Below are 278,458 nucleotides of genomic sequence, written 5' to 3'. Positions count from 1 at the left end.
CAGCGAGTGGGCGCAACATACTGGTCTGTGCTCTCTAGGAACCGGTAGGCCATTCATGGTTAGTAGATGTGTGTGTCCAGTAGGGGTGGAGGGGAGAGGGGAGAAAACTGAGTCTCACTCAAAGGTTTGTCCATCTTATTTGTACTTTTGGAAACAAGGCATGAGCCCAAAGCACAACCATCATTTGAAATTTGCACTTCTCTGAATTCTGCAATGCAGTTCTCCTGCCAAGCAATGTGTACAAAAATGCATATACTAGGGTGAACTGTCCAAAAAAAGTGCATATAATGCAAAAATGCATTGGATCAGGGGAAAAATGGCTTGCAAAAATGTGTGTATTAGGCAGCACTGCACAATTTTTTTAAAAAAGGAGACATTTGCACTAAAACACTGTTGAGTATCATAAGCACTTGAAACAAAAAATTGCAAACTGATGTCAAAATGTGGAGAACTGAAGTTAAGACTGGAAAAATGAGAAACTGAAATTGACAGAATCGCCCATCCCTCCTATCCAGGGAGCTTGAAGACAATTGAAAGGCTTTTTTCATCTTAGAAAAAAGAGGGATGATGTGGCAGAGATTATACAAGCATGCATAATGTGAAGAAAGCATATAGATAATATTTTTCCCCCTCTCTCATGATTGGGGTCATTCAGTGAACCTGAACGTTGGAAGATTCAAGGCAGGCCAAAGAAAGCCCTCTCCTCAATACAGCATGCAGTTAAACTGTGGAACTCTCTTAAAATAAGATGTAATGATTGCCACCAACTTGAATGGCTTTAAAGGAAGACTAGGCAAATTGAGAAAAAGGCTGCCAGTGGCTATTCATTAGGATGGCACCTCCGCTATGAGCGGCAGTCTGCCTCTAAAAACCCCTTGTTGGGGAGTGCAAGTGGAAGAGTGTTCTTTGGGTCTGATCCTGCAAGGCTCTTACGTTTGATGCAACTCCAGTGTTTCCCATTGACAGCTTGAGCTCACTCCCAAATGCACACTCCTCCATTCTGTCTTCTGAGACGGATGCCAATTAAAGTGTTCCCCTTAGCAGTTATATTGATGCTGGAATATCATTAAATAAATGGTTGGATCATTTGGTCAACTTTTCAATCACCAGTTCTTAAAAACTTTAATCAGGCACTAAAAAAAATAATAATTGGATACAGGGTTTTATAGAATGCAAAAATGTAGGTGGCAGATACTGTCTTAAAAGAGACCTTGCCTTTCCCCCCTCACATAGACACACACATAATGGCATGCCTAAGACGCCTGCCATCTTAGACATGTTGCATTATCTACAAACAAAGGAAGTATTTTTGCCAAAGCTATTGTTTATTCATATGCAAATATATGCAATTTAATTAATCAATTGACTAAAGCTCTCACTGTTATTAATCCAACCTTATACTAATCCTCGTTAGGTGATCTTCAAGTGCGCTTTGCATTTTTTCACATCCCTGCGCAACTGAGCCAGCAACCTGCCAGTGGGATCTGTTAAAAAAAAAAAGGAGAGAGGCTGGTATAGGGAGAGCTGAAATTGCAGAATTGCTGAAATGGGGAATTGTATGAATTCTGCACATTTGCAAGCATTCAGGTCCAATGCGAGTGACTGTGTGTCCTGTAAAGCTCAAATAAGAGCACAACAGCATTTCACCTGAGATTCCTAACAACCGGTATTTGGAGACATCCTGACAGTGGAAGCAGAACATAGCCATGGGTTGCTCATCCTTCCATGAATTGGTCTAATTCACTTTTAAAGCCATCACTGCCTCCCGTGGGAGGGAGTTCCATTGTCTAACTATGCACACAGCAGTGACCAGAGAAGGAATGACCACTGGGAGGAGCACAGAGAGAAGAAATGCTGCCATGGTGCATCTGCAGCAGCTCAACTGGACGCCTTCGTATGCCCCAGCTGCAGCAAAACATGTCTCTCCCATATCGGTCTCTACAGCCACTGCAGACGCTGTAACTCTCCAACAGTTTGACTCCACCTGCAAAGGAGCACATTGTCTCCTGAGACAGACGGATGCCAGCAACTAAGTGTGAAGAAGCTCTTCTTTTTATCTGTCCCTTATCTTCCAACATTCATCTTCATTGGATGTGCACAAGTTCTATAAGAGCAGGAGAAGAACTTCTCTATTCACCTTCTCCATGCCTTGCACAATTTTATGAACTTCTGTCATATTGCCTCAAACTCATATTTTTCTCAGATGCTGCAGCCTTTTCTTATAGGAGGGCTGCTTCTTTCTCTTGATAATTTTGCTTGCCCTTTTCTCATACGAGATACTAATCCTGTGCACACATGCACACTGCAACCTTTAATTTCCTAAGGGTTAGTCTCTTGCAGCAGACACAACAAAGAGTATGATTTAATTCTCCATCTTAAATGCATCTATTAGTCCACAAAGGCTGAGGCCATAATAAATTTTGTCACGTGTTAAGGTGACACAAGACTATTGTTTTACTTCTGTAGTCACGACTCCTGGAGATCCCTTTTGCAATTTACAAGCTGCATCATGCATATATTAGGGCACTTCTCGATAGAGGCTTAATATTGCATGTAGTCATTCAGGCATCACTTTGACAACAGGTCCCCTCCCCTTGTTTATCTTATCAGACTTTTCCACAGAAGGGAGAAATCCAGATTAAATTGGTGTGTGTGTGTGTGTGTATGTATGTATGTGGGCTGCCATTTTTCTGCTATTGATGTCATGTGGATACTGAAAAAAATTATATGCATGAATAACAATCCCATAATAAACATCCACCTGGAAGCACCCTAAATCTTTTTTTTCTATCAGCTTTCGTTTCAGCATTAATAGACAGATGTTGTTTCTAGAGAGAATAATGGTGCTTCCAGATAAAATGGTTCTGAAATTGTGTAGAACTGAACTGATCAGATTGCTGATCACTCCTAGCCCAAATAGGTGATGGACCCATCACTTCATTTAAACAGCAGCAGTGCTGCCAAACTCCCATGTTAAACAGTACCCTTTCTTAAAAGTAGCCCCTTTTCTGCTTCAGGGTTGGGCATCTCTGGCTCTCCAGAGGCTGCTGGACTCAGAACTCCCATTAACCTAAGGCAGCATGGTCAGTGGTTAGCCGCGATGGGAGATCTCATCCAGTAGCAACTGTAGGACTTCAGGCTGAACACACCTGCCTTGCGTCTTGGTCAGTGCTAACTGGCATTGGGTAAAAGCAGCTGTTTGCAAGCATGCCAGAATATGAAATGCGCAAACTGTAGAGCTGCTTCCCAGTTAAAGAAATCTCTGACTAGTAATGTGATTTGTAGCCAATTACGTGATTAAATTTGAATGAATTTGCATATGAATACAGCATTGATCTGAATAAAAATTGCATACTTAGTTTTTAGAACATTCGCCAGCCATTATCACCTTTAAAATGAGAGGGACATGTTGCTACATGATTTAGGTGCCATTCTGCAATCAGGATTTCAGATAAATTAATTACTTGCAGTTGTGGAAAGCTAGAGGAGTTTTTTGTTGGCTTTTTTAAGGAGGGGAGCCTAGGTTTGGCCTGTTGGCTCACCATCTTCTATTCAGCATTTTAGCAGCTTTCTAGCTGATGTGCTTCTGAACAACCCCCTTCCCACTGCTCTGTTGATTGTCAAGTTAGAAGAGAGCTCATGGAGGAGAGCACTGGAATAATATTTTATTTTTATTTTTACCAGGTTTAAAAAAAAATGGTTGCCCCGATTAGTTGTGTGCTTGTTTTTAATCAATTAGAATGTTAATCTAAAGGATTAATCAACTAAATGTTGTAGCTGAGGAGAGAGCTTGCTACAGACCCGGCTTCTGTTAGGTCGGGCTGTTAATCAGCACAAGCCTTGCATTCTGCGGCAGCCATGAGCAATTAATTTCTGTGAAATCCTGGTTGCAGGAGAATACCTACAGAAGTTGATGCTTCCCAAAGCTGCTGTGTAATTTACCAGTCATTTCTCTAGGCAGGAGAAAAGGACAGAGAGAGAGAGAGAGGAAGGAACTGTCGAACAACCAGGGGTTGGTTCTGCTCGGTCCCTTCTCTGATGGTTTTAGTCCTTGCCAGCAGCAATGTGCCCTCTTCCCTTCTGCCTGCTGCATTTGCACTCATGCTTGGAGGAAGCGGCTCCCAACAGGATCATCAGGGCAAGGTTCCTCAACACCCTCATCCAGCCAATCCTAGCCCCAGCTGGGCAGTGTAATGAGAGGCAGAGCCCTGTCTCTAACCTCTGGCCTTGCTTTGCTGGGCTCTGGCAAAGAGGCATCATTGACATGGCAGTGTATATATATCTGCTCTGACTGCCTGAAAAACCATCTGCTCCTCTTTCCTGCTTCCAAGCAAAGCAAAGGGCTGTGAGATATTGCCTGGGTCCAGGGTTCTTTGTCCTCACACCCAGCCAACCTGCCAGAGTGTCTTCCTCAAGTACCTGCATTTCTGACCCACGCTGCCATGTTGTTGTTCTTGTTTAGTCATGTCCGAATCTTTGTGACCCCATGGACCAGAGCACGCCAGGCACTCCTGTCTTCCACTGCCTCCCGCAGTTTGGTCAGACTCATGCTGGTAGCTTTGAGAACACTGTCCAACCATCTCGCCCTCTGTCGTCCCCTTCTCCTTGTGCCCTCCATCTTTCCCAACATCAGGGTCTTTTCCAGGAAGTCTTCTCTTCTCATGAGATGGCCAAAGTATTGGAGCCTCAGCTTCAGGATCTGTCCTTCCAGTGAGCACTCAGGGCTGATTTCCTTCAGAATGGATAGGTTTGATCTTCTTGCAGTCTATGGGACTCTCAAGAGTCTCCTCCAGCACCAGAATTCAAAAGCATCAATTCTTCGGCGATCAGCCTTCTTTATGGTCCAGCAAACTGAACTGCATGCAAGTTATGCATGCCAAAGGTATACATCTCTTTGCTTAAACAAGAGGGACTGTTTGACCTCCTGTGTTGCCAGTTGGTTCCTCAGCTCAATTCAAGGTGTTCACGTCAGCAGACCCTCCAATGGTCCATATTTTCCAGGGGCAGTCTGGGATTTAAAGAAGCCACCCCAGTTTCTGATTTGATCCTGTAACGTCCCGCTGTTCCTTAGGATGTTCTTATTTTCATCGGAGAAATGTTGGAGGGTATGCTTAGTGTTTAAAGCCCTAAACTACTTAGGGTCAAAATATCTGAACAACCACCTCTTTCCATACAGACCCATGGATGTTAAGATTGGCAGAAGGGACTTTATCGGTTGTTCAACCACTCTTAGAAGTTCAGGGCAGGGGAGGCCTGGGAGAGGGCATTCTCTGGGGCAGCCCCTAAGCTGCCGAACGCCCTTCCTAAGAGATGCATCTTTTGGCAAATCTGGCCTAGGTTTATTCTGCTCACTGTGACCTCAAACAAATAGGCTTTCTAGGTTGTGGGTTTGACTCACAGGAAAAAGGTACACACCCACCTACACATAGACACACAACAAATCGTGGAAGGTTAACTTGATACCAGCCATTCTGGGGAGCTTGGGAGATTGAGAATGCTGTCAAAGATATCAAACTGGATTTTATAGGCAAAATGACATTTATAAAGCTGTAACATATAGGGGATATCTAGCAGTTGGCAAAGCAAAAAGCGTGATGCCATTTTCTGCTGACTGTTTTATATCCTTGGGCCATCTTGCACATGACACAGCCTTGCTACTAAACATCCACTCAGGGAGGAAGTCAACTAATCCTGGCACCATTTTTAAAATTTTTTTTATTATTTATACCCTGCCCAGCTGGCTGGGTTTCCCCAGCCACTCTGGGTGGCTTCCAACAAAATATTAAAATACAGTGGTCTGTTGAACATTAAAATCTTCCCTAAACAGGGCTGCCTTCAGATGTCTTCTAAAAGTCTGGTAGTTGTTGTTCTCTTTGACATCTGGTGGGAGGGCATTCCACAGGGCGGGTGCCACTACCGAGAAGGCCCTCTGCCTGGTTCCCTGTAACTAGGCTTCTCGCAGTGAGGGAACTGCCAGAAGGCCCTCAGCGCTGGACTTCAGTGTCTGGGCAGAACGATGGGGGTGGAGACGCTCCTTCAGGTGTACTGGACTGTGGCCATTTAGGGCTTTAAAGGTCAGCACCAACACTTTGAATTGTGCTTGTAAACGTACTGGGAGCCAATGTAGATCTTTCAAGACTGGAGTTATGTGGTCTCGGCGGACGCTCCCAGTCATTCTGTATTAGTTGTAGTTTCCGGGTCACCTTCAAAGGTAGCCCCATATAGAGTGCATTGCAGTAATCCAAGCAAGAGGTAACTAGAGCATGCACCACTCTGGCGAGACAGAGGCGAGACAGATAGGGTCTCAGCCTGCGTATCAGATGCAGCTGGTAAACAGCTGCCCTGGACACAGAATTGACTTGCACCTCCATGGACAGCTGTGAGTCCAAAATGACACCTGGTCCTTCAGGGGCACAGTTACCCCATTCAGGACCAGGGATTCCCCCACACCCACCCATCCCCTGTTCCCCAAAAACAGTACTTCTGTCTTGTCAGGATTCAACCTCAATCTGTTAGCCACCATCCATCCTACAACCGCCTCCAGACACTCACACAGGACCTTCACCGCCTTCACTGGTTCTGATTTGAAAGAGGTAGAGCTGGGTATCATCCGCATATTGATGAACACCCAGCCCAAACCTCCCAGTGACTGCATGTAGATGTTGAAAAGCATGAAGGAGAGGACAGAACCCTAAGGCACCCCACAAGTGAGAGCCCAGGGGTCTGAACACTCACCCCCCCTTTCTGAACACGGCCCAGGAGGAAGGAGCGGAACCACTGTATAACAGTGCCCCCATGACGAATATATCTGTTTAACATGCCTGCTTGTCACATCCACACAATTGGCCCCCCCAAAAAATGTGGCTTTATCTTTTGTGTTTGCTGTCATACCCCCAGATTCAGAGCAACTTATGCTTTCATACCATTGGATTTGATAAAGGGAGCTGCTGCCTGTGTTTTGGCAGAAGAAGCAACTAGGGAGCTATTTGGAGCCCAGATTCTTAGAACTCATTCTTCCCATATTCAGACAGTTGTCAGCAAGCAAGAGGCTGTGGTAGACAGAGGAGGTTTGGGGCATGAGGTTCCTTCCCTTTCAGGTAGGTTGAAGGCTGGAGTAGACCAACAAGTGTGTGTGAGGGGGAGCAGAGTTTGGAAAGTGGGAAACCACCAAAGAAAAGCTGGGTGTCTGATGCAAGGGCTGTGGATGGCGTGTGGGTGATTTCACTTGGCACGTAGCCCTGCCAGATCAATGCAATAAATAAAAACTAAAAACTGCAAGCTCATCAGATGAGAAGGTGCAAACGATGGGCAAATCATGCATCTTCCTCTGTGTTGTTCTGCTGCAAGTTGTTCTACTGCTTTGTTTTGGACTGGAGCTCTGCCAATATGTTGCTGTAGCAGCAGGAAGAGTTTGCCGCTGTTTCTTCTCCACTCCTCCTCTCATTCCTTAGAAAGTGTCACCAACATGCACAGGCCACCACAAGGTTTGTGGAACGCCCACCAATGTGGATGAGTTTGAAGAAGCCCTGTCAGATACCTTCAATGTCTCTGGGAGTTCAGAGGATGTGTAGAGCCTCTAATTACCTCTGATTAGCTGACAGAGAATCTCAGAAAACATCCCTCCCCCCACCCGGTTTTCCCTCTGTTTTTTCACTCCACTCTTTTTATATATCTGTTAATTTAGTTAAAGTGTGTCTTATGTGATTTTGGCATTCTGAGATTAAGATTTGGGTGAGTGGGTAAGGGGAAAGACATTTGAAGGAGAGGGGTAGTTTCATGAGAAAAGGCTGAATGGGCTGAGAAAGGAGGAGGGAGAATTTATTAGGGATCAAATATTTTCAAATACACATTCTTTCACTGTGTGGTTTCAGATAGAAAACTGTGAGTAATAGGTTGGTTTTTTTAAGGGCCTGGTCGACCATCAGCTGTCAGATGTTGCTGTAAAAGTTCTGCAAGTGATTACTGAATTATCTAATAATAATTAAGAGCACCCAAAAAATTTCCTTCATTCATTCACAAAAGAAAAGCACTGGATAACACCCTACAATTATACCTTTTGGCTGCCCAGAGGATTCCACCCCCCCGCCATCCACATTTTTAATTGGATGAACCAAATTCCATTTCTCAGGCCAATACATGGATTGGAAAGTAATTATCCTTCAGATTTTGCATCTCTTCCGAATTTTGTGATTCATTTCTTGGTGTCATGAGTCTCATGGAGATACCATGGTGGGGATGGCTGGATCCCCAATGGGAGAAGCTCAATGAGTTGGAGCTGAACGACCCTGGGAAGGGTCCTAGTGGGATAGGGGAGGTGAAATTGGGACCTCAAGAAAGGTGTGAGCCCAATAATCTGGGGAATGGAGAGCTGGACCCAGGGAGGGGGGCAAACAAAGTAGGTTAGCAGAGGAGTGTTCCACCCCATGACACACCCTAGTCAGATGCCTCCTGCTGTGGATGGCTATCCAGGGCCCACTGCCTGTCAGTGAGGAGACTCCCCTTTGTAAGAAGGCGACTGAGAAGTAAATCAAATGGGGAGCTGGCACCGCCATTGTCTCCAAGGGCACAGATGCTAGCACTAGCAGACCCAACCCACTTGGAAGAGTGACCATTTGCTTGCCCAGTCATGGCCACTTGTCGTGCTAAAGATGTGCCCACCCTACTCAGAGGCATACCTAAGTTCCCTTGCGCCTTTGACAAGGAGCTGTATCGGCGCCTCTGAAGCTGGGAGAGACCATGGACAAGAAACTCAAAAGGTTCATTTTTGGTCGCCTTTCCTGCTCTGCCAGTGACTTCCGAATGGCCGCCAGGGTCAGGTCTGCTCTGCTCTGCCTCCTCCTCCTTCCCTGTAGTCCATCTGTCTGATGGGCAGACGGGCTCCTAGCCACTCCAAGCCAGAGTGACGAGGCACAATTGCACCCCCCTGGGACTGGACCCTTCGCAGGGGCCAACCAGCTAACCCCTAGCTATGTTCCTGACCATGCTCTTCAAAAGGAAAGGTGGTGGGGGGGGGCTTCATGCTTGCTGGACCTTGTCTTAGCTTGCACTTAGCCTTGTACAGGCTTCATCCTGTAGCCTGTGCCTTGCCTATACACCAATCTGATTTACACATTAAAGCCTTTGGCAGATACAGAACTGGGAGTCTGAGTTCCTTGTCCAGCAGTGAGGGACAAAAAATTGTGCCAAAATGTGTTTAGAAGCTGTACTTTAGGATATGTTTTTTTAAAAATGCACATTATTAATTTTGTGGCAAAATATCATTTAAATGTGGATTTCCATGTGGATATTTTTATTTTTTAAAGAAAAACACAGGTTAATGCAGAAAAGGGGTGGCTTTACAAATGAACAGATACAAAAATGGCCATGGTCTGTCCATTGGATTGTTCTGACTTGGATACTCTTGTACCTTGAACTCTTGCAACCTAAAATGGAAAATTGTGGAGCCGAAAGATGGGGGAGATGGAAAGGTTTGGTGTTTGCATTTCTGCAACGAGCTACTCATTTTTTGCTGTATTTGAGCATGGCCTTTACTTTTGCAGCATCTGTCTTCTCCTCTGGATTCTCCAGGCTACTGCACAGCAGCTTGCATAGCATATTTCACTATTTTACGATGGAGAGGCAGGGAGTGGAGCTCCCATTCCTAGCTGTCTGTTGCCAACTTCCTGTTCTGCTTTGCCAGGTAGGAACCACACCTGTGGTAGGACATCAGAAAGAGCGCAAGGCACTTTCGCAGAAGTGTCAAGCAAAGAATTCAAGAGATAGTTATATATTGCATGTCTCCTTATTTGGAGAAGGACCCCTGGGCTTTTCTAGCTTTCTGTTCAGCTATATGTAAAGCTCTACCTGACCTCAGAGTCAAAGGGGGAGGGGAGCTCAATGCAGAGGGACTGGGCAGCTGCTGTGAAGCTGTTGCAACATCTGGCTCCTCCTTGTCCTCTCCATCAGATCCTGAGCTCAAAGTGTGTGCCTCTGCACCCAGGCCTCTCCTTGGAGGCTTGTTCATTCAAGCCTTCTGTGTCTTCCACCTCCCAGCTTCCTCTCTGATCTGTCTTCTGTGTCCCACCACCAGTCCCCTGGGTCTGAGCCTTCTTCCTTGTGGCTTCCTTAAGCCGTTCCTCAGCTGGAGCCTCCCACCACTCCTTGTCATCCAGCCAGTCCCTGACAAGTAGTGATGACTCTTCTCCTGTGATGTGATTATTACCATTAAAAGACTGTCTGAACCCACTCAGTGAGGAAACTCTAAAACATTAGCCCACATATAGTGTGCCATAATCAGAGGGGCCAAGTTACTTGTAGTTCAAATAAACCATTGAACTGAACTGAGCATTTTAACGTGGAATGGTTCCTTTGTGGGAAGAGGCCATCGTTCAAGAATAGCATGTGTCCCCACCTGCAATTATCACACTGTTCCATTTCCCTTTCTTTCTCACAGACTTCTTTTACTGTCTTTTCATTAATGACATTGTTGTGTACCTTTTAAATTTTTTTTAAAAAAGCATTTTCAACCATCTAGAAGTGAAATATAGACCAACACACAAGGTGGTGAACTATCATTCTTTTTAATTTTTAAGGGAGGAACTACTGCATGTTAAATATGAGCACACAGATCTGGTCAAGGTCACAGTGAAGTTGGAGAGAGAGAGAGAGAGAGAGAGAGAGAGAGAGAGAGAGAGAGAGAAAGAGAACCCAGGAATACTAATTGCCCATCACCTCTTCTAATTTGACTGGAGACATTAACTTTCTCACTGCTGGCTAAGTTGCTTGGCTCTTGATCTTCCAAGCCTGCCATTCTGCAAAAGGTATGAGCTGCTATGCCAAGGTAGCTAGCATCTGCAATTTAAAGAGAAACTCGAAAGCCAGTTCTGCAAGCTAAGCTCTGCATTTTCTTTTCCTTGCCTCCTAGCAGCAACAGATCTATACACCAATCAAGCTATTTTTGCTACAGCCTGGGGGGACAGAGAGAGAGAGAGTGATGGGGAGAGATTGTTATTGTTCTGTCTATTTTTAAATGCTTTGGAGGCATTCCATTACTACAAAGATTTTGTTTGGGGGGGGCAGGAGGTACATATATGATCTAGAGACAGATTGCTTGTGCACCTGTTATCCTAAAAACCTGGAGGATAAGCTACCTAATTTATTCATTTAACAATATTTATTAGCTGCCCTTCCTCAAAAGATGGCAGGGCAGTGCACAAGACTGCGAATAAGCTTCATACAACATATAAATATAATTTAAAACCAACAAATAATGTTGAGACAATGAGACAAAATTGGAAGGAGACCCCCCCCCCAGCTAAAAACAGAATAATACACAGGTTCAAAAAATGTGTTTGGAAATACATTGAAATAGAGAATTACTGGAGACTGGAGGTTAACATTAACCATGGCTTTGCATTATATGTGAACCAGGTCAGCGTCGGTTATAAGTAGGAATGGAACACGTATAATAGGTATGTGGAATTTCCCTTGGAAGTATCAAATAGTCAAATGGTCAATTTATGAACTCAGGGTTGTACAGACCTGCTATAGACTGGCCTACAAAGGCTTGGTAGATGAGGTAGTCCAAATCTGTGGTTGGGGATTGGGTTAAGACATCTAATTCTAAGATTATATAATTGATCCAAGAAACTACAAGGAGAAAGCAGCTGGAGGGAACGATTCATGGTTCAGTTGTCTCTACACAAATGCACAGAGTATGGGAAACAAACAAGACGAATTGGAGCTTTTAATACAGAATGGCAAATATGACCTGGTGGGATGAAGAATCATGATTGGAATGTAGGAACTGAGAGGTAAAACCTGTTCAAAAGGAATATACTTAACAGGAAGGGTGGAGGAGTAGCATTATATGTAAAGGATGTGTACAGCTGTGAATAAATCCATGACCTGGAGCATGAAAAGCAGACTGAGAGTGTATGGGTAAAAACTGCAGGAGAGAGAAACAACAGTGACCTTACTGTGGGTGTCTGCTACAGACCTCCAAGACAGACTGATGACTTGGATGATGCCTTCCTAGGGCAGATTACCAAACATTCAAAATGGAGAGATAGTAGTCATGGGAGACTTCAGCTTCCCCGATATCTCTTGGGACTCAAATGCTGCCAAGAATGTAAGGTCTGACAAATTCCTCCATTGCTTCGTTGACAATTTCATTTCCCAGAAGGTGGAAGAAGCATTCATTTCCCAGAAGGTGGAAGAAGGGGATCATCCATCTTGGACCTGGTCCTCACCAACAGGGAAGAACTGATTGACAAAGTGTAAGTACTTGGAAACTCGGCAGGAAGTGTCCATGTCCTCCTGGGTTTCATGATACAGAGGCAAGGGAAAGCTGACTGTAGTCAGACTAGAATGCTCATCATCCCTGACAATTGGCCATGCTGGCTGGGGCTGAAGGGCACTAGGTTGGCTGCCATATATGTGCCTGCACTGCTGGCCCTTTTCTGGTAGTCCTCCACATTGCAGAAGGATGTTGACACAACCCTGATTCTGGGGGAGAAGTAGTTTCTGTGTCAAGGAAATCTCCCAGAGTGCTTTGTGTGCTCCTGGTGTAGTGCTGAAAACTCTGTGCAGAGGTGTTGTGGGAGGCCAATCATCTTTTTGCTCTGTTGCTACTGTGAATAAGGGGCGGGAGACTCTTATTGTAGATGCTTGTGGGCAACAATTCATACCCGTCAGGGTGAGAACCTGAATGGGTTTGAATGTGTGTGTGTGTGTGTGTGAGAGAGAGAGAGAGAGAGAGAGAGAGGGGTGTGTGTGTTGTCTCTCAAAAGCCACAGAGTAAGAGAGAGCCCATTGGCACAGAGTGGGGCCCTTTTTGTGGAAGAGGTAGAGAGGAAAGGAGGGAGCTGTCATATGTGAAAAGCAGGGTGGGAACTGTCGCTAAGACCTTTGGTTGCGGAATCTGTTTCAGTCGGCTTGAATGTCTTGTGTACAGTTAAATTTGAATTATTATTGTTATTATTTTTGCTTGTTAACCTTATGAGAGAATTTTTAAGACATTGTTTATTGGAGCTGTTTGCATGATAATTTCTGTAAATTGTTCGTTTTCCCTTTGCTTACTTTTTACTGCCTTATTCCCAACTCGGGGACTGAAAATAGTCAATGAACAGTGGGCTGTAAGTACTGTGAACAACCAAATAAATAAATAATTTTAAACCAGAGTAATGGGTTATTTCTGTATGCAGCTTGATTCTGGCGCATGCTCCTGAACCACAGCACCACAAAAAGTCGGGTGTCATAGACCAGAAAAAAATCCAGCCTCTCCTTCAGGAACCAGCAGTGCAGACCCAGCTTACATGCTGACAGATCCAATCTATGCAGATTGCTGTCACAGCAACTATTAAAGGGAATATTAATTTGATATATGCAATTATGGGAACTAAGCTGCTTTTCATGCATGATTTTGTTTTTGCGCAGATGCCAAATTCTTCTTTCACCCCCATTTACAAAATGCCACATCCTTTGTACAGCTCCAAAGGGAGGTGAGAATGGAAAGCATCCAAACAGAGGGCGCTTGTCACCCAGTTGCATTGAGGTTTGAGAAAGTAGCCTCTATTCCCCAGCTCCTTTCTGCTCAATGGCTTTCATCAAAATGGATTTAAACAAGACTGCCTTTTGTGCGGTGGGAATGAATAGACTGAAGAAGGGTCAAACAGATATGCATGCAAAGGCTGAAACTGCCCTTATATAGCACTGCTGTGTTACTTGGCTCAATTCTGGGCTCTTTTGAACAGCCCAAGAGACCATGGAGACTTCCTAGCTGACCCAAGGAGAAAACAGAATCAAATGGCCTTTTCAGTGCTTTATTAAGGCACACGTCTAATACAATGCAATGCAGACACACTCATGGAGGTTCCTAAGGCACACATCCTAACGCTATAGATCTAGTATTAACAAATAAGGAGTATTATTTTATTTAAACAAACCTAAAACACACTAGTTGGTTGATCAGGCCTGTGGGAATGTCAATAGATGCTAGGAGAGGATAAATTTATTAGATATTATCCCTCCTTCCTCACATTTGTGAGTTCAGCAGAGTGCAACCCTTTGCAACTTAGAAGGAAGCTTAGGCTAGTTTTAGCTTTTTAGTTTAAGGAATCCAGGATGCTTTAAGGCAGTGGAGTCTCCTGGTATTTCCTCCCTTTTCTCCTCCTTAAAGCAATAATCACATAAACAGTCCTGCAAAAGCTTTAAAATAATATTTACTCGCTCAGAATACTTGTTGAAGAGTAACAGATACAGCAGTTTAGTTCAGGCAGGCTTAAAATGGTAATTCAGTTATAAAGGCATACTTTAGTATAGTTTAAAATGGTGTCTGAGTTAGACACAGCCTAACGTTCTTCACGTTTCTGGCTTGGTGATGAGATGGAGAGGTAAGAGAAGAAAGAGCAAAAAGAAGATGTGCCCAGGAAGGTAAGAGAATATATATATATATATATAGCTATGACAATCCCAATGTCAGGGCAAAATGGGAGTGTCTCTCACAGAGTTCTCTCTAGCAAACTTACAGGAAAACTTCAGCTCCTAGCATGTGCCTATCTAGCAAAACATGAGTTGTTGGTTTTGACTGCAGTTTGAATATCCCACATGGCCAACTAGTGGATACCGATCTTACACAATACATTTAAAGCAGGTATCTCCAACTTTTTCTCACCCAGGGCTCACTTTTACCACAAACATGCCTTTGGGGACTCATTTCTTAATCTTTTACCATATATTTGCATGGCAGTGGTGCTCCTGTTGTGACCCACTAGTGAGTGGGTTGAAGACCAGTGATTTAAAGCACGTCTCCCTACTGGTTTTTTTCCACAGCAAGTTAGTCTCTATCAATCTGTCTGTCTGTCTGTCTGCCAGCCTGCCTCTCTCTCTCCCCCCACCCCATTCTATGTATTGAATGCCTTATAATTCAAAATGCAAAGGGATGGAATTCTGCATGAAAAGCCACAATGACTTAGCACTATCCATTCCTACGTTCCAGCTTTCTGTTACTCCCCTCCTGTGGCTGTCCTGCCAGTGACCTCTTTTGGGTACCAACGAGGCCACTCTGTGTAGGCAGCTGAAACGGCAATTCAGTTTTCGCCCTGTTTCTTCAGTGGCAAGGATCTTTCCCACACAGGCCCTGCAAAAGGGCTGCTATTGTGCAAGGTCAGGGAAAGGTGGGTGTGATTTGCTGAGTTCACACATAATCTCATTTCCCATTTTCTCCTGATTCATTTGATGGGTGGGGGGACGGGGAGGGTTGCTGTCTTAAAAGGCCAACACATCTCCCTAAAAGAGCTGGCTCAAGACTTTCTGATGTCTGAAATGGGATGGCTGCATCATGCTCCCCCTCTACCAAGACACTAATGAACATGGGGCTCAATCCATCAAGACAGTCACTGCTGCATGAGGGCAACTAAGACAAAGAGAGCTGTGTGACTGTACTAACCACCTGTAAGGCAGGTCTTTGCAGCACCCTTTATTTTACAGTCAGGTTCAGGTAAAACAAAAAATTTAAATTCTACTCAATATTGATCCAGAGCAGATTCCAATGTATAGCTAGCAGAGTAAAAACTTAAACATGTTGCAGGATTCCCAAAAAATAGACCAGAGGCAATTGTATTTCATTCATAGAGCTTTACGGCTACTGAAGGCAAATGAGCATAACTGTCACAAATCCAATACATTCAGGATTGGCACTACCCATAAGAAATCCAGTTGCAGCAGACATAACTTAAACTTACAATAACTTATAATAAGTCTAAACCTTAACACTAAGCATACTATGTACAGAACACCACACCAGAAGGAAAAGAGATAGACAAAGCGAAACCTTCTGGCCTCTGGTCAGCATGACCTTGACAGAAAGAGATAAGAGAACCAGTTTAAGTCAGATGTACTCAGCTTCTCTGAAGGTATAACCCAAACATCATGAACCTTCTGCTCGCTTCTTTCACACAGAAAAGCTTCCAGAACCCTCTTGAATTAATTAGAATAAGAAAGATCTCTACATATCAGATCAATACTTTCTGCACTAAGAAATGCAAACTGACATGGACTGAGTCAGGTTACATCCTCACCATGTATTTAGAGAACATTTAAAGCTCAAGGCTGCCCCTAAAGAATCCTGGGAATTGTACTTTACCCCAATTCTCAGGATTCTTAACAAACCACAGCTTGAAGAATTATTTGTAGGGGTGTGTGCGCGCCATGTGCTTTAAATGTATAGTGTGGCTGTAACCTCAAGACTTTTGGTCTATCCAGTTATAGTTACTCAAGCTTTCAGTGGCTCTCCAACAGAGACGTTTTCCAGGATACCACTTGATCCTTTAACTGGAGTTACTGGAGACCTGGAACTTTCTGCATGCTAAGCATGTATTCCACACCACTTGGCTATGGGCCCAACCCAGAGAAGGACAGGCAGATTTCAGGTTTCACAAATCTACTTAGGTTTTTTCCTAGAACCTCAGAATCTACCACCCCTGAGCCAGTTGCAAAAGGCACATAGAAATAAAGAGCAGGGGGTCTCTGAGCAGGTTCTGAGCCAGGGAATTGGCTCTGAGGACCAGAACTGATCGGTCCTTTCACCCAAAAGGCTGAAGGTGAAAGAGGAAGATGGGAGCATTTCGTTCATCTGTTTATTTTACCTGTGTGCTGCTTTTCCACACGCAACCAAGCGGCCTATGACAAAGAAACAGGAGTGCATTTCAAACAGAAACAATTTCTTGACAACATAGCAAAACGATAACCTCAGAACAATTTCATAATAACACGAGGGGGGGGGGGAGAGACAACAACATGCAAAACCCCACATTCCAATACAGTGGTACCTCAGGTTAAGAACTTAATTCGTTCTGGAGGTCAGTTCTTAACCTGAAACTGTTCTTAACCTGAGGTACCACTTTAGCTAATGGCGCCAGAGCACGATTTGTGTTCTCATCCTGAAACAAAGTTCTTAACCCGAGGTACTATTTCTGGGTTAGTGGAGTCTGTAACCTGAAGCTTCTGTAACCTGAAGCGTCTGTAACCCGAGGTACTACTGTACTATAAACAGAACACAAATACTTTAAACAGAACACAGGAATGTAACAGTGACTTCATCGGCTCCATGCCCCACAAGGTGGTGTCTGATTGGATTTGTGGAGATCTTATGGGATCTCTTTGCCACTGCTGCTTCTCTCTTCTCCTGTGGTGGTGGTGGTGGTGGGGCTCTCTGCCTGCCTTGCTGCCACTGGAGAAGCAAGGAGAAGTGGCTGCGCTTTCCAGGTGAGATCTTGCGCACCTCTTATGAGATCTTATCGAAACCCGGAAGCTGCATCTGCAGCCATGTGACCCTGGTGAGTGAGGCTTCCATGCTGGGGGAGCAGCGGCAGGAGACCAGGCTCCTTCCTATTTTGCCTCAGGCTGTGAAGTGGGATGGGCTGCCACTGTTGGTAGCGCACAGCTCTCCCCAAATAAATTCTGTTTAGCCTTCCCTTAGCTACAATTCCCAGCCCCCTCAAAAAACTATAGTTCCCAAGATTCTTTGGGGAAAAGCCACGTGGTATAAACAAATACGTGGCTGTGACCTCAGGATGTGCTTGAGTCCCTCCCACACCATCTAGTACAGTGGTTCCCAAAGTGGGGCAGTACTGTCACCCCCCGGGGGGGATGGGTTGCCTAGCAGGATGCTAAGAGGCAAGGCGGCAGCAGGGGGAAGGGCATGGGAGGTGGTAAATGACTATCAGACATTGAAAAGCTGGTTTCACTGGATCAAGTTCATCAGCTTTGTTGAATTAATTAAACTAGTTTGAATTGGGTTTTGAAAAACATGTGCAATTAGTTGTTACTGTTTTGCATTTTATTGAGTTATCATCTTCCTTAGTGGGCCATGCAAATGGCTATTCTGAACAATATTTTTTATTGTGCAGGGTAGCAGGCACTGAGGATGAGTTTATGGAACCAGACAGTTTGGGAACCACTGGTCTAAGAAGCATCCACTGAGGTCCTTCTGCCCATTTCTGCATTCTTCATGGCATCTCATTAAAGCGACCTGCAGTAATAACAATGAAAGAAGCATCTATTTGCTTCTTTTATAAACAGCAGCTGCTTTCTGCTCACTGAAATGCAGTCTTGGGTGATGCTGCAGGAAGGATGCACTTCTTGCAAGACCTATATGCACACTGCTATTTATTTTCAAGGGCCTCTGACCCCTGGAAAGGGGGAGGGCACAGGAGGAGATTCTGCACTTGGCAGCTTGGCATCCCATCGGGGTGCAGAATGTGTGACCTGGCTAGAAGCCACCCAGGATCTCCTGCTCTGCTTTAAATAAAAGCACTAAAACAGTAAAAACCTCAATTACCAGAGTTGCAATTAGCCATCAAATTGGTTTGTCTGAATAGAGGATGTGTTTGACATGCCAAATTACCAGTTCAGTTCACAGTGAAGATAAATGGGCTGGGAGACAGGAAAATGTGTGTATGTGTGTGTAGAGCAGGGGGTGGTTGGGGGCTGGAAGACTGTTTGTGGCAGAGGATCCAGGGCTTAATTGGAATCAGGGTTCAGTAGGCATTAGCGCTGGAGCATCTGAAGGAACAGTGAAGGATGCTTCTAAAGCCTGCGTAGCAGGCATTGTCTCTGCCGGTGAGAAAAATGGTCCACGGAGAGAGCAGCAGAACATCTGCTTTGCATGCTGAAGGTCCCGGGTTCAGCTCCTGATGTTTCTAGGGAAATATTCCAGCCTGAAGTTCTGGAGAACTACTGCCAATCAGTATAGACAAATACAGAGTTTGATGGACTTATGGTCTGGCTCAGAATGAGCACCAGAGCTCTGATCTCCAAAACAGGACAATGTATGGGGTGTTTGGGGGAAATAGACTGCTGCTGGCTGCCGTGTTTGTTGCCTGAGGCAACTGTTGCATTTTGCCTAAAGATAGGGCCAGCATTGGCATACAAAGAAGGGATAGGGACATGGGCAAAACTCCAAGCTCTTTGAAAGAGAAGGGGGATAAAAAGGTAATGAAATGAAGTTACCTGGTCAGTGCAAATAGTGCATGGGACTGCAGCGACCCCATGCATGCCCACAGGGGATTGTTTTGTTACTGACGGTAATCAGAACAAACTCTGGAGGAGGAGAGCGATCTTAAGGCGAGGTTCGCAAAATTGGAACCCCCGCAAAAGGAGCCAGACACCTTCGTGGTATCTGACAATCCCTGTAATTTTCCAAAGCCTCATTTATATGAATTGGTTTCATGTTCCCACTCAATGAGGCTTTGCAGTAAATGAACTAAATGCATCAAATGATATTGCCTTCGGGGGAGACAGTCTGTAGCAGAAGTTGGCAGCCGTTTCTACATTCTGTCGCTTTGGCTGGAGACGAGCAAGCAGCTTCTGTTAAAATATGACCTAGACGTGGTCTTGCTTCACCTGACCTCAATTTTAGGTGTTCAAATCAGACTCAGGGTTTCGGCCCGGACTCATCATGTTTAAGACTCAATGCCAAATTTATCTGTAAATTGGATTTTTCTTTTCCAGTCAAGGGGCAGACAGGATTTGTCCCTCAGATACCCATCTGGATTTGAAGCTGGTCTCTTGAAGCTCTTTTAGTAAGTATTTATTGGATTTTGGACAGTCTTCCAAACTGTGTTAACCAGTGTGGTGTGCTATGTTGCGTTATGACCCGGAGATCCGGATTCCAATCCCCACTCAGCCATGAAACTCACTGGGTGACCTTAGTCCAGCTCTTGCCTCTCAGTCTAACCTACCTCTCAGGGTGGTTGTGAGGACTGAACGGGGGAAAGGAGAACCACGTTCATCAGATTAAGTTCCTTGGAGGAAAAGGTGGCATATAAACAAAATAAGCAAATAAATAAAACAAACCTAGGCTCTTCCCTGTTCCCTGGTAAGAGGACATCGATTTTCAGTATCAAGCAGGAAATACCCCGCCAAGAAAAAGTGAGTGCCAGTATAATGAAACAGGAAAGGTTATTGAGATTAAAGGAGCGGAAAGAGATACTCAGGGCCAAGCCATGAACTTTACCATGTTGTTGTAACTTTTAATGCAGATTGACTGGGATTTTTTAAAACACAAATCGTCAGCTCAGAGGATCATCTCTGGATTGGGATGCTTTCATCCTTTACTGCCTGCTGTGGTCTCTATTCAGATTGGACCCTCTGTGTCTGTAGACATTTGCCTCATTGGGAGCTTCCCTCCACCGCTGTACAACTTGGGCCCACAATCTGGATTCAAACCATAGAAAGGCAGGGCAAAAGGCTAAATGCTAGACGTCTGATCTGAACTGGGCCCCCCACACTGGCCATTTGTGTATAAAACCCACCCTCCACTTCACTGCGGACGTAACATGATGGTGTTTGTCTCTGAGTAGGCATGGACAATTCTGCGAATTTCATTTCATTCCATTCCTCATTCATCCAGCCTTGAGTTCTGTTCTGCTAATCCAACCATCCATGTTCACGTTTTATTGAACTTATTAAGTTGTGGGCGAACATATCAGACGACACAGCGATTCTTCAACAGCTCTTGTTTATTCCGAGGCCAGAACAGAACTGAACTGAAGAGCTCAGTCAGCCTGCTTATACAGAGCTCCAGAACAGCGTAACTGTTGCAACTGTTGCAAAACTATCCAATCACTGAACGTCACTTTCGATCCTTCATTTGCATACAAACTATCCAATCACTGAACGTCACTTTCGATCCTTCATTTGCATACAAACTATCCAATCACTGAACGTCACTTTCGATCCTTCATTTGCATAACTATCTACAGTATCCCCCTGCTGGCCCAGGGTGAGAACTTCAGTACATAACAGAACTGTATTCGGTTTCTTTAAAAAAATAATAACATAAAATAATGTGTGGTCTGTGTCAGGAGAGGGAAAACCTGTGGCCCTCCAGATGTTGCTAGACTACAACTCCCATCAGCCTCAGCAAGCATGGCCAATGCCCAAGGCTGATGGGAGTTGTAGTTCAGCGACACTTGGCAGGCCAAAGGATTCCCTGCACCTGATCTATGTTGTGAAGACACCACTCTAGAATTCGACTTGGTGAAGAGCTGTATAGAAATGTCTAAAACAGATGAACAAATACTATAACTGGTGTCCCAGTTCAAGACTCTGAAGTAAAATTACAGTGGTACCTCGGGTTACATACGCTTCAGGTTATAGACGCTTCAGGTTACAGACTCCGCTAACCCAGAAATAGTACCTCGGGTTAAGAACTTTGCTTCAGGATGAGAACACAAATCATGCTCTGGCGGTGCACCAGCAGCAGGAGGCCCCATTAGCTAAAGTGGTGCTTCAGGTTAAGAACAGTTTCAGGTTAAGAACGGACCTCCGGAACGAATTAAGTTCTTAACCTGAGGTACCACTGTATTCTGGGGTGCTGTAACACAGTCTCTCTTTCTCTCTTTTCTCTGGCCAGCCAGTGGCAGAAATGAAAATGAAAAACAAGAAAATATCCATCTATATTATAGGAAACAGTTTGCTTGGTTTGCTTGGTTTCGGTGAGGCAAACCACAGGGGAGGCGGGGAAGTGAAAATGTTTCCCTGGAGTAGCCGGCATGCAGGAGAATGGACGAAGTAAATTTTAGATGCACTCTGTTGCAGTCATTGCACCAGCTTTTTAAAAGAGTCTGAAAGTTTCACAGAGAAGCTAAGAATCTACTGGGGGCTGATTTAAGTAACTATCACTATGGGTTTGAAAACCAGGCTTTGAAAACCCAAGATTGGACAACTGACAAGAAGCGACCATATTTGGCCAAGGCAGTGTCCTTTAGTTGTCGCCTTCAGGAAAATCAACCCATAGTTGGACGACCGATAATCCATAGAAGCCAACAAAGCCTCGTTTCTTTGGACATTCTCACAACTGCTCTTTCCATCTGCTGGCGATCGCAGCAGACAGAAATGAATTTTCTCTGCGCTCATCACCTCTGCTGAAGCCCCTTTCCAGCTCTACATACAAACTCTGAATCTCTGCAACCCTAAATAAAACGTGTCCGCAGACACATCACAGCTCTTGCCAAAGCTGTGCCAGATCTTGTTCCGTCTTCCTCGTGGCCCCTAGTTAAGGTAGGCATGGCAACCCCAGGGCTTTTTAGGAATCGTTTCTTGCCGCAGCCCTCAAAGAAAGGGAGTTCAATGGAAGAAGCACAATAAAACAGGAAAGCCAAATATCCCTTGCAGAAAGACAGAAAGAACTAAAGCAATAGCAGTGCTAAGCTGCTCGGCTCCATCTGTTCGCTGTGTGGATGTTGCATCTGTCACTCTTTATATGCCGAATAAAAATGACCAGCAGCCATTTGGCTGGGGCAGGAAGCTGGGGGAGGGGGGGCGGTCAGCAGCTGTGGCCAGATTCAACTGCGTCTAGGCAGAATTGAGCTTCTTTTAAGGATCTACTTCCTTTGGTTTCGGCCTTGACTTTTTATAAAAGCTGATTCTTAACAACCTACCACCATCTGGCTCTCAGCCTAATTTCATGTGGCCCTCGGCCTTACTTCCTGTTGTGCCAGAGCCAGAGGGAAAGGAGCAAGGTGGGATGGTGGGGGCAAACAGATGGTGGGGGGAAGCTGAAAAGAATGTAGCGATGGAAGGAGGAGAGGCGAAAGCCCTCTGTGGGCTAGAACTTCGGCAAGTCTAGAAATTCGGCAAGAGTGGTCTATACATCTGTTGGTACTAAAGGGTTAAGAGGTAACAAGTCGCTCTAATCACTGAGCAGCTGGAAGTCATTAAGCATCCAGGAATGTGAGTTAGTTTGTATAAATAGTCAGTTCACCCGTGTGTTTTTCCCCTTGACCTGACTCGCAGACTCAGTTTGTGGCCATGGGCGTGTTTGCTGATATGAGTTAAGTTTAGAGTAAAGTTTTCTTTATGCCGGAGATAAAAGCATGTGTGCTTTATCGCCAGGGTTTTTCTTTTGTAAATAAAGTTTTTTCCTGAGTTCCAAAGTGCTTGCTCCAGGATTCTTCATTGAAAGGTACTGACTCTCCTGCCTTCTTCAACCGCTGCACAAAATTCTCTGCTGAGATAAGATTTATGGCGTTGGAAGCGCACTGGTCGTTTACTTAACATTAAACTAATTAAAGTTTAATGGACAACATCCCGCAGAATCTTGAGAGCTGTCGTTTGTTAAAGGCGCTGATGAGAGTTGACCCCTATTCCTACAGGTAAACCATTCCTACAGAGTGGTTTAACAAGCAACCCTTCACAGCAAACTCTGGGAACTGTAGCTCTGAGAGGGGGACTTTTAACACCTCTCATCAGGGCCCTTAACAAACCACACTTCCCATGATCCTTTGAGGGAAGCCATGAAGAGGCACCATAGTGCTTTCAACATATTGTGTGAATGTGGCCATTGTGCTCTCTCTGCCTTTATGGAGAGGAGCCTGGCTCTCACTGCAAGGGACTGAGAAGTAAAGAGGTGCCTTGTACCCACCCAGGGGTGCTGCAATATACAGGCCCCTGCTCCAGTTTCACCCCACCTGCCATGTTGACAGGCATTTAGCTAGTCAGTGCTTAATAAAAGTAGTGGTGTACATCTCTGTAGTAACCACCACCAGCATTTTCATCAATCTGTGTGCCGCAGAAACGTGATTGAGTCTGCTCGGATTGCTATCAGTGAGGTCAGGCTCCAAGCGAGTGGTGGGCCGGGGAGGCCAGCTGCAACACTGTATTATTTAATGGAGAATTGCTTTCACGGCCTCCCTATTGGTTTCATGCTTCTGATTTCACAACCTAAATAAGATATCAAATATTAATACAAAATATTCCCTCTTCCTCGGGGACTCACAAGCCATTCTTGGAGTGTACCCCTGGCTGCCATTAAACAGCTTGGGGCTACGATTCTATTATTTTCTAGCAAGATATTACTTTTTTTTCCAGTGTCAGAACTCAGTACTCAAGGAAGAAAGGGAGGGAGGAGAGGAAACGCAGCAGGGATAGGCCAAGAGGGAAAGATGCAGCAAGGGAAGCGTGAAGATTAAGGAACAGTGGAAAGAGAGAGATGCAAAAAAATGGGGGAAGAAGTTAAAAGAAGTGAGGGGCAAGCTGATAAACTCCAGGTGTGTCTAGGCAAGACTGGGATGAACTCAATGGGGTAAACTCAGTCGAACAGCCCACTAAATCCCTGTTCCAAAGATAAACTTGTGGATAGGCTTTATTGAGAACTGAATTCATAGAATCACAGAATCTTAGAGTTGGAAGGGACCTGAGGGTCATCTAGTCCAACCCCCTGCAATGCAGGAATCTCAGCAAAGCATCCATGTCTGAAGGCCATTGGGTGAGAGGAAACAAAATGTCCAGGAGCCTGACTTTTGGCAGCTGCATCTCACCCTCAGCTAAAAAGCCACCCAAAAAACCCAAAAATGCCAAGGGAAGAAGATCACCGCAGAAAAGGGGCAGGCAAACAAAAAACAAAGGGTGCAGGGGTGAAATGCTTTGGGGAACCCAGGGCTGGATCCAGACACATCAAAGAAGCATTTCAGTTAAACACGTTGTAAACTTTGTATGAGAAACCAGGTTGGCAAAAACGGAACTCCACAGCGCCATCAGGTGTCACGGTGCTATAATGCATTTACGATGCATATAAAGGGCTTTTCCTTTGCCAAGGTAGCTGAGTCCCAAACATAGAAGAGGAGCCAGTGGGGGAGGAAGAGCTCTTTCATTCAGACCATCTTTCCGTTTCATTCTTTGAGAGTGAAATAGCACTACTTAAATGAATGAAGAGAGTGGACAAGATACCAATAATTAAAGCCACCCCCACTCTGGGAACAAAAACTAGCAGATTTACAGGCAATTAAGAGGTGATTGGTCAGTTATCCACTAGTGCTGAGCAGGAAATATTTAGAGGCAGAAGCCACAAGGGAGGTTTTAATTAAAGTTGCAGAGGACCTTTGATGAGCAGGACTTGATAGAAAAATCATAAGGGGATGAAGCTGTATAAGATACAGTGGGAACATAGGAAGCTGCCTTATAGTGAGTCAAACCATTGGTCCAACTAGCTCAATTCTGCCCACACTGCCTGGCTCTGCAAGGTTTCAGGCAGGAGTCTCTCCCAGCCCTTCCAGGAAATGCTATGGACCTTCTAGGAAGATGCTTTACCACTGAGCTATGACCCTTCCCCAACTATAGCATGATACTATGTGACATTTGGAGCGATTGTTCGTCCGATTCCTCAACAGCCGTGCCTTGGTAGCTGTGGTGTCAAAGGACCCTGGCTGGCTTTCCTCAGCATGAGCTTTCAAAGAAATAGCCTACTCAGTCTAATAAATCTGCACAGGGAAGCGATAGACAGGGGATGATGCACTTACAAGACATCTGTGTCCATGCACATAATAGCACTTAGCAGTTATATTCCAGAGGGAGCTCTGTGTTAGTCTGGTATATTGAAAATCAAAAAAGAGTCCCACAGTGCCCGGGAGCTGCTTGCTGGGTGAGGCAGAACCACAAAGCTAGCAACAGTATGTGGGTTGTTGCCTGCTGGGAAGGCCAAGGAAGTGGGGAGGTTGCCATGGGGCAAACACACTACAAGGAGTGATAGACTGGCTCCACTGAGGCATTTGCACCATGCTGCCCTTACTCTGCCCCCTTTCCCGGTAAGCAACAATCACCTGCCTAGAAGATAGTGTAGTGACTCTGTGCCACACAGTGACACTTTAGAGGCTGATGCATTTATTATAGTACAGTGGTACCTCGGGTTACAGAAGCTTCAGGTTACAGACGCTTCAGGTTACAGACTCTGCTAACCCAGAAATAGTACCTTGGGTTAAGAACTTTGCTTCAGGATGAGAACAGAAATCGCATGGCGGCAGCAGCAGGAGGCCCCATTAGCTAAAGTGGTGCTTCAGGTTAAGAACAGTTTCAGGTTAAGAACAGACCTCCGGAACAAATTAAGTACGTAACCAGAGGTGCCACTGTACTAGGGACTGCACCCTGGCTCACTCAGTTTGCCCACCCCTCTGCCACCCACCTGCCATGTTAACTCACTAGAGTTGGATTTTTCTTCATGCAAAGTCAGGATTGTGATGCAGCCTTACAAATCCTCCATTGGGGGCTGTGTGATGACAGCCCGACCTTTTAATGTATATAGGAAGGAAGCTGCCAGAGGGCAAGAGTCCACATCATTAGATAGCTTAAGCCACAATAAAATATTTAAAGTATTCATGTTGTGTTTTTGGGTGTCCAGAGATTTCACATACATTGCCGAAGTGATTTTTACAGCCATTTTATCCTGTAGACTAGGATTATCACACTCCCATATTGCAGATCTAGGGGCTTGCCTAATGACCCACTCGTCAATTCACGCCTTGAGTCGAAGTCTGAGCTGGGGTGTCACAGCTCACAGCAGAAACTCACAATCTACTGTACTAGCTCTCATGAAACATGGATTAACAAAAGAAGCCACCCTGATTATTGGAGCAGTAAAAATGTATTCCATCAAATGTCAAATGGAAGGCAATTTACTTTCTTGTATTGAGAGACCTAAGATAGTCCTCATTAAAATCCCGAGAAATGCTATCTGGTTTGCTATCAGATTCCAGGGCTGAAGTCTCATTTCCCAAATGACCTTTAAAATTCTTCTGTTTAAGTTGCAACTGTAAGATAGGAGACAGGAAAGGCTGGAGTGCTTCCCGCTTTACAGGTTTCAGAGCGTTCCTATTTTTAATGTCAAATTTGCGCTCATTCATTCCCTCGCACAGAGATTGTGCTGCTTAGACTATATATAAACCACTGACGGTTATTAATGGCGGGTGATGCCATATAGCAAATTTGTGGATGCGCCGATGAATGATTAACCCTTCATGTTATTAGGTCTCCAGGCCAATGGAGATATCAGAGCCAGTGGCACTGGGTGGGGAGGCACCAGCTGGCAAACCCCCAGTAGGCTCAGAGCTGCTGGTCAGAGGGAAAAGATTGGGAGGAGGCAGCGTCGGAAGCTGAAGAGGTAGCAGGGTTTAGTGAGCAGGAAGAGGCTGTGGCAGAGAGGAGTCCAGAAGCAGAGGCAGAAGCAGGAGGCCCCCAAGGCAGAGACGAGTTAGGCTGCTGAAGAAGCCAGGGTGTCTCCCCCTCCTGCTGTAACCAGTTATGTTCGCTTCTGGTCTCCCAGGTATGAAGAGGTATGAAGTGGGAGGAGCACAAACAGGAATACCGGCATAGTCTCAGATTGCTTGGGAAGGACCCAGGAGAGGAGGAGACTTAGCTGGGGGAAGGCAGGGATCTTCAGTCTCCCCAAATGCCTCATAGGGGCAAGTTGTTGTGCTCATCAGGTCTAGCATTCCTAAGCAAACCTTGTTTCTTCTAATAAAGAGCTAACTTCACTTCCTCTGTGTGATTTCTTGCTGACCAGCTCCTGACAGTTACCAGTGCATGAGTTACAATGAACCTTATTATGCATTTATTTTGCAGAGAGCATGGGGGGGGGGGGAGGAAAGAAAGAAGTAGGAGGGAATTTGAGTAATCAGAGAGCAAGGCAGGAAAATCGAAGATGGAGGAAGACAAGGGCAGGAAGGAAGATCGGGTGAAGAAAATAAAAGCATGTTGCTGATTCATTAAATTGAGGCACAGTTCTAAGAAGACCCTGTAACTGCTATGGAAATGCTGAGGCATTGAATTTGATTTACATTCAGCAGCTGAATTGAAACTTTTTTCCCCTTTGGCTTTTTTCCTTCAAAAAATTAAGATCAGTGTAGTGCACTACAGCAGAATCTATTCATTCTAATCTCAATGATACAGTCCCTCCCACCCCAAAGCAGATGGAGGAGTGCTGGTTATAAACAATGGTGCCATTCTCAGGAAAACAATTTGACAAAAATCACTTCCTACATTGCAAATGATGCCATTGAAATAGTTGCTGATATTCTGTTTGCTTAAAAAACAAACAAACAACCCAAACCCAAATTGAATGATTGAGTTTGGAGGTTGTTGTCGAAATGTATATGTCATATTTGCAGTAAAGTAGCTGCAAAAGTAACCATCCGTTGAACAACAAATGCTTCGGTGGCAGAAAAATATTCCTGAGACAACTGAAGTAACTTTAAAATAAAAACAAAATATCATGTCAAATAAAATGTCAAATCACTTCCCATCGGTACTGTGCACTGCTGCACCTGTTATGGGATCATCCACACATTAAAGGTAAAGGGTAAAGGGACCCCTGACCATTAGGTCCAGTCGTGCCCAACTCTGGGGTTGCGGCGCTCATCTCGCTTTATTGGCCGAGGGAGCCGGCGTACAGCTTCCAGGTCATGTGGCCAGCATGACTAAGCTGCTTCTGGCGAACCAGAGCAGCGCACGGAATCGCCATTTACCTTCCCGCTTTTGAACTGATAGGTTGGCAGGAGCAGGGACTGAGCAATAGGAGCTCACCCTGTCGTGGGGATTTGAACCGCCAACCTTCTGATCAGCAAGTCCTAGGCTCTGTGGTTTAACTCACAGTGCCACCCGCATCCCCCATCCACACATTACGTCGCTACAAACCCAAGTTTGCATCCGCATTTTCACTCTACACTGACCCACAACCACTGACTTTCTAACAGGTGTACTGCACAGTCACGTTCTCCTTTCTCTAGGTATAGAACAGGGATGGGCAACCCATAGCTCTTGAGATGTGATTGGACTACAGCTCCCATCAGCCCCCAACCCATGGGACCAGTGATCTTTCTTCCACTCCCAACAACAGCTGGAGGGCCACAGGTTCCCCATCCCTTGTTCAGAGGAATGCATACTTACCTGACATTCAGTGTAAGGTAGCTGAAGCAGGGCTGGCCCTGTCCTTAGGCAAATAGGGACAAATGCCCCAGGCATCAGATGCTGGGATACAGTAGCAGAATCTCCCTGGCAATTCTTGTCTGGTGGAATTCTGAACTGTGTGCGCTACATGGCCTGACATGCTCCTGAAAACTAGTATGCTGCCTCAGGTGCAGGGCGGGTGCTATCCCATCACCCTTCCCAAAGTACAATTCAACAGCCAGGCACATGGTGGCACAGTAACTCAATGCCATGGGTAACTCCCAACATGCCCACAACAGTGCAGCATGTAGTGTAGCCCATGGCCACTAGGTGGAGCTTGCCCCAAGGTACTGTAGGTGTCTGATGATGCTGTGTGGGTAGGTTTCTGTTGGTTCTATTACAAAACATTCCACCCTCTTCATCTTTCTTAAGCAAGCAAGCAAACAAGCAAACAAACAAACAAGAAACCCCATTCCAGCTTTTGGATATTGTTAAGTTTGTAGTTATGGGTTATGGAGGAGGGAAATTTAGGAGGAAATGAGCAATTTTGCTACGGTATTGTATTAGTATACACTAGTTTCTGCATTCAGGTTGTTGGTGTGGGTTTTTAAAACAATTTTGCAGTGTTTGCAATGGCATGGTGATAATAGTCTGATCCCCATTATGAGACAAAGGAGGTGGGAGCCTCAAGATGCAGAAAAATCCTGTTATTCAGCCCATACATTTAAAATAAAGTATTTCCCAGGGGCCGTGGAAGAAGGACAGGAGGGTGTATGTATGTGATGTTCAACCCTTTCCCCAAAGGCCATTTCTCCTCTCAGAATTGTTGCCCTCAAGCTACTTTTCTCCCTAGAAGGGAAAAGCAAGGGAGGGGGCAACTGAGAGAAGAGAAATGACTGGCAAATGCAAAGCTAAGCATCCCTTCCCTTCATTCTTTCTTTCCTCATCACCACATCTAATGCCAATTTTTCATGAAGGAAAATAAAGAAGGAAGAGTATTTACACAAAACTCCATATATAGTTCAGAAACTTTGGACTTTTGTGGCCACCACTGGTGGTGTTAATACTTCCGACGTTCATCTCCGCCTATAAGTGTGACTTATACTTAACACTGTATCTGGAAGTAGCCCATGAATAGCCATTTTGCAAGCCCATCAATATGGCTTTATTTGACTATCCCGGCACGTTAAGAGGGGATATGAAAAACTGGTATAAACATCTGAATCGTAGTCAGAGAGCGGCACTCCAAGTTGTAACATTCAGAATGAGATTGACTCAGTATAATAAGAGGTACACCGTGATCAGATCACCAAGGATGCTTTTGACTCTATAGATAAATCCCCTTCTTCACTGTATGCCACCAATATCTTCCGTTTCCTGTGTACTTATTTCCACTGGGCTGTTTCTCCTGTTCCACTGAGGTGCTTCAGGTCAGAGATTGTCAGGAGGTTGGGAATCGCTGACAATACTTCACCCTCTTAGGAGCCTGACTGGCATTGTCGGAATAGTATGAATGAATCATAGGTTTGAGTCTTGCAAGTGAGAGTCTTTAGTGAACGGAAAGCAGCTGCTGTTTGTCAGGGACGGATATCCCCACCCCCACCCCTTTCACTCCATCTGGAGAAAAGGATCCAAGTGGACTCTAAGCGAAACATTTGTGTCTAAGCCACAAGTGAGAACAAAACGATTCCCGATGTTTGCAGGAGCAGCCACCATTTTAAGTACTTGTTAGGAACATAGGAAGCTCCCTTTTGCGAGTCAAGCCATTGGTTCATCTACCTCAGGGTTGTCCACATTGACTGTCAGCAGCTGCCCAAGGTTTTAGACAGAGGATACTCGGAGCCCTACTATGAGATGCTTGAGGTGAAACTTGGGTCCTACTGAGCTACTAAATTGTCATAAGTCTCATGATGGACAATAGCTTCATTGGATTCCCACCATTTCTGGTGTTATGAATTATCTGAGAGAAGATGAGACAGGAAAGAAACTAACACAAGGGGACATGTATTTCTTTAAAACAAGTGTAACTATTTATATCAAACAAATTTTCACTTAATGTCTAATCTTCACATTGCATGGCTCCCAGTACATTTCCAAGCACAACTCAAAAGTGTTGGTGCTGACCTTTAAAGCCCTAAACAGCCTTGGCCCTGTATACCTGAAGGAGCGTCTCCATCCCCATCGTTCAGTCCAGACACTAAGATCCAGCACCGAGGGCTTTCTGATAGTTCCCTCACTGCGAGAAGTGAAGTTACAGAGGACCTCAGTAGCGGAACACCTGTGGAACACCTTCCCATCAGATGTCAAGGAGATAAGTTACTATACAACCTTTAGAAGACATAAGAAGGCAACCCTGTATAGGGAAGTTTTTAATGTCTAATGTTTAATTATGGTTTTGTATAGCTAGAAGTCTCCCAGAGTGGCTGGGGCTACTGAGTCAGATGGGTGGGGAACAAATAATGAAACCATTGTTTTTTAAGTCTTAAGGCAACAACAAAAGGCAGAGCCCATGCATTGTGTGCTGAAGGTCCCAGGTTCAAATTCAGCATCTCTAGGCTGGGAGAGACTCATTTCTGAAAATCTGAAGAGCTGCTGCAAGTCAGTGTCAACAATGTTTTTTAAATTTACTCATAATTATTATTTAAGATTTTCTTGATTTGCAAAAGGATATGCGTTGTCTCTTTTCTCAGGCTGTAAAGCCTCTTCTATATATCAGTTGCACATGATGTGAGAGATGAAGCAGTGTTCTGCCTCAGAATAAGGCATCTTATCTTTTCTGTCAATCTCTGGCGCTTGACGCACTGTTGTAATAGCTCCAGTGAAACTCGTCCAGGACACACTTGGCCACCTCTCTGCTGAGTCAAGCCCTTAAAAAAACTGTGTTATCAAAGGAAGTGACACACCAGCTGTTCCCCTGGCATTTCATAGCGATGCCTGCTCATTAAGGCTCAGCGAGAGCCCCGCTCCATCTGAATGGCATTAATTGCAGCCAGTTTGTCAGCAGCACCAGAGGCAAATCGTCGCGCAGCAGTGCGGTCTAGGAGGAGCACATCTCTAATGAATCCGGGGGTTCCTGGAGTGATGCTGAAATTGGCTGCTCCTTCTGGAGCAACCACAGTGGACAGGATGGCTCGGATGTGCAGATCGTTCTTAACCTACGGGGCAGGATCCTTACTAGAGTTATGTCGGATTGCAATATCCCAGCTCTTCTTGCAGGAAAGATCCATTAGCAAGAACCGGCTTCGTGCTAATCTTTCATTTCTGTGGAATGAATCCCTTCCCTGGTGGAGAAATCTGGTGGGGCTATGTGATTATGCTGTGCACTGGTGATGTGTTGACTGAGGGCATGTGTCAAAGAGGATTCTCATTGTTATGAGTTTTTGTGGGGGGGGGGATTGTGTGGGAGTTGGTTGTGTGCAGAGACCCTTCTAATTCCTGGATCCAGCACGTGTTAAAATTTAAGGAAGGATTCAAATTGTTGGAATAACCAGATAAGCTTCTTGATAATGGCCCTCTAAATATAAGTCGTTAAGGTAACAAAGAAAGGAGCTCTGTACCAGATGGAAAATGGATGCCTAACCCCCCTTCAACTCGCTGGTAGTTAGTTAGAAAAGACAAAGGCTAGAGCCGAGTTGTGTGTGTGTGTGTGTGTGTAAACTAGAAGCTGGGGGAACAAGCTGGGGGAAGAAACCTATGAGAGAGACAGAGCCATGCCAGATTTCTGCTCGCATCCAAGGCTGTGGTTGTGGGTGATGCAAGAGCCTCTTTGGGTTTAAAGGTTAAAACCTCTCCATCATAGGCTCAAGTTGTATATATGTGTAAATAAACCATATATCATAAAGACCATCTCTAATGTACCTCATTCTGAAGGAAACATGAACAACCTGAAACCCCTGGAATCTCTCACTGCTCAGAGATTGGGGCTGCATGAAACAATATTAATGACAGTGAATGACAGGTGACTGTGGTCTTCATTCACTTACTGGCAGAAGTTGTCAAAATATTTCTGGAGCAGATAGAAAGTTGAGAGTAATTAGAAATGTAAGGTGTCCTTACATCTCCCCCCAAAAAGGTCTAAAAAATAGAAATTTTACTTCCTTAATTCCTTCAGTTTTAATCTGCCTTTCTATCAGGAAGACAGAACTTATAATTGGAAGTTTCCCTCACAACAGTAGCAATATAAAAGCCAAGGCCCTGACAGCTCTGCCTGCATGTTATGTAGGAACGGAGGAGAAATTTGATTTGAGTTTGCATTTAAAGGTGAGCCTAGCAATTCACACCTTCTGAAACGTCAGGAGAACTGAACCATAGCCATCCTTCATAATCTGCAAATCTCCAAATTTTGCAAGAGAGTACTCCAGCCCAATAATGCACACGAAGATGCATATGTTTGTGAAAATAACATACAAAAAAACACACATTACAGATGGGGAACTGGCTTTGCAAGGATGTGCACGTGATGCAAAATTGCATACGAAAGCATGTCTATGAGGAGAAATTTGCACTAAAATGCTGTTGAATTTTCATGCAGCTTTTTAAATTAAAAAAACCCAAAAATCAAAAACAAAATAAAAACTAGCAGATTCACCCATCTGTAATGTTATGTGAAGTTCTGTGATTCTTTCCTCCGTATGTTCTAACCCAAAGCAGCCTGGAGATGCCTGAAAAGGTGAATGTATGGAAAGACTTAATGCTTTCCCCTCCATTCTTTCTCCCAGCTTGAAACCAGCCTCCCTAAGCTGGTTTTCCCCACAAAGAATACAAAAAGTCCCTCTACCTTGTGCCCTGACTTTCAACCCAGAAGTGAAAAAGCAGCTTGGAGTAAGTCTGAAGTGGGAAATGGCTGGAGGGTAAAGGGTAATGCAGTCTCTCCTCACCAGTCTTGCTTCCGCTCAGCTGTTGCCTTATCCCAGATTGCTCTTGGTTAAAAAAAGGTAGAAGCAGTGCTTTTCCCCCCTGGGGGTATGAGGGGTACGCATACCCCTAAACATTTTGTGAATCCAAGTTTGGCCTCATTGAGGGGCAGCATTTCAATATGAGTAGGAAAACGAGAGTACCCCTAAACATCATTCCCCCCCGAAAAGAAGCACTGGATAGAAGAATCACCGAATTCCAAGTTAAAGGAGTATCGAACCTGAGATAAGGAACATCTCTTCTCTCTGCAGTTCATCAGAGTGGTGGCTTTGCTTCCCGCAATGGTGGGCTGGTTGCTTTAAATCACACACTTTGAGAATCTGTCAGTCTGATCAAGGTGAGAACTCTAGCATGGGTCAAAGCAGACCTACTGCAAAATGCCAGCTTCCTAATAGCAGTACCTGTATTAGTATTTTAGAAGGCAAAGCATGCGATGATGAGCGAGACAGAGAGGGAGAGAGAGGAGGAGAGGGAGAGGGAGAGAGATACTACATGCTTGGGCACGGAAACAAAACGCCTAAAGGTAGGGAGGCAACGTAAAGATTGCCGAAATGACTGAGGAGAATAAGTGAAAAGAGCACAGTCAATTAATACATAGGAGAAATGTGTACTTCACTGCTTTGGTGCAGAAAGGTTCCGTATTCTACCCAGGCATCCTCCTGTTTTTCATATCCTTTCTCACATCTCAATGAGGCTTTTAAACATTTATTGCAATGGGAAAGGAATATTCTATCATTTAGTTGGTTATTTTTCCCCCCAACTGGTGCCAGAAATAATAAAAAGTCATGGATATGCATAAAGAGATATTCAAAACCTGAAGCAGAGAAATGATAATAAAACCTATATCCCTGTAAAGAGGAATAGCAAAACAATGCTTTCAAATATATTTCCAATTAATTCCTATATTACTAGAGAGAAAGGCAGAAGAAGCAATTGAATATATAATTATTATTTTCTAAAAACCCCCAGTAAGTAATGATCTTTTCTCCCCGTACAAGAAAGAAAAATGCAGAATCCATTTCACCCTTTCTTTATCCTACAATGAACAACCAAAAAGATAATGCATCAATACATTGCAATGGCACAGGGACCTGAGTGATTGTCTGATAGAAGACTTTTGTATCTCCTAATCAGAATTATTATATTTTTCAAATGGAAAAGGCCTCCTTTATCAGGACCTAACAAAATTCAGTTAAAGTTGAAATACAAATATTAATTTACATGGGTAAGGTATAGCAATTTCTGAGAAAATCACGGGAATGAAAGGAGCTACGGGTCATCTAGCACACTGCCAATCACCCATGAATCAACTTGCTTAATTCTGGGTCTTAGCCAGATATGCTTAGCTTTCCTATATGTGTAGGCATGTGCTGAAATTTGCAAGGAAGTCACATCATTTTGTCATTATGGGCTTCAGCACACCTTGAATGATTTTGACATTAGCACTTATAAGCCACTTTTCCACCTAAAAAGTGGTGCACAGTGGGGAGGGGAAGAGCATAAAATACTACAAAAATCAATACAATAAAAAGCCCATTTGTTTAATTTGTTTAAGTATTTCTGCCCCGCTTTGCAAGGCAAATGACCTCCAAATAGCAGCTTACAATATAACTTGTACAGTGGTACCTCGGGTTAAGTACTTAATTCGTTCCGGAGGTCTGTACTTAACCTGAAACTGTTCTTAACCTGAAGCACCACTTTAGCTAATGGGGCCTCCTGCTGCCGCTGCGCCGCCAGAGGACAATTTCTGTTCTCATCCTGAAGCAAAGTTCTTAACCTGAAGCAATATTTCTAGGTTAGCAGAGTCTGTAACCTGAAGCGTATGTAACCTGAAGCGTATGTAACCCAAGGTACCACTGTACAATGCTTTAGAAATAGAAGAAAACTAGCAGAAAGTGCCAGGCACTGCCCTGGAATTCTAAAAAAAAACCAAACAAAAATATTGTGATGTTTAAATGGTAGTGAAATTTGTGAGTTTTGGGGCTATGCACCCACACATTGATGCAGGACTGTCAAGGATGCAAAACTTTTTTCCCTTCCATGCCACCACACTGCCTCTCGTACTGTGTTTCACTGGATTAAATCCTTGGGGATCTTTAAACAAAAAGAATTTTTTTAAAAAATATATATACTTTAATCACAAGAAAAATGAAACAATAACCCTTTCATGCAGTTAAGAAAAGTAGGTTAGCTGCTCAGCAGAGCAGGGCAAGCCTTCAATAAAGTTCAAGCCCAGGGCCAGTTCCATGATCTTTCATTGCCAGGTACCCCAGGAGGAGGGTACTTTTGCCAACTGTGCTTTGCTTCTGGGGACTGAGGTGACGGAGTTTGGATGCTGCTGCAATTGACTCGTTTGTACCTGCTGGCAGGTGCATCCCATTAATATGCGAGGACCCACAAGTTATTTTTGCATCTTTGCTTAGCTCAGCACTGGAGCTTAAGGCCAAGCAAGATGAAAAATAATAATGCGTGATTTCATTTAATGTATCTAGTTTTTAAAAAGAAGAAGTCAGGGAGTGTGGCAAAGGGAGTCAAGACTGGGATCAGGACACACAGCGAAGTCAGTTATCCCATTCTCCTATCATGGGCCTGGGAAAATTGCTCACCATCACAAGAAGGAACTTGCCACTAGCAGCAGCAGCAGCAGCTGTGCACCACAATCCTGACCAGCACCCACACGAATGACTGTTATTTAAAATAAAACAAACCTTACATATGGAATGCAATCATGCTTTTAACATGCAGTCTTAGTCCGGTCCTTAGGTGCTTTTCCAATGGGAAAGATGCCAAGGAATCCCCATGACAAATTTTGAAAGAGCAAACAGATAAGCAAAGCAACAAGAGAGGTTTGTCAGCCTTCAAGATGCTGGGGCAGGGGCGGTTTCTCTGCTCATCATGATTCATCGCAGCACCAAGGCGGGCACCCTTGCGTTCACCCTTGGGCAACCGCTGGCAGTCCCTTGGTGCTGACTCTGGGATTTTTCTGCTCTTATAAGAACTTGAGGCTGAAGTTTTTGACATAACGGAGCTTCCAGTCTATCTGTCTTGGCATATGCCAGTGCAGATAAGACATTGTCCACCTATAGGACGAAGCTGGCTGCTATAGTCTGACAAGGGATAATGTTGTTTTAAATGTAAGCACTGTCCTCAATAAACATAGTCGGTAGAGATGAAACGATATGCTTTTTAAAAAGAGTCCTCCAAGTTAGTCTTGGGTTTCCGCTGGTTCAAACCTGACTTGCAGTTTTTTCTGTGGGGCCTGACCAACACTTGGACATGACATTGAGATGCTAAGAATATCCCGTGTTTGGTCTGTAATAGTTAATTCACAGCTCTGTTGATGAAGTGGGGGCAAGCAATTTATGGACCAGCTCTGCATGTCTTCATTTGCTTTGAGCCGTCACTAAAACAGGTCTGACTGTTATAGGGCATCTGCCCTTCTATAAAGCAAGGAAGGGTTTATGATGTCTCTTTGGAAAGTATTTTTAATTAAACAAATTTTCAATACACAAAAATGCAGAAACACAAATGACACAATTGGGTGGACATGTGAGGGAGACACCTGACATTAACTCTTCATACAAACAAGATGAAGTTATCACCATTTCTCGCCAATCCAGCCAATCATTGTCTATTGAATATCTGGTAGCTATGTTCATAACAGATTTCTGCTATAACAGCCATTGCCACGGGACATCTTAAACACTGATAGATTTGATCATTTCAATAATTCCTCACTTCTTCAGCAGCCATCCTTTCTCATTTGGCTAATTCTTGTCCTTTCTGGTGGCTTGCACGCATTATCCTTGCACGACTAATAAGGTTAGTTAGCACCATTTCTTGTTAATTGCCTTTGTACATCATTTTAAAATGAAATTTAATGGAGGTACCTGTAGATCCTGACATTCCTCATTTCATTAATTGTTCCAACTCCCTCTTGTCCAGCATTTCTGAGCCCATTTCCATTTCCATTTCCATTAAAGATTAAAGAAATAGCCCTAAAGGTTCATGACCAGGTTTCTCCACAGCTAGTTTTTATAAATGTTATGAATCTTCCATGATGCTATATGTACCAATGATTTGTCATCTTAGAAAGGCTCCCTCTTAAATTTAAGCTCACTGAAAACTATAAAGAGTAATGCCCAAATATCAGCATTGATTTTCCACTGTGCTTATCTTTATCCCACATCAACCTACAAGCTTTTCGCCAAGCACAATTCTTCGCTCCGACAAGTTGATATATTTCTGAAAATGTCTTCATGTCATTCTTCGCTACAAGCTTTTCGAAAGCTGTTCATCCCCCTCTAAATGCGACATCTCCTTTTATGTATGTTCTAGAAATTTCTCACTCAAAAATGTTTTGTTGAAATAGCCTCCATGAATGTTGGGCACAACTTTGGATCCAGTTTTAAAACGCTATAATATTATTTTGAGATTGTTGAAGGAAGCATATGCCCTCCCCACCTTCGTCTGGGAGAAGTAGCTTAAAGAAGAAAAACTCAAAGAAAATTGGTCCTGCTTGTGAGTTTCCCATAGGCATCTGGTTGGCCGCTGTGAGAACAGGATGCTGGACTGTCCGGCCTGATGTAAGGTAGTTTCCTTTGTTCCCACTGTGACGTTGACATATGAGATGGTGCTGGAGGTGAAATAGTTAAACAGGTTACCCAATCAGAACCCAGGGGGGTGGAGTCAGAGGGACTATAAAACCAGCTCTGGGAGGGGTTGGGAGTTGGTTGAGGAGTTCGTTGGGAGTTGGGTGGTTGGTTGGAATGGGAGTGAATTGGGCTAGAGTTTGTGGGTAAGCTGAGTTAGTGTAACGAAATTGTCAGAGTCAGGAACAGTTAGGGGCTAGGCAGACAAGTAAATATCTGAGAGGTGGTTTAGTGAGTGAGAGCAGGTAGTGAAAGTTATAGGTCTGGATAGGCACCCCAGGAATATAATTGACTGATACTGTTTATGAAACCACACGCTTGTTAAACTGCAATAAATAAACAAAAGTTTATGTTCCAATTTAAGCCTGACTGGACTCAGTATTGTCCCAGGTAGGGCCTGGGTGGTGGCAGCGAGAAATAAAGTGGTGGCACAGGGATCAATAGACGGCGAAACGTCTGGGGACCCTGTGTGATCGCCACACCCACCAGCTTAGTCCCTGCTCTGGGTTCCAACAATTCATGTCCCAGAATTTAAATTTGCCTTGAGCCTTGCTCAAATTGATTAATGGACTCCATGTTTTGCAGAGCCTGCTGGAACATTTTCCCATCTGAAAGACATGTGCTCTCCTTCATGGGAGGTTTTTAAGCGGAGGTTGCATGGCCACCTCTCAGGGATCCTTTAAAATGTGCTTCCTGCATTTCAGGGGGTTGGACTAGATCACTCTTGGGGGTCCCTTCCAACTCTGCAATTCTATGTTTCTATGACTAGATGGGCTATTGGCCTGATCTGGCAGGCTCTTCTCGGGTTTTTATGTGCTTATGCACCCTCAGCATAACAGATGTTTTGTAAGTGCTTTTCTGGGACCATTCCCTACCCCCAAGAAAATCCCCCCACCTGCTATGATAATCCTATTGATTTTATTATGGGTTTCTTAATGGGGGTGGGGAGAGAGGAGAGATGTGGATACAGCGGTACCTCCGTTCACGAACGTCTCCCTTGACAAACGTTTTGGAACCTGAACAACGAAAACCTGGAAGTAAATGCTTCCGTTTCCGAACGCGCCTCTGAAGTTGAACGGCTTCTGCTGCATGTTTTCCAATTTTCTCAATTGCATTTGCAGCCAGCCCTTTGCGCCTCAGTTTTTGAACGTTTCGGAACTCAAACAGTCTTTCGGAACGGATTACGTTCGAGAACCAAGGTACCACTGTAATGACTTTCATAGGAAAACATCTGCCCCTCAAGCCTGCAAAGATTAGGACAAAAGTGAATAAAACAAACTCCCCAAGCCCAACACTTGCCTTGTCCTAAATATACAAAGACTGTTGGGTAATAATGAGGTAATCATGCACACACACCAAGCCAAGCTGGAAACTCGCTTAGTCTTGAGAGAGGGAAAGGTTCTTGGCCTGTGCAGAGATCAATCCATTCTCTCCACGTCGATTGTCAAATAGCCGGAGGATCCAGCAACTTCCTGTTATTACAGAGTCAAGCGGGACTTTAGAAGTCAGAGGCACCATAACCCTTCTGCAGTTTACTCAGCCTTTCTCTCCCCAAGGCAGGCATGCTAATCAGGATTCACATCTTTCCTGCACATATGGTCTCCTGGCTACAGGGCACCGTATCAGACTGCCATGCTCACAAGGCAGTGGAGAAGAAAATGTTCCTAAGAGAGGGGTGTTAAGGACGCTGGAGAACTTCCAGTGTATTTTTAGGAGCATCATATGGTTGCAAGGAGAAAGCCACTGAGATAAACTCCCAAGACAGGGCTTGGGATATTTCAAATCATCATCATCAACATCATTTTTTGTTGTTGTTGCTGTGCTTCACTCATCCAAAGGTCCATCTGGTCCAGAGCTCTCTGTCCATGAGGAGCCAGCTGACGGCTTTTTGAAAGGGTCACAAAAAGGGCATGATGATAGGGACAGACGTTCCCAATTGTCCCCCAAATTTGATAGTCAAAGGCTCACTCCCTCTCTGGATATGGAAGTTCCATTTAACCACTGAAAGATCTGTGGGAAGGCTTCTGTAATTCCAGGATGTCCCTCTCAAATCAAGATGGTTGAGGAGTAGGGCAGCACCACTGTTTTCACATATTTTTGGCTGAGTGGAATTGAAAATACTGACTAGAACAAAGCATCAAGTGTGCCTGGCTGCAAATGAAGTTGTGAGAGCCTTGCAGGATCACATAGAGGGCTGTTTCCTCCAGCCTTCTGACTCCAGTCCTGAAGAGCTAGGTGTCTAGGACGTTCACAAGCGGGAGCATCAAAGCAACAGCTTTTGTCATTCCTAGCCTCCATCATTTGCTATTCAGCAGCATAACACTTCTGAAAATGAAAGTTCTGTCAGACTATCACAGCTCATGGCCATTGTGAGAACTATCCTCCATTCATTTCATTTCGTTTTGTTTCGATTCATTTATTTGCTTCCCTGATTCTACCTTGCAAGTATGCTTATGTATTTAGTTTTACTGTTCCCTATCTCCCCGCCTTGCTCTGAGACCAGAAGAAGCTAGCAACTTGTCCAGAGTAAGGCATTTGCAGCAAAGAACTGGTGGCATGGGAACGGGTTAAGCAACTCCCCGCCTCACCCTGGTCATTTTTCACTTGCAGAAACAGTGCTCCCTACCCAATCACTACCTTCACATGAACCAGTTCTGGAAATCCATGCTATCCAGTTTAGTGTAGTTTTGCCTACAGGATTAAAGAAAAACTTATCTCACCACAAATCCATCTATTCCTCAGGCCAGCTATCTGTGGGTGCCACCAGGCTGATACTGTTACACAGGGAAGATTGCACATGCTGCAATTGTGGTTTCTCCAATTATAGTGGATTGAAGTTTTAGCACATCAAATCCACTTTTAAGTGTGTGTGTGTATGTCTACATAGATTGCATATGCTGAACCGAGGGATGAAATGTTGTGTACAAAACAGAGAACAAGGGGCAGCAAAGCTTTGGGGAGCACCAGAACTTTGTCAACAGGAACAGAACACACAAGGATTCCATCAAGGCAAAAAAAGCTCAGCCACTTCCTGCCATCCTCCTGTTCCAGGCCATGGACTCATCAGCAGATGCGAATTAAGGAAATTCCTCTCAGGGTAGAACTACTGTAAATGAAAATGCATAAGGAGAATGGGGAGCTTCTATTCCCTCCTGTCATCTCCTCTAAAGCAGTAGGCAGTGGCTTCTGTCAGATACACAATATCAAAGAAGACAGAAAGCAAACATAATTTTGCAAGAAAGCCAAATTAGAGACATTTGGAGAAATCTAGTCTTTGCAAATTCCCATATGAAGTGACCTGAGGTGGTAGCCAACAGAATTTTATCCAGGGTACTCATCGGTAGAGTATGAGACTCTTAAACTTAGGTTTGTAGGTTTGAACCCCACATCGGGCAAAAGAACCCTGCATTGTAGAGGGTTGATGACCCTTGTGGTCCTTTCCAACTCTGCAATTCTAGACTCATTAAAATTAGTGGGCTTTATTCATTTCAATGGATCTACTCTGAGTAAAACATAGGCAAATGCCACTTCTGGTCTGCACTTATCAGATTAATATGCCCATTGGATCTTTCCTAGCCATTCAATTTCACACTTTTCAAAATGTGGAGGTGTGGTTCACACTGTTTAAACGAGAAGCAGACCAAGCTGCTCACCTGACCTCCCTCTGGCAGAGTTGCTGCTGCATATGGGAATGGAGAAGGGGGGCTGAGGTTGGCACAGCGGAGACACATTGGCAGAACCAATCTGACACCCCTGCATGTTTGCACTGCTCTGACCTTGCCCTTCTGTCTGCTCTGTCCTGGTATGCAGCAATGACTCAGCTGGAGGGAGGTTAGCTGAGCTGTGCAGCTCCAACATGGTAAAAGCTGTATTAATGTGTAACCCCGAAACTTAATGAAGAGCTGCATTAACCATACAGAAAGACACATTTGAATGCATATTTTGAGAGAGCCCAATTAAATATGTTTTAAGACCTAAGTAGGATTTTAGAAAATGTTTTAGTCTTTAGAAGGATTGAAATTAAGCCAGAGAAGGCATTTTGAGAGGAAGTTTTAAAACAAAACTCACAGCTCAATGTAGAAAAGGATTTATTGGTAAAAAGATGTGAAAGTAGCACACACTGGAAATATAATGAGTCTCCTCATTCCTCAAACCATATTGAGCAAATTCCGATACCATAAGAAAGGCAGCCACACTGCTCATTGACCAAACAACTTTAACTGAAATAATTGAAAATCTACTTTCACTGGAACTGGGTGAGCCCAGGAGCTGAGCCATCCCTCCTCCTCCTTCTTCAAATAAAGACCCAACTTCCTGAACTAACTGGCAGCAGCTGAGGGAAGCTAGCCAGAGCTACCAGATTAGTGCAGCCTGGCGAGGGAGCCTATTCCATAAGCAAGATGAGAACCCCAGAATAAAGCATCAAGCCAAGGTATCAAGTGGTTCTGGCAGCTATGCAAGGAGAGAACAAGTACCAACTGATTGACTGATGGGTTGACTGACTGAATAATCTTTTAATTAAAGCATTAACTTAAAAAGAATCAGAGCCCCCTCTGATTATTTCTGCTGTTCCTAGAAAACAATGCCATCTTCTAGTAGACATACTGCGGCCAGCTGGGCTAAAAAACTCCAGGCCTAAGTGTCTGTAGGGTCTAGCAGATCTCAGGGGTGTCCTGGGCCTCTCTAGAAAGCTACTCTGCATGTTCTGAGGCTCTCAAATCTCCCACTGAAATGGCAAACTGGTGCCTCCCAAGGACATCCTGGGACATACATGGCTGCCATCTCACTTCCTCATGGCTTCCAGCATGAAATGGAAGTAGAGTTTCCACTGTGACCAGTTTCTGCATCAGAGGACAATGGGCATGCAAGGCAGGCATCTAGCACAGCTTGGAGATGGTCTAGTATGCATTAGACCTACACCGCACATGCCTGGAGGCTTGTGATGGAATGGGGCAGGTGAAAACCTCACCCCGCACTGGAGGTTTCCATTTATTTCCCGTATGGAACCAGGTCCTAGTTCAGTTCCAGAAGTTCTTCAACCCCATCAGAAACCTGGCTTTCCAGCAGGAGTAGATTTAGGGCTGTGCAAACAGTGTGCACACATTGGGGACTGAACCGAGGTGGGTGCCACCTCAAAGCCTGGTAGCAAGGCATTGAGCTTTGGGAAGGAGACATGAGGCTTTGACAGGGTCCTAGAGTCCTCCTGCCTCCTTTTTAAAGCCTTAAAAACAAAACAAAACAAAACAAACAAACAAACAAACAAACGTGATCTTTTCCTATGCTGGGGGAAGAGGGCAATTTTGGAACTCACTTGGAACAGCATATTGTAAAGGTCTAACAGCCTATATCCCAATGTTTCAATTTTGCTGCATGTTTTGTGACTTTAAATCTCTGCTGGGGTTCTCATTCCCACCCACCAACATTGAGATGGTAACGTGTATTACTTCACTTGCTTTAAAATGTGGCACACCAGTTAGTGCTGTGTTGGGTGGGTGGGGAAACTCCTGTTCATCCTTCTTAGTGGGGCCCTGGATGTCTCCCCTAAAATCCTGCTCTGATGGTTACACTGTTTAAGCTGCCATAAGCCCCTTTGTTGTTATCTCTACTGACACTATGACTACTCTGTCAGTTCTTAAGCAGGCCCCTTATTCTTTGAAATGCTACAATTTCACTTCTGTTCACCTGGCTATAAGAAACATGGATTGCTAAGGAGATGTATCCTCTTCTCTTCTCTTCTCCTTTTGCTTCTTTCAGGCTGCAAGCCTGTGGGCAGGGACTGTCTTTTTAAATTCTGCACAGTGCTCAGATCGTTTTGGACACTTCAGAAGTACATAAACAAATAAAGAGCAACTTCTCTTTAGCTGTGCTTGTTTCATCTGTGGAGTGGGTGCATGTATGCCCTATCAGTTATCAACTGTAGCTCTGAGCTTACTTTGAGCTCTGTACCCAGGAGAATCTTTCATGAACAAGCAGGATTTTGACTGATGGAATCGAGGCATCGGAGTGTACTTAGCAGTGCTGTGTCTTCTCAGAGTTCTGTGTGGATAGGATTGCAGCCTAAAGCATCCCCTTTGGTCTCTCCTCTTGCAGTATATCAGCCAACAGTTATAATTCGAATTACACTAAAATAAGCAAAGTGCCAATATGTAGTCTAGGTAGCAAAGAGAATTAGATGTTACAGATGGTTCTCAAAGGAACCAGTGTGGCAGGAGAGGATGGCAAGTGTGGCAGGAAGATACAGGGAAAATAAAAGAAACATTTACAGTGGTACCTCAGGTTAAGTACTTAATTTGTTCTGGAGGTCCGTTCTTAACCTGAAACAGTTCTTAACCTGAAGCACCACTTTAGCTAATGGGGCCGCCTGCTGCCACCACGCCGCCAGAGCACGATTTCTGTTCTCATCCTGAAGCAAAGTTCTTAACCCGAGGTACTATTTCTGGGTTACTATTTCTGGGTTAGCGGAGTCTGTAACCTGAAGCATATGTAATCTGAAGCTTATGTAACCCGAGGTACCACTGTAATAGTATAGTATCAAAATATTTGGGGGGGGGGATATACTGTTGATATCAAGCCATTTATCAGAGGCATTTGGCACTCTCCAGGTGCCCGGCTTGAATCCTTGTTGGCCTCCCCCGTCAGCGACTCCCGGCAAGACAAGGCGAGGTCTTTATCGGCCGATCCTTCTTCAAACGTGAGAAGAACACAGCCACTCCTCCTCCCTCACTCCCTGCCATCCCCAGGGAGGGGAAAGAGACAGACAGAAATGTATTTACATGCCTTTATTTCTGTCTTTCCTCAGTGCAGAGAACAACATGTCTGCACCCTCTTTACAGCCACAGCAGAGAGAGAATAACTCCACCCATGTACTTCCAGTACAGGGTCATGTGACACTCTGAGCAAACATCCGGTGCTCAGTGCACATAATAGACTGTCCCTTCTTCCCACGGTACAGTCCCAAAACATCAACATCCTGTTTGGCTTTCCAGCCATCTGGAGCACTCAGCAGCATTGCTCCTTTTTCGTAACAACCTCCCCCAAAAGAATCAATGCATGTTGCGGCAAGCAAAGCGTGATCCAGAGAAGAAAACAAACAGTTGTTATACACATAACACTCCCCTGTTGTTTCAGTTCCACCCTTGGAACTACCCGCCACTGGTTTCCCCAGTGTACCTCTCTGGTTGTCTGGCTTCCAAGGAATGAGTGCATCTGCATTACCTTGGCTAGCAACTCTCTGTTGTGTCTTTGTCTCTGACTTAGACACAGCTCCAACCTGTCCTCGGTTGTGTACAACAGCAACACATGCAACAGCTAAATTAGCATACTCTTCTGAGTACCTTTTGGGTGGTTCACCCTTTGTGACTCTCTCAGACCTACGTAAGAGGTGCTGATCCTCTCTGCTCACTGGTTCTGTCTCAGGACTCTTAGGAGAACCAGTTCCAACAGTAAACAGTGGTTCATCCTTCACCTGTGAAGGTCTATCCATTGTGTGAGATGTCCTCTCAATGACTGTGACGATTGAGCTCTCTGAGCTATCACTGTCACTCTCAGTACCACTGTACTCTGTGAAATCATCATCATCATCTGACTCGTCCTCTGTGGGAAATGTGTGTACTATCACTCTCTCCTGTTCAGGAGCACTCTCTAGAAATTTTGTGAGAATCACCTGACCAGATTCAGACAAAATTACTCTGTAGAGACCCTTTTCATATCCCACAAAAATGCCTCTGGCATTCTTTACTCCACCTGGAGCTTCTGTCCTCACATGAGACCCAAAAACCTTGAAATGGGCAACAGAAGGTTTTCTCTGGAACAGTTTCTCAAAAGGAGAACTTCCCAACTCTTTCGAAACCTTTCTCACCCATGCATGACAAAACGACATGAGTGACTCCGCCCAGAACTCATGTGGCAGATGTGAACTAAGCAATTGCGCATTCATTCCCTTTTGCAATTCTTTGTTCACTTTTACACAAACACCCCTGTTCCACGCTTCCGCTGAAACAGCAATCTTGTGTCTGATCCCCTTCTTCTGCAGGAACCTCTGGAAATCCTGTAAAAGAAAAATCTGCTTCTCATCTGTCAAAAGACAATCAATGTTAGCATCATGCATATCTTTAACTTTGTCACAAAACTCCTGAAACCTTTCTAAGGCTTCCTGTGGCCTCTTTAACACATAAACCCAGACAAAGTTAGAGAAATGATCCACACACACAAGATAAAATCTTGCATTGCCTCTAGATGGTTCTAGAGGACCAATCACATCAGCATACACCCGCTGAAACGCTCTGTCGACCCTGGCCACCTTCTTGGTGCTCGTTTTGGTCACACCTGCAAGAGAAATCATGTTAGACTCAGAATTACATTCCATGTAATCTTCTTTCCTTGGTGCAGAGGATGGCACACGATCCATCAACCTCTCACCTCTCATGCTGATTCCCATGGATCAGATAACCAGCAGCGTCTGCTACCATATGTTGATATCAAGCCATTTATCAGAGGCATTTGGCACTCTCCAGGTGCCCGGCTTGAATCCTTGTTGGCCTCCCCCGTCAGCGACTCCCGGCAAGACAAGGCGAGGTCTTTATCGGCCGATCCTTCTTCAAACGTGAGAAGAACACAGCCACTCCTCCTCCCTCACTCCCTGCCATCCCCAGGGAGGGGAAAGAGACAGACAGAAATGTATTTACATGCCTTTATTTCTGTCTTTCCTCAGTGCAGAGAACAACATGTCTGCACCCTCTTTACAGCCACAGCAGAGAGAGAATAACTCCACCCATGTACTTCCAGTACAGGGTCATGTGACACTCTGAGCAAACATCCGGTGCTCAGTGCACATAATAGACTGTCCCTTCTTCCCACGGTACAGTCCCAAAACATCAACATCCTGTTTGGCTTTCCAGCCATCTGGAGCACTCAGCAGCATTGCTCCTTTTTCGTAACAAATACTGCCAGAAACAGTACCCATGCCTCTCTTCAAGCAGGGGCATAGGAAGGGGGGTGCGGGGGGTGCGGGCCGCCCTGGGTGTCATCCCTGAGGGGGTGACAAAATGGCACACCGTGGGAGGCGGTACTTACTGCGGGACCTGGCCTGCAGTGTGCCTGAGCCACAGGTCTCTCCTGGGAGTGACGCAGTGGCTCGGGCCCTGTGATGCCTGAAACGCCAGCGTGGGGCAGCTCATTGCGCCACCCCCCTGGGCGGATCACCGGGTGCCAGAGCAGCTAGCTATACCCCTGCCTATTCTTATACAGTACTCCACAACATATTGTTGTGAACAGGGATTTTCAATTCTGACAAATATGAAAGAGAAGGGAACCAGTGTAATAATGATTTTTATGACTTAGGTTGCACATGTAGCTTGAAAAATGTCCTGTTGAAACCAAAGGAGCCTTCTGAGTTAGGAGCAGACTGTCAGTCATAAAAGAGTCCATTAAATTATCTAACCACATTGCATAAATTTTCCACACACTTTTTAATGGTGTATGTGTGTGTGAATCATTTCTGTGCATCTGGGAGAGATGTCTAGATATAATGGGAGAGGTGAGCAAGGGGCAAAGCAGGAATTAACAACCTCTTCATGTAGCTTGTGGAAATAAAATCTGCTTTATTCTTGCAAATGCTTCTTTTGCCTACCCAAGCAGGGGATAGAGAATTTGAGCCAAACGAGATACGTATCTTGTTTTTCTTTAACTAATTATAGGGATAGAGGAGTCCAATTTTTGCTGCAAAGTCAATGTGTGGGAAGGAGAGGTTTATGTCTGCACCCCCCACATTGAGATCAGAATGCAGGTTGCTCCCCACACGGCTCAGAATAGCTATGAGAAACCTGCCAGCATGACAGGTGCTTAGGAGGGAAAGTCCTAATTTGCACTAATTCACTCTTTTTTCTCTAAGACCAGGAAATAAAACACACTCTCTCAATGGGAGAGTAGGGAAATAGGCTAAGCTTTTGAGCCAGTAGGCATATTTGGAATTTTGAAAAAGGGCTTTGGGTGCCAGCCACAGGGCATGGCACAACACAAAATGGCTGCCCCAAGGCATGATATGATACAAAATGGCGCCCACAGGGTACCATATACATTAGTACCTCAGGTTACATACGCTTCAGGTTACAGACTCCACTAACCCAGAAATAGTACCTCAGGTTAAGAACTTTGCTTCAGGATGAGAACAGAAATAGTGCTCCAGTGGTGCGGCAGCAGCAGGAGGCCCCATTAGCTAAAGTGGTGCTTCAGGTTAAGAACAGTTTCAGGTTAAGAACAGACCTCCGGAACGAATTAAGTACTTAACCCGAGGTACCACTGTATCACAAAATGGCTGCTGTGGGGTATGGCAAAATAGCTGCCTAAAAGAGCAGAAAAAGAAACAGGATCACAAAGTGGTGTGGGCATGTCCCCTACCATAAACTGCCCTTCAGTGGGGAAAAGGCACCTATATCAGCCACTGCCATGCTCATTCATAAAGAGGAACTCTTTGCACCTCTCTTCTGTTCAGGATGGATGGGAGGGTGGGCATCCAGTGAAATATGGTCATGTTCAATGGAGTGTGTTCAAAGTAGAAGAGGGTGAGCCAGTGCAAACAGGAACCGAGTTTCTTCTGCACTGTGGATTTTTGAGGGCACTGGGACCTTTCTCAGGTGCCAAAGGGAGGTACTGGTGGACACACTGATGCCCATGGGTGCTGCATTGGCAATCCCCGGCCTATGTATTTTAGTGCACATCTGCTCTGTGCCCTTGCTATGGTCCCCAGGCCTCTTACTTCGCTCGTTTTTCCTGCCTATCAAGCTCACAGCAATGTAGGATCTAATTTGAATCACGAAGCAGACCCAGCTACTTTCACCATGTGGCATAATACCTGTAGGAGGAGAAAGGTTCCCATTACTAATCAGCATTCCTCTGGGTACACTACTGAAAAGGGCCATCAAAATGTAATCTTTGAATGGGCCCCTCGAGCCTCGGTGTCTGCAGTTCAACACCATGCCCAAATGCTAAAAGTTTTTGACGGCGCTCTGCTCATAATATCCAGATTCATTAGAAGTGGCAGCTGCAGACGGAGGATTTACAAGCAAAGGAGGTAGAGCAGGTGGCGTTAGAGCTTAAATCCAACAATTCATACCACAAGTGGCAATTTGTGACAAGCCATCTGTGAATCCCTAAATGGTCACTGTGCACCCGTAGGGAGTGGAGAAGGGACGGAACAAAATGCCTCTGCTTCAAAAATGCTGGTAGCATGCCTTTGGGGGCTTGGTGCGAAGTGCTGTTGGTCGCCAGAGAGTAGTCTGGAAATGCCTGACACAATTCTTCTTCTGAAGGTACGTAAGTCTGGGCTTGGGCCAATAAGATGCTTGGAGGGAACTCTTCCTGGGAACTATATGAAAGGGAGGCATCTCAGAGGAAGACCAGGAAATAAGGACAGTCTTCCTATTTTGAAAAGCATTTTGTTTGCTATATATTTAAACACCTCTTAAGATACTGTAACCACATCTGGTATGGTGGTTCCTGAGATCATGGAGTAGGCAATGCAGAAGAGCTGAAGGCTGCTATTGAAGCATCCTGGTCTTCCATAACACCTCAGCAGTGCCACGGGCTGATAGCATCCATGCCATGCCGCACTGAGGCAGTAATTGATGCAAAATGGGCCTAAACCAAGTACTGAGTACATATGCATGCTTCTACTTCTCAGAGGTCCAATGTTGCTCTATTTGCAATCCTTGTTTTGCTGATTTCAGCAAGGTCCAATGTTGCTCTATTTGCAATCCTTGTTTTGCTGATTTCATTTAATATTCTAATTTTCTGAGATTGTTAATTTGGGGTTTTCATCAGCTGTACGCCACAATCATCACAATTATAACAAATAAAGGCTTGACATATTTCACTTTACATGTCACGAGTCTATCGCATATATTAGTTTCACCTTTTAAGTTGATTTACTGAAATAAATGAACTTTCCCACGATATTCTAATTTTTCGAGTTTCACTTGTATGTTTGGATGCATTTGGACCCCATTTTGAAGCAAGGTGGCAGACTGAGCTTTTCAAAACTGCACTGATTTTACCAAAATTCTGCATGATGGTTCCTGGGATCAAGGAGCAAATTTATGTCTGTGTTTGGACAACTGGACACCACTTTGGATCAAGAGAGTGGATTGGACCTTTCAAAACAGCACTGATTTTAACCACTAATTTCAAAACTGCACCAATTTTAGGCTGTGTGAAGAATTCCCAAGCAATGCTTAGTATGAGGCTGCTAGTATATAAGTATACAAACTTGTGGAAGGATGGCAGCTCCATGGCAGAAGACATGCTTGGATGCAGAAGGTCCCAGCTTCAATTTCTGGTATCTCCAGTTCAAAAAAAGATAAGAGAGCATGTGAGCAGAAAGGACCCTGCCCTGAAATCTTTGAGAGCTGCTTCCATGGTGTAGACAATACAGGACCAAATACACAAATAGTCTGATCTGGTATAAGGCAGCTTTATGTTTATATTGTGAGAGGCTTTATACAGCTATAATGCTTGGAGTGGGAACTCACTCCATGTACAACTAGGTTCCTTTGTGTATTTATAGCTGGTTTCCCTTGGTTTGACTCTAGATCTGATTCCAAGATGGCCAGGTGACATGTGAGTTTTTGATGTGCAGCACCAATTTTATAAGGTCACTCACAATCCTCTATCTCCAGTGTAGGGGCAGAGAACTTGTGCCCCACCCCACCCCCACAGATGTTGTTTGACTCCAATCAGACCCAGTCAGCATGGCCAAATGGACCACAGTAAGAAAGCTACAGGCTCCCCACCTCCAGCATGAAGACAAGGCCCTCAACCATCCAGATACAAGATCATCTTAAGGCATGCAGTGCTATATCTAAGGGAGCTTACTCTCTTACAGAGAGAGATGCAGGCAGAATAAAAAGGCTGGACTGGATCTGGAATGGATCTGCAGCTTCTGCCTGCATCTCTCTCTGGAAATGGCAGTGGGGTAATTGGTTCCAGCGGCAGCAGGAACGGAGGAGAAGTTACAGTTGCATATCCATCCCAGCCTTTTTCTTCTGCTTGTGTTTGTCTCTGTCTCATGCCTCTACCTGCTCTCTTTTCTCTTTGGCGATCACTCGTAGCCGAGTAAGATTGTCTTCCACAAACACGGTTTTAACAATGAGTCCGTAAGTAACTGTGGAGGCCAGTTCTGGATCCACGCATCCTTCCACAGTGGGGCCATTAGTTTCCAGGTGGGAGTTGATCATGGTGTGGATTTGCCAAGCGTGCCTTCCCCTTAGCACGTTTCTCGCTTATGTCCTGAGTTCGCGTGTCTTCAAAGCCCATGCCACCTTTGGTAAAGGCTGTTTACTTGCATCCAAGCTTCACTGGCCATCTTTTTTGGAGCAAGATCTGTGGGGTGAGGGGCTGCTTTTGTGATGTGCAAGCAAGGAGGACGAGGAGCCATCATGCCCTACCATCAAGTCAGTTTGGTATAGGTCTTTTTCCTCTGCAGGAAAAATATGATGTTTTGGCTTCTTGACTATTCTTCTTGTTGTTCTGTTAGCTTTTTTGCTTCTTTACCACTTCCTTGTCCTTATTTGTTTGTCTTGTCATCCTCTCACCTTACTTTGCAGTGTGTGTGTGTGGGGGTGGGAATCCCTGGGTCCACACCCTAATGAAATGTGCTGCACATGCCTATGATCAGAGATGCCATTTTTTGAACCATCTGTCTCTTTAGCAGCAGTTTGATCTGGAGCAATTAGCAGATGATACATTAAAAGCTTGCTGGTTTCTGCATATGAAAATTTTCCTAAAGGAGGAGGTTTGCCAGGCCCATTTTTTCCTTCTAGGCCAAATAAAAGCTTGAACTGTAGTAGATAGATTAGGAACCCTGCCAGTCCAACAAGCAAAACCCATATGTAAACAAACCAGAAAAGGAACCCAAAGCCTACCACTCTTGATACAGGCCCCTTCTGTACTTGGTCCATTCAGATACACACACTTTTATGAGAACAGAAATGATCCAGCCAAAATACGATTTGCATTTGAGTCCATTCATTCAAACTCTCCAGCAGCTGCTCTGCTCATCCCTTTTATCCTTTTTTTTATCTGCTAGTTCTGAGCATTCATACAAAAGTTTCTTTTGATTTCATATGAATGTTTGCAGAACATCTGGTCCAAAGCAGATTTATGCACCATCAAAGGTTTTTGCTGTTACTCATTTTCTTGGCAAAAAAATTAAATAAAAATGCATTATTCATGTGATAATTACAGTTATCACATGGTAGCACACTGGGTGCCATTTTTCTTTATGAGTCTTTGGTAAGGGAGTTTTCCACAAGTTTTTCTAATGCTTGTTCTGTGGCAGCAGGCTGCATACTTTCAAGATCCAGCACCCACCCCTAGTCCAAACATGCCTTTGGGGGAGGAACTTCTTCATTATTAATTTTTAACATAACATTTTATAGCGAAGTGAAGGCGATTCTGTTGCATAAGAACTATGTAGTACATAACAACATAACAAGAGCCTGCTGGATCAGGCCAATGGCCCATCTAGTCCAGCATCTAGTCAAGGCATCCACCAGATGCCTGTGGGAAACCCGTAAGCAGGCTTTGAGCATATTCAGAAGCATTCCTGCCTCCAATTGTAGAGCCAGAGCAAAGCCATCATAGTCTTCCTCTCCTCCATGAATTTGTCTATTCTTCCTCTAAAGCCAGCTAGTGGCCATCACTGCTTCCTGTGGAAGTGAGTTCCAAAGTTTAACTGTGCTCTACATGAAAAAGTACTTTCTTTTATCTGTCCTGAATCTTCTATCAACTTCATTGGATGTCCACAAGTCCTAGTGTTATGAGAAAGGGAGAAAAACTTTGCTCTACCCACTTTCTCCATGCCATCATTTTGTAAATGTCTACCATGTCCACAGGTCCTGATGGAAGATGTAGTCCAAAATATAGAGAGGGCAGGAGGCTGCCAAAGGTGAGTGTTGTTGTTTAGTTGTTTAGTCGTTTAGTTGTGTCCGACTCTTCGTGACCCCATGGACCAGAGCACGCCAGGCACTTCTGTCTTCCACTGCTTCCCGCAGTTTGGTCAAACTCATGCTGGTAGCTTCGAGAACGCTGTCCAACCATCTTGTCCTCTGTCGTCACCTTCTCCTTGTGCCCTCCATCTTTCCCAACATCAGGGTCTTTTCCAGGGAGTCTTCTCTTCCCATGAGGTGGCAAAGTACTGGAGCCTCAGCTTCAGGATCTGTCCTTCCAGTGAGCACTCAGGGCTGATTTCCTTCAGAATGGAGAGGTTTGATCTTCTTGCAGTCCATGGGATTCTCAAGAGTCTCCTCCAGCACCATAATTCAAAAGCATCAATTCTTCACCAATCAGCCTTCTTTATGGTCCAGCTCTCACTTTCATACATCACTACTGGGAAAACCATAGCTTTAACTATATGGACCTTTGTTGGCAAGGTGATGTCTCTGCTTTTTAAGATGCTGTCTAGGTTTGTCATTGCTTTTCTCCCAAGAAGCAGGCGCCTTTTAATTTCGTAGCTGTTGTAGGGGCTTGAATAACTCAGAGAAGCTATGAGCTATGCCGAGCAGGGCACCCAAGACGGACAGGTCATAGTGGAGAGTTTTGACCAAACGTGATCCTCCTGGAGCAGGAACCGGCAAGCCACTCCAGTATCCCTGCCAAGAAAACTCCATGGACAAGGTCAGTGTAAATAGTGCTAAATTTGATGGGCCAATGGTCTGACTCCATATAAGGCAGCTGCCGACACACCAGGCCAACTAATATGTTTATGGGATCTGAATTAGGTACTTTGTGATCTGACGGCAATATTCAACTACTTTTTTGTGCTAGCACAAGGGAAATTCTGTGTCTGTTCTCCCCTACAACACCCCCCCAACTGCTCTAGAGGGTTGGGAGGAAACACCAGAACAAATTTAGGGGGCACATGGTGGGAGGAGACGGAGAGAATATTCCCTTGCACAAGGGAAAAATATTTGTGCAGATGGAACATTCATTTTAGTGCAATAATGTATGAATACAATTCTCTGTTTCCCTATCTCTGTGGGCAGCTGAAATGTGTGTGTTGCCCATCCTAACTGAAAATCACTGTAACCTTTTTGCTATATCCCTAACATTTCGCTCCTGTTTTACCCAGAAATTTCCTCCCAAAGTGATTTTACTGTTTCAGATTTCTAATTCTTTTCTTATTAGATGATGTGCCTTCTTTAGCATATAGGATAAAGCCACCCCCAGAAAAAAACCTACTCTTCCTTTGCCTTAAAATTGTGTACCCTGGGATCCTGGCATCCCATTGATTTTAATTGTCTCAACAGGTTTCTGATATGCTTATTATTGCCTATATTCTCCTTTAAATGCCAGGCATTGCAATGCACCCACACTGACTCTTTGACATCTAACTTTTGCATAGAAGCCACCTATATATTTCCTCCACCCTTTCGCTGTCTCTTTTGTGTTTCTTGTGCGTATGTGTGGCTCCATTCATTTGACGGCTTTAATTGATTTTACGGCGTCTCGTTGGTCTCGCTGCACATTTTGTCAGCTTCTATTTTATTTTAAGGATCTAAAGTGTTCATAAAGTAATACTAAGGAATGAGTCAGCCTCCCTTAGCTCGATGCTCTACACTCCGAGACCCAGCAGACTTTCATCTTTCCAAATGTTAGTTTAATAGGCTGCTCACTGACTTTGGAAGTGGAAGTGGCAATGGCTGGGCTCTGTTTTGGTTGAAATGGAAGATGTTTCTTTGGCCAGGGCCAGCTCAGATGAGTAGCCAATAAGAAGAGCCTGCTGGACCAGGCCAGTGGTCCATCGAGTGCAGGACTCTGTGCTTGCAGGAGCAAACAAATGCCCACAGGAAGCCCACAACAGAACCTGAGCACACTACCCACCTGTGACTCCCATCAGCTGGTATTCAAAGGCAGGACCATACCTTCCAACATTTCTCTGATGAAAATAAGAATGTCCTATTCAATCATCCATCCTCACCGTCATTTCTACCCTACCCATCTGACTGGGTTGCCCCAGCCATTCTGGGTGGCTTCCAACATATATACCATACTTTGGAGGTCCCAGGTCGCAAGGTGGTTAGATTGGTCTCAACTAGGGCCAGTACTAGCCCTGATTTGGTGGAACAGTACAAGAGACTAGGGCCCTGCGGGACTTGACATCCTTCCGCAGGGCCTGCAAGACAGAGCTGTTCCACCTGGCCTTTTGTTTGGACTCAGTCTGACCCTTCTGTTTCCCTCCCCTTACGGTTTTGATTTATTGGCTACTTTAAAAATGAGGCTGCATTTTAAATTGCATTTTAAATTGGGTTTTTTCCCCTATTATGTTTTTACTGTAATTTTACTAATGTTAGTCGCCCTGAGCCCAGCTCTGGCCGGGGAGGGTGGGGTATAAATAAATGTATATTATTATTATTATTATTATTATTATTATTATTATTATTATACCATATATAAACATAAGAAAACATTAAACATAAAAAATCCCCCCTGCACAGGGCTGCCTTCAGATGTCTTCTAAAGATTGTATGGTAACTTATCTCCTTGGCTTGGGGGTTGCATACCTCCATATCCTCCAACATTTCTCCGATGAAAATCCGGACATCCTAAGGAAAAGCGGGACATTTCGGGATCAAATCAAAAACCGGGACAACTTCTGTAAATCCCTGGGAAACAGGGATACTTGGAGGGTCTGCAACACTGTGTCTGACCGTGGAGGTAGGGAACAGGGTGGTAACCACTGGTCATTGTTTTTAGAGTGCCGACAAAGCAAAAGCAGGCATTGCAGGGGATTATGGAGCACACCTTGTGGACTGAGTGCTGCTACTGCTTGGGGCAGCTAAATATACTGACCTTGGTGTAACTACACTTTCCAGGATTCCAGGATTCTTAAAGTGGTATAATAATGTTTAAAGGTATGGCATGGATGTGGCTACTGTGTCTCAGGTAACGAAGCACTTGAGGGTTGGAGCTATATTATCCTGCCATCGCAGAAGGAGACGTATTATATGTCCAGGAAATTACCTGAGAGTATGTTAACCTGGGTGCAGGCCCAGAACGCAGACACACACGCAGAGAGAAAGAGTTCATTTAGTGCTGAGATTCCCTCCTTCCTCGTTTTGGTCTTTTTGATCACAGCCTTCATTATTCCCATCGGCCCTTGGGTGTAGATCAAAGGGATGCTAACATCGCTTTCAAGCTGAGCAGGGAGAATCAGAACTAGAGCAGCCACTAGCTTCATTAGGAAGAATTATAAGGTTCCTGTGGAGAGAAAATGAGTCATTTTTAAAACCATATCGGGACATTACAATGCTTCTACCCTGGAAGGACCTTTCAGCAGTTTGGGGATCTTCAGCTACTTTTAGTGCTACAAATGTCAGAAAAAGATGGCAACGGGCGTTATTTTTTCTTGCGGAAAAAGTCAACAGCAGCAACACAGAAATATACAGGGCCCTTAATTTTCAGCATCAGGGTACCACAATGCCGTCCAATCAGAGGATAGCTCCTGGTGGATCCCTTCTTTGCCTCTTTGCCTAGAACCCACTGTGAAGACTGAGCTCCTGGACCATGGTATCTCCCTACACAAATGATTCTTTTCCTGGACTCCTAGCTGCAGAAGAAGAAACAAAGATTCCTTTATACCAAAATGAAGATCACGGGTAGGCAGTGTGTGTGTGTGCGTGTGTGTGTGGACAGAGAGGTCAAGGGGCACGAGGGAGGCTGTGGGGTGGGACGGATGCTGTTGCATAACAGCACTTCTCTTCCCCACATGCTTCTACTTACTACATCACTGGGAAGCCAAGGCCCCATGGGGAAGTGTGGGGGTGAGCTCTGCTCTGCCTTCATCTCCTTAGTGAGGGACGTCACATCCAATCATATGCACCTACTGTCCTAAGTAGACTTTAAACTCTGCCTGAGAAGTAGAAGGGTTAGGTGCGGGTTGGTTTGTCACAGCAACGCAGGAATGTGCTTTTATACCAGGTCAGGAAACTTGTCCATCTTGCCCAGAATGACTGGGCAGCAGGTTTTCGTTTATATTACCTGTTATTCTTTTTCTAAAAAAAATGAAAGCCCCAAACCCAGAGATGTTTCGGATTGAAACTGGAACCTTTTGCATTCAAAGCATATGCAATGAGTTGTGATCCCTCCACATCAAGGTCAGAGTATTTATCCATCCAGCCCAGGGGTACCAGATTAATAGGGTGATGCTGTGTTACATACGCAGCCTGGACACTGTTGCATGTAAAGTTATGAATATTGGAAACCCTGAAATCACCAGCCTTTGCCCTTGTTCTTGACAAAGAATCTTAGAATCAGAGAGTTGGAAAGGACCCCAAGGGAGCTAAAGCTTCCATGATATGGGAAATATACGATCTTTTGTAATGGCTGTCATATCTCTTGGGGAAAATTCCTTCCAGCCATACCATCACTGTAGATGGGCACCCAAAATGTCTTACTGAAGAGTGTGTGTATTGCCATACTATTTCATCTTTCTTTCTTTCTTTCTTTCTTTCTTTCTTTCTTTCTTTCTTTCTTTCTTTCTTTCTTTCTTTCTTTCTTTCTTTCTTCCTGGTGTCATAACGTAGATGGGATTTTATACTCCTCTCTAAGCAAAAAAATTCACTCTGATTATCATGGGAATAATGCTGAGAGTCCTTTTGGGATGTCTGCCCCCTGGTGGCCAGCACTGGGTGAACCCGCTAATCAGCTTCCCAAACAGACTCCGAACTTTTTACAGTCTCCCCCCGCAAAAAAGGGGGAACAACCCTCATTTCAGGGGGCTTAACAAGCATTTGCTTCCAGAGAGACACTAACACCACTCCGTTCTCTTCCTAAAGCAGCCCACACAGTCTGTATAGCACTCACTTCAGCAATTTTCTCTATTTTAATTATCTCCTTTTAACTCAGAAACCCATTTCCTGCAAGGAATCTCTCAAACCAGCAATCTAAAGATTGTTTTCCTCTGAAGCATAGTGGGAAATTTAAAAGGATTGTTGCAGCTTAGCTGTGTGGCAAAGCAACAGGGACGTGCAGATACCGTGACTGTATTGCTGATTTTTTTATTTTTTATTTGAAAAAGAGGGATGCATTTCGAGCATAATATATGGTGTCTCAGGGTTGTGTAGGCAGGAGATGCAATTATTTTGCTCTCTCCAGCCATGCGTAGTTTGTCCATTATTTGCTTTCTCCCCAAGAAAGGAGGCACTTCCTTTGTCGGAGCAAGCAGCTCTTTGCATTTCCCCTCCCAGTCCAGGAAACTTTTATCTATCGACAGAGCGCTCAAGGCTCACGGGACAAACACTTGCAAAAGGACCCTCTTGACATTTTCACTTAGCTAATTAGTAATGGGTGGCTCCCAATAGAAGCAGGGCACATTTGGCACCCATACATCCTCACCTGTGCTACTGCCACCCACTACACTGGAGTAAATATCCTCCAACGTCCCTCAGATGAAAATAGGGACATTTCTTACTTCCCCCCAAAGGACCCAAAGAGCACACACTTTCCACTGTCCTGAGAAAACCCCTCAGTCCCGATTTTATTTTATTTTTGGGTAGATTTGCAAAAACACACACCAATAAATGAATTTTAGAAAGGGGCAAGATTAGATGTGGACACACAAAACATTTTTTTTTTAAAAAATCATCTCTATTCATCATCTCTATTGTGCTCATCTCTATTCCCCCATTCCTCCCATCCAGGGCAGCCCTGCTCTCTGCCTGCACATCAGAGCCATTCTGTCATGCAGGGCTGGACCTCAGCAGCAGCAGCCACTCCTTGCCAGCCCTCCATCAGCTGCTATGACAACAACAACAACAACAATTATTTATACCCTGCCCATCTGGCTGGGCTTCCCCAGCCACTCTGGGTGACTTCCAACAAAATATTAAAATACAGCAATGCATCAAACATTAAAAGCTTCCCTGAACAGGGCTGCCTTCAGATGTCTTCTAAAAGTCTGGTAGTTGTTCTTCTCTTTGATATCTGGTGGCAGGGCGTTCCACAGGGCGGGTGCCACTACCAAGAAGGCCCTCTGCCTGGTTCCCTGTAACTTGGCTTCTCGCAGTGAGGGAACCACCAGAAGGCCCTCGGCACTGGACCTCAATGTCCGGGCAGAACGATGGGGGTGGAGACGCTCCTTCAGATATGAGCTGCCCCAAGGGAGGAGGCTGGCAGTGATGGCCAGGGAGGGGCCACAGAGAGGCCACAGGATGTTCTCTTATAGCTGCCACTGCTGCTGCCTCCTTTGCTCGGAACGAGTGTCTGCTCCTCCTCCTCCTTGAGCTTGGTGCTGGTGGCACCTGCAGGGGAAACAGGGACATTCCGGGATCAAATCAGAAGCCAGGATGGCTTCATTAATTCCAGGAGTGTCCCTGGGAAATTGGGACGCTTGGAGGATATGTTGGGGTGGGCTTCTAAGGACATGTGGCCGAATATGCTGAGAAGCCATGCTTTTTTCATGACAGTCCTCACCTGTATAAGAGGAGGGTCTGATTTTGATAAAGCTCAGTTTGGTCAGAACATGCCAAATTCCATGTATCAATCCATTTAAAATGGATTACACCTCTGTCTCTAGTGATAAATCTAACAATCTGAACTTCAGTTAGCTGAACTATCATTTGCTATAACCCTCTCAGGTAATGAAATCTCCTGCCTCTTGATTATGGCCCCATCTGCATTCTACATTTAAAACAGTATCATACCACTTTAAACAATCATGGCTTGTTCCACCAAAGAATCCTGGACTCTGTTTGCTAAGGGCGCTGAGAGTTGCTAGAACACGCCTATTTCCATCCCAGAGGTTCAATTCCCAAAATGGTTTAAGAATCAGTTTCTCTTCTCAGGCAAATTCAGGGAAGGGTGATATCTTCCCCGAGGTGGTACAGCATCTGTTTTGTGTGCACAAGGAATCACAGAATTGTAGAGTGGGAAGGGACCACGAGGATCATCTAGTCCAACCCCCTGCAATGCAGAAATCTTTTGGCTAACGTGAGGCTCAAATTCACAACCCTGAGATTACAAGTCTCATGCTCTAGCAACTGAGCTGGGAATGTCTCCCACCTGCAAACCTGGAATGCCACTGTCATTGAGTGCAAATAATACTGAAATACGGTGGTACCTCGGTTTTCCAACGTAATCCGTTCCGGAAGACTTCCGAAAAGCGTTTGAAAACTGAAGCAGTTACTTCCGAGTTTTGGGCGTTCGAAAACTGAAACGGTTGACTTCTGAGACATTCAAAACTGAGGTACCACTGTAGATGGATCAAAGGTCTGATCTGGTTTGTCGCAGTTTCCTCTGATTCTAACTGTAGCTCTCTGAAGGGAATAGCGGTCTCTTGGGTCTGAGAGCATGTTTTGCTGTGCCTCGCGAAAATCTGATCTTGCCTGCTGAATCGAAGCTTGGTTAAGCACAGTCTCTCTTCAGATTTTCCATGCATCTATAAGATCCGATTCAGCGGGTAAGATTTTCTCAAGGCACAGCCATGCAACGATGGAAACAGTTCTCGGACCTTGGGGGAATTAATCAGAACACAACACGGTCAAAATAAGGATCAAGAACAAGTGTGGATGAGCCCCAAGGCTTGTGTCCAGCATTAAATCACTACTTTTTAAATAGTATCATGGGAAAGTTAAGGCAGGAGGGAGGAATCGAAAAACTCCAGAGGTGGACTTATTAGTCTAAGTGCTACAGTGAGAGAACAGAAAGGAGGGATTTTGGGTGTTTTTTTTTAAAGAAAAAATATTAATTTGGGAAGCTGGGTAACTTACACCAATTTACCAGTGATCGAGCAGGCAGATTTGGACTAATTCCAGTTTGTATTGTAATCCTTGAACCATTATGAATTCAATCATTTGAAAGGCAAAAAGGCTTCATGGGGCCTTCATTGATCGGGAGGGGGCCTTTGATTCTATAAACTACAAAGAGGCTTGGCTAAAGTTTAAAGATCTGCGCATTGATTTAAGATTTCAGTTCATCCTGGGAACTGTTTACTGCCACAATCTATGGCAGGTTGGATCAAAGACTAATGGAGGGTGTATTGATTGTTTTCCTGTTTCAAGGAGTCCAGCTAAGGATGCCTTTTAGCACTGTTTCTTTGTAACACATTTGTTAAATATGGGGTTGATGCTTTAGCCTTTATCCTGCCTCACATATGATTATCCAATATCCTTTTAGATGTTTTTGTGGGATGGGGTGGGGTGTAGCGAGGCTATTGGTTTGTTTTGTTTTTTCCTCTTGTTTTGATTATGGTTTTTTTGTGTGTTTTTATCATGTATATGTATGCTGCGAAAGGCCCTGAGATCTTCGAATGAAGGGCAGTATACAAATTTTAATAATAATAATAATAATAATTAATTATACGCTGGTGATATATCATTATCAACCTTCTTCTGCTCTGTTGGGATTTGTGGGCTTTCTTTCCAACTGAGCTTATATATTAGACTTGCAAGAAAGTCTGGTGGACTTGCAGTTTAGCGGGACAGCATTGGTTCGATTTTTTATTTTAATGCAGACCTATCTAATTCACACTTCACATACAAAGATGCCAACCAAAAGTGCAGATGCCCTTTGAAATGTATACTTCTCCAAATTCTGCAATGTAGTTCTCCAACCACAAAATGTAAAATAAAATAAAATAAAGGAATGTATATTTGAGAAAAGTGCACACAAAATTTCATATATTAGAAATATAGCATACAAAAATGTGTTGTTTTGTGGAAAATTGGGGAAAATGTGTATATTGGACCAGTTGCACATAAAAAGGTGTGCATCATTAGGAGGAATGTGTACTAAAATGCGACCGAATTTTTGTGAAGACTTTTTTTAAAAATAAAAAATTGCAAACGGATGCAAAAATTGTAGTGAACAGAGAAAAACCAGCATTTACAGATTTGTCCATCCATATCTTTGTGGACCACCCTGAGATCTACAGATTAAAGGTAGTATATAAATGAAATAATTAAATAAATAAATAAATCATCATCTCCAAGTACAGGTATTAAAAATACCCCTGTTTCATACTTTTTGTGTGGATATGAATTGGATTGGAGTTTCATTTGAATTGGATTAGCTTCTTAGATTCTTGAAAAGCCTTTCTTTGCCTGTCTCCCAGTTGTGTCATGAGGCAGCAGAAGCCCCTTCCACTAGGAGCATGTGCTCTAGCAGAGCACACAGCAAAATACACAGCAGCCCTCCGAACAACTCTGGCAAACCACCAGCCTTAATCCCAAAGACAAAAGCTCACCTTGTTCTGTGTCTTCCATGAATCCCTTTCAAACACTTCTTCTTTACTAGTCCTGCTCATGATCTCCTGGTCACAAGCCTCCAGAGACCGAGAACAGTTAAGTATAGACACTTCGCCTGCCATGGGTGAATTCCCTCTTTATCAGTCTTAGTCTTGTAGTTTAATAAGAAATAAGAGTTCCTTCTGTTTCAAACATATCCCTGCTTCTCCAAGAGGATGAATGCATTCCTCCATAACAGCATCTCTCCAGGTCTCTAAGCTTCTGTTGTGAGTTGTGCACTTAGTTTATAGTCTTGCTTTCAGGGTCCTTATTGTCAAGATGCAAAACCTGTGAATTTCTGCTTGCTGTTTCCATGGCTGTTGGCACCCTTACAGCTTTATCCCAGGTCAACCCACCAGCCAGGAATTGCTTTTGAATTTTAATAACCTCAAATAACGCCACACACAAATCTATCTTTCAGCATCTCTTCCAGAACATATCCTTTAAAACATATTTTTATTATTTAAATTTCCCCGGAGGCACCCCCTCCAATACATTGTGAAAACTTGTATTGTGAAAACCTGCATTCAACTGAAAACCAAACACAACTAAGAATTAAGAAGAAACCTCAACATGTCTTTCAGTATCTCCCCATCCTTACTTTATGCTTATGCTAATATAAAAAACTGTCCTGTTATAACCACAGCGTAGCACATGACTGATGGTGATATGGTGCCTTGTGTTCATGTTGCTCTACTGGCAGTGAAATACTATGAATGGATGGTTTTAATGTTGTTAAGAAAGGACAGCAGAGACACCTGAAATTTCAGCATCTTGCACTGGGATTTGGGTAGACTTCCACCAGCATTGGCCACTACTTGTTCTGGGAGTTAGAAGGAAATCCAAAGAGCAAAGATGTAGTCCCCTGCCAAGCAGATGAAATTGAACTCTACTTTTCTGTAGTTCATGTCATTAACTTCTAATAAGAATTAATCATTTTAAAACCGGTCTTCGTAGGGTTCTCTCCAAAGATTTGGTCTTATATTTTACATATTTAAAAAGCTCAACTACCAATCACATTAAAATTATGAAAATCGGCTTTGAAATGATTCATATAAAGAATCCTATCTTTAAAGACTTTTAAAAGCATCTTAAGTCTTTTGAATTTTCCTGAAGAAAATAGGACTTTATTTTCAAGCATTTAAATAAAGCAGCTATATTTGGGGTCATTGGTTTTTTTTTTTGGTTTTTTTTGTTGTTTGCATTTTCTTATGTACAAAACTACCATGTGAAATTGTAATATCAGAAGCACTGAAATGGATTAAAATGATGACAAGCTCCCAGCCGAGGTGTTGCCCAGTGAATACAAACACAAAAACAATTATAAGTGGTTGACCAGGACCCTCAGTAATTTTCAAGTGGTGGTGGTAGGGAGAGTTTGTGAAATGCTGCTGTAGATCTTATGGCATGGGAGGTTTCCTCTCTCCCTCTCCCTCTCTATAATACATGCTGCCTCTTTCTCTGCCATCCTTTCTTACCATCTCTGCCCCAGTTCACTGTGGTCTAGCCTTACACAGTGAAGGGGGACGTGGCTGCTGTCCCCATCACCTTTCATTTCAAAGGACATGTGAGTTGGGATGGATGAACCTGTGCATTTCGGTTTATCCCAGTTTCTCATTTTTCCCATTGTAAGTTCAGTTCTGCACATTTCCATTTCCCAGGGCGTGTCCACAGAGTGGAACCTTGGGGGAACCTGGCCCCTTCATTTAAAATTTTTGGGTGCTCAGGCACCCAGGGCCCCACATAGTCAGTGCCTATGCTACTGTTACAAGGCTGGCTGGCTTGCCCCTTCTGCAGAGTGTTGGGAAACACTGGCCTGCAAGAGCTCCGATTGGAGAACAGCCTTTACCAAAGGTGTCATGGGCTTTGAAGACACTCGAACTCAGGACGCAAGGGAGAAACATGCTAAGAGGAAGGCACGCTTGGCAAATCCATACAGTGATTTGCCTGGAAACCAATGTCCCCACTGCAGAAGGACGTGTGGATCCAGAATTGGCTTCCACAGTCACTTACGGACTTACTGTTAAAACCGTGTGTGGCGTTGGCCCTCCAAGGTGTGTGACATCATACTGGGTTCATAGGGAAAGGGTTAACTAATTGTAAAATGACTAACCAATGGGAACACAGGGGGCAGAGTTAACTGTGTATAAGGTTTAAGCACAGAGGTGGGGTTTTTTGAGGAGAGAGTTAGAGCTAGGGTGGTTGAGAAGACAGTCTGGAGTTAGAAAAGACAGATAAGATAAGTCTGTGGGTTGGGCTAGTCTGGTGTGAGAGAGTGAGAGAATTTGTTAAGAGGAGTCAGTCAAACAGTTGAGATAAGCAGTCAGAAGGTATTAGGAAGGTATAGGCCGTTAAAGAAACTAAAGTTAAGGTACTGACAGAATATTATCGGAGAAACCATAAACTTGTTAATGTTTGTAAAATAAACTTGGTTTTTTTGGTTCACTTTTAACAACTGTCTGGACTCAGTGTTTTACCAGAGAGTAACTGGTTGGTGGCAGCGGGGAAGCGAGCACAGTGGTGGCACAGGGATCAATAGACCGTTAAACATCCGGGGACCCTGTGTGATCTCCACACCATGTTTATGGAAGACAATCTTACTCAGCTACGAGTGATCACCAAAGAAGAAGATTTCCATTTCATTGTATTTTCCATTTCTTGTATTTTAAAAACAGGAAACTCTTCACGGTCAATTTCCTGGTATCTGAAAATATTTGTCCCTTCGTTAACATAACCCAAACCCAGTTGCTGCTGCAGAGTAGATTCACCTCGTCGTTTAATAACTACCAGCCTGAATCCTGTCTTGGGGCAACTCAATAAATGCCCAAGCATTTCCTTTCCTTTGTCATTTGGCTTGAATTTTCACCCCCGCCCTGAGCTTGACATTTGACTTTGAGCAGATGGTTGGATTTTTCCTCTCAAGGAATGGGGCGAGAGGAGGAGGAACTTGCCTGCGGAAGCGAAAGGCAGCAGCAGTGCACAACACAGGGCTGAGGACCATGAAGGAGAGCTGCAGGTTTCCAGTGACCCAGTTAGAGAAAGATGGAGCCTTTTGAAAGCACAGTAATTTGATAGAGGGAACCTACTAAGGAGAAGGAAATCAGATTCTGAAGCAGATGTCCGATTCAATATTGTCTTCAATAGACACATAATCAAAGATGGGGGAAAGCCCCGGACTGAGTCTCCTTCTGGATACGTAAGCTCCTTTTGACTGCCCTTGCTGCTGTAGCTAACACAGATAAATGTGACAAGTAAATCTTTGTGCTTAGCTCCATGGCAGAAAAAGCTTTCGTTTCACAAAAGGAAAGAGGATGAAGAAAAAGCTGGCTGTTTTTAAATGGACAATAGCAGGGGTACCAGGAGGGAAAGTCGCTGCTCTGTGTAGCAACCCGAGCATGGAGTACAGGTTAGGAATGGGTACACTGTGCCAGGACCCAGGAGTCCTGACTATTGACTAGTCCCATGGCTCTTGGCTCACAGGTCCTGGCTCACCCCAGACAACTATGTGCAGCGCTGACACACAGAGACTGAGTAAAGCAGGGTGACTCATCCCATGGCCTGGGTAGGGAGTTTCCAATTTTACATTGGAAGCTTTTTGCACCGGCCTTTCAAATTTATTCTCTGCTTTGAGGGCAGGATAATTCACCACACTTTCTTATTGTGTATTAGAAAACCAGTACAGCATCCTGGTGGACCTGCGGGCCACTCAGAATTGCTCTTTTAAATCTCCGAGGCACTTTTTAATCCCATGTTTGAACACCTGAGTTGGCACATCATATAGTGTGTGCTGTGGCAGCCCATCTTAAGTGCCCATCTTCTTATGCAGCAAATCCTAGCATTGCAAAGCTCATGTGCACTTGGTCAAAAGGCCCAGAAGCAATACAGTGCCCACCCACCCCAGTCCTCATCTTACTGATTCCCACAATAACTCTGTGATGATAATTTTACAGATGGAATATCATGGAGAGAAAAGATTCCCTTGCATATTAAAAGACATGCCCTGCATCCTACTATTGCTGCGCTTAAGAGGGATTACTTTCATGTCATTGAAAAGACACTAACCAAACCACAATCTTTTATTATAAGTCACATTTTCTTTTTTAAAAAAACTGCCAGTGTGGTAGTGGTTGGAGTGTTGCACTAGGATTTGGGAGACTTGAGGATAATTCGCACTTGACCCTGAAGTTCATTGGGTGACCCTGGGCTAGTAAATTATCTCTCAGTTTAGCCTACCTTACAAGATTGTTGTAAGGATAGGTAAGAGGGGGCAGGAGTATTTAAAGCTCCTTCGAGGAAAGGCAGCATGTAAATAAATTATATAGATACATATAGCAAGGTTGCCATCTAATTTTATTTAAGGTTCAAGGAAAAAGCAAGGAGATTCAACTAAAATAAGCAAAAAGCTTCCCACCACTCTGTTTTCTAGTCAAAATTGTTGTCACTGGCAGTGAAGATTCTGGGGTTCCCTCCAAGCTGCTGCTTTGCTTTTTTGTGGGTGTCTTCTGTTCTGTGATGCTTCCCCAATGCTACCTCATTATTGCTGCCTGGGGGACAGTATCAGCTGCAGTACAGATCACATGTTTAGAGCCCATTTTTATATACAAGGCTTACCTGCTTCATGTCATCTATACACATTCTGTTGGTCTAAACCACTGAGCCTCTTGGGCTTGCTGATGGGAAGGTTGGCAGTTGAAATCCATGGGTGAGCTCCAGTTGCTCTATCCCAGCTCCTGCCAACCTAGCAGTTCGAAAGCACACCTGTGCAAGTAGATAAATAGGTACTGCTGTGGCAGGAAGGTAAACGGTGTTTCTGTGCACTCTGGTTTCCATCATGGTGTTCTGTTGCACCAGAAGCGGTTTAGTCATGCTGGCCACGTGACCCAGAAAGCTGCCTGCAGACGAATGCCGGCTCCCTCGGACTGAAAACGAGATGAGTGCCACAACCCCATAGTCACCTTTGCCTGGACTTAACCATCCAGGGGTTCTTTAAAAGGTAAAGGGACCCCTAACCATTAGGTCCAGTCATGGCTGACTCTGGGGTTGCGGCGCTCATCTCGCTTTATTGGCAAAGGGAGCCGGCGTACAGCTTCCGGGTCATGTGGCCAACATGACTAAGCCACTTCTGGCGAACCAAAGCAGCGCACGGAAACGCCGTTTACCTTCCCACTGGAGTGGTACCTATTTATCTACTTGCACTTGACGTGCTTTCGAACTTCTAGGTTGGCAGGAGCTGGGACCGAGCAACGGGAGCTCACCCCGTCGCGGGGATTCGAACCGCCAACCTTCTGATCAGCAAGTCCTAGGCTCTGTGGTTTAACCCACAGCGCCACCCGCATCCCTTAGGGGTCCTTTACTTTTACCTTTTTTACACATTCTATTGGTTGGGGTCACATCAGATGTGGGGAATCCTGTGCAAAAGTCCACACTTGGGAAGATAACATATTGCCAAACGAAGCCCCACACTACTTTGATCTTGCATTTCGCTGATATTGCAGCTGCAGCTGCGCAAAAAAAAAGAAAAAGAAAAAAAAGTTTTAAACATAAGATCAGGGCACTTCCTGTATTGAGATGTGTTGATAATGTTACAGACAATGGCCAATAAGTGCTTGCCCTGGTTTGATTTTCTCCTATTCATAGTGAACCATGTTAAAGAATGCAGTGCCGGCATTTTCTATCGTACGGCAGAAACAGTATGTGTTTTTTTGTAGTACAATGCCACCAGCATCACTATCAAACTACCTTGCTCTGTAAAAAAAATTACATTTGTTTTCATCCTAACTGAGCTTATTTCGAAATCAAGCAGTGGAGAGAAGGTCAGGGCCAAAGCAGAAATTTCTCAACAGAAGCTATAATTTGATTTATCTCTCCATAGCCTATTGTGTCTGCAACCATATGGTTCAGCTAGTTTTCACCCAGCTGCTGCATTTTACAAAGCTGGCGAAGGAGAACAATTCTAAGGTGATTGTTTTGGGTGAAGTTACCTGATCAGCAAATCAGCAAAGGCAGTTCTAGTGCGCTCCTGTTACAGAGTTCATGAGTTGGACTCCTAGCATATCTGGGGGTGGGGGGTGGGGAGGGTGTTTTGAACATTTGCAAATCAAACATGAGACTTCATTTTCTTTAATATATTTTTGAGTTCAAAAGTATGTCCTTTTAGAACTCTGACTTCAATTAATTCACTTTGGCAAACTCAAGACTGTTTAACTAAATGTCAGTGACTCTGACTGCACTTAATTTGATTCTCCCACTTTAATAAAATCAAAGCGAACCTTTTGTCTTTAATGGACACGTACACACAAAATTGAATTATTTGAAGGTATTGAGTGCAGTCTGGGCAAGCCACAGGTTATTTAAACAAAGGTTCATAACCCGAACTTCATGAATATCAAATAACATATCACAAATTCATGAATGCATCACATGAATTATAAACATGTATGCTAGAAAAGCTGTGTTTAAAATTTAACCAGTAGTCCATTATAATACATTTAGAAGTAATGAACTGATCAAATATTTGCAGATTGTGAGTCCCTTTCAAAATATCAAAACATTTCCCCCCTGTCTCCTATTCGTTTTAAACAACAAGCCTAGCTACAGGTTCTAAGGGTATTGCTATCGTTTAGTTTTGTTAACGGTCAATTTCTCCAGTGACAATTGTGCCTCTAACATATTTCTTCACCAGATGGATGACAAAAAAAATTCAGTTCATTGTCTCAAACTAGTTAGCATCTAAATCTGGCATGGAACCCCTCAAATTTTCAGCCAGGGACAAACACTGTCAAAACTCCAAAAGCAAACTCCCTAGTCATTAGGAAAACTTTGCCCCAGATGCTAAAGTTGCATTATCTGAGCCAATTTTGACAGTCAGTGCAGGCGTGCTGCAGGCCCCACGGTGAGTGCTGATTGGCATTTTGTCATCCCCCTCAGCGGTGACACCCGGGGCGGCCTGCGCCCACCGCACCCCCCTTCCTCCGCCCCTGTTGGAGTGTGAGAGAAGGGAACCAGAGATGGAAGCAAACAGGTAGGAGGACTAGTGGGCAGGTGGGCAGGTGGCCCAAGTAAGCAGACAGACCAAGAGAGTGAGAGGCCAGCTACATGAGCCAGTCAAGCGGGCAGGTGAGTGGTGATGCTTTAGTGAGGTCTAAGAGGAGTGGGAGGGTTTTTTGGGTGGGCTCCGGGGGAGGGGGATTTCTGCAAGGTGTAAAGGGCAAGGGGTGGTTGTTGGGAGGTAGATGGAGTTGGCGAGTAAAGCAAGCACAACCACAGACCCTCCAAGTGTCCCTATTTTCCAGGGACGTCCCTGATTTAGAGAAGCCGTCCTGGTTTCTTATAAGATCCCGGAATGTCCCACTTTTCCTTAGGACGTCCTTATTTTCATTGGAGAAATGTTGGAGGGTATGGAGCTAACCTTTGCATTCACACATTGCTTTTCTCCGAAAATTTCTTAGCAAGTTTGGCAGACCAGACAAAACGAACCTCCACCCACCCACAGGTGCATTCCAGAAGTGTTTCTTGCTGTGACCAACTCTGACTACTCAGTGGCGTAGCATGGGGGGTGCAGGGGGGGCGGGCCGCACCGGGCGCAACATCTGGGGTTAGGGCAAATCCATGGGTTAGGGGGCGCAAATTACTTGCCTTGCCCCGGGTGCTGACAACCCACGCTACGCCACTCTGACTACTGGTTGCTTCCCAGTGATCTCCAGGCCACCCAAAGCCTTAAGGGAAACTAAAAGAGGGAAACTTCTTGCATAATAAACCAGCCCAGCTCACAGCAAGCCCTGAGGCGATCTGTCCATAACAACACTGTGTTCTGAGAAGCAACTGCCTCAGCCGGTTTCATCCATGTTTCTGAACTGTTTCATGTTCAAAGCAGGTAGGCCCAGTTCATGGTGACTCTCTGAAATTTATCATAATTCATTTTTTCTGGGAAGATTTCTGAAATTTTCTTCCCTTCCCCACTGCTCATAGAAGAAGGTTGCTTTGCAGAATTTCCTCAGTGTATTATTCATCTTTTTTTTTTTGGTAGTGTACTTGTTGTTCTTCCCCCCACCTTGCCACAATGCCCATAAGAAGGTTTGCTCCAGAGTAGTGGTCCCTAGAGTTTTCCCTTCATGGTGCGCTTTAAAGTTGTTGAGGGTCCTGACAGACCACTTGTAAATGTTCTGCGCTGGGTGGTGGATGATTTCAGTTGTATTTAATTGCTTCTTTTGTTCATTTTTCAAATGTTATTTCATTGTATTGCAGTTTGCATTCTGCAGAATTCAAACGGTAGTGCAATATGATAAAAGACAGCAGTGTAAGAACTTAAAGAAGAAGAAGAAATACAACCAAAGAGCATATTTAATGCAATTGATATGCAGCCTTCTGTTTTCAACAACAAATCCACAGACACACCATGGACCACCTGAAAGGAGCTGTGCTACTCCCTCTGCTGCTGGTGGACCCAACCCAATGGAAATGGATGGAGAATTTCTCCTCTCTTTGAAGAAATCTTGTGAAATACGTAGATCCCCCAATTTCTCTGTCCACAAATAAAGTGGGGAATTTTGAAAGGATATTTGTCTACAGCTGTAGCACAGGGTTTGTTTCACAGCATCTTCTGTGGCTAATTTCCCAGGCTCCATGCGCAATCCCTACAGTGCTTGTTACCACTAGATGTCAACCTCTGCCCCAGTTTCCCAGCCTCCCTCAAAGAGCATCTTAGAAGGCATCTTCCTGCTTCTGTAGTTGCCCTTTCAGTGAAAGGGGTGATTCCATTATATTCTCCCAGCAGAAAGTGTTTGACATGGTCAAGTGGCTTTAGTTATGGCTGCCAGTGCCATTTCTGTGCAGGCTACAAAATAATAATAATAATTGAATGATGCCCCTGCTCACCCCAGCCAGCCATTCCTCAATTACTGTCTGCAGTCAGTTCTGTTGATGCCTCCAGTTAAATTCCCTTCCCTACTCCAGCAAAATAAGAGGCAGGGGACATTGTAGAGTCTGCAGCCCAGAGTTGTTGGACAGAACGAGCACACAGAACGTCAGCTGCTCCCGCAAGCACTGGAAACACGCGGATCCTGGGAGCATATTAAAAAGATTTGCACCTCATAATTAAGTTTTGAGAGAATTTCCAAGCTAAGTGGAGTTTGGAGAGAGAGACTTTAAAAAATAGACAATGACAGGGAACAGATTTGTGGCATCTATTATTGTCATTATATTATAATTATATATTACACTATTGAATGCCTAGATAGCTCAGTTGGTTAGACTGTGGTGCTGATAACGCCAAGGTTGCAGGTTTGATCCCCATTTGAGACAGCTGCATATTTCTGCATCGCAAGGGGTTTGACTAGATGATCCTCAGGATCCCTTCCAACTCTACAGTTCTTTGAGTCTTTACTAACTAAGTGTCTGAACACAAGTACTTATCAAGGATTCAGTGGTGGTGAGCCCATAGGGGTTCCTTTGCAGACTGAGCACTAGGCAAATAATTTAAAAACAATATCAATTAATTGCACCTGGCAATTAATTTAATAAAAAGCTGGCATCAGGCTGTGTGACTTAAGTACGCCTTCTCCCCATTCACATGTTGCTGGCATTCACGTGTTGTAGGGCAGTTTGAGAGTGAAGATGGAACAGGGAGAACTTGGAGAACCCCAAAACAGGGAGAACAGGGAGAACCCCAAAAACAGGAAGACTGGCAGTGATCTACCCCCTTTTTGGGGGGTGCAGGGCAAAAAAGGCGAACCAAACTTGTTGAGCTTCTTTGGGGGGAGAGAGTGATCTACCACAGACGTCCAGTGATCTACCAGTAGATCATGATCTACCTGTTGGATGTGCCTGCACTAGACTATGTGGAATAACAATTGCTTGATGTCATATAACCGCATGCAAACTTAGTGAAAAAAACCCAGATGCGTGCTCATTAATAATAATAATAATAATAATAATAATAATAATCAACAAACAGGTCATCCGGAAGAGCCCTATATGTGCACATGCTTTAGGTGTGCCAAATTGTGTATGCGCAGGTGGTAAAAGAAGACACCGATGACTCTCATAACCCAATGGTTGCAGTTTTGTAACAAGTTAATGTCACCTCCATACATTTGAAGCACTCTATATGGAAAACACTGGGAACTGTAGTTTGTGAAGGGTGCTGGGAACTCTGTGAGGCTAGCACACTTAACAAACTACAGTTCCCCATATTCTTCATGCCTGCTCAAGTGTTAGGGTTGGTGCTTTAAATGTATGGCTGGCATGAATGTGACCTCAGTGAGGTCTGAAAGAAGCACTTGGGAGACGTAGTCCAACTGTGACCTTCCTTGCTCATATTCGAGCAGTAGCTACTTCTTTTCATACCCTGTCCCCTGTTTGACCTTTGTCCTGTCTGTCCTACTTCAATTACAACAATCTCCTCAGGTTAGGGTCCTGCCACTTTTGTATTATGTACAAAATCCTTCACACTGTCAGCACTAAATGGCGAGAGTGGCAGTAAGCAGCAAGACTGCATTCTCGCCAAGTGTCATATTGTGCTATCGTGTGGACAAAATGTGGTGTGGATGAGCCCAGCACAGGCTCATCACAGTGCATAAAATACAGGATGAAACGGATACCTGAAAGGAGACTGGATGGGCTATGGAAGTTGCTGCTTACAACTGAGGCAAGTGGCCTTTGCATCTGCAAAGGGCACCTTTTTGTGAAGAAAAAAACCCAGCTTTTGCTTGGTTATTGGGGAATCCAGATGCCTGTCCACAAAGCTGCAAGAAAATATGACTTACTCAATGGTTGCTTAGGAAACACCTGCTTCTCTTACATTCCACTACACACATTGTCCCTCATCTCTCTTTTCATCCTGTCTCATCTATTAAACTGTAGGCACTGTTGAGAATAATACTAATACTAATAATAATTAGGATACCTGAAAGAGCATCTCCACTCCCTCATTCAGCCTGGACAGTGAGATCTAGCGACGAGGGTCTCCTGGCAGTTCCCTCACTGTAAGAAGTAAAGTTACAGGGAACCAGGCAGAGGGCCTTCTTGGTAGTGGCACCCGCCCTGTGGAACGCCCTCCCATCAGATTTCAAGGAGACAAGAAGGAGAGAAGAATCCCTTGCACTTGTCACAAACTCATTCCTAACTCCAATTTTATTTTATTTTTAAAACTGAATGAAGAGTAGGATATAATAAACAAAGGGAAAACAGAATGGAATTTTAAGAAAATCAATGTTAAGAGGCTTGCTGTCCTGCGTTAGTAGGTTAGCTTTGACTTTTACAACCCCAAATGGCCCAGGACTGGGGTATCCAGAGGGCCAGGAGAAAACTGTCCCGGTCTTTTATATTTCAAACTGTATTTAAATAAATTGCTTTATCGTTTACAACCTTAGGTTGTTTTTTGTATTGTGTTTTAAGGTCTCTCTCTCTTTTTGCTTTTTGTATTGGTTTTAACTTTTTACTAGGCTTTAAATGAATTAGTTTCAAAACTGCCTTGATGGCTTTGGAAGTCAAAAGATGTGATATATTTAAATTGATAAATATAATAGTAGACATGGGGAGGGTGTGTGCACCTCTGAATTAGTTCAACAGCGATCCATTTAGAATTGGTAACTGCCGTCATCTGCGGATATTCAACTGCTCAAAAATGTGCCAGTGCAAACTTTCTCAGAGAGAGAATTTCTAAATGCTGAGAGGATTTATAGAAACCAGCTAATAGTGTTACACACAAGGGTACATTCATTGAGAAAAAAACAACCAGTTAAATCTAACTGGAGGCCAGCTTAAACAGGAAATGGCCAGCATTCAGCAGTCCCACGCACGCACACACACACACACACACATACAGAAAAAAAATGCTCCTGTGAGTAATTTCAAATAAAAAGCACAAGGAAAATCATATACAAACACATTCCAAATAATCAGTAGCAGAAGGATGCCAATATTGGTGAATCAACACATTAATTCAACTTTTTTCTGGACTTTTCGGAAGCAGAAAGAGAGCGATAAAGTATGGAACTAATACTGCGATCTTGCTTGCCGTTTTATTTGTTATTAATTAATCAATCAAATTTCCATCTTGCTCTCCTTCCCAAAGAAGCACAGGGTGGCTGACAACAGCATGATACAATAATATATATATTTTTTAAGATTTAAAAATATTAAAGATGTCTAAAAACATTTTAAGACAGTCACATATCCTCATAGCCAATAATGTCAAAGTATATTTCAGCAATCCAATACCTTGGTGAACAGGACTGTTTTTAAATTCCTCCTGAATATTCATAATGAGAAAGTCAGATGCACCTCAGCAGGGAGGGCATTTCATAAATAAAGAGCCACTACTGAGAAGGCCCTGTCATGTTCAGTGTACACTAGTGCAATTATTGCAGAAATCTCACACATCAGGGAAGGGAGAGGCAGGAGGATGCCAGCATGGTTAATTGGCAGAGGCAAGAAAAGTAAGTTTCTGATGTGTTGCCCAAATAAGCAGAAGGTAGACAAACTTGGGCAAAAGAAATGCAAACAAAACAATATAAGATGCAAAGGTAAAGGTAAAGGGACCCCTGACCATTAGGTTCAGTCGTGAATGACGCTGGGGTTGCGGCGCTCATCTCGCTTTATTGGCCAAGGGAGCCGGCGTACAGCTTCTGGGTCATGTGGCCAGCATGACTAAGCAGCTTCTGGCGAACCAGAGCAGCGTACGGAAACGCCGTTTACCTTCCTGCCGGAGCGGTACCTATTTATCTACTTGCACTTTGACGTGCTTTCGAACTGCTAGATTGGCAGGAGCTGGGACCGAACAACGGGAGCTAACCCCATCGCGGGGATTCGAACTGCCGACCTTCTGATTGGCAAGCCCTAGGCTCTGTGGTTTAGATCACAGTGCCACCCACAGGACTTCCCAACTCTGAATAATTCTTATTATATGTATATTTTACGCATATCCCATTCCAGGTTTTCTAAAGTAGCCAGCACATAAATAGATACATAGAATAATGCATATAACTGTATAAAAATACCTGTGCATGAATACTTATTTACTTATGAAGCTGAAATAAAGCAGTGCCTGGGGCGTGACTTTTAATATGTATTATACATTTAATATACATATTACACCATATATATATTTATATAATTAGCTGGTTTTTATAAAATTAGTTGGCTTCGCAATACACAAGTGACTCAGACATAAGCGGGCACTCAGTGGAAGAGCTCTGATATGGACAAAACTCAGCCGGGTCAGATTCATCACATTCTGTATATAAAGTTAACCATGTTAGTTAATAGAAACCCTGCAGATATCAGTATGAAATAAGCCCTTCCCTCCGCAGCAGGAGAAAACAAGCTTGCTCCATCTTCCATGTGACAGCCTTGAGGTATTTGAAGATGGCTATAAAATCTCCTCTTGGTCTCAGAGTCCTGGTCAGTTCATATATGGCATGATATGAGGCAGCTTCCTGTCTCTATCATGTTTTCTTTACTTTGCTCTAAAATAATATCCACAAAAGCAACAAGACAACTCAGAACTGAAGCTAGGGAAAAATAACAAACCTATTTTGTCCTGTCCCCCCATCCCTCCTCAGCCTTAGGATGTCAGGAGCCAATTATGACTTATTTTTATCACCTGATTTCTCATGTGTATGAGTGTTTTGTTAAGATGTTTGCTTTTCTCCCAGGGTTTTTTTTTGGGGGGGGGGAATTGAGGGGTGTTTTGTGTTTGTGTAAGTTGTCAGTATTGTACTCTATACATTTTCTCTGGAGACTCAAGGACGGTTTGAAAAGTTCAGACACTGGCTGCAGCAAGAGTATTATTAGCACAGAAATGGAAGCAGGAAGAACTACCAACGAAAGAGGAATGGCAGATGAAATTGATGGACTACGCAGATTTGGATAAGATGACAGGGAGAATTCGAAACCAGCGGGATCAGAAATTCTTGAAAGATTGGAGTAAATATATGAGTTATCTGAAAGACAATTGTAACCAACTGACTACACTTGTAGGACTACAAGAAGTTTCGTAAGGAGAACTATATGAAATATTGCAGAAAAGATTTATGAGAATGGATTTTAAGTTATGGATTATTAAAAGTAATAGGATAATAAATGTAAGATTAAGAGATGAGGTTTGAAAATCATTAGACGTGGTTGATGGAAGTTTCAAGCTAAAATAGTCAGAATATTGTATAAGATGAGATGAGATGAGATGATATGTTCTGTTTGGCAAATATATGTAAAGACTAATAAAAATGTATATTAAAACAAGAAAAGTTCAGACACTGGAAGCATTGAATCAGGAAAAGGTGAGGAGACACTCTGGCACAGAAAAAAGTGTGCAGTGTCTCCACAGTGCTTAGCTGGGCATTGAAAAGCAGCTATTCATAACAGCACTAAACTTGAGGTCCGCCACAGACATAGAGATGATTCAAGGCTTGGGTGTACTGAAGAAGAGAGTCAGACTTTCAGACTTCTGTGCTCCTAAATGTGGTATTCTAGACCAGATTAAAAGAAGGGGAAGACTCTCAATTATTATTATATTTTGTGTGTGGAGGGAATTCCTATCCACTGCCCCCTGTTTCTATACCGATTCTTCTTCCTTTCTTCAGCAGTATTTCCGAGATGAGAGTTTCAAATGGCCCGAGTGAGCATCTTCCACAGAAAAACACGTGTGTTTGAGGGGACATGGAGTGCTGTGGAAGTTCTGTCAGTGGTCTTGCCCCCATGAAGTCCCAAGACGGGTTACAACAGCACAGCGTACAGTTATGAAAACAGACAAAGCCATTACGGTCCGAAAACTGTTCCAAGTGGAACAGAAGAGCATACTTAACATTTCAATCCTATTTCATACTACCTTGGGGGTTGCAGAAAGCTATCCGAGGTTTGGCAGCTGACAGCTCCGCCATCAAGGCTGGCTGTTTTCCAAGCAATTCTTTCAGGTCTCATTGTTTGGTAGGAAACAAACAAGGGGAACAGCATTGGGTGGGCACATACGAGGCACTAAAAATAGAGAGGCAGCGTCAGGGAGCCAAGCTTCTCGGCTGCAGCTTCCTCCAGAGATAAAACCCCACTGCTTTTTTCTAAAAGGAAGCTCAAGCAGAGTCCAAAACAGCTGCAAACCCAGCCCAGCTATCTTGTAGAGGTTGACCGTGAAGCAACACAAGAGCAACACATGATGTAGAGGGTAGATCCACACCACACATTTAAAGAACCGTCCAGTGCACATTTAAAGCACATTCCTTACCCCCAAAGAATCATGGGAACTGTTGTTTCCCACTCACAGATCTGCAACCCCCAGTATTCTTAACAAACTACAGTTCCCAGGATTCTTTGGGGGCACGCCATGTGATTTATATGTGCATTGGGTTTTCTTAAAGGTGTGGTGTGGATCTGCCCAACTATATATTTTTTTTTTGCACTCTTTTGTGGAAATGCCATCTCAGCCATAGAGACACTGGTGTAATTCCTCCATGCAGTCCTTCAAAAGGGAGCATGCCGAGAGTGGGACTTACTCATTCCAAACTCTGCTCAGCTCAGTCGCATGATCTAGCAACTCAGCAGAAGTTGCACTGGCTGAAAAGGTGGTGCAAATCAAGCTTTGTTTTAAAGGCTCAGGCTTAGGCCAGTTTAGCTGGAATAGGGGTGTGTTGCACTGGGATTGAACCTTGGGGTTTCTTGGTATGCAAAGTATGTTCTCTACCACTGAACTACAGCGCTGTTGTGATGTAGGGGGAAGGGCTAATATTTTGTATGATGACCAAGGCAGGAAGAAGAGTGAAATGATCCACCCAGGGGTGGCAAACCTGTTCTAGGTCTCTCAAAAACTTATTGGGCGGCCAAGCCAAGGCACAATTAGCCCTGCTTGTAGATTTATTTTGTTTTGTCACCATCCAAGCAGTTTATTGTGGTGACATTCCCCACAGAATAAAGTGGGAGTGCTTCAGCTCTGCTTGTGTGCAAGAAATCAGCTGGAGAGTTTCACTCCAAAGTTGATATCATTCTGGGAAACAGGAAAATGGTTTCAGCTGGAGAAGACAAGAATTCACCTTGAACGTAGAGAGAGGTATCCCTGCCTGTTACTGAGCACCTGGGCTTTGATAGGAAAGGGAGGGGCCTCAGCCAGGAAGGAGAAACAGATAGTCATCTTATGTGGAGCCTCAAGGTAGCCAACACGGTGCCCTCCAGATGTTTCTAAAGTACAACTCCCATCAGCCCTAGCCACCATGGCCAATTGCAAAGGATGTTGGGAGTTATAGTCCAGCCCCAACCAGAGGGCACCATGTTGGCTACCTCTGTGTAGCTTACTCTTCACTGTTCCAAACCCTCCAAGTGTCCCTATTTTCCAGGGACGTCCCTGATTTAGAAAGGCCATCCCAGTTTCTGATTTGATCCCGGAATGTCCCACTTTTCCTTAGGATGTCCCTATTTTCATTGGAGAAATGTTGGATGTTATAGAGCTGTCTGAAGGTAATTCTGTATAGAGAAGTTTATTTTAATGTTCTATTATGTTTTTTATATATGTTGGAAGCTGCCTAGAGTGGATGGGACAACCCAGTAAGATGTGTGGGGTAGAAATAGCAAAATTGTCATTATGGAATGAGACATCCTTACTTTCATCAGAGAAATGTTGAAGTCTTTGGATCAGTAACTTGCTAAGGTAGAAGCCAAGACTATGGGCTGCAGTTTGGAGTGAAACGGGATTTATCATAGGAGCACAACCTGGCATCAAGCTACCCTAATAATTGCAGCAGTCTGACCCAATAAGCCAATCTGCCAACCTAGGTATCTACAGGGAAACGGGCCTGATGATCTGTTTTGAACAAAACTGAGCAAAATTTGGCATCTGCCTTTCCCCTCTGGAGCCGAGGGAAGGCACTCTCCCAAACCTATTTTGGGGAAGCGTCATCTTCCTTTCCCCTGTTGTTTTTCCTTTACAGCACGATGCTGTGTTTGATGTTTACTCATATCCATCTATGACTTGTTAAGTCTTCACCTACCTCCCAGGCTGAGGAAAAGAAGTGGGAGGGGCCAGGCTACAGGAAAAAGGAGAGAGAACTCCCCTAAATATAGCTCTGCTGCGAGAATTGTTTTCCTGTCACACACACAGTTCATTGTTAGACCCTTCCATATGACCTCCTCCTTTCAACTTCGCCCCCAACTTTCTTTTCCGCCTATACACACTCACACACCCCTACACACCTTATTCAGTTTCCTGTCAACTCCCGAATCACATTACAGCTTCTACCACAGGATGACACATGTGAGTAAATTAAAATCGGCATTGTCTGTGGGTTCTAAAACGCCTCCTACACCCAGGCAACTTTACTTCCTACAAACTAAAGAAACATTTGGGATTGCGGGGAATATTTGTTGCGCACAAAAGGCAAAGAACGACTTATCTTCAGTAACTCCGCAACTTACAATTGGATCTCACCTAAAGCCAAAATCGCATAGCCAAAACACATTGGGTTCAATGGTGGGTGGGGTTGTCAACGTCTTTTTTATGGGATGCTTGCCCCCTTTTTAGTTATGATTTCCCCCCGTTATTTTGCCAAGCACGTAAAGCTGAATGCGCACAAGTTAAATGCACATAAGTTGTGGGCTTACTGTATAAAATCCGAGTGAAAGTCAACAACAGGTGAAATATTGCCATACCCAGTAGCAACAAAGCAGTTTAGAACAAGGCAGTTTTCTGCTATAAGGCTTACACTATGGAGTCTTCTTGAACTGGCCACATCGCAGTTCAAGGTTAGGCTCATAGTGGAGGATAGGACATTGACAGCCATCTTCTAGTCCAACCCCACACCAGTAAAGGGACCATACTGTGTACACACCATACATTTAAAGCACATTCTAAACACATTCCCCCATTCCAAAGAATTCTGGTTACTGTAGCTTGTCAAGGGTTGCTGGGCCTTGTAACTCTGTGAGGGGTGAACCTACCCGTCAGAAACCCTCTCAGTGGTTTACAAATAACATTCTAAAGATCCTCTTAATGCTCAGTCTAAGCAGCTGTCTGCCGTGTGCATTCCTTTGGCTGGGGAGCATCCTTGACAGATACTGGGAGGGGACTGAAGCCTGTGTTTTCCACAGTCAAGCCCAAGTCTCTAGCAGAGGGGCAGCCAGATGTTTCTGGGCACCAACTCCCATCGGCTTCAGCGAGCATCACCAGTATTGTAGTTCAGCAGCAGCTGAAGGGCTACCTCTGCTCGAGCTAATATGCCACACTGTCTCTCACTTAAGGAATTGCTTGTATTTTCTCTGTATTGTTGATTAATTCCACCTATGCCTCTAGCTTTATGCAAATGCTTAGAGTTTCAATTAAATGGGCGGTGTGTGCTTTGCACAGTCCAAGTATCTATACCGTGCCGGGATGGATTTTTAAAAACCACATACAAATTATAACAAGTGCAGTGATTTTAATCCAAATGTGCACCCTCAGACCCTTTTCATGTTCCAAAGCAGCACAACAATAAAGATTTTAGAGACGCACAACTGTTTCTAAACACCCCTCTTACGGCTTTACAAAGACTGTTCTTCCCACTACAGTTAATTCCTTTTCACCCCAATTGCTCCCTCTTTGCTTCAGTAAGGCAGCCGCATTAGTCCTTTGGGGAAAATCACCAGACTGATTGTAGCTTTTTTATTTTTAACTTTCCAGTTTTATTCTCAATGCAGCTTGTCATTTTTGAACTATCTGAAACGCACCCATCTTTTATATGCAGCCTTTCATAGCCATTTCAGCCAGTGCTCATGTCTAAACGGGCAATTCAGTGTCCAATTCAGATTCACCTGTGATCTCTTCTCCATGATTCCAAGCACTGATTGCTCATGCTCAGCCATCGTTCGGCTTAGTGTTGTGTGCGAACCCGGCCTGTGTGTATCATCAGGGCCTCAAACTACAGGGAACAAACAGGGATAAACAATATTAAGCAAATGCAAAACTCTTCATTGTACAAGCACCTAAGAATCCATTAAAAAGAAGTTCTTTTAACAACAAAAATTAAAAAGCAAACAAGCTACCTATAAGCCGCTCCGCAATAAATATACACAAATTGCTGCATGGAAAGCAAACACAGCCATGGACAGCTCTCTAAGGCAAATCAATATGAGTAACTTCCTTCATAACACACTCTCATGTCTAATGTTTCAGCTGCCTTAGTCTTCCTCAGTGGCCCACTGCAGTTTTAATAACCCTCATGAAAAAATGTTACTGTGTCTTAAAAGCATGAAAGCAGAGGCAGTTGAAGTTGTTTTTAAGTGATGCATGTAAGCAGGCTCACTTCTCCTTGCAGGAACAGGCATTTCAATCCATTCACAGTATGCAACATTTCTCCAGTGAAAATACGGGAGTCCCATTCCATAATGATATTTTTACTACTTATACACCATGACTGGTACTGTGTTCTCTTTATTGTAATTATTCGTATGTTGTTAATATATTTTTAATGTACGTACACTTTTAATTCTGTCAATGTTTAATTGTTTATCCCTATGTTTTTAGCTGTTCTTATTTTCATCTGTAAGCTTCCTTGACTCTCTGTCAGGAAAAAAGGCGGGGCATAAATAAATACATAACAATAACAATAACAATAACAATAATAAATTCTGGTTCATGGATAGTTTCATGGTCCATACAGAAAGACCCTTAGCATTTGACATTCATGAATTAATTTAGCCTTTTGATAAAAATAGGCATTCTCTCAGCTGTTTATGAATGTGAAGGGCATCCGAGATATGCTTATTTAACTGGCTTGAGGGTTTTTTTGTGCCATCTGAAAACAAAACAAAACACTTTCTTATCCACAAATTGGACCTTAGGCTGGTTTGAAAATAGAGGCAATACTGGTGATTATTCGCTTTATTCAGAGGCAGACATCATTTGCCAAATTAATTGTACTTTAGGTCATTGTTTTTAGTGTGACATACATTAGTTGTGATTAATTTTACACTGATTTCAGTGGTACCAAGTGGGACTAACTTGATTTGGATCAAACCCTTTGACCTTTCAGATCAGGTATTTGACCACTATGCTGATAGATTGACAAACCAGCTTTCGGAGCTCTTGATGATCTGGTTTGGCAGGTGGGCGGGGCCAAGCCCCTGATGTCACTATGATATCAGGTGATCTGTTTTCCTTTGTCTATGTGGCATGAAATGAAACTGTTGTGGACAAAGGCACAAAGTGCCGATGATCAGCTGATTGCCAACAATTGCAAAACCTTGCAAGTAGCATCACGGCAGTAAGTTCCACTGTATTTGAGAGGGATGGCTCCCTAGGGTGTTTTATGAGTGTAGTTTTACAGAGCAATCTTCTACTCCAGTTTTATACACTGGGGGTAGAGGTGGCAAAACACCACCACTTTGCCTGTAGAATAGCTACTGCATTGTGTGTGTGCTCTGTTCACCTCAGGAAGGGAGGAGAAAAACACACAACCAGAAAATGGTCTCCATTTTCTCCAGCGTATCTCGCACTCGGTGTTCGAAACTCCCATTGTTCTAGGCGCATTTTGTGACAGGGAATTTCATTAGTGCAAGCAGTCTCTGAGTTCTGGGCGCAGCACTGCACCTAAGATTTCAGATTAAAACAGCAGAGTGGAAGGAAAGGAGGACCTTTTTCTGCTTCCCCACTTCCAGCTATTGCAGAAAAGACCCTCTTAAGAATATTAGGGGGGTGGGCAGGGGAAGGACTAGACCATGTGAAAAATGAGAAGAAGAAGAAGAAGAGTAATAGTAGTAGTAGTAGTAGTAGTTTGGATTTGATATCCCACTTTATCACTACCCGAAGGAGTCTCAAAGCGGCTAACATTCTCCTTTCCCTTCCTCCCCCACAACAAACACTCTGTGAGGTGAGTGGGGCTGAGAGACTTCAGAGAAGTGTTACTAGCCCAAGGTCACCCAGCAGCTGCATGTGGAGGAGCGGAGACGCGAACCCGGTTCCCCAGATTACGAGTCTACCGCTCTTAACCACTAAACCACACATTTTAGCTGCAGTTCATTCATTTTCAGCTTTGTATTCTTGTTATAAAAAAGCACACCTAGACATTGTGTTGCTGCGCCCATAACCTAGGCTTAAGGTGCCATTTAGCTCCTAGTTTTTATACCTCAGTTCCTAACATTTCTCGCCCTCTGTTGGATTCTATGGCCTCTCAGTCATAGTATAGGATTGCACCAGATACTACCCAGTTTGTAAAAGCACTGGTTGGGCTGCAAAGCAGCTTTTTATATATATGCCATTTCCAAACGCTTAAGATGGCTCCAGCCTTGTGGTATAGCCTTCTATTCCAATGTTATGGTGATGCGATTCAACAAGAGTTTGTTTGTTCTTTATTGTGTTTACCGCTGTGGGTGCACATTCCTTTTCAGGCCCCCACCAACCCCGCAAGCCCTTAGTAATTTTACATGCACACACCCATATCAAATTAGCAATTTGGAGGCATGAGCAATCCGTTTCCATAGAGCCTTATTAACTGTCGCACTTTACTTTGGAAAACTTAACGCTTTCAAAAAACTACTCTTTTCTGCATCACTTCCCCCCGGTTTGAAACCTAATTCCTGTCTCCTGTAATTTTATGATGGCTATCAGTCTTTTTTAACGTGGTAGCAAATGAACTGTTACATTCCCAAATGCTGCAGAATGCCATCCATCCTTCTCTGCCCTTTTCACAAATACTCCATTTCATGTTCATCCACACAAGTAATCAGCATTACGTGTGGCTGCTGAGCATGTATGAAGTCTCCATTGGGCTACTTTCAGTGTCTCTGTATCCCTCTTTAGATTTCCCCTTCCATCTTGTCCTTTGGTGATACTGTTTTAACTAAGTAAGGACCAGGATTTGGACAACTGGGAACACGATTAGTATATACAAATGAAGCCCTGCAGCAAAACATTGCGTGGGTATGGTTGGTGGTTTCTTAGTTTGCTAAGAAGCAGCAATTCTCTCTCCCCCCCCCCTCTCTCTCTCCATGGTGGGAAGTAAGATTTATTTGCTGTCTTACAAAAGCAAGTCTCTGTCTAGCTGCTATCATTTATTTCTTTTTTTAAAAAAAGAAAAAGCTCAGAGCAATATCTGCTTCTTAGGGCTCTTTTGTCTGAATCCGACGTCTGGCCCTTTTGAAGTTTGTTCCTCATCAGTTACAGTACACGAGAGACTTCCCACTAGAATGCTGTTTCACCATCTTTGGTGAAACAACCATCAGTGATGACATTGTATGTCATAAGGTCCGCGAGGACTCATGTGATTGCCCAACATGGTTGACTTAAGAAGCTCAAAATACCCAGACTGACATGTTTTGCACAAAAATAAAATTAAAATAAAAATTAAAAAAAATCCCAGGGAAGATGGTAGCAATGGCAGAAACCCCAAAATTCTATGTTCCAGATGTTTAGTTTGCAGAGTGCCTTACTGCCATCCTATCTCTGACTTCTGAGGAATGATTAACAGGAAAAGAAAATGTGTCTGTAGAGTCATACCTGTCTGTGAGCATGGAGATTGCAAAGATGAATAGGAAGATGGTTCATGTATCTTCTATAATTTTTTATTTTTTAAAAAAAGGTTTGGATGTTTTAATGATAACATTTCAAGCATTTGGTATCTTGGTAGTTTGAACACTGTAAGCAGCCTTGGTTTTAATTTATAAACAAAGATGGGATAGAAAAATAATTGGACTAGTAGTAAACAATGCAGCTTGTAAGATAGGACTCTTTGCCTTCATGCCCACAGCTATGAAAAGAAGGCTCTGATGCTTGGCTCCACCTATTGAAATGCTTTTCTGCATTCTTCAGTAAAAAAAAAAGATACAGAAATGCATTTTTATGAGTTTGGGGGTGTGAGTGTTAAACTGTATGACAGATGTCTCCGATCCCTGGATCCAGCAAGTGTTGAGGTGATTGGCGATTAAGGGGCTCAGCTTGAGATGGCAAAGACAGTGGTACCTTGGTTCTCAAGCGCCTTGGTACTCAAACACCTTGGTTCTCAAACACCGAAAACCCGGAAGTAAGTGTTCTGGTTTTTGAATGTTTTTTGGAAGCCGAACGTCTGATGCAGCTGTCAGCTATTGGTTCCGGGGCGCCTGCACCAATCAGAAGCTGCGCCTTGGTTTTTGAACATTTCAGAAGTCAAACGAACTTCCAGAATGGATTAAGTTTGGCACTTTGTTTTTGCTACTTATTTTGCGTTTTTGTTTTTGAGGCTTTTTCGGTTAATTTGTTTTTGTGACTGTGTGGAACCCAGTTCAGCTACTGACTGATTGATTGTGTGACTGCGGAAATAGATAAAAGCCCCCCATCTAAACAATGGCTATCATCAGTGCAGGTAAGTTTTTTTAAAAAATTTTTAAATCATCTACAATACTGTTTTATTTATTTTATAGCACAGAACATTGATTATTGCTTTCATCTTATGGATCAATGGTCTCATTAGATAGTCAAATTCATGTTAAATTGCTGTTTTAGGGGTTGTTTTTAAAAGTCTGAAACGAATTAATCCGTTTTGCATTACTTTCTATGGGAAAGTGCAGCTTGGTTTTGGAACAGGCTTCTGGAGCAGATTAAGTTTGAGAACCAAGGTACCGCTGTAGGTGGGGCCCCCTCCCTCAACAGAAAAAGCCAGAGTTGAGAGCAGAGAGTAAGCAGTGATGTGAGCTGGCTGAAAAGCAGCAAGCTGAAGAGAGAATCAGAGCAATGTTTGGTTTCTGTTTGAATCCAAGGGGCAGCTATGGAATAAATAAGACCTTTTGGGGGTGTTGATGCTGTGAACCCCTCCACCGTAGGCTCATGTGTAAATAAACCATATATCATAAAGACACCACAGTTTCTGTTGTGCCTCATTCCCAGAGGAAACACAAACCCTGGTTAAGCACCAGGAACCCCTGGAATGTTGCACCACTCGGAGGTTGTGCTGGCGTGCAACAATATAATATTATTGTTTGGGTGCTGAACACACTTTAGAAAAGCGAGGATGAAAGCTGTGCAGTAATATCCATACTTTTTAGAGGGTAGCAGATTGCTTCTTGCTAAATGATATATTTTTTTACACTGCATCCATACTGCGGAGGGGCAGGCTGTGAGGTAATTGATGGCTGGTTTCTGATCTGAAGGGGGACGGCGGCCGGGGGAGGTGCTGGACAGAGAGAATCCTCTTGCTGCATTTACCTTTCTCTTTACTTGTGCCGCAACTCTTTTTGCTTGCCCGATCCCCTTTTGCACACAACGCAGGAGAGAGAAGAGCACTCTGTCCTAAGTACGAAGTAAGATGCATTTCGGTTGAGAGCGGTGCTGTGGCAAAACAACAACAACAACCCAATAAGTAGAGCTGGGCATTTATTGAAACCAGTTATGCTCTTTCTCTCCCCCCCCCGTCCTCTAGCCCCTCCCTAGGCCTATTTCAGAGCTGACCATTTGTGGAACAGGAAACGTCAGAGCTCTGAGCTGCTGCAGCCTGACTGAGTGGAATTATTTCCTTTCAGGCTGTCCCGTTACCTTTTAGTTGGCAGGACGTCCCCGCCTCTCCCTGCTCTGAACAGCCCCCTTCACTCTCTGCCTCTCCCCCCACTCCTACACTTCTCTCTCTCTCTCTTCACTGCCAAAAAAGTCCATCCTCCGCCCCCTCCTCAGCTAACTTCCTTCCAGCATTTCCTGAGCTGGATAATCCCAGGATTTGTAAAAACAGGGGAAAGGGGAGAGCAAGAGTGAGGGCACTAACTTAGGGAACCCAGCCCTTGTTTCTCCTAACATTGTCCAGTGGCTGCAGGGGGTGGAGAAAAACACCCAGGGGTGTAAAAAGTAGTGGGCTTGCCTTTCTCTCTGTCATTCTGCTCTTTTCCCTCCCTCTCTGTCTTTTTACAAGTTCGTGGAAGAATCATTTTGCAATCTCTACTGCCTGAAGGACCCATCTTGACATACTTTTGATTGCCGGCTTGGATTGGTTCTGGAGGTTCCTGGGACCTGACAGCGAAGGAAGAGGGAACTTCAGCTAACATCTGCCCCATTGCTACCAGCCTCCCTGGAGGCATTGCTTCATCACCACCATCCGCCTCCCTCTTTGCAGAAGCCTCCTGAACTTGGGCTATGATCTCTCTGCTGCTGCCTGCTGGAGATCTCCACATTGTCCTGACCTCTCCCTTCTGCAACAGAAGCAGCCGCAGCAGCCGCAGCAGCTTCACATCTGGTGGGGATTAATGTGGAGACGTCCAGCTGGAAGTTCTTCTGGACTTTCGATGTGGCTGACCGGAAGCGGGACACGGGCGACGGCGAGGGTCTGAGGGAGTGGGGGAGCTTTGCACTTGTCTGGTGCAAAGTGAGGGGGTGGGGGGGAAAAGAAGGAGGGGGGCTCTTTTCGGAACCAACTCATGAAGAACAAGGGAGGAAAGCCGAAAGTCAAGAGGAAAGGAGCCACAAACGTCTTCGGCTGTGATCTGACAGATTATCTGGAGAGCACTGGACAAGATGGTAATATTTATTTTTAAAACAACAACAACAACCAAGGCCTTATTCTTGCTTTCTCTAGAGATGGGTCTGTTGCAGTGCCTTTTGAATGGGAGTATTAATTGTCTACAGAAATAAAGCAGGGAATGATTATCTGGTGTGGATAGGACTTTAGTGTCTTGTTCTGTCAGTGACCAACTAGCAATGTGCTTAGTTCAGGGAAATGTTTTGCTGTGGGAGAGAGAGGAAGATTAACTATTTGCCATCAAGTCTCTTAACTTGAGGCACACAGAGAAAGGATACTTTTCAGTTACTCAGAGGTGGGGTGCGTGAGCACGAGGCTTCAAGATTGCTCCTTAGGATGTGGCCCTTCCCTGTTTCGCAAGACTTTCCCTGCCCCCAACCACAGGATGCCACAGAATCAATGGAGATGGGAGACAGACAGCAGTTCTCAGAATGAAGGTTGTAATGAGGATGTAACGGTGGCTCTTAGGCCCAAGCAAGGCTCCCCAAATTTTCTTACTTGTGAGACAAGGATGTGGGAGAAGGATCGGCCAAATTGGGAGCACAGCAACTGGTGCTTCTTACTAGAAACCCCCACCCCTTGCCTACAATCCTTTTTCTCAGACGAGCATATGATGTGTCAGACCGTGGGAGGTGGCAGTGCCAATCTGCTTTTCAAGCGGACGAGATAGGAGAGAGAAGCAGAGAACATTTCTTAAAAGTGGGCTGGGTGACGCGAAACATATTGCCGGGTCTTTGGAAGGTAGAAGGATTCCTCCCACCTTCTTCTTGGAAACTAATATTTGATGAGAAATCACTTAGGATTCTTCCCCTCCTGCCATCTGCATCCACATGACGTTCCCAGTTTAGATTTATTTGGTTTCCTAAAACTCAGACTTTCCGGGCGAGGCGGCTCCTTGAGCAACATTATTAGGGTGTTTATTCAATAAATGTGGGTGACAGTCATTACAGATGCCTCAGAAAGGAAGTGTATTCATAATAAACTAAGGGACTTTGCTGTTACTCAGTGTTGTGGGCTGCCAGAGTACATGACGTTGTTCTCGTGTTTCCTCTCTTACACAGGCACATTATACAGAGCATGTGTTTTCCCCCCAGATCAGTCCATCAAGCTAAGCTTAATTCATTTGACAAATGTTCATGGCATTTGTGTCGCTGTGTACATTGCAACTGCTGCCTAAATGCAGCCACTTTTAGGTTGCTGTTTTTCTCGTTTGGCTGTCCATAGCAATGCTTCAGGCCCGTTCATCGAGGAACCTGAAGGATGAACTGCAGGGGGAGGTCTAAGTTTTCCCAAATCAGGCCTCAGCAACTTGGGATCCACAAAATCAAGCATTGTCCACCAGCCATTTTAAATGTGGATTTACGTGATTTGCCTGCCTACTGCGCTCTTCCTCTGAGGCCTTGCTGCAACTCGGGATTAGAGTCAGGGTCTTTTCAGTTGTGGTCCCTGGACAGCAACAACAGCAACACCCACACAGCAACACCCCAGCCCCATCAGCCAGCAAGGGATGATGGGAGGAGTAGTCCAGCTGCATCTGGAGAGCTCAACATTGGCCACCCTTTGTGTGTGGATAGCAGTAGGCTAGATAGGCCAAAGGTCTGTTTTGATGTGGCAGCTTCCTATGTGAGTATTTTCTAGCTGGCTATGGTTTTTAGTTCTCCGTTGTTGTTTTGTTTACTTGCTTATTGTTATAATGTATTTCTTTAATGGTTGTGAGCTGCCCTTGGGGCTAAATGCAGGGAGAAAAGTGTCTTAATAAATAAATGTATTGTTTTCTGTGTGACGCCCACCTCCTCCTGCCCTGGGTTCTTGCAGTCTCAGAAGGGCAGCAGATACAGAAGATTTACTAGTCCCTTGTGGGCCACCATACATGGCTTTGTGGGTCTCCAGTTGCGCTGCCTTGTTCTCGATTCAATGTAGCCAGGAAAACAGGAACAAGAAGGCAGCTTTTATTTATTTTGAAGAAAGGCGTGATGGGATCCTGTATATTCTCCAGCGACTGCAGACTTTGTCATCAGCTTCTTTTGCAAGATGGCTCGGTCTACCAGCGTGGTCTGTTGTGAGGAGCAAAAATGGGCAAAAGTGAATTCCTTTTCATGTTTGCTGAATGGCATGTCCCATTGGCCAGCAGTGTGTGATCTAGTAATGAAAGACTCCATTGTTACAAGAGCCATTAGAAGGATGTGAGTTAGATCATAGGGTGTAGGTTAAATCTTAACGATAACAAGAAGCAGAAGAGATGTGGGAGTTTTTATTCCTTTGTTCTGCGGCAAGGCAAGGAGGTGGAATAATATTAAAGACAAATCTGCTCTCTAGGTAGCTGTGAGGGCAGGCGGGGGTCAGATGTCACTAGCATGAGACTTAGAAGCCTCCAAATTACCCTAATTGGAGCCCTTGAGTTGAAATGGCGTCATTTGTGATGGGCAACCATCTATCAGGGGAAAGCGCTTGTTCAGACCCTCCCCACCATTGGGAGCCAAGCAATAACCTTGAAAGCGGGAGCGTTCTACCTGTTACAGTTATTCACTTTGCCTCCTGTGTGGAAAGGGCGGACAATACAGATGGATCTGGCCACTATTTTTTATTTTATTTTTTCCTTTTTTTGTAAAAAAACGGTTTTAGGATTCCTTTGAGATTTTGTTTCTTCAAGGAGCTTGAACATATGATATGGGGCTAGAGCAGAGGTTTCCAATTAGCTAAGTGCTGCAAACCCCCTACTTCTCAAAAGCCAAGCCATGGACCCCCTACTTTATCTCTGCAGTAGTTTTTGTTAATGTGAATGGTGCCAATTGGACCACCATTTGGGAACCGCTGGGCTAGAGCGTTTCCTCTTCTTATTCAGAGTAAAGCATTCAGATGTGGGGCTCTGTGAGGAAGAGGTGGGGAACCTGTGACCTTCCAGTTGTTGAACTGGCACCACCCCTGACTATTAACTCTGCTGGCTGAGCCTGGTGGAAGCTGGAGTCTAACAACAACATAATAATAATAATAATAATAATAATAATAATAATAATAATAATTTATTTATACCCTGCCCATCTGGCTGGGTTTCCCCAGCCACTCTGGGCGGCTTCCAACAAAACACTAAAATACAATAACCTATTAAACATTAAAAGCTTCCATAAACAGGGCTGTCTTCTAAAAGTTTGGTAGTTATTTTTTCTATGGAAAGTCATCCCCTTACTTCTTGGGAAAGTGAGTTTCAAACTGAAGAGGTACTTTCTTTTGCCTGTCCCGAGTCTTCCACTCAAACCCGTTTCTCCCCTTGATTGAGTTGTGCACTGATACTTCCAGCTCTCATTACGACTTAGGGAAGGGCACTTAGTAGTTTGATGCCTGGGAGAGAGATCCTGACTAAAACAAATGTCTAGATGTAGTCACAGGAAGTGGTTTGGCAGTTCTATATAGCTTTCTTCCTTCTAGGTCATCTCTTAGCAATCACCCTTGGCTTATGTAAAGCAGCAGGGGGGGGGGGAGAGAGACTGGGTTGCTAGAACTGCTTACTTTTGGCTGAGATGTCAATCTAACCTCATGCCTGTTCTGCCACTGAAGAGCACAAATGTTGCTTTTGCCCCTACTGCAGAGGCTGATGGGCTTTTCCATGGTGAAACTGTTTGCGGCAAAAGTGGGGCTAAGCACAGACTTGTTTCTCCTGCTCTGATTGGCAGGTGAAGGAGAAGCATGACGAGCAGCTTGTGGAGGCTTTCAGAACAAATGAATGGCACACAGTCGTCTGAGCTGTGGTTCCCATGCAGCTACCTGCCTGCATGGCCACTATCATGACTTGCTCACCTGGAATTTGAGGCTCCCATAGCAAAATAGTTTGCTCCTCCTGGATTGCATCCAGACAATCACCACATTTCACTTTTCTTTGTTTTCTACCTTTCTTTTTTCTCTTTCGTGTGCATCCGTGGGGGTGCACAGAGATTTCTCATGTGATCTGTGCCGATCAGCAGAGGAGCAGGGAAAGGGGAAATTTCCTCCTCACTGCTGCCAAGCCCAGCATTGAGATGGGAAGCAAAATTACACCCTCTCTGCTCTTCAGATAATGGTCCTGAAGAGTAGAGAGGGCATTATTTTCCCTGCCATCACAGTGCTGGGCTGGGTGCAGAGCATTAAATGTCTCTTCACCCAGCCCTGCACCATGATGTTATCCACCCTTAAGAATAGCCAAGGAAAGTCTCTTCTCCTCCTTCTTGTTCTCCTTCTCCTTCTCCAAGCAACCGTCTAGTCACTCCCAGGATGTGGGAAACATTGGAATGCTCAGGAAACAGGAAAGAGTGTTCCAATGTGCAATGTTCAAGTGGCCAGGAAACAATGGTGCTATGCTCCCTGCTGCAGCTGGCACATTGGTTCAGGAGCCAGAATGCTTTATGTTTAAGGTGCTGCCACTGCTGATGCCTCTACACCCTGACCTGGTGAAATGGGTGAGGATCTGGTGGATCAGCAGAAAAGTCTCGGTGGGCCAGAATGGGCCCACAGGCTGATGGTTCAACACCTCTGCTGTAAAACATGTTCTTACTACATGAAGCTCTGCCCTGCCACATATTGGCTGCTAGCAGTGTGTACCAACAGAGAAAGCAGCCACTCACTTGGCTGTTCATACATTACAAAATGTATGAGTTACAAAAGGAAGAAGAGAAACCAATGAATGTGAAAGAGGGTTTCAAAAGTGGAAGAGCCAGAGGCTGGGAAATCTAGAGCGCCTCAAGAAGAGGTCATGATGAGCTTTCTTTCCCCTCCTCTTTCCTTCCTTGTAGGAAGTGGCTTTTAAGCTGGTGGTTCGAATCCCTGCGACGGGGTGAGCTCCCATTGCTCAGTCCCTGCTCCTGCCAACTTAGCAGTTTGAAAGCACGTCAAAGTGCAAGTAGATAAATAGGTACCGCTCTGGCGGGAAGGTAAATGGTGTTTCCGTGTGCTGCTTTGGTTCGCCAGAAGCGGCTTAGTCATGCTGGCCACATGACCCAGAAGCTGTACGCCAGCTCCCTCGGCCAATAAAGCGAGATGAGCGCCGCAATCCCAGAGTTGGTCACGACTGGACCTAATGGTCAGGGGTCCCTTTACCTTTTAAGTTCTTGCTGCTAGCAAGCTTGGCTTTGAAGTGTAGTTTGGGGTGTTGCACAGTGTGAAAAGGAGTGTGCACACAACTCATCACAAGCCAGCCTTTTCTTTTTTGCACTTCTGGTGCAAATTACATGCAAGACAGCAGCTGTGCTGGTAGCCATGTGTCTTGCCCATGGAGGAATGTTAAAATACGCCCCCTTACACACAACAGCAGAAGGGTCAAAGGGAGGCATACTGGTTATGCCACAAGTGCATCCACCCTCTCATTTTCTTTGAAACTATGTGAACTCCCAGAGGTGTTTCCCCTCACTATTTTAGGGATTTCTTACAGCAACTTAAAGTTTTATGATGATTAAAACACCTTGGCACCCCTTCTCCATTGCTTTCTCCATTAAATGAAAAAAGGAATTTTCTCAGCTTCTTTGCATCGCTTGTGGTAGCAGATACTTTCTCAAGCTTTCTTTTGCAACCGGAGATGGAAACTTTGTCAGTTCCTTTTTTCAAAAACCAAACAAAAACAAAATGTTATTAATCCCTGACATCAGCAATGTAAACTGGAATTCCTTGTCCGGCAGCTTACACTGGAAACAGCACATTTTTTTCTTGGGCTGCCTTGTCCGCTCAGAGCCAAGCCCACAATTTCTTCCTCAAGCAAAGGGAACACTTACTTAACTCTCTGGGCATTTATGCTAAGTCAGGCTTTTAGAATTTGGTGGTTGGATGATGACTGAGCAAACAGACACACAGTCCCATCCTATTCATGTTGGGTCAGAAGTAAATCTCATTTTGCATAGCCTGCAGCTGCAGTTCTGTGTGCATTTACTTGAGAGTAAACTTCATTAGACACAGGGGGTCTTCTTTCTGGCTAACGTTAATAGATTCCCATTGTATAGCTTTGAAACCCAACACTGAATGTAAACTGAGCTCAGCCTGAAACAGTTTAATGAAACATCAAGGAAGAGAAGGAAGAGGCATTCACAGCCACAAATAGAAAATGGGATACCAGCCAGATTTTAGCACTGCCAAAAAGGATCCAGGGTCTTTGATGGATCGCAAACTGAAGGCAAGGCAATGAGGTTACACTGTCTTATAAAACGGCAAATGGCATTTATCACATCAGCTTTTTTGTTAGATAAATGAACTCCTTTTATAAGGTACTGGAATCTGCATTGTAACTTTATTTCACTGGACAGATAATTGTTTTTGTTATGTTTTGAAAAATCATACAATTAAAGTTTTTATTTTTATTTTTTTAAAAATACTATTAAAAAAAATTTTCTCTTGAAAATTTTCCAGTTGACATGAATGTTACTCCTGCCAACAACCTTGTCTTCAACAGGATCCTTCCTGAGTAGGCTGGACAAATTTTGACAGTTTCGGATTTCTTATTTTTCTAGTCTTAAGTTCAGTTTGCTTTTTTAAAAAAAAAAATAAACCCCTTATTAAAATTAGTCAGCGTTTTAGTGCAAAATTATATTAAATACATATTTTTGCAAACAAAATGAGTCTAATGTATGCATTTTCTATGTTATTTTCACCATATATACATTTTTAAGGCACACTTTCCTCTTCATATACACATTTTGGCACACATTATTTGGTTGGAAGAATGCATCACAAAATTCACAGACGTGCAAATTTCAAAGTATCACTGTACTTCGGTTCTCATATTGTTTCAGAAAGTGCGAGTTGGGCAGTTTTGCATTAGAATTTAAACCAAACCGAATTTCTCCTTCATCCCTACTCCTAAGTATCGTCTCCTGTGCTGTAGAGCCCAAAGGGCACCCTGGTTTTCTAGAGAACTTTGGACAATGAATCCAATTCAACAACGCCTGGGATGCAAGTGGTTGAAAGCTCACAGCAAACACAACTGAAGATAAGTTAGAGTACAGTAAGCCCACAAGCTATGCTGGGGTTATGTTCTGGTAAAAGCCAAAATCCTGTACAGTCAAAACACATTGGGTGCAATGGTGGGTTGGACAGCCAATGTCTTTTTTTCCTCGAAGCCCACCCCTTTTCCGCCCCCCCTTTCTATTTGTTTCTATATTTTTTGCCAAGCATGTAAAGCTGGCAGAAGCCTGTAAATTGTGAGTTTACTGTACATACTTGTGCCTCTTGTGTGGTGGTGATGGCACTGGAGAAAGCTTGCCTCTCCGCTACTATTGCATCCTCAAGTAGCCACCCAGCAAAGCTGTTCAGAGTACTTAGTGGGCTGGTGAAGTCTGGCCCTAAATTGGGATTATCTGGACGGTCAGAAGCCTTCAGTTCACTTACAATGTGCTTGAGGATTAATTCATTCAACGCTGTCCCAGTATTGCTGCCGTAGTCAGTACAGTTTCAGAGGAGGTGTCTTGAGCACCATCTAAGCATGCTGTAGAACTGTTTTAGCCATTGTGGCATTCATACTGACTATGGACAAGACCATGAAGAATAATTCTCTATTCCTGAGAACAAACTCTCTCACATATAGAAGAAAGAATGCTAAGGTTCTGTTGGCATAATTATAAAGTACTGTGCCAAGATAAATTAGGGGCATTGGTCAGCTGTCACATGTATTGGGGAGGGGGCGCACTAAGCTTTTTCTTCCCCAGTGCTACAAATCCCTTAACATTAGGGAATGGGTCATAGCTCAGTGTTAAAGCATCTATTCTGCATGCAAAAGGTTCCAGGTTCTATTTCTGGCATCTCCAGGCACATCTGGGAAAGACCTCTGTCTGACATCCTGGAGAGCTGTAGATCACCCTTCCCCAATCTGGTGCTCTCCAAATGCTTGGGACTGCAACTCCCATCAAGATGGCCAATGGTCAGGGATGATGGCGGTGTAGACACTATTGAGTTAGATGGATAATTGGCCTAACTCAATATAGAACAAATTCTATGTACCACCACAAATTATTTATATGCCATCCATCTAACTGGGTTGTCCCAGCCACTCTGGGCAGCTTCCAACAAATTATAAAACATCAAACTTAAAAGCATCTGCCTTCAGACGTCTTCTCAAAATCATGTAGTTGTTTATCTCCGTGACAACTGATGGCAGGGCATTTCACAGGGTGGGTGCCACCACTGCGAAGGCCCCCTCTGCCTGGTTCCTTGTAAGCTCACTTACAAAGGGAACCACCAGAAGGTTCTCGCTGCTGGACCTCAGTGTCCGGATTGAATAATGGGAGTAGAGATGCTCTTTCAGGTTTACTGGGCCGAGGCCATTTAGGGCTTTAAAGCTCAGCACCAACAGTTTCTTGTGTGACTCATAACATGATGAAAATGTTAAAGCTGCCCTTGGTTTTTGTTTTACATATGAGGAGCATAACACTTAGTGTCAGAGAAATGTAGGAAAATATCCAGGTCTCCATCTATTCCTCCGCAAACGTTCCCTAGGAGAGATTTTGAAATCTGGGCATCGGGCACACGTGAGAAGGAAACTGGGTCTTCATGCTGTTTGCTGCATAGTTTGTACTTTTGTTCTTTGTTCTGCCAAACAGTGATACTTTCTGTGGAGTCTGCATTTTGATTTGAGGAGAAGCTCTTTTTGAGCCAAACTCCAAACCTGCTGTCCAGATGTGAATTTGGGTTGTCTCTATCGTGGCTCCCCCCCTCCCCTAACTGCATGCGCATGCCTGTATTTTAATAGACATTTTGACAGTGTGATATGTTCTTCTCTGGATACATATGTGTACGAGGGAGTGAGTGCATTTTGAAATTTTTCCTCGTGTATATATGTCATCATTGTATTGGCTTGTTACATAAATAAGGACAGACAGGCTTAAATTTAGTAGGTAGTCCAAAGTGCACTCAGCACAGTTACAACACACGTAGCGATAATGTTTTAATCAGGCGATCATACCAGGCGACTGAAGAGGAAAGAAACACACCAAAATAAAGCCACATGTCTTCAAACAATTTTCTGCCCCTCTCTTACACACAGAGCTTCCATTAACGTCCTGTCTGGAGCCAGGTATGTAAAACTTTGGAGAAGCAGGTTTGGCTGAGCAGCAGATCCCTGCTACTGTTTCTCTCTTAGTCTGTCACTGACTTAAAGCTGAATTTGATAACATCCCAAACCTGGAGACCAAGTCCTATGAGGAACAGCTGAGGCAGCTGAGTCCTATGAGGTGAAGAGGCAATTCAGAGGTGATGGGATAACCATCTCCAGAGATTTGAAGGGCTGTCACATAAATGGTAGAATGAAATGGGGGGGGAGGGGTTTGCTGCTTCAGAGGAAAACCTGAACCAACGGGTTCAAATTTTAAGAAAGAGGATTCTGACAAAACGTCAGAAAGACCTTTGTGATGCTATGAGCTACTCAACGGCAGAAGAGACAGCCTCAGAAGGTCACTACTTCTCCTTTGTTAGAGTCCTTTAAGCAGAACAATGTCAGATAAGCCCTGGCAGATCAGACCAGTGGCCTGGCTATTCCAGCATCCTGTTCTCATAGTGACCAACCAGATGCCTGTGGGAAGCTTGCAAGCAGGACCTGAGTGCAACAGGACTCTCTCCCTCCTGTAGTTTCCAGCAACTGGTATTCAGAAGCAAACTTCCTATGGCAGTATGAGGCAAGGGCTGAATGATCACCTGGCAGGGATGCAGTAATAGCAGATTTCCTGCACTGGAAGCAGGTTTGTCCAGGTGACCTTTGAGGAACCTGCCAGCTATGTCTATGACCTGTATGATTCCATGCTGATTACCTCTCCTGCTCCCCAATTCATACTGTTGGCAGTATAGGGGCCGAGTGTTCAGTTTTTGCATTATAGTGCTACAGCAGCAGGCTCCACACAGGCTATGCAGCATGTGGCACAATCAGCCCTAAAACTTCATATGTAGCACACAGTGGTGGTGTTTCAGGATAGGGGCACTGAATGTCCAGCCAGGCCTAGACCGGAGGGCCATGATATGGGGCTAGAATGGGTGAGAGTTCAGGGGAAATGAAGGCAGGGGGTGCACACCTACATTTGTGCATAACCTGATTCGAATCTCAGCTCCACTCATTCCTGGATACTTTAAAGTTTAAGGAACATACAGTGAGGGGGGAAAGTATTTGATCCCCTGCTAAATTTGCCCGTTTGTCCTCTGACAAAGAAATGACCAGTCCATAATTTTAATGATAGGTTTATTGTAGCTGTGAGAGACAGAATAATAACAGGAAAACCCTCAGAAACCCAGAAGACAAAAGTCAGAGACTGATGTGCATTATAATGAGTGAAATAAGTATTCAACCCCTTTGCAAAAGATGACTTAGTACTTGGTGGCAAAACACTTGTTGGCATTTACAGAGGTCAGAAGTTTCTTGTAGGTGGCCACCAGGTTTGCACACATCTCAGGAGGTATTTTGTCCCACTCCTCTTTGCAGATCCTCTCCAAGTCAGTAAGATTTTGAGGCTGATGTATAGCTACTACAGTAAACCTACCATTAAAATTATGGACTGGTCATTTCTTCGTCAGAGGGCAAATGGGCAAATATAGCAGAGGATAAAATAGTAGAGCATAGAATCATAGCATCATAGAGTTAGAGGGGACCTAAAGGTCATGAGACTCTTAATCTTAGAGTCGTGAGTTTGAGCTCCACGTTGGGCAAACAAATCCTGCATTGCTGGAGTTGGGGCTAGATGACGCTCCAGCTTTACAATTCTGTGCTTCTAGGAGTGATAGGCCCAAGTCCACCCAGTGAGCATCATGGCTGAGTGGGGATTTGAACTTGGGTCTCCTAGTCCGACACTCTAACCCAAACATCAAATGATTGCTCTAGTAGCTTGGTGTTTCTTTGGCTTCTCTTTTATTTAATATTTAAACTAATATTTTCTTGCGTATTTGGGTTTCTATCAGATATGCAGAACACCCTCCTCCCCCATGCTTGCGAGGCCAGTTTTGCCACCTCGCTGGTCACCATGGTGCCACCCGCTTCACTGTTAGAAGGAACGCTATGTGATGAGCAAAATGTCCAGGCAAATGAGTCCTTATTTATAGAACGTAGCAGGCTGCAAATAGTGGCGTATACTGAAATAAGCACAGTCTGTAGGCGTAGACTGTGGTAGATGTTGGCATACGTGCAAAATATCTCTGTAAGTTCATATATGTGGCTTTCTTCTTGCTGGGCAAAAACAAAAAACAAAACCTGGCTTGGCTGTTTGAGCTTTTAATAAACTGAAATTGTCTAGCTTGAGTGTTTGCTAAAGTTGGAGGCTCAGGATAGTTTTAGGCATCCTGGCACTCTAAGCTGGGCTTGCTATGAGCCAGGGTTCCCTGCAGTTCATTCCTGGAAACTGTATTTGTGCTGTGGAACACTGCTAAACCAATAAAGAGAGTGCATCTGAGCATACAATCATAGAATTGCAGAGTTGGAAAAACCCTGAGGGTCATCTGGCCCAACCCCCCTGCAAAGCAGGAATCTCAACTAAAGCATCCATGCACAAGATTTTATTATACGCTCTCTCTTTCTCCCCCCTAGCCCCATTTGCATATCTTTTGCCTGGAAGGGGACAAAATGTGTGCACAATATGCATATTCAAAAGCTACAAATATTTATATGACTATGTAGGTGTGATTGAATGTGAACTAAGTAATGCATTATAATAAGTGACAAGTTTTATTTGCAGCATTTGGTCTTTACTTTCTGCTGCATTAAGAGGCACCCACTTTTAAAAAATGTGCCACTAAGCAGCCACCTAGATTTGCCCTGTACTGAGGGCAGCCCTCAGAAGGCAAATGTGAGGATAAGTTATTTGGAAAGAAAATTATCTGCAAGGCTGAAGTTCATAAAAATTAATCGTATGCATAAAAAAAATACATCAGTTAGGCAGCATCTAGGCATACCTTCAGACAGAAGCAATGCAGATTTATGGTGTGGACTGACCTTTGCTTATCCCTGCTCCTGTAACACACAATACCTGCAAACCCACCCAAACTATCCTCCATCTGATCTTCTCATTCTTCATCCTGCCTTTCCACTTTGTCTTAAGTTTTTCAGTATCTTCCTTTCTTTCCTACTCAACATTACCACCACCACCACCACCACCACCACCACCACCACCACTACTACTGTACTACTACTACTTTACTTAGCTGAGAAGGTTGCAGCAGGGTGGTAGTTGCATATGTAACTGACAAGGGTCGGCCAATTAGCACTGTCCACAGCTTTGCTCTGAAAAAGGGGGAGGTGGCTTTATGACTCACACTAGGAACAGCCAATCAGTGCTGTGCGAAGCCAGCTTCTGCCGAAAGCTGGAAGCACGGGTTTCCCTTGTGGGTTGTACGTGTGCTTGAAATATGGTGGCTGTGTTTCCACAGTAGCCTTCTGGCTAAAATTGTGTGCATCTGCCTGCCCTCTTAGCGCATCAGAACACCTGTTATCCCCTGATGTACACAGAGCAGTATGCCTGGTCACCTGGAGGGACTGGCCCAAGGCAATCAGAGATGTACAGCTATTTACAGGCCTGCTATAATTAGTGCATGAGAAGAACTGCTTGACGATATTCAGAGATATCAGGCATTCAGTTTTGGGGAGTGGGGACTTCAGCGCTTTTCTCATTCTCCACAGGTGCTTGAAATCCATCCTTCAGTCTTTGCAGAGCGGCAGAGAACAAGAATCTATAACAGCAGACTCTTTCCCTCCCTCCACCCGCCCCCCTTGTCTTTAGCTAACATCTCCTCTGGAGATTCAGCAATTTGGTTACCTCAAAGGGAAAACTGACAAGCCCTGTCAATCAGAGCCATGTATTAACACTGATATCACGGGGAGCGGAAGCCATATGTTTGCTCTTGTTCCTTTGCTGTCCGTTCTTGTCTGAGATTATGTTTTCATTATTTCCTCAATCTGCTGCTTGTTTCCTGGGAGCTGTGGCTTATTGTCGCTGCAGCTGAACATTCGTGGTGCTATCACAGCTCTCGGCTTTGTTTCTGCATTTCCTTTAGCAAACTTAAAACAACAGAAACAACAACACCACAAAACGTTTCACTCTGCTGCATATCCTGTTTTACATTTTCCCTCTGCAGTCCTTGCGTGAGGCACGCATCTCGTTCTAATGCACTGGGCCCCCTTCTCCTCTTCCCAGGCTGCTAAACAAATCACATGTTTTCGGCGGCATATTCTCCAAATCAGATTTTACAAGGATACATTTTTTCAAAGGGAAGGCATTTCCACCCCCATCTTTTCAACAGTTTCTTACAGCAGATACATGCTGAGTTGGGGTGGGTGGGTGGGTGTGTATTCTGGAGCATGTAGTATATTTCAGCTGTAAAAAGTACAGACGCTGTAGATGAGTGAAGGCAGATACATGAGGCAAAGAAGTAATGGAATACTTTGTGGCCTGATTTCATTCTCCAGCCTAGACTTCAAAGTGATTCATGGTTTTACCCTGGAGAGCCTGCAAATGCAACTTATTTTTATTTATCACTATTATTATCAGCGTGGAGTGCCCGGCACTGCCTGTGAATTTCTAGAAACCAAAAAGCCCCCCAACATTGTGATTTTGAAATGGATAGTGTGTTATTTGTGAGCCAAAAAATTAGGTGAAATCACACCAAAGTCATGTTTGGGTCTGCCATATTGATTCAAAATGGCTCTCAGAACCCACACGGCGATGTATACCCTCACCCCCAGTTCAGCATCCCTCATACTGAGTACGATGACAATATCTCAAGAGGCAGCAGAACCTTTGCTAAAAAACTGGTGGAGTCACACCAAAGTCATGTTTTGGTCTGCCACCGTGATTCAAAATGGCTCCTGGCACCCAAATGTCAATAGCTACCTCCTCTTCTTCACTTGAACATGATTTGAAGCCTGGCACAATCAGGAAGGTCCATCGCTCAGTGATGATAGAGCAGTTGCTTTGCATTCAGAAGATCCAGGCTCTGTCCTTCTCATCTCCAGGTAGGGCTGGGAGATAACCCTGCCTGAAATCCCAGAGAGTTGCTGCAAGTCAGGGTAGACAAGACTAAGCTAGATGGGCCAATGGTTTGACTCAGTATAAAGCAGCTTCCTGTGTTTCTATGAACCCTGGTAAAACAGAGGCTTCTACTTGCGCTCAATAGGAACATGAATGGAAACTCCTGTGTAGCTTCCCAGATTGAACACCGGAAGATTGGGGACTGAGCAGACAGGGACACGCCTGGTGGTGTGTGCAGCCCTATGCTTCCTACTTGTACAGTGGTACCTCGGGTTACAGATGCTTCAGGTTACAGGCGCTTCAGGTTACAGACTTCGCTAACCCAGAAATAGTACCTCGGATTAAGAACTTTGCTTCAGGATGAGAACTGAAACCGTGTGGCGGCAGCAGGAGGCCCCATTAAAGTCAAAGTCAAAGTTTATTAGATTTGTGAGGTCCATGCCTTTACACAAAATACCACAAAACATTATTAAAAGATAAACAATAAAATTATAAAAATAAGCTAAAATTCATGCCATGCTGTCCCAGCAAGGAAACTACCCAAAAAACCTCGCCATTCAGGAAAGAAGATACAGCAACAGGTTAGGAGAGCAATGGGAGGAACCTCACCATTTCCTCCAGGAACCATACCCTAGTTTTCATAGCCTTCACCACAAAGACCGCTACCACGTGAGAAATCCGTGGATCAGCGTCCACCAGTAAAAACTTTACTTGGTCCTCAGGGTTGGCTATTGATTTGGGAATAGTTTGTAACATCGCATCCCTGAAGGCCGAATAGATGGGACAATACAACATGTAATGTGTGAGATCCTCTTTGGTTCTCATATGACAAGGACATATACGCTGCTCTACTTGGATTTTTGCATATCTGCCTGACAAATAGGCCGTAGGAATGGTTTGAAAACGGGCCATAGTGAAAGCTCTCCGAAGGGTGGGGTTGGTGATATTCGCCAAATAATTGGCGCAGGTTTTGACTGATTTCAGTCGGGGAAACCAGTGGGAGGACCCTGGGTTCTGTATTTTTGTGATATCTAACAGAGCATCTCTCTCCAGGATCCATTCCCGAACTTTGTCCGGGCTCCACAGTTTGAGAATATTAAACTCCGGTAGGGTGTATCTAACCAGGATCTCAGATAGGTTTTGACGCCAAGTGGTGTTCTTTTGGAGAGATACAAAGGCTTGTTTGGCCAATAAGGTGTTTGAAGTGTTTGCAAGGTTGATGTAAAATCGTAGGAATCTTAAGTGGGCCCTGGCAGACACAGAGGGTAATCCAACTTCCACCCTCAAGAAAGCTGCTGGTGTTCCTTGAGGAAGGCCTAGAATCCTCTTGAGGTAATAATTTTGCAAAATTTCAAGCCGTTCCAACAGCCTCTGGTTCCACCCCCAGAGTTCTATCCCATATAACATCTGGGGAATAGCTTTCCCAACAAAAGCTCTTAATGCTGGGATCACCAATTGTCCTCCCCGGGTATGGAAGAAACTAAGCAGGACACCAATTGTTCTTCGTGTTAGGATGGTTACAGCCTTAAAGTGGGCTAGCCAACTAGATGTAGCCTGAAATGTAACACCCAGATATTTAAAAAAGGGGCAGGAGGCCCCATTAGCTAAAGTGGTTAAGAACAGTTTCAGGTTAAGAACGGACCTCCGGAACGAATTAAGTACTTAACCCGAGGTACCACTGTATTCATATTTCCTGTTCAGGTATAGTACCCATATTATCTGCCATGAGCTTTAGTTAGGAACCCAGTCAGTGATGTGAATATTCCCGTTATTCTGAAACCTGTTTTAAAATAACAAATTTTACAATATTCACAGGTACTTTTAGCACAGTAACTTCTTCTTCTCCAGGGTAACTGCACTTTACTGTTGTAGTAGTTTGGGTGCCAAACACACTATCTCCTTTTTCTTCCACAACCCCTGCCCCCCCCCCCGTTCTCTGTTATTTTGCATTTTCCTTGGCAATTAATAGCCTATTGATGCAAAAGTTAGAAAGGATTAGCATAAAGAAAATGTAAAACTGTTCTGCACTTCATTAAAAAAAAGCAGCCATTTAGTTTTCATATTTAACTGACTAAAACTCCCCATAATGAACTCAGCATAAATGCATCAGATTTTCCAGACTGCTAAGCCTGTCATTGGGGAATTGCTTTGCCGATGTTTTCTTTAAACAGGGTCCAGCATGAAGTGGAATGCAAAGATTCTCATCTGCAGATTTGGTCTGAGAGCCATCTAAGGGCCCCAGTGAAAGGGATGCAAGAGAACCTTCAATGGATCTCCCCATTCCATGAAACAAGCGTTTTATCAGTTCAGAAGATACTGTATTCTGTGGTTTCTGAGCAACTTGTATTATATCATGCCAACATCCCCCCCCCCACATTAAATGGATGTCTTGGCTCAGTAAATAAATATTTAGTAGTTGGTCTCCACAGTCCAGTTAAGATGGAAAGCTCTGCCAAGATGGATGGATTTGCCAATTTAATGAAAACAAATTAGGTATTCCAACTTGACTGGGTTATGGAGCAAGCTGCATGGGAATTCAAGTTATGTGGGTGCTATGATCTTTTGCTGCCAAGAGCTGCTTTTTTCATTATTATATGCCCAAAATTACTGCTCGCATGTGCGCTGTATGAGCAGTTTCCACAGGGAACAGCCTTCCCCAACTTGGTGCCCTGCATGCATCAAGCAAGACTGACACAGAACAGTGCATGAGTCTGCTCTTAGGACACCTCCAGATGGCCTGTTTATTGAGCGGTCCTTCTTTTTTGTTTTCAAGGACATTGGGCGATGTTGACTATGCCAATGAGTGTTCATTCTGATTTGTTTGTGCAGAGGTTAGATGGCATTTTGTCAAAGCAAGTGTCATCGCACACTTTCTAGTGACTTTCCTTATCACTTTCCTTACTTTGGGGGGAAGCGGATTAGTTGCATCAAAGCTCCTAATTATCTATAATTGCGCAACCCGAACTTGCTAGCATGTGATTGAATCCCACCCCAAAACACCCTTAGTCACCAAATGTGTTGAAACTTTGCAACGGATTCTTGAATAAGGGGCTCTTGAGTGCTAAACCCAACGGACGAGTAGCCCACCACTCTGTTAATTCTGCAGCAGCACACACACAGATGATGGTATTTAAGTTACTGACCTTAGCTGTTTTTAATAACAATTGAAATGTTCCTTTTCACTAGCAGCTATATTAAAAGATGTTTTCCTTTCTTGGGCACCCCACGGTATGAAATAACAAGGAATGGCAATTTGTGAAGTGGGGAATTCCAGTGTTCCTGATGGGAGAGGCTGGCCATCGTCCTCGTATTTCACTTTTATTCTCAATTTAAGGGAAATAAATGGTACAGCAGCTATTTAAATGTGGCACGGCTTCAAAGACTTGAGCCGTGGTCAATGTGTCATGCTTCACAAACTTGTTTGGGACTTCCATCAAAACACACACACACACACACGAATTTCAGGCAAACCATGTGAGTTGCCTGCACCACCCTCCCCTCCCAATTAGTCCTGGATTTGTTTTCTTCTCTGCTGTAATGTGATCCTGGGCATGCCTGCATCTAATACAGAGAGTTCAGAGGCTCCTTTGGAGACGCTTTGTTATATACACCATGCTCTGCAGAGGCAAGAGGGGAGGCAGGCAGGAGGAATGTCTGTCCTGCTGTTGGATTCTCAGCTGCCTGCTGAGGCTCAGAATTCTGCCTTTGCATCTGAGCAGAGTTCACTTCCATTCATCCTCAGCTGCCCCCCCCCAATACCACACAACTGCCCTCCTCCTCTCTCTCACTCCTTGCCCTCTTCCATGTTCAAGGCTGAGCAGCTCCAGCCGTCTTCGGAGATACCGTTATCCAATATGGTGTTTCAGGCCAGCGGCATCTGTCGGACTTCTCAACGGAATCAGGGAGTTTTATCCGTTCTCTTTAAATAATACATGCACGTTAAAACAACAACAACAACAACAACAACAACAACAACCAGACAAAAATTACTTTTTAGTCCTTGGGCTAAGTCGCTGCTCTCCCAGTTATGATTCCATCAGTCGAAGTGTTTTTGGAGCAGGGCTGCCCCTATGATAGAACCATAGAAGGGACCCCAAGGTAATCTAGTCCAACCCCTGTTCCGGAGGGGAAATCTAGGCAGGATGCTGACACTCAGCCACAAAAGTACAGTGGTACCTTGGTTCCTGAATGGCTTAGTTGTTGAACAAATCGGCTCTCGAATGCCACAAACCCAGAAGTAAGTGTTCCGGTTTGCAAATGCTTTTTGGAAGCTGAACGTCCGACTCGGTTTCCAGTTGAGTGCAGGAAGCTACTGCAGCCAGTTGGAAGCCATGCCTTGGTTTTCAAATGGTTTCAGGAGTCAAACGGACTCCCGGAACAGATTAAGTTCTGTAGTTGTATAGTAGGATTAGGGGTCTTTTCAGGTTATCATGCCTTAGAACAACAAACATGCTGGTCATTTTGTATGTTGGGGGGGTCAGAAATGAGCACCCCTTTAATGAAAATCTGAAGGAAAATTGGAACCTCTTACTTGGGAGAAACACCCAAGGAATCTTGGAAGCTACTGTCCCCAGAGATCCCTCTGAAGAGGCATCTGGAAATTGCAGTTTTCTGAGGAAAATAAGGGGTTTCCTAACAACTTTCAGAACCCTTAACAACCCGCAGCTCCCAGAATTCTTTGGGGGAAGCCATGACTGAGGGAATCATAATGCTTTAGACGCATTGTATAAATGTGGCCTTAGTTATCATGTTTCACAGTGGGCAAAATGGAGGCTTGTACTTTCATGGTTTAAACATTTTTTTAAAAAAAGAAATACTGAAGTTTTGCCTAAGAGTGATATTTACCTGACCAAGTGATAAAGAGGTGTTGTGCAAGACATCTGTTCAAAATAACACTGATAATTAAAAGCTCTAACCTAACTGGGTTATTAAAATCTGAGTGTGCAACTGTTGGAAATAGGTATTTGGCTGCCAGAAACAAAATGGCTGGGCTGTGCTTAGGTAAGGAGATGATGGAAGTAGATGTCAGAACCTGCCCACTGAAACATCACCACGCGTGACAAACCACCAACCAGAAAAGATGTGCTTATGAGCTTACACACCAACTGAGATTGCAGATGCATAACAGGCTAGTTCTACTTAACCGGGTTTTCTGCAGTATGAGGATAACTGAGTTAAATGTTCAAAAAGTATGGGCTGGCATTTTGATGATGACATCATAAGGATGTAACACTCTGTGAGTTGCCCTGATTCCAAACTAAACTCCTGTCTGGAAGCACTGGAAGCCAAAGTTTCCCCAAGAATTGCAGTGGCTTAAGGAACAGAGCTTCAGCTCAGCTCTTGGAGCCCATAATTCCCACGCATCCACCCAGTGATTGGTGACCTTGATGTCTTTGCCATCACAAGAGCACAATATTTTTTCCTCTTCTGCAGGTTGGAAACTGAAGCCAGATAACATTTATTGGAGTGTAAAGTGACTCAGAGCGAGAGACAAAATGGTTTGATGAGGCATTGAAAGAGGGATAGAAAATCAGCCTGGTCATTAGAAGACGAGAGGTCATTTCAAGCACGGGGGGAAATGTAAAAAGAAGACATGAATTCCAAATGTGCTAATTCTGACAGGAATCTTTTTGAATGCTGTCGAATACACCCACCCACCCCTAATACATAATTTCTCCTTGCTGAGGCTGATGTTTTCATCTCAGTACAATTACTGACCAGGTCAAATCTTCTGTGAGGTTCTTGTGCCAAGGGCAGATCTAACTGGAGAAATGAGAGTGATGGGTTGACTGTGTCAATGTCTGCTGCTGTCATTTTCTGAGGAATCAGGTGCCTGCCAGAGACTGTTTTATTGTTTATGTATGTGCTGTCTGGAGATGAAAGAGCAAGATATACGAGGCGTGGGATTTGGATGAGGAGACTCCAGACAGCAGAGACAGGTTTCAGTATGGACTCTCGAAGCTAGGACCAAGCAGCGGGCTTTTCCATCCAGGCCGCATTGCTTTGGATAAAACCGCATCACTTTGCATTGCCAGTGGAAAGAGCGACCTCAAATGGCAGCCAGCCCCCTCCTTGACACTATCAATTAGGTAGCTTCAAAGGAGGAGAAGGAGCTATCTAACCTGCAGACAGGAAGGTGGCAAATTCTAATTAGGTCTAAATTTTGTCCCACTTAAATAGCAGGCTGCCACTCACTCTGTCAGAAGAATCAGCATAAGGGAGATTAATGACCCTACTCCAACATGCACACACAAAGATGGCAGCGCCGTAATCTGGAGGCTATGAAGCGAGCAGCACTAGTTATACAAGCCACGGCTGGTTGGTCCTTGGATGGGTGTTCTCTAAGGAAAAGCAGGAAATAGGATGTTGATGACTCAGAATCTTTCTCCTTAGCATAATGAGAGCATTCGGAGGTGAGAATGTCCCTTTGCTGTAGTCTGGAGGGAAAACTCTAATAAGCATTTGCAATCAATTAAACAAACTCTCCGAAAGTATGTCTTTCAATAATGTTTTTCCTGATAAGCTTCTGGTAAGCTTTAAAATCTTTATAATTATTTGTAAGGGCAAACAGAAATAATTAACAAGAAAGAGATTAGTCCTAATGTGTTTTCTCTTCCTTACGGCCCACCCACCCCTCTGCTGCACGTTTCATCCTCCTTCTAAGACAGCTATCAATAGTGTGATATCTAGATTGACAGAAAGGGAAAGAGATAAAATGAATGGAAAAGAAAATGACAGTATGGAAAAAGGGAAGAGTGGTAAGTAAAACAGCAAGGGGAGCTGGCAATAAGGTCTGCAAGCAACTAGTCCTTAAGAATTAGTTTCCAAAATTCTTTGTGGATCTGTATCTGAAGATTTAGAAGTGAAATTCTCTAAATCTATGGATGATCCCAGTAGTCTGAAAGGAAATGCAGGGTTATCCAGCCCATTCAGTGCTAGCTGGTGCCCATTGGATCTGGTAGGGTGGAAGACAGGGAGACCTACAGTAGATGGAGCCAGAGCCAATGATAGGTGGAGCCACATAGCTCATTTTATCCTTATCTTCTTTCCTGCTGAGTTCTACAAGGGCAACACTTAGGCCAGAGTTTCCCACACTTGGATCTCCAGCTGATTTTTGGACTACGACTCCTATCATCCCAAACTACCACGACCAGTGGTCAGGGATAGTGGGAACTGTAGTTTGAAAACAGCTGGAGACCCAAGTGTGGGAAAACCTGATTTAGACTAATGAGGAGGAACATGATAGGCAGTGCCACCCCTAAGGTGGTGGTAAGTAAGAAGGAGGAGGGAGGTGGGGAGTGACTTAGAGCAGACTTAGAGGCCCCTGTGCCCTAATGGACCAGTCTCCACTGGGCCCATTGCAAGCAAGCAACATTTTCATGAGTATTTATTTATCCAAGCAAAAACGGACAAAATCCTGGCCAAGGCATCTGTTGCAACCAAACCCAGTGTTCATCATGGGGAATGATATTGCTGGAATTATAACGAAGCAGCTAATAGATTCAGCTATAAATTAAGAACCCTGTAATTCAAAACTTACCTCCGAGATGGACTCAGAGAGTGGCTTTAGCCATGGCACTGTTAAGTATAATTGTTTAATTGCACACTGAAATGGAGAATGCCTGTATGTACGTATATTACTTGGGGTTTAACTGGAAATTTCCACTGAAGCTAAAGAAGAGCAAAAAGAGTTCTCTTTAACTGAGCTGATACTTAACCGTTGTTGCTCTTTGCTAGCACTCATGTGAGTGTTTCACCTTAGATCATGTGAGGGTATTCAGTTGCAGATCGCCATCTTGAAGGGAGTTGCCTGTTGAGTGTTTCTCAAGCAGCTAAGACAAAGGATGTGATAATGAGGTCTTTTCTAAAGGGAAAACTTCTCCAGGCTGTAATGGAGGCTGTGGCGAAAGGCAGACCTCTGATTTTAGATCCGTTTGGAGTATTTTATAAGAAGCTGAGCCTGTGCTGGACATGCACATGATTGTATGGAATTATGTAGATATATCATTGATGTTTTGTACCTGTTTTTTTGAAAAAGTTCTGGTTAGTAAAGCTTTGAACAATAATAATGGTTCTGGACAAAGTTTTATTCCAAGAGGAGTCAGTTTTTATGCATCCAATTGCTTCAAGCTGTGCAATATTAATATCTGCAATATGCACTCTCTCAGTCACCCACCCTGTCTACAATATGGGGATGATAATAATATCACAACCTACCTGTAATGGTTCTAGGGGTTGCTCGTGCGTAAGCCGGTGCTTATCTCCCCGGCTGGGTGCAAACACCTGGCTGGGTTGCCAAAGTGAACCTTTTCTGTCCGGACAGCCACTCACCCGTGGCTGACTCAATCGCTGGCAGAATCCGTCAGTGGGCGTTTCTTAAACTTCTTCCAGCAAAGAAGCTCTTTGACGCCTAGTCTCCTCCTACTCTCTCTGCGCGAAAGCCTTCTGCGCAAGGAGGGCGTGGGCAACGGAGGACCCCTACTCTCTCCGCTGGTCCCAGGCAAGGAGTCATGGGACCGCCTCGCCGCTTCCCCCATCTGCCCCCCTTCTCCACTGGTGCTACGCTGATTCTCTTCCCCAGAAGATGGGCTGCTTCTCCCGATCCCTGGACGATCTCTGGAATCCCTCTGACTTTTGCTCTCTCCCTCCGGCACTGATGGCAGTTCCCTGACACTACCTTTACAGTGTTTGCTGCCTGCTGGGGTACTGTGCGCTAAACATTTTTGACACTCAGAAAAGCACTACATAAATGTGAAGTAGGGACGCGGGTGGCGCTGTGGGTAAAACCTCAGTGCCTAGGACTTGCCGATCGTATGGTCGGCGGTTTGAATCCCCGCGGCGGGGTGAGCTCCCGTCGTTTGGTCCCAGCTCCTGCCCACCTAGCAGTTCAAAAGCACTCTTAAGTGCAAGTAGATAAATAGGACCGCTTTATAGCGGGAAGGTAAACGGCGTTTCCGTGTGCTGCGCTGGTGCTGGCTCGCCAGCTGCAGCTTTGTCACGCTGGCCACGTGACCCGGAAGTGTCTTCGGACAGCGCTGGCTCACGGCCTCTAGAGCGAGATGAGCACACAACCCTAGAGTCGGACACGACTGGCCCGTACCGGCAGGGGTACCTTTACCTAAATGTGAAGTACTGTATTGTTAGCTATTAATTTCTGTAGCCCGGCCTGTGAAGTGCTTTCCATCTCTCCACTTCCAAAATTCACGTTCTGATTGTAGGAGCCAGTTAACATGCTTATACTGTTTCTTGCCCCATTTTGTGAGGAAGCAGATCAAGCCCAGTGAGACTAAATGAATGAGAAATGCTTCGAGGGAGATGAAACTGCAAGGCTTATAGATTTGCCAAGAAAAGTTTGAAAATGAAATTAATACTGGCATAGATAGACATAATGACTTGGTTCAGAAATAATTAGAATGAGCTTTGTGCTCCTCTGTGTCCTCCCCTCCCCCTCCAAAGGGATAGTTGTGCTGCAGCAAAAAGAACAGGGAATATTGTGGCACCTTAAAAGACGAACCAATTTATTCTGGCATAAGCTATCATATGCTTGAAGCTACATCAGATGCATGAAGGGTTACACTGAATTATAGAGATATAGTCATAGTGAGGTCAGAGGGAAATGCAATCCAGAAAAGTACAGACAGTAATTAACAGAGAGTTATATCCAATGAAGGCATCCCATTAGCACAAAGACTTCTGCCTGTGCAATGGGACTTCCTTTCCCTCTCCCCTCTCCTTATGCTCCCCAATCTTTTATGAGGTTTTCCCAGTGATACTTCACAGAACAGTTCTTGGTAACACAGACATTCTGGCACTGGTAAGCAAATGAACACATACAGTAAAAATACTTTGTCTTGGTTCAGTTCACAGTTGATAGCACTGAACTTGATGTCTTGTAATTCAGCACTTTAACATCGCAGTCTCACTTTGCCAGAAAATTTGAAATGGCAATTTTCACAAGGCCAGCGGCAAAAGATTTCAAGCTCAGGCAACTCTGTAAGGGCTTATCCAAACTTACCTTTCCTCCACTCTTCCCAGACATGGCTTGAGATTTAAAGCTCCATGTCTGAGCACACCCATTCTTTTGCCCCAAGTTTCCCCCACAAAAACTCACCCTTTAAAGCTGAATCGGAGCAAATGTCTCCATTTGCTCCGATTCAGCTTTGAAGAGCTGCCTTTCAGGGGGAAAGCTTGGGGCAAAAAACCCACGCTTGGACCCAGAGCATCAAAAGTGTGGATGTGGACCTCGGCCTGGAAAGAGCAGGGCAAAAGATAAGTTAGTAGTCAGACTGGAACTACAACATGGAACAGCTGAACTGTACCAAGGGGGTTTGATGCTTTTGTTTGTGGACTGAACCTGGATGAAGGATTCTTTGCATGCTGAGTTTTGGGGGAAGGCAGAAACAGTGAGAAATGGTCTCTTTGCAGCAGAAATTGAGAGAGGGTCAAAAAAAGCAGCGAGAGGTACTTGCATCGCTACTGACATTTTCCAAAGTTCACACCAAGTGAGAGGCCAACCCTCCACCCACCCAACCCTTGATCCTCTGCTGAAGTTGATGACAAATATATATAATGATTGGATCATAAGTCGAGCAAAAGTCTGTGCGGCCTTTGGTGAATTTGCTGTGGATTTTGAGAGCCGGGCTTCCGGCTAGCAAGTCAGATGCCTCTGAAGCAGAGAAATAGAGCATGTTTCATAGCGGCATTCCTTTTGCAGCATCAACAGGAGCTCTGGTTACATGTATAATCCCTCTCTTTATTATCTGGGAAAGGGAGGAGATAGGGCCTTCTCTGACCTGCTCCTTCTTTTAGCGGTTTGCATGTTAATTAGCTCAGCTCTACGGCAGGAGCACGCAGACCTACAGAGCGTCAATTCAGTAACTAAACAATGTCCAATTATCCCAGCTTAGGGAGCAAGGAGCAGGCTGCTGGCGCGTGGACACTGCAAACGCAGCCAAATGGCTCCTTGAACTCACTTGGCTTGGGCCAGCAATGCCGCTTGGGGGGAATTTAAGACGTGTCAGCAATTTCAGCTGAGCCCCCCTGCCCCAGCTACCAAAAGCAAAATTGCCAGATGTGTTAGGAGCATCTTCACTCCCAGCTAAAGCACAGCCACCCCTGAGAACTGAGCCAAAGTGATGGAAGGGGTAGCAACAAACTTGGATCAGGCCTCCAGCCAACAGCAGTTGGGATTTTAAGCCTGTGCTAAGTTTGAGAAGATAGCCCCCAACTGCATTATGCACTTAAAGCAGCATGGTGCCACTTTGAACAGCCATGGCTTCCCTCAAAGAATCCTGGGAACTGTAGTTTGTTAAGAGTGCTGAGCGTTCTTAGAAGACCCTTGTTTCCCTCACAGAACTACAATTCCCAGAGTCCCTGTGAAGACGATTGATTGTTAAACCACTCTAGGAATGGCAGTTCTGCGAGGGGGGTAGGCGTCTCCCAAGAACTCTCAGCACCCTTTACAAACTATGCTTCCCAGGAATCCATGACTGTTTAAAGTGGTATGATACTGCTTTAAATGTATAGTGCAGATGAAGTCTTGATACTGGTATGGATGGGGTTTTGAGATTCAGGTCGCTTCCAGGTGACCTAAGCATTCATTCTGATTTGTTTGTGGGGAGTTGATATGATGTTGCATCAAGCAAGTGTTACGCCATACTTTATGGTGCATTCTCCTATGGTGCATATCATAGTCCCCACTTCCCCTGATTTTTTTTTAAAAATTTTTTTTCAGGGGGAAATGGGTTTGTTGCACAGGAGTAGAAAATCTGAATTTGCTGGTATCCCTGAAAACTGAATCCCTCCTGAAAACAGTGACAGCCTGGAAGTTGCAAACTCTCTGCAGTCAATTTTAAACATCTGTGCAGACTCCCACATCTCTCAAACTGGTCCCTTTCTAAGCTTTTTCTGCCATCAGGGAATACCTCCCTTTTCAAAACACCAGTGGTAGCACAAGAGAAAGAAAAAGAATGGGGCAGCCAAGAGGGGAAACTTGCATTAGATTTTCTGAAAGAGAAATAACGGTATTTTTTCAAATTAACTTTCCCACATAAGCATACATTTCTCTCAATGAAGTCCTGTTGATTCAGATTGCGTTAACTAAGCAAGCACACTTAGGAAACCGTAGTCTTGTTTTAATTTCCAGCTGATGATTCATCTATAATGTAAACATGAAAAGTGCTTTTTCGAATAACTCGAGGGCTCCAGTAACTGGGGTGGGTTGGGAGCTACTTGTCTGAGGCAGAGGGAGTCTGTCTGCCCCCTCAGGGACTGCCTGTGTCCCCTCCCCCTCTTAAAACGGCCTTCTGTTTATTTGGGGGGAGAGTGGGGAAACTTCCTGACCATGGTGTGAACCCTGCCATTCCATGTGAGAGGAATTCTGAAATGGGGCAAATGGATATTAAAGTTTATTTTTGTGCCAATTTGGCAGGAAGGCGGGAGTGGATTAAAAATTAAGTAATTAAATAATTCAAGTGTGAGTGCTACCTCATTCCTCTCACCCACCTCCTCTCTGTTGCTTGGCAACGGGGCCTTCCAGCAGCTGATCGTCCCCACAATCCCACAATTCATGACTGCCCAGCTTAGCCAAAAGGCAGCCCATGACTGAGGCAGAAAGTCCTAATGGATCCCAGCATGGCTGTAAACATCTAATTAAAAAGTAAATTATTGAGAATTTGCTTCCATTCAACAATATACTGAAATACCGTTGCTTTGAGACTAGGGAGGATCTCGCCATACCAGGACCAGTCACAGCTTTAAAATAAAGTTTTTAAGAACGTAAGAAGAGCCTGCTGAATCAGGCCAGTAACCTATCGAGTTCAGCATCCTTTTCTCACAGTGGCCAACCAGATGCCTGGGGGAAACCCACAAAACAAGAGCTGACTGCAACAGTGCTCTCTCCTTCCTGGGGTTTCCAGAAACTTGTATTCAGAAACATACTGTCTCGAACAGTGCAGGTAGAACATATCCATCAGGTTTCGTAGCCATAAATTGTCTAGTCCTCTTTTAAAGCTTTTATCACTAGCATCTAGTAGCATCTAGCGCTCTCCCCCCGAATTCTCAGATTCACTCTCCTTTTACATTCAGCATTCTAGAGGAGCTTATGGGAAGCCGACTGGGACAGACTTAATAAAGACCTCCTAATGGAATCCTTTTTCACCTTCTGGCAGTCAGTGACTGCTCTGAAGCATGACAAAGACAGAGCATATTTTAACTCAAAGAACTGCGAGATGCTTCACAGCAACCTGGCCCATAACGTTAAAAAGAAAACCCTCCCAAGTGCCTTGAGTGAAATAGCAGAAGGAAATTCCTGAAATTGGGTTGAGGTGCTTATTTATTTATTATTTTAAACTCTAGTTATAAGTCACCCATCATTACGTAGTAATGACACTGAAATTTCCAACAACAGTGTTTCTATGCTTTATCCCCCCTCTCTCTCTTTTTAACATGCTCAGCACTTTAGTGCCTTTATATTGTGAAGCTGTCAATGAATTTGTTTTTTTGAAAAAATGAAAAATGAAATAAAAATAATACGCTAAGCCAACCACATAGTTCCAAAAACCAGTACACACAATTGCAGTAAACGAACAACAACAGGTAAGCAGACAAAGCCTTTGACTATTTACAACCAACCAACCAAAAGCCTGAGACGTTTTAACCAGGCGTCAGACACTTAATAAAGTTGTAGCCATCCGAACCTCCAGGAAAAGTGCCTTCCACAGCCAGGGTGCCACTGGAGGAAAGGCCCTGCCTTGTGTCACTGCATAGGGAGCCACACCTGCAAGTGATCAAGACCCTGCTTGCTCAGGGTGGCCTATATAGAAACAAGTATATATTATAAGCCTAAACTAACACCATAAATTGGGCAGCCAGAAGAGGTCCTGCTGAACACAAGTGCATGCCAAAATATCCGCCAGCACTGTCAAGGCTGCATTCTGTTTGCCTCACCTATTGCGAATAGGAAAGGTTTTCAGTGAGCAGTATCTGGTTTTTGTCCACTTTACAATATTCAGGGCTCCATACTGACATAGTGATAAAGGGGCTGTGGTTCAGTGACTCATCCAGTTGGGTTGGAGCTGCTGAGTCACCCAGAGCAGATCCTGGATTTTTCTTTGACATTCCCCACCTAACCACTAGGACCAAGTTAAGTCATTAGTGGCGAAAGCGGATGAAATCCCAAACAGTCGAGCAAGCAGGGCTGGTGGAGAGGGGAGAGAAATCTGGAGACTGGTTGAAGAAGAAATGAAAGTAGGAAGAAACAGAGTGTGAACAATCTGGCCAGACAAAATGCTAGGGAAAGGGTTGCGAACCAACCAGATGGTGTTGTGCGGTGGCGGAGAGGAAGATCCTGATTTTGTCTTGTTTTAGAGCGAGGCATGGAAGGCCTCGTGTTAGATTTGCAAAGTTTGTAGATCAAATCCCTGAAAATAGGCTCTGATATGGAGAAGATCAGAGCTTAGTTGCTTGCAACTATTTTGCAGTGCTGTGTCTGGAAGTTGCACTGATAAAATTTTATTTATTTATTTATTTAATTTCTATACCGCCCTATACCCGAAGATCTATACTGCCTCTAAGCATATAAAAATCACCATTCAATCACAGCCATCCCACTTACCCATAAACATAAACATGGGTAAGAGAGGGAGGGCCAGCCCACTTTTATGCATGGTCTGATAGTGTCCATAGAGCACTTGTCCCTATGCTTTATTATTATTATTATTATTATTATTATTATTATTATTATTATTATATTTTTTAGTTGCTTGTTATGCAAAGGTCTCTAAGCGACTTACAATGTATTATTAAACATAGATACATTGCACCATTAAAGAAAAATACAAAAATCTACCACACACATGCACACACACATGCACATACAATCACCTCACCACACCTTTCCTCCCACTTCAGAAAATGTCAGATTTCATGGATAAACTTTTTATGTGGCATTGCCTTTGTTGATCATGCAGATGCTATGTTTGGTTCCAAAGGCAACATCCCAGTTAATGGCCGCAGAATGTGCTTTATATCTGTGCTGTGAGAGTTTCACTGCCTCCCAGTGAATTTCTACATGCAATTCAAAGCACTGGTTTTTATTGTTTTCAGCTCTCAGCGGTCTTGGACTGGGATATCTTAAGGAACCTTACCCCCACTGGCAGAGGAACGGGAGTGCGGAGGGAGCGGACCGCCCCTGGCACCACTATTCCAGTAGGGTGGCATCGTGGCAGCCCCGCCCTGGACACACGCCGTGCACCCCCCTCTGCTGGGCACCATGCTCCCACAGGTGGCGCGTCACACCCCCAGAACACGTGCCAAGCCCCTGTGGGTGGCGCGCCACGCCCTCGCGGGTGGCGTACCACACCCCGGGGGCGCCAGCCACACCCCTACCTGTTCTCTGCCCCCGGTAGTGGAGCATGCAGCTTCGCCACTGCTTCCCCCCACACTTCAATCATGGACACAGTCTCTGCTCCAATTATATCAGTCTTCAGAAACCAGAAGAGTGGTTTCAAGGAACATGGCCTTCTCAGTAATGGCACCCTTCCCGTGGAATTCTATTAGTTGTTTGAGCATTGGAAAACCATGATTTGCACTCAGTGAGACTGCTTCCCAGGAGATTAGTGACCGTTGCGTGTATAATTTTGGGTTATGGACTTTTAAGAATGGACAGGAGTAATATTTTGAGTTGCACATGCTCAGTGAGGGTTTTGTCTTCAGAGGGTTTCTGGAGTTTTATTCGCTGTTGTTGTTGACATCAGGCCTAGCTGAGGTGTAGGCTTAATATATAGGGGGTGCTGTTGGTCAGTGAGGAGCTGTGCGCCTGTATAATGCTGCCCTTGTCACCATCCCCCAGTCAGTACGAGAGCATGAGACCTCCCTTTTCCTCATTTGCTGTTCAGAAGCTGCAGATGAGTACTGTTCCCACTGCCTGTCTCTAGAAAAATGGCTGTTTTTCCAACAAATAGATAAAAATAATAAATTGCTGTTTACATGCAACAGAGAAGTAAAGGGCTAGCTTTTATTGCAGCAAAATCCATCATTTGAAATAGCTGTCAAATTTTAAATATGATTCTGGATCCAAGACTCCTTAAAAGTTTGACATTGTTTTGAATGCTGGAAGTGTGCAGTGCTGTGGAATTTCTTTCATTAAATGCATCAGGTGTAAATCTTTCAACATATGAGGAAGCTTAAGCGAGATCTTCGCATTTTTCTGCAACATCTTCTCTATCTCTCTCTCTTTCTCTCTAACTGCAATAGTTTTTAATGTGTCTATGATGCTGACAAACAAATAAAAAGGTGTTTTTTTTTCCAGTTGCAGGACACACACCAGAGATCTGTTTAGAGTAGGCAAAATATACTCCCCCCTCCCCCCGCCAACCACGACATGTACTTCAGGGCATAGAAAACCATGTGTTTCTGGATTAGCAGAGGATTTGCGTGGTTTCAAGGTCGTAACCTTTTCTTTTCTTTTAGCAGCTATCCCGCCCTTACCCTAAGTGTCTGTGCATTTTTAGGTCTTAATAAGAGACAGGAAAAAGATCTCCAAACAGTTGGCCTTTAATCAGAGAAAATGCATCAGTCAGCCTCTGTCAGCTGGGGCCTTTCCAGAGTTCAGAAATCAGCACACACAACAGATGCTTCTTTCACTTTGTAATGGAGAGGACAAGCCCAGATCTGCCTGCACCAAGGCAGTTTTCTTGTATTCTGCTGGCAGCATAATGACCCAAAGTACAGAGGCAGCCATGTGAGAGAGACTGTTTATTTGTGGATGTTGAAGCAGTTGGCAATCTATCCGGTTTCAGAAGTGTTGAAGACAGTATGCAACCTTTCCTGTACAACAGAGCTCTCCAAACTGTATGTCGCGACACGTTAGCAGTGTGTAGGTGTGTCGCGCAAATGCTCCCCATGCTCCTCCCGGGGCTGGAAAGGGGTTAGTTTAACCTCCAGTTTGCTAGTAAAACTGAATTACTGTGTCACGAAATGATGCAAAACTGAATTACCATGTCACAAAATGATGCATGTCTAAAAAGTGTGTCACCAACGCGAAAAGTTTGGAAAGCTCTGCTGTAAAAGAAAATAGCATTGCTTTGAAGAGCGCCTTGGAAATGTTTGTTTCTGCAGACTTTCATACCACTTACTAGTACTACTACTATTACTACAACCTGCCAAAGTTTTACTTTTCACACAGCACTGTAGCATCTTACTGGGTTTGGCACCAGAATACCTTGAGAGGTAGATCCCTATTATTTCCACTCAACTTGGTGAGGACTGGAGGAAAGACCCAGATTTGGCCAAGACTTTCTATGTGATTGAACTTAGGTTTCACGCAGTCCTCTAGGATATCGCTGTTGTTATTATTCATTTCTCATCATGAATTGTTTTTAAATTATTTGTGAGAATTTTATAACCCACCATTCTTGTAAAAGACAACCCCAAAAGGCAGTCAAGGTAAAATAGTATAACAAAATTGCTAAAGCTGTAGCCCTGACTTCACTTACAATGACATCAAAATGTACTCTATGTGCAGATAGTAGGCGAGCATGTTACTAGCATGGACGTTATCCAATGAGTGCTTGCAACTGTCACATTAAAATATACACGTGTGTATGGCAATGCTGGTGGTTACACATCTGGGAGGTAATTTTGGCTTTTCTCAGGTATTATAGTAAGTACCACAGCGAAGGCAAAGGCAGTTGGACCAAAATGTATCAGAGAGCCAAGTTACAGGGCCTTCTTGGCAGTGGCGCCCACCCTGTGGAATGCCCTCCCATCAGATGTCAAAGAAATAAACAACTATCTGATGTTTAGAAGACATCTGAAGGCAACCCTGTTTAGGGAAGTCTTTAATGACTGATGTTTTAATGTATTTTTAATCCTTGTTGGAAGCCACCCAGAGTGGCTGGGGAACCCAGCCAGATGGGTGGGGTATAAATAATAAATTATTATAATAATAGATGGGGGCTGGGGTGGGGGGACAAGCTGTGTATGGCAAGCAGTGACAACTCTAAAATCACCTGAATGCTCCAGTTAACAATGGACACATGGAGACCACAAACACACACTCACCTGAGCCGGCTCTGACTTCTACTGGCATCATGTGTGAAAGGTTAGCCAACATATTCTAGATGCATGCCTGGGCCACAGATAGCTGCAGATATACAAACAGAGTAAGAATATTTTAGACCTGGTGCCAGCCATATGGGCAGCCAACATCTGCAAGAGCTTTTTCTGTGTGGATGTTATTTATAAACTGGCCCTTAGTCTCTAAGGTGCCATAGTGTTGAAGTTTCCAACACATCTGGACTCTTCTGGAGTTTTGCAGTTTTGTTCAGCGTCTGAAGCGCTGGCGTTCCTTCCCAGAAATAAAGACAATAAAGAAAGAGTCCTGGGATTCTCCTGCCGCCTCATCTGGCTGTGTTTCCTGATGTCTTTGGCAATCTGTTGGAATGAACCAACTGCCAATTTCATCTGAAAGTAGATTTTGAAAAACTTTGAATTCTTGTCTTGTCCTTTCTTTTCTTTTCTAAATGTACTCAGCCAAAGGTCATCCTCAAGTGCTTTCATATAAGACTTCACCATACCAGGGATTTCCCCCTTATACTCTTCGTAAATGTCAATACAGGTGAAAAGGGAGGAGGAGGACAGGCGTGTAGCAGAATGGGTGACAGAACGACCTGTGAATCAGGAAGTCCCCTGGTCATATCATAGAATTGTTGGAAAGGACTCTGAGGGTCATCTAGTTTAACTCCCTCTGTGCACTAGGCAAAAGTCTTTCTCTTTAACCAGGCCTTTGGCTGATTGACATCCAAAATCTGTTAGGGGTGTGTGTTATTGGGTTGTTTTTGTTTTTATTTTGATCATATATTTTGTGTTTTTATATTGTGATTTTATCATGTGAACGGCCCTGAGACCTGCGGTATAGGAGGGTATGCAAGTTTAATAAATAATAATAATAACAACCCCTGCAATGCAGGAATCTCACCTGAAGCATCCATGACAGGTGACCACCCAACCTCTTCTTAAAAACCTCCAATGAAGGAGAGTCCATCAGTTCTGAGGGAGTCCATTCCACTGTCAAACAGCTCTGACCACCAGAAAGTTTGTCCTGGTGCTTAGATCAAATCTCACTCTGTTATAAATGAACTAATCGCTGTAGGCAAGCTGCTGTCTCACAGCATCAGCTCCCATCTCATTTCTTAAGAGAGGGGTAATAATACTGACCTGCCTTATAAGGTTGTTGTGAGAACAGGAACACATGAGAGAGAATCTCAAGGGAGCACTCAATCTGTGGTTTGCTGAGTGCTAAACATTTTGATTCAGTAGCTGCTCTACACAGACAGTCTTCCCTGGAACCTGGGATCTACACATAGATCTTTGCTGCTGTAGACACTCATTCTAATGCATGGATGTTAGGATTGGGGCCGGGGGAAGCTATGCAGCCCACACTGTTTCTTGACCGCATGAGACCTTCATCACTTGAGTACCATATGAAGGGGACTAATATCAGTAGGACTACTGGCACCATCAGCCCAGAAAGAAAATGTTATGTATTGAAGTTCTCACCCTGGCCACCAGGGGTATTGTGTATATAGTTTTCACTCAGGTCCACATAAGTTAATTTAGGCGGAAAACCCTGGGCTGTTGTTTTTACAATGTTGACAGCCAGCTGCCTATAAAAGCAGGGAGCAAGACCTACTAAGCACACCGGTCCTAGGAGGTTCTTGAGATATTGCAAGGTATTCTGAGCTTGCACGAAGATTCAGCTGGATGAGCTGTTTGTAGTTCAGTTCAGTTCCAGCTTACTTATAAAGAACTACTTGGAGAAATCTCTGTGTCGTCTGCTATGTCCACCCACTACTTAAAAGAAAAGTAGTTGGATGTTTTCTAACATTAGATTTTATGGGGAGAGGGAAGGAATCACAGGGATGCTGTTTAGGTGACAGCAATGATCCTTTATGTGTAAAACCAGGTGGGTCCCCCTCCCATTTATTTGCACTGCGATTAATTGCAAGGCTTGTTTGGGGTTGTTGTTTTTTTGGAGGAGAGGAATGTCCAGAATATTGAATAAATTCTTCACCAACTGTGCCTGTAAAATTGTTGCACTCTTCGTCTTGCATGGCGGGGGAAGAGAAAATTCCTGACCTAACTTCCCCTAAGAGGTGAAGTACACACAGCGTACTTTCTTTTTGAGCATTGCGTTCAGGCATATGTTCTGAATGCACAAAGTTGAAGTATAAAATGTAAAACTTTACAGGCTTTAAATGTCACCCACTAAGCATATAATAGATGTTCTCTGGATTTTTATTAGCTGTTGTATTCTCTCAGCCAGTGTGGCTTCTTTGAGGTGATTTATGGTGCAGTCTTGGGTCACAGGCAGTAATGCCAGATTCATAAATTCCTGGGATTTCCTCAACTATTGTGTTGTCTTTTACAATCTCAGGGTTCATTTCTTGGTCCACTTCTGTGCTTATTTGTTGTATTTATTCAGCAGTTGGGAAGCGCCACCAATAGCAGCACCTGTCAGGGTCAATTCAGGAAGAGCAGATGGATAGCTAGCTCCTTCCTTCTGATTCCTCTAGTTCCTGATCTGGTATTCCTTGCCTTGATTTCCAGTGCTGTTTTACTTTTTGAAAAAAGAGAAAGGGGCCCTCCAGTCTTAAAAATACATTTAGACACCTTGTGTACCAACTTCTGAAAGAAAACACTGCTTCGTTCCAAGATGCTGTGATGGCTTCTAGGATAGATTTAGTTATGTCCCCAAAATTTCGCAGTTATCTGATTCGGTTTACCAATTACTGGGACACATAAGTGGGGAGACTGCTGTTGCCGTCAGGTCCCTGACAGGATTCAAGGCAGCTTACTGATGAAAATAAGAACTGCTTAAAAAGTGGGGGGGGGTAATTAAAAAAATTAAACATTGATAAAATTTAAACTATAGACACATATAAAATATATTAACACTTCCTATAGGCTTCCTATTGGGATGTGGTTGGCAATTCTGATAATAGGGTATAGGACTAGATGAGCCTTTCATCTTATCCAGAAGGTCTCTTCTTCGGTTCAGTCCAGCTTGTAATGGTCACATGTATTACAAATTGAATACCGATATCTGTGGGATGACCAGCCTCATGTAACCAACATGCCAAAGTCTAATTAATGCATGAAGGGGTTAATACCATAGAATAAGCTGTCCTGCTGGGCTTAGCTATGTCCACATCCCCTGACCTGGGGAGGAACTAGGTAATCAAGCCTTTGGTCTCCTTTGTGTCTACCTGAGACTGTGAACTATGTGACCAAGACCACCTGACACAAAGAGCCCTTTGTTCAATGAATATCTTCTCTGGTTGGGCCAGCTAGTTGCCTTGATTGCTTCTTGCTGCAGTTAGAAGAGTTAAATTTCCAGCTGGATCTTCTTCTTAGCTGATGTCATGTGATGGATACAGGGTCTATGAACAATGAATGAAGATCTGGAGTAGATTAACAACCAGATAAAACCTTGACAAGAAACAGTCAAGGAAATTGACCAGCCCAAAGACAGTGGATACTAAATACATAAAAGACTGGTGGATTGGGTACTCTGGTTGCATAGCCAACAGCAATTAACAATACTTTCATCAAAAGTAAGGTTGCATACATCTGCAACACAGGTTTGGGTGCCTGTTCTGGGGGGAATTAGTTTCATCTTCAGTATTCAATATGACTTTTTAAAAGGACTAGACAAATGCTTGGAAGCTAGGCCTATCAGTGGCAATTTTCTGTGACAACTAAAATGTCCAGTTAATATCTAGGAAGGCTTTGGGTCCTGATGCAATGGAGTTTCTTAAAGCTGTTCTGGACTGGTGAGCCATCTCTTGGCAGCTCTGTTTACAATAATTGATAAAACTGGCTTAATGCTGGGCTCTTGGACCAATGCAATGCTGGTACCATTATTTAAGAAGGCATCCACTCACTACTGAGCAATTATCACCCTATCAGCCTCCTCTCTATTATAGGAAAACTCTATGCCAGACATTTGGTCAATAAACTTATAATATGGATGTCTGAGCACAGTATTTTGCGGCCCGAGCCGATAGGTTTCTGTAAAAATGCAAGTCTGTATTCAGCAGAAGTATACCCCTGATTTCTCAGAGCTGGGGGCTAGTTCAAAGGGATGGCTGTCCCCACCTTGCTTTGCTTGTGTGTTTCTAGTTTTGCCACTTGGAAACTAGACTAGGTTGCTCTAAGTTCTTATCCCACACTGAAATCTAAAGTTTTCTCTTGTTCCCGAGTGTCCATATTTGTGTAGCAGTTAAATTTCTCCTTAACTAATCCTATCCAGCAGATACAGGGCAAACACCTACAAAAAATGCAAATATTACACCCACAAAACATTTCCTACAAACACATGGCCTGTGTGCATACCATACATTTTAAGCCCATGACCATAGCTGTCAACATTTCCCTTTTTTAAAGGGAAATTCCCTTATTCCAAATAGGATTCCTCGCAAGAAAAGGGAAAGGTTGACAGCTATGCATGACTGTCCTCAAAGAATCCTGGGAACAGTAGTTTGTCAAGGGATCTGGGGATTGCAGCTCTGTGATGGGTAAACTATAGTTCTCAGGAATCTATAGGAATCTCAGGAATCTCAGGAATTGGGGGAAGTCATGTGCTTTCAGTGTATGGTGTATACACAGCCTAAGTCTCCTTCTCCTTTTTCTATTGCACACCTATTTTTGCATTTACTTTTGTTGCTCCTTTAAGTTTTAGGTCTTCACAGCTTCAGCCCTCTGCATAAACAGCTTGGTATCCTGTTTTGCTTTTCTCCCTGTAACTGCAACTAGACAGAACACTGGGTTAAAGGATTCAAGGATTTTTCCATTAATAATCCTCACACCCGTTTCCTGGCCAGTATGCTGTTTAAGAAGGGATTGAGGTAATTCATTCAAGGGTAGGGAACTGTACTAATAAGTAAGGAGAAAATCTGAGAGTGCCAGAGAAAGGAAAAACTGAGTTTCTGTGGTAATTGCTGATCTATTTTTGTAGAACATTTTTTTTAAAGCATATATGTACTTTCTCTAACAAGGAACAAGAATGGCATGGCTTGCTCGCCTTGAGTGAAGTTTTGTCCTGTAGGATCTGAAGATGCTGTCATGGCCCTGACCAGCAGAATTCCTTTCTGTACAAAACCTGTTAAGTGGTGTTATTGAACATGAAACGCTCTGAGATTGTATCCAGATAATGTTTTTTAAAAAAAGAAAGAATTTGAACTCTTCTCCACATGATACACTGCTGAGTAGCACTCCATCTTTCAGCACACCAGTGCTTCCGATGAAATGAAGGGAGGGAAGAATCTTGATTGGGAAGGAGTGGAACCTTGATTGGGGGCAAACTTGTTTGCATCTATTCTTGGTTTCTGTTCAGAACCAATGATATGTATTATACAATGTTCAGAAAAGAAAAGAAAAATGCCAAAGGTTCTCGCTCCACATTGCTTCTGGGAAGAGGGTTGTCTTGTTCATGTTTACCCCACATAACCCCTTCATTTGTTCTCCTTACACTTCACCAGGTGACTTGCTGGATTCAGGGATTAGAAGGGCACTGCAAACTCATAACAATATGAAATCATACAAGTGCAGAACAAAACACAAAAATATCAATGGGAGGCTGTCAGTTGTTCAAAATTAAATTGCCCTACCTCTTTCCCAGTATAGCAGAGGAGGAGGGAGGTATGCATGTGTGGGAGGGAACACAGTGCAGGAATTCTATTTGTGTACCCACAACAAAATAGCATATCCAGGGATGGAAACGGATGGAGACCTTTAAGTAAGTCCACGGGATCTGAAATATCTTCCAAAGGACCAACTAGTGATGTCAGCATCTCCTTTCCTCTGGTTTTGTAGACACAAGTGGTTCTCAGGCACGTATAACTGCAATTGGGGGCCTATGTTTTGGTGATACTTAGGAGATCATAGGGCTGTTTACAGTCTTCTTCTTCTTTGGTGATCACTCTTAGCCGAGTAAGATTGTCTTCCATAAACACGGTTTTAACAATGAGTCCATAAGTGACTGTGGAGGCCAATTCTGGACTCACACGTCCTTCCACAGTGGGGACATTGGTTCCCAGGCGGGAGTTGATCACAGTGTGGATTTACCAAGCGTGCCTTCCTCTTAGCACGTTTTTCCCTTGCGTTCTGAGTTTGAGTGTCTTCAAAGTCTTTAACTTTGGTAAAGGCTGTTCTCCAACTGGAGCCCTCGCAGGCCAGTGTTTCCCAGTTGTCGGTGTTTATACTACATTTTTAAAGATTTGCCTTGAGATAGTCTTTAAACCTCTTTTGTTGACCACCAGCATTACACTTTCCATTTTTAAGTTCGGAATAGAGTAGTTGCTTTGGAAGACAACAGGCATCCACACAACATGACCAGTCCAACGAAGCTGATGTTGAAGAATCATTGCTTCAACACTGGTGATCTTTGCTTCATCCAGTACACTGATATTAGTTCGCCTGTCTTCCCAAGTGATGTGTAAGATTTTTTCGGAGACACCGTTGATGGAATCCTTCAAGAGGTTGGAGATGGCATTTGTAAGTGGTCCAGGTTTCACAAGCATACAGTAAGGTTCGTAGTACAATAGCTTTGTAAACAAGCATTTTGGTTTCCCTGTGAATGTCCCAGTCCTCAAACACCCTGCACTTCAATCGGGAGAAAGCCACACTCACAGAACTCAGGCGATACTGGATTTCAGCATCAACATTGACCCTTGTGGAAAGATAACTGCCTAGGTAGGAGAAGTGATCAACATTTTCCAACATTATGAATTGGATTTGTGGCACTGCAGAGGGGTTCTTTTGTACTTGTTGGTGCAACACTTTGTTTTTTTGGATGTTGAGCAACAGGCCAACCTTTTCGTAAGCTTCTGCAAAGATATTTAGGATGTTTTGAAGGTCATCTCTGAGCGTGCACACACTACGTTGTCATCAGCATACTGAAGCTCTATGACGGAAGTTACGGTAACCTTCCTCTTTGCTTTCAGCCTGCTCAGATTGAAGAGCTTCCATCTGTTCGATATATGATTTCTACCCCAGTGGGTAGTTTCCCTTCAACAAAGTGTAGGATCATGGCAATGAAAATAATGAATAGAGTTGGGGCAATAACAACCCTGTTTAACACCTGATCCCACTGTGAATGGTTCAGTTTGAGAGCCATTGTTATCTGTGATTGTTGCTGTCATATTATCATGGAGGAGCCGAATGATGTTTAAAAATTTATTTGGGCAGCCAATTTTCAGAAGGACAGTCCACAGGGCATTACGATTTACAGTGTCAAAAGCCTTAGCCATGTTGATAAACGCCATATACAGAGGTTGGTTTTGCTCTTTGCATTTTTCCTGAAGCTGTCGAGCTGTGAAAATAATGTCCACTATCCCCCTAGAAAGCCGAAAACCATTTTGGGATTTAGGAAGGGTCACCTCGGATATTGTTAAGAGACAGTTTGCTAAGATTCTTGCAAGAATTTTGCCCGCTGCAGCTAATAAAGAGATGCCTTGATAGTTTCCATAATCAGTTCTGTCACCTTTTAAAAAGAGATTGATAATTTTGGCATCCCTAAAGTCTGCTGGGATCGCTTCTCTTTCCCAGATTTTTTGATGAGCTTGTGAAGTTGTTGTGTAAGTTCAATTCCACCCACTTTGAAGATTTCGGCAGGTATCCCATCAGGTCCACTGGCTTTGTTGTTTTTCATTTGGTTAATAGCTGTACACAACTCTCCCAGATTTGGAGATACTGCAAGCTCATCTCTAACTTGTTTTTGCAGAATTTGTGAGAGGACCTCAGCAGTTAAGGAGGAGTTGTGGCTAAGGAGATGTTGGTAGTGTTCTTTCCAGTGCAGTGCAATAGCTTCTTTATCTTTTAGAAGTGTGGTACCATCTGCTGAGCGTAGCGGACATATGCCATGATTTATTGGCCCATAGATGGTCTTTGTGGCTTTAAAGAAACTCTTGAGCTTTTTTAATCCACCAGGTGTTTTTTAGTTCTCTGGTTCTTCTTTGAACCTTGCCTTAGCGTTGGCATAGGTTTTTTCTTAGTGGCACAGTTTCTATCTCTTTGCCAGATCTAAAAGGCCTTCCTTTTCTTGTCACTCATGCGTTCAATCTCACTGTCATTCTCATCAAACCAGTCCTGGTGTTTCTTGGTTTGGTATCCAATAGTTTGTTCACAGGCTGCAATAATGGATGTGTCAGGGAACTGCCATCGGAGCTAGAGGCGGAGGCAAGGCTCCAAAGCGATGCTGGAGAAGGGCCCAGCAGGGAGAGAGGCAGCTCATCGGCTGGGGAAGGTAATCAGCGTGACACCAGGGAGAAAGGGGGGCAGATGGGGGAATCGGCGAGAGGGCTCCAGGACTCCTCGCCGGAGACCAGCGGGGAGAGCACAGGTCCTCCGCTGCCCACACCCACCCTGCGCAGAAGACTTCCGCGCAGGGAGAGTAGGCGGAGACTTGGCGTCAAAGAACTTCTATGCTGGAAGAGGTTCAAGAAACGCCCACTGACGGATTCTGCTAGCGACTGAAGCAGCCACGAAGTGAAGGGCTGTCCAGACAGAAAAGGTTTAACCAGGCAACCTAGCCAGGAGTGGCGGCAACTTACGCACGAGCAACCCCTATAACCATTACAGGATGTTTTTAGCTTGGTCCAGTGTTCCTTGATGTTATCAGGGAATTCTGAAAGCAGATGGTCCTTAAGAGTTGTTTGGAAGCAAACCCACCTAATGGGATCTTGAAGGGCTTGAGTGTTCATTTTGCGCCTTGGTTTCCTTCCTTGAAGCCTGTGTTGAGGTATGTAGACATTAAAGGAAAATTTTACTCTCAGCTGGATACCGTCCTATCAGAGATGCCTAAGGAAGATAAAATTATCCTCCTGGGTGATTTTAATGCAAAAGTTGGGCGAGATTTTGGTCTGTGACCTGGGACTATTGGAAAAGAAGGAATTGGCAACAGCAACCAGAACGGAATCTTACTTTTGACGATATGTGCAGCGCACAACCTTGTTATTACCAACACACTCTTTCAACAGAAAAATAAATTTAAAACTTCATGGAGGCATCCTCGGTCAAACCACTGGCACCTCTTAGACTATGTTATTGTCTGTGCTAAAGATCGACATGATGTGCTCCTTACCAGAGCTATGATGAGCGCCGACGAGTGTTTACAGTAGTTGGCATCATGTTAGAGAGCAGACAAATTTAGCTTCTTTTTAAAATTCTCCTCAAAATAGTTATAAATTATTTTTGTTTTTCCAGCATTTATAATTTCTATATCTATATATCAGTAAGATTTTATAGTCATCCTGAATTTTAAAAAATAATAATTGGAGGTGCCAATTTCAAAATAATGAAAAGCAAGACAAGGGTTGGGATGGGTAGCTGGCTGCCTATGAATGTGATTTTTCCAGTAAAGAATTTTGATCTGGCCAGTGGTAACCCTGGCAAATGAAATTTTGCCATAGCTTCATGCATAATGGAAATAAAAGTTTTCAAAAGTTATATGAGAGAGAGAGATCCTCTTTTAGCTTTGTAATACTGTCGTTGGTACCTACTAGAAGCAATGAGACATTGATTCTGCCTAGATGTTATGAGAAACCTTGGCTTTCTGAGATGAATGAGCAATGGCAGGATTATCCCCTGCCTCCCAATTCTACAAGAAGGTTGAAAGCTTTTGCTTTCAGTTTAAACTAACCATAGTTTAAAACGATGGTTCAAAAACAGTTCAAAAGCATACCAGTGCAAGTAGATAAATATGTACTGCTGTGGCGGGAAGGTAAACAGCATTTCTGTGCGCTCTGGCTTCTGTCACAGTGTTTTGTTGTGCCAGAAGCAATTTAGTCATGCTAGCCACATGACCCAGAAAGCTGTCTGTGGACAAAAGCCGGCTCCCTCAGCCTGAAGTGAGATGCATGCCGTACCCCATAGTTGCCTTTGACTGGACTTAACCATCCAGGGGTCTTTTACCTTTACCTAGTTCTCTTGAGAACAAGTCAACATGAAACCATGGTTTCAGATCTTAGCTTGTTATGAAACCATTGTTTAAACAATCCACAGTTCTTCAAGCTCAGATGTTGTGGGAAACTGTGGATAGTTTGAAACCAGAAGCTTGTCTGCTTCATGAAAGAAGAGAGGAGCCAGCAAGCCTGAAGCCTCACCATGGCTGTTCTCATAGTGGGAAGCCATCATTTCCTGTTGTGTATGAACCAAGCAATTATGTATGTTTCATATACTTTTATCATATTGCTTTCATGATGAGGGATAGTTCAGTTGGTTGAACATGAGACTCTTAATCTCAGGGTTGTGAGTTTGAGCCCACACTGGGCAAAAGATTCCTGCACTGAACGGGGTTGGACTAGATGGTACTTGTGGTCCCTTCCAACTTTACAATTCTATGATTAGGTGTGGTTGGAAAGCTGGATGGAGAATATGGTTGTTACATAAAATAATGATCCAGCTCTGTGAGCCAATGTAAATCCATCGTTGTCAAATGTCGGGTCTGTTAGAGCAATTTACTAGCAGATTGGTAGAGTTAGAAACTCATAAACCCCTTGCACAGCATCTAGTAGGCTTTCTGTCTTACAGTTTTGCTTGATAAGCATAGTAATGCATCTCCTGCCAAGAAGGGCAAATCAGCGCTTGTAATGTCATAGTTTAAAAGGTTCCTGAGTTGGCAGCCTGGCAAAAATTAAGAGTTGCTTTGCTGGAGCATATACAGTTCATTGAGTTCAGCATTCTGTTTCTAATAGCAACCAACAAGAAGCTTAAAAGCCCCTAGAAGCTTAAAAGCAATGAAGGTGATTCCATTCCCTGTTGTTTATCTCTAGTTGTTTTTTTGTAGTGTTGACGCATAAGTCCTGCCTATTGTACATAGATTTATTGACATAGTAGATCTCTCTCTTGCTGAAGTCTGTCTTCAGCCTTGGCATCAAAAGTTGGCATGATTGGGTACATGTTGATGTTCCTGGGACTTGGAAGGAGACATCAGGTGAGGCCCTGGGGTGGTTGAGCAGTCAAGTCCAGCCCCACTCACCCAAACACTGTGGACCCCCACCTGGCATTGCAAAGGCCATTGGGACCATACCATGTGCTGCTGCTTGCTATCACCAGCCATTCACCCATCAGAGCTGAGTGGTGGCTTTGTTTCCTCCCATCCAAAAGCACCACTACCCTCACTTCCAGGCATAGCAGCTGAGTGACTGGCAGTGGCAGCAAGCAGCAGTGCTACCTGGGGATCTTGAGGGTTGCAGTCACTCACCTTATCCTGTTGGACAGGCAACCACAGAGCTTTTGGATGGGAACTGAGCTGTTGGTGGGCTCTGCTGTAGGCAGTTCCTTCTTAGGTCGCCCAAAATGCATTGCCCATCCCCAAGCACAGCAGTTTGGGCAATCTAAGATGATGACAGCTCACAACAGATCAAAGCAAAGGCCTGGCTCCCATTCAAACAACGTCATCACAGCTGCCAACCAGATAAATACATCTCAAAGAAGTGTGTGAGAAGCCATAGCAGAGGACCAGAGGTCTAGAGAGGCATCTGCAGCACCATGCCAAGGACCTATTGAAGTTTGGCACCAGACATGTCTTTGTTTTACAGTGTCTGGTTTGAGGAATGGAAAAAAAACAATAGAACCCGCAGCATCATGGGGAACTGTTCTTCAGGTTTCTTTGAGTTCCTCCTCCACATTTTCTCTTCTAACAGTCATCCAGCATTCCAGGGCTACTTAGCATGCTCAGTCACCACTGGCAGTTTTTGAGGTTCCCTCTCCACTTAGGTTTCCCTCTCTAAAGATGTGCCATACATCTGCAAACCTTGGGGCTCCCCCAAGTCTGCTGATCCCAGCCTCTTGTGGATAGCGGGCAGTGATGGATGAATCTGTCTATTTCTGTTTTGCTCAGTTTCTCATTTTTCCAGTCTTTAGTTCAGTTCTCCGTATTTCCACATCAGTTTGCATTTTTTAAAGCAAAACGTGTTCACCAGGAGCCTGGACAGCTGAGGTGGTTAGAGCACGGTGCTGATAATGCCAAGGTTGCAGGTTCAGTCCCTGTATGGGATGTGTGTACACTCCTGCATTGCAGTGGGTTGGACTGCATGACCCTCAGGGTCCCTTCCAACTCTTCTATGATTCATCAGCATTCTTGTACAGATTCTCCTAATATGCGTATGTTCCTATGCAACTTCGCCTACTATGCAATTTTCACAAAGCGAAATATTGCAGTTCCATATATTACTTTCACAGATATATGCAATCTATGCACAGTTTAACCCCAATGCGTGCATTTTTGTACATGTCACTTGGCTGGAGAACTGCTCTGCAAAATTCAGAGAAGTGCAAATTTCAAAGGATGCCATGTTTCGGTTCTCATATTCTTTTGAAAAGTGCAAATGAGGTAGATTTGCCTGCAAATGCAAACTGATTCACATCTCTCCCCCAACCCTACTGGGTGGTGCCATGTTGGATAGATAAGATACAGGACTCGCAGCCTGAACATCAGTAATAGGTGAAATAATAGGTGACTCTTCCATGTTGGCATCAATCTTTTTAAGGACCTGCTTATAATAACCATAGGAGCTTTAGAATTCAGTATTTCCCAAACTTGGATCGCCAACTGTTTTTGGACTATAACTCCCATCATCTCTAGCTAGCAAGACCAGCAGTCAGGGATTGTAGTCCAAAAACAGCTGGAGACCCAAGTTTGGGAAACACTGGCTTAGATGATAGATAGGCTTGTTTTGAGGATAAAAAGGGGGTGAGGAGAACTATGTACGCCACCTTGAGTTGCTTGGAGGAGAGGTGGGATTTAGGTGTATGTATGTAGAATTAATAAATAAAAATAGCTTCAGGTCCTCTGGCTTAGATGCCTGGTGTCCCAAGCCTCACCAAAGTAAGGGGGAAATTAGATGTTGGTGGAGATGTGTGGCAAGCTCTGAAAATGCTTCTGCTCTTAAGTTTTCAACCATTGTAATAGAACAACTGGATAATAACTTTGTGCGTCATTTAAAGTCTAGCCAGGTTGGAGTACTGCAGTCAATTTTACCTTTCTACCATATATCAGGAGTAATACAGTACTTCAAGCACCTGTTAGGGAAGCTAAAGAAATGTGGTGCATTTTGACATGGGGCCGAAGATGATGAAGAAACTTGCAATGGGTTTTATCAAGTGCTTGTGCCTTTTCAGCCTTAGAAGCCTTCAGAACCACTTCTAATTCAGTTAGTGTGAAGATTGATGTATCGTTTGCATCCACACTTGGCATCCCAATTGCCTCTCTCAATTTACCTTGCACTTCATGATTGATTTCCTTGTCCGCTTTTGTTCATGAAATCAGCAGTAGCCCTATCACCAGTAATTGCATACTCTCGCTTTCCCCAGGCTGGGATAGACCATTAGTCATTTGGAATTTCTGTTGGGCCTGCTTGCTTGAACAGGTCACGTCAATTGTTTTAACAGCTTAAAGCCATCTCTTTATTCTGATGGGACCTAGATGCTGGATATGTGCTTCTGTAATGACTTTGGATTCTTCTGTTTTACCAACTAAATTCGCACCTTAGTTTTTTCAAAGGGTTCAAAGCACTTTGAAAATGGTGTGTATATACACTCATCCCTCTTTTCCCACTTCTGTGCAAAAAATGGAGAATCCTGAATTGTTCCAAAAGTGTAAAGCCATAGAATCACATTTTGCATGCTTTGAGATTTCTGAAATATTGCTATTGCAGATGCAAAAATGTGTAGGTGAACGTTATTCTACACCCTTTTCAACGTGGCAACATGGACACTAATAGCATGGCAATTTGTGGCCTTGCTCCCTGAAGAACTGTGCATGTACTTTTAAAGCCACAGAATTAACTGGCAGCCTCTAGAATGGTCAGATAACCTATGGCCTTCCAGATATGCTTGGACTCCATCTCCCATCAGCCCTTAGTCAGTATGACCAATGATCAGGAGTGATGGGAACTGTAACCCAACAGCAACTGGGGGGGCACAGATTCCCCGCCAATACTCTATAACAGCGGTTCCCAATTGGTAACCCTCCCAGGTGTCTGTTGCACCATTCACATAACAAAAACTACCACAGAGATATCAAAATATTCAAAAGTAGGGGGCCTACGGCTTGGCTTTTGAAAAACAAGGGCTAATTGTGAATCACTAGAGAATTAGTCATGCTAGTAAAAAAAACATTTACATACAAGTAACACTAACCCTTTGACTGGCAACTCTGTAATTCCTGCATTCTGTAATAGTGAGAAATCAATGACTATAACCAGTCTTTGATGTAGACTCTGCATCACAGGAAATCACTCGTAAGCACGGGTATCACAGAGATATAGCTGTTCTGTTCTGGATATATTATCATTTTCCCTTAACAGGGGGGGAGCCATCAATTTCCTGTGAAAATGTAAGGCAAGTCAAACCTACCTACTATTTCCACTATTTTCTTTTATTATTTATTTATCTCCTCTGCAGGCAAATGGCTCTCATGGAAAAGGTTACATATGCTAACAGGAAGTTCCATTGCTTTAAGAGGAAGTGGGACCTGACATCAACAGGAAGCCCTGGGCAGCCCAACTACTGCTGCTTTAAAGAGAGAGAGCTCTCTGAAACAATGTCTGCCAGTAATTTAGAGCTAGCTAGCAGGAAATGAATATACGCTGCTGTGTGTGGTAGAGAGGAAATGATAAGCGCTACCTGGTCTGACATGGAGCAGAGATAGCAGAGAGAGAAAAGGCCTTGTTTTCCCTTATGATAGATTTTGTGCCTGCGGTCTGCGAAATGGAAAACAAAACAAGGAACAAATCGCAGAACATAGCAGTGTCCAGGGGAAAGCAGGGATTTCAGTGGGAGAAAAGCTGGGCTCCATACTTCCAAGTATTAGGTATTCAAATACTCTAGTGAAAGTTTTAGTATAGATATGTTTCAGAATGGTATATTTAGAGGTCTAGCTATGCATGTAATTGAATGGGAAAATCCTGCTTTTCTTAAATTTCCGGAACTATAATTTCCCCTGTTCACTTTTGCTGCTTTGTGTGTGCACGTCCATTTTTTGCTCCTTCTTTCTGTGAGAGCCTTGGAAGTTTACAATGAACTCGTCAAGTATCATTCTGAAATTTTAAAAGAGCAAACCTTCCTAAGTTCTATAATGATGTAGATCAATGGGATAATGCGTGTGGGAGATCTGGTGGGAGGGAGGTACAGCAACGATGGGTCACTATGGCGACTTAACTGAAAGGAAGCAATGTACATGCAATGAGAAAAAGTGGAAGCGGTTTGTTAAGAGTTCTTGACACAAACAGGTGATGTAAGCAGGGGCTGAACTTAGGCAAAGGAATCAATTAGGACAGAAGCAGACATTTTGGGGAGAGCGTCCATAGAGCTCTCCCCAGCACAGTTCCTTAAGGCCTGCTTCATAGCCTACCAATTCTGATTCTAATATATCTGAAATGTGCCCCAGATGCACCCCAGTGTGAGTGTGATGTGATGACCCAAAATGTAGCATCCAGGCTAATGTGTAGCACAGTCATCAGCAAGTAAAGTAAGCCCCACTGAGCTTGATGGAGCTGAAACCCCTTGGAATCGTGCCTGGGGCTGCACTTTCGCGGTAGAATTTTCTGCTGATTTATATATTTATTATTCGTTTACGAAAAGCGCATCAACCACACTCTTCGTTGTGAATAATTTCAGAGCAAGTGTCAAGTTAAAATGTAGAGTGTCTACATAAAACACTAGAAACACCAGGGCAAATAAAAATACAGCCGGAATAACAACAACAACGAGCGATTTGACACTAAACGCCCATGAAGCCCAGTAGGATGTCACCAGGAGCAAAATCCAGCACATCCTGGTTTAGGATGGGACAGGGCTAAAAGCAGATTTACCTTCTTTGCCTACAGATTAACAGGAGAAATGTGCACAATTCATTAATGGGTTGCAAAGTGATCTGAGGGATCCTTCTCCAACTCTGTCTTCCTGGTTCCCTTCAAAAGCAACTGCAGTGGCCTACAAGTGCCTAGCTAGTGCTGCCACCACCACACACACATTCAAAACGATGTTATAGCAAGTGCCTCTGGGAACAAGAGGACTTGATGACATGCCATCGTTCCCAGAGGGAGTTGACGGGGAGGACATGGCTGCCCCTGTGACCTTTCTGTTGGAGATTCTGAGAAGTAGGTTAAACCCCTGAATCTTCCGGTCAAGAAAGAGATTGGTAAATCTGTCAAACATGGTCTCACATTTTTCCAATCTTCAGTTCTCCACATTTGCACATCACATTGCTTTTTTAAAAAAAGTCTTCATGAAAATTCACCAGCATTTTGATATGAAATTCTCCTCATATATACATGCTCGTATGCAATTTTGTCCAGCCCCACATTTGTGCAAAGCCATTTCCCCTTTTCACGAATGTATGCCCTTTCCCCCCATACATGCATTTTTGTATCCATTGCTTGCTTGGAGAAAAGCATGGCAAAATTGGGAGATGTGCAAATTTTGAAGAATGGCTACCTCTGGGTCCTCCGATTGTTTCGGAAATTGCAGATTAGGTAGATTTGCCTTTGGATTTGAACGGCATTGAATTTCTTCCCTATTGCTAGGGCAAGCTCTGAGAGCTAATAAAGTACTTGAACATGTCTGCTGGTCATTATTAGACTTGTGCTTTAAAAGAACTTTGCTGGTGGAGCAGCAGGAATTCTAACACTTGCCATCTAAGTATTGGGATAAACGGCTCAATTTCCTTTACAGAAAGCCTCACGGTATTGTAGCAACTTGTCCAACAAAATGAAGTGGGAAAGTACAGGCGACTGATGCAATAGTACCTGCTACATAGATAGTCGAGGATCACAGCAGTGTCGTCCTGTCTGTTCCTCTTCCAAGCAGAGCGCAGGGCAGCCAGAGTGGAAGTGAGCATGGAAGTTTTAAAAGGGAGATTCATTTTTAAATCCGTTTGATGTTGGTTAGCTATCTCCCTGTTCAAACACAGGTGCCTGGGACTTCCAGCAGCCCAGCCACCCTAGCCAAAGTAAACATTGGCAGAGGAGGGTTGGTCCATGTTATCCCCCCCTTTCTTTTAGAAACTAAATGCAGTGCTGGTGAAAGGTGTTGGTTTGACAGCTGTGGAGAATGAAGGCCTTTGTCTACATACAGCACTGTGGAGCAGACATCCGCTCGCACTGTTCTGTTGACATGTCTCATCCTCTGATCTCAGTGGGTCTGTCTAAAAGGAAAACGGGACATATCCAGTCCTTAGTAGTCTCTCATCTGCCCCATAAGGACCTTTGCTATGTATCTTCCTCCCAAGTGTGTGTGAATCTACAATAGGTAAACATTCACCATAAACAGGCATACCTTTTATGGGGCAACTCTGAAGGCCTTTCCAAATAATTTGTTCTTGTGCAAAAAGGCATAGTGGTTTATAGGTCACCAGTTCCCTGCTTCACACAATAGACCTGATTTGCCTCATTATAGAATTTGCACTTTTTAAATGCATTACACACTGAGGGGTGTGCTGTCTTAGTGTAAGACCAAAGGTAAATTTTCATGACAATTCTCGGTTAAACTGTCCAAGGACCTCCAAATTAGGAAGTAAATATGTGAAATTTTCAGCTCTAGTTCATGCAATATTTATTGCTTGCAACAAATTCCTGTTTTCTTCTAAAAGAAAGAAAGAAAAAAAAGCTATAACAAGGAAGTTGCTACATGTGCAGTAAAATGGATGTATATCACCATGGTGCAGTAAAGTGCATAAGAAAATGTGGAGATAACATTTTGTTTGGACGCCTGCTTCCTAGTTTCTACTACAAGGTTCTTGTCCCAAGGTTATCATCAGTAGGCAATAAAGGTTTGATTTATGTCCTACTGTAAGTGTGGGCGTGTGTGTTTAGATTTGGGATTTTGGTTGAGCGAGCTACAAGGACGTAGGCCTGATTTCTCGAGCAGGGCTTGTTACTGAAAGATGGCACACCAATGGTAGTAGTAAGTGGAGGTATACTTCATAACCAATGAAAGGTTTTTTTGCACAAAAGCCACATTGACTCAGAGCACATTATAATATAATTTGAAATGTTAAAGTGGGTGCAATATTGCAGATGATGATGAAGAAGAAGAGTTTGGATTTGATATCCCACTTTATCACTACCCGAAGGAGTCTCAAAGCGGCTAACATTCTCCTTTCCCTTCCTCCCCCACAACAAACACTCTGTGAGGTGAGTGGGGCTGAGAGACTTCAAAGAAGTGTGAAGGGCCCAAGGTCACCCAGCAGCTGCATGTGGAGGAGCGGAGACGCAAACCCGGTTCACCAGATTACGAGTCTAGCGCTCTTAACCACCACACCACATGGGAGACATGAAGACTAGAAACTACTTCTGAAACTAAAAGCTGATTTATACATACAGTGGTACATCTAGTTGCAGACACAATCCGTTCCAGGGTGCCGTTCGCACCCTGAAAAGTCTGCAACAAGAGCGGCTCTTCTTTCCATGCTTTGCTGGAATTGCTTAACATTAAATGTAAGAAACCTGGATCCTAATGAGATCATTCAGATGCTTAATATTTTGCTCATAGTTTATATGCTTAATATTTTGCTCAGCTGCCCAGCCAGGGCCTAATCAAATGCATACTCAAATAGGAATGTCAGAGAAGTCTGATGAAAACTGAAAAGGAAGTAAGGGGAAATTGCTGCAGTTTCTGCGTTTCTCTCTCTCTCTCTCTCTCTCTCTCTCTCTCTCTGTGTGTGTGTGTGTGTCTACGGTCAGGATAGAAATTGGTCAAGCAAATACAATCAGTATCCATTCACAGCATCATCATCATTGTTGTTGTTTCTGAGTCCACAAATGACATGTAATAAATTACTTTTTTAAACATTGTTTTGACATTTCCTTTACACTGAGCTGTGCAATCCAGCCAGATGGGCAGAGTATAAATAATAAAATTATTGTTATTATTATTATGCCTACATTGCAGGGGTTGGACTAAATGAACTTTGGTATCACCTCCAGTATTCTATTGTTCTATGACTTTCATTAAATAGCAGACAGCAAGAGGAATAATGTAGTATTTGGCAAGAACCAAACTGCAGCTGAAGGGAAGCAGCACCGATGGTGATGAATGGAGTCCAGAGCAGAAATTGCGGCCTCCTTACATCCCTGCACTCCGAGCTTCTAGAAACTGGCAATTCAAAACAGATTTGAGCAGCTTACAGAAAGTGCTTTTATTTTTTGGATATAGGAGGGAAACAAGTGAAAAATGCTATCTAACATTGTTAAGCAGGGGACTGTGGAATATTAAATGCACCCATACCACAAAGGAGATGGGAAGAAGACTGACAAGAGTGGGAAATGTTTAGGTTTAACAGGACATGTTTATGATACATGTGTTATCGCACAATACCCTAGATTGTGGGAGTGTTTCTATGACACTTGGTCAGCTTTTTGATTTTCTTTTTTTAATAAAAGAAAGAAATGTTTTCATTGCAACTCATTTTCCCCCCTCCCAGCTGATGCCGGGGGTCCACACTCTCCCTTTCTTCTACATCTGGTTTCTATTGTAGTTGTAAAATGAGGACATTTTGGCTGCCTGGCACAACTAGCAGAAACTGTGTGACACCAGCTGCCTCTTCCAACTTCCAAGCCTTGAATATGGTTTCAATTATAGACATGAGAAGATTGGGACATCCAGCTCCATCCCTTTTCCTCCCCGCTGCCTACATATGCTTTCCTCCTCCTTCTCTCCCCCCCCCCAAAGAAACAACTGAAAAGTTCTTATTCAAAGTTCAAGAATTTTCCATTTACATTTCCACACGTATCATGTGTGTATCTTGCTGCAAATGGATCTGAGTTTCGTTTTCTCTCCGCACAGGACCTCTGCAGACTAATCAGAAATAAATTATCTCAGGACCTACCATGTAGTGATTACCATCTTAACCCCACCTCCTGCGTGCCAGAGAGCAAAGCTACCTCTGGATTTGGGCTCTCCTGAAAGAGAACATTTTTTGTATTCTTCGTTCGTACAATCAATGCACTGAGGAGCTGGGCTCTGCAGGAAATTGATGCATAGCCCTTTCATCTCCAGGGACTTGAGGTCAGGACTGTAATTTTTGGTCAGAAGCAAAAATGAGTCCCTGGTGGAATTTTTTTTTTTTTTGACATCACAAAACCACTGCATAGTCTGACAAAATAGGCTGTTTTCTGTAGAGTTCAAGGACTGGGAGAGCAGGAAATGGTGTGTGTGGAGTTAGGGGAGGGAGTTGGCTGCAGTGGTGTGGGAAGTGTAGAGTTGGGATGCCAAATTTGGCATTGCAGGTCAAGGCTGTGGCAAACTAGAAAGAAGATGGGTAAAGGATGATGAAAGCAAAGTAAATTGGCACCAGAATAACAAAGATCTCTCTTGTCAGGTTGGAGGGGAGCAGCAACCACGATGTGGAAAGTGTCGAATTGGGGAAAGGAGAATACAGTTTTTGTGTGTGATACCATTCTAACCCACCCCAAACTTGTGGTTCCAGAATGCTTCACATCAGGCATTTAAAGTGCTATGATACCACTTTAAACGGTCCCGGCTTCCCCCAAAGCATTCTGGGAGGTGTAGCTACAATTCTCAGGATTCCCTGGGAAAAAGGATTGATTGTTAAAGCTTTAGAAATTGTAGCTCTCTGAGAACAGGGATCTCCTAAACAACTCTCAGCACCCTCAACAAATGAACAAACGACAGCTCTGATCATTCTTTGGGGGCAAGCCATAACTTGTGATATTGTCAGGATGCTGTTAGTGGCTCCCGGCTGGTTGCCCAGCAAAGTATAAAGGCAAGGAAAAGTTTCTTACAGACCTTTTTTATTTCAATCTTTACAGAGAGAGCTATAGAACCTAGCCTCTTGGATAATGGCATTGTCCTGAGTGAATCTCCAACCCCCCCCCGTCTCTCCTGCTTCCTCATTCGTCAATCTCATCATCTCTCTTATGGGTGCTGCTAAGTGCCCTCTGTCTTCAGGCTCTTTGCTCTCCTACTTTTAATGCTCACCGGGTTCTGGCAGATGGAGGGTCTGGAATATTTTCTAATGACAACGTGTTAGCCATGAGGTTGCTTTTGCTCTCCCATGAATTCCCAACTTTCCCCCTTATCTGCCTCTGAGCTGTGACCTCCCTCAAACCCCTGTTGTAAATCTATACTGTCTTCCTCTTCCTCCTTCCTGGTAGGGTCAGGATGGGGAGGCAGTCTCCACCATTCCTCTTCTGCCCAGTCCCTGACAGGTATCATTGCATTTTAAGTGGTATCATAGCATTTTAAATATACGGTGTGAACGCGGCCATGGTACCCTTGCTTGCGTAATGAGGTCTAGTGTACCTCAGGGTTATCTATAGTTTGTGCCAGGCACCTCCTGCGTCCCTTGATGCCAAGATTAGTCCCTGCAATTTTGCTGCAAAAGCCAAGATGATATCCTTTCCCCATTCCATTTACAGAAGGCAACAGGACTGGCAGTTGAATCTTACTTCAAGCTTGGTGAGAGGATACTTTCCTCCACTGTACCTGAAAGAGCAGGATAGTTCAGGGCTCCAGACCAGGGTTTGTGGCATATTTAAGTGTGTCCTCCTAACACAGAGACCAAGTTAGGAAATCTGGCTGGTTTTTACTGAACAGGAAAAGAGGGAAATACAAGCATCTGAAAGAAAACTCAAGGAAGCAATTTGTATATTCCACCTGGCTCTTACCTTGGTTCTGTTTGTAGAGTGGATGAAAATAGCCTCCTTAAACTGTTTTGTGTGAGGTTCATTTACAGTGCTTGAGGGTATTGTTGACCTAAGTTGCTTCTTAAGAGAATATGTGTTCTGCATAAGATAAAATAAAGAGGTTTCAGTATTCAGTGTAATCCCATTTCCTGCTGCGAATTTATGCTCTCACCGAGTAGTCCTGTAAGGAAAGAAGTGATTTGCAACGATTTCAGATTTGTGACTGTTATTTTTCTTTCTTGATAGCCGCATTATTCGGATGACAGGTTTATGGACAGTAGAAAACTGTTGCATGTAGATCCTGTCAGTTTATAAAATGTACTTTTCGGGATTTCTGAGCTCTTAATCTGTAACTGTTTTATCTTCCATGGAGCTGACCTACTCCATTTGTTTCATTGAAGCCTGAAATAAGAAGAAATAATAATAATAATAATAATAATAATAATAATAATAATAATAATACAAAGCTAAAGTCTACAGTTGCAAGATTATTGTTTACCAGCACGGAAATGAGGCCGAAGAGGGGCTGGCGCCGCAGCATATAGGCTGCAATAGAAACGCCCCCCCGGTGACACCTGGTTGGTTGCCCCACCGGCGGGGGCGGGCGCCAGCCAGGTGAGAGAGGGAGGCGGGGCTCGGGCTCCCGCCCACAACCACTCCCCTCCCTTCCAGGGAGGAGAGTCCTTACCAGCAGGAAATAATCTAAGAATGATTTCACCTAGAGGTCCCCCCCCCTTCCATTTGGGATATGTTCATTCAGCATATCCCAAGACCTTTGACTCAAATGAACAACCTGAACACATTTCTTTCCTGCCTGTGACACAGATGTAGGAAAATGCAGATTTTATGCAGGCAGCATAAGCCACATGCGAGAAGAAACAATGTGAGCACCTATATTGCACCATCCATACTTCACGTCATGCTGCGAACGGGTGAAGCTTTCCCCATAATTGTATTTCCTTTTTAGAAAAGGTTTAGCCTGTTGAATTTCTGCCTACCACACAGCTGCTAAAGGCTCAAGAGCTATGGTTTCCCCAAATGCCAACTGTAAACCAAAGCCTAGGCTGCCATTCTGTGCAGCTTCACCTGGTAGCAAGCCCTGATAAACACAAACAAAATTACTTCTGAGTGGACATCTGTACCACTGTACTGCAGGTTAATTTTACAGGGAATTCGTAATGAGTGCCTGGAGACATAAGCCCCTTTGCAAAGTTTTCAAGTTTTTATTTTGGTATTAATTCATATTTATGTATGTTGGACAGGTGCAAGTGTGGAGATCTCCTTAGATTTTTACGGCTGTTGGTTCAATCCATGTGTATGTGTGTATGGAATAGTGTCTAAGAGACAGGGGAATGAGTACGCTTCCGTAAATGAAGTATATTGTTGGAACCTTCAGTTGGTTAATCTGTTTCAAATTGAATGTTTTCTTCATTTTTACCTCAGTGTTTGGTTAAATAGGAAATAATATTTTTGTTACAGGATAGTTTTGCTTGTTTACCCCATGATATGATTGTTTAGTTGTCTATTGGACCTGCTTATATGATTTTGTTGTTTTGTATATTGTTTTTTTCTGGGTTTATTTTTATTACTTTAATAAGAAAACATTTGATGAAGAGTGGGCTATAAATACTGCAAATAAATACCCCCCCTTTATTGGAAGCCACTCAGAGATTGCAATATTCTTAGGTGGCATAAGAATGCAACAAATAATAAAGCTTTATGTTCTTTATTCATCAGCTTTTGGCCATTATAAATGATCATAAAAGGTAAAGGGACCTCTGACCTTAGGTCCAGTTGTGAACGACTCTGGGGTTGCGGCGCTCATCTCGCTTTATTAGCCAAGGGAGCTGGCGTACAGCTTCCGGGTCATGTGGCCAGCATGACTAAGCCGCTTCTGGCTAAAAAAGAGCAGCACATGGAAACGCCGTTTACCTTCCTGCCAGAGTGGTACCTATTTATCTACTTGTACTTTGATGTGCTTTCAAACTGCTAGGTGGGCAGGAGCTGGGACCAAGCAACGGGAGCTCATCCCATTGCGGGGATTCGAACTGCCGACCTTCCGATCGGCAAGCCCAAGAGGCTCAGTGGTTTAGACCACAGCACCACCCGCATCCCTTGTAAATGATCATATTATGGCATAAAAGGCAATTCAAGCTGAGGACCCCAGGGTAAGACCTCCCTTTTGTGCTTAATCCTTCCTTCCTTCCTTCCTTTCTTTCTTTCTTTCTTTCTTTCTTTCTTTCTTTCTTTCTTTCTTTCTTTCTTTCTTTTTAGTTCCCCCGGTACTGAAGAGCTGCGCAGAGTTCATAGAGACGCACGGAATTGTGGACGGAATCTACCGGCTTTCTGGAGTGACGTCCAACATCCAGAAACTGAGGTGAGGTGAATAATAACCAAATGCGAGCAAGGCCCAGTGTTAACCATCCATTGCGTTAGAACAGCATATGAACATGCCTGGATTGAGGGTGGCTGGCTTTCGGTGGATAGATAGCAACCTGACTATGGCAAGCCAACTCCAGAGCAGCCTTAAAGCTCAAGATAAAGGAGTTTATAACAAGAGTCATTTGAACTTTACAGGGCATTTGCAATACAGATTACCAATGTGTCCAACCTTTTGAGAAGCCCTCCTGTGCAGATGGACTCTGGATCATAGAGCACAGGCTTTGAGAAAACTTATTCCTTTCTCCAAAGCTCATTTCGTTATTTTTGAAGATCTACCTGAGGTTTATCCTCATAACTTCTGTGTTTTATAGGCATTAGGTTATGGGAGTAAATCCTGCCCCGCTCCTTTCCCCCTTATAGTATAACTAAGGCCTATATATGTACATTACAGGTTAAACCCTCACTCTTGCAAGTTTCCTGCTGCAGAAAAGGGGTGAATGGATGATGACAGACGGTGCTGACTTGCTTATGAATATACTCAGCTAGGTCTCTTCTCTCTCCATTCCTAAAATAAAAATGGCGGGGGGGGGGGAGAAAGAACACAAATTGAATGGGCTGTTCCTGCAAAGGCACTTGTGTACAGCATGTGTAATTGGGCCTTCTGTGAACCAGCCCTAAGACCATTGCAAAATTATGGCCACCAGGCTCGGCGGTGGCTTTTCGTAGATAATATTCATGCAAATGGCAGTTAAAACATGGAAATGATGTCTAACTAGCATATGCAGAATCCATACAGCCCTCAAGGTTATGATAGGTTTCCATGGTGATCCTCGGTGCTGAGCAGGTTCCCCGTCACTGAGGTAATACATTATCAGATCTTTGCAGCCCAATCAGTACACCTTTTTTAGCCTTTGTCTGGGCAGAAATCAAGATGCAAATTGATTCCGTCTCTTGCTCGTTAAACCCACTGTACCTCCTCCATCTCTGTTGTTTCAGGCAAGAGTTTGGATCAGATCAATGCCCAGACCTGACAAGGGAAGTTTACCTCCAGGACATTCACTGTGTGGGCTCACTCTGCAAGTTATACTTCAGGGAGCTACCGAATCCCCTCCTCACGTATGAGCTCTACAAGAAATTCACGGTGAGATGTTTTCTGCTATGTCTCCATTCCTGACAGGCCTCTTCCACTCTTTGGCCCACACCAAACTTTTATCACTTGTGGGCTTTTCTATAGGCTGTACTGCCATTTTGGAAGTCCAGGGCCACGTTCACACAATGCAGTTAAAGCACTATGATATCACTTTAAACATTCATGGCCTCCCCAAAGAATTCTGGGAGCTGTAGTTTGCGTGGCAAGGTCCCGACCCCCCCCAAAGTTGAATAAAGACACTTGACACCCGTATTTTAGGTTAATGGGTTAAAAAAAGCCACAACTTCATTGGTTACAGATTGTGAGCGGTATTGGCTTAGGCATTGGAGCTAACTAACTATATCTGACTCCTGGCTGTCTGCAGGGAATCCTGGAAGCATGACAAGGGGAGAGCTCCCGCCTGCGTCCTGCTTAAACCGAGCAGGCCACACCTCCCGAGTGACCCGATTGGTTGCCTGGGCAGTGACGCAGCCGGGAACCCCCCAATCGCGTGGAACTGTCCACACCCCCTCCCCTGTGCATGTGGAGGGGTCGTGAGTAACCGCAACCCCACCTCCTCCTTAAGGCGGAAGTGGCCTTGTTAAAGGTGCTGTCAGTTGTCAGAAGACCCCCAAACACACTCACAGAATTACAATTCCCAGAGTTCCTTGGGAAGAGGAATTGATTGTTAAATCACTTTACACATGTGTCATATACATAAAGCATATTTAAAGCACATGACTTCCCCCAAAGAATCCAGGGAACTGTGGTTTATTCCTCATAGAGCTGCGGTTCCTGGCTCCCTTGACAAACTATAGTTCCCAGGATTCTTTGGACAGGATTCTTCAGTAGGAATAGCTCAGTTGGCAGAGTATAAGACTCTTAATCTCAAAGTCATGGGTTCAAGCCCCATGTTGGGCAAAAGATTCCCGCATTGCAGGAGGTTAGACTAGATCAGGGTCTCCCATACTTGGGTCTCCAGCTGTTTTTGGACTAACGATAGGTCTTGGATGTGAAGAAGTTGGAGGCTACTGGAATATAGTAGCACACTGAAATCCTAATAAAGGACTGCCTGCAATTTGTTTTTAGGAATATTTTAAAAACAATTTCAGTTAATTATAAAGGCCATACAATAATGGTCACAAGATCAATGCAATAGCAAAGATTTAAAAATGAAATAAAAATTGGGCTCCACACATTTTTTGCAACCAGAGCCATCTTCAGTTCTGGGAATTCATAATACACTATTTCTATTCATAAAATTTTTCCAAGCAGGGCTTGGGTAACTTCTCTTTTTAAAAAAACTTTCTTCCACAATTCTTATACCAGTGGCTCCTTATTATAATTTTATCAGCAGGGGCTTTTACTGTCGCTTAATCCAGTGCAAAATGGGTGAAAGCAGCATATTTTCTGGTGCCACAGCTACTTTCTCCTCCCTGCTTAGGCTGAAGTTAATGAGTCAAGGTGCACAGCAGTGGAAAATCAGGTTCAAAATTGTCATGCCATGAATGCAGAGAGTGGGTGTAGGTGGAAACTGTCCAAGCAGAAATCTTCAAACAACTTTAATGCAAAATGTAATGACTTGATTCAGGAGGGGGGAAATGAGTACAGATTAGCTCCAAAGTTGTGAGCAGGTTGGAGGAGCCATAGCAATAGGCCAGAAGTTCTGTTGTCAAAATCTGCACTGTGCAGCTGTTCCTTGGTCCTGTAATAGGGTCAACAAATGTAATAATTATCATAGGTATTACAGAGGCAAGATGTCAATTAACTGAACAGTTAACACCAGTACGGTTGTTTGACCAGATGTTTTCTCAGCCAGGAACTCACTCAGTAGAGTCCAAATGCAGTTTGGATAACCACCTTCCAAGAGGTCTCAGAGATAAGGGCATAATTTGAACCCTTCTGCCTCCTTCTATTCTCTACTATCCTGTCACTGAGAGCAGCATTCCTTCTTGTCATGACTGACTGTGCAGCCCATCGCCATAACATCAGTCCCTTCATGTGACCTTTCCTTTTCAAGGGCCCCTCTCCCAGTGGAGGCTGGTTCATCACAGGGCAGATAGGGCACTGCCCTGCCAACATTAGTTTCCCTTCAGCCAGCTCCTACTTGCTTGCTTTCTTCCTTACACCCAGTCCAGGGAGTGGCACCACCTGCCTTCTTCCTTCCCCTGAGTCTCAGTAGTGCCCTTGTAGAAGATGGGGACAAAACAAAAAATACTTGGCTCTGCCACCTTCTGTTAGTCACTTTCTACCTTGCCACTCCTAATGGGCATCAACCGCCACTTCCATTCACTCGTCACTTCTGAATTGACCAAGGAACTGTAAGCTCATACCGCTTTGGACTTCACCTTGTCTTACTGCTACCAACTCTTAAGGCAGCTGTTGCACACCAACCCAATCTCTGAGAAGTGCAAGATTCCAGGTGTCCCAGGTGCTTACCTAGGGTTAAGTTTCCTCAGAATGGTTTATTTACACATATATGCAGCCTGTGCCTACGGTGGAGGGACTCAAAGCATTAACTCCCCAAGAAGGTCTTGCTTCTCCCACAGCCACAGCTTTGCATTCCAGCAGAAATCAGGCATGGCTCTGTCTCACAGGCTTCAGCCTGCAGCCTGTGTCCAACTTCTATGTTACACACACCAACTCCCAACTTAGTCTTTCTAACCACCAGTTAGAACAGAGCCACTTCCTTAATGGCTTATACTTAGAGGGCTGTTACCAAGAAACATGTCTGGCTGTTACGACAACTTTAATCCTTCCTTAGATTTAAACACTTGCTGGATCCAGAAATTAGAAGGGTCCCAGGCATACAGCCTACCCTCAGGCATAATCAGAGCAGCCTTTGCCAACCCGGTGCTCTCCAGATGTGTTTTGCTAAAAACTCCTGTCAGCCCCTGGAAAAACAGGCCAGAGTGTGATGGGCATTGTGGTGGGCATCAGGTTGGCGAAGGCTGATTTAAGTAGCTTGGTTTTCTACCATAATTATTTACTTATTGCAAAATTGACTAATGTATACTGGATGTCATATGCAGATTAAAAACTAAGGCTCACAGTGTTGCAGTCAGGTTCACCTGCGTCTGCAGAATTACCTCTCTACCAGAGATGGCTGATGCCCTTTGAGTTTGTTAGGATGAAAGGCAGGAAGCCAACAGTAAAGGTAAAGGGACCCCTGACCATTAGGTCCAGTTGTGACCGACTCTGGGGTTGCGGCGCTCATCTCGCTTTACTGGCCGAAGGAGCCGGCGTACAGCTTCCTGGTCATGTGGTCAGCATGACTAAGCCGCTTCTGGCAAACCAGAGCAGCGCATGGAAACGCCGTTTACCTTCCTGCCAGAGCAGTACCTATTTATCTACTTGCACTTTGATGTGCTTTCGAACTGCTAGGTTGGCAGGAGCAGGGACCAAGCAACGGGAGCTCACCCCGTTGTGGGGATTCAAACTGCCGACCTTCTGATTGGCAAGTCCTAAGCTCTGTGGTTTAACCCACAGCGCCAGCCAACAGTAGGCACAGCCAAAGCCAATGGCAGGCAGAGGCTACTAATTCTCTTTTTTTGTCCCCATCTTCCTGTCAGTCTCCCAGCACTGCTGTGCTTGGGCAAGTCACTGGTTTATCCCATGTCATCACATCTGTAAAATGGGATTAAGGGCTTGCCTTGTGAGAAAACTATGAGTTTTGTTAAACTCTGGGAATACTGAGTAATATGGGATGCTGGGAGAAGTGTGTGGGAAGCAGAATGCACCACCTCTGTCAAACTATACAATCACGTTCCTAAGGTGCTATTACAGCAAGTATCTCCAATCTTGCGCCATACAAATTACACTACCTGTATACAGCTGCCTAATTATGGTAGTGAATATTTAATGCAGCATAGATTTCTGCTCCCTTTCATCCCGACACACTTTATAAGAGAGCTCATTGAAAATACAGAAAATCATTGCAGGGTTTTCTTTCCTGCAATGCTCACAAAGTGATGCATTGCTCTCTGTTTGTGCTGTTTCCCCTTCTCTCCGCCTCTCATTTTAGCAAACATACCTGGTTTGGAAAATGACAGGAAACAAAGAGAGAAAGAACTGATAAAAGAGAGAGGATTTACAGAAGTGAATTTTTGCAAATAAGGGACTGTCTCTGGGCAACCCGTTTTTCCCCACTAAAGTGAAAGGTTCAGTGTGAGCTTCAGTTAAGGAACCAGCATCTTCTTATTAGCACCAGGTGGGTGAATCATTGGTCTGGCTTGGCACAAACAGCATTTCCCATGACTGCGTTGCAAGGGACGTGCTAATGTACTCTGAGCAATTAATTAGGAAACCCAAAGTATCCACCCACAGCGGAGCAGCGATGAGTCAAATATGATGGACCTCTAATCACAACTGGTGCAGAGAAGCAGCAGAATTGCATGCCCTCAGGTGCGACTGCCACCCATGTATCTGCATGAGTCACTGCTTTGAGTGTGCCTTCTTCCTAGCAGGAGACATGCTCAGAGAACAGCAATTCAGGACCCAACCAGGCAGGATGTGAGATGGCACCTTTGTCTTTAACGTGCACATTCCTTTAAATGCAAACAGCATTCACAGGGGAAGGGGTGGTAAGTATGGGGAACATGCCTTGAGAAGGGGGGAAATCCTTCCGCTGAAGCTGCTATTTGCATAGCCCCTCTTTATCCTGGCTTTTGACACCTGAGATGTGGGTTTTCAGGGAGCACACTATTTGTGTGAGTAATCTGTTTTACCTGTTATTAATTTTAAATTGCTATAACCTGTTGTAATTATTAGTGAAGGGCAGATATTATAATAATAATAATAATAATAATAATAATAATAATAATAATAATAATAATATAGTGGTACCTCAGGTTACATATGCTTCAGGTTACATACGCTTCAGGTTACAGACTCCGCTAACCCAGAAATAGTGCTTCAGGTTAAGAACTTTGCTTCAGGATGAGAACAGAAATTGTGCTCTGGAGGTGCGGCGGCAGCAGGAGGCCCCATTAGCTAAAGTGGTGGTTCAGGTTAAGAACAGTTTCAGGTTAAGAACAGACCTCTGGAACGAATTAAGTACTTAACCCGAGGTACCACTGTGATGAAAATCCCCTATTGGTACCCTAGGTGGGGTTTCTTGCCACTTCTCTGGAGAACAGCCATAGCTCAGTAGTAGAGCAGATGGTTTCAGCAGCAGTCCATGGCATCTCTAGTTCATAAGATTGATTGGAAAGATTTCTGCCTAAGACTATAGAGAGCTCTGCCAGTTGCAGCATACAACAGTGAGCGAAGAGAACACACAATCCATTGAGTTTCCTATATTTGGTACTCAGCGGGTCTCCAAATGGAAGGTGCAGTGGGTGGGGGAAGTTGAAGAAGCCAGAAAGATGTTGACCACGTTTAGGCAATCATGTCTCAGCTTAAGAGGCCTTTTGGGTATGTACCCAATTCCTGCCCTCCTCCCTTGCTACAAGTGAGCAAATAAGTAAGGAAGTTTTCCCATGAACTATCATTTTATCATTTCAGCAAAATGATGGTTAGAAGCCAGCATAATAAACCATGGTTTGAAGATGGCTTGATATCCTGTTGTGTTCTGAAGGCATTAATCATAATTTCCTGGTTTAGACATAATTGACTTGTGATTTTTGCTTTTGGGAAGTAATGCACTAATTAACCCTTGAAGTCTTTTTCAGTCCTACAGGTCTTTGACTTTATGATTATTATTATTATTACTATTATTCAGGAGGCAGTATCGTGCTTCCCAGAAGAAGAGCAACTGGCCCAAATTCAAAATGCCATCCAGGAACTTCCGCCATCTCATTACAGGTAAAAGAGAAACCTGGCCTCTAAGCCTTGGCTTCTAAGGTTTAGGGACAATCTTAGTAATGGTTAATGGTAGTTACCTGAATTACCTAGGGATTCAGCTGGTGAGTCAACTACTTTATTTGCACTAGGCAGACTTGATTCACCTGTTCAAGGAAAGATGACTATCTTTGAAGCTTCTTCTCCCCAGAAACCCACAGAATGCACATGGCAAATTGTGAATGAGTTCTGTGCAGTGGTCTTACCTATAATAAAGGCTGATCTTATGTTTCAGAGCTACTCGGGTGTTAGCAGTTCCTTTTACCTGCTGGGAGGCTATTGCTGATTTTGTCACACCCACTTCTAAAATGCAATAAAGACGTCAGGGACCCTTTAATTTTTTTGTATTGTAGAACTCTGCTTTGTAACCAGGAGCTGTGTTGGTGGGGGAGCCACAGCAATAGCCTCTGCATAGCAATGCTACTGCCACGTACCAAAAGAGGGAGTGGTGAGCTTGGAGCTGCATGCATGGTGCACCAGTGGAGCCAGTCCAGCACTCTCACCAGCCCCAACCTTGCCACCCCTTCACTGTCTCGGTAAGCGGCAGCAGTGCTGGTCCTGGGAGGCTGTTGCTGCAGCTCTGCCCCACTGGTAGACCTGCTTCCGAGTTTCACATCTGTAGACACTGTGGTGGATAGCAGCACTAGCAGCTGGCCCCATGCGACTCCCAAGCAATTCAGGGTAGATTATCTTTGCTTCTTCCCTACCTCCTTTCAAAAACGTGATACGATGGAAAGAGTCTAGAATTGTGAGAAGGAGCAACATGGTCTTGGGGCAACTCAGTGAAGAAGGAGATAAGGAGAAGCAAGGGATGATAGAGGGGAAATAGGGATGCAAGTGGGGAGAGGTTATTGGGCTAGCATGAGTGTCATGGGTTGTAGCTCTTGACTCATTTAAGACATTTAATGTGGTGCTTGGGGATGTTGAGCACCTGTCTTCTCTGAACAGACCCAGTTGGCAAAGACATAACTGCATGTGCAAGTCTCAATGTGGGTGTTTTGTTTTTATCTTTGTTACACCATTGCAGGACCTTGGAATACCTGAGCAAGCACCTAACTCACTTAGCGTCCTTCAGCAGCACGACCAACATGCACACCAGGAACCTTGCTTTAGTGTGGGCACCTAATCTCCTCAGGTACAGTAGACACTCTTATTCTTTCACATCGCAATGCGGGCAGCACTAAGAATGTCTATTAGAGTTTGCAATAAGTTTAAGAACTGGCTAGAGTGATCAGTGGCGTAGCGTGGGGGGTGCAGGGGGGGCCGGGCGCACCGGGCGCAACATCTGGGGGGGGGCGCTCGCACTCGCAGCTCTGTGCCCCTACCTGGCTCACTCACTCTCTCTCACTGCAGTGCTGGCTGTGCGAATCCGATCTGAGCCGCCGGGTCGCCGCCCACTGTGGAGGGGGTGGGTGCCAGGCGTGCGGTGCGGAGAGAGAGCGAGGGACTATCTGGGGGAGGGACAGTGCAGCGGCCACCCAGCGCAGTGCTGAGCGTGGGAGAGAACCACACCAGACCAGCCCAGGCAGCAGCAAGAAGAAGCTGGCAGCGGCGGCAGGTTAGGGGTTAGGGGGCGCAAATTACTTGCCTTGCCCCGGGTTAGGGGGCGCAAATTACTTGCCTTGCCCCGGGTGCTGACAACCCATGCTACGCCGCTGAGAGTGATCCAGCCAGTGGTGGCTTGCAAGGGTGTATGGAAGCAGTGGTGTTTTCTCAGTGACAGCAGCACTGCATTGGTTGGGGCGGGAAGGGGGCAAGGTCAGAGGTGCTTGGGTTGATGGCATCTGCCATGCATGTGCTGGCACCTACTACCAGCCCAGAACTCATCTGACCTCACCAGCACCTCACCCCAACAAGACAGCACCAGCAGATGATGTCATTGCCTCCAACCCTGTGCATGGGCTTCTGCTTAATTCTGCTTAATTCAGCTACTGCTTAATTCAACTGTAAGGTAAAAAGGTAAAGGACCCCTGGATGCTTAAGTCCAGTCAAAGGAGACTATGGGGTGTGGTGCTCATCTCGCTTTCAGGCCAAGAGAGCCGGCGTTTGTCCACAGGAAGCTTTCTGGGTCATGTGGCCAGCATGACTAAATGACTTCTGGTGCAATGGAACACTGTGAAGGAAGCCAAAGCACACGGAAAGGCTGTTTACCTTCCTGCTGCAGCAGTACCTATTTATCTACTTGTACTGGCATGCTTTCAAACTGCTAGGTTAGCAGTTCAACTGTAATTCAGCTGTAGCTTAAACCGACCATGGATTGTCCTGGTTAGGGTGGAAGAAAAAGTGTGATTGGTTGAAAACAGAACCAGATGGGTGGCACTAAACTATGGTTTGATATTATATCGGAATGCAACCAGTTCCCATAATTAAGTTTTGCAATGTTTTATGAAAAATAGAAATATCTGATGGGTTTTTCTACTTATAACAACCCAACACAATAAATGAGAGTCACATGTCATATTTGTTTCAACTGGTCTTATGGACATGAAGTTCCTGGTCAATGATATCCATAGTGTATGTGTAACAGTCATTTGTGAGCTATTGCTAAAGACAGCTCAGTTGAGGAATCCTGGTTCATTTATGCGATAGCCTGGCAACTCAGAATCGCATAAGATAAAATAAGGAGCATTTTCACCTAGCTGAATAACCGTAGATAAATTTCCTCAGCTTTTGAAAACTGCTTAGAGGTGCTTCTTTAAAAAATCAAGTGGTATATAAATTTTGTTAATAAAAATAAATAGCAAAGAAAACAGCTGGTCCTGGGTGGATAAACTCTCTCAATCTTTGCAACTGCAAACAAGGCAGAAAAGGTCCCATGATGACTGCAAGAGATGTTAAATCTACTGAACACCCACAGCTCAAACTCTTTCATTCTATCTATTGCCCTCTTTCTTTTTTGATGGGAGTCTAATTCCCTTTATAAATATAGGTCCCAAGGAGAACATGAAAGAAGCGGGAGGCACAGCTGTAGTTTCCTTACATGGCTATCCCACCGGCAAAAGCCCCCTCTGTGCTTTATCTCACACTCCAGCCATTAACTTTACAAAGGATTCGCTGCCCAGAGATAATGTCTTCAGTAACACTTTGGCATGTCATGATAAGGAACAGTTTGTCTGCGACTCTGTTTGGGGGCGGGAGGGGGGGATGTGGGTGGAAGGAGAGATTGGTTTGTCCATACCAGCGAGGCGATGGAGAACAAGAAACAGGCATTTGGGAAAAGTGCAAGGCCCACAAAATTCGCCAAGAGGAGTTGCGATGCTCGCAGTTGATGCTTTCCCTTCCATCCCCACTTGATGTTTTTTTGATGTGATGGTTCTACTCAGAGATAAACTAAATCCTGAGGATTAGCTTAAGCTGCCCCAGCCCCAGCTGTAACTAGCACTGCTGCAGCTGAATCACACTATGCTTTGTCTGCAAAGTGAAATGGCATGCCAGGAAATCCCTTGGCAAGGTAGGCTAGTTATGGTGGGAGCTGGTATCTGCAGCTCCTGTGGACCCAGACCCTCTGAAAGTCCCTTGTGCCAATTAGGGATGAGGAGGAATTCAGTTCAGTTGGTGTTTTAATGCAAATATATACCTAAGTGTGGCGTCATGGTTAGAGTGCTGGACTAGGAGCTGGGAGAGCTAGGAAGCTCACAGGGTGGGTTTGGGCTAGTCGTTCTCTCTTAGCCTAACCTACCTCACAGGGTTGTCATAAGGATAAAATGGGGAGAGGGAAAACCACACATGCCACCTTGAGCTCCATGGAGGAAAGGTTGGACACAAGTAAACTAAAGAAAGCAAATCAATCAATCAATCAATCAATCAATCCATGAACTGAAATGCAGTAATGCTCTGAATTTTGCACTTCTCTGAATTTTGCACTTCTCTGAAATTTGCGTTGCAGTTCATCAATGACAGAAATGCATGCGTAACTGCATTTATTGTGAGAAAGTGTGCATTGAAATGCATACATCTGTGAAACTGTCATACAGAAATACAGAATATCAGGCAAAATTGCACACAAAAATATGTATAGTAAGAGGGATGTGCAGTAAAATGCTGGTGAATATTCATGAACTTTAAAAAACTGAAACAAATGCACAAACGGTTGCAGAAAAGTGGTGAACTGAATTTAAGATTATAAAAAGAAATGGACACATTTGCCCTTCCCTAGTCCCAATGTCCTGTGTCACATCAGTGCCTCGGAAAACACCAGGTCTTTTGAGAGCATAAAATACCTCCTAGACAGCTTGCAGCAGTATCGTTTCCAGACAGAGTGTTCTATGGAAGAATCTCTCATGCTTTCAGCCAGGCTTCCATTCCCTGCCCTTCTTGTTTTCCCCTGGGGTTGCTGTCCCACCAAAATCCATAGACACTGCTTTGCAATGAGATTCTCCAGAAAAGTGGGATAAAACAAGCAAACAAAAAAAATCTATAAAAGAATAAAAGAAATGTGCTGCAGTCTAAAGATCTCTTCTTTGGTTCATTGCTGATAAGTCTGGGCCATAAATTTCTGTCTTCAGTCGACAAGTTAAAAGAGTGCTGTTCAGATAAGCATTTGATCAGAATGCTCTTTGAAGTAATCTGAAATGATTTAGGCCTATGCATTTGTTTCTGCTGATATGCTGGTGGTTCTTTTTCATTAGTTGTTTTTTTTTGGGGGGGAATCTTACACTATTTTATTTGTTTAGTATGTTTTAAAAGAACAGCTCTTCTTTATTTACTATATACTTGTATCCCACCTTTCCTCTGTGGTGCTCAGCGTGATAATTATTGTCACCCTGATAACTATTAGCCGCACACTCACTCACATACACACAGAGTTTGCATCTTTAAAAAAAAACACCTCTGGGTGTTAAATGAAAGGATGCATTTAACATCACATCTAGTTAGTAGAAGATTGTGTGTGTGTGTGTGTGTGTGTGTGTGTGTGTGTGTGTGTACTAGGTACAGGGAAGGCTTAATGGGGTTGACACTTCACTAGATGACCCTTGGTGTCCCTTCCAACTCTACAACTCTAGGATTCTGAGATTCTATGATTCTGTTCCTGACAAGCAGTGGCTTGGGGATTGCTCTTCCAACCTCCTCCTTTCCTGTGTCACAGGTCCAAGGAGATTGAGGCTGTAGGCTGCAATGGAGACGCAGCTTTCCTGGAGGTGCGAGTCCAGCAGCTGGTGTTTGAGTTCATACTGAACCATGTGGGCGAAATCTTCAGTGACAACGTCCCTGCCAAACCGAAGGAAAATGAGGGTGAGTCCTTCTGAGCTAATCCTTCCATGTCAGAAGTGACCAATTCCGCATCCACAAGAAGCCACCCAGAGAACATTATGTTAATGGGGCAGCATGCAAACAGTCTTGATTAAAAAATAATAATAATACAGGCATTTATTTCTTTATTTTAGATTTATTACCTGCTCTTTCCCATTGGGTCCCAGGGTGGGTTACAACCATAAAATACACAAATATTTTTTTAAAAACAAGATGAAACAGTTTTTTACAGCCATGAAATAAGAAAAGTGTAAAAAGCGATTAAAAAGCAAGTCTACATATAAAAAGAGTGGTATTTAGTTGCGATGCAGATGCACACTGGGAGAAAGAGCTCCACTTAGAAGACTTGTTGAAAGAGGAAAGTCTTCAACAGGCACCAAAAAGGCAACAGAGATGACACCCATCTAATATGTAACATATTACATAGTGTGGTGGCACCCAAAGGAGAGGTGCCACCATACTAACAGTTGCCTTGAGTACCAAATTAAAATGTCTTTTGTGTGATGGCCCTAATAGCATCTAAACAGACCCTAAGTATACTGTAGTTGTTGTTTCCAATTTATAGCCCATCGTTAAATTTATAGACCTTGGCAACCTTGCTTGGTACAGCCTGCTGTTTTCCTCCTAATTCTAACTGGTCTTTGTTCCCTTATGTTTTGCTTGTTTCCACCCTTTATTTTTACTGTAGGGGTGGGAAGCTTCCCCAACATATGCCTCTGGCCTCACCAACCACTGGCATGTGCCCCTGCCGCCACCCCCAGAAGCTTCTGAAAAATGTCCCTCCCCCCCATTTTTCTGCAAGGGAAGTTTAGGGGGTGAGTTTGCTTAACCATTGCTTTTCCTGTTTATCAGTGACTACTGTTGTTGTTAGTGAGAAGTGCTGAAGTACCAGCTCTAGAAAATGGCCTCCACAGGACTTTGGGCTTATTCACACTTCCTCTTGTCACACTGCTTCCACCCAGGGGAAACTGCTCTTTAGCCCTTAATCGAAGCAAACAGCAATTCAGGTTTTCTCTGGATTGACGTTTGCTTTGATTTAGCACTAAAGAGCAGGTTTTCCCTGAGAAATTACTGGGGCAAGGGGAAAACCACATGGACCCATGCTTGGAAAGTGCTTTCTAGGCACAAGACAAGTGGAAGTGTGGATGAGACCCCCCGCCCCCAGTTCCAGACCTGGCACTTTGACACTTCCTGCTAACAAGAGTTGTCATTTCTCAAATAGGAAAAGAGGCAGCAATTTTCAGAATAAATCCCCTGAAGTGATTGGGAGAGGAGGAGAAAGTTCATTCATCTCAAAGGTCGGAGCTGGAGCTGAGCCGTCCTAAAGTTCAGTTCAGCAGGGATCTTCAGGCCTCGTATTTAGAAGATACATGCCAAAGCACTATGGAGTCTGGCTCGTGACCAGGGACCTGCTGGGGTGAAAGGCCGGGGCAATGTATTAGATTGCTATGTAAGAGGAGAATTTAACCAACAAGCACACTCCCAAAAGATGTTTTCACTGGAAGGGTTCAATCAGAAAAGAAAAAGCTTGAAGGGCCCACTGAGGACCTTCCGTTCTCCCGCTCTGCCACCCTCAAAGCAGGCTGGGCTCTGCAATTTCCTATCCCCGTCACTTTCCAGAGAACAAGCCCATTATGAAGAGCTTGACGCTGCCCTCCACCTCTCTGCCGATGAAGCTGGTGAGTCTGGAAGAAGCACAGGCCCGGAGCCTGTCCGCCTGCCATCCTGCCCGCAAGGAGCGGAGGGAGAACAGTTTGCCAGAAATCGTTCCAGTCACAGGCTCCTTCTTCCACACCGTCCTCGACCTACCTGACAGCAAGTAAGTGGCTCCATCTCTCTGTTATCTGAAAGCTGGACTCAAAAGATGGACTAGGATTCCCCTTGTCACGTGAAGTGGAGACCAGAGCCTCTTCTAGCCAAGCAGTGTTCCCTGTGATCCTCCGTGGCCCTTCCAGTTGTTTTCCATTCTTTGTTGCTTATCGGTGGAGACTTGGGGCATTATGGATGCAAAGCATGTGTGTCACTATTGAGCTATGGCTCCCCACCAGTGTAAATGTCTCTTACTAGTCAGGAAAAAAAGAGACGAATATAGGCTTGTTTTGGAGAAATGGCTTTTCCCACTTTCCTTCATTTACAAGTTTTGATCAACGTGAGCTGAATGGCAATCGGTTCTTGAGACGTCTGTCGTAAGAGAGCCACCTGCTGGTGACCTGCCCCAATGACACATGCTGCGTCCATCTCTCTCTCTCTCTCTCTCTCTCTCTCTCTCTCTCTCTCCTTACTGTACCTCACAATTGTTCTTGTATGTGAAGGGCAGCTGAGAGGCCTACTTCTCATTCCAGGTGCACAATGCGGAGACTCTTGCAAGATGGCAGAAGTGCTAACGTGAGCCTTATGTCATCCGGCCTCCGTGGAGTTGTCAGCGCTGCTTTCAAATTACTTAAATTACTGTGCCTAGGGTATTCAATCAAATCTGTGGTGTGCAATAACTTACAGCCACTGCATAACAACATCTTTGTAAGACCATCGCAGGAAACTTATTAATCCAAAGAAGCATTAGCTTGAATGAGAGGCTGTGATGAATTTAGTCCTGAGAGGCCTGAGGTCATTTCACCTTATTTTGTGTGTTACATTTCTATCCCGCCTTTCCTGCAAGTTGCTCAAGGTGGCAAACATGGTTCTCCCTCTCTCCAGTTTATCCTCACAATAACCCCATGAGGTAGTATAGGCTGAGAGAAAGTGACTGGCCCTGAATTGAAGAGACCAGTTGCCCCATGGGAAGGAAAAAAGAGAGTGAGGCAGGCAGAGAAAACATCAGGGCCTGCTTCAGTCAGACTCTCCTTCCTCCCACACGGTCAGCTAAGCATTGTACAGTGGTACCTCAGGTTACAGACGCTTCAGGTTACAGACTCTGCTAACCCAGAAATAGTACCTCGGGTTAAGAACGTTGCTTCAGGATGAGAACAGAAATCCTGTGGTGGCAGCGGGAGGCCCCATTAGCTGAAGTGGTGCTTCAGGTTAAAAACAGTTTCAGGTTAAGAACGGACCTTCAGAACGAATTAAATTCTTAACCCGAGGTACCACTGTATATCGAAAACAGAATTGTAGAGTTGGAAGGGATCCCGAGGGTCATCTAATCCAGTGCCCTCAATGCAGGAATCTCAAGTATCCATGGCAGAGGCCACCCAATCTCTGCTTAAAAACCTCCAGTGAAGGAAAGTCCACCACCTTCCGAGGGAGTCTTTCCCACTGTGAATGTTAATAATCAGTATGTTGTAGAATATCTTAGCAACTTCACATACATTATTGTAGAAATCCTTATGGAACGTCTTGGCAACTTGTGAATAGGGATTTCAGGAGGTACTGGTTTCTGTTCCGCCCCGTATTCGTTGCATGCAGCTGTGTTTCTGTGCCACAGCAATTTGGCTTCAGACAAAAACGACACTATTCCACTCGCTGTCCACTGTGCCAAGATTCTACATAATTTGTTGCATTATCATTACCTCATTCAGCGCCATTCATTTCAGTGCAAAGGAAACACAGGGCAAATGGGGGACAGGAGAAAGTCGCCGACAACGTATCGTTTGCAAACTACAATTGATTTTTGTTCCAGACATGGAATGAATAAGTGAACGCCAGCAATTCCTGCTCCTGTTTTTGTCAGAATTCTCCAGTATCTCTGCTGGTGACCCAGCAAACTGAATGCAGCCCATCAGCTATGTGTTCTGTGTGCATGGCCCCTGCAGGCAGCAAAAACAGGAAGGTTATTGAGAGTTCCTATGTGCCACTATTCAAAACTGATAGGCTGCCTTCATGTTACATAGCCCTGCCTTATGACAAACAGCCCTGCTGTGTCAACTCCAAATGTTAGAAAAACCTGAATCCTGGAACCAGAATAAAATATGCTGCCCTGAGCAAATTTGGAGGAAGGTGCAGGGCGTAAATCTAATAAAGAATAATAATAGATATAATATGCAAATGCATGCAATATGTGTGTGAGAGAGACATTCTTGATGCCCTGATGTAATATTAAAGCTTGAATTTTTAAAAGCTGCTGATGCCAATTTCTGATTGAAAACGATGGGACCAGTTGGGCTCTACTCTTGCCTATATAAGACATTGAATATATATATAGAGAGAGAGAGAGAGCAAAGGATTGCATGTTTGAATGCAATAAATAAAAAATGGAATGGAGACAGCTGCAAGACAAATACATCGAGCCTACTTGCTTTTCATAAAAATCATACTACATTTCTCTTCCAGGAGAAAGTTATCCACAAAATCCAAGAAGTGGAAGTCAATATTTAACCTGGGCCGGTCTGGATCAGAAGCCAAGACCAAACTGAGTCGAAATGGGAGTGTGTTTGTCCGAGGACAGAAGCTCTCTGGTAAGGATTGTTTGTGGCCATCGCTGGGGGGACTTTCCTCCATTAGCTCAGCCTTGCCTCTCCTCCTTTGTGTAGTACAGAAATGTTCCACCACATTGCAAGGGGGCATTCACGCTAATAAAGCTAGAAGGATTTCAGAGATGGCATGAAAGACTTTTGAAGGGAGCAGAGGGGAGATCGCATATTTAACCTCATGCGTCATACGGAGGATCACTTCAGTGGGACAATGAGAGGCAGTCATAGCAAAAGACTCTGAATACGCCCCATTATAGTACTGGGGTGAACATGCATCTCTTCAACCAGCTACATGCAAACAGCTAGAGGGGTCAAATATTTGTGCCAGAGCTCTGTTACTAGGAATATGTATCTGACAGTCATTTTAGCAAGGATTGGTCCCAAAATATACTGGGAAAGGTTGGTGGAATCTGCACTTTGTATTGGTTTGTGCTCCTGATTAGAGATCTACTTACAGGGAAATTAACATCTCATTAAAGCTATACTAGGTCCCCTACATTGTCCCTTGAGATGAAATAGCAAAGAGACACAACTGATATTATCTGCATCTTTGCAGTTACAGATATGTGTCTTCAGTAAACAAAACGTGTCCATACAGAAGCTGCCAAACTCTTGAATGGTGAACTATGCACAATTATGCAAGTTTGAGAATTAGTGGTTTGGATAAACCCTATAAAAATTCACTTGTATTTGGGCAGAGAAACATGCCAAACATGTAATGCCCCTTTTCAGCAAGGTAGGAAAATAACTGTGGAAATAATAGGAAAGAGTTCATACTTCCCTAGTCTGACATTTTTAGCTTCAAATCAGTTGAAGCTGCTCTGAGTTTCCCCTAGAGAATAAACCCTTTTCTACATTGCAGCTGCACTTGGAAAAGTTAGTTTCCATGTAATTGCACTGTATTCTGGAGTTACACTTCAATCTCCCCAAAACCCAGAGCACTAAATTAAGTGTGTTATAACCTTTCTTTCTGCAGAAAAAGTCACCATTCGGCCAGCTAAAAGCATGGACTCCTTGTGTTCACTTCCAGTAGAAGGTGAGATTTTGTTGGCATGCACGTGAGAGGTTGTTACAGCTGCCTTTGTGGGGTTTTTTTAATGTATATGTTTGTTCACAATAATAGGTTTGTTTATTTAATATCCCAAGAGTTTTCATGCTCTTGTGTGTATGCGAATGTGTTTTTCTTCACAGAATCAGAGGCTTGGAAGGCCACCAAAAGACAGCCAGTCCAATCCCAGCCAAAAACAGTGTGGGGCCAACCCCTTGCCTCCCCTCCTGCTCGTCACCCAACCAGCTTGCAGCAATTAAAAAGCAACACATTTGTATAATAAAAATCCAAGAAAGCAGGACAGAACACAATTCCAAAAAATCTTCTGCAATCTAACATGCCGGGGCAAATAGGAAGGCACTAAATGGTTTGCCATGCCAGCGCTAGATGAGCCTAGAGGGAGGGCATTCCAAAAATGGGGCACCAATACAGAAAAGGCTCTCTCTTCTGTACAAGTATAGTGTAACGGGACCCCTGACCGTTAAGTCCAGTCATGGACGACTCTGGGGTTGTGGCGCTCATCTTGCTTTACTGACTGAGGGAGCCGGCGTACAGCTTCCGGGTCATGTGGCCAACATGACTAAGCCGCTTCTGGCAAACCAGAGCAGTGTATGGAAACGCCGTTTACCTTCCCACCGGAGCGGTACCTATTTATCTACTTGCACTTTGACGTGCTTTCAAACTGCTAACAGATTGAGGTTGCATCCTGACAAGACAGAAGTACTGTTTTGGGGGGACAGGAGGCAGGCAGGTGTGGAGGATTCCCTGGTCCTGAATGGGGTAACTGTGCCCCTGAAGGACCAGGTGCGCAGCCTGGGAGTCATTTTGGACTCACAGCTGTCCATGGAGGCACAGGTCAAATCTGTATCCAGGGCAGCTGTTTACCAGCTCCATCTGGTACGTAGGCTGAGACCCTATCTGCCTGCAGACTGTCTCGCCAGAGTGGTGCATGCTCTGGTTATCTCCCGCTTGGACTACTGCAATGCGCTCTACGTGGGGCTACCTTTGAAGGTGACCCGGAAACTACAACTAATCCAGAACGCAGCAGCTAGACTGGTGACTGGGAGCGGCCGCCGAGACCATATAACACCGGTCTTGAAAGACCTACATTGGCTCCCAGTACGTTTCTGAGCACAATTCAAAGTGTTGGTGCTGACCTTTAACGCCCTAAATGGCCTCGGTCCAGTATATCTGAAGGAGCGTCTCCTCCCCCATCGTTCTGCCCGGACACTGAGGTCCAGCTCCAAGGGCCTTCTGGCGGTTCCCTCACTGTGAGAGGCCAAGTTACAGGGAACCAGGCAGAGGGCCTTCTTGGTAGTGGCGCCCGCCCTGTGGAACGCCCTCCCATCAGATATCAAAGCAATAAACAACTACCTGATATTCAGAAGACATCTGAAGGCAGCCCTGTTCAGGGAAGTTTTTAATATGTGACATTTTAGTGTATTTTTCATCTTTGTTGGAAGCCGCCCAGAGTGGCTGGGGAAACCCAGCCAGATGGGTGGGGTACAAATAATAAATTATTATTATTATTATTATTATTATTATTATTATTATTATAGGTTGGCAGGAGCAGGGACCGAGCAACGGGGACTCACCCCGTCGTGGGGATTCGAACCGCTGACCTTTTGATCGGCAAGCCCTAGGCTCTGTGGTTTAACCCACAGCGCCACCCGCGTTCCATAGAAGTGTAGTGTACCTGTACTAAAAAGGGAACTACGAGCAAGGCCTCTTCAAAAGGTCTTAAGGCAAGGGCAGGCTGCTATGGGAAGAGGCACTCCCTGGGGTATTTAAGTCCTATGCCATTTAGGGCTTTTAAAGGTAGTTACCAGCACCTTAACCCAGGCTTGGAAATAAAGAGTCAATGCAGATCTTTCAAAATAGGTATCCTCTCAATCAAAACCAGGGACTCTGGGCTGTACTACCCAGAAGTAAAATTCCTCCCTCTTCTAAATAATGGAAGGTCCTTTCCTACCATGGGCAAAGCCTCTCCTAATCCAGGAGGGGAGGGGTTGTGAGTGGGAGACGATTCCCGCGTCATGCAGGGGGCGTTCTGCCCCCTGCTTCAACTCCAGGGCTGGTGCACCACGCCCCTCCCCGGTTGGGAACCCAATAGGGAAGCTCGGCGGGGGCGTGGCTTGTCGCTCAAACGCGGCCGCGCCAGCCATCCCCGCCATTGCACACACATTTTCTTCGAGTCAACAGGGTCGTCTTCGTTGCGGTCAGCAGAAGCCAGGGAAGTGCTTGCCACGAGGTTTGGTCATTCTGATCGCTTGATTGTGTGCGCAGCACGACTTTGTGTTTGCTAGTGTTGTGGCCTTTTCCTTACCCATTAACCTTACATACTGTGTCCACGTGTCTTTATTCCCCAAGCGGGAATCGGGTCCTTGAATCACAACTGGCCATTAGTCATCGTAGGAAAGGTAATGTTGGTCTTGATACCCCTTTGATCTGTTCTGGTTGGGGCCGTATCTTCTCAGTCACTATAAACTTGGGAAACTCTTCATAAGAGAGGCTTCTTCAATGACTAAACCTTTGAAGAATCACCCAGAAGAACTCCATCTGACTGATGGCTCTTGCCCTGTCTTCCCCAGATGTGCTTGGAATAAGAGGGTACCTTTGGCAATACTCTGTGGCTTTACTCTCTCTCCCTTCTGCAGGAGATGGTGAAAAGGGCCACTTCAAGCGCACCGTCGTGGCTGGAGGGTTCTTCGTTCCAGTGATGAAACCACGGACAGGGGGCCCAAGCAGCTCATCGGACCTCAGCAAACAGGAGAGTGAATGGGATCCAAAAGGTGCTGTGAAGGGAGCAGAAGGAGGTTTGGAGGATGGTGAACAGAATGATGCCACCCGGTCTACTCATGTCAGACCACTTCCTGAGCAACTGAAAGTGTTCCGTGCCATAGAAGACCCGGAGAATGAGCAAACATCCCCAAAGATGTGTCGTATGTTCTACACTTCCAATGATGGGACGGCTAAATCAGGGTTCCACGGGACCCTCTTCCCCCTGGAAGCCTCACCTCGCCACCAACGCAAAGCCCTGAACATTTCAGAGCCCTTTGCTGTGTCGGTGCCCCTTCGGGTGTCTGCCGTCATCAGTATCAACAGCACCCCTTGCCGCATGCCGGCTAAAGAGAAGCCCGCCTTCTCAAGCCTACAGGAATCTTCTTTCTTGGGGTTGGACAGCGCCGCTTCCACAATCCCAGAAGCAGACAGCCACAGCAAGCCAGAGCATGCCACTGTCAAGGAAGAAAAGAAGCCCGAGTCCAAAGCAGTAGAAGGTAAGCTTATATGAAGGCTGCAGCAATTTGAGCAGAGAACTTGATCCTGGAAAGGAACAGCTGGATGTAACTGAAGGAGCGTCTCCACCCCCATCGTTCAGCCCGGACACTGAGATCCAGTTCCGAGGGCCTCCTAGCAGTTCTCTCCCTGCAAGAAGTGAGGTTGCAGGGAACCAGGTAGAGGGCCTTCTCGGTAGTGGCGCCCGCCCTGTGGAACGCCCTCCCATCAGTTGTCAAGGAAATAAACAACTATCCGACTTTTAGAAGACATCTGAAGGCAACCCTGTTTAGGGAAGTTTTTAATGTTTGATGTTTTATCATGCTTTTAATATTCTGTTGGGAGCAGCCCAGAGTGGCTAGGGAAACCCAGCCAGATGTGCGGGGTATAAATAATAATAATAATAATAATAATAATAATAATAATAATAATAATTTATTCATTCATTCATTCATTCATTCCCACATAGTCATTAAAGGACTTTGAAAGAATCACTCCCAAAAGCATACTAAGAGAAATGGTTAAACATACCGATATATCACAATCTCTGAAATAAGGATGGAGCTATGTAGAGGCATTGACTGGCTTCATGGTTTTTCCCACGTCATGATTTTTCCTGGTGCCTGCTCTTGTGATTTGCTGCCCCCTGTAGGAGGCAGGGGAGAGCTTAGCCAGCAGAGTTAACAGGGGCTGCAGGAATTGAGAGAAGCATAGGTTGGCTTCACAATTTTTCTCACGTTGTGATTTTTGCATCGCATGTGCACGCACTCACGCACACGCACACACCATGATAAAGCGATATATTCCCAGGTGAAAAATTATGAAATTGATATCGCATTATGGACTTCAAACTGAGTTTGGACGATATATCGATACATTGCCCAGCCCCAGTGCTTACAGACTGTGCTGTGCAGCACCCATACAACGTTGGCATCAAAATGTCAGCCCATACTCCCACCCCCACCACATTTAATCCAGATTCTCCCTTTCCAGGGGAAATCCAATAAGGAAAGCGGAGCCAATGGCAGTGACCCCCCAAGCAGCTTGCAAATTCAGCCCCTGTCTGGAAGAGCCCATGCTATGAATGTACAGATGTCTCTTGTGAAACACATCACTGAACAGAACGCTCAGTTCAAAAGAGGTGCAATAGACCCAACCCACTTATTTAGGAACACTCAACCATTGAAATTAATGAGATTTATTTCTGAATAGACATAAGTGTTCTTAAGCCCATTGAAATCATGGATAGCTCTCATGTAGGCATGTTACTGCCTTGGCTATTGCAAAATTTTATTTGCATAAATCTCTTTTTCTTTTTTTAGTCTATTTTGAACTTATTGCAGTAAAAATAAAGAAAAGAGGGGGAAAGTCAATGTGGAGCTATTGAGAGAAGCCCATGCTGAAAGCTCAGGCCACCTTGTGACCATTTTCACCTTTTACTTACACCATTTCTGGGTCCACCACCCCCATCCCAATGAAGTTTTTAAAGCTCTTCTTTTTGCTTCTAATACAGATTCTATTACTGAAGAACCAACAATAGCCAACAAGCTGGAGTCAACAATGAAAACTTGGGAGGCAAAGAGCAATGACAGCAGCTGCAGCCAAGATTCAGAAGATAAGCAGTCTCTGGAACCAAAGCAGCAAGTCAAGATCCCAACAAGCCAGCCACAGGCAGGCCAAGCAAGCCAGGACCAACCAGAGATGAAGGACAAGCCAGAGCAAGGCTGCTGGACGCAGGAAGAGACAAGGGATAAAGTGGAGAACACCTCGCTTTTAAAGGAGCAGGTAAGAAGAAGGTGTTGAACCTAGGGGTGGGACAGTTTTCAGTTTCAGTTTCCCATTTTCCCACTCTTAAATTCAGCTCCTGACATTTCACATCCATTTGTGGCAGGAGATTAAGTCCTCCCCAAAATTCACCAGCATTTAAATGTACATTTCTCTCATTTTAAATAGATTTTGCCAGTTATATGCACATATTTGCAGGCAATTTCCCCTGATATGTGCATCTTTGTGCCCTGTTAGTACAGTGGTACCTCTGGTTATGAACACTTCTGGTTAAACACGCTTCGGGTTATGAGCTCCACTAACCCTGAAGTAGCTGCTCCTGGTTGCGAACTTTGCCTGGGATGTAAGCGGAAATCATGCGCCAGAAGTGCGCACACAGTGGGAGGCTCCATTAGCGAAAGCTTGCCTCAGGATAAGAATGGTTTCAGCTTAAGAATGGACCTCCAGAACGAATTAACCAGAGGTACCACTGTACACATTTTAAATAAACATTTTGTTGGAGGACAAAATGTACAAAATTTGTACGGTGCAAGATTCAGAGAACTGTGAATTTCAAAGGATAGCTGTGTTTTGGCTCACATATTTTTGTGGGAAATGTAAATTAGATAGACTTGCCTTAAAATGCAAGCTAAACCAAAATCCCCTCCCTCTCCCCTTGCTGAAGCCCACCCCAGCCCCTCCAGCTGGTGGCGCAGCAATAAAACTGCCTGTACATTTACAAAGCTAAGCAGGATCTGATATGGTTGCAAATTGGATGGGGAACTGCGTGTTTGAGATTCATGCCTTGCAGGGACTTACACTAGATGACCCTCAGGGTCCCATCCAACTCTATGATTGCATGGTCATCTGAACTGGTTGGGAAATGTCTCACCACTTTGCTAAGAAACTTGTTTTCTCTGCAACTCCCATTGGCAATACCTTCTTTTTTTGCATTTTACCACCTTCCACCAAGCGCCTGTCAACTTTATGGCTCATTGCTTTGCATGTACCCCTTACTAAGCAGTCCCAGACCTGTCTCCTTTCAGTTAAAAGCCTCTATAAGCCTCCTCGGCTTAAAGTCTTCCTCCAGTGCTCCCTGCTACAATAGCTTTGCTTATCTGATGCTGCCTCCACTCTTTGGATTGCTGTATTGTCCCCAGATGTGGCTTAAAGTCCCATTGAGAAAAACCTCTAGCTGAACCAAGCAGGTCTGGGTCTGGCCAGTGCTTAGAAACTGTTAGCTCACTTGGTAGAGCATGAGACTCTTAATCTCAGGGTTGCGGGTTTGAGCCCCACATTGGGTAAAAAACAAATTCCTGCATTGCAGGGGGTTGGACAAGATGATCCTCACGGTCTCTTCCAACTCAACAATTCTATGATTTTGCGAATGCCACTTTTGAGTTCCACGGTGGAAGAAAGGGGGGCTATAAATGGAATTAATCCATTTGTCAATAATTGTGTCTTTAGGTTTTGTGCTTCCAGCGGATCATTTTATTATTATTTGGGAACCAATGCATGTTAATTATCCAGATTAGTCAGCAATGCATGCTAACTGTCAGGTGGTTCACACTAGCCTAATGTTTATCTGGAAACTGCTGTCTAAATTCTGAAGTTGGACAGGTTTGGGGAGCCTGCCCACATTTGGAAGTTAAGGAAAGAACTCTCAATCACAAAAGAGCAATTGAATATGATTGGACAAACCATGCAAGCTCAAACAGAAAGTCTAACAGTGAAAGTCCAACAATGAAATCTCTAATTACGTGCCAATACTGTCTGACTCTGAACTGCCCTGAGACCTCCAGATATAGGGCAGTATATAAATTCAATAAATATTAATAATGAATAATAATAATAGGGTCAGCCCTGTCAGGATTTGTGTTGGAGTCATGGCCTGACATAAAAGACTACATGCTTTCTGTCCATCCTAGGGATCATTAGGAAAGTAATAGAAAACAAAACTGCTGATATCATAATGCCATTATACAAATCTACGATACAACTGTACTTTGGGTACTGTGTGCACTTCTGGTCGCCTCACATCAACAAGGATATCGTGGAGTTGAAAAAGTTTCAAAAATGGGCAACCAAAATGATCCAGCCACTCCCTTATGAGGACAGGTTGCAGGGTTTGGGAGTTTTTAGTTTAGAAAAGAGTCAGGTGAAAAGTTTTTAACATCATAAACAGGTGACTGTGGTGCAATTATTCTCCCAAGCTGCAGAAAAAGGTAGACCAGGATCAGTATATATGCATTTTGGATGCTGTGGTGCCCTTTGAAGTAATTTTGGGGGAAATGATTTCAGGGGTGTGTGGGTTGCAAAACTTATTCCTACCTCTCCAGAGCTCCCTAACATGTCTTGCGTTTTTAACATTTGGTTTCAAATAGAGCAGCATAGACAAGTAATTAAGATTTCTACCATCAGTGGGCATGAACTTCAATTTGTCTGTATTTACTTAATGTGATGTTTGATGCGCCATCTTGTTTTTTAATAGAAAAGGGTAATGCAAAGCCTGAAGGAAATTTGTTTTTCTTTCAGCATGGTACATGCTTTAACTGCTGTGCTGCTGTAAATTGCATTTGAAAATCCATATGTTAAAGAATGTCTAGCTTTAACAAGATGGTGTGTGTTCAGGGCCGGCCCTACCATTGGGCGACAGATGCTAGGGATGTGGAATGGTGTTGAAAATCAGTGCTGTGTATGCCACACAGCCTACCCTGCACTCCTTAAGCTAGCTTGCTTCCATTAGGTGCGATAGAAGATGCTGCCCTATCCAGCATGTTGAAGTAAGATCCAACTGCCAGTCCAGTCAGCTTCTGTACACAGAACAGGCACAAGATGGGCACCATCTTGTTTTTCACCTCAGGCAGCAAAATGTCTTGCGCCAGTCTTGCATGCATGATTTAGTCAGGTAGGTAGGTTTTGGACAATGATTAAAAACAACAGAACTGTACCACAGTGACAACCATAATAAGCTTAAGAGACAACCAGCATTAAATGAAAATACCCTAAGGAGCACAGAACTACATCAAATACTTACATTAAAACCACCAACCACGTCGCAGGGATATAAAACCAGATCCAAAAAGACCTGGGAAAACAGAAAAGTCTTATGTTGGTGCCAAAAAGCCAACAATGTGAAAGCCAGGTGAGTCTCCCAGGAAGGGCAGTTCTATAGCCAGACTTCATCTGAGCTCCATCCTGAGGGGCACATGAAGAAGGATTTCTCTAGTTTACATGCATATGTGTGTGTAAGTATTTGTGTGCTTCTGTATATGCATGTGCTCATATGTGTAGATTAAATTATTTATTACCCAGAATGCAGCGTGTAGGAAAGAATGTGATTGTGTGTGAAGAAAGGGAGAGCAAACTGCCAAGAGAGAGTTTTTCTGATAATGCTGGTTTTATTTTTATTTTTGTTCAGGTTCATGGCAGTCATTCCAGTGCCTCAATGGTACCTCTGTGGCCAGAAATTCAACAAGAGCTGAAAATTGTTGAATCTGAAGAGGAGCTGCCACTTACCCTGGAGACGGGCCAGCAACAGCGAGACCTTAAACCCAGTGCTTCACTGATTTCATCCTTGGAAGCAAACAATTTGCCATGCAGTTCTGGGCTGCCTGTGACGCCACCCGAAGAAGAAAGCACGGTGAGAAATCCACCAGTCGCACCTCACATTTATTCGTTTAGTGCTCCCTCCAAAGGATCAAAGGACTCACCTGTTTGTGATTCTGAACTATCCCCAAAACAAGATGGTGCTTCTTCCGCTTCATTAAAACTGGAAAATATCCCTTGTGGGAAACCTTGTCCAAAGGACTGTTTAGAAACAGAGAACATCAGGTGTGTCCATCCATCTCAGCCCGACGATTGGAAACTTCCATCAGATCCACAAGAAAACATGGCTCTTTTGAGAGATGAGTCTTCGTTTGCTGAAGAAAAGCGTCTAGACCAACCAGAGTGGGAAAGTAGTGAATGGCTTCTTCACAGGGAGAAGGAAGGTGCTGCTGTGACCCAGGCAGCAAAAAATGATCAAGTGCTTTTAGAGAGCCAAGGCCTACAGAGTTCAGTTACCTTAAGTGGAGTTGGAGCCCACCAGCTCAAAGAATGTAAACTGAAGAATCGGGCTCGAGACTCTCTTGACCACCAAGAGGAAGATACATGGGTGGACCATGTTCAGAGCTTAGAGTTGGTGGAGCCGTGGGAAGAGCACCAGTGGGTCACCAGCCCACTCCACTCCCCTACCTTCAAGGACATCCAAGGAAAGGCGCTTCATGAGTTTCAGCCACTGAATGAAGGAGGGACCAGAAGCCATTTCAAGAAGCCATGTTTCAATCGTAGCTTTTCCTTAGACAGTAAAGACTTTGTGAAGAGGCACCGGGCTATCCAGCTGCCTTTTGAGAGCGCAGATGTGGAGCATCTTTGTGGTGACATCCGACTAGGGGTCAAGCAACCCTCACAAACCGAGTGGAGACAAAGTGACGGAGAAGAAGCCTGGCTGAATCGTCCAGAGGAGCTTTCTGAGCCAGATGAGACAAGCAGGAGACTTCTGAGCCACGAAGCAGGCTTTGCAGCCAGAGAACTGTCATCCAGCCATGACAGGGTCTACCCTGTTGCTCACAAAAAGTCAGGTGAGAAGGAAGCATACGAGGACAAAGAGGACCAGGGATTTTCAAAGCCCGAGTCTCCTTTGCCACAATATAATACTGAGAACAGTTACTTGAGTTTAAACAGCCCAGAAAAAGATGTACCAAGTATTCAACAGGCTGATAGTCCTGGAACCTCTGCCACAAAAGATCTATGTTCTGTCAAGGAGTCACAGACCGGTAAAGGTGAAGACATCCCACGAAAAGGGAGGCCAAGGCCTTCTTCTCTCAATTTGGATTCCGTCCTACCTGCAACCAACCTTTTTAATTTTGAGAGTCTTTCTGTACCCACCCCACCCAGGCACTTCCTGTGTGGGCAAAAAGAAGTTAAGACGAGTGACTCTGTGCCATCACTCCCTGTAGCCTGTCCGAGCAAAAACAAAGCTGACCTTTGGGGTTCTCACTTTGACCCCCAAGACGTAGACCTAGACTACATAATGATGGCTCATGCTACCACTGGTCGCCGCAACTCTGCTCCAGTGAGCGTCTCGGCAGTAAGAACCTCTTTCATGGTTAAGATGTGCCAGGCTAGAGCTGTGCCAGTTATACCACCTAAGATTCAATACACACAGGTCCCACAGCCCCTGCAGACACAGAACCCCAACTGCAGGACGCCAGAGAATAAAGAAACAGAAGCCAATGGAGGTCAACGCAAGTCAACTGAAAATGCTCAGGGTCAGCTGCAGCCTCCAAAGAGTCCACCAGTGGAAAGGAAGGGGAAGGAAAATAATAACGCAGCCTTTATAGATTCAACGGCAAATAGAAAGGCAGAACCATCCTTTGCCAATCATAATTCCACGCAGGATGCACCAGTTTTTCGTCGGAAACGCAGCTCTGAAGGGGAATCTACAGGGGACAATCCCCAGTCCTCAAAAATGGAGAGGTCTTCAGGGGTTTCTAAGCCTTCTTACAGATCTAGACCAGGAAGACCTCAGAGTCTTATACTATTTAGTCCTCCCTTTCCCATCATGGACCACCCTTCCTCCTCTGCAGACTCCAGAGTGTTGCTTTCTCCCATAAGAAGCCCCTTACAGACCCCTTCTCCAAGCCCCATTTCCAGTGATTTGTCAGGGACAGCTTCAGAGGGGGTCACACTTCGGAACAAGATGACCATTCCAAAGAATGGCCAGAGACTAGAGACTTCCACAAGCTGCTTCTACCAACCCCAGAGGAGGTCTGTGATTCTGGATGGTAGAAGCGGGAGACAGATAGAATAAGTCCCATTCCCTTCACCTCTCTTCCCTGGTGGATGAGATGGGGCGGTCACACGGAGAACTATGATTATTGTTAAACCCATACTACTCAAAAAGTACTTCCTTTTTCATTTCCAACAATCCCTTATTTTACTGATTGTCACTTTGATGATTGATAGAATGTTTAGTTGATTTGACCTTGAGTCCACCTTGGCAAAAGGTGTGCCAATGAAAGCAAAATAATGTGGAAAGAAAATAAGAGATCAATCCTTGTTATGTTAGCCACAGCTACCCCCTCCAGACTCTTCCTCATCTTTCAGCTTTCCAGCAACAGAGAACAATCACAAGAATCATCTCAGCAACTAATGCTCCGTTCCTCACCGTGTTCCTGAAATGGCTTCCTTGTTGATCTTGATTTGTCGTATTCCTGGGGGTTCCAGTCCACATCTGTATTAAAATCTTATAGGCTTTCCCTTCCCTTTGTACTTGTTTATGCACAGACTTACTGTACTGAGAGTTATGTGCTCAATGGGCACTCAGCTAAGTGGTTTAAGAGGAATGGTGATGCATTTGAGCTAAAGCTTTTTTTGATAGGCTGTCATTGCCATTAAGCACCTGTTTGTGTCTACAGTCCTATTCCCCTAGCACCTGTTTCTTTGTAATTTTTGATAATTTAGAGCTAACTGCAGAGTTCTTATATTAATTGTCTACAAGGATTTGTACAAATAGCCATGTAAGCTACCTGCTGGCACACAGTGATTGGCAGAGTTAGCGACCTGGTAGCCGGGACAGATCCCACCATTGTGCTGACTCTATTGACCCTATCCAAAAAGCACTGCATTTCCCCCTCCTGGTAGTCTTTCCGCAGTATCAGGCGCAGGTCTTGGTAGCTGCTGAAGCAAGGGATGGACAGAGCAGTCACAATAAGCTGCAACCTAACCGCATTTCTTGTATTTTCATGGTGTGCTGCTCTTTATTTGAAGACATCACAGCGTGGTTTTTCTTCTCTCTTTCAAGAAGTGTTGCTGCTGCTTGCTCAAAATAAGCTTGTTCTTTAAGCTGCCACTCAGTCTGCATAATCAGGACTGTAGGTGGCAAGAAACAGTTGTAGGATCTGATTAGCGAAGAAATCCCCATGCTAATTCACAATTGTGAGTCACTAAGTTGGAACTGGGAGCCTTGAAAGCATCTGAAAGCCGGGCGAATTAAAAACGTTACATTTTGTTTTCTCATAGATCAGGGCACAGGTCACAACATTGCATTTTCGAGTTAAATTTTCCCAGGGTGCATTTGGGTTGGATCTGTGACTTGGCTACAGGCAGTAAAAATGTAGATAAGCTATGTTGTAGTGAGTGTTGGCATGCAAAATGGAAGTGGCAGCATGATGGAGGAGCCTTGCTTGTATTAGAGAGCGGCACTTTGTGCCAAGATTCTGTAGTGACAGGGAGGTGCATGAATTTCTACTGTGATGCATGTGCTTCTTCCTAGAATTTCCAACCCTGATGGTGAAAAACTGAATTTCACAATGGCTGCTTCATGAAACACAATGGGTACCTTTTCTCTGAGGCTCCAGAGATCTAGATGTCCTGGGGGGTACCCTAAATTTGCCTTGCAACAAAAACTTTGTGGGAGCATTTGAAAGATTCTGGTAAGAGTAGATTTGAGCACCATCAGTCCCAGAGCATTGTTTGCCTGTTTCTAAAGAAGGAAATGTCTGCCTTTCCATTTTGCTTATTTTTATTAAAATGAAAATGATATTCTTGGCTTGACCATAAAGAAACTCGGCTAAACAATTACTAGGTATTGTGGCTTTTTAGATTGATCCACAAGGTAACTCAAGTTTGTTTGTGCATAGAGCAAAAATGAGGGGGCATCTGCTAGGGGTTTTGTATCCTCCAGTTTGGCTGGGCCACACTATGCTGCTTATAAGATCTGGGAAAGAGGGTGAAGAAGAGATGGAATTGTTTGGTTTTTGTTGCTGTTGTTTCTTGTAGCTTAAGTAGTATCATGAGGTTGTGCTCTTTGGTAGAAATAAGGAAGGATCAGTGCAGGAGTGAAACAGGTGGTCTGAACAGAGGGAAGTAGGTTAGTTTATCATTCCACTATCTGAATAGTAGGAAGAATTCACTGGTTCAAATTGTGGCAGAAGAGTTACTTATCTAAATGAGAAGGGAGGTAGTGCAAAACTCATCTGGTTGGAAGGAATCGTCCCTTCGTCTAATCCAAAGGTAGCCAGCATTGTACCCTCCTTATGTTGTTGGACTCAACTCCCATCATCCCTGGTTATTGGCCATGCTGACAGGGGCTGATGGGAGTTGTAGTCCATTAACACCTGCAGGGCACCACCTTGGTTTCCCCTTGGTTTAAACGAAACCTAGGACTTGCATAAAACCTAGAGCACTGACTGTTTTGCCAAGAGCAGATATGTTTTCCAAAGCAGTGTTTCTGTATGTTAAAATGCTTTTGAGTATTTCGGTTAAGAAAATGCAGAAGGGTCTGAGCAGCTTCCCACTGACCAATCCCCCCTCCCCTGCCCCACAAAAGTTATAGCTAGCTTTTCCTCTCTTCAGAGTTTTGAAATAGCTGTATTGATTAATATTGTGCTAAATTTATATATAAACAGAACATATATAAATATATTAAAGTGTAATTAAAAACTAAGAAATTGTCTCTGAGCAGCATTCGTTACACCTGTGAATTTTGGGTGGATCCAATGTACAGAAATGACTTTTTTTCGTTGAAAACTCCTCATGTGCAAGTTTTCCAAAACTTTTCTAAAGAAGGCAAGCAATGGGATCACAAGACCAGCATTTCAATCCCCCTCTCTCTCTCTCTCTGCTCGTCCCTTCTCCTGCATTGCCCTTAATAGCAGTTTGAGCCTACCAAGCAGCTGAGCAGTAAGTTGAAGTTTATCATCTATTGAATCGATCATCTATCATCTATTGAAGTTTATCATCAGCAGTTGTATCCTGGAAGGAGAAGTGCAAGTTATCACATGTCTGTACACCAGTGGTTCTCTGCAATGAAATGAGAGCACATTTTTCTCAATGGTAGGAAAGTGTTCTCAATCCACCCAAAAGCTGCAGCATAGGTTTTGCTGCAATTTCTTGCCAAATTCAGTACTTGAAAATGAATATTTATTGATGGCTCAACAGTGCAACACATTTGATGGTTCAGGGTCTTCCTTGCCTTTAGAGCTCTATAGGAACACAGGAAGCTGCTTCATACCAAGTTAAACTGTATCTCCATCCAGTTTAGTATTATTTACTCTTGCCTGGCAGCAGTTTTCTAGGATCCCAGGTTTCCCATCACTGCCTTCCTAATATTTCAACACACACACGAGATGGAGTGAGGAGGGGTAAACTCAAGAAATAAATATATATCTTTATTCCAAGAAAAAGGTGCTCAAACATATGGCTTATCCACACTTCCTCTTTCCCCACTGCTTTTCCCTGAGGTGAAAACCTTCTATTTAGTGCTCAATCAGAGCAAACAGCAAATTAGGTTTATCTGGATTAACATTTGCTCTGATTGAGCACTAAAGAGTGGGTTTTCTCTGGGAAAGGAATAGGGCAAGGGGAAAACCGGTCTGACCCATGCTTTCTAGGCACAGGATAAGTGTATAGTTCCTGCTATATCCATAAAATTCAATGTAGGGAGGGGAAGAGAGAGAGAGAGACAGAGTCCATCACAGTGCAATGAGGTCTGGAACATGCATGAATGTGTTGTGTTTTCATTGGTAGCCCTGGTGGGTATTGTTTTCATGGTTCATTGTTGTTCCTGTAGGCTATCTGTTTCAGCGCTTTTATTGCTTTGGAGTTTTGCTAAGTCTCAACCATGAGATTAAACTGGAGGTTTTTTTTTTAATTAAAAATAACAACATATGAAATGTGTCCTTGTGGTGTTTGAAGATTACTTATTTGTTGCAATCTCGGCGATCGCAAAGAACTGCTTCTGTTGAGGTCTCTATTATTTGACTAGCTAGCCCAAAGCACCATGGGATTTGGAACTGATCCATCAGTAGTTATATAATACAAGAAAACTGACTCCAGATGTTCAGGAACCCAGCTTTCTTTTTTGGGGGGGGGGACGGCGACAAGGTTTGCATGTGCCTGGAATTTGTAAATAAAATAAATGGGTCTGAATCAATTAGCATCTCCCTAGAAATAAGTGTGTGTGTGTGTGTGTGTGTGTGTGTGTGTGTGTGTGTGTTGCATCTTAGGAAATGTAACATTCCAGAAATGCAGCTCCGCTTCATTTGGTTGTTTGGAAAAAGTCATTTGTCTATGCAAAGTTAGGCAAGGAAGCACCTCCCCCCTCAGCCATTTCACTTTTCCTTTATTCACCCAACCAAATATATGTGGCACCATCAGAAAACTTTTTCAGAACGAGGGCAATGCTTCTTGTTCTCACTTGTGTTCCGCTTTGTGCCATTGTCATGTAGGCAAATGTAAGAGAATGCAGGCTGATATGATGCCATCACTCTGCATGCTCCCTGATTGGTTGGGATTTTCCTAGGGAGAACAGATAGCTCTCTGAATGTGAGAGGAAGAGTACTTTGGAACAGAGTTATTAGCCCTGAACAGTGAACAGAATGCTCGGCCACAGAGATGCATTGCGGTTCATTTATTCAGACAGACCTGTGGGCAGGAGTCCGAGAAGGGAAAGTCACTTAGTCTGTGTGGCAATTCTGCGGTCCTTTACGGACACAAGGCTCCTTGTGGTACCCTGGCTCCCTCCGTATAGTCCCCTGAAGGAAAATTAGCAGCATGTCATTCGTCACTGTTTCCACAGCAACCTGAATAAATCGAATGCTACATTCTGTGGTAGCTGATCCTCACACCTTTATACAAAGCATCCATCTTGACTGCTGTCACACCAGCTTTTGAATAGGAGTGATTTAGTGCTCTCTAATCTCTTTTTCAGAAGCTGCCTGTTACTTTTCTGAAAACAAATGCATTCATTGGTGTCTTGCTTGTGTGCTTAGATGCAGCGCTGCCACGGGGGTGGGTGGGGAGAGTGTATTTCTACAAAGGCTATTGCCTTGGATTTTGGATGGAAACGCCAGAACTCTGGGACCACACTTGGAGAGTTGGTTTAACCTCCAGCTCCTTCCTCAAATCTTGCCAGCACTGGATTTAGAGCTGCCATGTGATTGGGGGGATAGGACCCTGGCCTGCTCTTGCACTCTTGTCAGATGTAGGACACTGTTAAAGTTCCAAGATTTGAAATGGGCCAGGGCTTCTGTATCAGAGGTGTTAAACCTGTGGCCCTCCAGATGTTGTTGGACTCCCACTCCCATCATCCCTTCTCTTTGGCCATACTGACTGGGGTTGATGGGAGTTGTAGTCCAACAATGTATGGAGAGTCATGCATAGGCTATCAAAACCTCCTTTCCTGGGTCCATACAAGGGGAAATGCCACAAATGCATTGGTGAAAGAGGTTAAACCAGCCGATGTTCTTCCTTCTTACACAAGTAATCCCCTCTCTCCTGCTTGGAAATCCTGACATGAGACACAAAAGCAAACAGATGCAGGGTTTTGTAGCTTGTCTACCATTTTCCTGCTCAAAATAGCATCTCATGTTTACAGTAGCTCCAGGTGCAAAAGAAAGTGCCTGACAAGATGACAAGATGTAGGAGATAAATGTGCTGGCTTTGCCGTTGCTATTATATCAGCTGTCATATGGTTCAGGGCAAAAGCTTCAGCACATTCTAAGTTGCAATTTGATTTGATTAGGAAGAAATTAAGTTGAAAGTTTCAGGTATGGAATTCGTAAAGCAAAAATGGAAACAACAGCTAGGAAATCACAGCTGGACCTATATATACTAGAACTGATGTGAAAAACAGAACTCAGCCGTGGCTTTTAGGTCCCTAATGCTTAGCCACAATAGTTACGCTAATTTTCTCCGATAGAATCTCAGTGACGCTGACAAACCAAGGGACTGCAACACATTCTCTTGGCTTTAGCAAATCTCTGATCCAGAAATATTTAATTCTGTCCATAGGAAAAGACCTTAGAACTTCAAAGAAAATACAGCAGCTTCTTAAGAATAAACCATGGGATTAAAGGCAGGGGCAGGGGGGATAAACTAACGTAGCCTGAATAAGGAGCCGTTTCTGAAAGGCAAAGCTTAAGCGAGCAAACAAAAAGCAGATGGTGAATTCATTCTGAAATATCCAGAGAACCTGAAAAGAAGGCTCATTTTTTTAAAAAAAAGAATTAAAAGCATATACAGCATTCAAGGTTCAGTGTATCTCATTACTGTTGCCTGAGGCAACTGCATTTCTTAGGAATTTTGCAATGAGAAAAATGCTCACAATTGAGCCCTTATGTTTTTCAACGTGTCCTAGAGTGCCCGCAGCTTCAACCAGCTACCTGAGCCTCTGTTACAGGCTGCCCAGCCCCTTCCAGTCTTTCTACAAGCCTTCATGCCCCACTCAGAAACCTAGCCGAGCATCGTCCAACCAGTTTCCTGGTGGTTGAGAAAGATGCTTCAGATCAGAGTTTCTGCAAAGGATTTTCTCCACAGAACACATAGCGCACATTTCAGAGAGGCTTTGCTTTATTGTTACAGAAGAGAAGACTTCCGAGTGGGATTGAGCTTACCGGGAAATTTGGGGTCCAGCTTTGCCTCAGTGGATCAGCTGTTACTGCTGCAGAATTCATTTGTGAAATGTCTTGGATGTAAGTCATGATGAACTAGGAGTCTGGGACTCTCCAATACCCTCAGATGCTGGTGGAGCAAAGGTGGGGATGTTGTGAGAGCCCCAGCTCAAATGCTTGTGAGCAGCTTGATCCATGAAAGACTTAATTGGCAAGGAAGAAATGATGCTTCTGAAGAGAGTGCATAACACAGGGATAGAAAGTATACTGTGCCCAGGTTCAGTCTCCAGAATCTCCAGGTAAAGGAAGGTTAGGGATCTGGTGCCCTCCACTTGTTGCTGGCCTTTGAGTCCTATCATCCTTAGCCATTGGCCATGGTGACTAGGGCTGATGGGAGTTGGAGCAGAACATCTGGGATGTTGCAGGTTCTGACCCCATCCACAAGCAAGAGAGGAATCCCAGCTGATTTCCCAGTGGTGAAGTGTCAAGTCAAGGGACACATGCAGACACAGACTAGTACTTGAAAGCAAGAAATGATTTTGTTTTTATTCAGGCAAGTAACTGTATAGGCTCAGCAGCAGACAAAGAGTTCAGGAGTCACAATTCAGGAGGGCAGGAAGTTCCAAACTGGATGGAAGCACCAAAGATGTCCCAACAAGTTTCCCCGCCCCTCCCACCAAACAATTAAAGACGTGGCATGGCGAGCTCACCCGCGAGACTCTCTCGCCTTGTGGGAATATTATGATTGTAAGTAAGTTTTGCATTGGGGTGGGTGGTTCTGCTCCCATCTACAAATGTAGCACCCAATTCTAGACAACAAGATTGCACCTTTCTGCTCAGGCTTCCATTCAGTTGCTGCCTCTGCTTCCTGTTCAGCCTCCTCTAGCTGATCAAACCCTCCCTAGCCTTCACTGAGGTTCTTCTCTCCACAGGGAGGTTGGGGGAAGGACTCAGGGTCCCTGCTACCTCTTCCAAAGAGACTGTTGGGTTGGAAAGTGGCAAACCCCCTCCTCCAACCCGTTCCAACAATTCAGCCCACCACTCTCTGTTTCTTCCTCCACAGTTCGAGCCTGCCGACTCACGCCTGATATTGACAATCCACTGTGAGAACAGGATGCTGAACGAGAAGGGCCTTTAGTCTCATCCAGTAAATCTCCTCGTATTCTTAATGAAAAGATCTGATGTCCTGGATGACCTGTTCAGAAATGCTTCTGTGGTGGAAAACATGGCATTATAACTAATAGAATTTGGTGAGCATGTTGGAGTGATTATGCCAGGAACCTGTTACTAGGGTGAACCTGTCAGCTACAGTTTCTTTCGGCTTATCATTTCCCTAGTACTAAGTTCAGTTCTCCACATTTTCACATTAGTTTGCTCCCCCCACTCCACAAAGAGCATCGTGAACATTCAGCATTTCAGTGTGAAATTTCTTCCAATATACACATTTTTGCAAAGCAAGTTTCTCTAACACAATGCATTTTATATGCTATTTTCACCAAACCCTCAACTTTATGCACCCTTTATCACAGCATATTCATTTTTAAAAACATATTTTTTGTTTGGAGACCCATACGGCAAAATTCATAAGTGTGCATGGTGTTTCAGAAAGTTTGTATTAGGCTTGGTTTTGAATGTGAGCTGAATCGAACTTTCCCCCTATTTGTACCTGTGGCTCTCCAGATGTTGCTAGACTGCATCATCCTTGACTATTGGCCATGATGGCTGGGGCTGTTGGGTGTTGGGGTCCAACAACATCTGGAGAACTACAGGTTCCCCTCACCCTTAGGCTAAGACAGGGTTCCCCAAACTTGTTTTTGGACTAAAACTCCCATCATCTCTAGCTAGCAGGACCAGTGGTCAGGGATGATGGGGACTGTAGTCCAAAAACAACTGGAGACTCAAGTTTTGGAAACCCTGGTTTAAAGGCACATGATGCCACAATTTTGCTAAAGCGAAGCAGATCTAGAGCTGCAGATCACCAAATAAAGGCTAGCTGGTGCCAAGCTGGTGTTCATAAAGGACACTGTAGTAGTCTGCTTCAAAACTATTGCTGTCTGCATACTGGAAGTCACGTTGACTGATTCAGACCTGGCTTCTGTCTCAAAACAAGCACCACAGGTATGGCAGATTTGCCTTCCAGGAGGAACTTCCCGCATGAGCATGTTGATCTCCTTATTGCTTCTCCCTTTCCTTTTTCTGCAACTGTTCCTCTGACCTTTACCCACCCTGTGTTGGAATCTCCAACAGCCACAGTCAGCAGAGGAGTAGAAGCAGCTTACATGACAATAAAGACCGAAATGTGATAACTCCAGGGGCCAGAAAACCAGAAACAGCAGTGTAAACTCCAGGTAAGCCTGTCTGGCAGCATTCTGCCACCAGCCCGTTCTTCGGCCATAGAATGGACTGTGCTTTGGTATGCGATCAAAGGGAAGTACGGTTCTGTGATAAACAGCAGCTCTCTTTGGGAAAAGTACACATAACTTGACTGTTAAAAAGCAGCACTACTAAGCCTAGTGATTCTCTGGCAGGAAGTAACCATTTGTCGCTGCCTCACATTAAGATGATTGGCAATCTAATCCTAAATGTTTGCACTCCTTGCCTACTTGCAACGCTGAAGAAAAACACTCCAAACTGATTCCAGCTAGAAAGTCCAGACGTTACTAGGGCACACATTAGAATGTGATGCCATACAGGTTGGATTGGGCACTGACCCATTCTTGTTCTATTATGCCAACACGCCATTAGATCGTGAACTTCGTTAAGAACTAAACTGGCAGAGAAGTGACATGACCATCAAGGACTTATAACAAAATCCAGTTATGCAGAATGACAACCACATACTTGGCTGCTTAGTCAAATACCACACCACCTTGTTTAAGCTGCTGGAAAAATGCAGTATAGCTGTTTTTACTCAGCAATGAAGAGAAACAGCTTGTGTTGTTGATCAGGTGATCAGATATTGTGAAGGTGGGATACTGAGAAGCAAACATCCACAAGCACACAGCAATGGGAAGTTTGTTTGTATGTATGTGTATGTTATTAAAAACGGCATATTTCCCCATTATTTTCCAGCAGTAGACAGAGGGTCTAAAGCAACCTCATCTTAGATAAGTCCCCAGTAATAATAGCTGCTTAGGTTTTCATGTAGTAGATCAGGGCTGCCTTACAGACTTGCTATTTCATTTGTAAATTACCAATTTAGCTGTTAAATCTGCAGTTCACTTTTCTGGTGTGGGCAGTGTTGAGTGCTGAAATAACATTAAAATTATATTCAAAGTCAGGTCCTGTTGCTTGAGAATCCCACTGTGGAAGGATGCTATCATTTTCATTCACAAGAATGCGAAGATGCAGATGTTTCGTTGGGATTAACAAGCCAGTTTTGTTCTTGAAGGTTTCCCTCCAGCATAAACTTTTATTTGTTCTCATTTTTCAGCTTTTGAACACAAAACCAATATACTTGGATCACATGTGAAAGAAAGCTCCATTTGTTCTAAACATTTCTGTCTTTCTTATCTTTTAACTCCACTTTATTATTAAAGATTTGAAGAATAAAATATACATGAAACAGGGCAGGTGGTATGTTCTTGGAGCTTACATGTGGATGGGGGGGGGAGAGAGGAAGTTTTCATCTTAGAACATTCTGTACAAGGAACAAAATATCACAAAAAAGGAGCAAAACTTGATGTATGTAGAACAAAGTATCAGAATGGACCAGTTCAAAAATATTCCTTGTAAAACCAGTTTTGCCCTCATGTCACGTTAGTAAGCTTAACCTTCTAGTGAACTCCATGAACAACATATTTAATTCAAGAGGAGAAGAAAATGTTAAATTCTTCCACTGCCAGGTTCCGCTGCTTTAAAAATAAAGCTCTCCAAAGCAAAAGTGACAACAAATATTACATGGGCTGGTTGAGGGAAAAGGTGTGAATATCAGTGATCAGTTGAAATAGGTAGCTATGAAAACAGCGTCACACACGTAGTTTACTGATCACCACAGCAAAGCAGGCTAACCCAGTTCAATCTTTATAGTGAAAGGGTGATATCCGACTAGCTCGACTAGTTCATGGATAAAGTTGTTTGCTGTATAACATGTAAGGAGATCAATGACCCATTAAAATAGTTCAAAACATTACAAAAGAAAGAAGATCTGACACACAAAGCAGAGGAAATTATAATACTTGATGGAGCATTACATCTTGAAACCTACTTGTTCCAGACAACTGGCTTCAGATCAGTTGATGCATTTGGAGCCATTTCTTCCTCTTCTGCTCTTTCTGGGAGTAGCATACCCATCCAATGATGTTTTAATGTGCCCAAAGTTTTGGAATACAGAGCAAATTAAAAGGCAACTACCCGTTTTTCATCTTGCAGGTATTAGACCTGCTGTGTTTGAAATGGGGGTGGGGGTGGGGAGCATTGTGCTGAAGAGGAGAGATCGTCAGAACTTCCATAGAGAGAAATATATTACATAGACATCACATTTTAAAGAAAAGAAAGTGTCAGCTCCAAGGAGGACAGGTTGGTAGGATACTGCTTCTTTAATACTCGATTCTGCTCCAGTAGAACATGGTACAAAGAAGGACCCAAGTCTGCAAGGGAAAAAGAAAACAACAACTCAGGAAGGACCACACCTTATGCCATTGCAACAGCTTACTTACGCAGCTTGCCCAGATTTCCCACCCCAAAACTCTACCAGCCAGAGGGACAGCCTGAAGTCAGTCTGTACAAACAACATAATTATGTGGAATGGAAGTAACTCTGGGCTGCATCTACTATATTTGACCCTGAGGCCCAGTTTCTGTGGGATGTTTGACCACAATGGAGAAATACAGATGAAAACCAATGCACTGGAATTAAAAAGGAGACCTATATGCTGGATAGCAGCAGCAGCAGCAAGAGGTTTTCATAGGAAGCCCACCAAGACTCCTGGGCTATTTATTTTTTACAGTTCTGTTTATCTTCTAATAATGTTAACATTTTAGTACTGTTTCCATCCAAAGCAGAAAAGCTATCTGTCCCTTGTTGCAGCATAGCTACAATCTATTTTCAGAACATTCAAGACATTTCCCATTGGATAAGACAAAAAGGAGGGAACAAAAGTTTGGAAGTGGAGTGGAAATTAGGCTGAGGTGCTTTCCCACTGACCCATTCCTTTTAGAGCTTGGAAGAGGGAGGAAAAAGAGTAGATACTGTCCAGAAGGGTACTTCTTTCTTGATGCCTTCTACCACACAGACACCCTGGCCAATTCCTGCTAGATTCCTATCTTACAATATTTGAGATTGAGAGAGAGACTATTCCAGTTGCCTGAAGCTATTAATTAATTTGCAGGTCCATATTCCTGCTCAGCCCTGATCTCTCCATCCCCAACCCCACATTGGTCATTTCACGATTTTATTTCTCTGTGCTTATAATTTAGGATGGGGTGGGGAACCTGTGGTCCTTGCACCAAACATGGCCCACCAGGGGGTTCATCAGACCACACCCATCTGACAACTTATGTGATGTCAGGTGATTGACAAATGGGCTCCCGTGTTCTGATAGGATCTAATAAAGATCTGACCAAAAAGGGTTCTTCACCCCTGATTTAGGTGATTTGTATACCCCATGGGTGGTGCAAATATTTGCTAAGCTATAGTTTAATCTTATGAGAACTATCTTAACCACTCTTAGGGCTCACAAACTCCCACTTCCCCCTCTGTTGTGGCTGCATTGATGAATCCTAAAACTTCCACTTCTATTGTAGATCAACCAAGTCTTGCCATGTCATCTGAACACAACAAACTGGGGTTAAACTATGGTTTGCTTTAAAAAAAAATCCAACTTCAAACCATTATTGTTAACAAAACAGTTGAGCTGAACTACAGTTTAGGGTTTGAGTGAACAGCTACTCAAAATTGGTAGCAGAAATTTCCAGTCTCTTCCTTTCAGCTGTTCTGGATGCAAAGAGAAGAAGGAGGGGCACACAACCCAAAGTTTGCAGTGGCTCCTCCATGTTTTTGTATTATGTGCGGACCAATCTGTGCTGTCCACATGCCTGTGATTAGGCAATAACCTGTCTCCCGGGTTTATTCATAGTCATTTTACTGTCTCCCTAGAGGTCATTTCACATTTACACTGCTGCTGGTTACACCAGTTTAGGCACTATGTAAACATAGGTTGGTATTGCAAGTGTCCTGCAAGGGTAGTCCAAACAAACTGGGTACTCGAAACAAGTTTTCCCGGATGCAAAAGGCTTATTTGACCTTAGCTGGCTCAAAAAGCTTAGTACTGATCAACCCATAGGCATGGTTCCAAAATAGGAAGAAATTTTTAAGAGTTCTTCCAGCAACGTTTTTCAGGTAATCAAGCCATATTATTTATCTATAATTCGTTGATAACCAAGTGACATTGGCTATACAGCACTAGTGTACAGAATAATATGAAGGAAGAGACAGGTCTCTGCCTCAAGTAGCTTACAATCAAGTTCTAAAATGGCAGGAGGGTAGAAGGGCAGCAAGAGTAACAAGGGATGAACTAGTTTCAAAGGGGAATGAGTAATAAGGAGTTAACATGCCTCCTCTTAGCTGTTGTGTCTGTGCAGGGACCTACTGTGCTTTGTGGTGTGTGTTTGTGGTGTGTGTTTGTGTCATTCAAGGTAAAAATCCTGCCAACTGATTTCTACCAATAGAGAAAACTAGGAGCTATAATTCTAGAACCACTGTGTATCATCATCTTCATAAACTGCTACACTGAACATATTACAAAAGTCATCAGGTTCTGACACCATCAGAAGTCAGTATTAGTTCAAATATGTCATTCATGGCAGTTAAAGCTTTCTTAGGAAAATGAAGTGAATGTATGATTGAAAACTTGGAAGCAAAGGCAAAAGCTCAATTAGCAAAAAAACCCAACAACTTAATTTTTGTCATTTCAATAAAGAAAACTGTGGATTTTAATAAGTCCAAATGTCCAGGAACTTTATTCTTAGAAGCCAGTGGGTGGGGAAGAGGAAGATGATGGTGATGGTGATTTGTGCATCCTTCACCCCAAGGTCCCAGGGCAGGTTAAAACAATTAAGACACCACGTTTTTAAAATTGAAAATTCGGGCATAGCACCTGAATATGTACCATTCTGAACTGAGAGAGTCCCCAACAGATACAGAACCAGTTTCATGCTTTTGCTAAATAAGAGGTATCTTACCCAACATGCAAGACATTACAATTAGATACTCACAGTCCAGCACAGAATGGCGAAACCAAACCAGGCAACACCCCAAGCATGTCTGTCCATTGGGCCAGAGATGATTGGATAGCAGCCCTAAGTAATAAGAACAAACCAACAAGAGAATCAGTTTCAGGCAACCAAGGCATCATTCCAGACATCACAGGCTTTAGCTTAGAGTTGGTGAGCTTGTCTAGAAACTCTACAGCCTCAGGTTAGCTCACTGTTTCCAGTATTAAGCCTTGGAATGAGGACTGCAGCAGTTAACCTGAAGTCCAAACATGCTTTCAGGGCCCACTTTGTAAAACATGAAAACAAACTTATTAGCACTCACACATAGCTTTGCTGCTATGTCTCCCAGCTTCTGTACACACTGCACATGAGAGTGCATCAGCCACAAATAACAACAACAACAATAATTTATTACTTATACCCCGCCCATCTGGCTGGGTTTCCCCCTGGACACAGAATTGACCTGCACCTCCATGGACAGCTGTGAGTCCAAAATGACTCCCAGGCTGCGCACCTGCTCCTTCAGGAGCACAGTTGCCCCATTGAGGACCAGGGAGTCCCCCACACTCGTCTGCCCCCTGTCCCCCCAAAAAACGTAGTTCTGTCTTGTCAGAATTCAACCTCAATCCATTAGCTGCCATCCATCCTCCAACTGCCTCCAGGCAGTCACATAGAACCTTCACCGCCTGGTTCCAATTTAAAAGAGAGGTAGAGCTGGGTATCATCTGCATCCTATTCCCCCGCCCCTGTGCTTTCTATTACCCCACCCCAAATAGAGAGCAGGAAGAAATAATCTTCTTTTTTAATTTTATTTTTTGCAGCTGCAGGGCTTCAGCCTTTTATAACACCTTTGGTTTTCAGCACTTCACCAACATTCTGGGAAGTAAATAATTGAGATAAGCATTTCAATCACCCCAAAAAAGTAAGACAAAGAAGGTATTCTTACGTCTTTATGGTAATAGCCATCCATCCCCAGTTTGCAGGCATCCACGTTGATTGACTTTCCTAGAAGATCCATTACGCAGCACTGGCGTGGCCAAGGAAAATCTGCATCTTGGTTCCTTTTTCTGAATACAGAGCTATATGTTTGCCAGTCTGATGGGCCAACCACACCGCAGCACTTATTCTGGGTTTAAGAAGGAGAGAGAAAGTTGCTCATTAGGGTTAAGGCAATTAAGCACCTTCGTGCGACATTCAAAAACTAGAGAGAACTTTGCTGAGAAGGAAAGGAATGTAAAATAACGTAGGGTAGGCTGATAATCAGTTAGGGACCCCATGCTCTACAAATAGTGAAACTACTGGAATATTACTGGAATCTTCAGCTATGGTCTCCTGCCCTCCCAAGTGAGGCCTGCCTGGCTCCAACACAGACATACCTCTGAGCAGCAGCTTAAGACTTTCTCCTTCCCTTTGGGTATTTCATGGAATTTCATCCAGCTGATACAAAGCTTTATGTTAGTGCTGCACTAGGCTGCTGAAAAGTCCCAGAACATTCCCCTTACCCAGATGGAAGCTGGTGTTTTATGTTTCATATATTAGGTTGTTGAAATTTTCCTTCCCACCTCCACCATGGTTGTTGTTTTTAACGATTTTAAAATGTGATTGTAACTGAGCAATCCAGCCCCCCATGGCACGGGGTAGGGTGGTGGGTGGAGCTGATGTTTACAGAGATGTCCCTCTAATCAGCTTTGCCAGCTACCCTGGCTACCAAGAGTGTGGGCAAGACTTCTGCCGGTGGAATGCCTTGAAATGGGGTGTTTCAGAGGCAGGAACTGGGAAGGGCTGAGCCACACTGAGATCCTGACTTGGCTACAGTGCCATTGAGTAAAAGCTTTTGACCATATGACTGCACCAGCTCTAAATTGATGTAGTGAGCCTTAACTTTCTTACCTGGCAACAGTGCCACCTTCATAAAGCCCTGGCATGAAGGTGGGGGTGGATTGCAGCCTTTGTCACCTAAAGACTGTCCTATGTTATGTGACTTATTAATATATCATTATATTTTATTTATATAAATTATAAGAACATAATGTATGTACCACATCAATGGGCTATGTTTATTACAGCTTGCTCTGACTAGTAAATCCTGTAAATTCACCTGTAGATATCAAATATTTTTGATATTTCTAGGCCACCTTTCCAGGGCAAAGATGCCATCCTAAGATGGCTTACCTAAAACATAATAGAATCACATAGTTGCAAACAAAAGGAGCCTAACCATACATTGCATTCAAAAGCCTTCAGGTCTTGGATGAATCCTTTTCATAATTCTATTCATCTGAGTGGGATTCGCATGGAAGGCATGCTTAAAATAAAACTGGCCTATATTATCCCCAACTATTCAATCTGGATCAGGATAATTAAAGCTGGATCAAGATAATTTCATTCATGTGTGGAAAGATGGTGCATCGTTCCAGGTGAAGTAGAGAGAGCAGTAAAATTTCTCAAGGAGTTTTAAACAGAGGTGCCTACTCCAAGCCATTTATAGGCCAGTTCAAATCCAATACATGCATTTCCTCCCCTTCTTCTTCTTCTTCTTCTTCTTCTTCTTCTTCTTCTTCTTCTTAAATTATTGACTTTATATACCACCCCATACCTGGAGCATATACTTGCAATAACATCCACCTGAGTTCAGCTGGGTAAATCATCCCAGGATTACAGTTTTAGCCAAGTTTAGCTACTACTGTGCTAAACAAAGTTATTTTCATTTTATACCACATGTTCATTGGCCCAGATTTATCTAAGTTTTTGGGCTAGCAGAAGCCAGCTTAACGTTTCCTGCTAGCACAATGGGACTTTGCTTCCCACAACTACTTGGGAGGGTCAAGAGAACCCCAATAGCAGCGCGCAAGGGAAGGAGAGGGGAGATTGTTCTGTCTGGTAAGCAGAAATTACTGTGGTGATGGAAGAATCACCTTAGCACGACTCTGAGTTCCACCCATTATTTTTATATCTGAATGTGTATCAGTACAGCTGGGCTGACATACAGAAGTTGAATCATATGAGTTTAAGAAGTGTTGAAAGGTGGTGTTTCTAATACTGGGCATTAGCAAGATGTGGAAAGTCATTTTTAATACACTGGCCACTCTCAAAAACATAACCCTTCGCCTTCCCCAAAGGAAGTGTGCACAGCAACATAAAAGTAGGAATAAACAAATACACTTAAGAATCCAACAGAAGCCTTAGAAGGGATTTAGCAGCATTTCATTATTAATAGTCATACAAAACGTAGGAACCGTCCAGCAAAAACTTGTTTGCTCACAGGACAGAGGAAAGATGTACCTACAGAAGCATCAGACTAGAGAGTCTGACAACATTTAGAGCTGTATTCTTAAGCGAAGATTTACAAAAATGCACCCCTCATCATTACCTGCAACATGAGCCGATCCCATGTCCTGGTGATACCTTCACTCTTCCATTTGTCGTCATTGTTGATGGGGTCTGGATTCTGGTATTTCTCCAGCATTTGCTTCAAGAAGAGATTGGGGGTGAGCTGCATGACAATGAGAGAGGGGTGTATGAATGTCAGCCAGATTTCTTTTGGGAGAAAGAAAGAGTCTCAATAGGACAGAAGCCTCCATCCCAGTAATAACCAACGGAGGCTACATTCCTGGTGGAACGCCCTCCCATCAGATGTCAAAGGAATAAACAACTATCTGGCATTTAGAAGACATCTGAAGGCAGCCCTGTTTGGGGAAGTTTTTTAATGACTAATGTTTTAATGTATTTTTAATATCCTGTTGGAAGCTGCCTATTATTATTATTATCATCGTCATAATCATCATCATCATCATCCAGACATGGTATTTATTGTGTTTGTTTTACTAAGTACAATGGTACCACTTCTTGTCCCAATTTCTAACATTTCTTTCACACTGCAGAACCTGTATACCACACCATGTCACATTAAATCTTATTCACACCAGTAGGTTACTACAGTGTGAAAGGAACATTAGAAATTGGGATTGCCACCTCCTTTCAGCAGCTGTTGAGGGGAGGGAATGATCCTGTAAGGCCTTGGCTGAATCCAGTCAACAGCTCTTTGATTTTCCAGGTTTCCAGGCTTGCAAATTTTTTAAAGAGGAAGAAGGAGGAGGAGGAGGAGGAGGAGGAGGAGGAGAAGGAGAAAGAAGGAGAAGGAGAAGGAGAAGGAGAAGGAGAAGGAGAAGCAAACAACAGGGGAATGAGAACAAAACTTGCACTATCTTCCACTTGATTTCCAGAATGGCTTTTACATGGTATGAAAGCTCAAATATAATGCGGGAATTAGTAGGGAAATGGAATAAACTTCTGTGTAAATGCAGAGATACCCTTGACCAGACTTTGACAGAGGATTACATCATGAGGAAAGTTCAAGGAAATAAATAATGAACAGTTTGCCATTCATTGCTGCCTAAACATTTGTTAGGAAATGGCCAAAATACTAAAATTAAATATCTCCAAATTACTTGATAATCTAATAATTTATATAATCTAATAAAACCTAATAATACTTTTGAGGCCACAGGTGTGGGCAGGAATCTCTCTTTTCCATTAAAAATACTTGCAAGTCTCCCACATATTGATTGACTGATAATATTTCTATGCTGCTTTTCACTCAAATGAATCCCAAAGTGGCTTACAAACAATACATAATATGATAGAACATAATAGAATATCATAAACATAGAATAAATCGTAGAGAGAAAAAAACAAATCGTCAGTCATATATCTTCTTAGCCATCATGTTCATTCTGCTTAGAGCCTCATTCTTGTAGAGCCATATGCAACCCAGGCCCAAGCCGTTTTAATTTTATTAATTTATTGCTAAACCAACCAAGATTTGGGGTCAGTGTACAAAAAGACAGAAATAAATAAAATCCATCCATACCAAATACTTTTGTACATAACACCTTCTTACAAACTGTAAATGGAGAGGAAACACAACCATTAAAACAAGCACCCCCAAACTTGGCCCTCCAGATGTTTTGGGACTACAATTCCCATCATCCTTGACCACTGGTCCTGTTAGCTAGGGATGATGGGAGTTGTAGTCCCAAAACATCTAGAGGGCTGGGTTTGGGGATGCCTGATTTAAAATGTCTGGGCAGATCAAAACGCCTTGTCCTCATGCCAAAAAGATTGTAATGCTGGTGCCAGTTCAACCTCTTTGCACAAGTCCTTCCAAAGTTGGGTCCCCACTACAGAAAATGGCCTCCCCTTCCAACATTCATGATGTACTTTTGCTAAGGAAAGCAACATCAGAAGGGCCTCCGCCAAATATTTTATCCTTTTCACCTCAAGGATGAAATTGGGAAGATCTGAGAGAATGAGAAACCAATGGCGCAGAGTACTTACAAAGTCTCGGTGCACAGCTGCTGTGATGCTGGAGGCAACTTCAAAGGCAAAGACTATCATCAGCAGGATGATATACTGAAAAAAAAGCCCAAAACACCATGTCAACAAAGGATGCTACGTACACTTAGCCGTCAGGTTTAGATCCTTGAGATGAAAAGGAACACATGATTCTTGGGGTAGGTTGCTTAGCTTCTACTTTTTCCTTCTGAAAAGGTAGATTAAGAGCAGCCTGCCAGACCAGGCCAAAGACCCATGTAGTCCAGCATCCTTTTAATACAACAACCAACCAAATGACTACAGGAACCCCCAAAGCAGAACCGGAGCAAAAAATTACCACCGCCCCCATATCCCAGCGGAATCCCGCCTGGCATTCAGTGGCATACTGCCTCCAAGAGTGGAGGCGCTGATTATTTATTTACTTAAACAATTTATATACTGCTTATCTACAACTGCTTCCAAGCAGTGTACAGAAAATACACTAGAAGAAAGGTAAAAATTAAAACACCTGCTGGAATAAAAAAAAAAAATATATGCCTACAGCAGGTGCTGGGAAGGACCCTGTTTGAGCTCAGCTGGAAGGAAGTTTCATAAAATTGGGCCCCCAATTCCAAGTGCATGATTCCTGGTGCAAACGAGCCATGTCTCCAAACCATAGGAGACCACCTACAGTGATTCCCACAAAGACCTCAGTGATCTGTTGGGCATATAAGGGGTTAGGTGGTCCTTTGCTCTGAAAGATCTTTCTTTCCTTCAGTCCTACAGCAGAAAGTTGTAAATCTTGATTCTATACTGCAAAGTAATTTCCACCTCATGCCCACTCTATCTTCAATAGGAAGATCTGTTTGGGGTATTAAAACAACAACAACAACACCTTTCCTCCTAAACAAGGATGAATTCGTGGATTATAATAGCTACATCATCCCTTTAAAAAGAGATGTTTCCTTACACAAGTGTCCTTCAACTTGGGGTCCCCAGATATTGTCTGAATGACAACTTCATCATAAGTCAATTTAGCCATGGGCATGGATGACAGGTGTTGCAGGTAGACAGTATCTGGGGGCCAAGGCTGAAGAAAACTGCTTTACACTACACTAAGATTTCAGTCATAGTGAACTGGAAGATTTTTCCTCTCAGACGAGAGACTCATGGATACAATTCCTACGGTGACATCCTCTTTTCTATTCTTTTTTGCAGTTGTGCTTTGTGGAATGATAATGCAAAGTATCTACTCAGAATAATATGTCTCTCACTTTTTCTGCCATATCTTTCACAATGATTGACAGCAAACTATGCACACATATCTATAATTGAATAAGTTTCTACTTCTTCTGTGCTAGAACTGCAACAGAATGGAAGACAAAACATTAAGTTTCATTTGTGCACAATGTCCCTGACACTCATGATTATTCCATTTTCTGAGACTCTGCACACATAGTAATGACTAAGTTGCCAAGGAAATACTCTCTCCAACACCCTTTTTACCGTTTAGGAAATTCCTTTGTGTGCAGAGAGTCAGAAATATACTGACCAACCTCTTAGAGAATGCTGAATACTCTTGGTGACTATCCAACTTACCACCAATAGCATTGTCCTATTTGACTTCACGACACCAACAATACCAAGGACTGCCATACAAAAGAAAGAGAAGCCAGTGAAGATCCCAATCCAGGCAGCACCGTAGATGTCGTCATTGTCGGTAGCTTCCAGCAAAGGATAAAGTGTTGGCTGATCTGACACGAAGAATATACACTCTGCCATGAGTGCAAGGCCACAACACTGAGAAGACACAACCAAACAGACATGTGACTGTCAACCCAAGGGTGTTTGCTTGACCCGAGGACAAAAACCTGAGCCCATATTAAACACACAATTCAAAAGTTTGGCTCACTCATCTACTACTAAGGGCATCCCATATCGTCCAACGCTCGTACAAATTTGTGATTGCAATAACCACACATTGCTATCTACACTTCTGCCGCATGACCTGTCACAGCTAATTCTCCATCTTCAGATTTATTTGCAAAGAAGCTAGGCAATAGTTAACACGGCAATAGTTTTCTTGCATTGTCCATTGCTTGTGTTTGAGTTAAATGCTGCTTGATGCCTCCTGTGCCAGCACTGCCGCCCACCTGACATATACCAGATTTTGCTGACCTCTATGCTACACAAACACCTTGCTATTCTTTTCCTTTTACTTCTTTGAAGAGTGAAATGGGAGAGGTGCCTTCGAGGTTTTTTCGACAACCCTTCTTGCCTTGCCAACAAAAATATATTTATGCATTAAATATATATATATCTAAAAACAATGTCGATTTTTTAAAAAAAAACAAAACACACACACACACACACACACACACACACAAAATTGCATTTACAATCCTTAGAGGAGGGAATACAGTGGTACTTCAAATGTAACAAGACTATTGGGGATCAAAAATGTGGATCTATACTTTCATCTGTCTTTGCAGCCATAATCGTGATACCTTCTACTACACAAATGCATATGTATTGATGGGATAATTTCAAGAGACATACATATCACTGGAAAAGTGCTTCCCTCTAGAAGTACATTTAATTAATCTATGAGGGACTGCATCCATGAAGTAGCCAATCCGCATACTATACATTTCAAGTCCACTTACCCCCATGACGACATTCCCCATAATGAGCAAGCCTTGGAAACATCGTGCACCAGTATCACCTTTTGCCATTTTCAGTTTGCTGTGCAACCTAGAAGCAAATCACAGATTGATCAGCGCTGTAGGTTCTCCCAAAAGCTTTCTGCCTGCCCTCCCACCTCTGCCCTTGAAAGCAAGAACAAGCACACGCAAACTACTATGATATATTGAGAAAGAAGCCTCGGAAATTACATCAGAACAAACTATCCACATAACTTTTTATTTGGTGTACCTGTAAGCAGGTTTGTACATTCTTTCAATACCTACCCATGGAAAATGGAAAGTTTCATCACAGATATATATGATATATGCATACATTTGTGGAATTTAAAAGGTAACTCAGAGATCATTTGAGAACTGATAAAAAAGTAGAAGACAGAGCAAACAGAGGCCATATCTTTTATTGGACCAAAGGCTGTTCAAAGTTATCTAGAAGGGCAAGCAGAGGAAACGGAGCACACATGAATCTGATCGCAGTGTAAACCAGGGATGGGAAACAAGAGGGCTTCCAGATTATTAAAAACCATTGGACATGCTGGTTGGGACTGATGGGAATTGGAGCCCAAGAACACCTGGAGAGCCATAGATTCCCCATCCCTGGTATAAACCATACCTAGGAAAAGAAAGTTTCATGAATCCCACGGGTGTCTTCAATTATCCAAATGGCCAGGCACAGAAGGAAGAGAATAGACAAAATGCATCTGGCTATACCTGATGCTGCAGTCACCAAGGTGCCCTTTGAGTAGAACTGTTCAGTGGGGTTAGGGGGCCGATCAACTATGAAACTAATGAAGTTTAAGCTTCTGGTCCTAATCCCAGATGGCCCCTAGAAGCGACTTTAGTCCACATTGCTTAAAAATGTTGGGTCTAGTACAACCAATTTGAGTTGCACAATTCAAATTGATTGTTTTTGTGTGTATATATTCCCGGAGTTTGAGAGTCAGCAGCACAGATATTGTAAATGTGTAATGATATATAAATGCAGGTTCAGACTGATTATATTTCTTGCAATACCACATTTGGAAGATTACACACACACAAATATACAGGATACACAAATACACAAAATGTTGCAGTGTGGAATAGCCTTGTTCAGTGTTCTAGTCAGTGGGCCATGCCCTCCATTGGGACACGCCATTCCATTACCCTTTCCATCTGGTTTGCCATCTCCGCCACCCTGGTCGGCATTCTGTAGCTACCAAACAAGCCCATGTGTGTGGCTTTAGGCTTGTTTCCTAAATATCTTTTTTGTACTTCTTCAAAACTTGGAGTTTCCCCAAGCCTGGCGGCACCCCACTTTTGTGGATATTGTTCACTTTTGTGCATATTATTCTGTGAACTGCCCTGAGACCCCCGGGTATAGGGAGGTATATAAAATCAATCAATAAATAATAAATGATAAATGGTGGAATTTTGACTAAATAAGCATTGGTACTCATACCCAAACATCAGAAACAAGAGGAACGATGCAGCCCTACTTCAATTTACAGTCACCTTCTACAAAATAAAAATAAAATACAATGCTTGTACATCCTCCCACTTCTGTGAAGTCTAAAGCTGCATCGTGCGTGAAGTGTTTTCATAAACTTGTCACACCCGTTTCCAGTCTAGGAGGCGCCTTCTACCTTGGGCTATGGGTTCTGCTGCATAGCTGAAAATGTCATTGCCCATTTCACGCAGATTGCCTGCAGCGAGTCTGACCCAACCTTCCCAGGGAGAAAGTCACACCCATGTGAGACACTAAAACTATGCTTCAGCATCTGTGACAAAAGAGGCACGGGAAGATAATGTGAAGAGCCAGTTGTAGCTGGAACATGAGAGACCAGGAGAGTCACATTCCAGTTGCATTTTTGAAAGTTCTGAGATCTCGACTGGGCACCCCAGGAATTCTTAACGAAATTCAAATATCCTCAACACAGAACTCTGACATGCTACAGACAGGGGCAAGACAAGCTCCTCCTTCATGTTCCGGACAGCTGGATCCCACAGTCCTTCGTGTATAGGGTTTATCTGTAGTGGAGAACTTGGCACACTCGTGTCAGTTCCCTTTCAGATCAGGGTTATAAGTCATGCTGTGAGCCTGCAGGATACAGTAGTCTGCCTGCCTTAGAAGTTCACCCTTCCATGCATGGAGGGTTTGTGAGGTTGGTCACAGTGATGCAGCAAGCACAACACACCCTTGTACAATGGGAAATGCATGGGTTTAAACATCTGAATAGGGCTTACGTCCTTCGTCCATGGGCAGGAATGATGTGACATCATGCTAGTCACCTTTTTCATGGACAGAACCTCTGCACCTTTAATAACTGAACCACAGGCTGAAATCAATAGCTGAAGCCATTGCAGTACCCACAATTATGGGGGGGGGGGCTGTCAAATTTCTGCTTATCTTGTTGGATATAGATCTTTTTCATTAAATCAAACCAACAGCCCTAATGCCACTTCTGACAACTCCTACTGTGGTCTCAATCACCCGGTCTACTAAAATTGTAGGGATACTGTGAATGAAGTATGTTGCAGGGTATATATCTAAGAGGCTCAGTGGTCCAGTAGGCCAGCTGGAGACCCAAGTTTGGGAAACCCTGCAGTAGGGTTAATGTCAACGGAGACACTGAATAACAAGATGGAGAGTGCAAAAAAAAAGTGATATTGGCATAAGAGCATCCAAGCCAGTCTTTGACAAGGTGTAGAAGACATTTGGGGAAGCTGTTTCATCGCTACCAATTCAGTTCTCACTTTTAATGAAGAAGCGTAGGCATGTCCTAAAAAGGTTGGAAAGGGAATATCTATCCATTTCCATTTCTCTTGGTTTCTCAAGTTTCCAGTCTTGAGTTCAGTTCTCCACATTTCCACATCACTTTGTAATCTTTTTATTAAAAAAAGGTTATCATGAAAGTTCACAAGCATTTTAATACAATTTCCCCCCAATTGTCACATTTTTATATAACTGTGTCTAATGCACACCTTTGCACTAATATGATGTTTTGTGTACAATTTTCACTATTGCAAACTTATTTATGCATGCATTACTCGACTATATGCATTTCTATACACAATATTTGGCTATAAAACTCCATTGCACAATTCATTGTTGTTGTTTAGTCGTTTAGTCGTGTCCGACTCTTCGTGACCCCATGGACCAGAGCATGCCAGGCACTCCTGTCTTCCACTGCCTCTCGCAGTTTGGTCAAACTCATGCTAGTAGCTTTGGTCAAACTCATGCTGGTAGCTTCGAGAAGCACAATTCGTAGAAGTACAGATTTTGAAAGATGGCTGTGTTTGGGTTCACAGATTGTTTTGGAAAGTTTGAATTTGGTAGATTTGCCTTTAAATGAGAAGTGAATTGTATTTATCCCCATTTCTCTACCTACAGGTAAAGTGTCACCCCCACCCCCAAACTGAGAAAATTCATCACATGAAAAGAGGGTAGAAGAGGATTGAGATTTGCACAAATTTTTCACATGCTATTTTACAGGTGTGAATTTAGAAATAATTGCTATAATTTGAATATTCCGATTATATTCAGAGTTTTCTGACCACATTAACTATTTTCTGGCTACGAGGCGGTCAGAAGCTTTGGTTCCATTTAGGCTGAAGAGCAGCTTGATGTATTGTCCAAGCCCAGATAAACTGGTTAATCTTAACTATGATTAGTGAAAACAAGCCAACTTCAAACCATAGTTTAGAAGCCAGCTTGTTTTCACAAACCATAGTTAAGATTAACCATAGTTCAAAGTTATTTCAACACAGCAATGATTTAAAGTTAAAAGTTAATTCAACGTTGTGGTGAATCTAAAGCAGAAGTGGAAGTTTCCGGTATCCTCACTATGATACTAGAGGAAGAGAGCGTAGGAAAGAGAGACAAACCTGAGGCTCTTTCTTGAAATGCTAAACCATGTTTTACCATTATGTATGAATGCTTTCATTATATGATGGCTAACATAGGTTTCACTCCAAATCCACAAATGTATAGACAGGCAAAAGGCCTTCTGAATAACACAGTTACTGCCAAGTAGTAGTAATACATGGGATTGTAATCTTTAATTTTAAAATGTTTAACTTCCTACTCTTCCCTAAGCAAGTGAAATCTGCACCGCCTCCACTGCCCTTAAAATTATTGAGATCAGATAATAGTTTCCTTCGTGCCACAGAGGCTGGAGTGCCCCTGCTTAGACCAGTTCCTCAGCCAGTTGAACAGGCTTCTTTATCTTTCTCTCAGAACTAATATCATGTTAGTTTATGCATTTATTGTCCTCAAAAAAAACAACACACACACAGGAAGCTTGCTCTCAGCTATTTGCCCAGGTCTAGTGCAGAAAATGAAATGAAGCCATGCACGTATTAAGGAAGCAACAGGTATGAAATAGAAAGTAGAATGTAAAAGTACAACAGGATGCCATGATGAAGAAAAGGGTAGCCAAAGCCCAGGTGTCCCCTACACAGCACCCATGGGCACCAAATGTACCTGTCATATGAAAGGTCACACCCCTTGAAAATCCACAAAGCATGAAAGACAGCTGGCTCTCTCTACTCAGTAGCTGTTTGGATTGATCAGTTTCTCTTATATGCCTCCATGGCAACCATTTTGTGACTGGCGCCAACAGAAATTACTCAAAATCGCAAAGGAGTCCACTGGCCCAGGAAGGTTGACATCCCCTGCCACAGCCTATAGCAGTGCTGCCAAACCGAGCACCGTCTAGATGTTTTGGATTACAATTCACATCATCATGGGTCATGGTCAGAGATCACGAGAGGGGTAAGTCTGTCTGAAAGATTTAGAGGGCATCAGGTCTGGGAAGACTGACCTATTTCATTTTTGTAAATTCTAAGAGGGACAGTTGGGTTTATTGGGCGTGTGGGTGTGCATAATGGGTGGAGACAGAGAATTCATGATCTTGATGCGCATTAAACCACATCTAAGGAGAAGCAGCATTAGGCGGCTTCCATACTGACAATTGCCCTGAATTGTTATGAGCAAGATGGGAAATCGAACCCTCTTATGCTTGCCTGTGGATTCGTGGAGTGCACAGTCTAAATTTCCTGTGCAAACAAGTGAACCAGATGGCAGTCTGGAGAATGGAGAAATTTTTGATCCAGCAGTTTATCATTTTTAAAAAATAAATGGTGTCAGGTATGTGCGCCACTTGTGGAAGTTCACAGAGCTATACTTGCTCATATTAGACTAGCAGGTGAGAGATGCATTGCCAGCCAAATAAAAGGCAAGTCCTCATTACTCATGCCTCTCCCTTTCTCAGGTCACCCTGTGTCATTCTCCATTAACAATTTAGAGACTGTAAGCTCCTATAGGGTTTGTCTTTTGAGTGTCATGTCAATCTAATTGCCATGTACAGCGATAGCACTAAAGGACAGTTCCAGGTTTATATTAGATTAGAAGAATGAATAGCTGCCATGGTATGTGTGGTCCAGACATCACCCCTTCAAGAGAGATTATTATACGGTATCTACAGGAGTCCAAGATATTCCATCTGTCTCTGGAGATAATGGAGGAGTGAGCCTTTGGGAGTAAAATAAAATTGCTTGAAGGTTACAGTGCGGCTGTAGAGACTAATAAAGTTCCTTCAAGAGGTTCCTTCAAAAGAAATGTAGGTTTTTATTTTTATTTTTTAAAGGCTTTTTTCTACAGCCTTTCAGGTCCTGGAAATGCTTTTATAGCACACTCTTGTGCAAGTTTACTCAAAAGGAAGTCAATTACATTTAGTGGTGCTTTCTTCCCAGTATGTATGTATTGCTGCCTTAGAGATAATATTCAGCTATTGGTGTTCCTATATAGGTGTTTCATAGTCAGGGGCTGAATTTCACCCTTATCAATACTTTTCACTCTGTCTCAGATAGTCTGCCAAAGCTTTTGCCACAGGATTGTTGGTTCAAGAACAACGCTTGCTGAAGTTCTCCATTTCACCTCACTGTTAACCAATTTTCAGGGCAGGACATTGGCACACCAGATAATACAATATGCCTACTGAGAGGAATTGAAGCATAAAATAAAAGAAATAGAAAATTTCTCAAGATTGGCAAAGTGCTCTCCTACCCTGTGCACCCGCCCAAGACATGACGCATCCATGCCGTAACATGTCCTCAAGCCATTTCATGAGGACCACACCTCTGTTTCTTCAGTGAACCCTATTCAATCCTCTAACGATTTTTCATCTGATGGTAGAGAATGCTTTGCCCCAAGGCTCCATGACATATCTATATTTAGGGTAATGGGAGACACTTCACTTTTATCTATGGCATCATTGATCAGTTTCATAGTCATATTTAGCATTTCCACATGTCAATTTGAATTTTTCATTGTGGACCTTTTATTACAAAAGCAGGGGGCATGTGGCAGTGAAAACGTCAATCATTCAGATTATATATGCATCTTAATGCCAAAATAGGCTTCAAAGTATGGCTTCATCAATTGTATCAATGGTGTAGGTATTCACTAAGACCTTATACACCAGCAGGGCTTCCCCCCCCAACAGCCAAAACTCGCTGGAACTCAGTTCCAGCACCTCTCAGGTGGGCGCCATTGCCATTCTAAGAGAACAAGGGTTCTTCAGTCTAAGAGTTCATGGTAAATTCCAGTACCTCTTTTTCTAGAAAAGTAGCACTGTACACCAGCAATGGTTTTATTTATAAAAAGTATTTATATATTGCTACATCGTGAAACACCAGGGCAGTGTGCATCAATAAAACATTGTTGTTGTTGTTGTTTAGTCATTTAGTCGTGTCCAACTCTTCGTGACCCCATGGACCAGAGCACACCAGGCACTCCTGTCTTCCACTGCCTCCCGCAGTTTGGTCAAACTCATGCTACACTGTCCAACCATCTCGTCCTCTGTCGTCCCCATCTCCTTGTGCCCTCCATCTTTCCCAACATCAGGGTCTTTTCCAGGGAGTCTTCTCTTCTCAAGAGGTGGCCAAAGTATTGGAGCCTCAGCTTCATGATCTGTCCTTCCAGTGAGCACTCAGGGCTGATTTCCTTCAAAATGGATAGGTTTGATCTTCTTGCAGTCCAGGGGACTCTCAAGAGTCTCTTCCAGCACCATAATTCAAAAGCATCAATTCTTCGGCGATCAGCCTTCTTTATGGACCAGCTCTCACTTCCATACATCACTACATACCATACTGTTAAAAGTAGTATCAAAATTATCAACAAAGTGACTGGCTCAACAGTACTGTAATGTTTTAAGCAGCTGCAAAAAGGTTTTCAATAAACGCTAAAAGTGAGTATGGCTGCCGATTCCCTGCTGAAAGTGTGTTCCACAACATGCCTATCTTCTGGTCAAAGCCAGTCAGGCCTCTGTGCCATGGGGAACGACTAACAGCTCTCCTCCAGATGATCTCAGTGACTAAACTGGGAACTAAGGGCTCAAGTGGTCCTTAATGTATCCTGGACTCAAGTTGTTCATGACTTTGTATATCATCACAAGAGCCTTGAACGTGGCCCGCTAGCCAACCTGGCCCAGGACATTTTGCCGCTTCAGACAAAACACAAAATGCAACCCCACTATGAGTTTCTCCTCCGCTGTTCCCCCATCCCCCATGCTGATGGTGCTGGTGGAATAAAGGTAAGTCGAGGAGGAGTGGGTGGTGGCAAGTGGGCACAGACATGCAGCAGTAGTATACTCTTCAGAGGCTGGATCTGCCACCTGAGCAACTGCCTCACCGTGCCTCATGGGCAGGCAGATGCTAGCATAGGGGCAATCAGTGCAGACATTTTAGCAGAGGTGTTGCCTGTGGTCAGCTACCTGTCCACATCAGCGGTCTAGCCACTGTATTCAGCACCAACTGGAGCTTCCATATTGAACCCAAGGGCAGCACCACATACTGTACATTGCCGTAATCCAGTCCTGAGGTTACCAGTGCATGGGCTAAAGTGGTCAGATGGTCCTGATCCAGAAATGGCTGTAGCTGGTATGCCCAATGAAGCTGGTGAAAGGCATTCCTAGCCACATACCGTAGGTCTCTTGCGCTTCCGATGACAAATACATATCCAGGAGTATCCCCAAGCTTTATTCCTGCCCCTGTAGAGGGAACACAACCCCATCCAGAACAGGCAACTGGCCTGTCTTCCAGACACAGAAACCACCTACCCACGGAGCCTCCACTTTCCTAGGATTCAGACGCAGTTTATTGTCCTTCATCCAGTTAATCACGGCTTGCACAGCTTCAACTGATTTAGAGGTTACAGAGAAACAGAGCTGTCTGTCATCAGCACGCTGAGGTCCCCATGCTCCAAAACTCCCAACGGCCGCTTCCAATGATTTCATAAATACGTTAAATATTTACTGGAGACAAAGTGGTGTCCCATGGAGCACCACAGGACAAGTGCCACAGGGTGAGGAGCACTCCCCCAGTGTCTCTATCTGGACTCAACTGCACAGGTAGGCGTGTAATACTGTGTCTCTGATAACTCATTTCACACAGCCCACCTAGGAGGAAACGGTGGTCAAAGACCTCTGATAGATCAACACAACTCCCCCTCTCCCTCTTTTGCTAAAGGTCATACATCAAGGCAACCAAGGCTGATTCAGTCCTGAAACCAGGCCGAAATCCAGATTGAAGTGGGTCCAGAAATCAGAGTTCTCCAGGAACACAGGCAGTTGCTGCGCCACCACTTTCTTCCCAAAAGAAGTATGACCAGGTGTGGGTGATTTTGTACATTTTGGGTTGTCTCGCTTTCTCATTTTTTCCACAGTTAAGCTCAGTTCTTCACATTTCCACAGCAGTTTGTAATTTTAAAAAGTCATCATGAATATTCACCAGCATTTCCATATGAACTTCTCCTAATATACATATTTGCATGCAAGTTTGTCTACTATATACATTTTTTTACAGAGCAATATCCCACAGCAGAATGAATTTTCATATACTATCTTCACCAGCATAGGTAAAGGTAATTTTTGTGCATGCTTATTGGCTGAAGAACTGTGTGCAGAATTCAGAGGATTTGAAAAGGATAGCTGTGTTTCTGTTCTCACTCCCCACCCCCCACCCCCCAAAAGTGCAAATTAGGTAGGCTGGTGTTTAAATGAGAGTAGAATCAAGTCTCTACCTTAACCCTACTGGAGACTGGCTGGTAGCCATTGCACAATGTTGGATCCTGGTTGCACTTTTTAAAGAGTAGGTACAGGCACTCCACTGCCTCCTTGAGGGTGGCTAGCACCAAAAATGCAAAAATGCGTTCACAACATCTTGGAGCAACCTTGCCACCCTCCTCTGACCAGTTTCAATCAGCTAGGATGCTTGGGGTTTCAGAGGGCACTTGGCTGAATTCATTCCTGTGGTTATCCTGTCCTCATCTACTGAAAATGATGCCCAAACACTGTGCCTGATGGTTTGGCAGTTCTGTTTTGGGGAAGTGATTATACTACTTCTCCATTGTACTATAATTACATATTATCTCCTTTTATATATATATATATATACACACAGCCCAACACAGCAACACACAGACACACAAATACACTCCAAACAAGATTTTGAGGTGCTTCAAAGACCATCAACACTGCCTTGAAAAGGGTGGGGTTTGCTTGATTTTAAGAGAGCACATCTGAATATTTGCAACGTAATTGGAAGAGTTAACAACACTCCCTTAAATACAACCCTTTTAAGTAGGTGGAGTCGTGGGGGTGGCATTCAGCTAAGTTTTGCACAGAGTAGACACACTGAAATGAAAGAACATGACTAAGTGAGATCCATTAATTTCAATGGTTCTACTCTTTGTAAAACACCCCCATGCTTTCGAACATCTTTTTTAAAAAAACAACAACATAAAATTACAGCTATCCATCCACACAATGCTATTATATACATAAGAACAGGCTTGCCAGACAAGCAGATTATATGGCAGAAATAACAGTGCTCAAACACATTTTAAAAAATAGGAATGAACCATCTGGGGTGGGATGTATGATCAGAGCAAAGCTGTGTCATAGCACAGTTTGCTAAGGTGCAATCTGACGCACACTTACTTGGAGCAAGCCCCATAATATTCAGGGGGGCTTCCAAAAAAAAAAAAGATAATGAGTATCTGAAAAATTTACACTCTGGGTTTCCCCTTATGATTCAGCAACACAGATATCACAAGCAAAACAAGAGGCTCATCTCAAGACAACACAGATTCACCATACAGGTCAGAAGATTGCAATGAACCTAATTAAACAGCTCAAAGCTTCTCAATGCACTGAAGACTCCTTCCTGAAAGCTGTTTTGTTGGCTGCTTCCTTCAAAATACTACAAGGGAAAAACTGAAACAATCCTTACAAGAACTTTATGAAGAATCCACTAGGCAGAAAGCCAGCGTGTGTGTGTGTACCAATTTTTCATTAACTGAACTGAACCGGGAGAAACTCATCCTTTTTTATCTTGTGCTTGTTCACAGAAAATGAAGGGAAATGCAAATCCTTCACCTGTACTGCTTTCCTGCCTCTTAACAGTGCAATCCTAACCAACTCTACTCAGAAGTAAGTCCTATCAAATTCAGCAGTATTTTCTCCCAGGTAAGTGGTGTTATGATTGCAGCCTAACTTTGTATCAGCATTAAGCAGCGATACACAGAATGATATCATCATTATAGGAAACAGATGAAAAGTTCCAAACTCCCACCCTGTGCAAAAACTGCTCAAATCCCATGAAATTCAAACTAACCATGCAGAGAATTGCAACTTAGCATTTATCAGAAAACAGCAGCAAAGAGATGATGAATTGTTTTAATATAATAAGCAACAGGTCTGAACATCTATTGACTTAATAAATATTTTTAAAATAAAGGACCTTAGCATTCAAAGACATAAAAGGAATGCGATTCATAGACACAGAAAACTCACCTTGCACCCTCCTTATTCCACTGCTGGATCCCCAAACACACCTACAGTACTGAGGAAAATCCCCTCTCAATCAGTCTTTAAAAGAGCCCAAGGCAACGAAGTAAAATCGCCTATGATTGGTGGGCACACATATCACATGAGATTGTCCTTGATCTGGCTAGACCGGTTCTTCGATTGCAAGAGGACCCAAGATCCTCCGATTGTACTGGAATGTTGTGTACCAACCCATTCACCAAAGCTGGTGGTGTTTCTGTTATTTCACTCTGTCAAGCGTGACCAGGTGACTTATCCATGTGCAATCTTTAAAGTGGATAGGCAAATAAAAATAATGTACAAAGACGCGCAAAGGGATGTTAACATTGTTACTAAGCGTACATGAAGAAAAAAGTGGACATCGTAGTGGAAGAGATAAGAAAACAGAATTTTAAAAATGCGTTTTGCCTACAGGCAAGATGATTTTTAAAAATTGTGTTTAAGATTTCGTCTCCCTACCTCCTTCAAAATGTTCATGTATCTCAGCTGAAGTTCTCTCTCTCTCTCTCTCTCTCTCTCTCTCTCTCTCTCTCTCTCTCTCCAGTTCTATGTGTCCTGACACAATTCAGATATGTTTAGGCTTTATATAAACAAAGTCCTTGGATTTGTAGTTGCAGTGTGAGCAATAAGGTCCAATTGGGGAGAAGTGAGACTGTTGAGGTTCCGAAAGAACAGGTCATAACGAAATAAAATCCTGTATCAAAACTCAGAATCATAGAATTGTAAAGTTGGAAAGTACCCCGAGGGTAATCTACTGTAGTTCAACCCCCTACAATGCAGGAATCTCAACTAGATTGTACATGACAGGTGGCCATCCAACCTCTGCCTAAAAACCTTCCAAGGAAGGAGAGTCCATAACCTCTCATTGGAGTCTGTTAACTTGTTAATAATCATTCAAATGGATGCCTGAAAATGGCTATGTGGTCTACCCCCCTCCCCTCCCCCCAGGCAGGCTCCTGTGCCATGAGAATGGCAGTCAGTCAGAAATTCAGCAGAGGTGGTTGAAGGAAGCAGGGAATAAATGCCGAATATAAAGAACTGTGTTTAAAGTCACTTCCAGCACAATGTTTTCTTAGAAGCCACAATGTCTCTAGCAGGGCTTGTTCCATAGTCATTATGTTTAGGATTGAAGCCTTTCCTGTATTAATGAGCAATTGGGTTAAGCATTGCCTGAATACCTTTTTCTCCTGCTTCCATCATTAAAAGGACTATACTTTATAGAGGAGATAACCTTTCAATTACTATTTTACTACAGGGTCAAAAGGAAGAATTACCACTAAGTTATGGTGAAGAGATATTCTTCTACTGCAGAATCCTGAATAGGGAGCAGGGATTTCCAATCACCACCAATCAATCTCTTCTTCCCTTTCCACCTTTAACCCCTCAATGCAAGGAGATAAGAATATATAACATCATTTCTTCTAATAGCAAACTCAGGCTGTGAGTGCCAACAGGACTAGAACCAAAAAGGGACACCTGAGCAGCAAGACCAGCCTATCAGCAAGCTTTTGGGGAAACCTCATGTTTACAGCAGTAGGACAAAACTTGTTTTTTTAACAGCTGAAAAGGCAACAACAACCACAAAAAATGCCAAATGCAGACTAATAAGGACTGCTCAGTAGCTATGGAATGTGGTACAGCTGGAAAAGCAAAGCAAAACCTGGTGTGGATTGTCCCACTTGGAAAATTTGGCTGGCAATCTGAAGGGAGCATTCGTTGAGGAAGAACACATCAGCAAATAACAACAACAACAACAACAACAACAACAACAATTTATTTTTTATACCCCGCCCATCTGGCTGGGTTTCCTCAGCCACTCTGAGTAGCAACCCAACAGAAAATTAAAAACACGATAAAACATCAAACATTAAAAACTTCCTTAAACAGGGTTGCCTTCAGGTGTCTTCTAAAAGTCAGATAGTTGTTTATTTCCTTGACATCTGATGGGAGAGCATTTCAGAGGGTGGGTGCCACTACTGAGAAGGCCCTCTACCTGGTTCCCTGTAACCTCACTTCTCACAGTGATGGAACAGCCAGAAGGCCCTCTGTGCTGGACCTGAGTGTCCGGGCTGAACGATGGGGGTGGAAACTCCCTATCTCCAAGAGAACTTAAAGGCTTCTGTTCCAGACTGGCTAAAGTCCAGAAAACAGCTCCTTTTAGGAAAGCTGCACACTGCAACATTTTATTGCAAGTCTGAAAGCATGTGATTATGAGCAAGGTTTCCTTACCCACTCAGCCTTATGTTGTTCCCAGTATTCCGGGTGTAGGAAAAGCTTCCTGTTTAATGGTCAATCTGCCTCACTCTTTCTAGCAATTCAAGGCATTGAGAGGTCTACAGATTTCTATCCTGAAAAGACAGCAGATCCAGTGAGAAGCAGTAGCTTTCATGCTGCTCTCCTCCATGCTTTGAAAAGCTTCACCTGCTGATTCCTTGATACCCAAGTTGTTAAAGGAACAGGCCAGAGGAACCAGCAATCCTACGAGGCCTATAGTAGTTTTGTTAGTAAAGACTGTGCTGTACGGCAGTGTGTTCCAATCCTACCTCCAGCAAGCAGCATTAAGTGGGTAAACATGTTACGGTATGCCAGAGTGGGGCATCATTTTTTATCACCAATGCTTCTTAGCATCTCAATGAAGCCACTGGGAGCAGCCATTGTGAGTTTTTGGGGTGGGATGTCATTAGTACACCAATGGCACTCAGCTCTGTGCTGTGGTCACATCCTTGCCATACATTTAAAGCACTCTTGTGCCACTTTAACTGTTGTGGCTCCTCCCAAAGAATCCTGGGAATTGTAGTTTTTTAAGGGAGCTGGGATTTGTAGCCCGCTGGAGGATCTCATAACAGCTCTCAGCAACCTTAACAAACTATAGGTAAAGGTAAAGGGACCCCTGACCATTAGGTCCAGTTGTGGACGGCTCTGGGGTTGTGGCGCTCATCTCGCTTTATTGGCCGTGGGAGCCGGTGTACAGCTTCTGGGTCATGTGGCCAGCATGACTAAGCTGCTTCTGGCGAACCAGAGCAGTGCACGGAAATGCCGTTTACCTTCCCGCCGGAGTGGTACCTATTTATCTACTTGCACTTTGACGTGCTTTCAAACTGCTAGGTTGGCAGGAGAAGGAACCGAGCAACGGGAGCTCACCCCATTGTGGGGATTCGAACCACCGACCTTCTGATCGGCAAGTCCTAGGCTCTGTGGTTTAACCCACAGCGCCACCCGTGTCCTAACAAACTATACTCCCCAAGATTATTTGGGGGAAAGCCATGACCATCAAAGTGGCATAAGGATGTTTTAAATGTCTGGGGCATCATTTTTTTTATCTCTGCTACATCTGGATCAGGTGAGGTTGTGCTGGCCCTGGACTGTGGCTTAGACCAAGCAAGGTCCTTACCTGTCTTGGTAAAGGGGGAGGGGTCACAGGTATGGGGCCAGGGCAGTTCACATCTTATAAAGGAGAAGCACTACAGAATGTAGACTTCCTAAAATGAGTTGTTTTCTGGTCTTTAGTCTTTCTGGAAGAGTACCCGTTGCTAATTTTTTGGGCAGCGGGTTGGGGGATATGGAGGAGGTCCTCGGATATCACTATCTTTAACACGACAGGCAGAACTTCAACAGGTCTAGCCTTTCCTAACATGGCTATGCATTAATGAGGGGAAATAAGGAGGGAAGCTGAATCTGGCACTTTGAAAGCCAGCGCAGAAAATGTCCTCAACACATTTCTTTCCTGCCACCTCCTCCACATGTACTGCAGCAAATCTCTGCAAAAGGTCACACAGCCTACACTTTGGATATGTCTAACAAGCATGCAGCAAATTCAGCGATGACTCCACATCGACTATGTGTTATTGGTGGGGGGAACACACACACACACACACACATATATATATATGTGATTTTTTATTTTATTTTAATGGAGTAGTGTTGCTGGAGTTCTAGGAAGCGTGAGGAGAAAACAGGGCAAATCTGATTTCAGGAGGAGCTCAAGGTATGTTGGCGCCTGAGACAGAGTCTTGCCCCCCCCCCCCAAATGTCAAATAACCAATATGTTGACTCTCCATAAAAAGCAGCAAGAGAATGGGGGAACTAAATTCCTTCCCTCCGAATGCCTTTATTTTGGAGATGAGTCATAGGATTGTTTTAATAGGCTGAATTTCTTCACAGCTGCCCGGTCTCTGTTGCTTGGGTGGTCACTGAAACCTGGGTAGCATTTGGTATTGGCAGCAAGTTTGGTGGCGACACCTTCTGAAGACTCAGACCATTGGCAATTGCTCAGAGGCGACAGCTGTCTGATGCTGCACCTGAGAAATAGGTATATGGTGCTTTTTTTACAGCATGGGGTGTAGCATGTTCTACTAACTGTTGCTCCCCTGCTGACAGGAGAAGAGAAACACTGAACCATCCCTGGACAGCATGGGACCTACCTACCTCTGATTTGCAACAGCTGGCTGTGGCACCACACTTCTGGGTGGGACGGAGAGGTTAAGGGAGAAAATTGTCGGTTTGATGTGAATGGTTTTTGTTTATTTGCTAGTTAGTGGCTGGAAGTATCGCTTTATTATTTGAGTATTGTTAATTATGTTTGCTGCTATTTATATTGCTGGTGTGTTGGCTTGGTTTTTCCATAAATGCTATGTTATATGACATATTCGTGTATTATATGATTCTCCCTTTCCCCTGCCATGGTATCATGTATTGTACAGTGGTACCTTGGGTAACAGACACTTCAGGTTACAGACTCTGCTAACCCAGAAAGAGTACTTTGGGGTAAGAACTTTGCTTCAGGATGAGAACACAAATCATGCTCCGGTGGCACGGCAGAAGCAGGAGGCCCCATAGGCTAAAGTGGTGCTTCAGGTTAAAAACAGTTTCAGGTTAAGAACAGACCTCCGGAACGAATTAAGTACTTTACCAGAGGCACCACTGTATATTTTTCTTTAAGTTACTTGGACAGCTTCTTGAAGACAATTGACCAATAAGTTTAATAAATAAAATAAAATAAAATAAAATAACATCTGCTGATCAATTTTATTTTATTAGCTTCTTACATTTATATTCCACCTTTCATCCAAGTTGCTCAAGATGGTGTAACTAGTTCTCTGCCTTTCTCTTTTCATTCTTGCAAAAACATGAGAGCTAGCTTAGGCTGAGAGTGAGTGACTGATGGCCCAAGGTCATTGGGTGAGCTTTATATGGGGATTTGAACCCTGGTCGCCCAGGTCCTAGTCCGACAGTCAAACCACTATATCACACTGACTCCTACCACACTGGCTGTTAAAAGCCATGGTACAGAAGCTGATAAAAGAAGTGGTGGCCCTAATATCATTTCTGTGCAAGAAAACTTTGTGTAGATTATGTGAACATCTGCACACTCAAGACATAGGGCCATATTTAACAAAGTTGTCCTGCTGGCACAAGGACTTCCACCTGTGCCATGGGGCTCCTCTCCCTTTTCCCACACCCATGCTCCCCCATTTTCTCCAGAGGGTTGGAGGAACCCTAAGGAACAGATTCGGGGAGGATGGCGCAGTCCTGTTGTACAGGCAGAAATCATTACACTATGTTGGATGCAATTCTTAATCTACAAGCAGATATGGTTTCCTTATATGAAAGGGATAGCCAGGCAGGTAAATGGGGCAAGGGAGGGTTGCCAACTTTTTTCTGGCAGGAACCCTCTTTGCCATCTGTGCAAAGTTTTACCTGCTAAATTTCTGTTTGCTATGAAGCATGGGCATTAAAGGCTCACAACCTCTGCTGGGGGAAAAGGTTGGCAATGCTACTCTGATTCTCCATGCAATGTATATTGTAGAGAAATTGTGATGAAGGAGTAAATATAAATAGCAGCCACTATGTGACATGTGGCAGCCATGTAAGATGATTTTAGACCAGAGGCTAAACTGAGGTTGCTACCAGATCAGAGTCCTTTTCTGTTAGAATTAAAACAGAGTCTCGACACTTAATATAGTGCTAAATTAACCAGCAATGCACTTTACCCATGGCTAAGATCCTCCTATAATGTTTGCTTAAAATATTGACTTTAAGAAATAAAAGTTAAAGCAAACAGAGCACAGACAAGATTAAGATCCTCTTATAATGTTCACTCGTACTAAATGCCATTCAGAGAAAGTTACCAGAAATGTTAATTTTAAGAATCCTCTTTGGGGGTTAAACCTTTTTATTGCGTTCTGATCAGCATAGATGGGGGACCGGTGATAACTGCCTGTTGAATTGCCCATGTTTCAGCTCATCAATTCCCCTTTCAGGTTTGTTGGCTTGTTTAATGCAGGCTTCCTCCAGATGTTTTTGGCCCACAACTCCCATGATCCCTAGCTAGCAGGACTAGTGGTCAGGGATGATGGTAATTGTAGTCTCAAAACATCCGGAGGGCCGAGGTTGAGGAAGCCTGGTTTAATGCAAAATTGAGCTGTACAGCTACCAGCATCTATGTGAAGCATGGAGTGTAAGACCTTGCTGAGTCTGGCCAAAGGCCATCTAGCTCAGCATCCTGTTCCCACAGTGGTCAATTTGATGCCCATAAGCAGGACCCGAGTGCAATAGCACTTTTCTCACCTGCAATTCCCAGTAACAGGTATTCAGAGGCATACTGCCTTAACAGTGGAGGTGGAATATAGCCATTATGGCTAGTAGCCATTGATAGCTCTCCATGGATTCATCTCTTGGAATTCAATCGCCACAGTTCAACAAACAATATCTCAAGTAGTATATCTGATTGAATGCAAACTTTCCCCTGCAAAACAGGTGAAATCACCAACTTTTAAGGATGCACAAATATGGCTTCTGAAACCCAGGCGAAGGGAGTGGTGGAGAGTCCAAGTCTGTGACTAACTTGGCCCCGCAGTGCTGATACTACCAGTCATTGGTCACTTCATTGATTCTGAGGCAGTGAATCATGATGACTATGTGGTTTGATTGCCAATACAAAAAGGAATCCTAGCTAATTCTCAGGATTCACTGCTGGTCTAATAATATTCAAGTGGTTTTAGATGGGTTTCAGAATTAATCCCCTCCATAAGCAGAGCAGAGCAGGGTGTGGAAGATGGAATGGAATTTGCTCTTCAGCTGCCAGTGTTGCTGGGCAAGAGAGCGTGTTCTGCCAAACTGGCTTGACAAGCAGGCAGTGTGATGAATGGAGAAGCCCAGATTTACAAAGCAAGCGGTGGTTTTTAAAAATTACTTTTGCTTAAGAGAGGGAAGCAGCCTTGCTATCCCATTTTATGTGTCTCTAATACAGTCTGTTGGCTGCTAGCTATGAAAACATATGCCAAATAAATCAGCCATATTCATCGCAAGCCATCTTATATGGCATCGGATTTCTTGTCCACCAAGCCCCATATTGTCTACTGGCAGCAGATTTCAAGCAGAGGTTTTCACATCTGCTGTTCACCTAATACATTTTAAACTGGAAATGTCAAGGATAGAAACCGGGACATTGTGAATGACATCTATCCTTCCCACTATTCACCCACTTAGATATACCACTCAGCTATGGCCCCTTTTTAACTACTCATTCCCTAAGGCTGCAGTCCAAAATAACAACAGCAACAACAACAACAACAACAACATCATATTATTTATTATTTATTCCCTGCCCATCTGGCTGGGTTTCCCTAGCCACTCTGGGCAGCTCCCAACTGAATGTTAAAAACACAATACAGCATTAAACATTAAAAACTTCCCTAAACAGGACTGTAAAGAGTACTTACCTGGCTGGTAGTAAGCCCAATTGAATTCAATAGGATTTACTTTTGAGCAAGGATTGTGCTGTATATCTGTGGAATGGCTTCCTTACTTGAGCCAGTTTCTTGGTTGGCTATGTTCCATCTCCAGTCTTGTAGGCAGTATGCCTCTGAATGCCAGTAGCTGGGAACTGTAACTGGGGAGTGCTGCTTCCGGATTCCCATAGGCAACTGGTTGGCCACTGTGAGAACAAGATGCTGGACTAGATGGGCCACGGGCCCCTTGTGTTTTAAAAAAGACATCATTCCCCCACCTTCAACAAACATCTCCTTCAAATGGCAGTTTTCTGTGTCCCCTTGTTTTGTTAGTTTGTGTTTTGAACACCTTCAGGTATGCATATTCCTGCAGCTGAGCATCACCTGTCACTTCAGAGAAGAAACTCTTACTTCACTGACTGGGTTTTGTGTAGATGTAAGTAATATGTGACCTCCCTCCATCAGAGACAAATATCCTGTTTTATGGAGATGAATAAAAAGTGTGGTAAAAGACCCTTGATTTTGATCAAGGCTGTTAACTGTCAGTTGACTCCAACCTATTTCAGATTTTGTTAAATACAGTGGTACCTCGGGTTACATACGCTTCAGGTTACATACTCTTCAGATTACAGACTCCACTAACCCAGAAATAGTACCTTGGGTTAAGAACTTTGCTTCAGGATGAGAACAGAAATCACACGGTGGTGACGCGGCGGCAGCGGGAGGCCCCATTAGTTAAAGTGGTGCTTCAGGTTAAGAACGGACCTCCGGAACGAATTAAGTACTTAACCCGAGGTACCACTGTATTTATTCTGCAAACAAAATAACAATATAGAACAATTATCAAACAATAAAAATAAAATATATTCTGCTTTGCATTTTGAAATGTTTGTGAGCAATGCACTTGAACACTTCTTCAGATTTCATAACCAAATTCTTGCATGATGGTGCCTGAGATGAAGCACAAGGTTTCCACTTATGTTTGGATATGATTGGATGCCATTTTGAATGGTGAACCGAACCTTTCATAACTGCACTGATTTCCTCCACCACCCCCCCCCCATAATTCCCAAGCAATGCAGGGTATGATGCTGCCGGTAAAAAGATAAACTGAAAAGTATCCTGGGTGACACATATGTTATCTCTTCCCTACAGGTAAATCTAGTTCAGCAGCAGAAAATGAAAGTCACAAAGTGGCTATCAAGGAAAAGCTTCAGTGCAACATATCATCTCAGGTTACATTACAGTGGTGTAATCACAATAATCCTTCTTCCATATCTAGAGTTTTATTGCCAATAGATATTGTGATAAATTTCACTTCTTCATCTAAGTATAAAATTATTCCAGGTGGCAAAGGTGTCCATATATATATATATATATATATATATATATATATATATATGGCTGACATAGGTTCTCTGGGCTGCCGTTTTTAAAAATACGATACAATATTAAAAATAGAATAGTCTTGTTCATAAAAATCTACATGTGAGCAGGAAGAGTGCACTGAGCTTCGTACTCATCACTCCCAAATTCGTAGAGGATGACTGTCAGTTGACTCCTATTCCTGGAGGATCCATGCGCGATTTCTGACCCTGATCCAGCATGGGTTGGAAATGGGGTGGAGCTTTGTGTGCTCGTCCCCATTGTACCTGCTTGTATGTAGGTTTTAGCCATGATTCCTGCAAGGGGCTACTATCAAATAGTTGGAATAATGTAGGATCAAGGTGAGTACAGTAGATGATGTCCCAGGAGAAGAAGTTGTATGAACAGTCTCAAAGCACTAGAGTGGCTAGATGTATCTCCAACAGGTCTGCACACACGGCAACTGCATTATAGGGGTGTCAGCCTGGGTGATAGCTTTGGCTTCCTTCCAAATCTGTGACCTTGTAACTGTGAGGTTAGAATCTGTAAGAGGAAACCTGCTGAACCTGCTGGATCATTTCTTTGTAAGATAATGGCCTTAGCTGCCCACTTAAGTGCTTCCATTTACATATCCAAAAAGGTTGCCATAGAGACAAATGGGTAGGACTTCCCCCATCTCACCTGGCTGGATGCCACCTCATCCTAGAATAGAGAACAATATGCCAAGAGGGACTGTGTGTGTGTGTGTGTGTGTGTGTGTGTGTGTGTGAGAGAGAGAGAGAGAGAGAGAGAGAGAGAGAGAGAGAGAGAGAGAGTTTTAGCTGGTGCTGAAAGCTTGAGACACAGAGGTTTGCCTTGCTCTGTGCTGAAACCAATTAAAATATAATCAATAAATCACCTTTGACTTCCCTCCTCACCTTTTGTGGATCCTTATGCCAACATTTTTCTCCTGCATCTCCTCTATTACTCCAATTTTGTCAAATTTTTAAAATAATCCATAATTCAACTTTTAACTACAAGTATCATATCAATCCTAATGATTTTAATTGTTTACAATAATTTTTCAGATACGTTATACACATTCTCCATTCCTTATTAAAATTTGATTCTTCCTGGTTCCTAATTCTTCCGGTCAGTTTTGCCATCCTTGGTAGGAACTGTATTTTCTTTCCATCTCTGAGACAGGTCTGCTGCAGTATTCATGCTGTGAGCCCTTCCACCCTACCATCAGGTTGTATATATGTGTGAATAGAACCATATATCCTAAAGACACCACAGTCTATATATATATATATATATATATATATATATATATATATATCCATTTTATTGGTTTTTTTACATATCATTTCCAACAATCATTTAACATAACTTCTTATCTTATACAATGCAATATTTTAGACTTCCATCAACCACCTCTGATGATTTTCTGTTCTTTATCACTTATTCTGCATTTCTTAATGTCTCTATTACTCTTCATTATCATTAACTAATAGTCTTTTTTGTAATATTTCAAATAGTTCTCCTTACAGAACTTCTTGCAGTCCTACTAGTGTAATCTGTTCATTACAATTGCTTTTTGAATAGTTCATATATTTACAACACCACAGTCTTTATTGACCTTCATTCCAAGGAAACCAGACCCAGGGGATGCGCTGGAATCCCTGGAGTCTCTCAGTACTCTGAGAATGGTGTGTGTGCATGCAACAATATGAACAGATGTACAATTATTCCCTGCAATAAGGAAACTGATGGCAGCAAAATGAAGCTACCCAGAGAGTAGAGGGTGACTTCAGCTCTGCACACCCAGTTCTGAAGGAAAATATTGTTTTATAAAAGGAGGAGCACCCAAATAGGAGGACCATGTTGGCATCACAAGACCTTATGAGGACCATAAAAGTACAGGTTCCATGTGCTAAGCTACAGCTCCTGGCATCTCTAGGCAGGGCCGGAAGAGGCCCTTGCCTGAAACCTTGGGGAGGCCAGTCAGTGTTGTTGGCAATACTAAATTAGATGGGCCCATGGCCTTACTTGGTCATATGAAGCAGTTCCTATGTCCCTGTGCTCCTCCTAACCTGATAGAGATTGCGAAAGGCTTGTCAGAGATTTCTAAAACCGGCTGTGAAAGATGACTGTTTTATTCATAGAGCTGGTGGTGGCTCTTGATGCTGCCCAACCTCAAAATTTAGCTTTAGATAATCATAACACTAATCATGCCTGGAGGCAATTTCTCAAGCTTGGCTAGTATGTCCCTCACAGGTCTATTTCTGCATTCCCTCCCCTCCCTTTTCCACGCCTGTTCTTTTCTGTCAGGTGCTATGAGAACACACAAGTAGTCAAGCAGTTAGACATATGGAGAGAAAGAGAGTGACATATTTTGCCCAGGGCTGATTGGTTTCATGGGGCAGGCCTCGCCCTATGAGCCAATGACTTGAGCAGAACACACCTGAGGTTTGCGTGCTGCACGAACTTAGTCATGGCACTCTTTTCCCCCTCATACTGTGCGAGGATTACGCTATGGACCTGCTGCAGCATTCTGTGCACCAACTCTCTGCCTGAGCACAAAGGTAAAAGTGAGGAGTAAAGTCCCTTTAGAAAATTCGTCCATAATTTGGTTGGGTGAATTTTGAGTCAATTTCCTTTTTTTAAGTAATCTTCACACCTGTATGGTAAACAGACTCTGGTCTTTCAAATTTCAGCTTGGCACCCAGTGCAGGGAAACCAGTTGCACTGCCCTAAACCTGTCTCTGCAGTAAACTAGGAAAACAGTAGACATCCATAAGTTTCAGGCCCTATAAGCAAGGACTTTCAGGGCCACTGAAGTCATCAAATCAAATGCTTTGTCTATTCATCTTTTAAATCCGTCCAAGATGCTGGCACTCTCTATAGTGTAAACATCTGCAGAGATGGGCCTTCATGTGTGCAACTGTATGTGTAGAGGCCAATTGCCTCTGGGGAGCCTGAAAGAGCACACTCCCCAGTTGTGATGCCTTTGGAGGCATACTGCCTACATCAGAGACAACAGTCCTGTTTTATGGAGATGAATGAAAGGTGTGGTAAAAGCCCCTTCATCTTGACAAGGGCTTTTGACTGTCAATCAGTTGACTCCAACCTCATAGGTTGCGTTTCTCTCTCCCCCCCCCCTTTCTGTCAGGTGCTATGAAAGCACAGAAAAGTAGGCAGACAACTATGCAAGCTGAAATGGGACAATCCAATCTATGTACAGGGAGGGCTTGTTTTTCAGGGGAAAACTTTCAACATGTATGCCTCTGCTTGCACTCTGAACTGGGCTAATCCAAAAAAGACAGCATGATTTCATTCTGCTGTATGTGTAGATCACCTCTTACTATGAATGACAGTGGATTTGAAAGGGTTTTAGGATTACAGACAATTAGACACAAGCAGAGAGGGAGAAAGTGGTTTTTCTGGCATGCGCAGCACATTGGTTTCATAGGGCAGGCCTCGCCCTATGAACCAGTGATCTGAGTACAGCATGCTTGATGCTGGTGTGCTGTGCCAACTTAGTCACGGCACTCTCAAAAATAACTTTCAATGAGTGTCAAAAAGTAATGTATCCATCCACAAAGGTGATTGCTTGCCAGACATGTAGATCTATGCCTGCCCAGCCCACTCACATGGCTATTTGAGTAACATACACAATTTGCAGCAAAAAGAACTATGTGTGGAACTTCAGCTTCAAGCAATACCATCCAGAGTGATTGGCAGGTTGGTTACAGAAGAACTTGACATGAGTTACACCACAGTAGGAAACTTACCTTTCAGGATCCCCTGAACAGCAAACAGATCAGCACACTCTTCTACCCTTGTTTCACATTTCCATTTATCTAGCTAAACCTACTGATAGAGACCATGATAATGATACAGATAATACATGATGTGATGCAGGGCATAGGTCAAGCACAAAACAGATTTGACTGGTTGTGTGGAAGATGTGGCACAGATGAGGCAGAAGATAGTAAGGTAGATGAGGGTAAGAGAAAAGGAGAAAAGCAACAGAGGAGACTAGAAATTTATCCTGCAGTCAATTTGAATACTACACTTCCCCACAATGGGTGAGTGAACTTGGCAGCGTTCTTCCCCTGCATTGCTTCTCTCAGTCTGACAGACAACTAAGGATGGGTTTCTAGTTGGTATTCCTACAATAGGAGAAACAGGAGATAGCATCACCCATTTTCAGTGACTTTGAAATGATAGTCATTATAATTAATCATTTTTTTTCCAATGCCTGCATAATACGCCGACGCATTTTAAGCAGCTGCTGCTGCTGCTGCAGGGCCATGTTTTACTGGTGCTAGCTAGAAGTGGACCCTGTCAAATATCAGCCTTCTCTCAAGAGAAATTGTGCAGAAGACTGTTAAGAAAAGGAATGAAGAATCATGTGCCATCTTAAGGATTTATTGTGGCATTATTGTGGCATTTGTGGCTTGGGAGTGCTCCTGGATCTGGGCATCCTCCTGGTTGGGCAGATTAAGACTGGTGGCCATAGGCACATGTTATCCACATTGGCTGATCCTGTGGTGCAGCACTTCAACTTGACTACTCTTGTCTGCTGTACATGGGGGTATCCTTGAAGGCAGTTCAGAAACTTTTGCCTAAAGTGTAGCAAGCAGATGGCTATCTGGCTGTGGGGGACCACTGGGACCCACGTATTTCCAGGCCAAGTGGCTGTTATGATACCTGCTTCTTTAAAATGTCCATGATCAGTCTTGCCAAGACCTAGCCATGCCAAAGCTGGACCAGGATGCCACAGAGCAGGGAAGGATATGTAAGTAGCATGGAGCTCTCCTACACGGAAGCTGGCAAACCTCAAGAGGACAAGGAGTAGGCTTTAATATTGATGATGATGGTGGTGGTGTTTATTATCTGCCTTCATCAGTAGATACCAGGGCAAGATATCACGCTACTTTAGGCAGCTTTTGTTTTGCCTCAAAGAATCCTGGGAACTATTGTTTGTTAAGAGTGCTGAGAGTGTTTAAGAGGTCCTTATTCATCTCAGAGCTACAATTCCCAAAGTTCCCTGGCAAGGGAGATTGATTGTTAAACCACTCTGGGAATTGTAGATCTGTGAGAGAAATTGGAATCCCTAAATATGGCATAGGAGCCAAGGGACACGACACGACACACCCAGAGGAATATAGGAGTCAATAGGCAAAGCATGACAGCCTTACATGAACATTGGTGTCAGTGGGCATGGTAAGACACACCCAGAGGTGTGCGTTGTATGACTGAGTTGCGATTTGAACCCTGTTCTCCTAAGGCCCAGTCAAGCAGTCTTAACTACAGCACCACCCACTTTGATGATCAAGAAGAAATCATAAACCCAAACTTGCATGCCCTAGTTTTTACGTGTGTGTGTGTGTGTGTGTAGGCCAGGTCCGGAATCAGAAAAGGTGGGAATATGCAAAGGTACAAAATTATTGGGCTGAAGTATCAGACTTCAGTTTCAAACAATGTACAAAAGGCAATTTGCTTTAAGGCTTGTCTTGCAAGGCAGTTATTCTTATTCTTGCTCATAAGTAAGTCCCTACTGCATTCAGTGGGACTTACTCCTAAGTAAATGGTGTTATGGATTGCAGCTTGGTTAGCTGGAGTGGCGCTATTAAAAACATATTTAGAGAGGCAGATGATTAGGGGAGCTATGACATATCTACTTAGGAGTAAACCCAAGGGAAAACTGCAGCAGGATGGCTTCTGAGTAAAGTGGGAAGGGAAGCAAAGAGAAGGGAGGGAGGGGAAAGAAAGGAGAGAGAGAGAGAGAGAGAGAGAGAGAGAGAGAGAGAGAGAGAGAGAGAGAGAGAGAAGAATAAGAATAAATTACTTTGAACCTGATCCAATTCATGTTTACTCAGAAGTCAATCCTATCCAGTTTAAAAAGGTAAAGGGACCCCTGACCATTAGGTCCATTCGTGGCCGACTCTGGGGTTGCAGCGTTCATCTCACTTTACTGGCCGAGGGAGCCGACGTACAGCTTCCGGGTCATGTGGCCAGCATGACTAAGCCGCTTCTGGCAAACCAGAGCAGTGCACAGAAACACCGTTTACCTTCCCGCTGGAGCAGTACCTATTTATCTACTTGCACTTTGATGTGCTTTCAAACTGTTAGGTTGGCAGGAGCAGGGACTGAGCAACGGGAGCTCACCCCGTCGTGGGGATTCGAACCGCCGACCTTCTGATCGGCAAGTCCTAGGCTCTGTGGTTTAACCCACAGTGCCACCCGCGTCCCCCTATCCAGTTTACTTCAAAGCAAAACCTGCATATGATTTGCAGTTTGTTTCACCTTGGTTTTTTGCATTCCTCATGTGGCAAATAATATATACAAAATATTTAAAAAATAAACTTTCAAGGAGAACATACTGGCAACTCCCCCCCCCCCAAAAAAAAGCTGGGCATGATCCTGTTAAAATTAACTAAAGCTAACTAAAATAGAGTGTTTTGTGACGACTTCACATTGGGCACACACCTCAAGACAATTTTAAAAATCGAAGCTGATCAGGTGATTTTCATAAATGGTGAGAACTGGCCAAGCACATCAGTCAGTGATTATAAATCCCACCCCTATTTTTGTACTTGTCCAGAGGGGTGGAATGTGGAACCTATGGACCCAGGGACATTCAGCCATGATTACCTGAAATGGACATTGGCAGCTGGGTATCATGTAACATGAGTTCTATATGAATGCGCTCTGTATATTGCCAGTGCGTTTTGGAGCTAAATTCCAAGTGCTGGTTCCATTTTTAATTATAAATGTCTTAAACATACCTGCACCAAACCCCATATAAAAACTAGGAGTGGTATCCAATGTTATTCCCCAAACCTCTCTAACAGATTTGGTAGATGAGAGTTCAGATGGCAGGGGAGGAAGGTCAAGTCCCATTTCACAAGTGGATAGACACAACTAGGCATCAAACTAAAAAACCCTTCATGGATTATTATAAATACACAACCCCCATCTTTTCCTTACCATTGGCTGCGACTGATGGGAGTTGTAGTCCAACAACATCTAGAGGGCACCATGTTGCATGACTCCTGATCTATACAGTGGTACCTCAGGTTAAGTACTTAATTTGTTCTGGAGGTCCGTTCTTAACCTGAAACTGTTCTTAACTTGAAGCACCACTTTAGCTAATGGGGCCTCCTGCTGCCACCGCACCGCCGGAAGACAATTTCTGTTCTCATCCTGAAGCAAAGTTCTTAGCCCGAGGTACTATTTCTGGGTTAGCGGAGTCTGTAAGCTGAAGCGTATGTAACCTGAAGCCTATGTAACCTGAGGTACCACTGTACTGTAATTATAAATCTATTTTATGTACAGGGCTTTTCTTTCAGTCAGAACTCACCTGAACTCAGTTCCAACACCTCTCAGGCAGCTGCCATTGCCATTCTAAGAGAATAAGGGAGGTGTTCATGGTGAGTTCTGGCATCTCTTTTCCTAGAAAAATAACACTGGTGTGTATAATATCTATACCTTGAATAAGAAACTTTATAATAGTTTGGGATTCCTTCTGCTGGTGCCTAGAGCTTTTTCAGTCTCAGAAGGATGGAAGAGGAGAAATGGCAATTCAAAGCTGTTGAAACTGACAGGAACTCTCTGCCCCACCCACCAAAAAGAAGAGAAAATGCTACTATGAAATCCAGTTCCTTGAATTTGAGGATTTGCAGGTTTTACTTAAAATATTTTGTAATTTTGATATGTGGAACTGGTTTACAAACACGGAAGTAAATTTCTTTAAGGATAAAAAGAAGGTAAGTCGGGTGAGATAGGAATGCTAAGACAAAAGTGTATGCCTAAGAAAGCCAGGGAGTGGGAGGGGGGGGGAGTCGAGGCTCAGGATGAGCAAAGATGTAAGTGATGCTTTGATTTCATTGACATGTGACAAAGTATAAAATGAAAAACCTAATATTTTTGCTTTATTTTTTTAAAAGCGGGGACATCAACGCTATGTTTTTGCAGTCCTAAGCCTTGGAGGACGCCTGTATTTTAGACTGAAAGGAAGCAACGACATTTCCAGGAAGGTGTTTCCCTATGGCATGCCAGCTTTTCAACATGTGTGACCTTGTTAACTGCCACATTAGTTTATGTACCTTATAGCCACACTACCAATTAGTAAGAGGAGTCTGCAACCTCTTGCTGCTACCTAGTGGTCACAAATAAAAATGCTAACATTACACCTTTGTTTCTTAAGCGTTGAATATGCACGGGATCTACAACCCGTTCAGGATCCCAGCTATCTCATTCCATTGCTTTTTTTACCACCCTCCATTCCTATTCCTTCCCAAGTCAGTCAGCATTCTGTTGTGACTAAGCATGCTTAGTCCTCGTTGAGCTGTGCTTCTTTTGGGGGGGAGGGCTGGGGTTAACCTCCAATGTTTTATTTTATTTTATTTTTTGAAACCTTGCAAATCTCAGGGCTCCTCAAGTCTGGTGTTACCTCGTTCTTGGACACAGGTGGTGCCATTTTGGCTACTTAAGCAAACTTAATTCTTGGGAAAATGAGGTTGCTATTAGTGTTTGCAGTGATGCTAACCATTGTCTGGTCCATACACAAGAAATTCTGCCTGCAACTTCAATGACTTTTGATGAGTGAGATAGCAGGCAGGAGCAGTGCCTCCTCACTCAGCCATGAAGCTATTCGTTTGATCTTTGGACAGTCACTGCCTCCCAGCCTAATCTACCTTGGATTCTTGTAAGAAAAAAATGGGGAGAGGGGAGAACCCACCTTGAGCTCCTTGGAGGAAAGGCAGGATATTAATGTAATTCTAATGATAATAGTACTTAAATGGTCCATTTGCCATCTTATTCTGCTGTCTGTTGCAGCAAGCAGGACATTTACTGCATCCCTCTGTACTGGGGGTGAAGGGCAGTGAGTGTTTGAGCTCCACTCATGGATACAACCATGCTGTATATTGTCTTAATGTCCCGGAACTACTTTGGTTGCCAGGATGCAATCCAGGAAACACATATGGACCTTGGGTAGCTCCCAATCCATCAGGAGACAATATATAGTGGCTGCCTACACCTGACTTTCTCTCAGACACACTTGCTGTAATAAACAGGAATCCGGGGGTGCCATGCACAGGCAGGGACAGACAGTAGGACCATGGTTACAGTGGCCAGAAGAAGCCATAGCAGCCTTGTCTCCCACTGCACTGGGGGGTTAAAAAGGTACCGTATTTTTTGCCCCATAGGGCGCACCGCCCCATAGGACACACCTAGTTTTTTTGGGGGGGGAATAAAGAAAAAAAATTATTTCCCCCCCAGGCACGGGGCTGGAGCGGGGGAAGCCCAAGCTTCCCCCGACCCCAGCCCCCAGAACAGCCTGCTATCCACAAGCCTAGGGAGCTGCACCGGTCTCCCCAGGCTTGCGGAGAGCTGCGTGAAGCCCGGGCACGCTCTTCAGCGCGCCCCAGGCTTCGAAATGCAGGCAGCTCTGCGCAACCCTTGGGAGACCGGCATGGCTTCGTGCCGGTCTCCCTAGGGTTGCGGAGAGCTGCGCAAAGCCCGGGAACACAGGCAGCTCTGCGCAACCCTTGGGAGACCGGCGCGAAGTCACACCGGTCTCCCAAGGGTTGCGGAGAGCTGCGCGAAGCCCGGGCACGCTCTTCAGCGCGCCCCAGGCTTCGAAATGCAGGCAGCTCTGCGCAACCCTTGGGAGACCGGCATGGCTTCGTGCCGGTCTCCCTAGGGTTGCGGAGAGCTGCGCAAAGCCCGGGAACACAGGCAGCTCTGCGCAACCCTTGGGAGACCGGCGCGAAGTCACACCGGTCTCCCAAGGGTTGCGGAGAGCTGCGCGAAGCCCGGGCGCACTCTTCAGCGCGCCCCAGGCTTCGGAATGTAAGCAGCTCTGCGCAACCCTTGGGAGACCGGCGCGAAGTCGCACCGGTCTCCCAAGGGTTGCGCAGAGCTTCCTGAAGCCTGGAGAGCGAGAGGGGTCGGTGCGCACCAACCCCTCTCACTCTCCAGGCTTCAGCGAAAGCCTGCATTCGCCCCATAGGACGCACACACATTTCCCCTTCATTTTTGGAGGGGGAAAAGTGCGTCCTATAGGGCGAAAAATACGGTATATGGATGTTCTGTGGGTTGCAACCTGTTAGGTATAAAACAGCCTTCAAGATTTGGACCTTGAACCGAATGCATAAAACACAGAAGGTAACTGAGCAAAATAAATTTATTAAATGGAATCAGAGCCTTTGCCTTGCACATGATCAGTAGTTGCACATAGATGAAAATTGCTTAGAAATCTTTAATTTTTTTTAGCAAAGACCAACCCATCAATTCTTGACCTAAAAGCTAACAACAAATAAATCTGAATATGTTGTTTGGTTCCTGTACATTGTGAGAACATAGGGAAATAATCTTTTTCCCCCATCAGCAAATAACTAAACAGGTCTCTCTGAAGCATAAATCCCGTCAGCAGAAGCAGGAAATGGAGTACCTTGGATTTAACTTGAATTCCTATGGATTCAGAACATGCAAACATTAAGCTAGGCAGAAGTGGGGATCCTGTGGCCATCCAGATGCAGCTCCCATCCATCCTTGATCATGCTGGCTGGGACTGTGATGGGAGATGGAGGCCAACAATGGTTGGAGGGCAATAGGCTCTTGCTAATTACAGAACTGAGAGAGAATTATGTAATTCGTAAGAGACCACTTCAGGAAAACAGGTATCTTGGCTACTATAGCAACACACCACCAATTCTGAGTCCAATTACTACAAAGAATCAACAGACACTGCCCTCTCTTTAATCTCCAGAATGGGGGACATATTACAAATTAGGCAACTGCAAGCATCCATCAGTTTTAAATTCAGTTTTTTTCAACAACTGACATCAGAAAAAGCATTGTAAGCTTGGTTAGTTGCATAGGTGCCCAAGGTAATTGGGGGGGGAGGGGTGCCAGCATTAAATTGAATTAGATAAATGGGCTCTCATTTAGAGCACCATACAACCAGAAGTTACAAATATTTTTTTTCAAACAAGCAGAATTCTAGATACATTCTAACACCTAGACATTAATTCATATTTAGTTAAGCCTAGTTTAAAATTATTAATGCTTCACCCCAAGTTATTACAATTCACAATTCAGTTAAGTGTCGTCTCATCACCATCATTACTAGATAGTCCCCCCCCCAAAAAAAATTTTTTAAATTACTTTTATCTAACTAAGTTAAATGTGAGGAAACCACGTTGCTTGACTGTTGGGAGACTTGCATACTGACCCTGAGACTATTTACTCACAAATATTCCAGTTGATTTACACATGCAGCTGCATCAGGTGATACAATTTTCCCCAGAGTGTACTACTTTGGTTTTCAAGTGATGGATCATGTACCTGAAAGCTCCTGTATGGTGGGGGGAAATTGTATTTGTACATATGGAACTGGTCTCACAGGGCAAAGACTACCAAAGCGGAATTCTTCCTCAAACCTTAGCTATGTGCAGAAAGGGTTTCCTCCCACCATGGGAACACATTCAAAATGTACCCCCCCTTGCAATCTGAGATGGGCCAATCCAGCAAAGACAGCATGATCTGATTCTGCAGGATATGTAGATCAGCTCTTACTATGACAGTGTGTTTTAGGATTACTGCCTTAGTACTGGATGGCGAGTACCTTGGTGGCTTCCTAAAAGGCATGTGACATTCTGCGCTCCGGTGCAACTATGTACTTCCTATCATCCTAGATCACCCAGCACAGCACCCACACTGGAAGAAATCAGCTACCACCGACAGCATTCAAATCTATAGAATTTGCATAGACAGAGCATGTGGGAGGGCAGCACTGGAACTTGTTCCACGTAGGGCAGCGTCCAAGAACAGCTCATTGACCTTTGGGTCTTCATCTTTTACACCGGCTCGTTGTCATTTTTATGTCTCTCAGACGCCTGCTTCCTTATCATATTCTGAACCTAAGGAAGCAGCGAAAACCAAAAACAAATCCAGAGAGCATCAGTCAGTATATTAGCTACTTGCTGCATGTTAATGATTTTTTAATTAAAAATATACATCTTTAACCCCAATCCTCAACTGACGGCCAAACCAGATGTAAATGAAAACATTATGCACATAATGTAAATGAAAATTATGCACATAACAAACATGGGCATTTCATAGAATCAAACATTCTATGATTCTATGAAATGCCCATGTTTGTTATGTGCATAATAACTGCTGGGGGGAACCTTGGCCATTTAAATCTCTGGGAAATTTAACTCACTCTCTGTGGCAGTCCAGACAAGATTCACCTCTCCAAGCCTAAGTACAACACGAGGGGAGCTGGTGGCGGAGGTGGTTTTGCATAGTATATTTAGAAACAGTGGTACCTCGGGTTACAGATACTTCAGGTTACAGACTCCGCTAACCCAGAAATAGTACCTCGGGTTAAAAACTCTGCTTCAGGATGAGAACAGAAATTGTGCAGCGGCGGCAGCGGGAGGCCCCATTAGCTAAAGTGGTACCTCAGGTTAAGAAGAGTTTCAGGTTAAGAACAGACCTCCAGAACGAATTAAGTTCTTAACCCGGGGTACCACTGTACTGCCATCTTCCATGGAAGTTTCACCAAGCTTGCAAGATCACCTGCATATTGTCTACACTGAATGGTGGCAGTTCTGCAGGGACTGAGGCAGGGATTTCTCCCAGCCCTACCAGGAGATGCTGGGGATTGAACCCAAGACCATCTGTATGCAAAGTAGATGCTCTGCTACTGAGCTGCCCATCTTCCCAAAAGAGGAAATCATCTCTTCTTTAAACTGAGGAGCATCTGGTATGTCTTCTATAGCATCTTCCATCCCCCAGTGCCTTTTCCTTCCAGAACACAATTCTGTACTTATCAGCACTAGGGTGTTATGGCTCTCATTTTCTGTAACTGCCCGCTCTCTTTTCCTCGCCGAAAGCAAGAAAAATATATTTCTCAGCTCCAATGCCCCTTTTCTGCTTCTTTAGAGAAGCATAACAGTCAAGCAGTGTGTGCCTTGCAGGGACGACATACCTGTCTCAACATGAATTCTAATGGCCTCTCAGGCTTCTCATACACCAGATTTTCAGTGATCTCCTGAGTGAGAAAGACAGAAGTCATTATACTCCTTTCCCAAAGGCAAACAATGAAAAGATACAAAATTATATTGCCAGAGGCAAGAATGGCTTGTCTTCTTTTCACGATGGGAAAGATATGAGATATACATAATATGTATTATTTACAAATACAGATATGATGTGTCATTTCATCTTTCCTGAAAAATGTCTACTGTACAGCAAAATCCCGGGTGCTCTAACACATATGCTTGATAACCTGAAATGTTCACACACTCCCACATTAACAGAATGGAGAACTAAGCTCAAGCCAACAAAATGAAACTCAGTTGGGACAAATGTAAGGTTCTGCACTTAGGCAAGAAGAACCAGCTACACCAGTATAAGATGGGGGACACATGGCTTGCCAGTAGTACATGTAAAAAAAGATCTAGGGGTCTTAGTGGACCACAAGCTTAACATGAGTCAGCAGTATGATGCAGCAGCAAAATAATAATAATAATAATAATAATAATAATAATAATAATAATAATAATAATAAAGCTAATACTATTCTAGCCTGTACCAACAGAAGTATAGTGCCCAAATCAAGGGAACTAATAGTCCCACTCTATTGGTCAGACTACACCTGGAGTACAGTGTCCAGTTCTGGGTGCCACAGTTCTGGGCTCCTCTTCTGGTAAAGAGGAGACTGAAAGGAGATATACCGTATTTTTCACTCCATAAGACGCACTTTTTTCCGCCTAAAAAGTAAGGGGAAATGTGAGTGTGTCTTATGGAGCGAATGGCGCTGCGCAGAGAGGTAGAGCTGTGCAGCGCCCCTTCAGCGAAGCGGGAGGAGGGACAGAGCCCCTTCTGTTCCTCCTCCCGCTTTGCTGAAGGGATGCTGCGCAGCTCTCCCTCTCTGTGCAGTGCCTGTCCTGCGAAGCCGGAGGAGGAACAGAAGGAGAGGCGCTGCGCAGAGAGAGAGAACTGCGCAGCGCAACTTCAGCGATACACATGTCATGTGAAGCCAGAGGAGGAACAGAAGGGACTCCTTCTGTTCCTTCTCCAGCTTTGCTGAAGGGGCGCTGCGCTGCGCCCCTTCAGTGATGCGCCTGTCCTGGCTTCTGCCTTAGCCGTGCGCAGCCTCTTCGGCCAGGGGGAACCTTCATCCTGTTGCCCTGAAGAGGCTTGGCGCAGTTATCCCAGAAGCCAGAACAGCTACACAGTATCCCTCTTGCTGTTCTGGCTTCTGGGATTCAGAATAATTTTTTCTTGTTTTCCTCCTCCCAAAACTAGGTGCGCCTTATGGTCTGGTGCGTCTTTTGGAGCGAAAAATACGGTAATAGGCATCTTCAGCTATCTAAAGGGCTGCCGCATGGAAGATGAAGTAAACTTGTTTTCTCCTGCTCCAGAGGGTAGGACCAATGGATTCAAGTTGTAAGAAAGGACATTCCAACTAAACATCAGAAAAACTTTCTGACAGTAAGAGCTGTTCGACAGTGGAACAAAACTCCCTTAGGAAGTTGTGGACTCTCCTTCCTTGGAGGCTTTTAAGCAAAGGTTGGATGGCCATCTGTCATGGATGCATTAGTTGAGATTCCTGCATTGCAGGGGGTTGGACTAGATGACCCTGGAGGTCCCTTCCAACTCTACAGTTCTATGATTCTATGAAAACTGCAAGTTGCAAGTTACAAAGTGCATCTATTACAGGCCCAATATAGGATTTGTTTATTGAGCAATTTATTTATTTAGAAAGACAGATAAATCTACACGATTCATTGCAGATTATTTCAAATTTCAACTGCTTTCCTCAACTGCACAATTGTTTAAGTAGATGAATATTTAGAAAAGCAATATATCAAGCAATAATGGTAAGCACATTGCACTTGGAAGTTGAAATATATTAATATAACTAACTGCCTGTAATTATCTATTAAGTTATTTTTATCCTGCGTCTGCAACTCCAAGGGTCCCCAGAGTGACTTACAACTTTAGAAAAACAACCATCAATCAAACAGACCAGATATAACCATCATAGCAACAGCATAAATACAACAACAACCCAAAGTCACAAGGGCCAAAAAACCCCAAACCCAGTGCTATGGGCTGTATCCAATCATAGTAGACCCACTGAAATTAATGGGCATGACTAACTTAAGTGCCTTCATTTCAGTGGGTCTACTCCAAGTAGAGCTTATCTGGATACAGTACACAGTCACTGAGCTGGTTTGGATCATCTTTTCTGACATGGTTTATGAATCTGGGAAAATATGTCCTAGACCAGTTCAGTGATTATTAATGACACTGTCCTGTGGTTTCTTCCTCCTTTCCTTTCCCTGCTCTTGTCACTATTTTCCTAAGTGCCAGGCTCGCACATTCCTCCTCTGTTGGTGCTTCACTGGTGGCTTATATTAAACCAGAGTCCCCTATTATGTCTGAACTTGGGTTTATACTGAGTGAACTAACAAAGATCATAGGCCCATAAGCAAAAATATATCCGGTATATGCAAACTCTGAGCCTTACAAAATTATTCATCAAGGAGCCCATATGCTACATCCAATGCAACAGAAATGGGTGGAGAGATGCCATTCTTGGCAGGTGCAATGATACCTGGACACTTTTGACTGATTTGTGTCCAATGGTGCAGATGCCACAGCTGAAGTGCAACTGGGCATCTTTCTCATTTTTATTTTTTGTATTTAAAATTGATTTTCAAGGATAGCGTTTTAAAAAGGGGGTCATGGACAATGTTTTGGACAATAAATTACCAACTTGCCAAATACGGTAGCTGGATTTTCTAAACCATTTGATGACATTAAAAATTGATAATGCTGTTTTGTTTTGAGAGGGAAAGTTGGAGAACAGGAATATGAATTTCTGCAAAGAAAACTATGCTGGGAACAACTACATTTCAAAAATATATTTCAGTTTTCACAAATGTGCATGCTTTGCTTTTGAGAACAGAGCATCTTTAACTTGCATTACTCCTCTTTTTCCATTTGGTTCTTTTCATTGCAGGCCAACACCTCAGGCGTTTTATTCTGTTTAGGTTTTGTTTAGGTTTTGGTTTGCTGCCATCTAGGATTATTGCAATGCCTGGCATAGTTGTGTTTGGGGCTTTTTTTTTTGCTGTTTGGATTATTTTTCTCTGTGTTTTATCATTTGTATTATTGTATGTTGTAATGTGGGTCTTCTGTGTCTTGTATCATTGTATGTTACCTTTGGGTTGCTCTCAGGAAAGGCAACCAAGAATTTAAAAATAAAGAAACATTGAATTAGATTTTGTACAATTGATACCGTTGTATTTCTTTGTGATGCAACTAATCCAATTATTGTACTTGGCATACTGTTTTGCACTGATGTACAGAATGGTTTCTAGGTCAATCTCTTCATTTTTCTTTTCTTTCTAAATTAAAAAAAAACAACCAGAACTGCATTTAAAAGTAACAGCACTAGACTACTAAACCACCAAAATAGGAAGGAAAAGAGAGAGAGAGAGAGAGAGAGAGAGAGAGAGAGATGCCCCTGTACAGAGAAGTATAGGGGAAAATGTGCACTCATGCAACAAGGTAGACTTTCTATTCTTTTCTGAGTGGCAGCAACCCTCTGTCTCACCACTGGAATGTGTTTCATTCCTATAAATTTTAAAAGTATCTTCCTATGTGGATTCACAGGGACCAATTTGTAAGATTCACTCTCTCTCTGTGTGTGTGTGTGTGTGAGAGAGAGAGAGATAGAGAGAGATGCAGTACAGCAGGCTGAGAACACATGGTTGATGCTGCTCATCTCCAAGTCCCATCAGCCCTGCCTAGCATGGCCAATGGTCCAGAATGATGGGAGCTGTAACCAAGCAACATCCTGAGGGCCATAGTTTCCCCACCCCTGCAGCAGAATGTGGTACAGCAACTAGGAATGCAACACCACCAATATTCCGGGTCCCACTGGAAGGAAACCACAAATGGCGAGGTCAAGAACAGCCAAAAGGTTGCTGGGCTACTACTCCCATCATCCCTGACCATTAGCCATGCTGGCTGGAGCTGATCGTGGCTGAAGTCCAACAACAGCTGAAGGGCTAGATCTGTGTTTCCCAAACACTGGTCTCCAGCTGCTTTCAGACTACAGTTACCATCATCCCTGACCACTGGTCTTGCTAGGTAGGGATGGTGGGAGTTGTAATCCAAAAACAGCTGGAGAGCCAAGTTTGGGAAACATTGAGCTAGATGCTCCATCACTGTATTCCTAAAGGCAGAGACTAGATCTCAGGTGTCCTAAAGACAAGGAATAGATCTCAGGGATCTTGAGAGGGACACTATGTGAAGGGGACACTATGTGAAGCTTGTAATCTCTTGAGAAAGTCCAGTTAGGCATCTATGGGACAAAAGCCTTCCACCATCATTCTTGTGGCTGGAATATAATGCAGAGTACTCTCAAAAGAAGATATGGGCTAGTAAGGTAAAGGTAAAGAGACCCCTGACCATTAGGCCCAGTCGTGACCGACTCTGGGGTTGTGGCACTCATCTCGCTTTACTGGCCAAGGGAGCCAGCGTACAGCTTCTGGGTCATGTGGCCAGCATGACTAAGCCGCTTCTAGCGAACCAGAGCAGTGCACGGAAACGCCGTTTACCTTCCCGCTGGAGCCGTACCTATTTATCTACTTGCATTTTGATGTGCTTTCGAACTCCTAGGTTGGCAGGAGCAGGGACCGTAGAATGGGAGCTCACCCCGTCACAGGGATTTGAACCGCCGACCTTCTGATCGGCAAGTCCTAGGCTCTGTGGTTTAACCCACAGTGCCACCGGCGTCCCAGGGCTAGTGATGTCCCCAAAATGCTAAGAGATTCCCTCAAACCACTGTGTATAAAGGCACTGGCTGGGTTGGTTCAGAACAGCCACTGTGCACACTTTTGCCTAAGTGAAGGCAGCTTTGACAGAAAAGGCAAAAAGGGAGTGGTTCACCTGAAATATCTGCAGAATATTATGCTTCTCCATGTACCTAAGTGAAACTTCAAAGGGATCTTGATACACAACAGGCATCTCCTCGGAGAAGTCCACAGAAGGAACAACTGTTGGGCGAGGCTGCTCTTCTATTATTGGAGGTTCCATTTGTTGAGGCACCATTTCCTGAGACGGTACTTGTTGGGGCACCAATTCTTCAGGGGTCATGATGCTTTCTGTCGATCTGACCAAACCATGTGGAAACAAAATTCCTCTCTGATGTTGCTGAGTGAGTATAGAGCCAAGACCTTCCAAAGATGAAACAGGAAGAAATGCTGGGCGGGTTGGTTTTGGTGTCTCCTCCGTGACAATTTCTGGTGCCTTGCTCATGTCAGATTCTGCTGCAATCTCCGCAATAGACTCAGGTGCTTCCTCTACGATAGGTTTTGGTGCTTCCTCCATGATAGGTTCTTGTGTCTCATCCATGGACAATACCACTTCAAGAATTTGGGGTTTTCTCTTTTGTGGTTCAGCAATAGATTCTGGTGGTTCAGGATGCTCCTGCCCCTCAGTAATCAGAACTCTTTCTGGCTGTAGCTACAATACATAACAAGCAAAAAGTTACCATGCAGAAAAAAGGCACATGCATAGTTCTTGCACTCTGTAGGCCTTAGACGTAATCCTACCCTTGGGCAAAAAAAAAACATGTGGAGAGTTGTGGGACTGAGAAGGTTAATCTTTTCCCTTGCCAATAAGCACAGCTGCCAAACTGCCACACACTACATTTGGCCAGTGTGTGAAGGGGCTCCACACATGAACTGTTGTACACACATAAAGTCCCTTCACATGAAAGCCAAATATATGGACAGCTGAAGGAGAAAGGCCAGCATTGATGATGCCAGCAGTGCCCTTCAACACTCTATATTGGACAAACAGGCCAAACACTACACCAAAGGATAAATGGACATAAATCTGACATCAGGAATCATAAGACAGAGAAGCCAGTAGAACACTTCAGTCTCCCAAGGCATTCAATACAGGATCTCAAAGCAGCTGTCTTACTACAAAAGAATTTCAAAAATAGACTTGAAAGAGAAGTTGCTGAATTACAACTTATCACTAAACTGAAAACTATGGAGAGACCTGGTCTTAATAGACATATTGGATTCCTGTCTCATTACATATGCTAATCATCTGCATGCTATCCCTTGCTTTTTCCTGTAGGACTAATTGCAGTCGTTAACAGTTGTCAACTACCAGCATGAGTTTGATCAAGGGCAGTGGAAGACAGGAGTGCCTGGCGTGCTCTGGTCCATGGGGTCACGAAGAGTCGGACACGACTAAATGACTAAACAACAACAACAACAACAGTCGTCAACAGGTTTTCCACACCCATTGAGTCAATTACCCATCTCCTACTACCCTCCTGAGAAAAACCCCACCCCACCCTCCCACGATATATAAGGGTCTGGTGACCACCTGTTTCAGTGTATCTGAAGAAGTGTGCATGCACATGAAAGCTTATACCAAGAACAAACTTAGTTGGTCTCTAAGGTACTACTGGATTTTCTTCTTCTTTTATATATATATTTCAACTGCGTCAGACCAACACGGCTACCTACCTGAATCTGTATCTCTTAAGATTGTGTGTTGCTATGCTCACTGCAACATATTCAAGGGTTATTTCCAACACACCCAGATAGGTACCTGTTGCTTTAAACATTGGAAGACAAAGGTGGTCTCTGCTAGCAGAAAGAGGTGTGTATGCCAACATGTGGCATTTTAGTGTCAGGGGTTCACAATACGGGAAGCTTGATACTGGGGAACTACAGAGTTGGAGCAAGCTGATAGGAGCAGGTGAGGTGTGAAAGGTTGGAACAGGCTGAGAGACAAAACTGTAGGTTTGTGTGTTCATTTTGGAATAGCACAAACCTGTCTCCCAGTTTATTAGTTTTTGGTATATTATCACTAAGAACCTGTCACAGAGCACAATAAAAAAGGCAGAGACAGTAAAGCTACAAGATGAAAGACAGAAGATCCTTGTTGGCTGTCAAGCATAGAGTACAGCAACTGACTTTCATCAGTTTGGAAAGAGGCATGCTGGATCCAAATACCCAAGGTAAGAAATACTGGAGACCCTTTATCAGTCATTCAATGGCCCTGGAAAAATATGTTTACGGAGCAATCCTATGCATGTCTATTCAGAAGTAATTCCTTCTGTAGTTTCCATTGGGCCAATGTGCATAAGATTGCAGCCCAAATGCACAGGAGCTAACCCTGCACAGACCGGGGGGGGGGGGACATTTCAAAGTCCTAAATGACAGCATCAAATGACAACACTTCCTCTTCTATTATCAGTTAAATATCTGACATGTGGCCCTTTTAAGAGAAAATGCTATGATGCAGGAAGCCAGCTCTTACAGAGCTGACTCAGAGGTGTGGCTTGGCTGGAGGAGTTACTTACTACTCTGCGCAGTCTCCCAGACTTCAATGGAAATAACTCATAACGCTTATAGTGTGTTCACACATGAACAACAAAGACAAAACAAGGGAGAGAAGTACATAAATGCATCTTAACTCAAGTGCACATACATGTAAATATACAGATACATGCTCAAAACATTAACATTGCACTGAATTATATCCATCCTCATCCCAGCTGCTCCAGTTAATACCTTATTCAGTGCTGAAGCTAGCTGGATCACTGCGGGTGAGCAGTTCTCTTAGCCTAACCTACTTCACACATTTTCTCAACAAACCTCTTGTCTTCTCCACAGCTGGGGGAAAGGGTGACATGCATGCTTCCCAAGCGCCAGCAAAGGCAGGGTAAAATGAATTAAAGAAACAAACACTGGGCAACCGAAGCTACTGTGAGATTAAGCATTCTATTAACAGCGTGCTTTAAATCATGCACAGCGGTCGTCTTTTCAGTCTAACATTTCCTGCCTTTTTAACGCTGCAGTCCTATGTGCATTTGCCCCAGGAGCTAGCTCTGTGGGCTTACTTCTGAGTAAATGCAACTTGCTCTGTAAGATTTAGTGGCTGGAGAGAGCCACACTGTTAACAGAAAGTTAGCCAACACATGAGGTCCAAAACAGTAAAGGGCTGTTAAGAGCATCAATCTAGCATACAACCGCCAGTGGGCAAAAAAGAGGCCATGGGGGAGGAAGGGGACTCTGCGCCCTCTCCAAAAGTTGTTGGGACTACAATTCCTATCAGCCCCTGTCAGAATGACCAGCGCTCAGGGATGATGGGTTCTGTAGTCCCTCAACATCTGGAGGACCAGCCTTGGAGACGGAAGGAGGGGGTGGAAAGTGACCCCTTCCCCAACATTTCACCTGTGAAATACTGATAAGTTATTGGGGTGAGGAGGCTACTGCAGACCCTTGAGCTACCACGGAGCAGGTGTGGATGGGGGCCACCCAAGAGGCGAGTGTGTTTGAATATTGGACAGCGGAGAAAGGCAGCTTTGCCAATGTTACGCTCCTTGTAAGCAAAGCAGCCCAGGGAATTTTGTAAACGGAGCACGTCAATCCATCCACCGGTCACATTTGGGGAGGGGGCCTCTCCAGGCTGCTCCCGTTTCCCTTCCTCCCGCGCTTCCGGCTGCCGCCCTCACCTGCCCCTCCGGCGAGCCCTGCTCCTGCTCCTGCTCCGGCCCTCGCTCTGCCATCTTGGAGCCAAGGCGCGTCGCATCCTTTGCTACCCGGCGCGCTCCGTGCGCTCCTTACGCGTTCTGTCCCCTACGGGCAGCGGAGGGAGCGCCGTAGCTACCATGGCAACCGTCCCAAGCGCTGCTCTCGCCCCTCCCCTCCCCTCGGCCTTTCGGTTGCGCGCTCGTGCCGGCCAATGGGAGAGCGCGTGAGCGCGGAAGGGAGGCGCGGACATTCCGAGCGGCCAGCGGATTGACTACCGGGCAGTTGGTACCCAAGGTGGCCATGTTTTTTGAGGGTGGAAGTGCGCTCGCTGCCCTGACAGACTGGGAGTTAGTTCGTCTCTGAAGTTCGTCCTCCAAGCACTGCCCTCCCTCTTCATCCTAGAATTGTAGAATTGGAAGAGACCGCACATGGTCACCTAGTCCAACCCTCTGCAGTGTAGGAGTGCTAAAAATAATAGCTAGGGAGGACAGAGCAAAATAGAAAGGGGTCCTTCCCTCCCCCCGCCCCGTTCCCTTGTAATTTGAGCACTTGCCATTACTGTAACTTTTTTAAATTTGTCTGTTAGCCAAGCAAAAACAGTAGATCAGTTTATTTCGTCGAGGGGCATTTGCTTATGTTCTAAAAGCATCTTTGCCAACCTGGTGCCTGCCAAATATTTTGGACTGAAACTCCCATCGTCAGGCCCAGTCACCAAAAACCTAAACCCACCTTCTAAATTACTGCTTATGGTAGCAGCCATTTTAAGAAATATAATTTTGGCTGAAGGTTTTCTGCAAAAAATGGTGTGGGCATATGCTTTGCAGCTACATAGGGAACATGGGAAGCTGTGTCATACCAGATCGGATTGTGTGATGCAGTGATGTCTACAAAACACCTTTCCCCAGCTTGGTGCCCTTCCCAACAGCTGTCTTGAGACCCAAACATCGGGGCGGGGGGGGGGCGGCGGCACCAGGTTCATGAATGCTGTGTTCTAAAATATTATTTTGCAATTATTATGAACCGAAGACACAAAATAGAGGACAAAATACCAGAGAGTTGGTATTTTGAGCAGCTGGCAATCCAGCACAGCATATAGGGGACGAAGTAGTAGTGCTCAGGATGGTACCATGTTTACCTATGGAAATGGGGTAACCTGCAACAGGTCTGTATAACTATTAAATGGTATCCTATTGTTACTCTCCCAACAGTAAAATCTCACTGTTGATGCCAGGAGAGAGTGAAATTTAAGTTGGAAGGCACAATTTTCAACTCTTTTTTTTAAAAAAATATACATAGCAACAGGAATAGAGTACTTAATCAGCTGTTACAATGCACAGTAATTCAGGGTTCTGGCAACAGCCCCAGAGTCAAGGGTTTTGTTGCAGGCTACTGAATGGGAAGGTCTAGTTGCCCGATCCCCTTACAATTCAATCCCAGTCTGTGGAGAACAAGAGTGGGAAAGGGTTATTCCCCTGTTGTCTTGCTTGTGAACATCTGGTTGGTTGCTGTGGAAAACACAGTGCTGGGGACAACATAGGCCTTTGTCCTGATTCAGCAGAACTCTTGTTAATTCTATAAAATTTAGCCAACGTTAAGACAAGGCTGATAGGAAATGTCAGTAGCTGGAACCTGTGAAAAGAGTGTAGGCTTCAGGAAAGACTAAGTTAATCAAATTGTTATGGAATTCATTCATGTGCCCCCCCTCCATTCTGTAACAAAATGATTTCTAAATTAAAAAGGGGGAAAGGCTGGGGGTATCAGAAAGGAAACACAAATTAGTTTTTCTAGTTGCACATCTCCTAAACCTATTCCTTACATATAATCTCAATCAATCTCAAAATTTCTGGGTTATGCAGTTGTCCCTTGCTTGCATTTTATGCTGCAGTAAATTTGTTAGTAGTGTTATGTTACAAGTCTTTTTGGTAGCTAAAGCCTGGGAAGAAACCCATACTTGAGCTATTTTATTTATTAAACTAATATATTTCTTTGTCTGGGTGGGGGATGAAATGATAGTTGTCTCCCTGACAGTTTACTTCACAAGGCATGAGTAAACAGATTGCCAATTTCATTTTGAAAGGAAGAGAGAGAGATGAAAGGATCAGAGATAAAAGCGCTGCTTTGTTATTATAAAAACCAACTGTTTGAAGTCATAGTGTTCATACTCCTACAGAGAGAAGAAATCTAGGGGCAGAACACAAAAGAGTGGAGTGTTATTTTGATGAAAGCTAAAAGGTATAGCATTTTAAATATGAAAGGCAGTGAAAGTAGGTTTGTGCCCTGTAAAGTGCAGAGAAAGTGAGAGAGGGAGAATTTCAGAAGAAATTTCTCATGTGAAACACTGCCTCCTACTTGCTTACTGAAAGTGTATCATCCCATCCCTGCTTATAGGGTGGCGCTGTGGTCTAAACCACTGAGCCTCTTGGGCTTGCTGACTGGCGGTTCGAATCTGCATGAGCTCCCATTGCTCTGTCCCAGCTCCTGCCAACCTCGCAGTTCAAAAGCACACCTGTGCAAGTAGATAAATAGGCACCACTGCGGCAGGAAGGTAAACCACATTTCCGTGTGCTCTGGCTTCCGTCACAGTGTCCCGTTGCGCCAGAAGCAGTTTAGTCATGCTGGCCACATGATGTGGAAAGCTGTCTGCAGACAAATGGCGGCTCCCTCGGCCTGAAAGTGAGATGAGCGCCGCAACCCCATAGTCGCCTTTGACTGGACTTAATTGTCCATGAGTCCTTTACTTTTTTTTAGGTTCTCTTTAACAATACCACTCCTGCATAACTATATGCCTGGATTCTAGCTACAATAGAATTAACTGACTTTCTGTACTTGTTCCTAGTGAAGGAATTGAGGAGCCCATGTCTAACCCTGCAGTCCTATCACTATAATATCCAGTTGCTTGGGAGTTAAGTCCCACTGAACTCAGTTGGACCTACGTACCTCTGCGTAGGCACGTACTGGAACACTCAGTTTACACTTTTGATGTAGCAGCCATGCTTTGCCACATGTAAGTTCATCTCCATACCACATTGTGAACAGTTAGCAGTTAGAGTGATGGGCCAGGACTTTTAGACCAGGGTTCAAATCCCCAAACCGCCATGAAGCATGCTGGTCAGTCACTGTGTCTCAGCCTAAACTACTTCACAGATTTGTCATGGTAAAATGTGGTAGAAGAGAACCATATATACCCCTCTGAGCTCCTTCGAGGAAAAGTGGGATAGAAATGTGATTTAAAAAAATAAATAGATAAAATAAAATATTTATGGAGCATCAAGATCTTCCATGCCAGGTTTCTGTGCCCCATCATGTGGTCACCATGTAAGTTTCTTCATTTCTAGAAATGTGCTTTAACTGAGTACAGGGTCCCATCCCTGTTCTGTGCTTGTGGGACTAGCAGAGTTCAGAGTTTGAATGTATGGTTTATTATACACTGCTGCATGCAGAGGTTTGACACTCTTCCTCAGCTCTTACAGATATGCAAAGCTCTCTCTCTCTCTCTCTCTCTCTGTGTGTGTGTGTGTGTGTGTTATACTTGCATGGAAAAGATACTGAGGTGCAAAGGGCTATGAAATGAATCCATGACTGAAAAGGGAATAAATTGGGACACCCAGGGGAAAAATACTTTGTTCATCTCCATACTACAGTGTGAGGTTTAACTGTGTCTAATATGAAAATTATTATGAAAATGGGATGCGGGTGGCGCTGTGGGTTAAACCACAGAGCCTAGGACTTGCCGATCAGAAGGTCGGCGGTTCAAATCCCTGTGACAGGATGAGCTCCCATTGCTCGGTCCCTGCTCCTGCCAACCTAGCAGTTCAAAAGCACGTCAAAGTGCGGCGGGAAGGTAAACAGCATTTCCGTGCGCTGCTCTGGTTCACCAGAAGCAGCTTAGTCATGCTGGCCACATGACCCGGAAGCTGTATGCCGGCTCCCTCGGCCACTAAAGCGAGATGAGCGCTGCAACCCCAGAGTTGTCTGCGACTGCACCTAATGGTCAGGGGTCCCTTTACCTTTAATATGAAAATAAGGGAGGTTGCCACGGAGTTGAATCCAGACTCTGTTAGACCCAATCTGCACTATACAGTGGTACCTTGGAAGTCAAATGGAATCCATTCCAGAAGTCAGTTCGACTTCCAAAACATTTGGAAACCAAGGCATGGTTTCCGATTGGCTGCAGCAGTTTCCTGCACTCAGCTGGAATCCGCGGAATCTGCATCGGACGTTCGGGTTCCAAAGAACATTCACAAACTGGAACACTGACTTCCTGGTTTGCGGCATTCTGGAGCCAAAACATTTGACTCGCAAGGCATTCAGGATCCAAGGTACAACTGTACATTTAAAACACTATGATACCACTTTAAACAGCCATGCCTCCCCTCCCCAAAGAATCCTGGGAACTGTAGTTTGTTAAGGGTGCTGAGAGTTGTTAGGAACCCCCACCCCCATTCCCCTCACAGAACTGCAATTCTCAGAATGATTTAACAAACCAGTTCCCAGGGAAGAGTGGTTTAAAAAACAATCCCTTTCCCCAGGGAACTGGGGGAATTGTAGCCCTGTGAAGGAAAACAGGGGGTCTCCTAACAACAGCTGTAAGCCCCTTAAACAAGATGCTATTCCCAATATGCTTTGACTGAAAACCATGGCTGTTTACAGTGGTATCATAGTGCCTTAAATGTGAAGTGCAAATGAGGCCATCATTGAGCTGAGGTCCCACTGATGTCAAGCTAGTCATTACTAAAGCCACACTGATTTCTGTAAGAACAAAGCTCAGCGAACTTAGGCTACATGCACTTACCTAGGAGTAAGCCTCACTGAATTCAGTGGTGCTTTCTTTTGAGTAAACATGCATATGATTGCATGTGGTGGAGCTTAGTCCCTAGCAAGTTGGTTTTGTGGGTGAGGGAGTGTCAGGCTTTAGTGGAACATTGTTTCATTATAATATTTTAAATGGTTCCAGCGTATTTTGTGATAAGGGTTTTGTTGTTTTTAAAGTGTTTAGAATTGTAGCCTTACTTGCAACCACTATCCTCTGTTGATTTTAGGGAACTATATAGGTTAGGTGGGAATTTTTTAATAAAATTATTTTGATCTCTGCATGGTAGAGAATGTGGCACAGTATGAAAAAGATGAAGAAGAGAGGATTCTGTATGGGCGGAAAGCAAGTATGTCTCTGTATGAAATACAAGTTTTAGGCGTGCATGTAGCAACCAGAGAGAGAGAGAGAGAGGAATATCTGCGAATAGCTCATGTGCCATCACAGAGATCACCCCCACACATACACACCGTGTGCCACACACTTCAGTAGTATTGCCTTGTGGGCAAGAGTTGTGTGATGGCTCTGGGCAGGTAAAGCACAACATTTATACACATGTGGGAAACACAAAGGTTGAGGACAGATTTTTAGATGTAGAGGATGGGACAAAAAGCACAGAGGGACCCCCCCCCCAAGAAACTACAGTGGTACCTCGGGTTACATACGCTTCAGGTTACAGACTTCGCTAACCCAGAAATAGTACCTCAGGTTAAGAACTTTGCTTCAGGATGAGAACAGAAATCGTGCTCCTGCGGCATGGCAGCAGCAGGAGGCCCCATTAGCTAAAGTGGTGTTTTAAGAACAGTTTCAGGTTAAGAACAGACCTCCAGAACGAATTAAGTTTTTAACCTGAGATACCACTGTAAAACAAAAGCAAACTGGGGGGGGGGAGGCAGAGGAGAAAGAGAGAGTCATAATTTACCTTACCCAAATTCCCAACAGTTTCACTAACTATTATTGTACAGGGCTTCAGCAGCTACACCAACTCTGAGGCTGTACTGTACCTTTCAGATTTTGAAAGGTTACAACACTGTGCCAGAACAAAGGGGAAAGACAGGTGAGGCACAATGCTGTCATAGAGCGAAGTCATGCTGAAGCATCACAAAGATTTGAAGGTGCTTGGCATTTCACATAACCAGATCACACTTGGTGTTAGATCTTCCTCACCTGGTGTGTCGTTTGTCTCTGTTGGGATGTTCTACAGCAGAGGTGGTTAACCTGCAGCCCTCCAGAAGCTGTTTGATTCCAGCTCCCATTAGCTCCAGCCAGCAGGGGCAGGGGCAACTGTACTCCAGCAATGTTTGGAAGGCAATACAAATATTTGACCGGTTACTTGACTAAGTATTGCCTGAGTTTGAACATACCTTTTTTCATAGTAACTTCATTTGCTGTATCATTCCAGCTCACCGGTAGAGAGCAGCAGATGTTCACTATTCTAGCCAGAAGTATTTCCAAGAGCTGCGCTTGAAATGAACTGAAACTGACAGGAGCCATGTTCCTGTAGCTTCCCGTCTTGATTTTTTAAAAATGTTTCAATAGTAAAAAAAATGTGCTCGACACAGGGCAGTATCTTAAAAGCTACTTGCCATTCTGGTTCCCCCCCCCCTTTTTAAAAACCTATCTTCAAACACTCACCAAATCTCACCTTTCTATACCCCATTTCCACCTACAGTATTCTTGACAGCTATACTCTCTGTGTGTGAGTGAAGTATGTGTGTAAAAAAAACCTCTGAAAAATGCAGGCATTAAACACACATTGAAGAAAACAACAAACAAGAACAGAAATCCAGAATATTCAGGGGTGCAAAAATGTCCGTTTATTGAAAAGTTCCCCCACCACTCTTTCAAAATCACCCCACCCCAAAGCAGCTTCTTTCCTGATAGAAAGGTCCATCATAGTTTCCTCCATGTAATTATTCCTGCAGAGCAGCTTCATGGTATGTCTAGTTAAGTGAAAGCATGCAATGAAATGTGCTTAGTGCCAAGGATGGCTATTCCTATTGTTGATCTGCCTCAATATGCTCAAGTACAGGTATGCTCAAGTACAGGTATGTTTGTAGATGACTTCTCGGCCAGCTACATCCTGTTGTTGTTGTTGTTGTTTATTCACCTTTGCCACAATATAGGCAGGAAGCATGGTGCCCAGGCCTCAAGAATCAGGGAAGAGTTTGCATTTTCTCACCTTATAGTGTGAAGAAATTGGATAGGAACAGTGTTCCTCCCCTCCCTCATAATGCTAAAACCCTGGGCAATTTGGGACTGACAATAGGCGGTATTTACCCACCTAGCTGTAAACTATGGAATTCATTGCCACAATATGTGGCTATGGCCACCAACTTGGGTGGTTCTAGAGTATTTCATGGAGGATAAGCTATCGATGGCCTCTAGTCACAAGAGCTGTATGCTCTTTCTGGACTCCAACACGTTTCTGGAATACCAGCCGTCAGGGAGCAACATTAGGAGAAGGCAGTTCTTCTCATGTCCTGCCTGTCGGATTACCATAGGCATCTGGTTGACCGCTGTAGAAAACAGGATCCTGAACTTAATAGGTATCTGGCAGGGCTGTTCTTAAGATCCTCAATGTAACAATGCCCTCAGAGTACTTGGATTTAGAATAGTAGTGACAGTTACCTGAGGAAGAGGGTGAAGAAGAAGAGGGAGGTGAGCTAATGGAACAGAGCCTGGTGGATGGGGCCCCCTGCCACTTCCAGACATGCCTGGCTGTGCTGTAGAAGCAAGAGTCCTTGAGGTGACTTCTTCCCTGCCCATGGAAGAGAGGGCGCTGTCAGAAACCATGGGGACCTCTCTTCCATCAGAGGACATGGGCATTCTGGGGCGCAGCCTGATGTGCTGCTGTTGTCTCCCAGGGAGAAGTGGCACATCAAAAGAAAAGAGGAGGTACATTCCCCACCTTCAGGCCAGGAGATGAACAGTTGTGAGTATTTCTGCATCTTCTGCTTAAAAGCTTGGCTAGTAGGCAGGGAAACTTATTGGAACAACTATGCAGCTCCTGTTCGGACCTTCTTGTTATTGATCATAGACTTCTAATCTTTGGCCCTTGTCCTAGACTGGACTTACACATGTTAACCCTTTGCCTTGTAAGAGCCCCTGATCTGTATTCAACGCTTTTCATGCCACTGAGTCTGTACTGCTAATCTGCTTTAATAAAGTACCTCACACTTACAAGTAGGTGCACCTACTGTCATGTGTTCGGTGGGAACCAGAACACTAATTGTCCACACTGTGATGGCCTAGGAATCCGATTCAGAGGCTGAACCGGAGGAATCCCAGCCTGCACAGGAGTCCCCGCCTCCAGGGCCGGCTGAGCTGGGGCAGGGCCTTGTTTCTGAAGTGCCTGCACCTGTGCCGGATCCTCAGGAGCAGGCACCAGGTGTATCCACTCTGGCTCCGGAGGTGATTGAGGACGCATTGTCTACAGGTGTGCCTCTCCCAGCCCTGTCAGGGGAAGGTGAGTCTCCCCCTGGGTCCAGTAACCCTCCAGCCTCTCCTGAGCTGCAGAGGCTCAGGGCAGAGAGGCGGAGGGAACTGGTTTCTCCCAGGAGGAGTGCTCGCCTTAAGGCCAGGAGAGGTGGGTCACCTGGGGGCCGGGACCGCCCCTGGCCTCAGAGAAGATAAAGGCCAGTCAGCCCGGCCCCAGGTTGCGGGAGCAACGTCATTGAAGAGCTGTTTTGGCCAGCACCCAGACCTGTTCCTCCAGAGTTCCCGTCCTTGCTCGGCTCCTCGCTTTGGACCCCGCTTTGCCCATGGAGGACAGTCTACAGACCCTTGACCCAGGCCCTTGACCTCGCCTCACGGTAACCTCCCCCCGGGACCAGAACACACACCTTCCGTGTCCTAGGTATCACTTCCTCAGCAAGGGAACTTCGGAAGGTATTCAGCTAGTGTTTGCAGTTCTTGCCACCACTGCCGGATCCTGTCTTATCCTTGTGATCCACTCCTAATGGGATCTGCCTCCCTTGCCGCTGCACAGGGAGGTGCTGACAGAGTCAATATGAGGAGGAGCCGTCAAACCAGGGAAATATCCACAGGGACTAGCAGTGATGGAACAGCAGAGGCTCAGATTACATGCTGGGTTGCAAAGACTCCTGCATGACTTCCAACAGTGCTCAAAAGAATCCTTCCCTCCCCAGCCTTCCACTGTGGCCTCTTGCCAACACTAGGCAGATTACACTTAATGCCAACCCCAGGGCCTACCAGGCCAAACAAGAGCATCACAGCCGCCTCCCTGGGTAGGAGCTGTCTTGCTTTCTGGATGCAGACCACACCTCCTTTCTAAGATGCCTCATTTCTTTACATGGGAAAGGTGCAATTAGCCGCCGTACATATCCAAGTGTGTCTGCTTTGCCTTGTTTAACAGAGGAGAGGCCTTAATTAAAGACCCCCTGATGTTAGAAAGCCACATTAATTATTCATCCGAAAACATTTACATAGAGTCCCCCGTTTCCCTTCTTCAATAAATTATCAGCTTCATGTCTCCATAATTTATCAAAACGACTAAAAATACATTGTCTCGGCCCCCGTCACCTCCCTCCTTGCTCCGGCGTTGTGTCTTCAACATGTGATGGGTTTGTTTTCTTAATGGAAAGGTTCCCTGCTGCTCACAGGGAGCAGGTGAAAGGGGAGAGGGAAGGATGGAGGAAAGGAAGATGGAAGGAGCTTCCACTGAACCAGCTGACAAGGGTGGTGGCTCTTCTTCCTTGGCCCATCAATCTGGCACCAAGATGGCGCTCCACAGTGGTCAGTGTCCATGCTGGGTGGTTTTGATGTAGAGGAAGAAGCAATAAAATGAGAAAGGGGGCAAATGAGAAGTCAAGGGTGTTTTGTGAAAGCCATAGTGCAGCCTTTGCCAATCTGATGCCCTCCAGATTTTCGTCTGGGTGGGTGGCGGTATTGTGCAAGAATGCCAAATCAGCTTAAAATGTAAAACCTCAATTAGAAACCTGGAAATAGCAACAGTCTGGAAAAAGGTCTGGCACAAGGAACACAAAGCAGAGATTTTTTTGGAAGCTGAATAGCCGTTTCGACTGTCGGCATTGATTCTCGGGCCAATCAGCCAATCAGAAGCCACGCCTTGGTTCCCAAACGTTTTGAAGTTGAATGGACTTCCGGAATGGATTCTGTTCGACAACCAAGGTACAGCTGTATGTGCATTTTGGCTAGCAAACTGCATTGCAAAATTCAGAAAACTGTGAATTTCAAGAGAGGACTGTGTTTCAGTCCTTGCATTGTTTTAGAAAGTGAGATGGTGCACTGAATTTAATTTATCTCCCATGCCTAGATAAGAGCTCTGGGAGTTTCATTTTAAGAAAGCATGGAAAAAATGGTTTATGGGACTCATTGCCACAGGATGCAGCTGAGGCCAAAAATTTGCTGTGATTTAAGGACACGCATGAGACCTCTCTATGAATAATGACAACTAGAGTTTTAATGCTACCAAATGTTGAAAAGGATATAAAAACAGATGCTTCAGGACTAAATCCAATCTCTAACTACTAGAGATTAAGATCTGACTCCTTGTAAGAGCAATTTATTCCCCATCTGCTGGCTGTAGGGAGCTTGTAGGAGATCTTCTAAAGCATCTGGTACTGGTCACTCTCAGACATAACTGTGGCCTGGACAGACATAGTTTCTGGGGAATTCATCATTAAGTTCCTAAAATAACCCCAGGTTGAAAGGTTATAAGCTTTTATAATGTATCTAGAAGATGGCAGGAGCAATGGGAAGAAAGCAGAATAGATGCATAGGTACATTTTTTCAATTAATTGTGACAGTTCTTACTGTACAGCTTTTCCTTTATGAGTTTGTCTGCTATGCAATTGATTTCTATCCCTTCCTTATAGAAGCAGATGATTGGAGTGGGGTGGGGAAATAAAACACAACATGGGAAGTTGCTTACATGGGATGACCACTGTGATAAATATCATTTAGAACTGGACGAGATGGTGTCTTGGTCGTATCCAGAAGCGCTGTTGTGCTGTGTTAGCAGCTTCACACACTGCTGATTGGATTCAGGGCAGAGCTTTTATATTAATCTTTCTTTCTGTTTCATTTAAACTTATATAATTAGGGGAGGTTTATGTCAATTAGAGGAGGTTTATGTTTACAGTAATAGGACCAGAGTTATGGAAACCTGAGGACCATTGTGCCTATGCAGGCGGGTATTTGTTTACCTGTTCAGACAGCCAATTTTTAAAAATTGCTTTTGAGATACAAGTTTTCCAAGCTTAAACAAAACAACAGGTTGATTTTATTTATTTATTTTTAAAAGACATATGTATTGTACCTGGTCCCAGAGGAGCGTCTGACCCATGGAAGTAGCGGGTGTGGTGACAGACACCATTCAGCAAAATGTCACCACACTTGTAAAAACAAACACCTGCCCTTGCCATGCGCTTCAGTATGTCCACAATTGGGTAACATAATTTTCTACTGGGTTTTATTCCCCCTTATCACATGTCCGAGGGAGGCAAACACTCCAGATGGGCCCAGTTTGTCTACAGGAAAATTCCTTCCCGGCTTCAAATACCATTGTTAAACCATAGCAAGGTCAATAAACAGGGGGCACAAGGAAGCAAAGCAGAATTAGTATACAAGTAAAACCACAGAATACAGGGAGGCTGGGTGGGCTTCTCTTCAGCTGACTGCATTGCTGTGGTCGGGCACAGTCACCGTTTATTCTCCATCCTGGCCTGCCGCCCAGGCTCCACCCCTCAAGCTTCAGGATGGTGGCTGTGGATCAGGTAAATCCAAATTCAAGCAGGTGAGTGCAGGCTGCTACTTGGATGAGGAGAAAGTTGTGGGCATCATGTGAAGAACACACACACATGGAATGCCTTAAATCCACTTTAAAATGCCGTGAGTACAGTTGTACCTTGGTTGACGAATGCCTTGCTACTGGAACGTTTTGGCTCCCGGATGCCACAAACCCAGAAGGGAGTGTTCCGTTTTGTGAACATTCTTAGGAACCTGAACATCCAACACAGCTTCCGTGGCTTCTGATTGGCTGCAGGAGCTTCCTGCAGCCAAACGGAAGCTGCGCCTTGGTTTCCAAACATTTTGGAAGTTGAACAGACTTCTGGAACGGATTCCGTTTGACTTCCGAGGTACAACTGTATTTTAGTATTTCGGTATATGGTTGTGGGGATTGAAATGTCACCAGGTCACAAAATAGGGGTGTTTGTTTCCATTTTAGGGGGTGTGATTTGACCTCATAATATGGTTTTAAGTGAAGGGGTTGTGGTGGGGCTTCTTATCTTTCACCTCCCCCCGAACAGTTTTGAATGCCATGTGCAGATTTTATGCAAATCTATGCACTTTTTGATGTATTTTGGGGGTGATGCATTTCTTCCTTCTTTGGTATGCATAAGTCGCTAGCCAAGGAGTTGGACCTAGGGGTGAGGGAGACTTGGATTTAAATCCTTTTCTCATCCATGAAGTTTACTAGGTGGTCTTCAGTGAATCACAACTTCAGAGGGATGTTATCAAGATAAAACAGAATAACATCCATGTTTGCCACCTGGAGGACCATGAATGATGTGGAATCAATCTGCCATTCCACTCCCTTCCATCCTTCTATCTTCCCAAAATGGACCCAGTGGCGTAGCGTGGGGGGTGCAGGGGGGGCCGGCTGCACCGGGCGCAACATCTGGGGGTTAGGGTTAGGGGGCGCAAATCCACGGGTTAGGGGGCGCAAATTACTTGCCTTGCCCTGGGTGCTGACAACCCACGCTACGCCACTGAATGGACCAAACAGTTTCCTAAAGCTGGAGTCTGTTTCCTCAGCTTTTAAGAGTTGTCTGTGTTCTTATTGTGACAGGAAATGTATGGAAACGAATAAAAGTCAGACGTGAAATCAATATTTTGAAAATAGGTTTGACGCTTGCTCCTTGACATCATTTGTGGGGAGTGACTCCACCATTAGTATGAGGCACAGAAGTCTTGTCATTAGAAACTGACACTCCAGTTAATTCATCTGTGCTCTAGCTGACAAGGTGGACAAGTTAGCCCAGGGCTCTTCAGACGTTGCCATAATCTGCATAATAAACCTCTCAAAGTAAAGAAATCCTCTGAAGTGGACATAAGTAATCACAGGTAGCTTGACTGGCTGAATGTCCTCTTATCCCAAGTCCGGAGGCAGGCAGGTGAAAGAGCAATGGAAGAAGCTGGATCATAGAACCGCACAGTGTGCTTTTTATGAAATTTGAGGGAGAGGCTGCTGGGAAGCTACAAAGTGTTGGGAATTTCATTCCTCCGTGCTGCAGATGTGTGGGATTGTTACATGTCACATGTCTGTGTTTGCATTCCAGCAGTGATTGTTGGAGTCTTGTGAACGGAGGTTCAGTTCTGTGTTGCGTTTGCAGTTCTTGTCTCCCCCAGGCAGAAAGAAGGAGAGGAGCCAGTGTGGTGTAGTGGTTAAGAGCAATAGACTCGTAATCTGGGGAACTGGGTTCGCGTCTCTGCTCCTCCACATGCAGCTACTGGGTGACCTTGGGCTAGTCACACTTCTCTGAAGTCTCTCAGCTCCACTCACCTCACAGAGTGTTTGTTGTGGGGGAGGAAGGGAAAGGAGAATGTTAGCTGCTTTGAGACTCCTTTGGGTAGTGATAAAGCGGGATATCAAATCCAAACTCTTCTTCTTCTTCTTTGTTCTGTTCTGTTTGATTTTATACACAATAGATTAGGCTTAGATGTCACACCTCAAGGCTCAGCTTCTGTTTGGACTCTGCTAGTGTTGTGTGCTTATGTTCTTGGATATGGGTCACATCAGTGCGACAGGACACAGGAGTGATGAATCATCCTGGGCGGAGCTACGTTGGTTTAGAGGCATTGGCCTTGGCATTCCCCAACACAAAGCTCATGAAAGCTTTTTTCAGCAAGTCAACATATAAGTAATTATTTTCTTTTTTAAAAAAAAAAGATCAGGGAATCAACGTGTTCATGGCTAAAAAAACTGATTTGTTTATTTCAAGGATGAAAAATGGCTGTATTCCTTGAGCTCTCATAGGTCTTTGGTTTCATTCACACTGCAATTTATTCCATTTTCTCCACATTTCCCTAACTTTTAATTTCTGCATTATATGTGAGAGCAAATGTTTAACTACAAAGCTGAAGACTGGCATATCTGTCTGTTGGTCTGTCTGCAAATGGGACCTACATTAAAACGTTGGAGTGGAGTGTTCCTGCTTAGTGTTCCACCCAATTAGGCAAATCTTCTTTCAGGGAAACTGTGTGTCATTTCCTCTCCCTGCTGACTTTCTGACCCACCCTCCTTCCTGCAACAGCCAGTCAGCTTTCCTTGACCACTGAGCATGCTCAGTTTTCATTTGGATGTTTCAGATCCCCCCCACCCTCCACATTTTTTGTACTTCTGCAAATCTTGGGGGTTTCCTCCATATGTTTGCATGCCGATGTTTTGGCCATGTGAGGTTCTACACCTCCGGGAATGGGTTTGATATCTGTATACAGGATATATTTTGAGGCGCCGTGATTCTGGAAAGAGAATATAGGACTTAGCTGCCTCCGGCAGGCCACAATTCAAATCCAATCAGCAAAGTCATTTAATCTCTAAGCCGCAGCCTTCCATCTTTGAGGTAGCAATGGCATTGACCTCACTTGCAGAGCTGTGAGGCTGAATGAGGCTGTGATTATGAAACACATTAAAAATGCCAGAGCAACCACAAACAACTTTAAAACACCTGAATCTCAGAATGTATTTTTTCCCCAAAAGGGGTCTTGTTGATTTCTCTCACATATTGCTTTCTGCAATGAACAGTATTTTGGAAATCATGTGAAACTTCAATAGCTGGCTCACCCAAAGTAGCCATTTTGGACTTCCAAGAGGTACTTTGGCAATCTCTACACAGATTGCATGATAAACACTAAAACTCCAGCTGTTTTACTTCATTGCCAGAACTCTACTGTTGATGTGGATGCTATGTATACATGAAGCAATCAAATGTGATTTTTTTTCCAGGGAATTATTTCACCATTCATCCCCACTGCTGCCACCTCTCCAGCCCTTTCCCCTCCATGATCTAAGAAAGACTCCCCAGCTTTGGGGTTAGCAGCAGCTTTGGGGTTAGCAGCAGATCTCAGCAGATGTATGTTCTTTAGGATTCGACCGCCATTTTGTTTAATTAGTCTTGACATGCTGCTGTTGCTGCTATGGGAGAAATGTCAAGAGAAATTAAACCAACTGGTATCACAAAGACTAAGGGGGGAGAGAGGGAGAGAAGCAAATTCAGTGTTTCACTTTCTGCAGTGAAGTTTGTGCCACTAACTCTCGCTGCTGATGGCTTTCAAGGAGAGAAAGGAAGTTGGAAGAGACCTAAATTGATGTGAACCAGGTTCTTCTCGACCTGACTAATAGATGCAAATGCAGGACAGTGTTGTAAGGTTTCTAAGCTTAGTGTGTTTTCAGAACTAACACATTACAATCTTAAGTTCAAAGCTTGTTTGAGCTGAACATATGGAGTTTTGTATTGGGATCCATACTTTCAAACTAACTCATAAAGGATCCAGAGTTAGAGGATAGTGAAATGGCCAAATTTGTGGATTATTGAGGATGTGAAAAACCAAAGACAGCCAACTGCTTCAATAGAATCTCTCTCAACTGGTTGCATGGACAACAAAATGACAAATGGAGTTCAGTATAAGTGCAAAGTGACACACATCAGGGCAATAAAACTTTACTAATATGCATCCTGGAAAGACATTCTGGGGTCCTGGTGGATATCTCACTGAAAACTCAGTGTGCGGCAGCTGTGGAAAAATCAAATTCCATCCTAGGGATTATTAGGAAAGGGGATGAAAATAAAACTGCCAGCATCATAATATCCTTATGTGGATCTGTGTTGCTACTGAATTTGGATGACTTTGGTCACTCCATCTCAAAAAGGATACTGCAGAGCTGGAGAAGGTACAAAATTATCAGGATGTGCAGCTCTTTCTGTACAAGGGAAAGCTAAAATCTTGCCCCATTTTAGTTTGGACAGAAGACGGCTAAGGGTGGGGAGGGGACATGGCTCAAGTGTTTAAAATGATGCATGGTGTGAATAGCTTTTCCACTCACACAGTTGTAAGAAATCGATCTTTTTGTGTGTGATCACCTACATTTTGGAACTCCTTGCCTATTGACATCAGGCAGACGCCTCTGCTGTCCTTTTTTCAGTGCCTGCCTTAAACATTTTGTTTAGGCAAGACTACCCAGGTATGCAGATATTGATATGTTTTCATCTCTTTTACTGTTAAATTTAATTCATTTGAAATGTTTTAAATTGTTTTTAACTGAAATGAAACTGACTTCAGGATAGACAGAAGAAAATATTTCTCCCCTACAACTCATGGTTAACTTATGGAATCAGATCCTCAATGTGTAGTGATGACCGCTAGTGTTGATGGCTATGAGAAGGGATTAGACACATTCATGGGGGATGGCTGTATCAAGGACTATTAGCAGTATACCACTGAAGACCAGTTCGTTGGGAAGAACAGTGGGGAAAGGGGATGCTGTATTTAAGCTCTGTTGGTTCCTAGAGGCAGCAGGTTCGCCATTGTGATAAGAAGGATGCTGGACTTGATGGACCACTGGTCTGATCTAGCAGGGCTTTTATATTCTTAAGCATGGCATCAGTAGATCCTTTCGGCAAGGAAGCTCTTTGTTTCAAGGACGCCAGTGCCACAGAACATAAGGAGAACATACAAGAACTGTATAAGATGCATCAATATTGTTCTTACAGTTAATTTTGAAAACAGCCTTGAATTTTTGCCTTAGCGTATGCCTAATTACTACACATATGGCTTGAACGCCACTGCGGGAGAATTTCTTTCAAATCTGCCATGCAGATAAATGTGCTCATTTCCCAGTAACATCAGGTATTTCAGTTTCAAATTGTTGTCTCATAATATTTCGCTGCTGCTGCTGCTGCTCAGTGCAGAAGCAGATATGCTGAATCAGTCAAGGCTTGGATGTTGGAAATGTGCAGAATATTCTTACAATGTTATTTCAATTTAATTGTGTGATATAAGGGCTATTCATTTTTTTTGTTGGCAGAAGAAGCCCTACCATACTCTGATCAAGTGCAATAAGTGGGCGGGGGGGGGGGGAGAGAAATAGGTGAAGCAGAATGATTCAGGATACTTTCCTCCATTCCCTGAGTTCAAATGCACCATCAATCCTTCCCACCCATCAGTTAAGGGCTTCCACAAAGGCTATTGTTTTTGCACCTAGAGCTCTGTGTTTTCCTATATCCCTGTGATTCTCTAGGTATGTGGGCTTTGCAAGAAGAGAGGCTGTTCAAAATGTTGCCTGCAGACCACTGAAGAACTCTGGAATTTTATCTACTTATTTATCTACTTATCCAAGTGCAACATTGAGGGATTTATTTTATTTTATTTTTTAAAGAAAAGGTTTCATTCAGGATGTTTTTTAAAAATCTTTCATTGCTCTGCTTTAAGAAAACAAACAACAAACAAAACCCAGAGCTTTTCAGAACTCTATAGGAAAAATTCTAGATGGCATCACATTATGATGCCTTTGGGAACTTGTATACGAAACAAAAATACGTACCACTTAGCCACCTCTTAATTATTTTAAGGTAAGAAAGAGACAACACCCTTCTCCTTTTCCACACCAAAAACAGGAAACTAATATGGATTTTGGAGTTGGCTGGCTTCATAAAGGTCTTGCCCTATTATGGTTTATGGAGGAAAATGAATCCCTTTTACTTCCTCCACAAAAATACATGGACCTGTTCTACAATAAGGCATATGTCATTCATTCTGGAGGGGGTATTGTGCCTGAAAATATCATCTGCTTTGGCCAAAAGTGGGGGAAGTCATAGTCATTTTAGATTGACCATTGTAGCAGAACACAAGTAGTTTGGAACCTAAATTACAGAGCAAAGCAGAGAAAGCACAGAACAATGCAAAAACAGAACATTTTCTCCTTTTTTAGGTGAATCTTGGGGGAGTGCACGCCTCTAAGATTTACATTCCACCTAACTAAAAGAAATGAAGGTTAAAGATTTGGATGCATTTTGATACTGTGGCTCAAGGAACAAAGATAAATTCAAGGTCCAAAAAGGCTTGAGACTCATTGGCAGCAAATCTTTGCAACAGCGATGGTAAACTGTCACTCTCTGAGATGCTTCCCATCTCTGGCTTAGCAAAGAGGCACATGAAGAGAGACCCATTTGAGCCCAATATACTCTAAAGCCAGAACAGTCAGGTATGAGTAATAATAATGGGCTTGTAGATACAGGAGTTTTATAGGAGTATTCCATTAAATCATTGTGCTAGTGGAAGGTAGCACAATTCCAATTAGTGCAACATGCCTTTCCTCCCTCTTCTCCTCCACATGCCCCCTACATCCTCCTCATATCTGTTCTAGAGGGTCAGAAGAACACCCAGAACAGTGTGCAGGGAGAGGAGAGAGAAGATTGGAACCATCTCCTTAGTGCTACATGAAATGCAACCATAGAATTTGGCATGAGGAGGGTTGGGAATTTTAATATTGTAGTTTAGCCCTCAGGCAAGCCCTATCTTTTCAGATTCAGTTTCTTCCTTAAAGAAATGTGAACTGAGTGTTAACAAAAGCTACACACTCAAGGATCACTTCATGAAAATTAATAATTTACACTTCACATGCATTCAGGATCCTGAATGAGTATACATCCAATCTAGATGGCTAAAAAGCCGTAAGTACCAGTGTCGCGTAATGGTTAGAATGTTGGACTATGACCTGGGAGACCAGGGTTTGAATCCCCACCCAGCCATGAAGCTCACTGGGCGACTTTGGGCCAGTCACCATCTAATAGCTTAACTTGCCTTGCAAGGTTGTTGTGAGGATGAAATGGGGGATAACCATGTACACCACCTTGAGCTCCTTGGAAGGCAAAGGTGGTGTAGAAATGTAATAAATAGATAAAAGATCAGAACTCTTCCCTCATGCATGTATTCGCAATGCAGATGGGTGTGCAGAGGGATATGGAGATGTATCTATCAGTTTGCATTTCTTAGTGCAGAAAGTATTGATCTGATGTGTAGAGATCTTTCCTATTCTAAATTAATTCAAGAGGGTTCTGGAAGCTTCTAGAAGCTTCTCTGTGTGAAAGAAACAAGCAGAAGGTTCATGATGTTTGGGTTATTCCTTCAGAGAAGCTGAGTACAGCTGGTTTAAACTGGTTCTCTCATCTCTTTCTGTCAAGGTCATGCTGACTATAAAAGGAGGGCCAGAAGGAGTCTGGATTTCACTTTCTCTATCTCTTTTCCTTCTGGTGTGGTGTTCTGTATATAAAGGTAAAGGTACCCCTGCCCGTATGGGCCAATCGTGTCCGACTCTAGGGTTGTGCACTCATCTCACTTAAGAGGCCGGGAGCCAGCGCTGTCTGGAGACACTTCCGGGTCACGTGGCCAGCGTGACAAAGCTGCTCTGGCGAGCCAGCACCAGCGCAGCACATGGAAACGCCGTTTACCTTCCCGCCATAAAGCGGTACCTATTTATCTACTTGCACTTAGGGGTGCTTTCGAACTGTTAGGTGGGCAGGAGCTGGGACCGAAAGAGGGGAGCTCACCCCGCTGCAGGGATTCGAACCGCCGACCATACGATCGGCAAGTCCTAGGCACTGAGGTTTTACCCACAGCGCCACCCGCGTCCCGTTCTGTATATATTGTTAAGGTTTAGACCTATTGTAAGTTATTGTAAGTTTAAGTTAAGTTGGCTGCAACTGGATTTCTTATGGACAGTGCCAACCCTGAATACATTGGATTTGTGGCCATTATGCTCATTTGCCTTCAGCAGCAGTAAAGCATACAATTGCCTCTGGTCTATTTTTTGGAGAATCCTGCAACGTGTTCAAGTTGTTACTCTGCTAACTATACGTTGGAGTTCTGCTCTGGATCAATATTGAGTAGAATTCCATGACAGTATCCAGTGCTTTTTTCTGGGGCTGCTCCATGGTATGCAGTACCAGCTACCTTTTCCTCCCCCCCCCCCCCCATGTGAAAAATGTGGCACTTACTGAAACAACTTCATTCTGAGTACTGCCACCTTTTTTCCTTAAAAAAAGCACTGGGTATATCCATCTTTATCATTGTGAGTCTAGGACTTGAGAGCAAACGTGATTCCATATGAATTTCTTTGTAACAATAATTAAATAGTGATCTTGTGTATACCTAAATGGTGGAGTATTTAAAGGAACAGAAATCTGAATCTGCATGCAAGAGTGCACAAGGCCAGACAGCTGCTTGTCAGATTGGAGCACAAGCAAGGCTATGTTATGGGTCTTAAGTGTTTGTGACATAGGGGTCAGATGCTAACGCTGTCTGCTGGGATGCAGTGTCGTGCTGCTGACTCACCCTGGAAATCAGATTAAATAGATGCTATTAGTTCCCATGCAGGAAAGTCAAAGCTCTTCAACGTCAGAGGGAGGCTGCAGGTAATAATCCTAGTCGAGCTGCTGCCATAAGGCCAGCAGAAGTGGACAGGAGGGGTGGGCGGGCTTGGTGACCCCTTTTCAAATTCCTGCTCGGCTAGGAAGCTCTCTCGGCATCTTTGCACAATGCAGTAGCTGCAAGTCTAGCCACCTTGCCTCATGTTGCAAGAACAGATGAGTCAGTCATAGTAAGGCTTTTTGTATACCGAAGACTGCTATAGAATGAAATGGCAATGAATGATGATGTGAGTTTTCTAGAATCATGGAATCAATGTTGACGGGGGTCTTGTAGGTCAGCTAGTCCCAGCCACTGCCCAATGCAAGCAATCTGGAGGTCAGATCATCCCCACCAGAGGGTAGGCAAGCCTCTGGTTGAAGGCCACGGGCTCTCACCATCCCATAAGGGAATCTGTTTTATTCTTGTGAATCTGCTTTGTTTTCAGGTTTAGTAAACACACACACACACACACACATACACACACACTATTGTTGTAGGCTGTTTTGGATGGACTATATATAATAAGTGGCATGTAATCTATTCATTTTTTGAAAAAAAGAGTGTCTCTAAAAGTTCAACCATAATCTACTCTTTAGTAAACTTAACCCCACAGTATTTCCCTTCTTCTGTTTTTAAGCTTTGGCATAGTTTTACGAGCTGCAAAGGCATTTCTGGGAAAACAATTATTTTCCATTTAATTAATTATTTCTACAATTTATATAGCACTGAATTACAATTATCTCTAAGCTTAAGAAATGCAATAGAGATGAAATCAGTTAAAAATTAACTAGAAAATTAGAAATGATTTTAAATGCCTGTGGGGCGGGGGGGGGGGAGTTTTCATTAGGGGCCAGCAGTTCAACTGGGTGGGGACTTGCCTGACCTCTGCTGAAAGGAGCTCTGCTTCTTGTGATGAACCAGGTATAGAAAGTTAAGAAGATTGACCAGGGATCAGGTTCTGTGAAGGAAGTGGATGGGAGCTACACTGATGATGCATGAAAATGGCTCATTGATCATTTTAGTGGCTGGTAACGTTAGAACAGCAGGTTTTAATAAGTTTAATCAGCAGGTCAGTCACTGAAAGCCCGGGTTGATTAATTATTGCAGACCATGTTAATCAATGCCAACAAATTAAATGGATGGGGCTGCGAGCTAAGGTTGTATTTTTAATTTTTTTTAAGGCAGTCTAGATTCTGGTATGCTCATCATAGTCTGCTAAGGCAAAGATAACATTAAAGAGGACACTGTACAGTAACTTTTAAAATAAATCAATAAATTGTAAGTTGTCTCACATTTCCTTTTAAGAACACCCCCAGAGATGAGAAAGTAATCAGTGATGGGAAAGAATCTGAAATGCATGGATTGGGGTTGAGCTTGCATTTCATGGCTCTGGTCCTAGTTCTATTTGAAATCAGACACAGATATCTATGAAGCTGGGTGGAGGTGGTCCTTAATGGATATTTTTGGCCTGTGGTTCTCCACTCTTTGCCATCCATCCCCACTTTCAACATGGCAGAAGCAAGGGATGGCAGCAGAATACATCATCCCAGGGAGGCAACAGCTCAGGTGAGAGGGTTAGAGATAACACAGGGAACCACAGCTAATTTGAAGTGGGGAAGGTTCAGCACCATGGACAGTTCTGCAAGTACTGATCCAGTTTCTTGGTATACATTCAGGCCCATGGATAACAATCATATAGCCAAGGTAGGATACACATTATCCCAGCACTAGTCTACAGTAACTGCCAGGGTTTTTGTTAGCCTGGCCAGAGGAGCCCATCGCACTCCCAAATGTTGTATCTGGCTGTCTTAAAGAACCTGCATTTTTCTCTGCAGTTGCTGGCTCCTTCTTGGAGATGAAGACAGTGGTATAGATGAGCTGGTTGGGAAATGCTCCCTCGGGGTTCTTCAGCACTCTAGAGGAGTCTGAGGACAGCTGTGCATCCTCATGTTTTGTACATAGGGTGCAGAATCCAGGTGGTGTGCCCGACTTGGGAATTATCATGGAGCAAGTCTGACTCCTTTGTTCTATTGCTCCTGGAGAGCTCAGTGTCTGGAGGTTCTTGTTCAGGGGCTGCAGGTGGTTATAGTAGTGGTGGGGCCTGAAGATTTAACTGCACCCAGGGACACTGGGGCTTATGAGAACTGCAGATCCCTTAGTTCCCAATGACGGAATGGAATCTTACAGTGCTGAAAGCCCTCCTTGCCACCAAGGCAAGGCCTGGGAGCATCACAGAGGATGCTAGAAGTTGCTGCCACAGGCAGTATGCGATATATGTATGTTAGTGAGCAGAATTGAATGAAATATTATGAGTCATGGGAGTGTGGAGAGTGTGTGTGAACTTAACAGTGACTAGTTTATTTCTGCTTGCTATTTTGTTAATATTGTTTTATAGATTATGAATTGATTTGTTAATAATTTAATATGACTTCTGCTTTAATTGTGATTTTTAGCTTATTTTTTTAAACTTTTTTCTTTGTTAACCATGTTTCATAGAATGTATTGTTTCACCAATGATTTTTTAATTATTTTCTATGATTTATGCTATGTTTGTGATGTTCTATTATGTTCTATCATATTATTGCTATTTATTGTTTGTAAGATGCTTTGGGATTCACTTGAATGAAAAGCGGCATAAAAATATTGTAAATCAAACAGAACCAGTCATGCTCCTGGTTAGATCACTGGGAATTCAGAATGGGGCCCAGTTTTTAATTGAGTTTATTTTGGACAGGGATGCAGAACCTGGCCTGGGGGCTAAATGTGGCCCTCCAGGCTTCTCTATCTGCCTCTTAAAACTCTCTCCCCTTTGCTATTTGTGTGTTTTTTAATCAATGGAAAAGTGAGAAATACACACACACACATGTAAAATATCCCATTGGGCTCCTTTGGCTTTCTCTGACCCACCATGTACATGCTTCTCTGTCCTGTCACAAAAAACCCCACCATTTCAAACACTTGCTGAAATAATATTGATTTATTGAGTTAACTTAAGTAAGCATTGCCTGCTCATTTCTGGGTTTTAACTTATGTACAGTGTTACTTGCTTGGGGATTCTTAATGAGTAGGATGATAATAGGTTTCGGCAATTATGAGGCCTCTTGGTATCTGTGTTTATGGGTAGGTGGAAGCAGCAATTGGAGACAAACATTTCCAAGCTCAAAAAGCTGCTCTCTTGCTTCCTTTTCACTGAGCATATTGCTGGTAGTCATTATCTTCCGCCACAGAAAAAAGCATGTATATGAACAGTGGAGCAGTGGTGGGGGACCTCTGGTTCACAGACTTAATTACCCCACAGGCCCAAGTAGGCCCAACCAGGCCCTAATTTGGCCCACCAGGCCATTTCCCCCCAGCTATGCCCGCTTGCCTCACATATATATTGGGGAGGTGTGTGGCTATAAAGGAATGATGGGAAGCCTTGAAACATGCTCCTAATTGTTCCTTGCACTCGGATCAGCTTCACTCTGAAGTTTTTCAATTGCACTTGAAGTCACCACAGGTAATCTGATGGGAAGTGGCTGCAAACCTGGTTTCAGCAGTGATCTTTCTTTTGAAGCCCAGCTTGAACTCAAGCTATGCTGCAAAGGTAAAATTAGTGAATGGATATTATGGTGGCAACCAGTGATTGACAGGTGGACCTACCTGTTAAAGTGGCTTGAGGTGCATGGGGGAGCTTGGGATCCTGGTTTTCTGTGAACCAGGAAGTAAAGGAGGACCCCACCCCTGGCATAGTTTTCAGGATTGCTGATCCATTGTGATGCCCACCACCAAAGGAATGTGATGACCCAAGCAAGATTGAGATCAATAGGCTCAGACTTCTGGAGTAGGCTGGAAGCAAAGGGAAAGCAAAATCAGGACCTTAGAGAAAGGTGGTGGTTCAGGACCATGGATAGCAGCCTGCAACTGAGGAAGGAAAGTTGTCTCAGCAGGGTCTTGAAGCAGCTGGCAGAGGTTTGTAGTCTGGGCTAGGAAGTCAAAATGGCTCCTTCCCCACCATGGCCAGTTAAACAGGCAGCACCATTTCTTGCAACTGTTGTCTTTCAAGTTGCAGCGGGGTTTCAAATTGTAGGGGCTCCTTTGGGGAAAACTCCTCATATCTTTTGTCATCCTCTGAGGACTCTGCCATACTATCATTGGAGACCAAGGGAATATGTTTTTCAGGGGGTGAGATACAGGCTCCAGTACTGTTGTAGGAAGCCTCTGAATCTGAGGATTCCTCATCTAGGACCATGAGAGTTACTTTTTTCTAGTAAACAGTTTGTTTTAAAGGGCTTTGGGACTCACTGCTGAACTTTTTTCCTGGTACCATAGTATTTTAGGAGCAGCCCTTAAACTATATTTGGAGACCATGTTAACCTTATTTAGAAGAAATGTTCATGCATCAAACCAATGCATGAGCAAGGAGCATTGCTGCACTGACTGCTCCCACCTTAGCATTGCACATGCCAACTTGTGCCATCCCCTGATGCCTACACACTCTTGTGCCTGCTGCACCCAAGGAAGCTGCCATGGTGAGTGACTTTTGTCAGGACAAGTGGCTTTGGCATTCAGTAACACATTGCACTGGTGTCAGGAAGAGGGTGGGGTTGAGGTGTGGGTTGCTGAAGCCCTCCCCACAAACCTCCTGGTCCCTTCATTCATTGAGCTGAAATGGGTTTCTAAATGCAGTTATTCCATTTGGGTGTAGTTTGTTCAGTTTCAGGGTAATAACAAATAATTTGCTGGGAATCAGGAAGCAAGGGAGGAAAAAGCACATGAGTCAGAGTCCAGGAAGAACCAACTACCAAGCCGTTGTATGGTCATTACATTGGAACTTATGCTTAGTATAATAACCCACTCCATAGGGCAGCCTTTCTCAACCTGTGGGTCCCCAGATGTTGTTGAACTACAACTCCCATCACCCCTAGCTAGCAAGGCCAGAGCTCAGGGATGATGGGAGTTGTAGTCCAACAACATCTGGGGACCCACAGGTTGAGAACCGCTGCCATAGGGTATGACTGCCACATGGAGATCCGCTTTTGGACATTTCCTAAGGTTGCTGTCTGTGTACAGTGGTTGTGCTGGGTTTTCTTAACAAGCAGATCAGATAACTGTTGCCACCTGGTGGTGTGGAGAAAACAATTTGATCAGCATGATGAGCTGGTGCACACCAGTGTCTCACTTTGTGCTGATATCTCTGTGTATGAAAGTGGCCTCTGTCGAGTGACTGTCACCAGCACCAGCTATTGTTATAGCTTTTGGAATGATATGATCCATTTGTCATTTATAATAAAACATTTTGATTTCTTTCCAAGTGCAGAGTGTAACTCACTTTCACACATAGACAGAAAATACAATATTTCAGTATACCCAATGTTATCAAGAGAATGACAATAGAAGGGGGGAGTCATGGGATAGCAGCCGTATTCCTTGCCACATGAGAAACATTTTATTGTCTTCAGCTAGGAGATCACCTGAAAATCTAGCACAGGAGCCAAGCCTTTGCAGCATTTCACACTGGCTGATTATTTTAAAGGTATCCGTTATGGATCTAATAGGTGTTAATGTGGATGTAAGGATGTTGCTAGGAAACTTGCGGGGAGCTAAATGGAGAAATGCTACTAATAGAGGCAGTGACAGAGCAGAGCTAGGAAATAAATGTTTACAGCTCTTCTGTAAAGTTATTACATATGCAGCATTTAAACACTGATTCAGCTAGTTATTTAAGCACATCCTTCAAAGTGTTCGACTGAACTGGAGTCCTAGCCAAGAAAAATAGGAAGAGCACAGCAACCTGTAAGGCTTTAGATGATGTTCAGTGATATAGTGGGTGGTCTCCACAACACTGTGTGCATTTGCCAACTTTCTCTATGCATGTGTCTTCTGATTTGCTGCTTGGTGCTGCTGGCAAAGGTGTGTTGCCTTCCCTGCCCTCCTCTGTGTTATATAAACTGTTGTGTAGCAGGGGTGGGAAACTTCAGGCCTGGGGGCCAAATGTTGCTCTCTGGACTGCTCTCTCTGGGCCTGGGGACCCTCCTCTCCCTAGGCCACACCCCTCTGGCCCTCTGGGTGCTTTTACCTGGTTGCAATGTGCCTTTGAACTCTGTTAAAGATATGTGCTTGACTGGATGGAAGGTAGAGACAGCAGCATGTGGAAAGTAGCCTATTGTTACAAAGGTAAACTGTGAATTCATTCCTATGATCACTTTTGTCTCTGGCCCTGCCCACCATTGTCACGTGGCCCCTGGAATGTTGCCTCACACTGAATGTGGCCCTTGGGCTGAAAGCAGTTCCGGTCGCTAGAATAGCCGCATGCAACCCTTGCATCACAAAGTCTTTGGATCATCGAGGCTTGGTCTTTTGCTTGTGCCTGGTCAACAGAGCAGCCTCTTCTGCTTACTGCACATCAAGCTCCAGTTCAAGCTTCTAGATCCATGGATCCTCACCTGCAGAACTTGTCTGAAGTCAAGATTTATGTAGAGCTGCTCACAGCACCTGGCCAAGCTGTTATACACTTGGCCTTTTTGTCCATTGCAACATGTAATCTTACACATTACTCCCCGTGACCATCAATGTTTTGTGAACCTTGACACCTGTTCTGTGCTCCTCCTCCCACATACCTTCTCCCAAGATGCTTTCCTAGCAGTGGTACCCAACATGCACAGGCAGCTGCTGAGGCCCCAGTGCCTTGGCAAGACCTAAGTGCACTGATGCTGAGGCCCCCTGTCTGTCATCTCCTAAATTGCTGACAGCAGCAATTTGGTCCAGGAAAATTCTAACCCTTTTGCATTTCCCATGGTGCATTGTGGGAAGTTTAAAAGTGCCTAGTGGTCAGCCACTGGGCAAAGCATTGCTCCAGTTGCTGCACTTGCTGGAAAGGGCCCACTGATGTCAAGGAGGGGCATCGATGTCCAAGGGGGCTTCTCAAACCTGTCTTGCCTTCACACATAGGGGAGCAAGCAAAGCAATATGCATTTCCTTCCGTAGCTGGGCTGGGCTGCTTCCCCTGCATGCTGTGAGCCTGTACTATGCAACAGGACCTGACATCTTTTCAAAGAAGCATAAATCAGGCATCCTGATTTATAACATTCCCCCTCTTTGAAAGCATGGAGGTATTCATGCTGAGATCCTGGCTTAATTCCCACTTGGGTAATTATATTCTGCTTCCCCCTGCAGTTTCAGTAGGATAGAATATTCTTCATTGCCAGAGATAGGTGAGTGTGTGAGAGAGTGTGTGTTTGGTGGATGTGCGTGTGGAATCATCCAGGGGAAATTCAGCAACAACAAAACCTCTAAAGAAGAACAGAGAAACTGAAGGCGATGGGGGGGGGGGAATCATTTAGACACTTCCCCTACTTGTTAAAATGACTAAATATACTCCAGCACAACTGTGGTGTTTTCCCTTCATGTTAAAATGTTGGTGTGCAGGCAAACATATTTGGTGTTTTATGTTTCCATCTCTAAACAGGCGTGGAGTGAATGTTTGATTAATGTGAGGTCGCAATATTACTCACAGATGCTGTGTCTGTGCTATGATGCAGCACATTGGAGGAGGTCCTGTTAGAATGCATTTGTCTTCTGAGTATGAACAGCCAGCCTATCTTGCTTATCTTCCTTTCTCTGCCATGTGGGGAAACTGGTGCATATCTAGTATTCCACACACACACATTTTTATCAGGTTTTTTAACATATCATTTCCAACAATAATATAACATAACTTCTTATCTTATACAATATTTTAGACTTCTGTCAACACCTCTGATGATTTTCCATTCTTTACCACTTATTTTGCATTTCTTAATTTCTCTATTACTCTGAATGATCATTAACTAATAATTCTCTTCATAGTCTTTCTTGCAATATTTCAGATAATTTTCCTTACAAAACTTCTTGCAGTCCTACTAGTGTAATCTGTTCATTACAATTGTTTTCAAATAATTCGTATATTTACTCCAGTCTTCTAAGAATCTCTGGTCCTGCAAGTTTCCAATCCTTCCTGTTAATTTATCCAGTTCTGCATAGTCCATCAGTTTCATCCGCCATTTTTCTTTCGTCGGTAATTTCCAGTCTCCAGTCTTCCTATTACAGTTTATGCTCTCTATGTTAAAGGCTGTCCACTGGCTTTGAAGACTTCTACCTCACTGCCAATATTTGGAGATTAAAGCTTAGCCCAGGGGTACCCAGCATAGTGGGTTCTAGATATTGATGGACTGTAACTCCTGTCATCCTTGACCACTGACCGTGCTGGCTGGGGCTGATGGGTAGGGATGGGCAAATTTATCATAGAACTGTAGAGTTGGAAGGGTCCACAAAGGTCATCTAATCTAACCCCCTTCAATGCAGGAATCTTTTGCTGAACTTGTGGACTGCTCTTCCCAGGGAGATTCTCCTAGTTTTGTTTGTGGAATGCTATCCTCAGGGTGATTCTCTTGATGCCATCACTCCATAGCTTTAGGCGCCATGCAAAAAAATATATTTTTTTCCACCAGGACTTTGGCTCCTCGTTACCTGTAGACTCGAATGGGTGGACCGTTTCAATCCTGCCTTTAAAAATAGGATTGTCCTTTGGTTTTCTTCTTTTATGCTGGTCTCAGTGCGTGCCTTTGTTTATATACTGCAAGTTGCTTTCAGTTACCTTGGTATAAAAAAGTGACCAATAAATTTAATAAATAGTAATATCTTCTATAAGGGACACGGGTGGTGCTGTGGGTTAAACCACAGAGCCTAGGACTTGCCGATCAGAAGGTCGGCGGTTCGAATCCCCACGACTGGGTGAGCTCCCATTGCTCGGCCCCTGCTCCTGCCAACCTAGCAGTTCGAAAGCACCTCAAAGTGTAAGTAGATAAATCGGTACCGCTCCAGCGGGAAGGTAAACGGCATTTCTGTGCACTGCTCTGGTTCGCCAGAAGCGGCTTAATCATGCTGGCCACATGACCCGGAAGCTGTACGCTGGTTCCCTCGGCCAATAAAGTGAGATGAGCGCTGCAACCCCAGAATTGGTCACGACTGGACCTAATGGTCAGGGGTCCCTTTACCTTTACCTTTAATATCCTCTATTAATTCAAATGTTATGTTCCCTGAAGTAGCAGAAGTTGAGTCCTTTATCCCCATCACTGATATGGTCAGAGCAGGATTTGTCCTTGTGCTTCATGTCTTTTACTCTTGCTCCAATTCTTCCATATCTTCCTGTTCTACTTTATATCTGTGTCTGCTTTATTGGTAGCCTTCCCCTATGTACTCTAAGCATTCTGCAAGCAAAGTAAAAAAAGAAAACCATTTCAGAAGCAATTAATATTAGATAACAACTTTTAAAAGAAAATAAATAAAAGTTATTTAGATTTGTGTGCTCATTAAGTAAAATGCTTTAGTGGCTGCAATTCTGGAAATGATAAAAAAGAACTCCAGATAGGTTGCTCAGGGCCGAATTAGGTATTACAGAAAGTTCTGTGTTACTTTTCTCTGCTTTTTATTCTTTAACATATCAAAAGTCATCTCAGCAGCCTGCCAGTCCGATCAAAGAATTGAGTGGCAGAGGAAGGCTACTTAACCCTTTTCTGCCCAGACATATCTCAGCCCAGTTATCTTTCCCAAGCTGCTTTTCTACATGTGGGGACAAATAGATGGGGACTCCCAGGAGTCGTATCCAAGGCTGTTATTCTGCTAGTGCAGCAGACTTCTGCTTGTGCAGTAGAACTCCCCCCTCCTCTTCTCTGCAGTCCCCCTTGCACTGAAATCTTTTCCTGAGGTTAGAGGGCACTTCAGAGCAGTTTTTGAGAGCATAAAAGGAGAGGAGAGGAGAGGAGTGTCCTGTTGCATGATGGAACTCCACATGCAGGTTTGGCTATAAACCTAAACCATTTCAGGCTGCTGGTGGGAAGTGCAATGATTTTTGAAGTGACAAATGGCCAGAAGGGAAAGTGTTAAGGACCTTTTCACTCCCATCACTATTGCGTTCTTCTGTTGCTGTTCACCTAGCTGACCTAATACAAAAATGGGGAAGATGCTAAAGGAAATGGCTTGCAAAATTGTGTGTATTATGACAAATTGCATGTAAAGATGGGTGTATTGGGAGAAATGTGTGATAGTATGCTGATGAATTCTTATGAGGACCTTTTTTAAAAATAAAAAATAACATCACAAACTCATGCAGAACCAAAGTAAACTGAATTTAAGACTGGGGAGAGATAATAAACACCTAAATTGATGGATTTATTTATTCCCTAATCATGAGGCAGGAGAGAATGTGGGCACCACTAAAAATGGTAGCAGAGCAAAGGAAGCTGGGGGGGGGGGGGATGTTGGTAATATGGCACCCTGAGTGAGCCCAAAATTTGGTGCCCCGAAATGGATCTTCTCAATTTTGTGCCCCCTCAGCTCAGCACCCTATGCGGGGAAGCCACCTGCACTGCTCTAAAGTTAAACCCTGCACCCCAAACCAGCCCTGAGCTTTCCTCCGCTCTTTCCAGGCATAGGTTGTGATTTAAAGCTTCATGTCTGAGAGTCTCATTTTTTTTTGCCCTAGAACTTACCCTGCAAAAACCCGCTCTTTAAAGCTCAATAGGAGGAAACGTCAATCCCCGGAAAGCTCAAATGGATGTTTGCTCCAATTCAGCTTTGCAGAGCGGGTTCCACAAGGAAAGTTGGAGGGGACGGGGGACAAAACAGCAGCAGCAACGAAACATGCTTGGACAAAACATGCTCGGATGTGGACCTCTTCCTGGAAAGAGCAGGGCAAAAGGTAAGTGTGGATAAGCCCTAAAACAATTTCCTCAATAATAACCTAAGTTATTACAATGCTTGTTATGCCATCTTTGCATAATAATTCACTACTTTCAGGCACCAGCTAAAGATTGGTTTCTTCCTTTGCTCCTCCTGTCATTGGGTGAGAATATCTGGGGTAGGCCACCTCGCAGACAATTGTGTTGCTGAGAATGACAACACTGGGTTGTCTGTGTCAAGGAGAAGCCATCAGTGTGGCATTCAAGAATGGATCCCTCTGGTGTCAGTGCCCTTTTCTGAGCTCAAACAAAGGACAACTTACGGTACTGGCTATTTGGAGGGCAGCTGGGAATGAAATATGAGACGAGCTTTTCTTTAAAAAGTATCCTGCCTACAAGACTGTGGGTGACAAACAGATATCATGATGCAGGTCATGAACGTACTATAGTCACAGAAATATATTGCAATCAAGCTGGAACTAGTTGTAGATACTAGCCTCCCTGCTGCGGCGTTTTGTTCTTTCAGGATTATGCTGCAAATCCCGCTGCAAAAACTAGCAGCAACACTTACCTTTATTTGTTTTCCTTTGGGAGGAGAAATCAGGGGAAGCTTATGGCATTTCTGTGATATCTGAGCGTATTTTCAAATACAAGCTGAGCATAGGTGGAGACAGATGGCACAGCAATGCTCTTTGCACACAGAGCTTGATTGCATCGTCCATGAATGGGGCAGGTGAAGGTATGCCACCTACTCCAACAGTTTCTCCCATTCAGAACAGTTAGTGAAGAGCCAGCAATTCCCTGGCTATTGGTGGTGGTGGGGAATCTGATGGCCTTATGGCTCAATAGCCAGGTCGTTTGCTTGCTAAAAGGGATAAGCTGGGCCTGGATGAGTATGGGAGAGTTATCCATGTACACCCCTTTGGGTCTAAAAATGGGACACTTATTCTCTCCCTCTACTTTGGATATATTTGGAGCTAAACCAATGGTAAACATGCGGGTTTCCCACGATTCCAAGATGGTTTTCCACAATTTTCTAAGCCGTGTACAAAGATTAAAAAGCCTATGCTACTATGTCACTCCCAATATTATTATTAGAGGCATGTTGCACCACAAGGACAACGATTAAACACCTGCAGATATTAATAGGGTTTGTTTGGTCTTACCTTCCTGTCTTCCTTTCTGACTCCCATGATGTTATTTTCTTCCTTCTTCTACTCAACTTTCTTTTTTTAACTGCAGCCTTGCCCTTTATCACATCTGTCCATCCTATTGGTATCTATTCTGTGTCTCTAAAGTGCATCTTATCCCTCTGCTCCTTATGTCTGCAACAAATTACTATGGTCCAGAATGTGATCTCCAAGATAATCCCTGGGGCTGACTCTAGCCTGGGGAAGTTCATGAATTAAACTGAGATAAATTCAAATGAGCATTTGGAGATTTTTCCAAATATTCTCAGTGCAGTTAGACCAAAAAATATACCACAAGGGACTCTGGAAGGAGGTGTTCAAAAGTCACATTCAGGCATTTTGAGCAGCTGTGTACTGGAGCCACACAAGGAAGAGGGCATGGCTCAATGTAAGGTTCTAGCTTTCGCCACTAGAAATTCAACTGAAACAGGGGTGGCTAACCTGTTTATCTTCAAGATGTTGTTAGACTGCAACTCCCATCATTCCTGGCCATTGGTCATGCTGGCTGTGGGTGATAGGAATTGCAGTCTCAACAACTGGATGGGATGGTTATAGGTTTGCCACCCCTGACTTTACAGGATCACAGATTTTAGGGAAAATAATAAAAAAGCAGATCAATGGATGATTTAACCATGGCTTGAGTTAGTAAACTTTCATAACCTAAACACATTCTTATCTTCCCTTAAAATGTAATGCTACATTTAGATCTGGCTCTCTAAACTATAGGGGCTCCTTCAGACAAAAAAGCTGTTTATTGAGCATGCACTTATTTCTTTATAAACAATATTCATATACCACTGTATACAACACACAAACAAACAAACAAACAAACAATATAATAATGAAAAGTTAAAAGCAAGTTACAGGGCTGATGTGAGGCGTGGGAGAACTCTTAGGAGAAAAAGGTGGGATATAAATGTAATACATTAATTTTATTTATTCATTGGGCAATCCTTGGGTCTTAGTATTATCACAGAAGAAGAAACACATTTTCTCAGTGCTCTGTACATATTGTGTGTGTGTATATATATATATATATATATATATATATATTTAAATAAATCTCCATCATGCCATCCCCATCAACTTATTACACACCCTTATAATAAGGGCCCTATGGGCTGCTTCTCACCTACGCAGGCTGAAATATATATATATATATATATATATATATATATATATATATATATATATATATTAAATAAATCTCCATCATGCCATCCCCATCAACTTTTTACACACCCTTATAATAAGGGCCCTATGGGCTGCTTCTCACTTACGCAGGCTGAAATTCAACCAGTGGAACTCTCATTGCATTTCCATACTGGGAAAGGTCATGCTTGTCACATTTATCCCTTTTGCGCATCTGTGTACACCCCTGTATTGCAGGAGATTGGATTAGATGGCCTTTGGGCCTCCCTCCAACTCTACAATTCTAAGAACCCTGTCGGGAAGAAAAGGTGGCTTCCTGACTTAGGTGCACTTTACCTGCCCATGGTTTTTGTGCTTCCAATAGCTCTATGAGTGACAGAAATTCACCAGAGTGTAATCTCTCAGCCTTTTTGATGCATCAATGCTGGAAGCATTACCTGCTGAATTTCTGCCTTGCCTACTGCTGTTAAAGGCTATTTTGCTATCAGCAGCTCCTTCTGCCTCTTTTTCCAAGAGGAAAGAACACAGAATTCAGTCTGCATCATCAATGGCAAGGGGCCAGACGAGACTCCCCCTACACCCCACCCAGGATATTGCAATTCTGTTCCATCTTTGTGTGGGTTTTTATTGTTAGCCACTTTGGGAGCTAATCCTTGTGTCAAAAATGAGGGTATAGCACCAAAGTCATTATTTCTGCTTAAATTTTCCATAAATGTTCTCTTATGTCAGTGAGGAATGACAGCACTCAAAAAAATATGCCCTGTGGCTATGAAATATAAATGTAAAAAGTGGATCTTCCATCACATTGAATAAGCAAATGCGCAGACACAGTGAACTATATTGTCTCGGACAGAATGCATGTGGCTGGTGGTGTCAATAAACAAAAAACAGGCCACACAGTGTCAGAAATAACCTCGGGATTAATGGTCCTTGTTCATTTTGATTTACATGATGGATTGTAATAAATTCAGACGAGGAAGAAGACTCACCACGATCTCAGGGACAGCTTCTCCCATCTCACAGCCAACACTGGCAATTCTGCTTAGGGAGTCCTCTGGGAAGATTTTGAACACCGCCAGAAATGTTTATCTTCTATTAAGTCTTTTGAATTAAGTCTGAGTTCAGTATATAAAATGCAAGTATTTCAGTGGAGTTACATCAGAGACAAGTTTGGCCTTTGGGGAACTTTCATACAGATTTGGCAGGGTAGGTGAAAACACTGCTACAGTCTCAAACTTCCAAAGCCTGTTTCACATATCATTTCAGGGTATGGAGGATTCATGACAGATGAACGAAACTACTTCTTCGTACAGAGCATTTGTGGGAGCGGGTGGTGGGAGTGGGATTTATTGGTTTGTGTGTGCGCATGGGGGAATTTGTTCTTGTTTTTATTAGGTATTTTGTGTTTTTATTTTGTATTTTTGCATTGTGAGCTGCCCTAAGATCTATGGATGAAGGGTGGTACACTAGAATGAATGAATGAATGAATGAATGAATGAATGAATGGAACTGGCTCCCACAGGACACACTGATAGCCACAAACTTGGGTGGCTTTAAAAGAGGTCTGGATAAATTCATGAAGGACAAGGCGTTCAAGGGCTGGTAGCCATGATGATGGCTATGCTCTGCCTCCATGGGCAGAGGTGATAATGCTTCTTGTTCTTTTTTTTATAAATGTTTTTTATTAAAGGTTTTCATGGTTTACAAAGGTACATATGTGTTGTCTCTCTTTTTCAGGTTGTAAAGTCTTTTCTACAGATCAGTTACATTTGATACGAGACATTCATGTCGTATTCACAATAAGGTTGGGGGAAGAGAGTGGGGAGGAGGTAATAGTGTTTCTGAATGCACAGCTTCTGGAAGCCAACTGTGGTTCACTGTATGCAGTGCTGCATTAGATGGGTCAGTGGCCGTAATAACATATAGAGAGCTTCACTGGACCAGACCAAAGTCCCATCTGCTCCAGCATCCTATTCTCACAGTGGCCAACCAAATGCCCATAGGAAGCCTGCAAGCAGGACCTGAGCAAAATAGTGCTCTCCCCACTTGTAATTCCCAGTACAGTCATACCTTGGGTTACAGACGCTTCAGGTTGCATTTTTTTGGGTTACGGACCACCGAAACCCGGAAGTACCAGAATGGGTTACTTCCGGGTTTTGGCGGTCATGCATGCGCAGAAGCGCCGAATCGCAACCCATGCATGCGCAGATGCGCCGCTGTGGGTTGTGAACGTGCGTCCCGCACGGATCATGTTCGCAACCTGAGCGTCCACTGTACTGTAACTGGCATTCAGAGGCAATACTGTGGCCACTCTCTTCTTGTCTAAGGCAACTTCCTAATTCTCCTGCAGGGATGAAATGATATTAAATGGGGCAGGAACTCCCCACTGAGAGGAGTTGGGACCTCTGTTGGGACCTCAAATGTCAGTGGGGATCTAGAATGAGGGCAACCACCCTACTAATCTGAAAGCCACCTTCATTTCTTCCTGCTCTGTAAGGTTGCCCTTTTTTTGCACCAGGCACTTTTCCATCTGATGCAATTGTGCCTGGGGTGGTCTGTATATATGTGTTTGGTTACTGGAATGTTAACCCAAAGCCCAAGTAATTGTGAGTTGGCATCACCAGTGTTTTCTTTCCCTCTATTGGGGGGGGGGAGGTGCTTTGCTTTGCCTTCTTCCTCATCCCTACTTCATTCCTCTGCCAAGTCCTTGTGCTCTCAGCTTCGGCAGACGTGCATCTTCCACATTCGCTTTGCCTCTGGTGCATCTCACGTACCCTAACAAAAAAAGCATGGTGCATGTCTTGCGTCAAGGCATCTCCACCTGCTGGCTCTGAAATGATTGAATCCTGCCATGAGCAAGATATTTCTAGCAGCACAGCCATTATTACTTGCAGTATAAAGGAATGCAAACATAAATCCGTTGCTTTATGTGCTGGCATTCGCTTCTCGACATTTTAAAGTGTAAGGGAAAGGGGGAGGCAAGATCAGTACACCCTGGTTAGCAATACTGTCTAAAAAGGTGCCTTATCATAGAGACAAAATAACACTCTGCATACCCTTGTGACGCCAAACACAAGTGTACATCCTTTGCTTTCCTCAATATAACTTTATATTCTCATTCAGATTTATGAGCAAAACAACTATCTCAGCCCTTCTCAGAAAAACAGAGGTGCAAAATTGAGGTCCGCTTTCTGAATAGTGTCACTTTTGCTCTTAAAAACTTCCCTGTTCCTTGTTTCAGAGTTATCTCCTGGCAAGCTTCAGTTGATCTCTTCTAGTCCCTGCAGACATGGCGGAAAGGAACACTTCTTGCACTCTGAATGGTGGCAAGAGTTTGAGATGTGTGAAGGTGGTGATGAAAATGAAACCTCTGACAGTGATTTGGCTGAGCTGCCCTACTGCCACAGTGGAGGCAGAGCAAGGAGACAGGCCTCTAGATGGCAGCTAGATCCTGTGAAGGTGCAAGACTAGCAGAGGGCCTCAGGGGTGATGGAGATAAAATACAAATGCATAAAGGGAGGAGGGAAGGTCTTGAGAAAATTGTGAGGCAAGGGAAACAGAGGTAACCAAGAAGAGGGAGGTTGGAAGTAGCACAAACAGAGGCAAATAGCAGCGTGAATTGTAAGGACCACAACACGGCCGGCCCAACCATTAGGCAGTGAGGCAGCTGCCTCAGGTAGCAGCAGGTGATGAGGTGTTGGAGAACAGAGCCCCCAAAGCTAGGCTGCTGCCCTCAGGTGCACGGGAAGCTGCTGTTCTGTCACCAGAATTAATTAAGAATTAACTTCCATCCCAACAGAATAGGACGAGCATGATACCTTTCCCTTTCCCTTAGGCAGAAAAACGCCTTGGGCTGGCATGTGTTGCAAGGACAGAAAAATGTCCACTCCTTAAGGGCTGTAGTTGAGTGGCAGACAGGACCAGCCCAGGATGTTTTGCTGCTGGAGACAAAACTGAAAATGTCTTTTCTTCTGCTGTCGCCACAGCCTGAAGTGACCGGAGGTGGCCTGGGCAGTAAAAGGAGGTCGGGGAGGAGTGGGCAGCGGGGGGGGGGGAGGGCATACTGTGGCAGCGGCAGCTAACAACAACAGGAGGTGTCAAGCTGCTGAGAGGCCTGATCTGTTGCCCTGAGGTGAGGGCCTCAACACACATCATGGATGGGGCATCCCTGGTGGTAGAGCATTTGCTTTGCATGCAGAAGGCTCCCGGTTCCCACAGGTAGCTCAGTTGGTAGAGCATGAGACTCTCGATGTCAGGGCTGTGAGCTTGAGTCCCACGTTGGGCAAAAGGATTTCTGCATTGCAGGGGCTTGGAGTAAATGACCCTCGTGGTCACTTCCAACTCTATAAGTCTCTGATTCTATGGTTCAGTCCTTGGCAGAGGCGTAGCTGGTGCGTGTGTGCACTGCACTGTGTGGGTGGCACTTACCACGGGACCTGCTGTCCGCCTGAGCCTTTCCTGGGAGTGACGCAGTGGCTTGGGCGGTTGCAAACTCCTTGCTGCCTGAAACAGACTCCCTGCAGGCTCTGTGCTGCTTGGAAAAGCAACGCAGGCCTGCAGAGCACCGGAGTGGAATGTGGCTTGGGCACTGGGATTTTGCCACACCCTGTCCCGTCCCGCAGCGCCTTGCCCCCCAGGCATGGGCTCAAGGTACATGCACCACCGCAGGCTCCCAAGCGGCTAACTACGCTGCTGGTTCTTGGCAACTCCAGATAGGACAGGAGGAGAACCTTGTCTGAAACCTTGGAGAGCCACAGCCAGTTAGTGTAGACCACTGGTGGCTACACTTGGCCCTCCAGATGTTTTGGGAACAGTGGTCAGGGATGATAGGAACTGTAGTCCCAGAACAGCTGGAGGGCCAAGTTTGGCCACCACTGGTGTAAACAATACTGACTGAGATGGACCAAAGCCCTCGCTCAGTACAATGTACAATGTCCTGAGGTTGATCAGGCTTCCCTATGGCTGGTCTTTACATAACAATGAGCATGCACCTCAACTGTATTCACACAGTAAACATCACTGTAAATATTCAGCCTTTAGAGGCAAAGGGAAGTCTGAAAGCATGAAAATGGCCAATAACAGGAGGGGCGAAGATGGCTGAAACTCACATAGCGATTTGAAATAATCAGCCACATCTTTGGCTGCAGACCTCTCCTTTTCAGTAAATTATGGCAAGATAAACATGATATAAAGTGCCTGGGATGATAATTGATGGGACTTCCACAGTTTACTGGACAAGCACATCTTGCATACAGCAGACTCAGCTAAGCACAGTGAAGTCTTCTAAAGATTTTGTTCTGGGGGAAAATGCAGAGGTAATTAAATGGATGTATTTCTGATGTTCTGCCATAATGCTCCCTAAATAGAATTAAAGCAAAGCAGGCTGCCAACTTCATTTCTTCAATAGCACTGTGAGATAACTTGGTTTCAGCAGACTGAGGTTATTAATGATCAGTTCAGTAAATTTTATCATTTACTTTATACCTCAGGAGGACGCTAGGATGAAACTGATTTTGATCAAACCACAAATACTGTCACCTTTAATAAATTGTGATCTGACAGTGGGTAACCCAATATTGGTTTAGGAGATAGAAGAAAAGGCAATTCTGGGCTTGGCACCTGATAAAGTAAAAGTTCCTGGAACAGATGGATCTCTAGCTTGTTTTTATACAACATTTCAGAAAAAGGTGGCACTGATCCTAGAAAGGGTCTTCCGTCAACCAATACAGCAAACAAACAAACCTCAAAACAAGAAAGAACAATAACAAAAAAAATCCCTCAGGCACTAAAACACTCTTACTTACCAAGATACTTAGAAAGGCTAATGCAAGTGATAATTATGGAATCTTTCACCTTGTGTGTTTGCTAAATATAGAATGGATGCACAATCTCACCAGCACGATTAGTCACTAGGCTTCATTATCTCACACCCGTTCTCATTAAAAACATGAAAGAGAGATTTATAGCTGCCAACTCTCTGCTTTGGGTTTTATCACCTATCTCCTTTTCTTTATATACAAGGATTTACATCCTCCATTTCAGTAAGAAGCTATCATCATCAGGCATTGTAGGGAAACTGGGCCCACAGAAAGAAGACTATGCCAGAGTTACTCACCATCATTTCTCTTGGGTTTAGGGCTTCGCTAGAGGATCTGTTACACTGAGCACTCATCCTGATTTCCCTCCACAAACCCAATGCAGAGGTTAGACCAGGGGCTGCTAGCCTTTTGGGGCCATTGCGCACATCTGGAATTCTGAGAAAGTCCTATAGGTGACGGTCACAAAATGGCTCCAATGGGGGTGCAGCATTACACAAAATGGCTGCCATATCCAAAGGAGCAGAAAAAGAGACAGGGCCACAAAATGATGGTGGGCTTTTCAAATCCAGCGACTCTGTTAACAAACAGGAGCCATAAAAGACACCCGGAATGCTAAGCTTCCTTGGTCAACGTTTGGTATTCATTCTAAACTATGAATATCACTATGTCCCAGTTGGTCATTGGAAGATATTAATGATATTATTAATGATATTTGTGACAGTCTCAGGGCCTTTAAATGCAGAGTGGGATGAAAAATGATTTGCACAATCTAATAAAAAGGGGGGGTGAAATTATCTTGCTGCTGATTTTTGTTTTCTTTTGTTATTTTTGTGTTTTTCTGGGTGGAGTTTTTCAAATGGTTTGACTGAAAAGGCTTTTACTGAAATGTTTCCCCTTTGGGCTTGTAGCCTTTTTGTAAGTCGCTTGGAGACTTTTATGGCAGGCAACTAGTAAGTCAAATAAATAATAATTGTAATAGCAATAGTAACAAGCAGGAATCCACAGTCTTTGCCTGCTATGCAAGAAATTTTATTTTACAATACCTAGCACAAATGCTTCACTCACTTTGTTATAATAATACATAGAGCATAGTTAAGTCATTCACAATAATTTACTGAAGGTGGGCAAGAGAGAAGAAAATTCATTTTACTTTTGTGGCCTGCAGATAGATACAACATGTGATCTTTTCTCTATGTAGAGTATGCTCTGCTGCTTAGCTAGAGCCCTTTCCTCTTATCCTGAAATGTTTACTTGAAGCTACACCAATCCCTTTATTTATTTATATTTTAAAGAATGTGTGTATGTTGAAAACTTATAGAAAATAACAATGTGTCCAACAATATATACAATGATACATAAAAAATACAATAAAAAGAAGAAATATGAGCAACATTCAATTAAGTGTGCATAAAGCTTGTGCTTGAAGCAACAGAGAGAGATGTGTATTTTAAACCTTGTTTAAAATAATCTGCTCATTACCCAGAGAACTGTGTTGGGAGAGAGGAATTAATACACCTTCTACTTACTTATTTCTTTATTATATTTATTTAATTTTACATTTTATTATATTATTTTTGATTTTTTTAAAATCGGAATATTGAGCAATAATGGGAAGCCATTTTGATCAGAATTGTTCAACTAGATATTGTGCAAGTAGAAAGATGTGACTTTAACAGCATCATAACGGAAATACTAAATAACAATAATTTATTATTTATATGCCACCCATCTGACTGGGTTCCTCCAGCCACTCTGGGTGGCTTCCAACAAATTAAAGCACAATATGACACCAAACATTAAAAACTTTCCTGAACAACAAATTCCAAAAGTGAAGCTTTTTCCTACATAAAAATAAACATGTGCAAAATTTGTATTACATGGCTGCTATTCAGCTGCTAAAAGTTTAGGACTCTGGGCAGAGAAGAATAAACAAAACTGGCAGAGAGACACCAAGCTGAAACAGAGGTGGAGAACTAGCCCAGAAAAAATCAAATAAAAAATAAGATGGCTTAAGGTAGTGTTCCAGTCAACACACATCCACCTCTTAGAAAACTCTTGGAATATATTCAGTTCAGAAAGAGATTACTATGCAGTTCTGAGATTAAGAGGAAGAGTGGAAAGAAAGACCCACCAATATGCAAGATGAATCAGATCCCCAGTTGCCTCAGACCTTCTGAGTTCAAAGCTTAGAGAATTATGACTAGAGAGTAAGGGGCTGCAGAAGACCACAATCCGGAAGGTAGGAGGCAAGTAGGGCAGTAAACTGAAATAAGAGGCAGAAAACTTAAACTGCAATTACAAGGAACGCCTCCAAGCATTAAGTGTGGTTATAGAAAACACAGATTGCACAGAAATGGTAAGAAATCGTAATATTCAGGGTAAATGGAAATTAACAGATTGGCACAGAAATAAATTTGGAAGTGGATTGGGGACTAGTTATGTTCGAACACCCCCTATGTTTTCTACACACACACAGTCCTCAAGAGCATGGTTTTCCCCTCTGAGGTTGCAGTATCATGCACACTTGTAATAAGCTCCAAATCAAAATGCATAGGATTTACCTGTAAGGCAGAATCCCACCATGAAATTACCTGGCTAGCAAAATGGAAGAAGTCCCCATAGCTTATTTTTCATCCAAACTGACCTTATATACCGGAAAGTTGATAAAATAAATTCTGGCAGTGTGGAGAGTATGCATCCAGTACCCAACTATTTGAGCGCAAGAGCTTTATCCTGCAGACCAAGAGCATAGAGACAAAGTGGTATTTGAATGATGAAGCTGCATGCATTCTGCTGAAATGTATGGTGCTCTTATCTACACAGACCCAGAAGCTATCTTGTCCTTCTGGAGAAATGAAACGTTTGATGCATAACGTTTCCTGGGCACTTAATTTATGTTGCCTGAACTTGCTATGCATTGTAATATCTACCTGCAGACTGCTAAAATAAAAGCAATCAATTGGCAATTCCGCCCCCACAACCAATTTGTCCATGTTCTATGTATTATGATATTTACATATAATGATAACTAAACTGGGAGAAAGTATGGGGGAAGCATTTGTGCTAGGTAGTCTTAATACACTGCTCTTTTTAGTCCAGAACTCTGCTACCATTTTGGTATAACAACAACAATTTATTTATACCCCGCACATCTGGCTGGGTTTCCCCAGCCACTCTGGGTGGCTTCCAACAAAATATTAAAATACGGTACTGTAGTCTGTCAAACATTAAAAGCTTCCCTAAACAGGGCTGCCTTCCGATGTTGTTCTCTTTAACATCTGGTGGGAGGGCATTCCACAGGGTGGGTGCCACTACTGTGAAGGCCCTCTGCCTGGTTCCCTGTAACTTGGTTTCTTGCAGTGAGGGAACCACCAGAAGGCCCTCGGTGCTGGAC

General features: G+C 43.9%; 3 protein-coding genes and 1 long non-coding RNA gene across 7 annotated transcripts; 1 reads left to right on the top strand and 3 right to left on the bottom strand.

Annotated features, from left to right (window-relative positions):
• The first annotated feature begins 86,941 nt into the window (after positions 1 to 86,941).
• ARHGAP31 (Rho GTPase activating protein 31) lies at positions 86,942 to 176,431 on the top strand. Its single transcript, XM_083608946.1, has 12 exons — positions 86,942 to 87,962; positions 143,894 to 143,996; positions 144,998 to 145,142; positions 150,853 to 150,935; positions 151,999 to 152,106; positions 156,058 to 156,203; positions 157,842 to 158,040; positions 160,485 to 160,609; positions 161,601 to 161,660; positions 164,330 to 164,950; positions 166,462 to 166,733; positions 170,134 to 176,431. Exons 1-12 carry the CDS (start codon positions 87,863 to 87,865, stop codon positions 172,564 to 172,566), a joined length of 4,395 nt encoding a protein of 1,464 aa, XP_083465072.1. The 5' UTR covers positions 86,942 to 87,862; the 3' UTR covers positions 172,567 to 176,431.
• A 6,110-nt stretch (positions 176,432 to 182,541) lies between these two features.
• Positions 182,542 to 205,491, bottom strand: UPK1B (uroplakin 1B). 3 transcript variants are annotated; one of them, XM_083609297.1, is made up of 8 exons: positions 205,217 to 205,491; positions 194,343 to 194,430; positions 193,276 to 193,476; positions 191,701 to 191,775; positions 189,734 to 189,856; positions 187,310 to 187,489; positions 186,364 to 186,447; positions 182,542 to 183,738 (listed from the first exon to the last, which is right to left on the bottom strand). In XM_083609297.1, exons 2-8 carry the CDS (start codon positions 194,409 to 194,411, stop codon positions 183,688 to 183,690), a joined length of 783 nt encoding a protein of 260 aa, XP_083465423.1. In that variant the 5' UTR covers positions 194,412 to 194,430; positions 205,217 to 205,491; the 3' UTR covers positions 182,542 to 183,687. The 3 variants fall into 3 exon arrangements, with proteins under 3 accessions (XP_083465423.1, XP_083465425.1, XP_083465424.1); XM_083609299.1 differs by lacking the exon at positions 205,217 to 205,491 and adding an exon at positions 204,362 to 204,424; XM_083609298.1 differs by lacking the exon at positions 205,217 to 205,491 and adding an exon at positions 198,844 to 198,884.
• Positions 205,492 to 224,509: 19,018 nt separating this feature from the next.
• On the bottom strand, positions 224,510 to 236,106 carry TEX55 (testis expressed 55). 2 transcript variants are annotated; one of them, XM_083609310.1, is made up of 4 exons: positions 235,925 to 236,106; positions 232,364 to 232,902; positions 227,345 to 227,407; positions 224,510 to 226,265 (listed from the first exon to the last, which is right to left on the bottom strand). In XM_083609310.1, exons 1-3 carry the CDS (start codon positions 235,976 to 235,978, stop codon positions 227,362 to 227,364), a joined length of 639 nt encoding a protein of 212 aa, XP_083465436.1. In that variant the 5' UTR covers positions 235,979 to 236,106; the 3' UTR covers positions 224,510 to 226,265; positions 227,345 to 227,361. The 2 variants fall into 2 exon arrangements, with proteins under 2 accessions (XP_083465436.1, XP_083465435.1); XM_083609309.1 differs by having other exon boundaries at positions 232,327 to 232,902; positions 235,925 to 236,104.
• Positions 236,107 to 242,950: 6,844 nt separating this feature from the next.
• On the bottom strand, positions 242,951 to 259,955 carry LOC310760620. The gene is made up of 3 exons (XR_014547071.1): positions 259,849 to 259,955; positions 243,665 to 243,821; positions 242,951 to 243,384 (listed from the first exon to the last, which is right to left on the bottom strand). It is a non-coding gene; the product is annotated as an uncharacterized lncRNA (long non-coding RNA).
• Between the last annotated feature and the right edge of the window lie 18,503 nt (positions 259,956 to 278,458).

The sequence above is a fragment of the Podarcis filfolensis genome, assembly GCF_964270895.1.
Source record: "Podarcis filfolensis genome assembly, chromosome: 4".
Taxonomy (NCBI): Eukaryota; Metazoa; Chordata; class Lepidosauria; order Squamata; family Lacertidae; genus Podarcis; species Podarcis filfolensis.
This window is presented reverse-complemented; position numbering and strand designations above follow the sequence as displayed.

What these genes read in the sequence shown, in the direction of transcription:
- ARHGAP31 (XM_083608946.1), top strand. Translation starts at nt 87,863, where the DNA reads ATGAAGAACAAGGGAGGAAAGCCGAAAGTCAAGAGGAAAGGAGCCACA. An exon ending in CTTCCGCCATCTCATTACAG is followed by an intron (nt 150,936 to 151,998) that starts GTAAAAGAGAAA and finishes ACACCATTGCAG; the next exon opens with GACCTTGGAATACCTGAGCA. An exon ending in CCGAGGACAGAAGCTCTCTG is followed by an intron (nt 160,610 to 161,600) that starts GTAAGGATTGTT and finishes TTCTTTCTGCAG; the next exon opens with AAAAAGTCACCATTCGGCCA.
- TEX55 (XM_083609309.1), bottom strand. Translation starts at nt 235,978, where the DNA reads ATGGCAGAGCGAGGGCCGGAGCAGGAGCAGGAGCAGGGCTCGCCGGAG. An exon ending in AGGGCTCGCCGGAGGGGCAG is followed by an intron (nt 232,903 to 235,924) that starts GTGAGGGCGGCA and finishes TATGTATTGTAG; the next exon opens with CTACAGCCAGAAAGAGTTCT. An exon ending in TAGAATTCATGTTGAGACAG is followed by an intron (nt 226,266 to 227,344) that starts GTATGTCGTCCC and finishes CTGCTTCCTTAG; the next exon opens with GTTCAGAATATGATAAGGAA.
- UPK1B (XM_083609297.1), bottom strand. Translation starts at nt 194,411, where the DNA reads ATGGCAAAAGGTGATACTGGTGCACGATGTTTCCAAGGCTTGCTCATT. An exon ending in TGGGGAATGTCGTCATGGGG is followed by an intron (nt 193,477 to 194,342) that starts GTAAGTGGACTT and finishes GTGTCTTCTCAG; the next exon opens with TGTTGTGGCCTTGCACTCAT. An exon ending in GGGATCGGCTCATGTTGCAG is followed by an intron (nt 187,490 to 189,733) that starts GTAATGATGAGG and finishes TCTTAAACCCAG; the next exon opens with AATAAGTGCTGCGGTGTGGT.